The sequence below is a fragment of the Parasteatoda tepidariorum genome, chromosome 11, assembly GCF_982258835.1.
Source record: "Parasteatoda tepidariorum strain Cologne lab strain chromosome 11, Ptep-v5.0, whole genome shotgun sequence".
NCBI lineage: Eukaryota > Metazoa > Arthropoda > Arachnida > Araneae > Theridiidae > Parasteatoda > Parasteatoda tepidariorum.
Genome location: NC_141765.1, coordinates 38,382,864 through 38,637,659, shown reverse-complemented (window position 1 = coordinate 38,637,659; position 254,796 = coordinate 38,382,864). Strand labels below are relative to the sequence as shown.

Genomic DNA, 254,796 nt, shown 5'->3' with positions numbered 1-254,796 from the left:
ATTTACATGATCGCAAAGCAATCATATGAGTGTCAAGATCATTTTGTATAAATTTGAAAAACTGTTTATTACAACAAAATAAATCAAACAGTGTACACTTTTCAACTCTTGTTAGAGAGAGATATGAATTACGTAGTGAGGAGTTCTAGTCAAGCAAATGTCTTATTTGAGGAAGGAAGAAAGTTTTCAATCGAAGCTATCCTATATCCTAAAATTCTAAGCAAAACAGGTTTGTCCAGAAAATAAAATAAGAAGAAAACCACGTTATTTGAGAAGGTTTGAGGCAAAGAGGGGTTTAGGAAATGGGTTCTTGGTTCCCCCTTATATTTGATTGACAGGCCGGTCAGCTTGGAAGGGTCCTCCTTTTACCACCCTTTTTCCCTTGCACCCATTCTCACACCCCCTTGACAAAAAGTTTTCACTTCCAAGTGATGTGCTCTTAATGCTAGTTGCTAAATTTTACAATATCTTTGTGAAATTGTTAACATCAATGTCAATTATTTAGAAAGTCATCAGGTATTCTAAAAAAATTTTCACGAGAAAATGTTCAGGTTTTTTCAATATACTACCATGCGAAGGAGGAAGAAGTAATAACTTTAAGTAATCCATCTGTTAGTCTTTAGCAAGTATTCATTTCCACGAGTAGTTGTAGCTGGGAGACCACGCCTTCCTTCGGGAAATTCGCACCCCTTTGTCAGAGAGAATTGGAGATTTGATAAGAGAACATTTGACACTTTCAAATTTTCATTCAATAAAGTTTTATTTTTCTCTTTTTACACAAATTGCATTTTGGAAGTTTCGTGCATCAGTTGAGACAATTCGACGACGTTGTGCTGCTAAGATTGCTGTAAAACATGACTAGATAATTATTAAACAGTATTATATTAACTTCAATTGTGATATTAAGTTTTCAACTCAAATATAATCAAAAAAGTTAAATTAAACTAAAATCGAAATTTGTTTTCAATAATTGATATGTATAATAATAAATAGAATTTTTATATATATAATAATAAATAAATGAAAATACTATATTATTTTACTCTGATAATAATAATAAATAAATTTGTTAGTCATTTTAAGAGCCAAAAGCTGAAAAATGTTACTAAAGCTATACTGCCCGGCGACTTTTGACGTCATTAACAGGGGGAGGGGTCGACATGTAAAAGTCATTTTGGAAGGGTACTTTGCATGTTAGTAGTATATTTCAAGAGTGCTCACCTTTTAAAGTAATAAAGCACACTTGTCAGTCAAAGAAAAACATATTTGACAATGTAAGCATACCTTAAATACGCTGTAAAAAATTCCGCTTCAAATTGTGGTAAAAAGTTCCGACATCCGGTAGTGTAGCGTCCATAAAATCGATTTCACTGCAAAATCCATTTTTACCGTAAAAATTATAATAATTCTTTTTACAGTAATATTTATTTAAATACAGTAATTCAGTGATTTTGCAGTAAGTATTAGTCGATAAATTACGGTACATTAGATTTTTGTCCCATTAAAATTTTACGGTAAAAGTGAATTTTATGGTAATAAGTGCTGGTACTTTTCACCATTTTTTATCCATGACTTTTTTACAGTGACTATTTTAACTTTACTTCGATAACAGCAGAGTGGATTAGGGACAAGCTACCTTCCTAACAATGAAACACTTAGGGTTCAAATCGCGTAGTGAACTCTTTACTCTCTTTTTTTTTCATTTCAATTTTTTTAATAAGAGAATTAACTTTATTTTATTTTATTAACATTATTTTTAATAATGAAATACAATTACAGTATTTATTTATTTATTATTTGGTAAAGAGTTTTCTTTTCAAATAGCATAAATTTAATGCAAATTATTTTATCTTGCATATTGTAATTCGTTCAGTTGCTGGATATTACGTGACACTTAAATCAGAGTACTAGTTAAATTGTTCAATAAAAGGATATTGGTTCTAAAATATTAACATCTATAAACTGTGATTGTAATAGCTTAAATTACGATTTTTAAGTAATGCCTCCAAAAAGTGCTAATCTTGTACAACCTTGTGAAATTTATTTTTATAGAAAGGAAAAAGAAACTTATAAAGTGTTTACAGATTTCTCTATTGTTAATGGAACAAAATCGAGGAAAAAATTCTAGTGGAGAGAATGTATTAAAATAAAAACAAGATTTCATCGTCAATTTCCAAAGCTAATTTTGTAATAAAATAAGATATGATTGGTACGCTTTTGAACTTTCCGAAAAAGGTTAAGAAATCTTCTTGAATATTGATGAAAGATGTTTTAAAGCAGATCAACTTCAAAAATATTGCCCATATTAACAATAATTTTTTATTACCAGTGCAAAATAATGTTGCGTTTCAATTTTTTTCTTCATAGTAATTGCAGATTATTATATATTTCGTTCATTAAATAAAATATATGATAAAAATCTAACTATTTAGCTATTGTAAACAACATTTATATATGTTATTATTTTAACCATTATTAAATTATTACTGTGGTTTAAAAATCATGAAATACCTCATTATTTAACAAACGCAGTAAATAAAAATATATTTTGATATTTGTAAACAGAACCGAAAAAAAAATATTTTTTTTAATAGAAAAAAATGCGAGAGAAAAAAAAATCAGTCTAGTGCAGGATTCGAACCCCAAGAGCTTTATTGTTCGGTAAGTTATCTAATTCTAGCCAACCCACTGCTCCGCAATCGATGTGAAGGTATAATTAGTATATGAAGCATACTCGAATTTTCAAATACGTTTATTTTCGAGATCAGCTGGCTATGCGCTCTATTATTTTATAGGGTCAACATCCTTTAGGTATATTACTAGTATTCAAAGTGTCATCGCAAAGTTAAATTCCAAAGTCATGTCCTCTCCTTATAAGGAAAATTAATTCTCCGCATTTTTTGAAAATAAACCTCTCATATCTTGATGTATGTTGTTATATATTAGTCATCTTATTTCACTTAATGGTGAGGATGACGAAAAAAAAATTTTTTTTTGAAGCAAAGAAATATTTTGCACTCTCACAAGAGGAAATCAAATCATTTAATTTTTTTTCCTTCATAAAATCTAAAGATTGAAAGAAATATTTCTGTAAAATTTCCGATTAAACTACTTCCTGAATTCAGAAAAAAATTGATGTTTAGGCTTTTCATCTTACCTAACCTTCTCCTATTACTTTCACTATTTTAAAATTTATGAAATTATAATAATGAAGTGATTTCGTAGGATGATATGCTTTCATCTTTAACTCATACTGTTCTAAAGTGGACAAGAATTATATATTCAATGGTAACAGTGCATTGTTTTAAAGTTTGATTAAACTTCAGTAACTAAAACAGTACGATAGCTTTCAATTGCAATGTACAAAGAAATGATTATAAACATTAGACATGGTTCTGGTCTGTTGACTTAAAATTGACTGTCCCTCCCTTAGATGCCTCTTAATGCCACAACATCCTTTGTAAATGTCTACAGGAAGACAGTTAAATCCTCAGATACCTATTTAAAGAAGAATTTAGTGTGACTAATAAGGTCACACGGTTTCCAAATTACTTTTATCTTACCTTGCCTTTAGTTTAGAAATTAAACATTACTGCAAAATATATTTATCAAAATCACAAAATATAAAAGATCACCACTTAAATTTTGTTTTATAATAAATCGGAATTAAATTTTGCTCAAGGAGAATGAAAGTCATAAATATTAATCTCAGTCAGCCAATTTCAAACATTTTTCTAGTTTACATTAGTTGAAAACTTTCTGATTTTTTATGAAATTTCAGTTGCATTTTCTCTTAATTTAATTTGTTACATTTTTCTCTTTGTTTAAATATTTTTCTTTTCATTGGGAATCTAGTATTGAGAAGAGAGGATGAAAAAAATTATACGATAATGAAAAACCAATCTAGTGGAAAAAATTAAAGTAACCGAATTCAAATTTAGAAAATGGTTAAATACGATGCCATCTCTCGAAAAGTTATAAATAAATTTAAAGAAATATTTGTTTCGACACAATTTATTAAATTAAAAATAATATTTTAAAGTTCATTCTTATTTTACTTTTATTTTAGTTTCTTTGAGTAAAATAAACGCCTTTAAGGTACGAAATCATAAAATGACATTAGTTTGAACTATTTATAAAAACTACTGAAACAAAGACAACTGTAAATGAAGTTGTAAAATTCGAAAGTAAACGAGTTAAACTTTTATGACTTTCTTATTTTACTTTTATTTTAGTTTCTTTGAGTAAAATAAACGCCTTTAAGGTACAGAATCATAAAATGACATTAGTTTTAAACCCCATTTATAAAAACTACTGAAACAAAGACAAAGTAAATGATGTTGTAAAATTCGAAAGTTAACGAGATAAACCTTCAAACCATTAAGCATAAACTAAGTCCACACACTAATATGACATTCGCAAATGGTAAGAATTGCCGAATAGTTATGTAGATGGATCAACTTTGCGATCAGTTTAATCAATTTTTCATTGTCTTAATGGTTTCATTATATTATAAAAATTCCTGTGTATGAGTTAGGGATAGGAGTATTAACAAATATTTGAACTTTAAGTGAATCTATTGTTTTTCAAAAAAAAAAAAAAAAAGACGCATTTTTATTTTTACCCTTGTTTACATTATGACACTGAAGCAAATTGTCGTAAACGATGTGTTATTGATGTCAATACAAAAATTAAAATTGGATTTCTTAATGTATTTCATCTATTAATAATTATTGATTTTCATCTGAATTGAGGTCATAAAAAATAATGCTTTCTAATATTCTGTTTTAATTTTAATTAAAAGCTATAGTGTCAAAGACAAAAAAAGTCTGTTCTTTATAGTGGAGTAACATTAATAAAAATTATAGTATTATTATTTTCATTATTACTACTATTTATTATTTTATTATTTTATTTTCATTATTTGTATTTTATTATTGTTATTTTTTATTCAATTATTAAAATTCGTATTTAGTTCAAAAATAAAAGAAAAGTCTTGTTACTAATTATTTTTTTAGTTAATTTTTTTAATTAATGTATATTTATTTGAACTGCTATTAGTTGCAATAAATGTTTGCAATATTCAGCTTTTTTTTGTATTGTTTTTGTTAGATATTAATGCAGCTTCAAATAATTAAAGTTTTTTTTTTAAAAAAGTAGGTAGATGAATAACTTACGATTGAATAATGTCTCAGGAATTTGTTTCGCACTGAATGTTATGTAATAAAACGGAATTCAACTAAAAATATCTTTTCAAGATAAACATTTTTGTTTTCATCGAAATTTATTGATCTAGAGACGCAGCTCCGAAACACTGCATGGCGCATTCGTCAGCTCAGAAAAAACGATTTTCATAATGACAAAACAAAAACTTCGAACTATGCAATTAATATTTTACCTATAAACTGTTTTTCATTCTCTGAAAGTGACAAATATTAGGTTCCTTAAATTATAACCATTAAATATTTCCTCGTACCTGATATCAAAATCAAATGTCAGAAAAATGTTTGGTGACAAATACGACTTAATACCGTGATTGTCAATACATTGTCAGCTGGTTTTGAGACCATCTCTAATCACATGACGCGAGACCTTCCCAGGGAATCTTTCCTAAATATTATAGATATCCTAGGGGGTTAACTTTCATGGGGATCGTTTGATAAATCTTTTTGGGTGTATGGTGTCAGAAAAATATGGGGTGAGGGCTATTTTTTTTTATTCTACTCAGTCAACAAGTTACCAGAGAAAACCTTGGGAAAACCGGTTAGTATTTTGCTATAGCACCTCCTCTTTTGGGCCCCCTATCTTATCTTACTGATTCAGTTCCCTGGTTGTCTAAATTACTTTGACATAATTTGTTTTGAAAAAGTAATAATTTATTTTAGAAAGAACTAAAAGCAGTGTAAAAATTTTTACATTTTAACTTAAAAATTTAAATTTTTAACTAGAAATGCTTTAAAATTGTTAATTTTAACTCGGAGCACTTTAAAAATTATTGAGATTTTAAGTTTTAATCAAAAACACAGGCAATTTTTATATTTTAATTATTTATTAGCTTATTTAATTTTTTTAGTTATGGATATTTTTGCTACAATATTCTTTAAAAGTAATTGACTAATTTTTCCTAATAATTGCTTGTTGAATTACCACAAACATTTTTGTTCTAAAAATAAGACTAAATTCGAATCAGGAATCAGATCAAAACTCAAATAACGTTGACAGAATATTTTTTAAGGAAAAACATAACACATTGCCATATAAACATAATATATTATCCATTAAGAAAATACACATCTCTAAAATATTCCAAAATTATTTATTAATATTTGACTGATTATTTCACAGAAATTATGGATTAAAGGGTTATGTAGGGTGTATGCAAAAGTTGCTACATATTGTCAGAAAACTCAGTTTGCGTTAGAGTAAAAACTGCGGGAAGAAATTGCTGAATCTACCAGGACGTTGCACTGCTCCATGTGCTTTTGAAAGTTAGGAGAAAAAAAGATAAGTTCTTCACGAAAAGTTTACCATAAAAAAGTTCTATTAATCAAGATCGAAGTTCATTGACAGAATTAAAGAGTACTTTAGCAGTCAGTAGGCCAAAATTTCGGAAAATGAGCAGTGAAAGAAAAAGCACGGAAAAATGGAACCTGGAAAAAAAAAGCATAGGAAATTAACACGGGAGAAAAACATTAATATAACAATTACATAAATTTAATGTCCGATTTGATTCGGACCGTTGAATATGAATTAAATATAAATAAATATTTATTCGATATCAATTCCATACTTTTTAAAAAAGCATTTAATATTTAACGTTCGATTTTAAATTTGCGGAGACAAGCTTTATGAGTAGAAGAAATACTGTAGTGTCAACACTGAAAATCGTTCTCCATTCAGCCGCCATGAAACAGTCACATTAACCCTCTTGACTATAATATGTACTCGTCTGTATGGAACTCAGTGGCTTCATAAGGTGGGGCCTAAGTGGCGTGATAAAAATTCTAACCATATTAGGTGAACACAGTTAACAATTTGAATAAAATTTTTTTATGGTTATTTGACTGTTTCTGTTAAATATGGGAAAATAACAATTAAAAAAATTGTTATTTAACCATTTTTTTCCGAGAAATTTCGAACAGTGTTGCTCATGTTCGTTTCATTCATCACAATTCCACATTGATTGTTTCTATTTATTAACTGATAGCTAAACTGATAGGTTCTTTTAAAAACTAATAACTTCTATTTTTTATACAATAAAGTATTTTCTTCATGTATCATTTTAAAAAATTAAAATATTTAATGTAAAAAATAGGTTCAAATATATAGATTTCATCTGAAACATGAAGTATGACTCAAGTTACTAAGTGTTGCACTTTGAGAGTTTGAAATTATCTTATATATATATATATATATATATATATATATATATATATATATATATATATATATATATATATATATATATATATATATATATATATATATATATATATATATATATATATATATAAATGGTATTTTGGAGAGGAACGACAGTTTTTTTCGATGATTAAAAAATTTAATAATGGAATTAATTTTACATATATGATTAGATATGAATAGTTTATGAAAATTACGAAATGTTCAGGAGATTGGGCGCTCCGCCCTGTTATCATAAACATCAGCCCCGTCTGGGCTATTGGGCCCTCTGCCCTGTTATCATCAACATCAGCCCCGTCTGGGCTATTGGGCCCTCTGCCCTGTTATCATAAACATCAGCCCCATCTGGGCAACGCAGTTGATTGTTCAGTAACAAAATGAGGAATGAATCTCTGGGTTAAAAAAAAAGGTGAGGCGGTGGTGCGGGGAAGTGGTGATGGCGACAGTGGAAGGGATGAAGGATAGAGTTCTTTTCTCATCTTCCACACACACACATATATATATGTTTAATATTATTCTTGAAACAATAAAAATAGTAAATCGTTAGAATGGAAAAAAAGGACACCGAGTGAACTAAGAAATAAAACTTTTCCAAATTAATAAACAAAATGTTCAATCGCTGCTATATTCGCACTATACTCGTCAACAAAGAGTCTCCCCCTCCTCCCCACATTTTTTTAATTGTTATTTCTAACTTCCTTATGTATAACATTACTGAAATTTACATACTCTCATGAAATCAATGAGACATTTCACTAAAACGGAAAACTTGGGAATTGTTCTGATTTAAAGATCAACAGGAAATAAGGTTCAAGGTCACTTTACCTGCTGATGTATTAATTACTATACGAAGCTATTTACTGGATTTATGTGTTTTGAACATGCAGTTTCACAAAGGTAATTAGTTTCTTCACATTAAAACACAGATTAATATATTAAATATTCATTATAACAATAAACAGATATAAAATTTTTTAAAATTACTGTAAACTTGTATTTCAAAGAGAAAAAAAATCAGAATGTTCCATTTACAACAGATATACCGGAATTAAGGCAAGTTAAAAAAAATTTGTATGAGGGATGAATATTGTCTTTAAAAAATTGTTTTAAAACCACGTTCGCTTTCATATAATGATAAATTACAGTGCAAAGTGATAGTGGAAGTTGTTTATTAGTGTAGTTTAGGTCGAACAATGAAATTAGTTCTCAGGAAACTTCTTTTAGAAAACATCAGTTACTTTTGAGAACGAGTTCATATGAAGATTTTTAAAATAAAAACACAAGTAACACGTAAAACACGTAAAAAGCATTACACATTAGAGCGATTTTCCCATCACTCTAATGTGTTCCGTTAAATACATCAAGAATTCCGCTAAATAATATATATTGTATAGTAGTTCGAAATAATTACGGTTCAAATGGTTTCATGAAGCTTCTTTTAAAAATCATTAGTTAATTTTCAGAACGAGTTCATATGAAGATTTTTTAAATAAAAACATAAGTTGAGTTTAATATTTAACTTACGTAAAAGGCATTACACATTAGAGCGATTTTCCAATCAATCTAATGTATTTCGTTAAATACATCAAGAATTCCGTTAAATAATATATATTGTATAGTAGTTCGGTGTAATTACAGTTCAAATGGTTTCATGAAACTTCTTTTAAAAAACATTAGTTAATTTTTAGAACGAGTTCATATGAAGATTTTTAAAATTAAAATCTAAGTTCAGTTTAATACTAATGTGTTACGTTAAATATATCAAGAGTTCCCTAAAATACTTCATGTTGTATAGTAGTAGAGCTTAATTACTATCCAAATGGATTAGTTTTTAGGAAACACATTAGAGCGCCGTTTAAAAAATATTGATTAAGTAATTAACAGTTTTATTCATCGAGAACTAATTTCACCACTTTGTGACCAATTTCATTCAAATATCAGATTTTGATATTTAAAATCACGTAAGTAACGAGAAAAATTGTACAAACTGTAAAATATTTTCGATCACCTAAAAATAATCGATTTCTAATAAATAATTACTTTAAAAAAATCGCATGTGATTTCTTTTTTGGACAAATGAATTTTAGAAATAACGTAAATTTTTCAATACGTTTCCCTATTGGGAACAAATTATTCCAGATTTTGCCTATAACTTCTCACACTAACTTTTAAAGGTAAAATATTTTCGATCACCTAAAAATAATCGATTTCTAATAAATAATTACTTTAAAAAAATCGCATGTGATTTCTTTTTTGGACAAATGAATTTTAAAAATAACGTAAACTTTTCAATACGTTTCCCTATTGGGAACAAATTATTCCAGATTTTGGCTATAACTTCTCACACTAACTGTTAAAGGGTCAAAATCCGAATACGTTGAAGAAAAAAATTTCATTAAGAGAAAGTACGTTTTGTTTGTACATTATAGTCTGCACATATCATTTAGCATATTTATTAGCATTATGTTCATTCCTCGAGCCATGTTACCACTTAGAAAATTCAGAAGATTGCAACTCGTAAATCTTTTTACGGTAAAAAATTATTCCCATCAAAAAATTCCTATTTTTTCAATTGTGTAAAGAAAATATTTAAATTTTATAGGTTATCTTTCTTTTTAGTATTTTAATGATATGAAACTTCATTATTAATTTATTTGTAAAATACACTTCATAAAATATTTTAATTGAGCCGAATGCTTCATTGTTTAAGAATTTAATTTAATTAAAAAATATGAGCATCAAATTTAAAAAAAAATTAATTTGCTTAGTCATCGATTGGCCCCATTCTTTACTCCTCTCTGAACGCCACTGATATTATCTGGTATGTCATACACCTCAATGCAATAATATTTTCTTTGTCTTCTCGTTGAAACTTGGTATCTGTAATAGAAGTGACCATGCCATTAAAACTCAAGAAACGTATTAACTGTAGGTCTATAATTTAAAGTTAATGCTTGAAAATAGTATTTAATAGGTTGATTTTGATAGTTACGAATTATAGATAATATTTAATGACTTTTATTTTTCTTGAGATGAAAATACGAAAAGGTACAGTAAGTTCATTTATGAAAGAGTTTTTAATACTTGATAAATAGATATATCTTATTAGATGATTGTCAAGATACATTTGCAATCAAAAACTAATCTGTTTAAGAATCTATCTTATATGTTAGTAAGGTAAGGTAAGAGAAACAAATAAGGGAAAATGTTTTTACACTTTTATAGTGATGATACAATAAATAGCGGAGATTTTTTTTCTTAGATTCTTAAAACTAATTACAAATAAATAAATAAAAATCCTGAATTAAAACGAGTAATTTGTTTTTAGGTTTATTTTAGTTTTAAAATAAGCATATTTTAATTTTATTAGATTACTAAAGGATAATTATTTATAAATATACTGTTTTAGAGAAAAAAAAATCATTAAAGAGGTAAATTAGTTAGTTTATTAAATAGGTATTTTCGTATAGGGTAAATTAGTTGTGATTTTTTTAAATGGATATTTCTTGATTTTATTTCTCTATAGCATGAAAAAAAAATTTAAATTTTCAAATAAAACTATTAAAACTTAAATACAAAAATAAAATAGAGTATAATTCTTAAATAGTTTAATTTGTAACAAATAGATAGTGGCACGATGTTTCCTCTAAGACATTCCAACGTCCTAGAACTTAAAACTATTCGAAAGGTTTTAGCAAATTTCATTTAAATGTTTCAGAAACCTTAATGAAATATTTCAATCGTGGTAGCTGTAAAATTGATATTTCCGTGCTTAAACGTTTCGAGAATTTTTTTGAATATACGCTATAAATTTAGAAAGGAACTTAAGATCAATGGTTGCGGGAAAGTTATCACACTCGGAATGAACGAATTAACGGAAAACATTGGCAAAAGCCAAAACAAATAAATAAATAAAATAAATAATCCACAGTGGTAGACGGATCATGGGTTAAAGTCCCCTTAATGTCAGGCTAACCGTGGGAGGTTTTCGTGGTTTTCCTCACCGTGTTCCGCAAATGCGGGTTAGTTGCATCGAAAATTCCTCCACGAAGGCAAATTCCTCTCAATACTTGGTCCAAGAGTTCCCTTTGTCTTCTGGATTGGGTTTTAAATTACAAGGCTACGAAAATGAACCATAATAGTCGTAAACGCAAAAAATTGGCTTGGCTGTTCAACGACGGTTATAAAATAAAAATTAAAAAGTAACTTGAAATGGATAATAAATCAATTCTACTTTATTTTTATTTTAATATTTAGCTATTTACCTACATGTTAGAAATCATAAATTATTAACCGACACTTATAGCAGTTATCTTCCTTTCTCTCATGCATTTTTTTGAGTAATTTGCATTATCTAGAACAGTGTTTCCCAAAGTGTGGTACGCGTACCCCCAGGGGTACGGGAACAGTTTAGCGGGGGTACGCGTTCTTACGCGACAGATCTTGCAACAAACGAAAATTTCAAAATATTTTATTTAAAAACAAAGCTAGTCATGAGAATGTACGATTACGTATTTTTCTATTGGCTATTTTTCGCAGAGTTAACAGTTAATAATTATTGGTGTCAAGAGTAGTTGTGATTTTTAACTTTTGTGCTATTTTTATAGTAAAAAATAAATTCATTTTTTACTATAAACACAGCGTCGGTACACAGCGTAACGAAAAATTTAAAAAGGGTACACTAAAGTTATAAGTTTGGGAAACACTGATCTAGAAAATGTGTGACCTTCTGGGGGAAGAAAAATAAAGGCATCAACTTTAGACCAACGACAATAAATTTTTTTAATATTTCAGAATCCAGCTCTTAATATCATAAAATAAAACTTCAAGCAGAATTTTTAAAGAAAGATACGATGGTAAGGAAGCTAAACTTTTAAGATAAAATGTAAATGCGTGATCAGTGATTTTTCTTTGATATTTTCAATAATAGAAAAATGTAAAATCTAAAGTAGTATATAATAATTTAATTTTATTAAAATTTCTTTACATCCTCAAGCTACTTCAGATTTGAAAAAATTATACATTTTTCCCTAATAATAATTTCTACTCTTTAGTTACTTCTTTTCTGGAAGTTATCGAACTAATTTTATATGCCATTGTATATTAGCGATGATATTTCATCTTTTTTTAAGGTTATTATGTTAGAATAGCTTTTACAATGCATTTCGCATCATTTTACTACTTGCAAGAGGGTTAAACTTTTAAATGACAAACAAGGTTTATAGTAAGGAAGTTCAAATATTATATACTTTAATGAAAAAAAAAAAAGGCTATTCACAATTCATTGGAAGTTTTTTTTCTTCTTACATATTAATGATAGTATACTTTAAGGCTTAATAACAGCAGATTATCGCGAGTTTTTTTTTTCCCCTTCCGCATCATTAAAAACAAATTGGACTTCTTCGAATACAAAATTAATGAAATGCTCTTCTTCGGACTTCTTCGAACTCAAAATTATTCACTGCAAGCAACGCCATCTACATACTTTATTATAAACTTCTCTTGGATGAATTTATCATTTGTGTACAGTCAATAAAATGTGTAACAATTTATTTCACTGTTACAATTTTTTTAAAATCTTTTGCAACTTTCTATTCACACTTATCCATTAAAAACTTTTTACTAGATCTAAAGAACATTTCAGAAAAATTGGCAATTTATTTACTTTAAATTATTTTCATATTAAAATAATACTAAATTGACTTAAGAAAAAATTTTAAAAAAATTTAAAATTTCATTACATTACTTAGTCAAAAAATATAAAAGCCCGCAATTGTAAAATGTCTGTTTCATTATAGCGCTTAATGTTTGTTGGCTTTAGTAAGCATAATTTTTTTCATAAATTTAACTCCCCTTAGAGAATTTAGAAAAATTGGCAGTTTATTTACTTTAAATTTTAAAAGATACAAAAATAATGCTTGAGAGAACCTAATAATAAAACCATTTTTTTAAAAATTTTAATGTGTTTATCAAAAAAAAAAAAAATTATCGATTGTAAAATTTTCGTTTAGGTTAAAGATACGACCAGCATTGATATTTATTTAATTTTATTGTGTTATTTAGTCAAAATAAATAAATAAATAATCTCCATTGTAAAACGCTTGCTTTTGATACTAACAAAAATATTTTTTTCACAAAGACTTAGTACCTAATAATGAAATCTAGCACTAGTGACACTACTATTATCAACAAAATTAGTGTTCGTCATCATTGATATCGATAAATACTTAAAATCATAACCTTCATAATGGTATAATGGTATGATTCTGAGATTCAGAAACTACAAAGCACAAATATATTACATTAAAACATTATTTATGCATTTAAGTAAAAATTAATTGCCTACAATGTTCTAGACATTATCAGACCACACTTTTTTTTACCGAAGACAGAAAAAAAAGTAAAATTTATCTTATTTACAGGCTACAGATAACAGGTAAAAATAGTTAAACTTGGGAAATCTAAGTAGTCATAATTTATGTTTTTCAAAGAAAATTAAGACAGCTGAAAGAAACACTGATTTCAAAAGAAACCAAGGATGATAGGGTTGTAAAGATAGAGGAGACCTTCAATTGACCTTGCATTAGGGGTCAGAAGACAAGAAAGATCGAATTCTGCAAACCCCCTAATATCAAATTGGATATTTATTTAGGAGTCCCCAGCAAAGTTTTTAACGGGGGTCAAGGACGATGTCATTGACACCCACAGACTCTCTTGTAGATAAATAAACATACTACAGATTTGCTAATGTTTTGCAACAGTACAAAAATTCTCTGTCAAAATTAACTAATATTTCATGTCAGATTATTTCACATGTTTGGGTAAATTTTTAAGCATTATTTTTTCCTAAGACTCAGAATGTTGACTGCTTATTAATTTTGTTTCGTAACGTTTGCGATCGAAATCTTTCATTTCTGCATCTTAAAGTATAATTTTTTTAAAGTTTATTTTGAGTATGGATTATTTATAATCATGTTTGATTCAGCTGAAAACTTGTTTTATGTATAAGAGTTTGAGATGAATTTATAAAATGTAAGTAATTGAAGAATATGGAGGAAATAAAATACATATATGTAATTTATACATTTTTTAAGCATTTTCATTTTATAATATTTTGAAATAAGTTAGCCATTGCTTTGATATATTGTGGTATTTTTTTAGGGTAACCTTATTTTTAAAGTAAGTATAAATTAATTCTGAATATTCTCTGGAACTTATATATCTTTCCTATTAAAAATAAATGCAATATTTTATTTTATTATTATATTTATTTATTTATTTGCATGTTGTTCTAAAAAAAAAAAAAAAGAACTACCTGTAGGTTTCTGAACAAAAATTCTTATAGAGAAATTGTGAAAAAGAAAATAATATGACTAAGTTAATTATAGAGTTAAACCAAAATTTTAGGTAAGCGAAAAAAAAACAGCACCGAAAGAAATACTGGTATGAAAGTATTAGAAAAGTGGCACAGGAAAAAGCACCAAAGAAAGGGATTTTTGTTAGTAATCAAATGAGTCATTGAGCCAAAATTAAATATTATTTATTTATTCGAATGAGATTAGATGCTTTTAACAAAATTAATATGTAAAGACTAGATTAAAGTTTATGGAGAGGAAACTTACCTACTTTATATTATTAAGCAAAATGATTAGAACTCTTAAGCAGTTTTAAAATTGCTCTTAATTTCAATAATTACACGAATTGTATTGTGATATTATATAAATATACCATGATGATTCTACAAAATTCTAACAATATTATGTCCGAGCAAAATATTACGAAATTGACTTGAGATGAAAGGCGTTATTTTTAATATTTCTAAGACATAATTTTTGTTATGTATATAAAAAGGTTATTCGTTTACAGTTTCCTAAAAAAATTAATACTACCTAAAAGTCACTCACCTGGCCTGTTCGAATTTTTTTCCTTAACTTCTTTAATTTATTTAATAAAATAAAAAAAAAACTTTATAAACGTTACTACCACATTTAAGTAAATAAAAATAATTAACTAGTAAATTTATTCATTCAAATTAAGGTAATGACATTTTTTATTCGGTATTAAAAATAATTACTTGATCTGATGACATTACTCTGAAATGCATGCAGAGAAATATAATACTTCAATTTTTCTTTTTTTTTTACCATTCTCAAATGAGATCTTTATTTAAAAATGAATTCAAATTAATTTTTTAAAATCTTTTTGAAGGGATTTTTGAAGTAACGATTGAAGTGGAAGATTTTAATTGATAATTTAGTGAATGATGAACATCGGATCCTTTTACCTTCGAAAAACTATTGACATTTATTTTGCAGATTGACATGCTGATAAACTTTGATGATGAACCGCTATGAACCTGTTTTAATTTTTTTCGCAAACAATAAAAGCTGAGTTTTATTCATGCATAATAATGAGTCTTTTTAATGTCAACGTTTGTATCAATGTATTTTTTATTTAACGTTTTTTCAACTTAAAATTTTATATAGGTATGAATCTCTCTTACTAATATACCAGTTTAAAGAAAATAAATATTGCTCGAAGATATGTTTAACTTTTTTTTCGCAACTAAACTTTTAACTTCATCGAAACAACTACCAGCTTAAAGTGCAATTTTCAAAAATTTCAAGTGACTTGTGGCAAATGAGATTAAAATACCCTGAAAAATTAAAATAAATTAGTTTTTCGTGGTCTCAGGATAATATTATAACAAGTCTAGTTCATGTCAATGTTTTAACAACTAGAAAATATAACTAGAAATTATACTTTTTTACTCATATAGCAATTTGAGAATCTTTTTTTTAAGTTTTGTGTGAATATATGGTCTACTTTTTTTCTGTAAACAAAGAGATTTAAAGCTTACTTCATGCAAACAAAAACTACATCGTTAATGTGGTTCATGTCAATGCTTTATCAGCTAGAAATTATACTTTCTACTCATATAGCAATTTGAGAATCTTTTTTTTTAAGTATTGTGTGAATATATGTTAAACTTTTTTTTCTGTAAACAAAGAGATTTAAAGCCTGCTTCATGCAAACAGAAACTACATGGTTAATGTGGAAGTTTCTGAGGAAATTTTTTTTATCTCGTTTTAAGTTACGGCTCTAGCCCAGTAGATATGTATATATTTCTTAGCGGTATATTTGTTCAACTTCCTTGTCAGTAAAGGATGGCCAACTCCCTGCCATTCAAACAATTATTTTGTACTTTCTCAAAAAATGTTGGCTTTATGTAACAACTAATTTTACTCACCCTTAGTAACGTATTGTTAATCAAAATTATGTTTCGCATATGACGACGCCCTTTAAATAAACGACAGTTCGAATGTTGTAAGTATAGGCGGAAACTTAGTAAAATAAAATGCCTCAACCTGTTTTTTTTTTTTTTTCTACAAGTACGTACTATTTCCGCTTGAAGTGGTTTAAAAATAAATTCCATTTATAATCTTTCATATGTAGTAAGCTTTTTAAATTTTTTTTTTAAAGAATCAGATGATTACAAGCACAAGTGTTGTAAATTGATAATAGTACAAGGGATAAAATTCATGAAAAAGAACCACCCAGCCTTTTGACAGTTTGTTATTCTTACAAAATCAACGGTAATGTTGCAAAACGTTATGATGTTCACTGGCAGATTGCCCAAAAGTTTATTAATGAAAATTAACTCAATAGTATACATTTAAACTACATTAAATAGAAAAAGAAGAATAGTTAACTGTAAATATTTATAGAAATAGACAGTGGAAAGCTGTTAATGGTATAATAAGCATAAATGGAAGTCTGATTTTGTAACTTAAAATATCGTCTGCGCTTTTTAATTTGCATATTTACGGCTTGCCCCTATAATCTTTTAGATTACATCTCAGTACATGAAACTCCAATCTTGATTAAAAATTATTCAAGTGTTCCACTTTTTGCTATGCACAGGGAAAATTTTCTTTGACGTTATGAATTCGCTGATTAATCAACTAAAATCAACAGATCTAAAAATATTTTCAATAAAATAAAATTGTGTAAAAAATGATTAATGCAGGTCCACTTTTTTAGTTTGTTAATATACCTCATTTTTTAAGGTATTCGTAACTCATGCCGAAAAGATTATGGTGGAAATAATAATTTAGTAAACTTATAATTAAAAAAAACAATTCTTAATAGTTTTCATTTATAATAAAAATATTTTTAATTTTTTTTTTTTACAATTTTATCCTAAATGATCTACAACATGTTGATGGAACAATAATTTTCTGCAATTCAATTAACAATTTATAGATTATATTATTTAAAGGGTAGAATGCTGATAATAAATGAAATTTTCTTAGCATTTCATTTTTAATTGTTTTTTCCCTTTATATGGCATTTCTCATTATTTTTTAAGTAATTTTTATTTCAAATATCTTCTAATAACAAGTGTTGTTATAGAGCAAAGTTTTTTAGAATATAAGAATTTCTTTTTGGACAAAAGATAATTTATCAATTCGAGGAATATTAAAAAGCATTTGATAAATCAATGCAATTCTGATGTTTTTGATGATAGTTACAAAAGATTAATAAATTCCTATTTATTTTTATTAGGTAAATTTAATTTTATTTACATAACGTATTTATTTTTTTCTTACTTTATTACTAAGTTGCGATTTATAATTTCTTTTTTAAGATTACTTTTAATATATATGCGCTCACAAAATTTTAAGGACATTATTTTTCTATTTAAGGTAATTTTCGATGTTTTTTTTTGAAAATTTTTTAATAATTTTCAGTCCTGATTATTATTACTATTATTCCTGACTATTATTCCGTACGTATAGTGACGGTTTACCCGAAATTCTGGTTTTTAAAGTTATAGTTCTTATTAAAACTTATTTAGTAAAAAAATATACAAGACTGAAAAATAAATTTAACCGTATGAATGGATTTTATGCCATTCTCTAAGGTATCGTGATTAAATTACCACATTTAGCAAATTTTATCCCATATTATTAAACCATATTTTATCGTTAACTTTATCAAAGTCAGTACTAAAAGAGCCTCGGTAAAAATTACCGAGATTTTTGGTGTTCCCGCAGAGACAGAAACACTGCAAATTTTACCATATTCTGGTAGTTTTGACCATACTTTTTTTCTCAATGGATTTATTTAAAAAAAATTTTATGGCATCTACATTTATCAATATATAAATACATATTATATTATTATGTCAAAGTATTAATCTCTGTTTGAAAAACATGTTATACCTTAATTATTTTTATAGCTTTAATTAAATTTAATTGCCAATCTAAATATAGATTTAATTATTTATACTGTTAGATTTTTTCTTCCAAAAACAGTGATATGCTTTTTTCGATTAACAGCTATTTGAGACAACGCATTATCAAATTCTGAACTGTTGTTCTTCTTTCTTTTGGCAATAACAATAATTTACCCCTGTTTACTTCATACAGTTGATATTTTCACCTACAATATTAGTTCACATAATATTTTTTGTTGTTATCAGTGACTGTGTTAAAGGTTTTGGACAGAGGCCAACGTTAAAGAGGTGTGTTTCATTTGGCGAAAACTCGTCATCGTAAATCAAGTCTACTGAAAGGTTCGAAAGCACTTGAAAGCAAGTGACGAAACCATAGCGTGATGGGTTATTTTTGGATGTTGTGTATAAATGACAAGAGAAAAGGTGTCCAGCTAACATTAACTTTTTGTAAGGAATTTGTTTCTGATGTAACTCTTTCCTTTCTTTCTAGTAATTTATTCTTTGATCGAGTTCATTTATAACTGGTTCAATGTTTGAATAAGACAATTTCTCAAATTTATTTATTACACGCACGTTTCTCAAAAAGGAAGTTCCTGATTACTGACTTCTAGAAAATTACACCCGCATTTTTTTTTCTGTACCTTAACTGTTATTTATTAGACTTTTTTGAAAACACATTTGATAACGCTATCAAAAATAATTTTTCAAAATCATTAAAGAACCGTTAAAATATCTCTAAATTTTAGATTTATGGATCTCTCTCTCTCTCTTAATTAATTTATTATCTCTTAATTATTGTATTAATTACTGGATTGAAATTAATAGATCTCTCTCTTAATTTATTATTTCTTAATTAATCCATTATCTCTTAATTAATTTCTGTCAACCATTCAATATTATACTCATTCACTGATGAGATGCAATTGTGTCCTCAAAAACGACATCCATTGGTTGAATTTGGAAAATTCATTATATAGAAAATTTCGTTTTACGGGTTTTAGAGATTTTTATTGTTATTTAAGCAAATATTACTACATTTTTGGTCGTTTTAATAAATTCGAAAGTATTTGTGTTTTAACTCTTTTTTAAAATTAAAAATGAACTTTTTTTAAACTTTTAATTACAACTGAAGTTAATAATTTGTATTAATTTATTGAAATCATTAATTTTTATTGTGTAAATAGGTGAAGACAATTCATCAATTTGGGAACAATGTTGATTACTTTGCATTTAAAAAAATATGTTTGCTTGAAAAACTAAACGATTTTGCTGTTTGCGATTATAAAATGGTCATAAAAATGTTCACATTTTAAAAGTGAGCTGAAAATAGAGTTGGACACTTTTTCATTTATTTAGAAACTTATTTTAATGTTTTGATTGTAAAATTTCAGTTTCATTTGGTTTTAGCTATATCACGTTTTAATTTTAGTTTCATATCACTTTAGTTTCATAGGAGTCACTGTCATATTTCTGGACTAGAAAGTTGTTCGTTACACTGTATAATCTCTTTATGCGTAATGTAGGTTATGAAATATAACAATCTTTCTCCCATTTCAAAAAAGTCAGATAGCGTACACTATACGCAAATCTTCAATTCCCTTCTGATGGTCCAACTAATTCCAACCTTAATTAAGAATTTTCTTCAAAAATAGAAAAGATGAAGGTCTGAAAATTTCTAAAACTGATGTAAATCGAAAAGATAAGCTTCTGAGAAATTTGTTACAATGAGACAACTGTTTTGTTATTCGTAGAATATTTTCCCTGGTTATTTACCTTTCCCACTAAACATTTCGTTATAGGGAGAAATTTGCTATTAAGAGACTTCGTTGAATGGAGATTTTTCTGTGTCGCTCAAAAAATTCTTTAGCTCAGACATATTCAATGCTCGATTTTTTCTTTTTAAAAAGAAAAAGAGAATATCCAATTGAACTAAGAATAGATAAAAAAAAAGCACGACTTATTTTTTATTTAGTTTGTATATATATATATATTTTCTTATAAAATATATAAAAATATTTTATTTTCATTTTTTAACTTTATTATTTGCTTTAATGACAAGGCAATGAACTTGCCGGAAATATACTGAAAGTTGATTAGATAAAAAACGTCTTGCATTTAAAATATTACTCATTGTTCATTAAATATATTATTCATTATACTCATTAGCATTTGAAAATAATAATCAGATTCGTTTTCATATTTGTATTAGGTGTTACTTTATCCGAAATTAGTTATTATGAATGTTAAAAAAATATATGCAAACGTAAATAACGTAATAATTTTTTTTCATATGAATTTACATTCTATGCCAGGACTCTATCAGGATCTTTATCATAGAATATCTAGGAGTTAACATGTTATGGAATGGTAAGTAAAAGACTTTTGCTCTCGTGAAATTACATAAAAATAATTATTTTCAGTTTTTTTATTATCCTAAAATAAATTAAGTTGTTGAAAGTATGCTTTGCAAATTTAATGCACGGTTAATGAACTGAAATTAAATTACATGCCCGAATTTTTACTTTAGTTATGAAAAGAAAACTCTTTTTTCGGAAATATTCAGATTTTTAGGGTTTTAAATCAAAGCTGGTTAAATTTTACTAAAAATAAAGGGGTTCCAGTTACGACTTTCTCAACCCTGGGGTGATAGATGGCTCGTGATTTGTAGATCCCTGCTTTATACTATAAAGGAACAGCAAAGAGCTTTGTAAAAGAAAAGCTGAGTTAGAACGATTAATATTTTACAATAAAAAAAAAAACTATAAGTTAACATTATAATATTTCAATCTTATAGCAATAAAATATTGTGCTAATTTAACCTACACTGTAAATACTGTGGTGTAATATGTCTCTCCGAATTTGATGCTGAACACCCCTAAAAAATATGTGAAGGAACACTTTTTTTCAAGTTAATACCAAATTGATCTTTTATATACATTTTATATGGTGTATGAAAGCTCTAAACACCTAATAAGCAAAACGTTCACACCGAGATCACGCGCTTTTACACGGTACGCTAAATAAGTTTGCTTCCAAAAACTCTAATGTTGGCTCGTTTTAGATATTATCTGTAATTGTTTACAATCGATTACAAGTTTGTGAGTGCTTGTGTTTCACCTCAGTGCTGCTTTTCATCTACAGAAACTGATGTTCGCCGTTAAAAAGATGTATATATGTTTTTAGAGGGTTAATTGCTTCTGTTGTTGTTGTTGTTGACGTATGCCTGTTTAGGCAGAGGGGGTGCCCTATGCCCAAGAATTCGACTTCTGCTACACCATACGTCGCACCCGTTTATAGGGCGGACCCATTCATACATGCATTTCATTCATCCACAGATTGTAATTTTGACCTGAATCAGAGAACGATCGATCTCCAATCCAATAACCCCAGAGGTATTGATTTGTTATGGGAACATGGAGGACTTTTGCAACTCGACAGATTTAACGTGCATCAGTCACTTTACACGCGGAGTCTTCGGCGGGCGGGGTTTGAACCCACGAACTCTCGGACATGAGTCCAGCGCCCTACCGACCAGGCTATCCCGGCACAATTGTTTCTGTAAACTGAGCTAAATAACTTTGTATTGTATAATTTTTATCCGCTTCTGCTCTGTTAAGTCTAGTATGAATTTGTCTTAATATTCTCTCTGAGCTACGGGTATGTTTAATTTACAAACTAATTTTATTTTAAAAACTTCTGTGCGCATGCCACACCTGAATTATTGATTATTACTTTACATTGTCTCGTAAAAATAATTTTTCTGATTTTTATGTGTATCATATCTTACTATAATAATAAAGTTTGGTATTACTGACAAACAATATGGTGGCGGCCACATTACACCAAGTAGAATAAAAGAATATTTTAAGTGGTTCACTGCACCAGGAACTATATCCTAGGTTTTGGTGTGGTGAAAACTTAATGGAATACTATTTAGGTGTAAAGTAATGTTCCATTAAGAAATTTTGGTGTTCAGTTTCTAAACAATTTTACGATTTAAACTTAAAATACTGCGTGAGTTTAATCTAATATACAATTTAAACTGAAAATGCTATATTAATAAAACCAATTTAGAATTTGAACTGAACTATTAAGACGGTTATTATTGCTAAACATCATAAGACGGCTAAGAAACACAAAAAAAAAGAGGTTCTTTGAAATGTAATGCCTGAGAATAAGTGTTTTATGTCATATGATTTGTGACTCATTTTTCTAGAAAGGTATTCAATAATTTTTGCTTGTTTTTCTGACAGATGCAACACATTTTCTCGATTTGCCTGGCACAAATCCTATTTTTAATTTCCTTTCATAACATCCTTTTAGGTCGTCGACCAATAACAATTGCAATATTCATTATAAAACAATACTATTAGTAATAATTGTAATAAAAAATAACAAATGTTAAACAAAGTTAAATTAAGAATTTTCTATTTATTATAATTAAATTTTTTTTTGCTTTTGCACGCAGGAAAATAAAATTTTACCCTATTATTTTATTTTAGGAGTTAAGATTTTATTTTAAAAAAAAATTTATTACTCATTTTTTAAAAAAAAAATTATGTACTAAATACTTTATACTGTTCTTAGGACATTTTATAGGTTTTCTCAGCGTTTAAGTTTGAATGTAAATTTTCTGACTAATTGTAACATTAAATACATTTGTGACCTAAAGGAAATAAGGAAATATCATAGCTTAGTTTGGTTTCTTGTGTATGACACACCAACTTATGAAAATTTTTTATACCATATTACATATTTATACAAAATATTTTGGATGGAATCATTAATGGTCTTTAATAATTACGATTAAATTCTTATATGTCTATTATTTAGAAGCTGCGGGTTAGTTTCCAAGGAAGACGGGTAGATTTTTGGACAAGCCGTCCTCGGGGGCGGTTAAAATTTCTGAATCTTTTCGAGCCCTGGTACAGTTTAAACATTTTTTGCCTTAACGGTTTTGAAACCGTTTACAACTAGTATTTTTATAAAACCTTGAATCACAAAATCATACTGTTTTGCAACCATTTACGACTAGTATGGTTTCAAAACCGGAAAAATGAAATTTAACTGGGAATTAAAGCTACGCTTTTCTTTAAGTAATGGGCAATGGAATATTCAGGGAGCAATTGGGGTATTCAGGGAGCAATTTTCATGTGTTAAAGGGAATGGGGGAAATATCATGGAGTCAACGCTGGGACTGGAACCCAGTTCTGTCGGTCATGAGACGGACAGATTAGAAGTCTCGGCTATAAAATGAATGCTGTTATAAAAAACTAAGTGGCCTTATTAGGTGGGCTTAGTTGGCACGATAAAATTCTGGTTGTCTGGTTGTTTTAACTGTATTAAGTGAAAGTTAACCGTATCAAGTTAACCGTATCAATTGATAAGCGGGTTTTCTCACAGTTAACAGTTTGATTGCCATCTTATTTATGGCTATTTGGCTGTTTCGTTTGAATGTGGAAAAATAACAATAAAAAAATTCATTTAACGATTTTTTCTGAGAAATTTCTAACAGTGTAGTAAAACCACTGGGAAATGGTAATTCATCGAAATGAAACAAACTGAATACCCTTTTTTTTAATGCAGCATAAACATAGAGTACATTATGAGCCCGTGTAAAACTTATTCTTGCAATATAATATTTCTACTTTGATAAGGAATTGAAAAGTTGCAAAATTATCTAAAAGTACTTGATGTTAAAACCACGGCATACAACAAAACTGGATTGAACGTAAATGAAGGCAAGATAGACAGCGGAAATGAGTGAAGTCATAATGCATTTCTTAGAAGTGAAGAAAAAAATTAACAAGTAGCAATTATAAGAAAGCTTTTGGCAATTATACTCAGTCCGAAACAAACATATTCTCTTACAGACGTAAGCGAATTAATTGTGTACATAAATTATAGTAAATTATTCAAATCCATCAGAGATAATGAATATGTACACTGTATTAAAAAAAAGATAGAATTAATTTACTTTTGAGGGTCCAACTTGTATTTGGCATGTCTACAGAGTACTTTTCAACTCCATGTAATTAACAGAATTTTTAATACAGCACATGATTTTTTTCCTTGTATATAAAGGCTTCATATGTTTGTTTCTGATATTTTAGATAAAAAAAAGTGTAATTTAAGTTTGTAATAAAAAATTAGTATATAATTTTTTTAAGAAAACATATGTTTTTTTTGTTTGGTGCACAACACTGTATCAACACATTCGGTATAAGAAATATTTAAATCTCAACTGATATAAAAATATAGATTCCAAGATTTAAACATGAATTTGACTACAATTTTAAATTTTAGTGGTTTGTTTTAAATAATAATTGTATTTTTTTAAAAATTAATTTCTTCTGAAAAAAATTAATTTTATTTTAGATAAAACTTTGAGTTTAATTCCTAGAATGAATATTTTCATATTAGTAAGATGTTGAATTTTGATTATGATACCAAATAAATTGAAATAATACTAAGCACAACCACGATTGTTTATAAATTAGTTTTAATTATTACATTTTATAAACAGTCTATTTCAATCATAAAATCAAACTTCACTTGATACAATGACATGAAGAAAATAAATGTCTACAAGTGCGCTTATTGCTTCATAAATTACTTTGCTTTCTTAATTGTAATGCCCCTTACGCGCGTGTTGCAATAATTTTTTAGATAAATATAAATAGGTTTATTTATTTTTGTAAAAGACATTTACACCGGCGCTATTGGATTTCATTGCCTTTAAAACATGTTTTAAATTCTCAAATGTTATAGTTAATCCACTTTTAACTGATCACCACCGCTGTTATTTGGCAAAATTTTACTGTAATTTTAGTTTTTTGAGAAAATATTTAATGTAATAATTTAGCTTTTATCTCCGTATACCCCCCTGGGGTGGGTCGGAGTTCAACCTATCTTATTTTTGTAAAAACAAAATTAATAAACACGTTTACAGGATTAGTTTGAGAGAAAGGACAAACATGTAATTAATATTAATTATAAAATTCATTTTATATGAGATTTGAAAGTAAAGACTTTCTTTTTTACGAGACTGCTGTAATTAGGTTTTAGATTTAATTTGAAATAAAAACAGAAAATTTGAAAGGAATGATGAAATTGTATGAGATGAAAACTGTATAAGAAGAGCTTTTAAAGTGTGGTTTGAATTATTTTTTGGTTCAGTTTAAATTATTTTTCTAAATAGAAAAAAGAGACATTTAATGAGTTTCTAAAAATTTTTTCATTAACTGATCACGCACTTTGTTATGAAAAGTTGTTCGTACGCTCTTTAACGTAATTATAAACTTCTCACTGATTACAGAGGTTCTGTTGCCCTTTACTTTAATGAACAAAATATATGAACTGAACTGATAATGAGTTTAAAAGTGTGATGACTATGATTAATGAACAATACATCCATCAAGTTTCTGTGCGATTTTTAGGTTAAAAAACTATAAATTTTAAATTGTTCTTATTTTCCAAATTTATTTCAGTGATAATTTTAAAATTTAGTCATTTGTTTAAGTGTAATCTAAATCATTTTTGCCGAATTGGGGTGCTCTCCTTAATAATAGTCTAGATTTTTAAGTTATTTAATGAAGAATAATGTTCAGTAGAGGAATATTTATTTTAAATTTACCGTAGGAAAAAAAATTATGAACCGAAAAATTAAATATTTTTCTAAACTTTAGAATTAGATGCACATTTTGATGTCTGTACAGCATCTCGTCAATATTTTCTCAATTTTAATATAACTATAGATTCTTTTAGTCACTGTATAGATGTAAAAATGCAGGGTGGATCAAAAATATAAGGGCTGGTAGAGGGAACCATGCAGAGCATATTTTATAAAAGAATGTTTATGCGAAAATTCCGCATTAAATCGAAAGAGAGTGCTGTTGCTTACTAATGTTATTTGCTTGCTATGTTAGTGTTGCTTACTAATGTTATTTGCTTGCTATGTTAGTGTTGCTTACTAATGTTATTTGCTTGCTATGTTAGTGTTGCTTACTAATGTTATTTGCTTGCTATGCTAGTGTTGTTTACTAATGTTACTTGCTTGCTATGTTAGTGTTGCTTACTAATATTATTTGCTTGCTATGTTAGTGTTGCTTACTAATGCTATTTGCTTGCTATGTTAGTGTTGCTTACTAATGTTATTTGCTTGCCATGTTAGTGTTGCTTACTAATGTTATTTGCTTGTTATGTTAGTGTTGCTTACTAATGTTATTTGCTTGCTATGTTAGTATTGCTTACTAATGTTATTTGCTTGCTATGTTAGTGTTGCTTACTAATGTTATTTGTTTGCTATGTTAGTGTTGCTTACTAATGTTATTTGCTTCCTATGTTAGTTTTGCCTACTAATGTTATTTGCTTGCTATGTTAGTGTTGCTTACTAATGCTATTTGCTTGCTATGTTAGTGTTACTTTCTTACGAGAATCTATTGTGGGCTGTAATTGATTGCGAACTGTTTGATTGTTAGCTATTATAAACTGTTCATAAATCATTGTTTTCTTATGTCTAATTTTAAGTTTACAATAGCTGCTCGAAAGAGCGATGACCCATAGGGATACAAGATTCACAGCGGCACATAAATTGTCATACATTGTTAAGCAACAACGCTTCCTATTGGCTTAGTACGGCATTTCCACACGCACATTTTCCTGTGTGAAATATACTTATTTTGGTAAGCTCTACCTGATTTTACATTTTTGGATATATTATTGAAGCACCTTGGATAGCTCAAAGTATTTTCATCTATAAAGTTTGATTTCAATTTATTAAAATATTGATACAATCATCAACATCACCAGTCTTTTTCCAACGGCTACCACTATAAAACTTACTAATTGTTATTAAGATATCTTATACTTCCAATCAAGATTCTTTCGCTGTTAGTTGGAAAACCAAAAAATCTATTTTAATTCCTTACTTTTTTTCTGATTCTGTTATGCTTGTTCGACTTGTAAATTTTGTATTGCTATAGCAAAATAATGCTATTTTACTAATTACAAGTCTTATAAAGAAGTTCTATTCTAATATTCTCAAGGTATTTTTCCATTTGCAGAATATTTTAAACTCAAAACATGGATTACATGCAAACAAGTAGTATAAAAGCCGATACTTCCGCAAATAAAATTCTCACAAAACCATGGAATCCTGCTGTTATAACCTTGATTCCATGAAAATAAAAGTAAATGCATCTACCCATTGAGTTATATGCAAAAAAGTTTCAAATTGTCAAGGCTACGATTTTTAACTTAAATTTCCTGTTTACGATTTCTGGCTACATAATTTATAAAGCAGAAAAATAAATTTCTTGAAGTGTGAAAAATTATATCCGACAATTTATTGAATAAAATTGTCAGCTAAATATCTAGAAATATTTTTCTTAAAAAAATAAAGATAAATAAATTAATAAATAAAAAAACACTACCCCTCATTAATTTCAGTATATCCACTGGTGAACCAGGTTCGCATCCCTGGTCGATACGAATTCCGCACCCGACCACAGTGCTGACGTAAAATATCCTTAGTGGCAGACGGGTCATGGGTTAAAGTCCCCTTGCCAATAGGTTAACCGTGGTAGGTTTTCGTGGTTTCTCTCTCCTTTTAACGCAGATGCGGGATAGTTCCATCAAAAATGTCCTCCACAAAGGCGAGTTTCATCCAATATTTGATCAAGGAGTTCCATCGTCTTCTGGATTGGGTTCAAAATTGCAAAGCTACGGAGCTGAACATTAGTAGTTATAACATTAGAACATGAACATTAGAACTTTGCGACTCGATAGATTTAACGTGCATCAGTCACCATTTACGGTCTCCGATTTAGTAAAATTGGTCGCAATTTATATACAGTTATAATTTAGCAAATAGTAAATAACTGTTATGTTACTTTCTATTTCAACACATTCCGTCAACTAAAAATTGGTTTTGGCTCCAAGAAATTATTCCTTTTTGTAGAAGACTGATCATGTACATTAAGCATGATATGATTCAATGATGAAAACTTTGCCCTAACATTTTAACTTTCAGTCAGTGAGTTTAAAAAATACGTTTTCCTTTTTAAAGATCAATATTTGATAGAGAATAGAACAGATATTGCAAGTGAATTTTGCATTGAAGAGTCGCATTTACATTATTTTGATTATTTTCTAAGTCTTCTAATCAGTTTTAATCATTCCTCTAATCAGTTTTAGTGTTTAGTTTTTTTTTCCGATTCATTCATTACAGAAAATTTAATAATAAAGTACAGAATAATTTCGAAATCAGTTATCCATCCAACACCCAATAATAAATTTACAATTCCAATAAAGTTAAACGAAAACTCTTTTTTTTAACACATACAGTATTTAAGTTAAGAGCAGAGGATTAAGTTTTGGTAACAGATGCTGAGGATTACAATTTAGTTCAATGACCAGTACCACTTTTAAAAATATAATTTATTTTCTACATATATTTTCATTATCCTACATTTTTCGAGCTACCCTTAAATTTGCTTTTAAATTATAGCAAAATAAAATAAGTTTATAAAATATTCTTTCGTAAGATGATTAAAATTAAGTAAAAAAAACTAAGCTCTACTTGACCATATAAACTATCTTTTTAAAATTTTCAACAAATTACAAGTCAGGTATTAAAAGGAAAAAAAAAAAAAAAAAAAAAAAGACACGACAGGTACCATTCAGACGTTGAGGCGCCATCACGTTCAAAACGTCTTCACGGGAGAGCGACTACTAACATTCTATCAAAGCGTTTTATTTTTTTTTTTTCTTCGTTTATTGCAGGGCCTCCATTTGGGGGGTTTTAATACATCTGTATTCATCAGAATTCAAATAGAGGTTATAGGAAGCCGCATAGTAATCAGTTAAAAACTAGTCAGTGAATGAGGGGCCTACGATTTTATAACCGGTTCTCGTTGATTCTATAATAAATACTTAGATGTATATATTTTTTTCTTTTTATTTTCGAATAGTTGATTTTTCCCTTCGTAATAAAATTTTTTGCTCTATCCACGGAAATACACTCCCAAAGAAGTATTTTCAAGGTTATTTTAAATAATTATAAGAAATGCAAGCTGCAAAGATTGCTAAGAGTAAATATTGTTCACTGCCTGAGGCAGCGGTTCCCATTTTTCTCAGTTACGGAACCTTAAATGATTGAACATCGTTTGGCGGAACACTAACTATTAAAAGAAGTAAATTAGTAGGTGTGAATACGCTAACCAAAATATAAAAAAAAAATTCAAATTGATGTAGGAACATTTCATGTGAAGAATAAAATTTTTTCATGGTTTTATTAATATCCGTCTTTAAATTAGGTTTGGAGTTAGGCAATTGAATTCGAAAGTCAGCATCAACTTTTAGTTGATTAGTCCGCGTATGCGCAAACCAAATTGAATAAAATAACTGAATTATGATTTTTGTAAAAGAACTCTTATAAAATGTGAAAGTTATTGGAGAAAAATAATTAGTAATTCTGGAATTTGGTTATTTTATTTTGAACTTTAAAGTTCGATGTGAAATGCTGATGCAATCATTTGCAAATGTAAATCCTTTTAGTAATTTATTCAGTATATTGTTATTGTACAAAAATATAAATATATACTTTAAAATTTTCTATTTATTTTTATTGGGAATTTATTTAAACGATTGCATTAACCAAATCAATAAACAAATAATCAATCTTTGATTGAATACAAGCCAATTACAGTTTCAAAAATCATTTCTCTAAAATAAAGGTCCTAACTCACGGAACTCAAGTGATTTTTTCACGGAACACCTTTTGAGAATCGCTGTCCTAAAGCAAGATTTTTTTAATAAAGTTCTAAAAATGAATAGATTGTATGATAAAAATCAAAGACACATGTGTTAGGTGATCATTGTGAGAGATTTTTAGAAATTTATATTATTTTTAAAAAATGTTATTATTATTTTTCTTAAACTCATCTTTCATATTTTCTTCCTTTCTTTTGCTTAAAAACACATTATCTTTCAAAACAGTTGTGTTTCTGAAATCGAAAATAAAACTTTTAAAAGTCAGTTTTGAGTTTTCATTAGACATAAGCATAATAATGAACAGGGCTCGAAAAAACTCAGAAATTTTACCCGTCCCTGAGGACGGCTTGTCCAACAATGCACCCGTCCTCCGTTCAAACTAACCCGTCGCTTTTAAATAAATAAAAATATAATTTTCTCCTATTTATTACAAACATTTATATAAATTGCACAATGAATTAGTCGTTACTAGGATTACATTATACAGTAATAAAAGAAATACTAGGTTACTAATAGTAACCTAGTATTTCTTTTATGAAATAATTTAAATGACAAGGGTCAAGTTATCTGGAATGTCAAGTTATCCGAGGGTACTGCGTTTTTTAAATGAATCAAATATGACGTTATCAGTTCCACAATCAAGCCAATAATTTACAGAGGTTTCTGAACAGAAATCTGAAAGGGGTTTTCCATTTAGGTAGATGTTCAAAATTGCTTTTAAAGCTTTTTGTTTAAAACCAGTACGTATTGTGTTTTTTTTGTAAGTTTATTGCTGCAAAGCCCCTTTCAACCGCTGCAGTACTCCCAGACAGAGAAAATATCAATATATGCGCAGTATGTTGCTGTATTGTGGGTCATTTTGCTGCCTTGTAACTTACAAGACTCTTGTAAGATAACAAAAATTGAAAATGTAGCACGAACATTAACGGGAAAATGGCCGCCGGCGCGGACGTCGGATTCGAGAAATTCGTTGTCCGCGGGGAATTTTTGACCGTCGAGGACGGGCGGACTGGCTGTTTTTCGAGCCCTGATAATGAATCAACATGGCAACATCATATAATATATTACATCAACATGATTACCATACAAATGAATATTTTGTTTTGATTTTAAGCATATAATCAAGTCTTATGGAAGTTAAAAAGAGTAAGAACTCCAATTGCCTAAAGAGGAGAAACAGTTGCTTCCATTAGAATGTAAGTTAATATATTTGAATATATATTATTATATTTGAATTATTTTTATTCAAGAATGCTTCACTCTTTTTTATATTTCTTTTATACGTATGCATGCCGGAAAGGTTCTGGGTTCAAATCCCGGACAAGGCATGGTTGTTCTTTCATTCTCTGTACTATCTGTCCCCTTACTGTGGGAGCAACGTTGGCCCTCCTAATATGGTGCCCCTGAAAGAGTGGCCAACAAATCTGCCCTATAAGTGCCTGAATATATTTATATTTTATTTTCTATATTTTGCTTGATATATTTGTTTGTTTTTTCGTATATATTTTTTACTTAATGTGTTCTAATTTCGTTTCAATTTTTTTGAGTGCTTCTCACACTATTGTATTGATATATTTTGCTTTGCATATATTAATACAATATTAGAAAGCACTCCTTTTTGCGGATATAATCGTGTGGGCTGATGAAGAGATTATATCTTTTCTTTGTTTTGTTTTCCGGAATTTTAATTTTTTTTTTCATTAGATATCAAATATTATATTTTTGTGAATACTTTTGAAAAATTATCTTTAATAATTTTCTTCTCTTGTCATTATTTTTTACTATTTTCCATTTTTTCTCAATAATTTGCTTATTTTATGAGTTCCATATACTTGCAGCTTGTGCGCAGTTAATAAAACTTATTAATTTTCTTCGTTTTTCTCTTTGTTTTTATTGTGCTATATATATATACACTAGTTACTTTCTGCAACAAAGGTATTATTTTTAGGATTTTTCTTGTTTCGAAATTTCATCATAAAAAAGAAAGAGAGAATGAAAAAAAAATAACTTCTGTTATTTATCTGATGAAACAGTTAGACATTTTATAAATTTCACTCCTATTAACTACCATTTCAATTAACCAACAATTCCTAGCAACTATGCCCTTAGGCTTATATACGTGCTTGGAATAAGGTTATATACTCTAATTTTCAATCTAATTTTACACAAAGAGAAAATAAGAAATTATAACAAAGCATCTTCAAATTTTGAACAATTTTGAATTTGTAACAGCGTTATTTTGCATTATTGAAATATTTATTCAATTAAAACTTTACGCTATATAGTTTTTCAAACATTCTTTTGCATTAGAAACTATTTAATATTAAAACATGAAATGAAAAAGAATTATTTTAAAATATGTTTTTGGAATAAGAAAGGTATACAAATTTTACGTTAAAATCTTTTCGTTGAAGTTTCTGTTTATCGACTTATCTTACCTAACAGTTTAATGAAATACCTATTCAATAAAGAAAAATAACACATTTCCTAGCAACTATACCCTTAAGCCTACATACGTGCTTAGAATAAGGTTATATACTCTAATTTTCAATCTTATTTTACTCAAAGACAAAATAAAGAATCTTTACAAAGAATTAACGTTTAGGTACTGTCTGCAAAAAAAAAAAAAAATAAGAGGAAAAAATAATGTTCAACTTCAAGGAATTTTAACGTAATGATCGCATTTAAACGTACTATCGTGTAATCTTAATGATATAAGGAGCACACTTTAAATATGCTAATTAATTCGTGCAGACGATATTTTAAATTACGAAGCCAGACACAAAAACGTACTTCTTCCGAATAAAGACTTTTTTGAAGATAGATTTAAATTGTAAGATGCGAGCGCAAAGCAAATCAAAACATTTGTGCACATAATTATATGTGTACAAAGAATACTAAAATTTACTAGAAATAATAATAATTTATAAATATTTATAATTATTTATTATTCTTTGCTACTTAATTTAATATTATTGGGAAAGTTTGCAGTATATATCACACAAATTTTTACAATATTTTAAACCACGTAATTCCAACGAAATCGGTTAAAAAAATCAGTTTATTACACTGCAAAAAATTCCTGTAAAAAGTACCGGCATTAATAGTGCCCGTACTTTTTACCGTACATTCCATTTCAAAGGGAACAAAAGAATCTGACATACCTTACCTTTTACTGTAATAAATACCGTAAAATCTTTGAATCACTCTAATTAAATGAATATCACTGTTTAATTTACGGTATAATATTTTACGGTAAAAAAGGATTTTACGGATAATGCACCCAAAGTACCGTTATTTTATACCGAAATTTGATTCAAAAATTAGGAGTTTTAAATGAGGAGGAGTTTTTAAATGGAAAATTCTTAGTCATGGCAATGAATTTTTGAAATTGTTTTAACTAGTGTATAATCTTTGATTTAAACAAGCATATATTTTAAAAAGAACCTTTTAGTGGAGTTTTAAAAATAAGTTTTCTGCAACAGATCCCGTAATTTATTGCTTTCTTTTTCTACAGGTACGTAATATGCAATTTTAAACCTAAATTATATTTCGTAACCGAATTTTTATACCCTTGTCTAATTCATTTATCTCGCATTTCCTTTCATGTAAGCATGTCAATGAACTACTAAAGCAATGCCGTTCAGGTAGATTTGTATTTGTAGAGAGATTTTCCGCATAATCAATTGGACACACTAAAAAAAGGCAATCCTTTCCAGGTATTGTGAGTAAAATATTATTTATTACTCTAGAAAAAAATTCTACTTTTCGTGTTTTTGTCCATTTCCAGCTTTGAACTTTGACCTTCTCAAAAGTTATAGCTACAAACATACAAGTCCGTGTGTTAATCTTGAAGTTCATTTCTAAGTTATTAGTGTTTCCGCGAGTTGGCTGCGTGGAAAGATGTTGGTCGTTTTGCGTATTTTTCAAACTAGTGACACGTATATTATAAATAAACGAGTGTTTCTCAGAAATATAAAAATCAATGCCACTGAAAATATTGTTTAAAAACTTATCTTACGAACTTTAAGAACATATTTAACAAGAGACATTCAAAAATATAAAACTTTTGGGACATGACCCTTTTCCTCTGTTTATTCTGTTATTCTTGGGAAGTCCTTAAAGTGGAAGGTAAACAAATTCTTAAAATGAGTGCACTTGGAATTATGAGTTTGCCCGAGTTTAATACAATTCAATGTGATATAAGAGGGTTAAACAAATCGTATATTTTTATTTGACCACGTAAATCACTTTAAACTATTCGGAACACTTCATGCCCAGAAAATAGTAAGAAAAATTGTTTTTGTATACAATAATAAAATTCAGTTATTTATTGTTATAGTTATGCTTATGTTTGCCTTTGGAATAAGTTAACGTGGTCTGCCATTGTTCTAATGGCGTTGGACTGGTGTTGTTTAAGCTTATAATGACAAAATATTTAATAAAATTAAAAGAATGTCAAATTTAAGAAAACGTTTTTTGCTTAAAAAATAGTGGATAATACATAAAGCAAGTTTTAAAATTCTCTGATTGTATTTCTTTTGTATAAGATACTTGAATGAGCATTGAATCTCATTTTAGCTGGATTAGATATATGTTGAATATAGGTAGGTGAAACAGATGTACATTGAATTTGAAAGGATAAAAATAATAAAAACACTAATTGTTTGACTAAAATAATTCAGAAGTGAAAGAGGGACAAAAATTTCTAGTTTTTAAAAAAGATTTTTTTCAGATTTATATTTGCTGAAAAATTTCACTAAAACATGTAAATTCTGGAATTAAAAATCTAATTTCTATCCAAAAAATATTAGAGACCTACCTTGCTCTCAGGACATACCAGGATTGATTAAAATATCTGAATGCAGGAAAATTTTATCAGACTGGATTAAAATGTCCGAATGCAGGAAAAACATACCTGACTGGATTAAAATGTCCGAATGCAGGAAAAACATACCTGACTGGATTAAAATGTCCGAATACAGGAAAAACATATCAGACTTCATTAAAATACCAGAATGCAAGGAAAACAAACTTGGTTAGATTAACGGAATGCAATTTTCATTTATTAAAAAAAAAGAACTTCCATAGTTAGTTATTTCTAAAAATAAACTGTACTTATAAACTAATAGTTTTAAATAAAACTATCAATTATTTATTGTCTGAAAACCTTATTAAAACGAATTCTTAAAAATCAAGCTTTCGAATTTTATATAATTTGAATAATGGAATAATTAGACTAAATTTACACATTCTGTTAATTGTTAATTAAATTTTGTTTTTTCCTACATAAATGTGTGTAATTTTTCCACATTTGGAAGGCGCGTATTACCCAATATATGTAATCCCTGAATTCGTATCATGCATTTACTTATGACGTATTTGGGGTATGAGTATATATATTTCAAATTTCTAAGTATCTGATAGCAATAGTTTTATCGATAAAAATAAGCAAAACTAATGCATTAATTGCACTGTTAATAAAATTGATATAAATATAAATGGGTTTTAAACATCCTTGTTATTGGTGAAACAGTTTAAAAAGTATCATTTCTACAATCAAGAAAAATGCGTGATTAAGATTAATATAACATTGAAACTGAAAAATATATCAGAAAGAAATATTGTGCTTTAAATATAACATCGAATGAAGTACTTGTCAAAGTACAATAAATATTTTGCACTTTTTGCATTCCTTTTAAAGAATTAGGTCAAAGTCAACCTCTTCTTGATACTATGTTTACAGTCTCATTTTAAATCTTACCTAAGAAATTAAAAGTTAATAAACGGGCCATTATTACATAATACGTCAACAGCATGAACAAATATTTTTATGCAAGAACATTTTATAGCATTTTTTTTTATTTCAATTGAAATGATTTAGTTACAGCTATAAAGGTAGAAATACACAGGAACTTCGTTGTTTCGTATTTGTTTCCAAGGTTGCTGTATGCAAATGAAGAACTATAATCGTTCTGTTGTGTTAAATTTAAAGTCCGATACTTTTGTAAATAGCGTAGTGTGAATTATGCTAATCCAGCTCTTATAACTTTATACCACCATTTAAGTTTTAAGCACAATATTATATTTGCAATATTTACACAGGGACGTACATAAATTAAGCGGTAAAACTAGTGGGACATACGTTCGCCAAGAGAGAAGCACTGTCCCTCCAACTGGGGAATAATTTCAGAATTTCCATAAAAAAAATATTATTTTTTTTTAATGCAATTATTGGTAACACCAGATTATTTGCTCTCGCGGGGTGAGTTCCCTTCCGTGGAATTTCCTGAGTAAACTAATGGGGACATCATTAAAAATAATCACTCATGGTAAACCATGACGTTTTACCATACCGTATTTCAAATGATTTAATTACAGATAGGAAGATAAAAATAGGTATAAATTTTGTGGTTTCGTATTTGTTTCCAATGTTGCTCCTTACTTTATATCAACATTTATGTTTTAATCATAATATTATATTTGCTCTAATTACGCAGGGGTGTACATGAACTCAGCGGTAAATCTAATGGGACTTACTCAGCATGAAGCAAGACCCCTCAATTTTTTTCCTAAGAATTTTAACACATACAGTATCACACATACAGTACACATATCCAATTCTTTTTCCTGAGAATTTACAGTAATGTCTAAAGTCAGATTTTATGCTCTCGTGGGGAAATATCCCTCTATAGAATTTTCTGAGTGAACTAATGAGGACCTATCTGATTTTCATTAGAAAGAATCATGGTAAACCATGAGGATTTACCGTACCGTATCGGATCCTTATCATGCCAACGGCAATCACCAAAGCACCTCTACCTAGCTCTTGCACAATTTTAAAAGATGTCCGGGGCAAAGTATGGTTTTCACTTCCAGTTAACCTCCACTTCTGCGACTTTTGCTTTCTTTTCTTTTTCGTTCCAGTTGTCGCCGAAATTTGGCGATCATTTTAGGATTCAATCCTCCCCCCCCCTCCTTTTTGGTAATGTTTTTCCATAACATATCCAATTAAAATTGTGTTTAAAAGTACACATAACACCCAATGAAAGTATTGGAAAATATTCCAATAGTGATTAAGTCGAGTTTTTAAAGTGGTATATGCACTGTGCCGTAGGAGTTTTTACGAAAAGTATATTATCCTATAATCCCTACCGTTGGATACAAAATTTGAATTTCTTCTAAAATTTAAATTGGGAGTGAAAGAGTTAAAGATATAAAATCTGATCTTTACTTGATCCATTTATACTTAAAAAAAATTATGTATTATTAATACATGAAGAATTTTGAAAAAAATTGCGAAGTTGTTTCATTTTTACTAAAACGTAATAGTATTTCAATGTGTTTTAAAGCAAAGAAAAATGTTTTGAAGTAAATTAAAGTGTTGGAGTTTTTGTAAAATACATTTTCGTTATAATTTTTAAATACATAATTTTAAACTTAAAACTTTACTCATTTTCTTAAAAAAAAGAAAAAAGAACGATTCATCAGATTTGAAAACTAAACCGTATAAAAACAGATTTCAATATTTAATATATTTTTTTAGAAAGTATATTTTTTAAAAAGTATATATTTTTAAAAGTTTAATAATATTTTTTTAAAAGTAATTTGACAATGAGAGGAAAAATTAGTTGCAAGCAGCTACGTTATTTAATAGACAGAGAAATTAATAAAAGAATGTATGCAGATAGCTTGAATGCATTATATTGAGAGAATAGAACTATATATTTTTTAAAGCAGCAGTTTTTTTGTGTTTTTCTTTCAAAGAAATGTAAATATATGTTTTGTTTTCTTATTTTCAAAGTTTTCTGGTTATAACACCCACCGCCAGATTCCATTTTCTACGGTTAATTATAAACTTATCTAGTTAAAGTGAAAACTTCAACTTCATAATTTAACAATGAAAAACTTTTAATAAATTACGCGAAATTGAAAGTGTTGAGTTACATACATTTTTTTTTACTCAAAAGTTATAAATACTCTTATTAAGCAAGATAAATACACCGAAGAGCCATTACATTATGACCACCCTCCATCTATAACAATGGGCTCGCCCAGGTTTTCATGGTTTCTCGCCCAGGAACAATGCTTTCATGGGGCACATTAGGACCCATAATCCTCATAGAACAATCCCTGGCATCTGTAAGCTACTTGAACATAGGTGCAGACCAGGTTCATCCATTCATGGCAACAGTTTTTCCTGCGGGAGATAGTGTTTACCAACAGGATAATGCACCATGTCATAAGGGTCGAATCGTCGAGGAATATTCCAGTGACTTTCAAGTCATGTCTTGGCCCCCAAATTCACCTGACATTAATCCAATACAGCATTTGTGATGTGTGATAATGCACTACTTGGAAAACCAAATTCGTGCTGCCACGCTACCCCCCTCGCAATATGAGGGAATTGCAGGACCAGTTGGTGAGCTCTTGGTACCAGATACCTCAGACTACCTATCAGCACCTTGTGGAATCAATGCCACGGCGGGTGCTAGCAGTTTTGAGGGCTAAAGGTGGTCCTACATGTTATTAGCAGGGTGGTCATAAAGTAATGGCTCTTCGGTGTATATACCATTATGAATTCCGCATGAGAAAATTAAGTGTTAACATTAGAGGAACGCTAACTTTGTCCACATTAATGACTATTCTATAAAGAAACATATTAAGTTGGTCAAATTCCACTTCAAAATTTTGATATGTCATGAAAAATACGTGTATAAGGCATAGGATATTCTGTGTACCATGTATTTTAAAAACTCCCGTTTTGAAGAAAAAAAATTTAATTAATGTTTCGTTTTACTTTATGACTTTTCTAGTTCTAACACTTACCGATGGATTCCATTTCGGTAACTTTTAAAATTATCTTGTTACAGCATTTAACAAAAACTAGATAACCTAATCATGAAAAAATTCTATGCAAAACTCGAAATATAAAGATATCCAGTTACAAGATATGAATAACTGCAATATTATACGACAATTTCTACAGCAAAAATATTTGTTTTAATTCTTTAAATGCTTTTATTTATATTTTTACTCAAAAGTTACAAATAATCAGACTAAGTGAAATAGAAATACACCATTAAGAATTCTGCAGGAGAAAATCAAATTATATTTTTGAAGGTAAGATAACTTGGCCCACATTAATGACAGTTTTCATAAATATTCTATACTAAACTCGAAATCAAAAGTATTGTGTGTTATCTAGTAAGGGCTCCATATCCCATATCTGGCAAATGGATAACTGAAATATTATGCGACAATTTCTGAGAAAAAAAAACATATTTGTTTAGTTACTTTAAAGGCCATTTATAGCTTGAAAGTTATAAATACTCATTCAAAGCGAAGTAAAAATATACCATTAAGAATTCTGCACAAGAAAATCAAATGTTTTTATTGAAGGTAAGATAACTTTGCCCACATTAATGACAGTTTTCATCGAGAAACGCATTAAGTTGTCCTAATTCCATTTTAAAAACTTGATATTTCGTGAAAAGTGCGTCTATAAGACAAAGGACATGTGATATTAAAAGATGAAATAGTGTTCGTCTGATGTTTGACCTTGCAGATTCAAAATTGTCCATTTAATATTCTTTAAACGGAGGTACTGAACTTTCATGAACTGATTGCAAAGAGGCTCTTTTTGGGAAAAATTGATTATAAATGTGAAAAATCGCATCGAAATTATTCTCACTTTTTTTTAATTTTTGCCGTAACCGTTAAAAAATTTGCGGCATTTCCTGCGATAAGTTGAAAGTGTTTTATGAAATACCAAGTTCTTTTAAACGGTTGTAATTCTTTTTATTCATCCTTCACAAATGGAATAGAGGAAACTCGAGAAGAAAAATTATTATAACTGTTGTTATAAGAGCTGTTTTGGTATAATTAAAAGATTCAATAGCATTTGCTCTAAAAATACAATTGAGTACAAATAAGTATGTTGCGCTGTTAATCTAAGTCAGCCAGCATTTAACAAAATTTTCAAGCGCTTGTTACTAATACGGTTATTTATACTTACAGGCTGTTATAATAATTTAAATTTTTTTTCCTTCATATTTTAGAAACGTTACTAGTGAGGACATTTCTACGAAAAAAATCTCCATGACTAAAACTAAGTAAATATATAAATATATAATATGCCATAAACGAATGTCGCCAGCTAAAGTATTAATTCACTTAACCTCGTTCAATATTAAAAATAAAGAATATTAAAGTATAAATAAAATTGTGAATACATGCCAAAAAAGTTTTTTTTTCTTTTAAATTTTAAATACAACTATGTTTTTGAAATTTAACTGAAAGTAAGAAGGACCTTCTTACTTTTTAATATAAAATTTAGTATCAAAGGCTTAAAAAATCAATTAATTAATACTATATCAACTAGTAAATAATTAAGTGATAGGAAAAATAATGTACAATTCTGGATAAAACAAAAGTAATATATTGTATGTTTCTTTAGACATTTTATTATTACTATTTAAGAAACTAAATCAACTTAATGTAATAAAAATGTGTTTTTAAGGGGTAACTCAGTTAAGGTTAAGATAAATCAAGTTCAACTTTAAACTTAGTAAACAGTAATTGCTTTAAATAATATTATGCGAGTAGCAAATAATTACAAGGAAGTAAAAAATTACTTGAAGCCACATAACTTTCTGGGAAACGAATATAAATAACATTATCTTATATAATAATAGAATCCATCAGCAACCGATTAATCCACCCTCATGAATTAACTGATCTTTTCATAAACCATTTTGCCTTCAGCTGCATTGCTGCAATTTCTTAGCTCTCCTACATTGACATGCTCTTTGCGGCTCCTTATTGATTAATCTCACACAGTGTATTAAAAAATAGCATTGCTCATTTAAAAAACAAATCGGAGTGAATAACAGTCAGGCAAACAGCTCAATTCAGGAAATATCCTTATAGCTTAGTCTTACTTGTTTGACTATTGCACAAATATATTATTATAATATTTTCAAGGGATCATATCATATAGAAGAAAAATCTCAGTTAAGGAAAAAGAACATTTACATAAAATAGTGTAATATATTTATAAGCTTAGGTTATTTAGAAATAGCTGAGAGACAGTTGCAGTTCTAGAAATCTATGTAAAAGATACTTTGTATGTATACAGTTATTTAAACAGACTTCTGTTCAAATAAATGTATATAAATCCTGTTATTTATGCCATGAACATGAATATCTAATGAATAGTTAAAATCGATTTCAAACTCATTCATATCTCTGAGAATTGAGAAGCAGTGGTGATTTAAGTAAACAGTTTAGCTTTGAATGTATATTTAATGATGATTATCGACACTAAGGCATTTGTAGGGCCCATTACAGCTAGAAATAATAATACTCAATTCAAATTCAAATTTACTGCCTCTCTTAGTTTCGTCGACTTATCATAGAAATAAAGGAACTTCAAAATTGAACTTCCTCGTCAAGTTTTGTTTCTTTAAAATAAATATTTAATTTATACTTATGGCGTTTAAAATGAATAGTTTTTAATATGTCCCGTTCTTAAATTCGATTTGGGAAAAAGCAAAATGGTTTGATTTCTGTGGCTGATTTTGTACTTCGAAAATAGCTTTCATGATAAATTCTTTTAAGTAAGGTGATTCGTTTAATGTAAGATTATTAAATACGTGGAATAGATTTAAAATCCAGGCTTCACCACAGTTTCAGAGACTAGAAAGAGGAATAAAAAATGGAATAAAAATAGGAATAAAAGAAAAGAATTGAAAAATCTATTTTTCTTTATTCAGTGTATCGAAATTACAAAAATACGTCATTTATTTTAAGAAATCTTCTTAAAAATTTGCGTTTTGCAAAACAAACTTTAAAAAATAAAATAAAAAAAAAACAATAATAACTAAAACAATCGTAATAGGCAAGAAACATTTGCCTTAAATACTTTGGCATTAATTGCTTCCATAAATGCTTATTTTTGAAATCATATTTATATTATATTGGCAAGCGAAACAGTCATTCAAACAAAAAAAAATCAGTATTTACAAAAATATTCTTTTAGTGAATAGAACCATCTTAACAATGCACAGTGGGCCAGCATCCAAGATTTCGTGGCCAAAATTAGTATTTCGATAAAATTTGTTTCAAAATTTGGGGGTTTTAATGAGCAGGTAAATTGAATCCATAGTTGAAATTTTGAAATACACTAAAAATACCCCAAAAAACAAAATGGCGGCTGAAATATGGCGAGCAAAAATAAAAAAAATAATATAGTACGTTTAAATAATTAAATATAGCAATGGAAATATAATAATTTTCGTAATTTTATATTCAAAATGAAAAACAAATTATATTTCCGAAGTAATATTACAAAATAACGCAAATTAATTACAAAATAACGCGAAAACACGAAGAAAAAAAATAATGTTTGTTTTTCGGTATATTTAGTCCACCTTTGCAATACGGGCAAAATGGGGCAGGTTTTTTCGAAAGAAGAAACATTAAAGAAGACAAAAAAAAAAGTTTAGCTAATTACCTCGTGGACCTTTTTGGAACTAAGTTTCGAAAATCATTCAAACATTGTAAAATGTCAAATGATAAGATAAAAACTATAAGTTTGTCAAGAGTATTAACTAATCCAACAAATTGAAAAATTGTACTGTAATATCAGACTAATTACTCTGATAAAAATATAACAGTAAGGTAAAATTCCTACATATATTTCTGAAATAAAAATGAAAAAGTTACATTTTAAAAATTTTTTTATTACATATTTTTCATTACATTGTACTCTCGTCGGTCCAAAAAGTAAATTATAATGTTTGGAATGATTATGAATACTTAATTTGTGCTACATTAAAACTGCCAACACACATTTTAGCTGAAAATTTAATTTTGATCTTCTGGCCCACAGTGCAATGGTCTTATTGTCGCCTTTTATTTTAAAGAATCTTCTCAAAAATTTCAGTTCGCAAAAGAAATAAAATAATAATAAAAAAGAACAACGAAAAAAATAACAACGACAAATTATTAACTAAAGCTATCGTAAAAGGCAAGAAATCATTATTATGGAGTTAATCGATTAGAATCCGTGACTATTTTTGAAAATATATTTATATGTTGTCAAGCGAAACAGTTATTTCAAACAATCAGGAACTACAAAAATAATGCTTAAGTGAATAGAATCATTCTAACAATGGTCTAATTGTAGCATTTTTATGATCTTCCTGTTACGTAACTTAAAACATAAACAGAGAGATTGAAATCGTATGATATGGCCTTGGAAATAAGAGAGAATCACGGTCAATAGCAAGGTACTCGTTTACAGGGTTACCACATTTGTCGAAAGTATGCTCAAAATTACGCCAACTTTTTAAGCTAGAAAAAAAAAAGGGTGCCTTCAGCTCATCAACAAACTTAAATAGCAGAGAGAAGAAAAAATGTTTTGTGTTTTTTAATGAATTCTGTTTTAGTGTCGTTTCTTCATTTCTAATTCCGTTTTTATTTTAATATTTTCAAAGCTCAAAAGTAGTATAAGATGTAGAAATTTTTTCCTTGAACCTTATTTTGTCCTGTCCCAAGAAAAATACTATTTGTGACAAAAACTTTATTCAGAAACCAGACCTTTATTTTAGGACTTATTAAACAATAAACATTTTAATATCCAGTATAGAGTTGCGTTTGAATTGTATGAAATTAGATTCTTTCACGCCTGAATTATACGTCATTGAAATTTAAAACCGAAATTTGAAGTATTAAAAGATATTAAACAACGACGTGTGCTTTAAATTTTTTAAACTATACTCTATTTTCTTTATTTCTAGTGCCGTTTTTATTTTAATATTTTCAAAGCACAACAGTAGTATTAGATGTAGACATTTTTTCCTTAAACCTTATTTTGTCCTGTCCCAAGAAAAAGACTATTAGTGATAAAAACTTTATTCAGAAACCAAACCAGACCTTTATTAACCTCTATTAACCAGACTTATTAAACAATAAAAATTTTAATATCCAGTATAGAGTTGTGTTTGAATTTTTTGAAATTCGATTCTTTCATGCCTGAATGATACGTCATTGAAATTTAAAAGCGAAATTCGAAGTATTAAAAGATATTAAACAACGACGTGTGCTTTAAATATTTTAAAATTAAACTCTATTTTCTTGAAAAGGATATTTTAAGTAATCACGAAATTTCTAGAAAATATAACTATCAATAAATAAATAACGTCCTATTTTGCTTTATATTACAGCATTATTCTCTAAATCGAGTAAACTTATATTCAAAAGTATAAAACTTTTTTTGGTCGCCCGAAATCAGAAAATCAAACTAAATCATTAGAATTTTTTTTTTTATTGTTTCAGGAAAATTTCAGAAGTTCAGCAATTTCTTTTAAGAATGTAAAATTCTATTTCGAAATCACTATAAGTGGTGGCTTATTTAAAATTTTTTAAGCCCTAAGCTAATCTTTTTAAACAGCATTTTTTCACCTTTAAATTGGGAAGTTTATTTTTGTCCTATAATAAATAAAATATATTTAATGCTAAAACCATTGATATATATCAATGGTTTTTGCATTAAATATATTTTTATTGCTGTAAACTCATGAAAATGTTTATTTTTAATATATGTCTTAAAATGGTTTTACTTTTAGCTTGCTTTTAATGGTTTCAATGGTTTAATGGTTATTCGTCAAGATAAGAGCAATTGGTCTAACTCACGAGCATCCAAGTTCATTTGTGGTATTTAAACAAATTCTTTGTGCTTATAAACATAGTAATTTCTAAATAAAATTAAGGAATCAAATACCTGACTAAATTATATTTGATTAAGTTTTAGCATTATCGGACATTTTATTGCTCATAGTCGCGTTTAAAACCAAATATTTAAATTGATCAACTCTGTGGTCCTGTGAGAATTTGAATTCAGTCGAAAATTTCTGTTTCAGACGTCTAACTCAAGGCTACAATTTGAACTGAACATTCTCAAATATAATTAAAATTGTATAACTTCACGATTCTGGCATTTCTGAGGCCAATGGGAAATAGACCCACCATTAAAAAAATGTTCTTATTTTATTACGTTCTATATTAAAATAGAGAGAGGAGTAATGTTATTTGATTTCAGCGCGTTTTGATTGGGCTACTTTTAAAAGTCCCCGCTACTGAAAATCGATTTTTGGCTACTTGATACTTTTTGGGCTACTCGTTATTTTTCTAACCCCACAAATCAAAAAAAATGAGCTACTTTTTTTTCTTGCAGAAATATTGTTTTTTTTTTTTTTTTAATTTTTTCCCTTCTAATTATAAAATGATTCTGAAAAGTCTGCAGTTTCCTTACCTTTTTGTTTAAAAAGGACATATTTTTTTTGGTTGAATTGTTTTGTTGATTTGTTCTGCTGTTCGGAGTCAATAATATTTCCATATCTATGTTTCAAATCGAAGACTCGTGAAGATCAATGCGGAAAAATGCACGGGGAGTACGATGGAAAAAAAATATATTTAACTCCAACCATTATTAATCGTTAATTTTCTGGAAAAATAAATCACGTGACTCGCTTTGAAATTTAGAAAAAATAAATTTGACCTGCTGAACAAAAATATTTGTTACGAATGACATTGAATTTCCAAAAAAATATCGTACTTTTTTTTAAATGCTTTTCAGAGAATTCATTTTACTTTTTGCTTTGAAAAATCACCATGTATTCAAAGTTACACGAAAAGTTGGAAAATTTATTTATCTCTCCAGAGCTTAGATTTGCTCTTCGTAAACGATGAAATTAATTTTTTTTTATAAAAAAAGGAAGCTATTATATGTCTTACAATGGTTCTACAATTATTATTTTTCACTTAATTTTGCCAAATATGCAATAAATAAATGAAATTAGTTTGACTAAATTATATATATATATATATATATATATATATATATATATATATATATATATGGGAATCCAACCCCCACTACAGCAGCGCCACCCCACTTATGTCAGATTCCAGCTAAACGCTCAGACGGAGCGGTTGTGTTATTTCCATTGTTGTTTTTTTTTCATTAAATTTGTTATTACAAAAGCGTAGTTATTTCAACTATACCTGACGTCAACCTCCACACACACACATATATATATATATATATATATATATATATATATATATATATATATATATATATATATATATATATATATATATATATATATATATATATGTATATATATATATATATATATGTATATATATATATATGTATATATATATATATATATATATATATATATATATATATATATATGTATATATATATATGTATATATATATATATATATATATATATATATATATATATATATATATATATATATATATATATATATATACAATATATATTAAAAACGAAAAAAAAAAAAGTATGAAATTTTATTTAAAAAACCGGAAAAAAAGAAAAAAGATGTAATCTTTTCTTCAGCCCACACGATTATATCCGCAATATATATATTGTATATACAACGTTTTTTGGGGGTGGGCTGCAAAATGTTCGAATCCCTACGAGGGAAAGTTGATCCAAATTCTGCTCCCGGGTTGCATCAACCACAGTGCTAACGCAAAATACTCTCAGTGGTGGACGGATCATGGGTTGTAGTCCCTTTGCCATCAGGCTAAACTTGGAAGATTTTCGTGGTTTTTCTCTCCATGTAACGCAAATTCGGGTTAGTTTCATCAAAAAGTCCTCCACAAACACGATTACCTCCCTATCTTGATCCTGGAGTTCACTTGTTTTCTGGATTGGGTTCAAAATTACAAGGCTTCGGAGTTGAACATTGGTAGTCGTAAGCTCAAATCTTGGATCGGCTGCTTGATTGGCTCAAATCTTGGAGCGGTTCTTTTTTAAGGTAAGGCTGGGTGAAAATCTGCAATTTCGGCGAAATTTCAATTTTTTTATTGATTAAATTTGAAATTCTGTTAATTAGCTTTCTATATCTCTTTGAATTTTTTATTCTCCGGCCTTTAGAATCGAAGTTACAGTCGTTTCTTCGCATGCTGACGTACGAAATTGCACATAGCAATCACATACTTTAAATGCCTTTTCAGAAAAACGTTGAACTTGAAAAAACATCGTCTCTCTAACGCAAATTACAAAGAGAAAGCTTATCACAGAATCCTCTGATACTTTGTATGTAGATATTATTTAATGATAGCTATATTTTAAATTAAAAGCTAAGAACTGATAGGGAATTTATTACTTTAATCGTACTGTAATTAAGAAAAGAGTGTTAAAAATTTTTCTTTAAAAATTCTTTGATACAAAAAAATATTTTGATATTTATGCATTACAATTATTGTTAGCGTGCCATAAAAAAATTTTAGTTTTTATGCTCAAATTCCATAATTTGTTAAAGTTTACATTAGATTTAAAATTTTACTGTCTTAAAGAGCTGTCATTTACCTTAAAAGCTGTGCAGTAGGTAGTTGAACTGTGTGAATTCGATTCCAATCCCGAATTCGAAATTTACTCAGAGCTTATTTTCGACTTGTATTCCATTAAATAATGCATTGAATTTTTTTTTCGAAACATCAAATCCGAGAAAAATTTTAAAATTAATGCTTAGTAAATATTGATTTCAATTTATAAATGCACTATTATAGTTAAAAGTATTTTGTTTCAAATTACATTTCATATTATAACATAACAATTAAAGAAACAAAATTTACAAAATATATTTGTTCAATATACCGAAATTGTAAAAAAAAAAGCATCATAAAAAATACTAGATATCAATATCTCACACATAAACTCGCGAATTTATAAACATTTTATTACAAAAAAAATTTTTTAGAGTATTCTGGAAGTGTCACAAATGCATAGAATTTATTTGTATATTTTTTCATTAAATCCTTGCAAAATTTTAATATTAATACTTATTAAACATTAATTTCAATTCATAAATTCTTGATTATAGTTAAAAGTATTTTATTTGAAATAGCATTCCTTATTATAACACAGCAGTTGAAGAAATAAACATTTCAAAATATGTTTGCCCAAAATATTGAAATTGTACAAAACGATCTTAAAAAATACTAGATATCAATATCTTACCCGCTAACTTTAATCCTTGAACAAATTTATTAACATCTTATTTCAAAAAGATTTTTTTAGAGTATTCTGAAACTAGTAAAATGTTGCAAATGATAAGTAGAATTTATTTGTATATTTTTTCATTAAATTCTCAGAAAATTTTAATTTTATATTTAGTATATATCAATTTTAATTTATATATACACAATTATAGTTAGAAGTATTTTATTTAAAATTACTTTTCATACTATAACATAACAGTTAAAGAAATAAAATTGACAAAATATGTTTGTACAAAATGTTAAAATTGTACAAAACCATCATATAAAAAATACTAGATATCAATATCTTACTCGCTAACTCGCAAATTTATAAACATCTTATTACGAAACGATTTTTTAGAGTATTTTGGAACTAGTTAAGTGTCACAAATGATGCATGAACTTTGTTTGTTTATTTTTAATTAACTTTTCAAAAGAGTTAATTAAATTTGGTTTCAGAAGTAATGAACTTTCTCAATCGTTCAATCAAACATCCACTCAGAAATGTCCAATTCGAATAAATTAAATTTGGGATAAGTTATAACTTAAATAATTGTCACGATGTTCATTTAAGCAATAATTTTCTTACATACTAATTATAAATTATTGTCTAAATAATCTTTATAATATCAAAACCTTCGCTTCTTTTTTTGATCAATAGGTTCTTATTTTCATCCGACCAGAGTCTGGCTCGAGAGAGAAAATTTTTGCACTGATGCAAAATTTTCTTTGATTGGCTTCTTTAAACGAATATTGCACTTAGCAGCATTGTTAAATTGTTTCATATTTTCCACATTTTCACTTTCTTTTTCGAAAAAAGGAGATATTTTTAGTTTGAGAATTGAAAAATATTTTATGTATGTATTATTCTGGTTGGGTAATTTTATAACAAAAACAGAATACAATCAGCTATGCCATTCAAAACAAACATGCTAAAGCACGTATAAAGATGCTATATAAATAAAATAATCAAAATATTGCTGACACAAAATTATAATTTTGCGTTTGCATTAGTACCATTGAAATTTATGTTTAAAACGGGTAATAATTAAAATGAAGAGAAATTGTTTGCAATCAGAGTCTTGTTTTGATTTTCGAAAAAAATAAATTTTATTAAAAATAAAATTTGTGAGATTTTAATTTTATGAAAATTTTATGAAACGCGTAGTTTATGCAATGAAGAATCTCGCTTTTAATTGTATTGATCAAATTATAAAGCATTAAAAATAAATATTTTTACTGAAATATAATCAGCTACTTCTTGAAACAACCATTATAATAAAAACAACGAAAATTAAAAAAAAAAATGTGTAGCTACAGTTTAAATTTAAATTACGGAATAAATTAAATATCACTGAGAGATTGGAAAAGTTTGAAAGGGTGTATGCAGGTGGTTCAAAATTATTGAGCATATTAACAAATTTGAACGTTGTCACGAAAACAGAGAAATATAGAAGTTATTCAGTGTTCAAAATTTTGTAGTGTAATATTTTGCTGTGTTTAAGTTGTCTGTCAAAGAAACAATACTGAGTACAAAGTATTAAATAAGCTAAAAATCTTTTCCACCAACCTGATTTTGAAGAATGCATCGGTTAATTAATTCCTTGTGCAACTCAATAATAATTTAAAGCTTGAATAATAATAAAAAAGGATTTATTTTCAACTCAAAACAATTAATCAGAATTTTTCATTTGTAGTATACACTTGTGAATTGATTTTTAAATAACGCACACACCACAATGCCACAATAATAAAAAATAAAAAGCCGATAAATAAATTATTAGTTTTATTAAATTAAATATTTAGTTTCGATTAAATATTTAGTTTTATTTAAAACTTTTAAATTTAACAGCATAGCAAACTAAAACATTAAAAAACAAAGAGTAAAAAAAATGGTTTTTACTATCAGAAAAGAATACATAACGTAGATTTTGGTACTTTAATCTGTAATTTAATTTTTTTCTTTTTAAATGATGTGAATTGTTTCTTACTAAATAATCATAAACTCCACTTTATTACACAAATGGTGGCTGTTTTTACCTCACTATAAGCCTTAAATTAATTCTGTCATGTTTATTATTTCATGTATGCTTGCTTCTTTAGACTTGCTTTTTTAGACTTCTATTGCGTTGATCATTTTATGTATGCTCCGATAGATGCAGATTGCTTAACCATGTATGTCCACTTGGAGTGCTCCTGTGGCCCAATGGATAAGGCGTTGGTCTCCGGAACCAAAGATTGTGGGTTCAAGTCCCACCAGGAGCGGTTGAAAAGTTCCTTTTGTGTACCAAGGAAAGAAAAAAATGAGGCCACGATTGTTCAGTTATGAGCTACACTTTGTATGCAACATATCGATACGCAATATAATTTATAAGTGAATTCGTTTTATAGATCTTGGTACTTTAGTCAGTATTTAAATATGTTTAATAGAATAAAATATTTCTTACAAAATCATGATATACTCCACATGATTATAAAAATAGTGGCTGTTTCTCCCCACTATGTACAACAGATTATTCCTATTGTGCTGATTATTTTACGGATGCTCCTATAGCCACTAATGTAGATGGTTTAAAAATATGCTATCGAAGTTCAGTTCCTTTTAAAGAAAGTATTATTTAATGTCAAAATTACTTATCATCTTAAAATTAAGAACAAAAAAAATATTAAAACCATATTTTCATTTACTATTAACATCTTACTGTCTAGCATATTTACCTCAAATGTTTTCTCACATTAATCCTCTAATTTAGATAATCTTATTTGCCATTTAATTTGTTTAAACAATATAAATATTTTTTACAAAAGTAGCACAAGCTTCGTTTGAATATTGAAAATTTTATTGTTATACTCCTTTTTAAACAATATGTCTTACATAAATTTCTTTGTTCATTTCATACTTGTCCCTTTTGACAATATTTTAGTAGGGCTAAAAAACATGGATAGTTGCAATGGTGCCCCTGAACCCCAGTGGATAAGGAGTTGGTTATTAGATGGTTAGACAAAGATAATGAGTTCAAATTCCACCTGGGGCAACTGTATTTAGTTGTTTGTGTACAAAAAATAAATAACGCAAATGTTTTCTCACATTAACCCTCTAATTTAGATAATCTTATTTGCCATTTAATTTGTTTAAACAGTATAAATATTTTTTACAAAAGTAGCACAAGCTTCGTCTTAATATTGAAAATGTTATTGTCATCTCCCTTTTAAACAATATATCTTACATAAATTTCATCATTCATTTCATACTTGTCCCTTTTGACAATATTTTAGTTGGGCTAAGAAACATGGATAGTTGCAATGGTGCCCCTGAACCCCAGTGGATAAGGAGTTGGTTATTAGATGGTTAGACAAAGATTATGAGTTCAAATTCCACCTGGGGCAACTGTATTGAGTTGTTTGTGTACAAAAAATAAATAACGCAAAGATTGTTTTGATAGGATTTACACTTTATTTCTAACTCAGAAGCGTAATATACTTAACTAAGTACGCTAGAAAAAAATACGCAGCATAAACCTTTGTTAACTAATTTTTAAGCCAATGACAATCATGTTTGGTGTTCACTAAATTGATTCAGTTTTGTTTTTTAAAATATGCAACTAAAATTCAGTTTTTTAAAATAAAGATTTTAATGTTAGAATAACTGGTCTTCCTAAAAATAAAAAATAAATTTAAAATTTCCTAAAATTTTTTTGCATACGTGCTCCTGTGGCCCAACGAGTAAGGCGTTGGGCTCCGGAGCCAAGGATTGTGGGTTCAAGTCCTACCAGGGGCGACGGTGAAGGTTCTTTTAAGCACACATAAAAAAAAATCATGTAATTAGGTTCTAAACTTTATTTATAACGTTTTAATTCATTTTGTATGTATGCAATGACAAAAACTTTTCCTTTCTTATTCATTTTGTAAAAAGACTATGTTCATTACAATTATAATAATTGTAATGAACGATACTGATGCAGTTTTTTTTTCGAATTTTATATCTGAGATTTATTTCAACTAAAAAACTTTAACGTCAATTTGAAAAAAAATTGTTTTATTTTATATAAGGAAAACAAAACAGAGGAATAATATATTTATCGCTTTAAATTATCTACTTATAACAATATTATTATTATTTTATAGTACTTTATTTTATATTATTTACTTATTACTTTAATATATTATTTACTTATTACTTTAATATATTTATTATTTACTTCTTCTGTAAATCGATAGTGCAAAATGTATACAGCAGTTGCTTTTACATCCAAATGAACATTGCAACGAAATGAACATTCCCGAAATTAATTTTAGTTTTAATTATATATTAAATAACTTTAGTACTTATTTATGCTAAAACAAAAATTGATTTGTGAATGCAATTTTGTAAAAAGACTATGTTCATTGCAATTATAATAATTGTAATGAACGATACTGATGTAGTTTTTTTTTTTCGAATTATATAACTGAGATTTATTTCAACGAAAAAACTTTAACGTCAATATAAAAAACGATTGTTTTATTTGATATAAAGAAAACAAAACAGAGAAATAATATATTTATCGCTTTAAATTATTTACGTATAACAATATTATTATTATTTTATATCACTTTATTTTATATTACTTATTTATTACTTTAATATATTTATTATTTACTTCGTCAGTAAATCGATAGTGTAAAATGTATACAACAGCAGCTTTTATATCCAATTGAACATTACAACGAAATGAACATTCCCGAAATTAATTTTAGTTCTAATTATAGATTTAATAACTTTATTACTAATTTATGCTAAAACAAAAATTAATTTGTGAATGCAATTTAAAAAATAACTTTGTTGTGTAGGGTGTGAGAAGATTGATAATGTATACGGTAAGTACTGATTATTATTATTTGTTGATAACACGGGATTGTTTACTTATTTATATTTTTAATTAGAATTGCTAAAGGATCTCGTTCTAACGTGTAATCATATTCATAGAATTTTTGTTAATTTAAGTTTCAATTTTTTATCTCTCTCCCCACCCTAATATTTCATATATATTTATTTTACAACTAGCAACCATAGACTATCTTTATCCGTTATTTTATTATTTTCATGCATGGCAGAGTTTATAAGTATTCTTCCTTGCTCATGCGCAACGAGATGTTTCAACTTAGTTTAGAAACTTGGTGAAAATCCATTTATTATTAAAGTGAAAGATATAACTGGTAAAACGAAAGTGACATCATTGACCTTGAAGAGAATAACTTTATGTAATAGGTTTGTTTCGACTGGCAATCTTGCATAATTGTTATTCAATCTCTTACTTATTATACGATCTTCAGAGGTTTTCTTTATTTAACCCACATCAGACAAGGTTTGAGGTCATATGACAGATTGATATACCTATTAGAAGCCAGTTTTTGTTCCTAGATTGTTTAATAGATAATTTATTCATGAATAGAAAGGAATACAGAGAGGATAATTATACAGAGTGTTTATAGCAACACTCTTAGAATACACTTGGATATTGTCAGAGTTTAAATTTAAAAGCTAATTTATTGAATAAATATGTATTAAAAATATTTTAAGGGGATCCCAGATGCAATTTTTGTTTTTCAATGCATGTTTTGTTTTTGTTTTTTAATGTAAATCTTGTAATTATTTGAGAAAATAAAATATAAAAAAATTCTAACTTCCATAAGATATTAACTAAAATTTTAAAATTCAAAAAATTAAATTTTTAAAATTATTTAATAAAATAACCTAATTTTTTTTTTGCTTTATCACTTAAAATAAATGTCAAGGATTACAATAGTTTTTAAAATTTATGTACACATCATAGTTGATTAGTTTATTTTTCTCAAATTTATAAGAAGAAATTCAATTGAAATGTTTGTATTGTCAATTGAAATGTCAATATTTTTTACCAAAATATAATACAGTCAAGTTTTAAAGATGAATATGTCTTGAAATTTACACCGAAATAATGTTGTTCTAATTTAGACACTAATAAAAGCGTAATAAAGAATTAAAAATAACAACTATCTATTAAAATTTAAAGCGCCCTCGTATTTCCTGTAAATAACGCTGGTTTCTCAGAAACTGTTTTATTTATTTTTATTTAATTTTTTTCAGTACTATGTTTCATATTAGGGATTTATCTTCTTTATTAGAACACTTTTATTTTTCAAGTTTTGTTTTGTGTTTGAATTAAGTTCTTCTTAGAACATAATAAAGATTCATTGCAACATTATTAGAATTAGAAAGGAAAAATTGAATTTTATCAAGGTTGAAAGAATTATTTAAAAAAGTTTTTTTAATGACTTTTAAGCTTTGAGGAACTTAACTATACTTTAGTTCATATAATTAATTTTTATTAATTAATTATACCTTTTCACTTACAATTATTTTTATTCCATTCTTACGGAATCAAAATAAACACGTTTTAAAAGATAATGTTGCATCTCGTAAAAAATCGCATTTGTATAAATTTGATTCGTTATTATAATTTTTATAAACTTAATCATAGGTTTCTAGTAATCATTGGTTTACCGCCTATTTTGTTGGTCAAATTTTTTTCAACGCCAGCTTAAAAAAGTTTTTTATGTTAACAAGCGTTTATTAAACTAGTTAAAATGAATACTTTCTTTATTTTCGATTTATTACACTTTAAAACAACAAAACAACAAAAACAGCAAACACACAAAAATCATACCCTTGATTTATTGAAAATTCCTTCTTGCCAATGATTTTATATAATTAATACGATTTTGAGAAAAAGATTTATAAAAGCAGCCTTTTTTTTTAAAAAAAGCATTTTTTATAAAAGCAAATAAAAATAAATAAATAAATAAAAACAGATTTAAAAAAAAATATTTACTGCAAACTTCTAAAGTAGAACTTAAAATAACTTTTAAACAATTTATTTCAAAAATTACAAACTATTGTAACATGATGAATTAAATAAACAACTATTTTTTATTTAAAAAAATTCACAAAAGAATAATTTCAATTTGAAAGGGGGAAAAAACTCCCCCCTTACTCCTTAGTGCAAAAAATATTTTGTGTCGAAACTAGCAAACTGTTACTTTTACTAAGAAATTGGTTAGTAATCGTTTTCTCAATAAATTGCTGAATTGAAATCACTTCTTTAATAACAGCATGTACTTTATATTTAAAATTTTACATCTATTTATTGAAATCCTCTAGAAAGACCCAACGCCCATTAGAAGTCTTCATCCCCAACTGAGGAGGGGTGTCATGTTGGGAACCCCAGGTGTTCCCGGTACCTTTTTGTTCCGAATAAAGACTATGTTCTATGCATGGACATGTGGTTATAGATCGCTTTAAAACTTAAAAAATAGAAATTATCATAAAAAAATGTATTCAAAATTTGCTCATCATTTAAACTTGAATGACCAGCATGCAAAACAGCTTTTTAAACAAACCACTCGGCCGGGATAGCCTGGTTGGTAGGGCACTGGGCCCATGTCCAAGTGGTCGTGGGTTTGATCCCTGCCAGCCGCAGACTTCCCGTGTAGTAAATGGTGACTGATGCACGTTAAATCTGTCGAGTCTTAAAGTCCTCCATGTTTCCATAACAAATTAATATCTCTGGGGATACTGAATTGGAGATTGATCATGCTCTGATTCAGGTCAAAATTACGATCTGTGGATGAATGAATTTGTCCACCCTATAAATGGGTGTGACGTATGGGTGTGGCAGAAGTCGAATTCTTGGCCATAGATGGCGCCACTGGAAAACAAGAACAAATGCACCCCCTCTGCCTTAATGGCATACGTCAACAGCAACAACAACAAACAAACCACTCGAAATAAAATTAAATATAGTAACAAACAACAGTAAAAAAATTTTCCAAATAGAGATTTGTTTAAACAGATATATCTCATAAAAATTAAAAAAAAAAAGTATTTAAATAAGCAAAAAAAAAAAAAATAATAATAAATACTTGATAACGATGATATAAACTCACCATTTTTCGAAAAGTGAAGTTCGCGATTTTGTAAACTTCACGAATGCATTTAAATCAATGTTTATAAAGTCATAGAATCGCGTTACGATTTAAGTACAATTGGAAATTAAAAAAATCATACTCTAATTCGAAGGGATTGATTTAAGATTGAGTTATTATTGAATGATCAAGAGGGCAGAATTTTAAAGTTCATAGTTGATTAAGTTTAATTAAACAAAGTTAATCATTATTAGATTTATTAATTAAAATAAAAATCACGTTTTTTTCAATCAACTTTAGAATTTATCTATACATTTTTTTAATTTGTAATATTTTAGGTACGTTAAAGTCTACGAACATTTGGTTTCTATTGAAAGTAGTTTTTTACTTTTAAGAAAACATCTTATTAACAACAGTTTAACAACATCTTATTGCTTATACGTGCTAAACATTTGAGCTGTAACATTTTTATGCTGCCCTGTTTACTCGTTTAGTTCCTTAATCTTCCGCTACTTTGCTTCTTCTGAATGGTTGACATTTATCAGAATTTCTTAGAATCATAAATCTAAAACATTTATAGATTCTAAACACGTAAGTCGGAACGATGATAAGTTTGTTTTCGATTTTTCGCCTACTCTAATTTAAAAAAGAAGCATTTGTTTTTATTTTATTTCTTTATAAGTAAATCAATAGCTTAGAATTGTCTCTTACTAGTGATTGTTCAAGATCTTTAAGATCATACTATTCGATAACAACAAATATTACATTCAGTGTGTGAAATAGTAATGGATAGAAGGAACTTCAGGCAATGAATTCTTTTGTTATTTTTTTTCACTCCGTGACTTTTATATTGAATTTACCCTTTAAAGTTTTTGATAGAAGATTTGATACAGAATGATTCAAAGTTTCCTTTTTTTTTAATTGTATACGTTATAAAATAAATTCTATCATCATCAATTAGAAGATAGTGAGGTACTTCAACTTTTTTTTTCTCTACAACCTTAATTTTTTCTATACGTAATATTTGTTTTCAATCGTAGTTTATAAAAAAAAATAGTGAGTCGTATCAGTTAGTATTTTTCTAGACATGTCACTAAAGTTTGCTTTGTATGGTTTGTTTTCTTAAGTGTTTTTATTATGTCTATTGAGTCAATATTATTATCTACTGTTTGTGAATAGTATTTCAAATAGTTCATAAAAAGAAATGTTTCGCATCAGCTTAACTTGGCAGTGTGTAATAATTCGTGACGTTTGTATTGAATTTACCCTTTACTGTTCATGATAAAAAATGTAATATGAAATGTTCAAAGTTTTCTTTTTTTTTTATGATATACGTTATAAAATAAATTCTATCATCATAAATTAGAAGATCACTATCTTCTAATTTATGAGAAACAGATATGACAATATCTGTTTCTAAGTTATGAGAAACAAATATGACAATATGTGACACGGAAAATTCATCTTAAATGTTTTTCTGCGTGTCTCAATTTTTTCTATACTTTATAATCTTTTTAACAGTAATTTATATTAAAATAGTGAGCTGTGTCGTATCATTTAAAAGATATATTTTTTAAAATATATTTCTAATGTTAGCTTGCATTCTATGGCTTGCGTTTTTAAGTATATTCATTAGGTTTGTTGAGTCTATATTATTATCTACAGGCTATGAATGGTGTGTAAAATTGATCGAAAAAAAGAAATGTTTCGCGTCCGCTTAACTTGACAGTGTGTAATAAATCGTGATATTTATATTGAATTAACCCTTTGCAGTTTTTGACGGCAGATTTGATACAATTTGTTCAAAGGTTTTTTTTTCCAATTATGTTTATTATACATTAAATTCTAACTTCATAAATAAGAAGATAGAGCAGCAAATGTGGCAATATGTGTCGTGAAAAACTTAAACTTAAATTTTATTTTCACCATAGCCCTAATTTTTTATGTTTTTATAATTCTTTTAATAGTAATTTATAAAGAATTAATGAATTATTTGTCTTAAAGTTCAGAAAACATATTTTTCTGAAAATTCTTGTAAATATTTTGAATGTTTATTTAGTATGGCTTGGCTTTAAGTGTATAAAGTCGATTGAGTTTATATTATTATCACTACAGGTTGAGGATAACATTAAAAGTAGTTCATAATAATATTTCTTTTCAACTTGGCAATGTGTAATATCCTTTAAAATGTAAATAGGTCGTTTACAGGTGTCGTCTATTAATTAAAATATGCTGTTCTCATTTGTTGAAATTAAAATAATTTTCATAATCTTAGTCAGACAACTGTAACAAACTAGTAAAAATGACTGATGAGTTATCAGAAACTAATATTCAAGTAAGACTTTAACTGGTTTTAAAAAAAATTATTTTTAATTTTTATTCCAGGAGGAATAAACATTAGACATAAATGATCAGATATAATATTAGACATGAACATTACACATAAGAGTAAAATTAGACAAAATTTTTAGACCCGTGGCATCAAACGACCGAGAAAGCAATTTACAAGAGTCTGAAATCGAAAAAAAAAAAAAAAAAGGTAAATGCAAAGAAATATAAGAGCAGCAGATCGACGATATCTGGTAAAGAATTTATGAAGGATCTTTATATCCATCAACTGGTTGAAAATGGTTGAAATTTTTAACGAATGTAAAAAAAATGGTCTTACAGAAAAAAAACCCTGCTTTTAAGGTTAACGCTGCTTTTTCGAAGGCTCTGCCCTCACATTAAATAACATTTTTAGCGAATAAGATACTATTTTTATAACTGTTGTGATTTTGTGAAAGTTATAACAAGGACTGTTAGGTTAAGTTTTGCCTATCTGTAATCAACGTCCGTAATGCGAATTATAAAACGATGTAAAATGTCAACATGATGAATAGCCGCAGTTTCCTGACAATAAAAGCATTCTTATCCAATTTTTTAATACTTAATTGTTATTCCAAGGCTCAACATTTGCAAAAATTAAGAATTATTAATTGATAAAATGATTTTCATCTCCGTGGAAAAAGTTTAATATTTTTTCCACCCTGTTTAATACAAAAAGTTTACAAAGTTTATACAATACAAAGTTTAATACAAAAAAAAGTTTAATATTTTTCTTAATCAAACTATTTTTTTTTTTTATAACCGACGTTAAACAGTCAACCCAACTATGAGTTTAAGACTATGAATGTTCAACTCCGTAGACTTGTTATTTTGCACTCTACTCAGAAGACAAGGGAACTCTTGGATCGAGCATTGGGGCAAACTAGCTTACGTGGAGGACTTTTAGATGAAACTAATCCACATTTGCGTTACATGGAGAGGATAACCACGAAAGCCTCCATGGCAAGAACATTCCTACCCATGCCGTCTACCACTGAGGATATATAACGTCAGCACTCTGCTTCGTATGAGCCGAGAGCAAAATTCATATCAACAAGCAACCGCTGAGGTTTGAACACGGGACAGCTCATTGGGAGGCGAACGCTCTATTCCCTGACACATCAAGGCTCTAGCAAACCTATTTTATAGCAATCCTTGAACAATCGATCAAATTTTGAGTGTACGACTAAAAATTTTTAACTCGAAAGTCTTGCAATTTTGAACCCAATCCAGAACACAAAGGAAGTCTTGAATCAAGTATTTGGAGAAATGTGACTTCATAGAGGATTTTTTGATGGAACCTCTATTTAATCCTCATTATCAACCAGCCGCTGCTAGGATTCGAACCTGGGGCACCTCATTAGGAGGCGAACGCTCTTTCAACTCTGAGACGCAGCGGCTCCAGTAAAGTTATTTTATTTTATAACCGTCGTTGAACAGCCGACCCAATTTTGGAGTTATGACTACTAATCTTCAACTTCGTAGCCTTTTAATTTTGAATAAGTGAACTCCTGGATCAAGTATTGGGAGAAATTTGACTTCGTGGAGGATTTTTTAATGGAATTAATCCTCATCTGCGTTACATGGAGAGTTCTCTGATCCGTCTACCATTGAGGATATTTTACGTCAGCACTGTGGTCGATACGGGCCGGGTGCGGAACCCGGGTCACCTCATTGGAAGGCCAACGCTCTATGTCCTGCTCCATTTCGTCTCTAGTATAACCCATTTTATATTATTTTATAACCGTCGTTGAATATCCGTCCCAATTTTATGGGTTTACGACTACTAATGTTCAACTCCGTAGTCTTGCAATTTTGAACCCAATCCAGAAAACAAGTGAACTCCTGTATCAAGTATAGGGTGAAAATCGTCTTTGTGGAGGACTTTTTGATGAAATTAACCCGAATTTGCGTTACACGGAGAGGAAAACCACGAAAACCATCAAAGTTTAGCCTGATGGCAAGGGTACTTTAACCCATGATCCGTCTACCACTCAGGATATTTCACGTCAGCACTGTGGTCAGTTCAAGCCGGATGCGGAATTCGTATCGACTGGGTTTCGAACCCGGTTCGCCTCATTGAAAGGCGAAAGCTCTATCCGCTGAGCTGTCGCAACTCTAGTAAAGCTATTTGTCAGATTTAAAGCCCAGTTAATTCTATACGGCAATATAGTTTTTATCCTTAGTGGCGGAAAGAGAGGGAGTGAAGGGGGCAACGGACCCATGGATCCTAAGGGGAATTCAGTTCAATTTTATTATGAAATTAAATTTTTAATAGATAAATATTTGACTCGAGCAAAATAATTTCGTAAAGAATAAACTATGATTTTAAAACAAATTCAACTCATTAATGCGCAACAACTGATCTGTATAGAAAAAAAAATCCTAAGTGGAAAAAGTGGTAGTGCATTTTTGTTTATACCATGTGGGCATTTCTTTATGTTAGCTACCATTTTAGCGTTAAAAATCTATCTTTCAGGAACATGTTATGGAACAAAAAATCGGATATACCGTAATTTTTGCAGTAATAATTAACGTAAAACCGCTGAATCACTCTTATTAAACAAATATCCCTGCAAAAGATACGATTTATAATTTTGCAGTAAAAATGGATTTTACGGTAAAATGGATTTTACGGTAAAATGGATTTTACGGTAAAATGGATTTAACGATAAAATTAATTCTACGAATGATACACCCTAAGTGCCGGCGTTTTATACCATACAATTTGAACCCGAATTTTTTACAGTGTAGACTGAACCATCTTGTTTCTAAAAAATATATTCTAAAAATGAAGCACTGATGCCGTCACTTCTTTTTTTTAAAAAAAATAAATAAACTTTCCTTTTAAAATATCGTTAGACACAAATGGTTAACAATAAATTAGAAACAAATTTAAATACGATTACAATTATCACTAAAAAATACTCTGAAGGACTCTTTTTTACCATAAAAAATTTCTGAATTCATTACATAAAAATGAGTTTAAAATATAAATTTCGTGAGTTTAAAATATAAATATAAAATTAAAATATAAATTTAAAATATATATTTGTTATTATAAGCACTTTGCATTTCAGTTTTTTTTGTTGCTCTTTTTTGAAAAAAAAATTAAATTGACTTTTTTTTTCCGATTTGCTTCCTCCAGTGATTACACTGCTTTTTTTCATAAACTGTCGCCCCAAGTATCAACACACCCTTACAGTCACATAATATAATTTAAAATTATTGATTTTATTTATTAAAATAAAATTCAAAATTACGACACCTAAACTGGCTTTTTTTATTTTACCTTGTAAAAAATTTTCGAAAAATTTCTTATAAAATAATATTTCAATATAATTATCTAATTCGTTTTGTAGGTAAATCTATAAAAATACAAAAACTCAATTTCTATGGGTATTATTCTGTTACATTAAAAGTTAATTAGGATTATTTTAAATGTTAATTTTGTTATTTAAATGTTTTGTTATTGCTTTGTTATTGTAATGAGATCTCTTTTTTTTTATCAGCCATCTATCATTATATGGTAGAAGTAATTCATTTTTTTTTTGTTTTTTTTTGTTACGTCATATGCCTCTTTAAATTTCGACTGTTATGCATATTTATAGAAATGCAAATTCAGAACTAAGTTGCCAATTTCGAATATAGCCTTGAACTTTATTATTTTCTATCACAATATTTACTACGTAATCCTATATCTCAATCAACGTGAGCTGTGCTTTTGACAGAAATTTAAACAGGAAAGGGGAAAAAAACTGGAGAAAATTCTTGATTTAAATTTTTTACTCGTTGCTTCCCGTTACTTATTTATTACTTATTTCAATATAAATTATTTATTACTTATTTCAATATAAATAATATTATTGTACTTGTGTGTTAGTGAAAGTTCCTTCTCGTTACTCTTATATTACTTATTTCATTATTAATAATGTCATGGTACTTGAATGTTAGTAGGAGTATACGCCAAATTTTATTCCACCAAAAATTAGAATAAAAATTTCTATATTTATTTTTTTATAGTGCGTTAAAAAGAATGAAAAGTCAATATTGACGTTTCCTTCTTTTATATGGGTTATCCAGAAATCAAAGCAAGAGATCAGTTTTTGACATTTTTTGATTTCAGTATATAATAATGCATTAATAATGATGTATAGTCCAAAAAATGTCCAAAGTACTAGACAATACATATTTGCAACAAACCTGACATGGTAATGAAGAATAGATTGAAGAACTCAGGAGCAATATAGTTAAAGTCGTTAATTATATCTAACTTTTCCTTAGCATTGTTTTAAACTAGGTACTTCACAAAGTTTCCGGAATTACCTCTAGCAAACAACTCAATGTTTTTACCTATTTTTTTACCTACATAGAAATCACGGTGGTTTTCTCCAAAAACCCTATCTTGTCAGATTAGAAAATGTGGCTTATCATTATATTGACCAAAGTCCTTCCACTAAATTTTTAAATTATAAGAACTGGCTTTATGTTAAGTTCACTTATAGAAAGGGTCAGTAGAAATACGAGTAGGATTTACTAGAATGTTTTGTTAATTTGAAACTATAATTTACTTTTTGCATCGAGAATAATTTAGATAATATTCTATACTGATAAAACTGACCTATAATATGCATTATTTTTGCCTGTTTTGCATCACTTATGATTATATTGTATTCGCTTAGTAATAATCAGATCACTTAGTCTGGTTAACAAAAATTATTATTTACTTTTTTTTTATAAATATTAATTAAGTAGAATTCAAATATTACTCCTAAAATATCAATAATTGTTCAAATTTTATCTTTTCACAGAAGGATTGAGATTAGAACAGTGTTCGAATCCCTGTAATGGCTGGTCCATACAAATCCCGCACCTGGGTCCCAACGGCTACAGTGATGTAGTAAAATATCCTCAGTGGTAGACGGATCATGGGTTAGAGTCCCCTTGCAGTCAGGCTAACCGTGGAATATTTTCGTGGTTTTCCTCTCCATATAATGCGGGTTAGTTCCATCGAAAAATTCTTCCAAAATTTAATCCAGGAGTCATCTGGATTGGGTTCAAAATTACATGGCTACGGAGTTGAAGGTTAGAAGTCGTAAACCCAAAATTGGGTCGTTTGTTCAAGGACGGTTATGAAATAAAATAAGACAAACGAATTTTTTTCATCTTTTTATCATTAATATTCTTAAATTAGATTTTATGTCCTTATTTCTTTAAAAATTTCGAAGCCTTGGAGTTTTGTCTAATTTAGTACTGAATTTGTTTTTGGTGTATATACTTAAACTGAAAACGAGTAAGATGAGCTGAATAATAGTTTTCTTTAAGATGAAAAAATAAAAAGAACTGGTATGAACGTTCAAAATGGTTATTAAGGAAATATATTTCTTTATTAGCAAATTTAGTTAATTTAGTTTGATTTGATAAGCCCGATGTGAAATACGAATGCATTTTTTTTAAATGCATGTCTTTTTTTATAATTTATTATTCACTATATTTTTATTAAAAAATTATATATTCCTTTTTTAAAAAGAGCCATTCACTTTTTATTGTTACTTCAGTTTGAATAATTTTATAAAGGCAATTGAAATATTAAATAAATAATGGCTTATTGATTATAGTTTAATTTAATTAAAAGTTTCAAAATCATTGACTAAAAAAATAATAAATAAAAAAAGGCCCTAACTCTTAGAACCCCTTTAACTCTTCTATGGAAGGTACCACGGAACACTATTTAGGAATCGTTTATTCAACTTAATAAATTTTCTAAACTTAATAAATTTTTGTTGACTTAATAAATTTTTAAACTAAAACTAACATAGTTTTTTAAGTTCATAAAGGGAGGAAAATTCTGTTCAATTTTGTTTCTATATTTTCAATATATATTCAAATTTTATTAACATAATTAATGAAAGACAAACATAAAAACAAGCGAATAAGAATTCAACACGTAAATTAAAATTGCTTTTTTAACCATGAAATAAATAATATTCTGTGTTTTTTTTTCCACTTTAGTGAGTTACTTCAGATTCAGATTTTATTTAATGATTTTTCCCTCTTATTGTAGATTATTAAAGAGAATCTGGCGAATTCAAATCCTTAGGGATCCAAAATCCTTAGGGATTCAAATCCTTAGCCCGAAAGGAGCACGTGCAAGCAAAATAAATTGCTAGACATAATTTTTTAATGATAAGTTCTAGAATTCTGATAAGATCGGAAGAAAGAAAAATATGTGATAAAATAATAAGATTTTTTTTTATGTTGAAATTTATACATTATTGTTCAAAATGTTTGCATTTTTCATGTTGAAATTTATACAATGAATGCGTCGTTTCTTTAAAAAGAATCTTAGGGTAGCAATTAAATATTGAATCTAACATCAAGATATTTCGAGTTCGTTCTCTCTACTTGAAAAATATGATAAAGAAACGTATGGTTTAAAATATTTTATTAATGTTATTAGATCACATTTCAATACCTATTTGAAAAAAATCTAAAAATAAAGTGAACATTGCAATATACAAATGAATGACCGGATATTAATTACATAAATATATGAAAAAATAAACAAATAAAATAATAATAATATATAAGACACCGAATTATTTACTTTTCACTTGAATAGATTTTTCATTTCTAAATTTAGTCGTATCTATTAAGTATTTTAATGTTTTAAATACGTTTTTTTAAACAAATTATGATTAAAAGAAGATTTCTTATCAAACCTCAATATCATAAAAATACGATTTTAAGATCTAATATCTATGATGCGGTATGATTTAAACCTGATACGTTATCTCAGCTAATATTTTAATCCAAAAATCCAAAAATCGTCCAAAATTAATCAAAAAAAAAATTCTAAAAATCCTTAAAATCCAAAAATAGTTAAGAGAAACTTAAGTTTATGGTACAGTTATTTTTTCCTTATAGTTTTCATATTTATCAGTATTTTTGATTATTTAATAATCTACTTATGTATTAATAATCTATTATACATCTACTTATATATTAATATATATTAACTATCTATTTATATTCCATTTCAATTTGTGGAATTAATATAGAATAGGCCGACGCAGAATGTTTATTTTGTATCAAAGAATTTTCATTGATGCTTAAGTGATTTGTTGATATTTTTGAATTATCAGGAATTACATTCGCTATTAAGATGTTTTAATTTTTTTCTAAATCACTTTATGCGATTATTAAATATTGGAACAAAATGTAAAGCTTTTCAGACTTTTTACTTAAGCGACACTTTTAAGAAATTTTCAAGCAGTGTTGAGTAACTTGCAGTTGAACATCTATAATCTATGCATTTAATCACGAATAATATTTATAGGTGAATAAAAAGAAGCAAAATAATATTAAAAATGAAATAAAATATTTCGTTATTAAATTGTAAATAAAATAACATATATCAATAAAAATGATTTTTTTCTAAATATATTTCAAGATAACACAATTTTTTCAAATTTAATAATAAAGTAATAATAATAAAATTATGAATAAATAATAAATGCTTATCAACTATGCACATTATTTATTTTGAAATACTAATGTTATTTTCTTAATTGTTTTCACCATGCAAAATATTAAAAAGAAAAATAGAAATTGAAATTAAATAAGAAGCTGAAGTCGAAATATATAATTGATTCAAATTTTCATTAGCTTAAAAAAAAAAAAAAAACTTTTATTTCCAAAATTTAAAGATTCTTATTACCATCTTTATATTTTGTTTGAAGCCAATTAAGTTTTTAATCCGGCACCATTGTTAATTGTTAGAACATTCATCGGTAAAGAATATTTCCATTAAAATGTTCAATGGCCTTCAACTTTTTTTTATTTTCCGCAAATTTTCATGGTTGTTATAAATCATTTCATGGTCTTCATGGTAATAAAAGCTTCGGCTTTAATAGAAACCGACTTATTTCATTTTGAACATACTAACGTTAGTATCTTTAATGTTTTAAGCATGCAACATATTAAAAAGAAAATTACTCAAAGTAGGAATGTTAATTGTCAGAACATTTATCGGTCACGAATATTGTTATTGAAATGTGAAATGTTCATTGGTCTTTTACTTTTTCTGAGAATTTTAATGGTAGTAATAAGCGTAACTGCCGTATTAGAAAACCATCGAAGAAAAGAGGGTAATACTAAACAGAAGCGAAAGAGTAGGTAAAGTTATCTTTAAAATTTACTTTACGCATTGAAATAAATTCATTACTATTTCATAGATGGCGACACTTTTCTTAAAAATGTTAAATTTTTAAAACATATAGTGTTAAATATTAACAATAGATGTCACTACTAACAGAAATATATTTTAAGTGCTCTACGTTTTACGTTTAGTTTTATGTATGTAAACTTTTACGTTTATGTAGTGTTATGTTTTCGTTAAATTATTTTTTTAATTGTTTGAATGAAAATAATAAATACATATTTTTATACCCTGTTTTATAGGGTAAAAAGATTTAGTTGGATGTAACGATCCGTCTGAGAAGCAAATGAATTTTGTTAAAAAAATATATATAAATATATAATATTTTAGTAAAAAAATTTTTCCTTACAAATCCTTACAATTCCTTAATATCAAAATTTGATATGTTTAAATTCAAAATTTTCTTTTATGAAAAGTATTTTTCATATTAAGTAATTGCGCCTTGGAAGATTTGATTCAAAATTATTATAAAAAATACTACATAAACGGTATCATTACTATTAATTGTATTAATTAATAAATTAGTCTTAAAGTACAAATTTAATATTTATGAATAGACAATAAGAAATATTAAATTTTGGTGCTGTATATAAAGCGAAAAAAAATTTTTTTTTTACAATTGTCACATATTACTTCTAGAAATGCGTTGATTATTTATTAACTATTACGTTATTTAACATTAAAAATGAAAGAAAAAAAATTAAATCGTATTTTAATTTTAAAACTCAATAACGTAATTTAATATTATTATGGTCGTAAATTAATATTTAACAATACAATATTTTGTTGTTGCAAAAACTTATGTCAGTCTTCAATGGATAAATTTTAAAATTTATGTGCATAAAACGTCAATTCTAAATAAGTAAACTTAGCATTTTTTTAAACAAGTATACTTGTCATAAAATAGATCTCGATATCCATGGGTGCCGGGGACCTTGTGCCCGATGGAGAATTCGAAGCTTCTTCCGAGAATATTTACACTCTTCACTTCTCCTTCATAAAATATTTTCTTTTTACAATTTGCATTTTCATGACAAATTAAGAAATTGAGATAAGTTATTTAAGTGTGACAAGGTTATTGAGGAAAGAGGGTGTTCAGAAGATTTTGCCAGTTAAAACTATGTCATAATGTTTTATCTCTTCTTTGTTTCATTCGTCTATCAAACAGGTTTCAACTTTTTTACTACTTACTTTCATTTGTCAGGAACGATTTTTATTAGCCTAAAAATCAATTTGATGAACTAATGAGTATAATTTCTGTTTCTATTTTTCTCGAGGATTTCAAAAATACGTATTCAGGGTGGTGATTAAACACCCTATATTTATTGTTATGCAGAATAAAAACCGTATTTTTTTTTTTTTTTTTTAATTGTTTAAGAGTTAAGCATATTTGTATGCTTGACATTTCAGATTTGTCATTTTCGATTTGAAAATAGCCTTATTTGGAAGATTTTTGAATGACCTTTGACTTTCAAGGCTAAAGTCAATTGTGCGTATTTCAGTCTTAATAGTTAGTGTGGAAGTAGTAGAACACTAAATAATGCTCAGTGTTGTGCATCAATCATTTCACAAAAATTATCGCCATATGTAAGTGGACGGGTTTTTCTTAAAATTCCCGTGAATCATTTGTGTCAACTTCCCCTAAAAAGAAAGAAAAAAAAAAAAAAAAAAAAAAAAAAAAAAAAAAAAAGAAAAAAAAGAAAGTTGCGAATGTTAAAAAAAAGAATAAACACCAGTTCAAAAATTTTACATGACTTGCCCGAATTTTGAAAAAAAACTATCTATTAATACCAGTTTTTGGGTTATTCTCCGTATGAATTCCATTATGAATTTTAAATATACAATTTATAATTAAAAACTGCTACTAAGTCAAGTTATGAAAACAAGTAAAATTGTCTCATTTGGTTTTTTTTTAAAAAGAAAAAGAAGAAAAAAAAATTTCTGAAACAGGTCAAGAAAACCAACTACATATGATAAGTCACCAGGTGGTTGAAAAATCAAAAACTTCACTGATTTTATTTATTTATTGAAATTAAAAGAATAATCGTAGGTATGATTATAGGCTTTAACTAGTTCATCGTTTATTTTAAAGTTGAACTGCATTTTTGTTTGCAGTTGGCAGTTAAAATTCTCAGTTTCATGGAAAAGGCAACTAAATTTTAATAAAATTAAACTTTTTTTCCAAATCTGCATCACAAAACTTTTATCTTTTATTTTTTTAAAAGCGATTTTTTTATTGGATTATTTTTATTTATTAAAAATCGCGTCATACTTGTTTTAAGTTGTAATTTTGTATGAAACTGTCGTTCGAAATCGTAATGATATATTGATATATCTCCAGTTCTTTGAATATGATGACATTACAGTACAAAACCCGTTATCCGGAAATCAGAAAACCGGAAAACCAAAAAACCGGAATGAAATTCGATAAATTTTCCCGCCATTTTTTTCAAGAATTTTTTTTTTCCTCATAAGATTTTAGTATTTTTCTTTCTTTTTTGAAAGATGTTTACCTTACCATCATTTCGGAAATAATCATTAGTGTATTACTTCATCGTTTTTTCTTCTTTTTAAGATTATTTCCAAAAAGTTTTTTTTTTAGTTGGGTTTAACAATAAAAAAAACGGCTTTTTGCAGCGATTCAGACAACCGGAAAAATCAGTTATCCGGAATAGCGATGGTCCCGATCGTTCCAGATAATCGGTTCCCTACTGTACTAATAATATAGGGGGAAGGTACTACATATAACCACCATCTTAAAGATATATATGTAACATAAAAAAGGGGGATGTAGCATAAAAAGCTACAATTAATATTTTTATGTCATTTCTTTTCTGTAAATCCTTTTATTTTATTTTATTTTATTTTATTTTATTTTATTTTTCTAATCGAAGCACTTTCTCACACTTTTAAATTCACATCTGTCCTTTAATCTATTTTTAGCTCAAGTATGCATCAATTGAAAGCAAGATATTTTCCCCTTTGCTCTTTGTGGGAATCACGCGACCTATTTAATTAACCAATTACAATTACTAAGATTTCCCTTATTCCCTAAAATGAAACATTTTACGGATTTACTTTGCAAGAGCACAACTTTTCGCGACCACTTTTATAGCTGTTGTCTGTCTTAATAACTAAATTTTGCAACCTCCTTCCCTGCCTAAGACCTGTTTTAATCCTTCCACTCGGCAACGACGTTATATATACAACATATATAAATTTTTAGAATTTTGATCAAAATTATATTAAAAAAAAGGGATGCACATTGGAGTTCGTAAATTATTATTTACCCGAGGGAAAATCACTATCGAAATTTGGGGAATCATGACTGAGTAAAGCAGGATCAAAACCAATTTGATTTCCTGATAAAACTTATGTATGATTTTAATTATTGCCTTTCAACTCCTCTCTATTTCTCACCGCAATCAGACAATATATCATGTCTTCATTCACGCGTTGGTCAGTTGTAATGCGTTAGATTTCCTTAGCGTTGTTGTTTGTTAATCGCTTAAATGCTACTTGATGTTTCTTCTACATTTTCAAAGAAAGGAAAAAAATATGCATTAAGGATGGTTTATTCTGCTTATAAAATATTTGCGTTTCAGTAATTTTTCTAAAGACTGAGATGTAAAGATCTATGCATCTTCTATAATAAAATAAACGAAGAAATTTTACAATCTTTAAAAGAAAATTTTACTTATGTTCATTCGTAATATAAAAGTACTACTAAGTGAAATTAATATAATAAAATTTTTAATAATAGATAATACTGTTCTACTATAAGATACATTTGCCCTTAATCGATGATAATATTCAAAACACATTTTTTCCCTAGATTTGCTAATGAGAATTTTATTCATTCATTTATTTTAAAATAGATAAAGGTAAATGTTTTAAAAAGTTTGGAAAAGATGAAGGCAATGCTATAATTAGATCTAGGAGATTAAAAAATAAATGTAAATAATTCAGCTTCTGATTATGTTTTTTGTATTGACTATAATAATGTATAATATTTTTTTTTCTTTGTAATCATGTACACTATATTTTTTTGTATTCTTTTAAAATATTTTTTTTAATCAAAAAAAAAAAAAAAAAAAAAAAAAAAAGAAAAAAAAATCTTGAAGTACGTTTTTGTAAGACATTCTTTAGTTCTAGGAAGATAAATTAAACTTTAAGTATTAAAAAAGTAAAAAGATGGCAGCACTACTGCATGTCTAGAAATTTTACTCTCTTTTTTCGCCTTCAAAGGCGAACTCCTACAAATAAGATCATAAGAATTATTTTAAATTCTGCTTTATTAAAAAAAAATTCTCTGTAATACATCTAAAATGAAATCATTAAATTGAAAGTATATTATTTGTAATGAATTTTTAAACTTCCCCAGTAAATGTATTTTTGGAGCTATAGAATAGCTATGATACATTGAAACTGGTTCATTTTGGTTTTCTCAGTAGTTCGAAAAAGATGCCTATTTTCATGGTTTGAAACCCACTCGTCTATTCCTTGTAAATAATTATAGTGCAAGTATTTGCAAGTATTTATTTTCACAAAAATAATAAAAGTTCATGAAATATATGTATTTTTTAAGCGGTTAGTTCAAAATGAAGATGAAACAAAGGAAAATTACAGACTAATAAAAAAAGGGGTAAAAAGAAAATTAATAATAAAAATAAAAATAACAAAAACTGGAAGAAAAAAAAATCCGAAAAAAAGGATAGAATTCTTTTTAAAAATCCGGAAAATAAATGATGTAATCTTTTCATCAGCCCACACGATTATATCCCCCAAAAAGAGTGCTTTCTAATATTGTATCAATATAGCCAAAGCAAAATATATCAATACAAATAATGAGAGGAGCACTCAAAAAATTTTTACAAAAATTACAACAAATAAAATAGAACACAAAAATTTTTTGAGTGTTCCTCACACTATGGTATTGATATATTTTGATTTGGCTATATTGATACAATATTAGAAAGCACTCTTTTTTGCGGTTATAATCGTGTGGGCTGATGAAAAGATTATATCATTTATTTTACGGATTTTTTAAAAGACGGATTTTTTTTCTTCCAGTTCTTGTTATTTTTATTATTGATTTTCTTCCCCCCCCTTCTTACATTAGTCTGTAATTTTCCTTAGCTTTATCTTCATTTTGAACTTATTTTATGATTTCTATTTACTTGCAACTTATGCGCAATAAGTGAAACTTATTGTTTTTCTTTATATATATATATATATATATATATATATATATATATATATATATATATATATATATAATTTCTTATATATATATATATACATATATATCGTCAAATCGTTAATATTCAACTGTGATAACCAAAGATAAAAATATTAACGTATACATTTTGTAACCACTTCAAAAAATTAAAAATAAAATTCCCAATTAATCCCGGTTACGCAGACCAGACAATGACTATACTGACTCTTTTTAGGAAATGTATTATGTTTGTAAAGGCAGCTGGCAATAATATGCAATTTATAAATATTTCTCATAAATTACAGTAATTACATGTCACCAGACGCGAACGCAACATGAGTGGTGTTACAAATATAACTCGCTAAGATAAGATGCAACATGAGTGTTATATCCCTGAGGATGATCCAAAGACATGCCATCCCAATTTTGATCCTCTGCAGAGGGGAGTGCACCCCCGCTTCGGTAGCCCGACGACTTTTACGCTAAGTCGAGCACTTTACAGTAGAACAGTTTAACGAGGATCAATACCGCACATCCTCGGTCCCTACGCAGACTGATCCAAGTGGTCACCCACCCATACACTGACAACAGCTAGTGATGCTTGACTTCGGTATTGGAACCTTGTCTTAGCTATTATCTTTCTGCCGGTCGTGCTGAGTACACAAGTCCGTCCACACAAGTATGGGAATAAATTTTTTTTTTTTTAAAAATTAAAAAATAATGAAACAAAACGTCTATTGCCATCGTGTTATTATTTTATTTTTGTTATTATTGTTGTTTACAAACTAAACACAATATATGTAAGATTTTAGTTCTCCTTTATTTTTCGGTAAATTATCGCAACTTGTCTGTCATGCTTCTTAGATTAAGTATATTTGCCTTAAGATATATTAGTTTTCATTAGTGTTTAATAACTTTCTGCGTAAAATTATCTGTAGTCAGGTGTAACATTAATTGCCACCAAAAAAAAGTCAAAACACTTTTCATTAAGAAATAAAAAATCTTTGGATATTATTGTGCTACCTTGGAGTTTTCGATGACATAACATTTCGGTTTTTAACAAGTTTAGTTGTTGTTGTTAAATTACGTAGCACTAGAGTTGCACTATGGGCTATTGGCGACTGTCTGGGAAACATCCCTGAGGATGATCCGAAAACATGCCATCACAATTTTGATCCTCTGCGGAGGGGATGGCAACCCCGCTTCGGTAGCTCGACGACTTGCACGCGAAGTAGAGCACTTTACGGTAGAACAGTTTAACGAGGACCAATACCGCACACCCTCTGTCCCTACGCAGACTGATGCAAGTAGTCACCCACCCGTACACTGACCGCAGCCAGTGATGCTTGACTTCGGTAAACCGTGTCTTAACGATCAGTCCACTGCGGAACTTTTAACAAGTTTAGAATGAGTGAATAAAATATGCTTACTAAATCTGTTTAACAGGATAGTAAACAATCTTATTTATACAAAATTAACTATGCACATGACTTAAAAAAGAAACTTGTTTGCACAGTCTTTAAGTTTCTAACTTGATTATTGGGATTTTTCATATAAATAAACGGAATATTGATTCATTATTAAGCAAAAATATCTTATTCCGTTATTAGCATAACATACTGCTTAATTCTGATTTGAAATTTGCGAATTAGATGTTATATAACGAATTTGAATTCTCTGAATTTATTAGGATGTTGTGGGCTATTATCATAATTATCCGTTAAGTAACCTGCATCACTAGGGAAAACGTTTATAATCAGTTAGTTCGGGCATTTCGAAGTGCAAAATGTTGTACTGTTTAATAGATTAAATTGAGAGCAAGTTATCTAGAACATGTTAATACATTTATCCATTATTGATTGAATTAGTACTTGTTAATAAGTTATCAAAATGTAAAAGTCTCTTAAAATGTAATCTCGAGCGAATATGGAAGAGGGATAAAAATGTACCCTTTGAATTATTTTTCGATATAATTTTAAATTTTATTATCTGATTGAAAAATTAATTAATTACAACTTCCAAGAGTAACGGAAGTGATAGAACGTTCGTCTCCAATAAAGTAGTACAGGTTCGAATCCCAGCGGTGGCGAATTCTGCTCCCGGCTCGCACTGACGACAGTGCTGTAGTAAAATATCCTCAATGGTAGACGGATCATGGGTTAGAGTGCCCTTGACGTCAGGCTAACCGTGGGAGGTTTTTGTGATTTTCCTTGTCAAGTAACGAAAATGCTGGTTAGTTCCCTTAAAAAGTCCTCCGTGAAGGCTTGTTTGTCCAAACGCTTGATCCAGGAGTTCCCTTGTCTTCTGGGTTGGGTTAAAAATTGCACGGCTACGGAGTTGAACATTGATAGTCGTAAACTCAGAAGTGGGTCGACTGCTCAACGCCGATTATAATATTATAATATTAGAGCCGAGGTAAATCAGGGGATAGAGCGTTCGTCTCCCAATGAGGTGGCCCTGGTTCAAGTCTCAGTGCTGGTGCAAAATATCCTCAGTGATCCTCAGTAGAAGGATCATAGGGTGAAATCTCCCTGCTGTTGGGCGGTGAGTGGGAGGCTTTCGTGGTTTTCCCCTCCATGTAACGCAAATGCTGTCAGTTCCATCAAAAAGTCTCCCACAAAGGCCAGTTTGTCTCAATGAGTGATCCAGAATTTCCTTGTCTTCTGGATTGGGTTAAAAATTACACGACAATGGAGTTGAACATTGATAGTCGTAAACTCAGAATTGGATCAGTTGCTCAACGCCTCGGTTATAAAATGAAATGAAATTACAACGTTTGACTGGTACGGCCATTAACCTTTTGACGGTAATGCATGTAGAAATTCACCTTCTAATTTATTGTTTCATTCTTTCAAAACATAACTCATTCTCTCTTGGATTTGATAAAAAAGTCGTATTAGCAACAAAAATTCTAAATTTTCAATTGTTAAAGTGCTTGAGGTTTTAAACAGATGCCTTACTAGCTATTTTTGCCACAATGCAGTTTCTAATATATTTAACAAAGCTATTCTATTCAAAGATTATATTATAATATGATATAAATTATATTATAATATAAATATGTTATATTATAATATAATTATGCATTGGAAAACGCGGCGACGAATGGAAAGCCCCCCCTCCTTTATTTAGGGGGGGGGGAGGTTACTCCAATACCTTAATCTTATGCATTGGAAGGCTAAATCTGCGGTCGTTGAGGTCGTTTGTAAAAGAAATTGTTTATGTCCACGAAAGATTTAAGAAATGAGAATAAGAATTCTTTCTTTGGTTGGTTAGTCAAATTTCCAGTCTTCCCACAGATTTGAAGGTGTGAAGTCACACTGATTGATTACTCTGGGAATTAAAATTTTTTTTCGTTTCCTCTTGCATGAGATTTCTTTAACGCATCTTGGAAATTTACACTTCACTGATTTCAAATCTGCAATTGGTTTTTCTCACCAGGCTACGGTTTTTTTTTATTTTTAAATAATATATTTATTTTATCTTTTGTCGAAATTTCAAAACTATTTATGTAAACGCGGATCGCATAAATGTAGCGACAAACTTCTAGGGGAGTTAAAGGCGCGTCATCAGGAATAAAATTGAATGTCTGGAAATGTCGTCATACTCCGATGGGGGCGCTTATACACAGTTATAGTTAATATTTTGTAAGTTACAGTTAATATATGACAAATAGAAGTCAGTAAATTAAGTAACAAAAAATTTGTTCCTCCGTGTGATTATATCTTTTATTATCTTTTATTGTATCATCTTTCGAGACTTTTCTTTATCATCTTTAGTTGCCATCTCAGTTAAAAAATTCATTGAAAATGTACTGTGTGTTTACTTGAGAACTTGTCACATTACTATTTTTTTTAATTAGTAAATCATAAAACACGAATAATTGAATAATATAAATTTTGTTTCAAAAAGAGAAATTTTCTGACGATGGAGGAAGGTTTTCATGGTTTTCCTTTCCACGCAACTCAAATGCGGTTTAGTTCTATCTAGAAAGTCTTCCACGAAAGCAAATTTCTCCCGATATTTGATCCAAGGGTTCCCTTGTCTTCTGGATATGGTTCAAAATTACAAAGTTACTGAGTTTAACATTAGTAGTCGTAAACACAATTATTAGGTCAGCTGTTCAACGACGGTTTAAAATAAAATAAAAGGCTTTTTACCGAGCCGCGTTGGCTCTGAGGATGGAGCGTTCACCTCCCAATAAGATGAACCTGGTTCGAATCCCAGTGATGGCTGGCCGATACGACTTCTGCACCCGGATCGCACCGACCACAGTACTGACGAAAAATATTCCCAGTGATAGGCGGATCATGGGTTACAGTCCCCTTGACGTCAAGCTAAACAGGCGAGGTTTTCGTGGTTTTCCTCTCCATAAAGCAAAAATGTGGGTTAGTTCTATCTAGAAAGTCTTCAAAGAAGGCAAATTTCTCACGATACTTGATCCAAGGGTTCCGTTGTCTTCTGGTTTGGTTTCAAAATTACAAGATTTTGAATTTGACCATTGGTGATCGTAAACTTAGAATTGGGTCGGCTGTTCAACGACTGTTATAAAATAAAATAAAACATGATTTTTACTCTCTCCCCCTTCTTTGTACCAGATTTAGTTATAGAATCAATTGTTTAACTTTCATGGTGAACAAAAAAAAAAAAAAAAAAAAAAAAAAAAAAATGGTAGCAGCATTGTCGACTCTAATTCTTGTGCTTTAAACATTCAAACCAATTCTCTATTAAAATAATAATTTCAAAAAAAAAAAATACATAGACTAGCGAAACCTAAAATGTGACAGTTCCTTAATATGAGACATACCTATTTAATCCGAAAACGATGGTGGACTCAACTTAAAACTACATAAAACGTACGTGAAGGTTGTGTAAAGATGGCACTCAGAAAACATAGGCCTTCTCTTGGCTGTAGAGCCAATGAGAACATTGATGATGTTTGAAAAATTTCCCTTATCATGTTTTAAAGTTTGTCATGGAAGTGTATCATTTTTAGTCAAATGCGAGTGAAGACTTTGTTTTATGCATTTACGTTTATCGCGAAAATTCCTATAAAATATCTTTCTTATTACCTTACCTATATCCTACGAAATCGAGTTTGAAAAAAAAAATTTTTTTTTTAAATGTTTGGATAAGCGAGTTTTATAATTAAGCACAAAAATTTTTCAATTCGCTTAAAATCTTCTCGAGATAGAGCGAAAAGTAAAATTAACATTAAGGGGTCCAAACTTTAGACCGCACTACTGACCAAACTATTGGGACAATATTTGCCAGATTGTGGCTACCCTCTATTCCATGGGCCTGGACAGCCTGGTTAGTAGGACACTGGCCCCATGTCCAAGAGTTCATGGGTTCGATCCCAGGCCTGCCGAAGACTCCCCGTGTAGCAAATTGTGACTGATGCACGTTAAATCTGTCGTGTCGCAAAGTCCTCTATATTCCTATAAGAAATCAATACCTCTGGGAGAACTGATCCAGGAGTTTCCTTGTCTTCGGAATTGGTTCAAAATTACAAGGCTACGGAATTGAACATTAGTAGTCGTAAACCCAAAATTAGGTCGTCTCTTCAACGACGGATATATATATATATATTCTATGGGGGTTAGAAATCCGAATTCTTCCAAAAAATGTATGTTTATTCGGAGAAAGTACGGCTCTTGTGTCTGATTTCGTAACTTAAAACATCGTAGGCTTTAATTAACATGTTTGGGGTCCCCACCCTCGAACCCATAATTTTTTAAAAATAAGTTAATATAAAAAACACTATTTTACATTAATTTCGAGAAAACCCAATTTCAGTTCAGTGATATTATGTTATTAATTTTTAAATTTGAAGCATGTTTTCTAAGCACTTTCATCTGAGGTTTATTTATCAAAATAAACGATTATTTTAGCCTACTTAAATATATATATATATATATATGTATCTCCTAAATTTATGAGTGGTGCATCTACAATCAGTGTTATTTTACGAACCTAAACAATTTAATCTCCATTCCACGTTAAAATAATTTTCATATCACCAACTAGAAGATTGATTCACAAAAAAAGGAACACAAATGACGCAATTCAATCTCGTTTCCTCTAAGAGCAAAACCACAATTTGTAATCTTCGCTAACAAATTGAGAATAGCGTTCCATTTTGTTTTTTCATTTCATTTCAGCGAAGCAAACAAAAGAAAAAAAAACATAAATTACTCGTCATTTTTAAAGTGCTTTGTTGGTTTCTCAATTCCAGAGATAGCATTCCGAGACAAATCTTAATTCAACCAAGCTTCTGATGTACTGGATTGGTGACAATTAACTCATTTGACAACTGCCTCGTCTATCTTTATTTAGCGGTCTCATAAAGTAATTAATATCTCTTTCTGTGACTTTTAACATTCCAAGCAAAATGACGACTGCCTTCAAAGTTAGTTAAAAATAATGTCATTAAAACAAAAGCTAAGGTAGTTGCTTTGGACCATTGCTTCTTGACATTTAGTGCCTTCTTGTAATTGTGTGTCTACCCCCTAAAGTTGCTTATTTATTTTCTTTCTCTTACTTCATTCATAGTTAACTCTTTAAATAGCTCAGGGTAGGCTGCAGGCATTTTATCTTAAGAGTTGTCACTTAGTTTCTTTATTTGTGAAGGGTGGAAAGCTATAAATCACATCACGAATATAAGCGTCCCTGGAATCTACTTTTTATAAGTGACAAGACAGAGATTCCATCAAGGAAAATAAGCGGAAAAGCAGACTCTTTTTCGTTAAAAATTAACAAATAACTAAGATATAGAGACATCAAAAATTGAAGTAAAATTTGACTTTAAGATAAGTACAATTTCTTTGTCTATTGCATCTTTAAGGGTAACGAAATAATGCTTGAGGTTCAAATTTGAACGCAAAGTCTTCCCTACATGCAAGTGCAATTTGAAACAAACTTCCCCCGATTACATCCTCGATTATCTGGAATTTTACTTAGAGGACATTCTTTTGCCACCTATTTTGGTGTGTGACTTAACCTGAGCGTTTGGACTCCTGGATTTGATATAGTTGAGGCTATATAGTGAAGGATTGGAAGCAACAACGAATTAATTTCATACTAGTTTTGAATCAGAAAAAAATAATTAAATCGGGAACTTCCCCCGATTACATCCTCGATTATCTGGAATTTTACTGAGAGGACATTCTTTTACCACTAATTTTGGTGTGTGACTTTGCTAAAACGTTTGGACTCATGGATTTTATATAGTTGAGGCTATTGTGTGAAGGATTGGAAACAACAACGAGTTAATTTCATACATGTTTTGAATCAGAAAAAAAAATTAAAAAACTTTTGAAAATTTTAATTGGGTTTCTTTTTGAAATTTTGAAAAAAAAAATTAAAATATACGAATAATAAAAGTAGAAACTTTGGGCTCCATGTCTTCTCTACATGTAGCAAGTGCAATTTGAAGTAAACATCCCCCAATTACATTCTCGATTATCTGGAATTTTAATTAGAGGACATTTTTTTGCCACCAATTTTGGTGTGCGACTTTGCTAAAACGTTTGGACTCATGGATTTTATAAAGTTGAGGCTATTGTGTGAAGGATTGGAAACAACAACGAGTTAATTTCATACATGTTTTGAATCAGAAAAAAAAATTAAAAAACTTTTGAAAATATTTAATTGGGTTTCTTTTTGAAATTTTGAAAAAAAAAATTAAAATATACGAATAATAAAAGTAGAAACTTTGGGCTCAAAGTCTTCCCTACATGTAGCAAGTGCAATTTGAAGTAAACATCCCCCAATTGCATCCTCGATTATCTGGAATTTTAATTAGAGGGCATTCTTTTGCCATCAATTTTGGTGTGGGACTTTGCTAAAACGTTTGGACTCATGGATTTTATATAGTTGAGGCTATTGTGTGAAGGATTGGAAACAACAACGAGTTAATTTCATACATGTTTTGAATCAGAAAAAAAAATTAAAAAACTTTTGAAAATATTTAATTGGTTTTTTTTCTGAAATTTTGAAAAAAAAATTAAAATATACGAATAATAAAAGTAGAAACTTTGGGCTCAAAGTCTTCCCTACATGTAGCAAGTGCAATTTGAAGTAAACATCCCCCAATTACATCCTCGATTATCTGGAATTTTAATTAGAGGACATTCTTTTGCCACCAATTTTGGTGTGGGACTTTTGCTAAAACGTTTGGACTCATGGATTTTATATAATTGAGGCTATTGTGTGAAAGATTGGAAACAACAACGAGTTAATTTCATGCATGTTTTGAATCAGAAAAAAAAATTAAAAAACTTTTGAAAATATTTGAGTTTTTTTTTTTGAAATTTTGAAAAAAAAATTAAAATATACGAATAATAAAAGTAGAAACTGTAGGAAAAATATTACTCAATTAAGTATGGGAATAGATTAAATAGCTCAAAAAAAAATTTATTTTCTATTCAAAAATATTACAAGCTATATTCCGGTATATTATTGATAATTTGAAGAACAAAATTTCACAGTTTTCTTCAATTTACAGTGTAAGAAAAAAAATCTAAAGTTATATTTATTTAGTTTTTTACTAACATAACTTTTTTCCTGAAGTAACACATAAACAATCTTGTTATTTTTTGAAATTAAAACTTTCAAATTTTGTTCTCTTCGAATAATTTAATACTTTCACCTCTTAGTACTTCCATAAATTTATTGATGGAAACTAAAAATCCTATTTCTGTAACAAATAAAATTTTGTGATATGTTTTGTCTTTTTTTTTTCCTCTAAAATTTTTCTGCTTCATCTTATCACAAATGCTTTTTGAATTCTGAGCAAATAAGTGAAGAGAAGGATCCACTTATAATAAATCCTCTCTTTCTGGCAGAAGTCACGTAAGAGAATAAAAATAATAAAAACAAAATACTTCGCCAAATAAGAACGGGAAAAAAAATTTGATTCATACTTTATATTTTCTTTCGAGCATTAAGTGTCGCCTAAAGCACAGATGGGAAGAAACACAAGTAAACAGTTTTAAAATAAGGTTTATTTTGCTCATTCAAAATGAAAGTGGTATTAAGTGTGCAGTTTTGGGAAAGGAAGATGAAATTTCGAATAAAAATTTGTGCCGGCCGGTCTCTATGATAAGTTGTATTGTTACATTTATGAGAAAGGAGATATTTTTTTTTAACTCTTCTGACTGGTCATGTAAAAAATTGAATTTGAAAATATTGTTGTCAAGAAACTCAACGAATTATGTAACTAAGTTTTTTTTTCCTTTTTCTTTTTGATTCATATATTTATGGTGGAACTTATTAAGAGGTTCCCTTGTAGCGCAATTTTTCGAAAAGAATGATAAAAATGTATGTATAAATAACTTGAGGATTTTTTCCTTCATTTTCGCTTCGTATAATTGTTTTTTTTAGAAATATTTTCACATTTTTTTAAAAATGATCATGGAGTGAAATAATTTATTGGACTTAACCCTTTGACACAGATCAGAAACCGTTGTCCCCTTTCGGAATTTTTTTCTCTGGCTCGTTAGTAACAAGAACAAATATATTTTGGTGTTTTTTAATTATAGAAAAAAAAAACAGTCTAATAGTTGCTGAAGAATTCCGTTGCGAAAAAAAGAAGTTTGAAATTTTTTTAAAATTTATATTCAGAAATTTATAATTAATTAATTTTGGAAATTAAAGAAATCAATAATGAATAAGTGTTTCTCTTAAATCTAAATAACCGCAAATAAGTTCAAACGTAAAAAAAAAAATATTGTTTATAAGTGAGCCGTGTTTGGAAGATGTTACCTTTTATGTAGAAAAAAGCACCTTTGTTCATGTGGTATTTCATAACCATAGAATATTAAAATGCTAAATATTATATTTTTCACCTATTATGGCCAAAAAATGACAAAATAATGAAAACAGTATGAGAAATAGGTTTAATAAAAATTCTGCGTCAATGGTTTAAATATGTTAGAACTAATTTAGAAAATAATAAAACAGTGAACAATTGGTGCTTTTCAATTCTTCTTTTGTTTGTGCCTTTCAATTCTTTTTTCTCGTCATCCTTCTTGATTTTTTTACACATAGGTTTTTTCACAGTTTAATTTCGTTTGCTTGAATATCTAATACCGTATGCTTTTTTTTAACTTGAATTTGCTGCAGTTTATTCGCACACTGCTATTGTTTAGCAAATCCATTTTATAATTTATTTTATACCCAGTGTTGAGTAGCAGATCCAATTCTGGGTTTACTACTATCAATGTTAAACTCCGTAGTCTTTTGATTTTTAACCCAACCCAGAAGACAAGGGAACTTCTGGAAGAAGCATTGAGGCAAAGAGCCTTCGTAGAGGACTATTTTTGGATCAAATTTACGTTCATGGAGATGAAAACCGCAAAACTTCTTACGGTTAGCCCTACGGATTCTAACCAATGATCCATCATCCACTGAGGATATTTTACATCAGCACTGTGGTCGCTGAGAGCTGGTAGCAGATTTCTTATCAACCAGCTACAGCTGGGATGCGAACCTGGATCATTTCATTAGGAGGTGAACGCTCTATCCCCTGAGCCACCGGGATTAAAAATGTATCCATTAATGCATTACTTGCAACTTTTTCTAAAAATGATTTCGATATAAATAAATATCAATACATCAACTGGAAAATATCCGTAAAAAGCTTGGTTTGTTTTTCTTTTTTAAGTTGACAAATCCACAAAATTAAGGGGCACAATGCAAATCAAAAAAAGGTTTAAAAAAATAAATAATAATAATAAAAATTATTATCCCAATGAAAAAAATTCTTATTCCTGAAAGAACTGCATTATTTTCTGAAAACAAATAAATTTATTCGGGAATTAAATGAATGAACACTTTTGGGTTTTACGACTAGCATTATACTGTTGATATCAATATTTGATCAGTATTTTATATATTCCACTCAAACGTCAATTTTGACTGGAATTAGAAATATAAAATCTGTTACGTCATCAACTGAACTCGAGATACTCTCTGGCTTTTTATACAGTTAAAAATCAAAAAAAAAAAAAATCCTGTGAACTCTTTTTTACGCAATTTTAGTTAATTCCCTGAAAAAGGACTACGGATACTGAATACATTAAACAATCATCAGCTATATTTTCTGAATAAATTTTCAATTTAAATATTTCACTCGGAGTTAAAAATTATTTTATAATAAAACTTAATAAAAAAAATTTTGTTCTAAAAATTATTGCACGAATGACGAAAATAATTTCTAAGAAAACTCTTTATGTAAGTTTACGAAAAAAACATTAAATTGCAAGGAGGTCAAATAACTCGTATATCATAATGAAAAGAATAATTTTGCAAAAAGTACATTTCATCAATAATTTATTTCAAAATTATAACAATTCCGCTGTTTTTCCAGTTTCTTGAAATGAATACGAATTCAGACTAAAACGTCAGTGGAATTTGTAAACACTAGTTTTGGCTTGGCGCCGAGAATACAAAAATGTAACGCCAGGAAACATAGCCACTAATTCTTACTTTAGGTTTGAAAGATTTGAAACCTTGGATTGTACACGCCTGGCTACTTATTAAATTTCCCTCAACGCGAAATTAAATTCTTGGATGTTATTCAGAAAGGATGACAACCCACCCCTAGACAAAATCCGTAAGTTTCTCCTCTTTCTATCACTAAAATAGTAGGGTGGGGCATTCTGCCAAAATAGTTGGGGGAGTATTCAAAATAGGTGTTCTTGTTGGAAGAAATGCTTTTTTAAATGTCTTTGGGTGCATCACCTCATACTGCAAAATGTTTCTTTCTTGTAACTGTTTTTACATATGCCTGCAATATGTGGGTGTTAACAGTAAGCAGGGTCAACGATTACTTGTGTTTTTATGACGTCATGTGGAAAGGTCATTTGCTTTGTTGAGATTTTGGGCTGTGGATTTAGCTTTTTTTATAAATATCCCCAACCTCGAATTTTTTTCCTGAAATTTATTAAATTTAAGAACAAAAAAGTGGCGGTAGAGGACAATTTAGTTTTCTCGGAGAAATTGAAATTGTTTTAAAATCAGTTTTTTTGCTTCCTCTTTTTGGTGTAAATAACAGCCTAATATTTGTATTGAAAAATTATTTAAAACAGTAAAAAAATAAAGACGTTTTAAGTTATTTTCTAACAGAAAATTTTAAATTTTAAGGAAATACATATGAGTACCGAAGAAACGTAAAAACTATGTTGGTATTATTGTCAAGTGGAGACGCTGAATTTTAGCATATTTTAATTTCCTTGAAATACATTATCTACCACTTATTGTTGTTCTTCCAGGTCATAGCAACCCTGTTAAATACCTAGATAGAATTGAATTTTTTATTGAATATTTGTATTGAAAACTTATTTAAAACAGTAAGAAAATAAAAACATTTTAAGCTATTTTCAATTTAAAAAAATGCAAATTTAAATGAAATACATATGAGTACAAAAAAAAACGTAAAAACTATTTTTATTGAATATATTGTTCTGTATTGTTCTGAAGTTTGATATTTAAAAACTTGAATAACTTTCATAAACATAAATGCTCTAATGGTACAATATTCTAATAAGACAAAAATAAGACGTTTTGCTTCAACGCCAATTTCAATGAGCGGTGTATCAACACAATGACATTCATAAACATAAATGCACTTATGGTACAACTTTCTAATAAAACAAAAAGAAGTCGTTTTGCTATAACAATACGACTATACAATGACATTCATAAACATAAATGCACTAATGGCACAATATTCTAATAAGACAAAAATAAGTCGTTTTGCTACAGCGCCCATTTCAATAAGCGGTGCAGCAATACGACTACACAATGACATTCACAAACATAAATGCACTAATGGTACAATATTCTAATAAAACAAAAAGAAGTTTTGCTACAACGCCCATTTGAATGAGTAGTGTAGCAATACGACTCCATGATGTACATTAAAATTTCAATCGTGCTATATAAAGCTGAATTTTTTTCTTTTCTTTTTTTAGAAATGATGTAAATATTTTTTTGTAAATAGTTACAAAATTAATTTTGATGAATTTGCGACATTCAACCAGAAGAAAAAATAATAGCACAATTCTTTTCACAATCTTAATACAAGTTTCATTCCAGAGTGTTGATTAGCCGATTCAACGTTACACTCTCTTTTAGAAAATGTTCTGTAAGTATTCACTCTTCTAAAGAAGATACTAACGTTTTTAAGCACCGATTAGTAGCTCTCAGCTCGTTTTGAATCGCTTTTGATCTAGTTTATGGGTAAAGAAATATCCGTTTGGGGCACTTTTGCTATTCATTCATAAGGCTGTATCGGTAAGAGAATAAAATAAAGCATGAATCGGGGCTTTTGTGGTTCAGGTGTTCTCACCAACTGTGGGACCATAAGCATCGGGTTAACCATGAATAATTTATGGTTTTCTGCAGTGTAAAACGTAAATTTAAATGAGTTTAACCAAATATCCTCTTTCTAAATTCCTGGTGTTTGACTTTTTAGCTGTCTCAATATTTTAGCTGTGTTCAAACTTACCAGAATACAGAGGGGAAAATTACATATAATTGGAAAAAAAAAAATATATATATATATATATATATTTGTAATTTCCTTATAATCGCAGCAGTTTTGTTTAAAAAATAGTAATTAAAAAATATGCGCATTACTAACTGAATTTTAAATCTTATTTTGATTTGCGAAAATTTACAGTAAATTGACTTCTAGTTAAATGATATTGAAAAAAAAAAAAATAAATTTTGTTTTTTAATATTTTTAGAACTATTCTATATTAAATGAAATAAAAGGATTCATATCTTTGTTCAACTTATTAATTATTGATTTTCCTAACAGAAAATATCACTTATATAGCATAGAAGAGTTAAGCACTTCGCAAATTTTGAGAATTGTAATAATATCCACCTACACTTACTTTTTCTTCTTTTTTCAAAACTAGAATTCATTTAGAAAAGTTTATGTTTGATTTTGCACTACTAGAGGGCGACACATGAGCAAACCTTCGCAACCTTACAAACCTTTCTAAAAACTATATTTTTCTTTCAGTAATGGATATCAGTATAAGAATTTGCTAAATGAAAAAAGAAAAAAAAATAATAATGAAAAGAAATTTCGAAAAACTAAAAAGAAGAAACAAAACAAATATTGTTTCAAATACAAAAAAAAAAAAAAAAAAAAGGTTTTGGACCATTGATCAGAAATAATTGTAACGTGTTTTCATTTTTTGACGTGAACAATAATACTTTTTTAGAATAAAACCTCATTCGTTGCTATTTCAGATATCAAATTTGTTTGAAAAAAAGACTTTAATAAGTAAAATTTTTGAATTAAACTTAAAAACATAAAACTATAAAATAAAAGACTAAATAAAGAAAAATTGTAGGAACTATTTGTAAAAACTAATTATTTTAAAAAATAAAATAAAATAAAATTTTTTAGTGTCATTTATTGTAATACTTTTTCGATAATTGCAATATATTTCTTAATAAAATTTTTAATCACAAAATTAGTTGAAAAGTATATTTGAAAAGTTTAATAGTCCTAAAAAGGTTTCAAACATAATTCCAAATGGGAATTTAGGATGGAGATGATTGGTGCCGTATGACTTCATTGTAATATTTTTTTTTAATATTTTTATTTATTATAATTCTTTTTAAAAATGTTATATTATAAATCTCATTTGCCCAAAGATAATTTTAAATAATAATTTATTATTTCTTTTTATTTTATTAAATGATTGTTGAAAAATTTTTGAATTATAGGTTATGCGAAACTTTTAACATTTTGAGAAATGTTTAAGAATTACACTTTTTTGAAATTTTGTAACCCAGAAAAAAAATTGTGAATCTTACATTAGTTCTAAATTTTTCGACCAATAATGTATATAATAATTTATATAATTATTATAAATTATATTTTAAATTATATTATAAATTATAAAAAGTATAACAATAATTATAAGTATAATAATAATAAAAAAAATTATTAATTGAAATTTTATTTAGATAAACGATTTTTATAATTATGTGCTTAAATTTTTCCTTTGATTAAAAAATTCCTAAGATATAAAGAAATACATAAAAGTGAAAGTAACATTAAAAGCCAAATGTTGACTTCTCTTCTGGCTAAATAATTTTAACATTAATTTTCCGATTGCTGCAACCTCCACATTTTGTTGGTCAAAAAGTCAAAAATCCAAGCCTGTCGAAAAAAAATATATTTTCAGGCGAAGTACGTTAATGACTCTGATGCCTGATTTCTTCATCAAATAATTGTCGGTACTAATTAATTAATTTATTTGCGATCAACCTTTCAAATCATTAAGACCGGCACACAAAACGTGAAAATCCAATCAATAGAACAAAAGGTATTCAGTTGCTCGTTGTACTCCCCTGATTCAAGTTATAAATGAGTCGTATTTTATAATACACTTAGTTTGAATGACTTTCGAGAGTGACTTATAATCAATTGTCAATTTCTTATCAGTAATCAGTATAATATCAAGGTTCAGATGAGTTTGAAACAAATCTTGATAAAAGATGTCCTTTAACTGATATAAAGAGTTATCACTTTTTAATGCTGATAATTTATTTATTTATTACACTGATCAAAATTTTTTTGGTTGTATTTATAAAAATACTTGGTCTTGCGTAATTGGGGTGTGGGAATTTCACATCGGAAATTAGTTTTGCTCCGAGTTATCCCAATTAGTTTTGCTTTAGTTTTACACATTTTTTAAGAAGGCAATTTCAGTCTATTTTTTGTTTAAATGTGCAAGGTTAAAAACGTTATATACAACAAGAGATCGTATAAATGTTGCAAAAAAATTCTATGGGAGTTAGGACACATTATAAGGATTAAAACAGTATAGGAAACCAAGCCTGGAAATATCGTCTTACGCGACTAGGGGTGCTTCCCTATTATGACCTGTTGAGAAGTACAGAAAAACATTGATGACACAGAGATGAGTGTCTCTGAAATTTTAATCTTGATAATGTGCCCTAACTACTCTAGAAGTTTTTCGCTACATTTAGTGAATCCCCTTGTTACATATATCGTTTTTAAACTGGTATATTTCGACAAAAATAGATCATAAATGTCATTAAAGAAACTGTAGCGTGGAGAGATATAACGATTGCAGATTTGAAACCAGTGATGTGAAAACATCCAAGATCCGTTGAAAATCTCATGCAACAGAAAACAAAAGCAAATTTGATCCCCGGTGTAATTGATTTATTTTTTTAAATATTAATTAATCACTTTTTAAATTATTTTTTTTATTCTTTGCTGTGTTTGGTTATACTTACTTAAATTTGAAGTTTTGCAGAAACGATTCTAATTAGGAAGAAAGCGTAAATTTTTTTTTTATTAAAAAAAATGAACTCACTTTTTTTGTTGCTATATTTTACGCGATTATTACAGGTAATTTAAGATAAATAAATGCAATTTAAAAAAAAATAATTATAATAAAAGTATATATCTGTAACAACTACTTAAGTTTGAAACAGTAAGACAGCTGAATACGCAACTGCATGAAATGCAAGAATTTCGCCGTAACAGTTAAGATAATATACTGATTCAACACCAGTAAATTAAAAAAAAAAGTAATATATATCATGCAACAGAAAACAAAAGTAAATTTGATCCCCGGTGTTATTGATTTATTTTTTATAAATATTAATTAATTAATTACTTTTTAAATTATTTATTTATTCTTCGTAGTGTTTGGTTATACTTTCTTAAATTTGAAGTTTTGCAGAAACGATTCTAATGAGGAAGAAAGCGTAAGTTTTTTATTAAAAAAAATGAACTAATTTTTTTGTTGCTATATTTTACGCGATTATTACAGTAATTTAAGATAAATAAATGCAATTTAAAAAAATAATTCTAATAAAAGTAAATATTTGTAACAACTACTTAAGTTTGAAATAGTAAGACAGCTGAATACGCAGCTGCATGAAATGCAAGAATTTCGCCGTAACAGTTAAGATAATATACTGATTCAACACCAGTAAATTAAAAAAAAAAAGTAATATATACCATGCAACAGAAAACAAAAGTAAATTTGATCCCCGGTGTTATTGATTTATTTTTTATAAATATTAATTAATTAATTACTTTTTAAATTATTTATTTATTCTTCGTAGTGTTTGGTTATACTTTCTTAAATTTGAAGTTTTGCAGAAACGATTCTAATGAGGAAGAAAGCGTAAGTTTTTTATTAAAAAAAATGAACTAATTTTTTTGTTGCTATATTTTACGCGATTATTACAGTATTTTAAGATAAATAAATGCAATTTAAAAAAATAATTCTAATAAAAGTAAATATTTGTAACAACTACTTAAGTTTGAAATAGTAAGACAGCTGAATACGCAGCTGCATGAAATGCAAGAATTTCGCCGTAACAGTTAAGATAATATACTGATTCAACACCAGTAAATTAAAAAAAAAAACAAAGTAATATATACCATAAACAGTCAGTTTATTTTAAGCAACTAAACTGCGTCTTCATGATTTAAAATAACAAGTCGTTAAACGGAACAAATCTCGGCGGTTGAACCGTTACTTTTTATCGAATGTTAGTAACATACGAGAACATTATGCAGGCAACTTTCTTCTCCTGCTTATTACCATGAGTTGGAATAAAAAAGAAATAGGGTGAGGGAAAAAGGCCATTTGTTAAAAATAATGTCACTAGTTTCGAAGGCACATACAGATCAAGATACACTGTGCTCTGTGGCTAAAATCATAGCCATACCTCCCACACGCTATAAATCTCTAACGTAAAGGCATCTCGTATTTTATCAGTCCTTTTTTTTTACTCTTATCCAATTCCCAGAATTGTGCAAGACTGAAGCTATTTGACATCAGTTGGTGTCTAAAAGAAACCATATTTTTTTGTTCTGAAATTACTGTTTTGTATAACATTTTCACAACGAACAATAAAAGAAAAAGAAATCAATAGTATTACCAGTATTCATAGTATTTAACTATTAATTAATTTCTGACATATATCAGATATTGTTTAATGAAATAAAATATAAACTTGATATTTTGTGATCTTTGCAAAGATGTCAAAGGTAAAGGCATCTCGTATGTTATCAGCCTTCCTTTTTTCACTTTTATTTAATTCCCAGAAATACGTAAGACTAAAGCTATTGACATCAGCTTGTGTCTAATAGGAACCATATTTTTCATGCTCTAAAATTACTATTTAGTATAAACAGAATAAAATTAAATATCAGCTTGAAATTTTTTAATCTTTGCAGCACAAAAGATATCAAACGTAAGGTCATCTCGTATTTAATCAGTCTTCAATTGTTTTTAACTTTTATTAAATTCCGAGAATTGTATAAGACTGAAGCTATTGACATCAGTTGGTTTCTAAAAGGAACCATATTTTTTATGCTCTAAGCTTACTGTTTTGCATAAACATTTTCACTACGAACACTAAAAAAAAATCATTAGTATTACTAGTATTCACAGTATTAACGATGGATTAATTTCTTACATATATCAGATATTGTTAAATAAAATAAAATACCAGCTCAATATTTTGTGATCTTTGCAGCACAAAAGATCTCAAACGTAAGGTCATCTCGTAATTTAGTCTTCCCTTTTTTTAAACTTTTATTCAATTTCCAGAATTATGTATGACTAAAGAAGCTATTGACATTAGTTGGTGTCCAAAAGGAACCATATTTATTATGGTCTAAAATTACTATTTTGTATAAACATAATAAAATGAAATATCAGCTTAATATTTTGAGAACTTCGCAGCACAAAAGATATCAAAAACCCTTTGAAATATTTGTAGTTCATTATAAACTATAAAATAATATATGTTTTTGATGTTTTGAGACATTTCTGCATGAATGATGACAAAAAGATTTTTTATGTATGCTTTCTAATACATTTGTATCGTACTCAAAACATACCGATTAATATCTTCAAACTTATTAAATAATCATTTTGATGGTTTGAGAGATTCACTGCACGAATAATGAGATAAATTCTTCTTATATGTTCTATTTAAAATAAACAAAAACATTTCAAACGCTCCTGGGAACGATTTAATTTAGTCCCTGAAAGTAAAAATCTCCTATTTGTTTGGCTTACCTATACATTGAAACCTTCTATTGCTAGTTTTAAGAGATCTGAAAGATCAAAATATCTCCAAAAATAGCAACTGTAAGACATCGCATTTTTTTTCATTCACTACAATAGTGGATTCGAATGAAGTGACGTGAAAAATCTCCTATTTATAAAATAGCAATTTATTACCTATTTTGTAGAAAAACATAATAGTTTGAAGGTAGATTGTTTTAGCTACATCCGGTAAGACGTTTATCCTTTCTATTTTTTTAAAGTTTGCTGATTTTTCAGATTACTGTGATTTCATATAAATAAATAAATTGAGCTAAAATATATGTTTCAAAGCTCAAAAACGACGTCGTTCTGAGAAATTCTGGCTTATCCCGTTTTTCAGGTTCAGAAAAAGGAAACATTATCCAAATTCTCTTCGTCTTTGTTTTACCAACTCCAAGAAATCACCATCAAGAATGTTTAAAAGCTTTTCTAGGCAATGATTCAAGGTTTTTTTCACTAGAAATTTCGCAGTTACAAAATCTTCTTTTTGGAAGTTCAGAGATCTTTCATCAATTTTAATGTTTTGTACCATTTCCATCGTTTATTTATTTATTTATTTTTATCAGAACTGGTTAAGTCATAAGTAGAAATTTAAGCTTTTTGATTTGCCTCATGCTGTATATCAAAACATCGTTTTGACGCTTAGTGACAGCAAGTGAGAGGTTGAAAAAGTAACTCAAATTTCCCTATGAATCATCCCTCCTCCCCAAAAAAATTAAAATTATGGTATAAAAATTCCTCAATCGTATCCCGCCGTATTATCCTTATTACTTTAATATAGGTAACACAATAGAAATAACATGAATAACTTACATGCTGTTACTATGTGCTTCATGGATCAAAATTCCTTAAGTACTCAAGCTGCTTGCTCAACACTTACTTTACAAATTATTTTCTCACTGATGAAATATCACTAAATAGAACTCTATTGCCTCAATTTTGTCAACATCATTCCTAAGAACCCTGATTTTTTTACAGAGCACTCAAAAACCAATGAATAACCATTCTTTGCCACCCTAACTTCTTTTTCGAGGTTGGGCAAAATAACTCCACTTGACGGTTACAAATTTTCTTTTCATTAATATATCATTGAAGCATAAGTATTTATGGCTATGTAAGTATTTCACAGAAGCTAATACAGAACTAGCACATATTAAATTATAACTCTCAGTTTTACTAGTTTTCTTAAAAAAAATAGCCAAGTTGACTGGCTTATTATGTATGGCTATCTCAGTAACAACAATAATTTTATTTTATGTAGCGTTCTACTTCATTTATCGAGGGAAGAAAGCAAATTCTTTTTGAGTTGCATGTTGCTCATCAAAAAAAAAGTTGTATGATATCTTACGAACACACATATAGCATTACATTTTAATGAGATGTTTAATTATTAGATAAAGATATATTTTTTCTAATACCCCTTGTTTTATTTACTCTAAAAGTTGCAATTTTTGAATGAACAACATTTCTATTGGGGATTTTTTCCCTCTTCGAAACAAAGAACAGTTCTACAATGACTCCCAAACATAAAGAACTATTTCCTATAAACTTTTATCTTCTTGGCAATCATTAATTAATCGTAAATAGACCGGAATTCCCTTAGAACTCAACCAAAAGAGGAGACTCAGCAATCTGCACTTTCTTAAGAGCCATAAAAATTTTGGACACAATGCAGTGTCTAATATTTTTCATGTTATGGTCAATTTTTTCTTCTCTTCACAGATTGGCCTTTGGAAAGATCTAATTTTCATCAGGGAGCTCAAAAAACATACTATTCCCGTCTTAAAGAATAAAGGAAAGTAAGAAAAAGGTTGAACAGTGGCATTTTGTGGGGAGAGGGAATCATCCAACTGCGGGCTAAATTAGATCGTAAAGGACCAAAAGGCTATATAGGAAAGAGAAAAAGTAGAATAGTGTGCCAATTTAACGGTCCAAAGGATTAAATCATCATTCCCATGAGACGTAGGGTAGCTGATAAGAAAAAGGGGGTGGGTAGCTATTAGAGGGAGAAATAATGGGCAAAAAATCCCATTGCTGTATAAAAGTTGATTTAATGATGCAATATTTTTTGGTGACCCTTAGGTCACAAAGTAAATAACCTTCAAAACTGCTCAAAGTGTTATTTTCTCTTGTATCATTCACAACAAATTTCTTGTAACCGTTAATGCTGCATAAAATGATATGAAAATATTTTTTACAAAGTGTAAATTTCTGAGACAAAGAGTGAGATACAGCGTCAAATTGGAAAGTGCATGAACTAAACGCTTTTGCACTTTTATGTCGTTAACTAAATAAGTACAGCATGCTTAATGAGACTGTAGCAAGTATTTCGATACTGGTAAATATTTTGAAGGTTATATTGATTTTTGTTTTAGGATTAAAGAAAAATGCAAATATTTAAAATTTATTTTTTTAAATTTTCATGGTTATTCAGTACCATAGCATGAGTGAAAATTTGTTCAAAATTTCTAATTTGTTGGAGTCTCAGTTTAATTTCTAATTCAAAAGTGAAATTTCAAATAATTTACGCATTTTTCGAATAGTTTGGTAATTAATAATCTGCTTAGCAATTTAGTTTCATTAGATAAAATGAAGGAAATATGTATGCATGTTTTGCATACATAAAAATTTCAGTTTTTACAAAAAAAATTTTTTTAACTTGTAAAAAAGTTTTTAAAATAATTGATTGTTTCATTTTACATAAATTGAGGCATAAAGTTAAAAACTAACATTGTCTAAAAAAGGGGTAAATCAGAAGAAAAGAAAACTCTTTTTATACTTAGGGGAGAGGGGGGCACATGTGAACAAATTTTTTTATTTCTTCATTTTTCAAAAAATATCATTCATTTCTCACAGTAAAGAAGTCCATATTTTTAAATAGTCTTTTCTTTGTCTTATGGAATTTTTTGAGATTTTTCAATAAAATATTTCTTTACGTTATAATATTTTAGAAAAATGACTTCAATTGTTCACATGTGCCCCTATTGGCGGCACATGTAAACATGCCTGGGGCACATATGAACAAGATTAAAAACACAAAGCAATCATCATATTTCAAAGAAAAAAATCTTTAATATAACAGATATAGATTCGCATTATACTGAAGGGGTTGTAGCTTACTGTGTGAATTTAAATTGTACAACAGTACTGTCAATTGGAAAATAATTTTTCAGCTGTATAAGACTTTTTTCCGCTGTTTTTCGCAACTTCATGTTTCTCAGGAGTTGTAATGAGCCTTTTTCTTTCTTCTATAATACTTTTTCATGCTTTTTTTTCATTTTTCTCTATCTTTTCATTTGTAGCCTTAGCAATTCTATCTTTCTCAAGTGCATCAGTTAGAATGCGCGATGCAAAATCAACCATTTAATAAAAAATTTAAAAAAAACTTAAAAAATTAATAAATTAATTATGGAAAATTAAATAATAATAATTTTAAATGCATACATATTTTTTAAACTTAAAATATCATGAGGATAATAATCTTAATACTGTGTAGGGGCGCATGTGAACTGTTCACATCTGCCCCAGATGTTTTGTTCACAAGTGCCCCATCATCCTTCTTAAACCTAATTTGAAAAATAAAGAATTTTTAATTGAGTAAAAAAAAATAATTGTCATAAACTTACCTGAATGTTCATATAATGGTCTGTAATAGTTAATTTTAGTTTATTAGTTGGCTATGCTTTCACTTGAAGAAGCGAGTGATTATAATATATACAACACCAGCTGATACAAAGAAATTGTCAGAATAGAGCAACAAAATGTCTCATTGTTCTGAAAGTTTTGCAGAGAGGTAGGACTAGTACTGCCATCAATTGAAAATTTTTCAAGATTTTTTATTTCAAATCATATTGGTAAAACATACCATGTTCACATGTGCCCCCCTCTCCCCTACTTATTTTAAGACTTTTTTAAGACGTTCGTTTTTAAGATAGAACGAGGCGAGTCCAAGGTTTTGGACGGTGATGCATCTAATAGTTTATTATATATGTCAAAAATGTGTCCTAAATATTTTTTTACAGCTGAAATATCTTAGAATTAATTGTCAATGCATGAAAATAATTCGATTTATATTTAATAAAATAACGTCGCAAAATTACAGTTCATTAATAACGCCTCTCCAATGTGAAATCACTGTGCAGTTTAATTTCTCAGAAATCACATTTGAAAATTGAAATCTTTCCTAGGTTAAAGTGGTTAATTTATCTATTTCATTTCATGGATTTTTTTGAAAAAAAATCATTTTTAAGAAATCCTTTTAAGCAAGATTATTTTTTAGAGAGCGTTATCCAATTTAAAAAATAGTAAGACTTTTTAGTAAGGCATGAATGTCCTTTCATTCCTTGTACTACTCGTATCTGTCCTTACTGCGGGAGCAACGTTGGCTCACCTAATATGGTGCTCCTGAAAGAGTGGCCAGTCAATCAGCAACTGATTCCTTAATGACGAGTGTCAATCAGGTGAGGCATTAGAAAAATATATAAATAAAACTAATCCTAAAATCTGTGGTTACTTTTAAAATTTGAATAAAATTTTGAACTCAGCAGTTTTTCAGCTGTGGGTTTCCTTTAAAATATTAATATATTCTTTTAAAAGTGCAATTTATAACACAGGCTTTTAAATGCACAATTTGCATATACATGGCGATAATTATTGAGCTGTATTATAAAAAAGTGAACCGCTTGTGAGATTCAATTAAAACTTGACGGTTAAATTCATAGAATGTCGGGAATTATTATTCTCTTTTTAGCATGTTCTCTCTTACTGTTGCATCTCATTTTTTCGGTGAAAATCTCGAAATACAGCTTTTCTTTGAGTAAATTGTCCTCGTTAACACCTCTACACATAAGGCTTTTTTTTATTGTTCGTCTGCCCAACATCATAACAAACGTATCGAACTTTTTATAATATAAATTAGAAAATCTGTGGTTACTTTTAAAATTTGAATAAAATTTTGAACTAAGCAGTTTTTCAAATGTCGGCATTCCTTTGATATCTGTTTCAATTTGTCTCATAAATAAGTGATTTTTGGTCTGATGTTCACTAATGTGGATGGTATTCAAGATGAGTTGTAGATTCATTTTGAGGAACTAATAATTTCCTTAAAGTGTTTCGCGTCATTTCTATACTTTTCGTAATGTATCTAATTTGGAACTATTTGATCGTTTTACAGGATGACCTTAGATTTTGCTTTACCATTATAAATTTTAAATTATTTTTTGTACCGGTTAATTTTTAATAGCATTTTTTGTACCGGTTAATTTTTAATAGCCTATTTTAACAGTTTGTTAAATATCCAAAATAAGTTTTGTTTAAAATGAAAAAAAAAAAACATGTTTGCTGATACAGAAATATAATGGTAATAAGACATAATGATAATGATACTTAGAAACAAATTAAATGACATTCTTAGAAACGTTATGGAAGCCAAACTAGAGTAAATCAATCTTGATTAGATTTCATAACTATTCCGCTTCTGAAAAATACCGATTTCTATTCTTATATTATGTAACTATTTGGATTCCGAGGTAGAAAAGCATCAAAATTAATACTTCTGATTTTAGTTTTGTCGATAACCACAATTCATACATACATATTCCTCTTTTCTGCGATTTGGAGCCTATCGTAGCTCTCCATCTCATTCTATTGTGGCCAGATATTTGCCTCTCTATTTATAGTTATACGGTCTCTGGCCAAACTATTAGACGCTTTTAATAATGACATGTTTTGCCTGAATTTATATGCAATACTTTTATATTTGAACATACATGTAAAAGGTTTTATGCAGGAGACTTTTTATATGCTTGCTATTTGTATTTACGTATTTTTAGAGCAGTGCATTACAATGTTAACCAATTGATACACGAACGTAAAGAAATGCAAACCGGTTTCAGTCACGTTCTCGCATGCGTTTCGCAGTTTTATACAATGCAGTTATTTCATAATTTTGTGTGCAGTGTTTAAATAATCAATTGGAAAATTTTCAGCATGGGTAAAAAAAGGCGATCTTTCACCACGAAAGAAAGCTGTAAGTAAAGGACCTCCTGAATGCTATAATATTTTCAAACCGCGAAATAGCACGAATATTGAAGGTTTCTGAAGCTTGCGTACAACGCATGAAGAAGAAAATTGAGTCAGGGGGTGACTTGAGCCCGAAACGGAAGAAAAAATGCGACCGAAAGCCTATTTTTACTCCAAGCTCAGAAAGATCTTTAAAGATAATTTGCCTTGCTAGCACAAAACTGATAAAATCGCAACTCCAAGATGCTAATGTGAATGCTTCTGAGCGCACTGTTCTATGAAAATTTGGAAATTTTAAGGTCTGCCGCCAGGAAGTTAACAGCAGCAATGAAAGCAAAGCGTCTAAACTGGCCCAAACAATGGATTTCTGAAGATCGGTAAAATTTCGTCACACATTTAATATAATTTTCTATGAAATAAAGAAAGACCAGCAAAGATGCTTAGACTGTTTATTGATTTTTTCCATTTTTGACAGATTTCTATTTATGACACATTTGAAATTTTCCAGAATAAAGCTCTTTTTGTACGTTGTTGTCATGGAGAGAAGTTTCATCCTGACTGTGTCGTTCGAACAGTTAAGCACCATACAAAAAATATCTGGTCAGTCATCAGCGGCAAAGGGTACTGGACATTTGTATGTGGTAAAAGGTATAACGAGGCACGATTAGTACAAAAGAAGGTTAATTCTCTAGCTCAAAGAAAGGTTTCCAAATGGGGAATCATTCATTTTTATGCAAGATGGAGCTCCCTTTCACACAGCACAGTCTTTTAACACGCTGAATGCCACGTTAATTTAATATGGCTTACCCGTCTGGCTAAACGGTAAATAACTATAAACTAAATTTGAAAATATTAGACAGATTTTGCTAGTTTTTTAAAAGGTTTAGCATGACATATCTGAAAAAAGAGGTGAATTATCTAAATCTACGAATTGTTTAGAAATAGTGGTGGATGAAAAGCTACTAAATTGAACTTATTAAACCGAGAATCACAATTAATAAACTACCATTTGAAAATGTTTATTCGCTGTCCGGAGCAAATTGACATCTCTGTGTATATAAATAAATATATTTTTGTGTATTCTATATTGCATTAATTTCTTCAAGCCATTTTAGCAACGATAATAATATTAAAAAAAAAAAAATAAAAGCATTGTAAATTTACTCGAATTATGTGTTTCTAATAATCTTGGCTCCTCCGGTCACCAATGACAACAGTGGCGCTACGAATAAACTCAGAGCCGGTCACCGGTGACCCCCATGGCATTCAACGTGTTAAAGGTTTTTTAGGAAGAGCAATTCTTCTTTTGGATTGACCGGGTAATAGCCCCGATATGAACCCAATTAAAAATGTGGGAGGTATGTTGAAGAGAGAAGTGGCTAAAGATATGATCACAAACAAAACGCAACTTTTAGAAAAGATGATTCATGCGTGGAATCATCATTCTCAAATGCATGAGACAGTAGTCTTGCATTGATAGCACGCCGCACAGAATTGAAGCTCTCATAACAGCCAAAGGTGGCTCAACAAAATATTAACATTTATTTGCATTAATTTACTTTTTTTCAAGAGTTAATAAATTCATATTTTTTCGATAACTATAATGTTTTATTTGTGTCAAGAAATAGATAATAAGGTAGATAATAAAAAAAAATATGCAATGTATTTAGTAAAAACAATAAAGATGTATGGCATCATCTGATAATTAAGATTTTACATAAAATATTATAGTGCGTCTAATAATTTGGCTGGAACTGTAAATTTATTGAAATATTGTCTATAAGTTTATTGAAAACAGTAGGAAAGACATGGATCTTGCCTATTATTTTCAATAAATTTCTAATCGTCTTTCACAAAGTATTTTTTAGGTTTTCTTCTTTTTCTAATGACCTGAGGGTTCCAATCCAAAACTTGCTTTACTTCAAACTTATCAAGTTTATGCAAAACATGACCAATTTATTTTTATTTACGTTTTTTTAAATTTAAATTGGTTTCTGTTTTGCTTTTCTATGGATTTGTGCGTTACAAATTTTACTGAACCTCTTTATTCGAAAGCTTCTTCTTAAACTGTTGTTAATAAATACTTGAAAATTTTTACATGTTATTTTCCTTGCAGTGACATGTCTTAGATTCAAAGAGAAAGAAAAATTTAGTATTAGTATTGAAAAACCTAATTTTTGTTGAATTTGTTATGGTTATATTTTTCCAAAATTTATAGAGATTCGTAACTGCTTTTGGCTTTGTTTAATTTATTCAGTATATCTTCACAAGTTTCTCCTTTCTTGTTAATTATCCTTTCAAGATACGTAAAATTGCTTGCCTCTTCCAGTTCATTATTGCCCAAGAATGAGTCAATTAATTGTTATGGATTAATTATCAAAATGTTAATTTTGTTTTGATTGATTATAAGCTCCATTTTCTTTGCCTTTACGTTTAAAACGTTTGTTTTCATGTCTTGAAAAGGTGTTGTCCAGTCAACATAAGTCGTCTGCAAAGTCAATGTCAGAAAGATATTCAGGAAGGTCAATAATCACAATAAGAATTAACAATTCCAAAATAAAGGGGGAAAAACTTCTCATTATAACTTCAAATTTCGATATTTGTCCATCCTGGCTTTCGAAAAAAGTTCTCCGTCGAAACAAAGATGTAAAAAAGTGAGGTTTCCAATTCAGAAATATATTTTTCAAATGACATACTTTCCGATAACGCTGTAAAAAATTTGATTGAGTGGAAAATTATGCAGGTTGCTATTCTTCGGAATTCACAAGTACCAATAGAATTTACAACGCTTACAATTTTAGAATTCAAATACATTTTCTCAGATGAATATATTATCGCTGAAACTGCGTGTTTTTTCGATGCAACCTACCCCAAACACCAGGCAGTTTCCCGAGTTTATTATATGAAATATCTTTAAACAGTACCCTTTCACGAAATTGCATTGCTTCTATCAGTTATGTAACAAAGGAAGGGACGTTGGATAATGAAGAAAAAGTGCTGGAACATTGAATTTAGCACCAATATCGTCTGAAAAGCTGTAAACTAGACAGGGAAATAACTGTTTAGAATGTTATCTTCTATAGTCACAGAGATATTTTTTGTGTGATCATGATGGGAAAGGATATTTTTATAGGTGCATCTCGATGTCGTAATGTCAAGAAATAAATCTTTAAGTGCTCATAAACTGGATCCCTGGTGCTAGGAATATTTACCACACATATTTGAGTCGTTAGAAAAAATAGCACTTGCTTTTCAAATTGATATTGATACCCATTGGTCGACAATTCAATTTCCAAAATGTATTTTACTTTGTGACTCAATGTAAAGGTTGATCACTTTTATACGACTTTACATTCTTTTTTTTAGTTCTAAACTCTACAGTTTTGGCGAAGGAACCCGTAGCCCCAAAAATTTTGGAAGTCACAAGTTTATAAAATTTCTTATTGTGATCGACTGTTTATCTATTTGACGCATTTGGGACACGGCTGCCCCTTTTGTACATTTTTTGATGCTATAAGTAAAAATACATTTGCTATTTTTTAATCATAAAAAAACAGCCTAATAGTTATTTAAAAAAATCAGCTAGGTTATCGGAATCATATTTGTTAAAAAATATAAAATCCAAAGGGAAATTTTTTTTTTCATTCTTCAAAAATTTATCCATAATTCATTTTTTAAATTAAATAGTTTTCAAAGAAGAATAATTGTTTATCTTAGATCTAAATAATTGCAAATAAGTGCAAATTTGAAAGTATTATTGTTTGGAAGTGAGTCGTGTTTCGAAGATTTTAGCTTTAATGCAGAAAATACCTTAGAAGATTTTAGCTTTAATGCTTTAATGCTGTGTTTCCTGCTGTATTTCATAATCATAAATTATTAAATGCTAAATATAATACTTTCCCCTTATTTTGAACTAAATCAATACAAATATTTAAAAAAATATGAAAAATATGTTTAATAAAAAATTATGAGCCAAAGGGTTGATAAACATGGCTAGGCCGTGATATTGTAGAATTGCAACTATTATGCAATTTTGTTAAATGTAAATTATTGTGATAAAATATACCATGTAAATATATATTTTGAAAACAGTGTTATTTAACTCCTTGCGAAAAATAAAGTAACTTATTTGATTACTCAACCGTAAGAGAATAATTGAATAGTCCGGTTTGAAAAGATCTTTAATTGTAAACTTTATTATTTAAAACAAAAATCAAGTTTATTCAGTTTAAATAATTTTCGCAATTGCTCAAGGAAATTTAAAAATACATGAAAGTAGGGCAGATGCGGCTCATCTAATTTTAATATGAACACATAGATGCAGCGGTATGTAAAACTCTCCGACTAATACATTGTTAATTTAATTGAATTACAATAAAATAAAATGAATATTGTTTGTCATTTTAAATATTTCAATTTTTATATGTATCTTTTAAAAGATTAATATATTTTTTTAGTGTTATATGAATACAAAGTCAATCCCAAAATAAGTAATGAAAAATATACTAGACGGAAAGTTGCACACCAGTGTATTATTGAGGAATTACTGAGGTGAACAATTGATTAACTGAGTAAAAATACAAAAAATAATAATAGTTTAAGGAAAATAGATTAGAGATATTTATAAATTAATGACAATGCTATTTTTAAATAACACACTGTTAAAAATTTCTTGGAAAAAATGGTTGAATAGCATTTTATTTAACTGTTATTTCACTATATTCAAACAAAACAGTCAAATGGTCATAAATAAAAAGGTATTCAAACTGATAACCATGAGAAAAATCGTTTATCAACTGTTTTCACTTAATACGGTTAAGTAATAAAAATTTTACCACACCAACTAGACCCACATAATGAAGCCACTTAATTCTTGAAAATGGGTACATATTATTGCCGATAAGTTCTAATATTTAAATCTAATTACCGACAGAACTGAGGTTCGAGTCCCTGCGTTATCACCACAATATTTTCTCCATTCCCTTCAACTCAAAGAATTTCGAGTGTCATGTACTACCCAATTTGTGACCCTGGGCTATTAGAATATGACACTCTTATTCACGCATAGATTGCAGCACCATAAAGCTGCTAAACTATCTCCAATGTTAAGTTCAATTTAAATTTCATTTTACGGTTTTGAAACAATGCTAGTTGTAAATGGTTTAAAAACCAAGTAGTTTTGTACTCAGGGTTTTTAATCAAACTGGTTGTAAACGGTTTCAAAACCGTAAGGATAAAAAAAGTGTTCTTTACCGTAAACTTTACGGTTAATTGGATGAACAGACTGCTGCCAGCTATTTTACCGAAATTTTAGAATGAAAATTTTAACAGTGCATCATTCAATAACTTATCATTCAATTCAATAAATGATAGTGTTTAAAATTTAAAACAAAATGGCTTTACCCTATTTTTAACCAAAGTTTTATGCATTGCATTTTGTGTTTCTCTTAGTTCTTATTTTCTCTTATCATTATTTTTTATATTGCTGATAATTTTCTTAGCTGCATGTTTTTAATTTTTCCACGACTTTTTTTTGTTGTTATTTCGTGCTTTTATTTTACTTAAGTTGATTTAATTTTAGAGAAATAACTGTTATGTATTCTTAAGATATTCATAAACTAAAAATACTTAGCTTTCTTAATTTTTTTACCATATTATTACATACTTACTGTTCGCAAAGTATAATTCTTCAAATTCAAAATAATATTCTATTAACTAATTATGCCTTTACAATCTAGTCTTAAACTATTCGACTTTTTTAAGTATTTTGACTCGTGCAATTTATATGGAATACAAAAAAGTTGATGATGGAATAAAATAGTTTAAAGTTTGTGTAATTTCCTTTACACGCTTATACAAATATACATTAATTTTTATCTTTCTTTGACAGAGTGCTACAATATAAACTTAGAACACATTTTTATCTTTACAAGAGAAATTAACTTAGTGAAGTACTAGCATTTGCTTAAAAAGTTTAAGTGATGAACAAAGGAGCGACAAGAAGAGAATAAAAATGAAAATATATCATTAAATTAAATCCTTAAATTGTGCTCTGCAATAGTATCGGGGCCCCAAATTTTATTTATTTTCATTGCTGAATTGAATACTGAAAGTAAATTGGGTGCGCTTTTGGAAAGAACTTCTCCTGTTTATCTTTCTCAACTTCCTTTTTATGTTTTCATTTAATTATTTAAATGTACTTCGAATCATTTCAAGTAAAAGATTGTAGAGTCGCCAAAATGAGAGTAATTTTTTTAACAGTTAGCGGAGATGTTATTTTTCAGCTTAAATGTTACTTAAGTGAATACCGCACTTATTTTTTTAAATTTATTTGTTTTTAATTGCAGATTATGAATAAAACATTCAATTCATCTTGATATGAAATTCTTCGCACGGCTCTATTTGGTCAGAAAATTATTTTTTAACTTTGTATTTGTAATAAGATTTTAAGAAATATTTATTCTCTTTATTGATTTTTTTTAGTTAAAATAGACCATAAGTTGTGAAAGACTTAAAGAGATTGTGTTTGGGATAATCATTTATAATACGTGATTACTTTATTTTTTGCGTTGATTAATTAAGCTTGTAATTAATTTCTTAACTACTTTTAAATTGCATTTTTGATGCAATTTTAGCTCGTAATGCATATAATAAGTGGCAGTGCATTTTATAAGTATAGTTGGCAAAACAATACTAGTAATAAATTTATTCGAGAAGATTTGTCAGTAAAGTAGTATCTCAACTACTTGCTTAAAATTTAGGCATTAGTTTAAGAAAATTTGATCCTTTTATATGAATGTAATTACGTTTAAAGATGAAAAAATGTTAACAAGGCTGTTTTAAGTTCAAACAAAACGTTAACTTATTTATTGCCATTTTTCTTATCAGGATTAACAGCTTTAGAGATTTTATGATCCCTAGGTGCTCATGTGACAGTTATCTTTATTATGAGCATTGGTTATCGACATACGATGTTTTAAATATTTATTGAATTTCTATAAATATTCAAGAGATTATATTAAAGAGATTGAATTTCGGATAATTATTTATTATATTTCATACAAAAATTTTTTGCGTTGATAAGTAAGACTTAAAAATTAATCTCCTCATTACTTTTAAATTATATTTTTGCTTATTTTATAACTCGTAATACTTATAATATAATGTGATTAAGTATAGTTAGTGGAACAATACTAATAATAAATTTTTTCGAGGATGTTATTTTGTAAAGCAGTAACTAAACTACTCACTGAAATTTTGAAAAAAATTTTTATCGCCATACGATGTTTTAAATATTTATTCGATATCTAAAATTTTTATTTGTCACAAAACTGTTTGAAAGGTTGCTTGAATCAATGATTGATTGTAGCTCAAACCGATGAGGGTGAATACAAATATATTTTTGCATAGACAATCGCTTTATAAGCAGAAAAAAAATCTTAAAATATTATTTTTTTAAGTGATAAAATTGTACTTTGTTTTGTTAGTTAATTATTATTTAAGTGAAATGATTAAGAGCGAAATAATAAGATAGTTATTTCTCACAAAATAGTTTGAAAAGTTACGTGTATCGATGATTAATTGAAGCTCAGACGAATGAGAGTAAATCTAAATATATTTTTACATAGACAAATCGTTTTGTATGTAGAAAAAAAAATCCTAAAATATTATTTTTTTTAAGTGATAAAATTGTATCAAATGTTGTCCAATATATTGAACACCAGGTCTCAAAAGGTTAAACATGATTGAATTACATTATATAATTTAAACAGTGAATTAAATAAAAAATTTTGTATTAAAGGTTTAGGTTTTAAAGTATGTTTAAATTTGAAATTCATGAATTAAATATGAAAAATAAAAAGCTATTTCCATATTTTGTTACATAAAATAAAAAATATTAAATCTAAACCCCAAATTTGATGCTCCAGGCAACATTTATGATGGTTGATTTAGAGTCAACTCTCTGAAGGGTTCAACTAATAAGTAACTTTTGAAAACACTGCACAAAAAATTTTAGTAAAAATATTCCATTTTTTTAAAGTTTTATTTTAGTAATACTAATAAATAAAATAGAGTCCTAGTTTTAACACACTTTTTGTTATTAAAATATAAAACAAAAAAGTTTGATTAGGATTCTTAATACAATTTAAGATTCTTTTTTAGCTACCGATGAGTAATTTATCAAAAGCAAAATTGTAATATTCAACCCCGCTAGTACTTGCACCCTAATTTTGTCATACGGATATTTTATTTTATTTTATAACCGTCGTTGAGCAGCCGACCCAATTTTATGGGTTTACAACTACTAATGTTAAACTCCGTAGCCTTGTAATTTTGATCCAGAAGACAAGGGAACTCCTGGATCGAGTATCGGGAGAAATTTGCCTTCATGGAGGACTTTTTTGATATAGCTACCCCGCATTTGCATTACATGGGGAGGAAAACCACGAGAACCTCCCACGGTTAGCCTGACGGCAAAGGGACTCTAACCCAAGATCTGTCTACCACTGAGGATATTTCACGTCAGCACTGTGGTCGGTTCAAGCCGGATGCGGAATTCGTTGCTGGGATTGGAACCATTGCTGGGATTCGAACCAGCCATTGCTGGGATTTGAACCCGGTTCGCCGTATTGGAAGGCGAATGTTTTATCCCCTTAGCAATCGCGGCTCACCCTACTGATATTCAAAAAAAATTATTATCACTTATGCGATTTTGTAATATCGTGTTGATAATATTCGGATAAATACTCTTACGGGACCGCGTTGTATCATTGGATTGAGCGCTCGCCTCCCAAAGAGGTGAACCGGGTTTGAATCCCATCGAGGGCTGGTTTATTCGAAACCCGCACCAGGCTCGCACCGACCACAATGCTGACGTAAAATATCCTCAGAGGTAGACGGATCATGGGTTAGAGTCCCCATGCTATCAGACTAACCGTGAGAGATTTTCGCGGTTTTCCTGTCCATGTAAAGCAAATGCGGATTAGTTTCATCAAAATGTCCTCCACGAAGGCACATTTTACCTAACCCAGGAGTTCCCTTGTCTTCTGGATTGAGTTCAAAATTACAAGGCTACGAAGTTGAGCATTGCTGGCCGTAAAGTGAAAACTCGGTCGGCTGTTCAACGACGGTTACAAAATAAAATTAAATACCATTACCTTAAACTGCAATATAGTGCTTATTAACTTCAACTTTAATGTGTTTTAAAATTGAACCACGTTTCCGTTTAATTTGAACCATAGTTCGCAATGAGAAATTTTAGGGGTTGTCAAACCGTACTATCATTTAAGTTTTTTGCAATAGGGTCTGAAGTTAAACCATATTATTGCACTTGTTAAACTTGATTATATAACACTAAGGTTCGATTTGTACGGAAACTTAGATTACTTAAAAACTTGTTAAGGTTGCGTAATCTGAGAATATGTAGTGTCACAATATCGTGCGAATTTGCTGCAATTTTGGTGTTTAAAATTGAACCGTGTTTCCGTTTAATCTGAACCATAATACACAATAACACACTTTCGAGCTTGTTGAACCATAATATCATTTAAATTCGTTGCAATAGAGTCCTAAGTTGAACCATATCATCGTACTTCTTAACCTTGATTACGTGTTCATATGGTTCAACTTGTACAGAAAAATGGACCAATTTAACAACATATTAGGGGAGGGTCGAAAATTTGCACCATATTATAATTTTAGGTGACAATATTATGACTTAACATTGAATGAGTTTTTCCGCAATTGTATATTTTATAACGGTTTAATTTTTCATCCTTTTTCATCCAAAAATAATTAAATGTCAAATTTTTTTCTTTATCATTTTTCATTATTTATCATTATTTAGTTTACTAATAGTCGAAAAAATTTGAATCGTTAAGTACGACATTTTTTTATCAATATAATTTACTTAAATTTAAATGACAAAATCCATAATTAGAAGTTACTCATCGAAAATAATATGTATATTCTGAGAAAGTACGTTTTTGTGTCTATGACGTAACTTAAAATATCCCCTTTGCAAGTTAAGCATATTTAAAATTGGACCCCAGAATCATTAAAAAAGTATCGTTCTAAAAATATGACTATTAGTAATATTATACATTGTGACTATTATATGACTATTATACATTATATATTAATAATAGGCATCCAATACCAACTTATATATTTTAAATACATGATTCATCAGTTTCGAATGTCGACTATTACTTCAAAGATTTCTTCTTTAATCCATAAAACTAGACTTTTTAATTTTTTCACCAATTTGATTTACATAAATTTAGATGTCTAATTCCAAAATTAAAAGAGAATATGACGAATAGCTTTTGAAAAAGGAAAATTGAGAAATACGACCTCTTTAAGTTGGTGAAATAAGCAAACACTTAAATATATAAATATTGACGGTTCCAAACTTTGACTGCTATTCGCACCAAACTAATGGGACCTCATTTTCCATATTGCGGCTATCAGCCCCTCCCCCATATTTTGAGGGTTGGGAATTGAAAAAAAGTTTTTTTTTATTCAGTATGTTTATTTTATACATTGAGATGTTTTTATGTCTGATGACTTAACTTAAAATATCGACTGCGCAAATTAACAAGCACAATGAAAGTTGTATCTTCTAATCATTAAAATCGCATCTTGTTTAAAATATGACTATAATATCAGATGTTATTTGCAAGATGTTCGCAAATTAAGCAAATTTAAAGTTTAAGACCCCCGAATTATTAAAATAGTATCTTAGTTAAAATATGACTATTAGATCAAAAAGTGTCCTCTTCTTATTTTTAACTCTATACATTAATAACAGGCATCCAATACCGACTTATATCTTTTAAATAAATAATTCATCAGCTATTACTCTACAGATTTTCTCTTGAATTCATAAAAGTAGACTTTTGAATGGTTAAACAGACGATAACACTTTATGAGTAGAGATTTCAAGGAAGAGATATGAAAAGAGAGAAGAAAGTAAACGGTCAGTGAACAAGATCCATTTCAGTTCACGCTTCAGTGAAAAATCCGACGTGTTACAAGAATTTAAGTGAAAAGTTAGATGACCAGACAAGGTCATTAATATAATGGACACACTAACTCATTTACTAAACAGAAGCCATAAGACAGATTTCTAACACGGTCAATGCTAAGCGAACTATGTAGTTGTAACTTGTAAACAATTACTATGCATAAAAATTCGATTTATCACAAAGATTGATGCGTTTTGCCTGTTGAATAGTCGTTTAATGAAAATAAATAAATCTATGCTTAGGTAGTTTTGATAAAGATTTACTTTGTTCTTTTATATAATTATACAAGGTATTGTGTAAGCGCATTTTTAAGGTAAATTAATAGGTCTGTAAATAGTGTATTTTTTTTCAACCACTTGGTAAAATAATTTTGCAAAAGGCTAATTTATTTTGCCAATTTAAATACAGCAGTCGTTCACTTAAAAAGTATTGAATTTATAAGAGTAACTTAAAGGTTATGTGATATATTGTTAAATCACAAAAAATAGATGTACTTTATTTAAAAGTAGAGAAATTGTTTTTCAAAAAATTAATTAGTTGAAATTTTTTTGAATTTTATATTTCCACATTTTTAAATTCAGTGAAATCAATAAATCTGTCATTTTATTAATATACGGTTTTGTTACATCATAGTTGCTAAATTAACAGTTAATTAATAGATGTTAAATTTAAAATTAATCCTTTTTTTAAAAAAAAAATTATCTTGTTCGTTATTTTTTTGAGTAATTTTGTTAGAGATGGCTTATTATTTATACTGGTTGTAAATGAATTGGGAAAGGATTTATATTATTTAGCTTCTTATTTTTTTTCAATTATGATAGATTAGAGATGCCCATGCGCTAGTGGTCTTTGTCTTTAAATGTCGCTTCCATTTCACAACTTGTAAGGCTTAGTTGTCTAATTAGTCAACTAAGTTAGTCATCAGCATCATTAGTTGACTAATAATAGTTTTAACAGTTTTGCTTGTTTGGCTTGTCAGTTTGTAGAGAACGAGTGGCGCCATCTCACAGCAAAGGATTAAACTTTTTTTTAGCGCAGTGCAGAAGAAAATTCATTAAAAAAAAAATGATGTATCATTGCCTTTCTATAAGCATCTTCCTTTTTTATTTTTATTTTTTTATCAGAGCTGACTTCATGGGTTGAGAGCTGAAAATCATGGGTTGCGAACGCTAAATGGCTTCGCGTAGCTAAATTTTAATAGCTGCTGGAAATTTGCATTATGACTTAGTTTTAAAATATAAATTGCTTGTTCAATTCTACAGCCCCACCAAGAAATTAAGTTCCATGATTCCTGGTTTGAACAAAGTTTTTATTTTTTGCGAAATGTTAATTTATTTGGTGTTATAGTCTGTTCGGAATAAGATGGTTACGATGACTTAGTATTCGTAATTCATTCGTTTCTACATGAAATCTTTCATGTCGTGACAGCGCGCACTGGTCTTGGTTTAATTAACAATGTTATTCCAACCATTTCTGTTCTTTGTCTCCTATCTCCAGTTTGAAATTTTTATTGTGATTTGGTCTTTTGTTCTATAATCTTAACATTTCTTTTTGGATTTTGTGCTCATTGGTTTTAGGATTATTTTTCAAATCCCTATTTTCATCCATTTTTAATATGGTCCAGCCGTACTAAGAGAAATGTTTAGAATATATTTTTCCACAAAAAGTTCCTCTAAAATTAAGGACTATTCACTGCGGTTTCATTGAACTGAATTTTTTTATAAAAACTAATGGAACAAGTGACTATACTCCGTTGCAAGTTAAGAAAAGACCATTGCGACAAAGGATTCAAGTAACCATCCGCGACTACATATAGTTCCGTTTTATTTAGTTATAAAATTAAATAAATAAGCTTTCAAAACAATATAAAAACTTTTAAATGTTAAAATCGCCGTACATAAATTTAATTCGTGGTATATTTTACGATAGATGTTATAGAATTATTTGAAAAGAATTATATTTTCGTAGTTTTACTGATATCCTAGATTTGGTGACATATTTCGATAAATAAGGAGAACATTTGATCTTGAAAAATATACATCTATATGACGTAGCAAGAGCTTTTTATTTGATTGGACCATTAAAAATGGCGTGTCTTATGCTTACATGCCCGTAACAAATCAAATGCGAGATAAAGAAATTTTTTACTGTTGTTTCGCTGTAGAAAAAAAATCGTCTGCAAGGAACAATATTTATTATTATTTCATTAGTTTCTTTAAATGCGAGTAGAAAGACGTATATTTGTTACGAATTTTAGACACCACATTTATTAATTCTTACTAACAAAACAATAGTTTTTAATCAATAAGTTTCATTTTCCTCATTTCGCACAATTTAAGAAAGCAAGCAAAAAGAAGTCTGCGCAACGTCGTTTCAAGAGTTGACAATATTGATATACGTTCGCGCTGGAATGCAAACAGGCCCTCTTCATAAGGATAATGGTTTTTTCTTAACTTGCAACAGAGTACAATCAGGGCCAGATCTAAAAATATAATCCCTAGTCCCAGAGCTATCAGTGGCCTCCTGATCATTGCCTTAAACTAAATTTACATGCTGTTCAATGCTGTTAAGCGTTTTAAGCTGTTAAGTGTTTTTAAATTGAATAACATAAGTAAATTATGATATATTAATAAATTTGAAATTACATTTATTTAAATTTTGTTAACTCATAATTCTAATAGATAATTCTTCAGGAAAAACACAAAAATAAATTATTTGTAACATTTAGGGGACCTTATCCTGGACCTGTCAGGTCTTTATGAGAGATCAGTCACTGAGTATAATAAAAATTAACAAAAAATGAGGAAAAAAAACATTCGACCTTTTTTTAAATTTTTATTATTGTGAATAATAATAATATATATGAGCCTATTTATATTCAAGCTATAAGCCTTCCATTCTTCCTTTGAGGTGCATTGTTTTGCGTTTAAATTACTGAATAATTTTATGAATGCTAATATTAATATAGACAACAGAATTTAATTATAAGAAAATTGTTAAAGTTTTATTTTCTGAATTACTTGACCCACATGACGCAACTTTACATTGTCCCATTGAATATTACACTGTAGTTAACTTTTTCACGTGAATAAAATTAAAAGTAATCCTTTGCCCTTGACTGGTGCGTCAGAGTTCACACTACCGCATAAAAAATACCTATCATTCTTAACATTCTTTCATATCTCAATGCTTAGAAACCATTTTGCTTTGTTTAGTGACTTTCATGTATTATAAGGCAAGTTGTAAATATTTCGTTATGTCTTGTTAACTAATGGTTAGTGCCAGTGGTTTTTTTAAATGCTGAAAGAACCTCGAGAGCTAGGCTTTAAAAATCCAATTCGAAAGCGTCAAATTTAAGTATAACAGGTACTAATGTCAGACAATGGGAATGAAAGCCATTACATAAACCGCATGCTAAAATAAACTAAAAACTTTGTTGAAAATCTTTTTGACGAATTAAAGTAGAACTGGCATTAATTTCAGATAATGGGTATGATGGCCATTACATAAACCGCATGTCAAAATTAACTAAAAACTTTGTTGAAAATCCTTTTGACGAATTAAAGTAGAACTGGCATTAATTTCAGACAATGGGAATGAAGGCAATTACATAAACCGCATGTTTAAACTAAATAAAAACTTTGTTGAAAATATTTTTGACGAATTTAAGTAGAACTTGTATTAATTTCAGACAATGGGAATGAAGACCATTACATAAAACGCATGTTAAAACAACATAAAAATTTTGTTGAAACTATTTTGACGTTGTTAAATATACTTTTGCTTTGCATTGAATTTTCAAACTTACTTACTTTTATAAATATCCCTAAACTAAAATAAATTTTTAACATAATTGTATTGTTTGTCTACCAAATTTGATCAAAAATTTCCTATTAAAACTACAAACACGTACTCTTATTATTGTATGTTCTTGCATCAATAAAGTTCACCAATATAGGTAAAGTTCTCTTTTTTCATTAACAGTGTTATTTTTCAGTTAAATCTGGCAGATTTTATAACACTTAGCGTTTTAAATCCTATGAACCTCATTATTTAAATATATATTATTTTATTGTTTTAACAAGTACTAGTACGAAACAAGTACACAGCAAAACCACACAAATGCATGAGTTTTTAATTAAAGTTCTTCCAATCATTTGAAAGTCAGAAGCTAAATAAAGATTTTATTTGTTTAAAAAATAATACACTTCTTTACAAAGAACTATGCCTCATTTGCAATCTTTAACACAAAAAAATTTTTTTTCTTGTGTAAATAATAATCAAATTTCTCATTATTTTTAAATGGGTTACTTTATAAAAAGGATTCTAAAATGTGATAAAAGTAAATCAGAGAAACTGAAACGCAAATTTTTACTTAATATTTTTTTTCTCTTTTTTATTGTAGCCTAATTTCGTTCCCTAGTAACTTTAATGCTTTGGTAAAATCTTGAAGTATACACTTTCTAATTTTATTTTATGTTTAGTTGTAGGATGTAGTAAACAGTAGGATTAGCATAATCTTCCCTGATTTGCATAAGCATATTAGTTTTTTTCGGTAGATCTTAAAAGATTATCAAGCTTTAAAACTTTCAAACCTCGTGTGTATAGGTTTTTTTTTACTCAGATAATGACAATGATAAATACATATTTTTTAACTCAACATAATGTTCAATGAGATTGTATTATACAAGCTTTCTAGAAATAAATTGTAACAACTTACATGAATTTCAAACCTTTCTACAAATCTAACAAAATTGCTTGTTTAAAAATAAAACTTTTAGCATAAATTGTCATTCGTTGTATTTATGTCACTAAAAGGAATGTTGTTTTTGGTTGAGTCATAGGATTATGTTTAAGCTATCTGACGGAAAAAAAAATACAGATAATAATATTTTAAGTAATTTTAAATATTTAAACAAAATTTTGTTTAAATAAGCACTTAAGATTGGATATATTCTTGAATGTTTAAATTTCAGTTTCTAAAATTACAAAAAATATATATTTTAAATTTTTCTTTTTACAATTTGTGACAAAACTGCTTCAAATTTATGCTACTAATTAATGATTAACTCAGTCAGTTGTACAATAAGGGTTAAAATACCAAATGTTTTTATGTTACATTAATTACCGTATTGTATAGTAATGACATTTTTGGTGAAAAAAAGTCATAATTCTGGTAAATAAAACCAAAATATACGGTATTTAAGCAATTTATTTCTGTAATATTTCGGTTCGTATAGGAACAGTTTATCGGAAATTCAGGGTTTCAAAATTGTAGCTTTAATTAACATACATTTAGCAAAAGAAAAAAAAACTGAAAATAAATTTAACCGAATGCTTTAAGGTAGCATGACAAAATTACCAAACCTTACCATGTTTATCAAATTTTATAACACATTAAGAAACCATATTTTATTTTTAACTTTACCAAAATAATTAAAGCGCTTCGGTAAAAATTACCGAGATTTTTAGTGTTGCCATAGAGCCAGAAGCATGGTAAATTTTATTACACTCTGGTAGTTTCGAGCATACTGTGTTTCTAAGTGTATGACATACCAAAGATAATTATTATATAAAATTAAGAAAATAAGTTTGTTACCCATAGAACGGCTTATTTAAAATAAATAGCAGTGGATTTGATTAAATATTTCAATTGAATCTAATATTTTAATCAAGTGCATTTGAAATGCAAATAGAAATCATATAAGCCGGCCAGGTGGCCAAGCGGTTAGCGTGCCCGACTGCGAAGCCATAGGAATTCGAATCCCACTCTGGGCATGGATGTTTCTCTCTCTCTTTGTGCTGTCCTCTGTTGTGTGTGTATGATGTGTGAATGTGGCCCACCCCATAAACGGGTTTGTGGCAGTGTGGAGTGGGCAATGTTGCTCGCCTCCGTGGCTTTGGTTCACAGGTGCCCACTGGGTAACGCGAAATGAGCAACAATTCTGGCATAGTATAGGCAAAGATACAAAATTCAGTGCCTGCCATTGGAAAAAAAAGAAAAAAAAAAGAAATCATATAACAGATAATTTAAAATTGCTAATCATTTTATAGTTATTTTAACATGATTTTGTTAAAAATAAATTCTCGTAAAATTTTTTTCCAAGTTCCAACTTAAAATTGTTCCCAAAATTTGGTGAGAACTGGAGATAGTTTACCTACATACAAGCCATATTTTCAATTGATGCCTTTTACAAAAAGAGAAGATAACCTTGGCCAATTTTTCAATAGAATTCACAATTTATAAGTAAAGTAGTTGAGTTAATAAATTCCATGTCTATTTAAGAATGCAAACTATCAATTTATTGTAAATGGTCTGTCAAAATATCTTGTGTTGAGTGAATCCTGTAAAAATAACATATTTTGTAGAAAAAAAATCTCTAAAATTACCCTGTTACTTTTTCTATTCTCTAAACCAGGAAAAAAAATTAATAAGTGGCATACTTAGCAATTAATAATTAATAAAAACAAAAGCAATTAATAATTAATTAAAAAAAAAATTTGTATGTTTTTCCATCGAACAGTTTATTTTAAATATATAGTGGGAGATTTGATTAAATGCTCTGATTAAATAAAATATTTTCATGAAGTGTATTTGAAATGCAAATAGAGATCATTTAACAAATAATTTAAAATTACTGTATGTTTTATAGATATTTTAAAATTTTTTTTTGTAAAAATTCATAAGTTAAATCAGAGTTAACAAACTACATGTCTATTTTAAAATGAAAACTATTAATTAGTTGTATACCATCTGGCAAAATATCTTGCGTATTAAAACTTGTTGAACGCTATTCTTGTAAAAAATTATGTATAATTTTTATGAAAAAAATTTTAAATTGCACTAAGACTAAATGTTAATTTTTCAATTCTTTAAACCAGGTAAAAAAATACGCAATTGATAATTTAACATTTAGTGTCAAAAACACTTAAAGATGCAGCAGTATGTTATGATTAATATGTAGATAAAATGAAAGTCTAATTAATTATGTATTTATTCGACAACCAACAACCTTAATCAGGATACTTTGATGCACTTAAAATTCTAAATATTATTTAGGCTCTCAAATTCGATACCATGATCTGAGGCTAAACAAGGATGAGTGTAGCGAGGTTGTTTGTTCATAAATTTATTCATCAATTTTAATATGAATTTGATTAATGAACTTAATTTTGGGAAACCATAATTGGCGTTCGAAAAGTTAAATATAGGGAATACCTTTTGACTGGAAGAAGATTATTTGAATGGCGAAAGTGTCTGAAAATTAACTAAAACTTAATTCTTTAAGAGGCTTTGTTTGAAAAATGAATTTATAACATTGAATAATACAAACTAATTTTTTAATAATTGATTTTCAAAAGAATTGGATGACTCTAAAATGTTGAGTAGTTATAGGAAGTTTTATTTAAAATACGATGTCTAATTTAAAAACTTACTTGTTATTGAGGTTTGATGCAAAAAGGGAAATATTTTGAGTTTTATTTAATGTAATGATATAATAAAAACCCAAACTAAGAGTTGGACGATAGCTTAACATTTATTAAAATAACTATGGCTGGTAAAAAATTTTCTCGATACTCTTGAATTATATTTAAAATAAAAATTGCGAATCACTGATGGAAGATCCAAATATTTTAATGATATTTGAATTTTATTTATATTTTAATGACAGCTCCTATTCTATCTAATAAACATTAAAAAATTCTAGTTAGTGGTGTAGCGATTTTCTAACTAAAATCCTGTAATGGATTCCAAAAGATTATTTCTAGGTGTTAATAAACAAAATGCTTTACTTATCTAATTTGAATCTTTTATAAAATAACAATTTATGTCGATTTAAACTTAACAACATTTATTATAATTTCTTAGTTTCTTCAAAGTAGGAAAAGCTCGGGAGGTTTGACCCATCCTATAAGAAAAAAATATTTTTTCTATTTTTTTAACGTAGTGATGAGAAATATTTGACCATCGGAAATAAGGAGGCATGAAAATTTATAGCGCAACTATAGAATCAATGAAATATTAATTCTTAACCATCAGTATGTATTTCGTCATAAATAATATGTATTTGAAATGAAAATGTTCCTGCACTTTTTATAATAATAAACTAAAAGAAATATTTTAGAAGGTATTGCTGATTTTAATCTCATATAAAAGATATTTACTTTCCATTGGTTACCATTTCTTCCATTTATAAAAATTACGAATATTTCTTGTGTTGCCATAGAGCTGGAACAAACTGGAAACATTCCAGTAGTTTTGACCATACTTTTTTCCCACTGCACCTTATACGCTTCAAAACGCCCTTCAAGGGAAAAAAAAAAAAAAAACTGAGCTTTGTCTACGGAAGACGCTTTTAAGGGGTTTATGTGACTTCAGCATAGATTTCTAAGCGCCTTTATTTGAAAACTGAAAATATATAGTTGAAAATTATGCATTATATTTTCAGTTATTCAGTATTTTCAATTTCTATTGGTCAGTATTTAAAGAAACTGCAAATATATGCGTATATTGCTAGTTCTCAATGTAAAATCATATTACTTTTGGAAAAGTATAATTTCAGTGATGAATTTTAATGGAGTCCTTCATATTAAGTCTTTCATCTCTATGGAGTAATAAAATATCAACACAACAAAATATTAACAAATTCAACAAAATCAAATTATCCACAAACTCATCACAACTATTCTTTATAGTGATATCTTTTGAAGGTATTATATAATGCTAAAGTTGTATAAAAATTTTTATTTTATGTTTTAGACGATTTAAAAAAAATTGTGAGAAAATATCATTTTAGAAATGCCGACTTGCAAAAGGTTTATTTTGGTTAACTTCTAGGATGTCATTTTAATCATAGGACGTAGAACAAACTTGAAGAGGTGGTTTGGAGAACTAAAACATGTATTTTTTGCATAGGAATTGAAGTAAAAAGGGAAATGTTAAGGCACGGAAGCAAAAATTAAAACAGGGGAAATATGTGTTGATTGTCAAATTCAGCGCGAAGTCCTTTGTTGCAGCAATACAGTAGACACAAAAAATGTTGAAAATTGCGAATACCATCGGTAATACATGCTTGGTTTACCCATCACATCGTAATCGCAGTTGCACCGTTTTTCCGCAGATGCATCGGATCGCAGTTTGCAAAGCTCACTACCGCCCTCTACCCGCTGCATTGCCAGCCAATCAAAGCTGTAGTTCGTGTTAGTAGTCACCAAATTGAATACTATTTATTGTGAATTCTGTATTGTTGCAAATAAGCATTAATTTTGCAAATGAACACGTTTTCCCTAAAATTTTTTTTTTTATTTTTTTTTTGCTTCCGTGCCTTAACAAGTCTCTTTAGATCCCACAAAAAAAGCTTGTTTTAGTACCTCCAACCACCCCTCTAAGTTTGCCCTATAATAGTAGAATCAGCTAGAATCTATTTTCAAATTAGATATCATCAAATTTCTCTGACATATTTTAATAGTAGATTAAGAAAGTGAAGATTTTACGATACAGCAGGTACTAAATTAAGAAGATTTTTTTTTTTAAATTTAAATTTTTAAATGTTTTTTTTTGTATTATTATTGATCCGAAACATAATTTCGACCTCCTGATCTTCATGAATATGCTTCACCGACTGCAGTTACTTTTATTCTTCGAAAATACCAAGAAACTTTCCAAAAATTCTAAAACAAACACACACGACAAAAACACTTCAGTTAATGTAAGAATTTCTTCAATGGCGCAGTTAAAAAAATTGCAAGCCTAATTTTTTTCTAAATGAAGAAAAAAGCTTTGACAATGCCAAAAGCTTTATTTTCACTAAGAGTTCTATTGTTTTTTCAGCCCCTTATAAACATTAATTTCATTTGATTCGGTTCACTAGCTTTTTAACGTAAAATTTTTTCTTAAATTTGTCTTTTTCTTAAATTTTTATTTCCCACATAGATGAAGGGTTGTTTTTCCTTGCATGGTTTGTACCTTACCATTTATTTTATTTTTAAGTAAGGTTAATATCTAAACAAATATTCAAGGTTGAACAGTTTTCTTTGTTTGATGAATCTTTGAACAATTTTTTGAGTTATTTATTTTTTTTCCGTTCGCAAGTTTTTTTGAAATATTAATGCAGCTCTGCTAAATTTACTTTTTTAAGAAATTGTTCTGATTTGTTTGGGTTGAGGTATTGAATTTTAAATTTTTTCCTTTGTTTGATTTAAATTTGTTTTTCTTTAAAAAATTCGAACATAAGTTTTTAAAGTAATTAGCCACATTAAATTGTTTCATTTGAAAAAAAAAAAAAAAAAAAAAAAAAAAAAAGGAACGAAAAATTATTTGTTCCAAAATTCCATTTTTTTACGTTCTATTTCAGATCATATAGAACATAAAATTTTAAATGCTTCATTTTTCCTTTTTTTTTTCAAAACCGTTTTCTTTTTTAAGCAAAATACAAATAAACAAAAACATAATGTTCGCTCCAGCGAGTATTTTTTTCCATTCTCCAAATTTAAAAACTTATTTCGTAATCATGTTTATCATAAACAAGAAACTATTGCTTTTAATTAATTATGAATAAAAAAATGACCGCTGAAAATTCTCAATAACTATACTACTTCTTTTTTTTCTAAATTATGTCTTTCCTTTCTGCCTCAGGTTATGTTTTCAACTACTTAATAAAGAATAATTTTTCTAAAACTGATCATTTAATATTTTTTGCACCAGTGAATATTATTGAAAATCAATTTTAATTCTTTTTTTCAAATTCATTAAGAAAAGAATATGAATATTTTGCTGACGGTGACATACTTTTTTAATATGCTATGAAAAATTAAAAAGAATTGATAAATTTATAATTCAGAATGCAGCTATAATTTAGAGGATAATGTAAAATATTATTAATTATTTAAAATTAAATGAAGTAATTATTCATAGTTTAATAATTTAAATTATATTAAGATAGAAGATAAAATTATTTATACATTTAGTTTCCTTTTTATTTTATTCGCTTTTGTTGTTCTTCGTGCCTTGCTGCTGCTTATCATACTACTGCTTATTGTACCTTCACTGCTTATCGTTCCCTGACTACACTGTGCTCTTCTACCCCAAAACAATAAGTACATTTGAAAATACTACATCATAAATAATAATCTAAAAAAACATATAAATTGCCGACAAGCATGTAAAATTAAACGTCGATTCCTACCTAACCAAAGCATCACATAAAATTTTAAATATCTGATTGCTCTGTCTTCTATTCCTCATCTAATGTTATCAAAATTTTATAAAATTATACATATGGTTTTATGTTGCCGGGAGAAATTTATTGCTTTTTCTTTCCACATTTTTACGTTGATTTTCGCATGTGTAATTTCCCTTTTATGACAACTAAGCAGGCGCCAAATGTGTTAAATAGAAACTGACCAAATATGACACCTAATATGTAATGGATACATCTTACTTCGACTGATCCTACTTTTAAGAAACTAAATATAAAAACATTAAAGTGTTTCGTTTTCTGCGTATACACTTTGGAATTTAAAAAAAATGGATAAAACTTTATATAAAAATGATAGTTTTTTGTTACTGAGAAAGAGTCAAATTTTGATGAATCCGTATTTGTCAAAATATGTATTAATGTTTCCTTTCTTTCTCATTTTTTTAAAAAAACAAGAAAAAAAAAACAATGGGAGATAAACTTTTTTCATTGAGAAAAACTTTTTTGTTTGTAAAATTAGGCATTTTACTAGTCCCTGTTCGGATGCAAAAAATTTTTACTAATCATTTTAGTAACTTTCTAAATTTCCAAGGTGTATGTCATTTCTCATACAAAAGTTTGAATTGATTTTTCAATTTTTTAATGCAATACTAACGCGACAAGTTTTGTTTAAAAATATTTTATGAAGCAGTTTACTTGAAGGAACACTGATTAAAACAATTAAAGGGTGGAGTGTTTTTTTTCAGAACAAAATAAGACGCCTATACTCAAATAAGGTATCAGATGATAGTTAAGCTCTTCACGGACATTTCTGTCACGTAGTGGTCTGTGCGTAGAGAGTCGCTCTGTGATCGCATTTATGTAGAGATATCTCATTTGCTTGCCGAAGCTTGCCTTTTGAAACATCGTCGCTTAGCCCATTTCATATTTTTTGATTTTCTTTGTTTACCCATTGCAAGTTTGGATTGTCGTCATCGTCTAGACGATGCCTCAAGATGGCGGATAGTTGGAAAACTCGAGGTGGGGAGTCGGGCCAATCACAGGATATCTATTGTAGGGACTTTCGAGAAATGTGGCATCCACTCTGTGGAAACAATTCACAGAGACAGGAACAGTGTCCCACCGATCTGGTGAAGGCAGCAAAAGAGCAACAATACTGTCTCAAGAGCGTCCTCGCCAAAAGGGATAAGTTCTTGACAGCGACACAACTGTCTTGTAACTTGCATAATGCAACAGGAACATCCATTTCAGGGATAACAATCACCCAAAGACCTAATGCAGGTGGAACACGTATGAGGTGCCCTTGGACACTCAATTGCAGCTCAACTAGCAACTTCATCGACCATTGATGAGATCAAGGGTGCCTTGTCTTGGTATAAGAATGAGTGCAGTTGCCATAGGGATTGATAATGATCATGGTAAACAGTATGAAAAGTCGATGCGAGAGTTGATTAGCTGTTAGAGGCGATCATCCTCTAACTCTATTAGATATGCTTTTATCTAACAACCAGAGTGTCGATTAGGCCTATCTAGATTCTTAGATTGTCGATTAGGTCAATTGTAACATTTTTTACTTAACTATTTTTAACTAACAAAAAATCCAATATATTATTAGTATTAATTGACAGACGAGTAAAGTAGACTATCCTCTACCAGACAAAATAAATAAATACCTGATTTTAAATGTTATCATATTAGTTATTAACAATTTTTGACAGTCGTGCACTTGTTACAATTGTCCCCACTTACGGGGTCAATGCAACAGTTCATAAATTCAACTAAAACATAGTTAATTATACATACTATCATAGTTGTGATATATTTTTTTATTGATCAGAATAGAAGTGATATTTTAGGAGTAAAAATAATAATGAGCAGAGACCTAAAGGGTTAAACTTTTAACTTTAAGGGGTTAAAAATTTTAATTTATGCTGTGAAAGGTGACAAATAAAATAATGCACATGCAACATAATATAAGTGATATAGGGAACTATTGGTGGTTCTTAAAGAGTTAAGTAATGGTTTGTAAACATAAGATTATTTATTTTCAGCTTTTACAATCGTCCCTTTACTTATTGTTACAATTGTCCCCAAGACTCCATTTCAGCTTCATTTGTTAAAAACAATGCTAGTTAATTAGCAAAACTAATCTTTTTTTTTATTGAAATGTTAATTAAGGTGTCCACTTACATATTCGGTTACTAATTTTCATTTGTTTAAACAAGACTCCCCGAAGACTCCCCGTGTAGTAAATGGTGACTGATGCACGTTAAATCTGTCGAGTCTCAAAGTCCTCCATGTTCCCACAACAAATCAATACCTCTGGGGGTACTGATCCAGGAGTTTCCTTGTCTTCTGGATTGGTTCAAAATTACAAGGCTAAGGAGTTGAACGGAAGTAGTCGTAAACCCATGAAATTGGGTCGGCTGTTCAACGACGGTTATAAAATAAAATAAAAATCGTACCCTGTTACAATTGACCCCACTCTCCCCTACTCTGCTTGACAAATGACCAGTTTTCTTATTTAGGATGTAGGCTGCACCCATTTTTGTTTTCCCTTATAATGGTCTTATATTGCATCATATTTTAACCAGGTTTGGTTTTATTTGTTTTGTTAGTTTTTTATTGCAAGAAAAACCATTTGTCCTTTGAATTGTTTCCACCAATGTGTTATATACTTTGAAGAGAAATGAGATTTATGAGTAGTAATTTAATAACAGTGATTATGGCGACATATAGTTATCTTAATTATGCAATCACCTCAATAGGATATTTAAGTAAAACATATTTTAAAAAAACTATTTATTAGTTTTGAAACTTCATGATTTGAGTTGAGTTGCAATTGGATTTTAGTTACATGAACTTTCAGGTTATTTCTTGGAAGAAAAAAAACTTATAAACAGATATTGTCTGAAAATATTTTGAAAATATTTAATAGTCACATCAAATGAAATAATTATTTAAAAGTCCTTTTTTTAATATTAGTTTCATTAACTCTCTATGTTGTAATAGAAGTTATATTCAAAAATTGCACTTGGTAATCAAACAGTTCGAAAGACGTGAGTTATTCAGGTCCTTTCTAAAAAATAAACAAGCCTATTCACTGAAGTTTCCAAGAAGTACACAGATTGTTTTATGAGCAACTCTCATGTTTTGGTATAATTATTCAGTGCAGGTTATTTAGATATTTTAGGAAATATTTTTAAAAGCCACTCCAGGCTGGATTAATCTCATTGGCATTGAGCAAGATGCAATGGCATATTCACTAAAATGATCATTTCTTGATATCCCCATTCACAGAATCCAACGTAATGACACCACTCGTTAAAACAGACAAACGACTGTTATCTGCTCCACCCCCCTCAGCTTTAGAGATTCCATTACGATATTGGATCTCGAATTGTTGAGCCTAGATAGTCAATACCATCTTTGAATTAAAGTGTTTTAAACGTATTTATGGCCAGCGTATCTTCTAATGGTAGATCCTAAGAATCTTCTTTTGGTAAAGCTCGCTATTTTTAAGTGAATTACTTCCAATAGAATAAAAAGAAAACTTTCATTTTAGAAAAGAAAATGTTTTCTTGTGGGAATCTTTAACTAAAAGAAAATGTGTGCTTTAAATGTGCCGTGGTAAAATGCTATCTTAATTTTTTATTTATTTAGTTTTTTATTTAAGAAAAGTTTTCTGTTAGTAATTTACTTCTTGAAAATTCAGAAATGAAGTTTTAGAAAGTATTTTAAGGTGGTGATAGTTTAGCACTTTTTTGTAATTTCTAAAAAAAAATTCTGGCCTGTAAATAAAGTATTATTAGAGAATGATTAATTTTTATCACACATGCGTGTTTAAAAAAATAATAAAATGCATTTACTTAATATTTGAAACGAATTTTGAAAGAAAAGAGAGTTTTTAAATATTGAGCCAGTCAATTTTATCACTATAAATAGATATATTATAAGACTATATATATACATATATATGTATATATATAGTCTAGAAAAAAGAGAAAAAGGAAGGAAATTAATAAGTATTATTTACTGCTCCTAAGTTGCAAGTATATAGAAAAATTATTAAAATAGAATATTAGAAATAAAATAAGAAAAATATATATTAAAAAGCAGGAAAACAAAAAAATGAAAAGATTTAATCCTTTCTTCAGCTCACACGATTATACCCTCAAAAAGGAGTGCTTTCTAATATTGTATCAATATAGCCATATATATATATATATATATATATATATATATATATATATATATATATATATATATATATATATATATATATATATATATATATATATATATATATATCTGTAAAAAAAGTATGTATGTAAAAAAAAGTTTTTTAATTATAGAATAGACAGCAAGAAGCCAAATCACACAAAATTGAAGTGGTTAACTATAAATGTCAGGGTAAATCTTGTAAACTGAACCCGATGAAGTCTTAAGTCACATGCAAAAAGGGAACTATTTTTTTTTTCATATCTCGTTCAAAAAATAGATTGAGGTATTTCTCCGGTTCTCACGCTTGGTTTAAGGATACATTATAAAATGTAAATTCCAACATTCTTTAATCTAAATTTGGAATTAAAATGCTGGGTTTTAATAATAAATGTGGGAACGAGTTTCATTTCGAATAATAAATTGAAAAACAGAACTTAGATAAAGAAATAACGTTAAAAGATTCATTAAAACTTTTTATATTTTATGTATGTATCTTTCTAACGACATAACACGTTAGATAAAAAGTTTAAAGTTTTATTTAAATCGAATACCGTATGTAAAAAACAGACAGACTGCAAAATCTTCTTTTGCCTAAACTGCAAAGAATTTATATGCTTGAAGAACTGCTGTTTGGTTAAGGTTTTCCGTTGTTTTTAAATGTAATTGGCCGCTTGAGATGCCGTTAAATACAATTCATAGTTTTTATCCCGATTTTAAAAACATTGCCATTGCTTGATATTACTTTAGTTGATACATTTTCTTCATATTGTTTTTTTTTCTGAAAATACATCTAAAAATTTTATCTGATGTTCTTGGTTAACTTAATATAAATAGTAAACACTAGATTTTCATGCACAAATGAAAAAAGAAACGGATTAAAATAAAAGTTCAAGAAAAATGTTTAAAAAAATACAGCTTTTGTCATTTTCCAGAGAAATAGCGTTCCTATTTTAAAAGATGTGCCTATTATTTTGAATTTAATGAAGCTTGGGTTTTCGAATATTTCTTTAATTTACTGCCTGATAATTGTATTCATTACTGATTTGGAGAAATCACAGAAACATTATTTTCAATTCTAAAAACAAATTTAATTCTTATTAGATAATTGTATTAAAAAGAACATAACTGAGCTAAACTATTTACTCCATGGTTTCAAATATAAATATTTCCGAACTATTTTTCAATGTCAGATATCGTGTGAGACAGGAGAAGCCGGACTTTCATTAAATTTGAAAAATGGTTTTTCTCTTTGTCTTGATCGAAAAACTATGTTGTTATGTTTTTAATAGAAAATGTCCCGTTATAAAACACCTGCAGTTTTTTTTAGATTAACTGTTTAAGGTTATTAAACTATCTAGATCTGCTTAAAAATTTCTACTGTTGATGAGATATCTTAACACAAAACTAATTGCTTTATTTTTAAAGAAAATACGAATACTAAGTTATTTTAGTATAATAAGAACAAGTTTTCAGTTTAAAGTTTATTTTTAGGTGACATTTTCTATGACATTTTATTTTAAATTCCAATTTTTCCCATTTTCTGGATTCTTAAATAATTCTATTTTCTGGATTCTTAAATAATTTCCTTTTCGGATTTTTAAATAAATGACATCTTGCAATTCATAGAATTGATGTCTAGAGTGTAAATATTTTTCCTCATTTTCTTTTAAAAGAGCAAAACAGGTTTGGGACAATCTCACGCTTTTAAACCACCCTTAATGTTTTAAATTAATTAATATAATTGTAAAAAAAAATGTGTTGTACTTTTGCATTTATGCCTGAAATTTTTTTGAGTCAAATGTGAAAATATAAAAATAGTTTTAATCGTATTCATCAAAAATCTATGTATAGTATCTCTCAACTATGAAGTCGGCATTTGATATTTTATTAAAACATTTATTCATACAAAAATACAAAGTTAAGCTATATTTGGTATTCCTTAATTTCCCTAACTTAGTTGGGCAGACACCGACATATGAATTATAGACCAGGGTCGAAATAACTTTTGCTCAAACTGCTCATGTATCGGCCTTGAAGAGCGACTTGAAGTAGAAAACAGCTTGTCCTAAGCATTCTCTACCAGGGGTAGATCCGCAGAGATGGCTTGCCAATACGGCAAATATCTTCCTATTCCAGAAAATTCTTTACAAGATGATGTGTAAGTGTCCATCTGCAGTAGTCTATTAAAATGAAATCAAAACTGTGTCTCTAAGAGTGCTAAATATAGGGCTTCACGAACACATTCTCATTCCAGAAGCAGTGTCTTTTTTAAAGACATATGAAGTCATGCAGAAACATGCAGATCCTGCATAACATGATGCATTTTAAGAACATCAAAAATTTGCTTCGATAACTGTTGTTTTCTCTGGCATTTTGTGTGATACCTAAAAATTTTTCAAAAATGGAATTATTATCATTTTTTAAGACCTCTCGTAATGATGCTGTGATATCTATATTGCGGTCTATATTTTAAAAAAGCTCAAGAGTTGGAACACCCGAGGAATGAATCAATGAATTCCAGCATTTTTCAGTTCTTGATCAGAACCCACGTGAGTTCTAGCTTGAAGTCGTAGCTCAAAAGGCTTTCTTTCTCAGAAGCAAGTGATCCAATAGATGCAGGAATAAAATACTAATCAAAAAACCTAAAAGGGCTCTCATTTTAAACGTTGATCTTTGCTAACCAAAGCGATGAAACACTGGAATTCCACTCAAAGTCACGAACCCCTCTATTTAGACATGCCTTCTACGACATATTGTATTTTATACTGTTTGAGAAACATATTAAAAACAAGAAACTCTTTCCAAACAATATGAACTGAGCATAGAATGCAAACGTTCGATAGAAATATGGCATTGAATAAAAACACAGTCATTAGTCTTCATCTTTATAATAATTTATTTCTTTTATTTTTAGTGTTTGAGATAGGCAACTTAAGCTAAAATAAAATCTTTAAAAACACAATTCTTCAACCCCCATATATATATATATATATATATATATATATATATATATATATATATATATATAAATAACTACAAAGTAAATTTAAAAATATTTGACTATTTTTGCTTGCTTTTTAAAAGGTATAGCATGATGTAAGTATCATAAAGTGGTGAATTATGTAACCCTACGAATTATTTCGAAATAGTGGTGGATGAAAAAAAACTAAATTGGATTTATTAAACGAAAAATCACAATTCATAAACTACCATTTTAAAATATATATTTGCAGTCCGGAGCAAGTTGGCATCTCTGTATATATATATATATATATATATATATATATATATATATATATATATATATATATATATATATATATATATATATATATCCTTTTAACTATCTCTAAATGAAAATAAAATGATAAATTTTAACGAATTTTAGAAGTAAATTATTCATTTTCCTCTCTACAATTTTCAAACAGCCAATAATAAATGTTTTTCTTTTCCATTCTGCTTCATTTGAATAAATATGAAATTTAAAGGAAAATATTTCTCGGTGAGAAGTTCTAGAAAGATTGATAGCAATTGGTAATTCTCCTTTCCTTACTCATTTCGTTTCAACTCTTACTTTTTTGGAGAAAAAGCAATTCCGATTTCCACGACATCTATCTATCTCCGATCTCAGCTGTTATACAAATACTGGCCCTTGATCTATCCATCTGGCGGAGCAGAAAACGAGTCTCAATTTCCGGACAGAATGTGCGGGAGTTGCCCCCCATCCCCCCAGTCGCGATTCCCTCGAGTTTTATCGATTGGTATGTCTCTTCATAGATATCTATATAGATGATGTACCATCACTCCTTTCTGGGTGCTCTCCTGTTCTATTATCCTGGATGCCCTGGATAAATTGCGGGGTCCCGACCCCCTCTGTCAAAAGGAACAAGCCCCCGCCTTTTTGAGTGGAGAATACCTCCCCTTTTTGGTTTGCGTGGTTTGGAAGTGGTACCCTTCTTTCAAAAGTTATCATTTGTCTTGCCCACCTCAAGTAAAAACTACGCAAGGAATAAAAATCTGAGCTCCCTGGGGAATTACCGAGGAGTTTTTTTTTCTTTCCTGTTTGTGGGAGTATAGGGGATCTCCAAGTAAAGCTGTCCATTAAGTAAGCTCTGCTAAAGTATTTACGCTCTGGTAGCGGTCATATTAACGATCAAGGAAGAGAGGATATTTAAGTGATATTAACTATATGAGTTCTGGTTGCGGGTATTTTTAGTGTTGAGGTAAAAGAAGGCATATATATTTTTGTAGGACTCCAAGAAGTCTCAAAAATAAATAAGTTTACTACATGCTTTATTTATTATAATATGAAATTTGATTGGTGCAAAGTGTAAATTATTATTTTCTTTCAAAACAATTTTTCATTTATATAAGGGGCCGTCTTTAAATGATGTTAACCTTTTCTTAATATTTCGACCATCCTCCTTACCATTGTCACTAAGTGTCACACTTTTCAAGCCTCTATATAACATAAACATATACTAGCAATTAAGAAACAAAATACAAGTCATAGAACACATTTTAAATTTTATTTTTAAAAAAAAATTTACTTTGTTTTTTATTGACATTTGTGACCATATCAATGACGATGTTAAACATAAAACTAAACGAAAATATTGTTTTTGAATAAATTTTACATTAACCAAAATGCTTGATGATAAGCTTTTAGTTACCCCTTATCTTTCTTGTCACTGTCTCTGTTTCCTGTACCATCTTACTTTATCCCCCAAAGTTGGCAACTAAATAGTAAGTAGCCACAACAATGATGAAAATAGTATATATTTTTTTAGTAGTAATGAATTTTTAAAGACATTTGATATTGATTTTTAAATTGGTGCATAAATTTTTTACTTCAAGATTAAACGTATTCTCAATTATTTCTAAGTCTGGTGAATTTCCATTCAAAGAAAGGAGTATTATCTAGATTTTTAATAATGATTCTCTTGACCAGATTTGAAGTATGAAAAGGGGCCAAGTCACGTTAAAATGTTCGTAAAAGGTCTACATGCATGAAATTATAATAATACGACCCAATATTTGTACGGCTAAATTCAGCATGTCTTCAGCGGGAACAAAGCTTTCAGATCTCGTTGCTGAAATAATTTTTCAAAAAATTATTTTTTTCAAATAAGTTTTTATAATTTGTTGAACATCTTAAACTTTAAAGCAAAAAATAAAACTAACGTTTTATAATTAGTTTAGCATGATGAAGTAGTGGTTTTTTACCTATAAGAGCGACGATTTTACGTCAGAAGGATAGTTAGAAATCATGATTATAGACGGATTCGTTAAACATGTGAATGAAACTAATTTTATGAATTCACATTTTGTGCTGTACTGTAATACATTTCCGATCAAATTACTGTGTAAAGTGCCGACACTCAGGTTGCCGATACTTTTTTACCATAAAATTGATTTTTACCGGGACATTTTACGGAATAAAAATTTGATATGCGTAATTTTTACCTTAAAACCACTGAATTGCACTTTAATAAATATTACTGTAAAAATATTACTGTATAATATTTTTCGGTAAAAATGGATTTTACATATGATGCACCTAAAGTGCTGGTACTTTATACCGTAATTTGATCCGGAATTTCTTAAAGTGTATGACATCTTAGACATGACACATAATTACAAAACGATTATTTGACAAGATATTAATTAAGTTCACGCTTCATTGCGAGACAAAATTGTAGCATCTCCTTATTCATAAGTGTATTTATTATTAGTTTTTTAAAAACAAAAAATGCAAATTTCGATTTATGTTAAGAATTTGAAATAGCATGACTTCAACTAAATTTTAATTAAAACTTAAACTTGAAATAAAATTATTTTCATAACTCAATACTATTGATTCACTTTCCTAATCATGTCAAAACATTTTCCAGAATTTCTGAGTATTTTAAATCTTTTGGATATGTTTTCTAGTTTATATAGGTAAGTGCTAGAAAGTATTTCTGCAAATAATATAAATGTAAATGAAATTTGGTGTTATTGTATTCAATTAATAATTCGAAGTTTCTTGATTGTGGGAATATATGAAGAAATAAATCCCTTATTCGAATATCTCAATATTAACTGTAGTATTATGAGTGGTATTAATATCTAGATGTAGATATTTAGTGCTTTAAGGTTAGAATATACTTGAATTTTTCAAGGCTAAACGAAAACTTTGCGTCCTTATTAAGAAATATATTACGCAAATAGAGCTTAATAAAATGTTAGTTTTGTTCTTCTGTAATAACGTATCTATCACTCTCCATGTTTAGTGATATGAAATAATATTAATCCCCGAAACTTTATTCATCCAACTAATCAAAATTGTATCATGATAAATGTGCTTTTAATTTCTAGATAAGCATATATTATTCGTAGGGAAAGTAGCATGAATTCGTGGGTATATATTTATTGATTTTTGATTACATTATAATATAGATTCTGCCGAACTTTATTAATATTACTTCAGATCTTAGTATTTCATTAGAATTTACAATCTTATACAAAGAAGATAAGAAGGGTAAAATTAATAGTTACAATCTATGCGTTTTATATTATACACTGTGAATTTTATTATTACTGACTAACGCATATATTTATCTTTTACTCATAACTCCCTTAATTTTGAATATTTTCTGAATATGCTTGGTATTTGTCATATAGAACACTATTATACGTTATTATATATAATATATTATAGATAATAACATATTATATATAATAACATATAATATATAATAACATATTATATATAATAGCATATTATATATAATAACATATTATGTACCATTAACTATTTTATTACTAATGGCCATGTCTCATTTTATTTTAGACTAAGATTAAATTTAAAAAAATGTAACATCCATAAGTGATCCTTAAATTTCACTTTGATAGCAACTTTTTTAAAATATCAAAATTTTTATGGAAGTTTTTAAACTTAATTTTGAAATACACTGGTGGACAAAATTAAGAGATGGAAAGCATTTTCGCACATGCAAGATAACCGCACACCGCTCCATGTGTTTGACAGTGGTTCCGTGAATGCCAAGAGGTACAGGCAGGAGGTCCTAGAGCCCTATGTGCGTCTTTTCAGGGGCGCTGTTAGCCCTGAGTATATTTTTATGGACGACAATGCGTTACTACATAGGTCTCTCATGGTTGATGAGTATCTGGAAAGCGAGGATATTCAAAGAATGGATTGGCCAGCCAAATCCCCTGACCTGAATCCTATTGAACATGCTTGGGATGCTCTTGGGAGAGCTATTGCGATGCGCCAACCTCCCGCCAGAACCATTCTGGAGTTAAAAATTGCTCTGGTGGAAGAATGGGAGGGTCTTCCACAAGTCCTCCTTAACTCCCTTATTAACAGCATGCATACTCGTTGTGCATGCTGTCTGTCTGTTAGGGGTGACCATACACCATACTAGAGGTAACACACACTGTACAAGCCTCACATTCATTGTCATCTTTTATCCTTAGTTAAGTTCAGACTACATTGGATTTATTGGCAATAGGTCTTGCCAGTGAATGGCACTTTCAATTTTGTTTTGCATACTATCATTTATTTATATTCAGTACTTTTTGAGATATTTGGGAAAATGTCTTCCATCTCTTAATTTTGTCCACCAGTGTATATCTCTAAATTTAGATTAATGATAATGACTAAATTAAATAATAACTAAGCTATCACATTTAAGTTTTGGCATTAATTAGAGCCATCTACTGTTAATTTCTTAATTGACAGTTGAATATGTGGGAGGTTTCTTTTTCATTGAATCTCTGTTAATTGTAACTTCCTTATTTACAGTTTAGTTTCAGTCTCAAAAATAGCAATCGTTTTATTTGGTTTCAGTATTTTAGAAGGTGCAATAAAGTCTACTGTAGAATCGAAATTTATCCACAATTTCTGAAGACTTTGGGCTGTAATTATAATTCAAAACTCGAATAATTTATGTGTAAGTTTTGTCTTCCGTTAGCAAGGTTGAATTTCACCTTATACACTCTAAGTCAAACAACAATGACATGATCAAAAAAATATTTTTTTTGATAATTTTAATGAATGCTTCAAAGATTTAATATTTTTACAAGATTTATCTCATGTGTATCTTCTATTGCTATTTATGCTTTTCGGATATAAATCCGTTAGAAGGAACAAAAGCTTCCTTTGATAAAATTAAATCTGTTGATTCAAGAGTAATTTCTTTAAAAAAGAAGATGACAGACCTTAAATGCAATGTAAAATTCTTTTGTGACAAATTTCATTAAATTCCTAATTATTTGACCGTATTTTGAAGTTCGTTTTTTTTGGCATATTCGAGCTAAACTTTACTGAATTACAATATATTTTTGCAATATTTTTTATTTTGACAAAAAATGGTGCATAGTTTTATTTTTTCGTTAGAATCTTATCTTAATAAACTAAGGATTGATAAAATTCAACCCAGTGATTAATAACTTGTTCAGAAGTTGATAGAATAAATGATAAGAGTTTCTTTAATTGCATTTCCACTAGTATATTATAGAAAATTTATGATGTATGCAAAGCAAATCTGTATTAGTTAACAGGATCCATATGTCTGCACTAGAGAGAAATTTTGTTTTGTACAGAAAAAGACTGTATTGGTTAACAACATTCTTTAGCATGAACTATATTGAAACTCTGTTTTTTATTAAAAAAATCTGTACCGGATAACATGTTTTCTCTGTCTATACTACTGAGAAATTCCGTTGCATACAGAGAAAGTCTGAAACAGTTTAGCAGATTTTCTTTGAACATGCTACAGAGAAAAACTGGTAGGATAGCAAACAGAATTTATCTGTTAAATCTACATATTTTTTTGAGTGTATATACAGTACGGCAGTTTTTCCTAAGCACTGCTTAAATAAAATTATTAACGACATTATTAAAAAGGTTTTCCGATGAGTTATAACTAGGACTGGGCTATAAATCGATATATCGCGACATATCGATTTAACGCCTATATCGGCAAACCGATACAGCGACTTTCATTCCAAGCGATGCATCAGAAATCTGATTTAAGCCGCCGAGTGAAGAAGACGATATAACGATATAGCGATATAGCGATACACGCAAGGACTTTCTCTCACGTTCCGATGCCAACTCGCGCTGTGGAAGACGATATTGTTTCGTTATGTTGAGACGGCCTTGACTGATGAGCGGTAGAATCAGAATCACTTTTGAGACCTTATATCGTTATATCACATGTTCGTTTTCGCAACTTCGCGATTTGAAATCGTTTCTTGTAGATTATTTTCAATGGGATTAACTTCGTGATCGCCGTCGTAACCTTGTTCTGAACGCAATCTATTATTGAAAAGAATTTATAAAGATAAGTTTCTTCATTAATTAGGTAAGTTTTTTATTTATTTTCTGACAAAACTTTTTTTATATTTTTAACTGTGAAAATTATCGGAAATCTAATTTAAGGCACCCATCAGGAATTAAATTACAAAGTAAATAAATTTGTTAGGTTATTTTTTTACTTTCTTTTAATTTATTAAAAACCTTTCGGATAAAACTTCTAATAATTTAATGGGCTTCTATTACTGATTTTAAATTTATAAATCTTGAGTTGTTTTTATTTTTAGAAATAAAGTTAAAACAAAACTTATTTTTTGGACATAAGTCAATAAACTTTATTTGTTCAAAAGAATTTGAAAAGTTTGCGAATTTTATTCATTTCTTTTTTTTTTTTTTATCAATTACTACTTCGTTTTATTAGAGAGTAAAATCATTATTTTTTTTTAATTTTCGTTTTATATTATTAGTTAATTAGCTAAATATATTACCGAATATCACAATTCTTTTGTTTTTATTTTTAAGAATTTAATTTAGAAACTTTACCTTACTGTGTTTTTCGTTCATAATTCGGTCATTATTTAATTTAATAAATATTTAATTGTCATTATTTAATTTAATAATAATAAAAATAGTGTTTAAGAAGCATTTTTTTTTCTAAAATTTATTTAGCTCTTTGTTTTAAGCATACAAATAATTTTTTAACGAACTTATTTTTTAAATTTTGTTCCTATGCTGTTAGGTAAATATATTGATAAATTTCACTTTTATTTATTTTTTTATTTTTAAACTAAGAAATCTTTTGTTATTTGCGTGATCATTTTTAGAAAATATAACAAAACTTGTGTTTACTTCTTCATTAAGAATTTGAACATTACGATCGAACTTAATAATTCTGTAATTATTTACGCATAATAGTACAAGCAAATATTGATTTGTTAAAAAAAGTTTCTTTTTTAAAAAAAAAAAATATTTTTAACACTTTGTTTTAAGTGTATAATGAATTTCTTAACAAGCTTTTTCTTTAATTTTTTTAATTTTCTTTCAATAATTTCAGCTAGATATCTTTATAAAATTCCCTTTTTATTTTTAAACTGAGAAATCTTTCAGAGAACGAAAATTTTAAGAAATTATTACAAATCTTATGTTTACTTTTTAGTTTAAAATTCGAACATTTTTAATTTTTAACTTCGGCTTTTAGTCAATCTAACTTTTATTTTAATTAAAATATATTTTGAAATTTTAAAATCAGCTTTTGTTTAATAACAATATTTTTTTTCATTAAGGGTGTTGTAGGGGTTAACTTAAATTAAGACTGCTTATACCTTATAAACGATAAAGAAGTGCAAATATTTCATTCTGTATCTACACACATTTTTTCAATAAATGTTTTTAGTAAGATTTGTACATCTTAGTCAATTTATTTAATATCTTTCTTTAGCAAAACATATATATTTTCAAATTTATAAATTGATTTAAATCAATATGCGTATGAAGTCTTGATAGAAATCTGACTTTCTGTGCCTTAAAGTAAATGAAATTCAAAAATACTATATCGCGATACATCGCTATATCGCGATGCAAAACTGACGATATATCACGATATATAATTTCTAATATCGCCCAGTCCTAGTTATAACCAATAATCAATCCATTTAAGATTTTATTAAACACAACAAAGTTGAATCTATTGCGACCTCTGATATCCAAGATCTCTTTAAGAACATTTTACTTTCTAAAGCAGTGGTTTCCAACTGGCGGCCCGGGGGCCGCATCCGACCCGCGAAGTTTTTTTTTTGTGGACCGCGAACTAAAATATATTAGTTGTAATTTTTTTGAGGACAATTTTCTTAAAAAATCTGTATGGGTTTAAAGTACTTTTCTCGTTAATAAAAACCTAATTTCTTTGTTTCCGTGAAATTTAAAATACCAACTGTGCAAAAAAATTTATTATCAGGCCTTGCACCCAAGAAAATATTTATTCGAATACAATAATAATCGTGTATGTTGCTCTTTTTTATTTCATTTTTTTCTATTTTGTGAACATAATTTAGCATGTGTGTATCAGAAATTTTCTCGAAGAAATTCTCCGATTTAACTTTTTGAGACCACTTATTTTGGACGAAAATGTTTACACACTCATTTGCAAATGTAAATATCTATTCTCTGGTGGTTGCAGCAGACAAACCTCAATTTTCTCATTGCACATTTTGTGTGCTACTATGTAAATTTTAATAATAACCTTTTTAAAGTTTTATATCTTAACATTTAGATATCTATTGCGCTATAATTGTTTAATACATAGGTGCACATTAAAGTTATTGCGGTCCGAATTTTTAAATTACGCAATTAAATATTTTTAAAAATCTACTTCTTCTTAATTTGTAATTCAATATTTTCGTTTCTTTCGTTTCGTACAACTTGGTAAAAATCTGACAGTAATATTTAATGTTCCTTCAAACATAAAAAAATCCTACATAAATTTTGATATAGTTGCTGCCCGCCATTTGATTTGTGTTTTTAATTGTGGCCCCCGGCCTCGTGTAAGTTGGAAACCCCTGTTCTAAACTAAGAGGTGTTTTATTGAGTTACTAATTATAAAACTTTTCTACCATATTACTATTATGAAAATGTTTTAATTACGAATTTGATGTTAAGGAAATTCTCATTAATCTCTTTTTTAATAACTATTTTTATAATGGAAATTTTTTTTTTAATTCAAGTACATAGAATACCACAAGGATTAAATTTTTTTGTCAAACTGTTATGAACACTATTATTTATTATAATCCCTATTTACCCTATTATGAGAAAAATATACTCTAAATGTGAATTTTGGTTTTAGATTTATTAATTATTTAATCTTCTTTAATATTCAAAATTATGTAGTTCTGTAAAATAATACTTACTCCTAGAAATTATTGTTGCTTGGTAATCATGACAATAATACTAATTTTAATTTTTTTGGATTTAAATATTAGCAAAAGAAGAATATATATAATACATGATACATACCATAATGGAATGATTCTCAGTTTAATATAAATGAACTAATTGAAAGAAATTTAAGAATATTTATTTGAAACACTGATTTGAATACTATTTTAAATCAAATAAATAAAAATAAAAGAATTAATAGTAATGTTGATTTATCAAAAAAAATTGACATATTTTACCGAAATTAGATTAAAAACGACAGTTTTCCAACAAATGAAATTCAATTCTATAATATCATTTGGTTAGTTGCGTATTAAAACAAATAAAAAAATATATTTGTATAAAAAACCTTTTGTAGTGTGCAAGTTCAATGCAGAAAAGTTCTTGGCAATCAAATATTAAAATTAGACTTTATTGTAAATAAGTAGGCTCAGTAAAGGCCCGTCAGAAACCTTGTTGCCGTGTGGAAATCCATTGCAGAAAAATCCTTGGCAACCAAACATTAAAATAAATCCCTAATTTATTATAAATAAAAAGGCGCAGTGAAGAGTTAAGGATGATATAATGAGAAGGAATTGAAAGAGTTTAATGATAAGTTTAAGATTGTTTAGAGCAAATTTTCAAAGAGTGAAAATTCCATAAAAGTTTAAAGTGTCGAGTTAGTGTCCAGCTCCATATGTAGTATTTTTTATTTATTTCTATGTTAGTGAGAAAAAACTAAATATAATTAGAAGTTCTCAAGATCTTAAAATATTTCTAAAGAAATTATTTAGTAAAATAATGTGAGTTAAATCCTAAAAAAATTGCAAAATCCTTTTTTTTTAGTTTCTTACATAACCTTTAGATCACGTATTCTGATTTTTGTGCGATTTGATGCAACGTGACTTTTGGGAAAAAATAGTAAAATAATAAATTATTTAAGTGTTATTTTACCTTATTCGGCCGAAATCGTCAAATAATCTTTAATAGAATGGTATTCAAATTGTTAACTGTGAGAAAATTGATTATTTACTGTTTTCCCCAATTACGGCTAAGCAACCAGAAAATTATGACCTCCAACTAGACCCGCACCTTATGAAGCCATATAATTCCTTACAACGGGGTGCATATTATAGCCGAGAAGACTAAACGGTGACACTACGATATTTCTACCATTCCTTGCATTGTCCTGCCTTAACCCTGGACTATTAGAATACGAAACTCTCATCCACGCACGGATGACTTAATACAAAAGTGTAGTATTTCCCATTTCTCATGATAGATGGCGCCACCAGATAAACAAATCAAGCCACATTCCACGGTTTATTTTGACACGATGCAATGTAACCACAATCTGCCATAATTCCACGAAGATATAATTCCAATGTCCAGGTTAACTTTATTCTTACGGTTTGGATACCATGCTAGTTGTAAATGGTTACAAAAGTGTGTACTTTTATATTCAAGATTTTTTTAGTAATACCAGTTGTAAATGATATTAAAACCGTAAAGGTAAATAATTCTGCAAACTATTAACTTTATGGTTAATTCGATGCACAACTTGCAGATAGTTATTTAACCGTAATTATAAAAGGAAAATTCAAACTGTGTGGTATCAGTAGTTTTTTAATCGTATTTTGAGGTCTATAAAAATAAAAAAAAGGAATGTTGCTAATGTTTTTGTATTTTTTTTAAATAACATGCAGACACAATAAGGAACTAGCATAAATGCAAAATTAAATGGATTACTTGAGTACATGGTGTTAAGTATTTTACTACATGAGACTAAATTGATATCTCATTTAATTTTTACTTGATTTGTGATCATAACTTCTTCCAATCAGTAATACATGTCAAAACTTTTAATATAAAAATTCTATTTCTTTCAGATGTATTCGAAAGTAAATAATTAATCGAGCAATTGTATGAAGTTTAATATTGCATAATTCTGCTTAATTATCATTCTTTTATATTGAAACTGCTACGACACTTTTTTTTTACTCTGTTGACATTTATTATCTCGCATCTATAAAAGCAACTGGATTTAATAACTATGTACACAAAAAGATCATAAAAATACAAAAAAAAAGTGTTTGATATGCTAATGACGGTATCAATTAGCAAATGTAAACAACCTGCACTTATTATCTTTTCAACTAAAAAGCTCCTCTTATTCTGTAAGTATGCTCTTATCATGGATAAATAATTCTCAAGCATTTGCTTTTTCTTTAAGAGACGTATTACCAGAATCCGGCTTAAAGACATAAAACTCATGACCAAGTGATAAAAATAAGAAAAGATCTTTTATCTTTGTAAAAAAGCATCTGTTTCTAATTTTTAACAAATATTTTTTAAAAGTGGAAACAAAAAAAAAATTTTTTTGATAAAATTTTCAGGAAAAATGTAAGAAATGCATTATTTAGAAAATTTTAATGAGTTTTCTTGGATATGCAATGGTAATTTACTTTACGCCTAGGAAGAGATAATAGTTGACTAAATAAATATTTAAAAATTTAAGAAAACATGTTTAATAGATAAATCTATAAAAAAAAACAAATTATTTAATTAATTAATATTACATTTACCCATTTTTATATCATTTTATATTGTATATACATATTTTTCACACCTTACGAACAAGTTTTAGTTTGCTTACAAGTTCAGTTAGCTTTAGTTTAGTTAAGCCTACGAGGAAATTACACATCTTTCACTTATTACGCTGGTCGAATGAAAACTGCAACTGAACAATTACTAAGGAAAACTAAATTGTATCGATTGAGACTAGACTTGAAAATAATCACTCGCTTCTCGTCAAGTCAGCAAAAAAAAAAAAAAGTGGTGACTTACATTAAATAAGCAATCGGTTCCCCATCGTTATTTGGTTATTTATTTTTGTGAAAATCGTTTTGTGATAAAAGTACATAAATGCAGAAAGACTCTGGAGCGCAAGATTTTCATTAATATGTCCAATGTCTTCATTCAAAATTGTGATCCTTCAGAATGCATCAATTTGTGATAGAAAGACATATGTAGAAGGATGGCTATCTTTAACAAGTCACATATTTCAAAGTTTTAATGTATACATTTAATGTATTTTACATCCCAAAAGTTCTTTAAAGACATTATGTTTAACTAAATTTTGTCGCATATTTATATTATTTTTATTGTCAAAACGGACAAGAGCGAATACGGTAAGCTTAGCATCAGCTCTGCAACTCTCCACTACATCTTCTGAATATTTAATAATCTCCGACAGATCCATCAGATTGTGATCCGTCAGAATCCATCAATTTGTGATAGAAAGACATATGTGGAAGGATGGCTATCTTTAACAATTCACATATTTCAAAGTTGCAATGTATACATTGAATGTATTTGACCTCCCCAAATATTTTTAACTAAAGTTCTTTAAAGACATTATGTTCAACTAAATTTTGCCATATATTTACATTATTTTTCTTGTTAAATTATTTTTTATAGCCGTAGATTATTTTTAATAGGTCTAATTGAGTCTAATCTGTCTTACATCTTTTGTCTGCATAACACCAAGGGAACACTAACTAAATGACGCAGCAATTTAAAATGGATATTGCTAGCTAAAAATTCTAGAAGAAATTGCAGTGTAATTTTACATGTTAATTACAGGATATAACCACACTGTAACTATACGTGATAATCGTAGAATATACACTGAGTGGCCAAATTATAATGACCACCCCTTCAGTACTCTGTTGGGCCACCTTTCGTATTACTGCCTTAATTCGTCTGGGCATGGATTCTATGAGATGTTGGTAAGTGGTAGAAGGTATGCCAGACCATGCTCGCTGAACTGCACTTGCCAATTCCTGCAAATTTGATGATACTGAATCAATCTGTCTGAGCGGCACTTTAATTTCATCCCACAAATTCTCAATTGGATTGAGATCTGGGGATTGTGCTGGTCAACGAAGCAAGTTAAATTCTCCGTCATGCTCTTCGAACCATCTGAGGACAATGCCAGCTTTATGACAAGGAGCGCTGTCCTGCTGGAAGTATCCATCCCCGCCAGAGTACACCATTGACATAAACGGATGTACTTGATCTGCGATGATACTTAAATACCCTTGGGCATTAAGGCGTTGTGGTACAGGAATTAAAGGACCCATTCAAAACCAAGAGAACATCCCCCATACCATAACGTTGCCACCACCAGCTTGAAGTGTCGTGGCAATGCAGTTGGGGTCCATGCTTTCGAGCTGTTTTCTCCATATTCTCATCCTGCCATCTGCGCGATGCATTTGAAATCGTGATTCATCGGACCACATGACACTCTTCCAGTCATCTACTGTCCAATGTTTGTGCTCCTTTGCAAATTGGAGACGTCTGCGCTTATTTAAAGCAGACAGTAGAGGCTTACGAACAGGTTGTCTGCTTCCATACCCTATACGGCGCAATGTGCGTCGAACAGTCTATTCAGAGACGTTCACAGTTGCTCCTTGATTAAAATCACTTGCAATTTGTCGCACTGTTGCTCTCCTGTTGCGCTGCACAACCCTGGCCAGCCTTCTCTCTGATCGAACATTCAGTACCCTGTGACGACCACAAGTCTGACGTTGAGATCCGGTTTTTTGCTTCATTGTCCATTCTTTGTACACATTAACAACTGCTGCTCTAGAACACTTCACAAGTGCAGCCGTTTTGCTGATACTCGTTCCGACACATCTCGCACCCACAATCATTCCACGTTGAAATTCAGTTAAATCACTTTTCTTTCCCATATCTGAGCAAGCAACACAGTATAACTGATGACTCACTTGTCCAGCATTCCCGTGTTATAGTTATCTTGCCCTCTAGCGGCAGCGCTGTGACGCAATAACTCATTTGCATAAAACTCTGAGGTGGTCATAATAATTTGGCCACTCAGTGTATTTAGACTGTAGAAAATTCCGAATCAAATTAAGGTAAAAAGCACTGGTACTCTCAGTACAGCATCATTTACAGAATTATTTATTTTATCAAAGTGATTTTACAGTAAATATTATCGTATATAAAAATTTCGGTTTGACAGATTGTTTTGTTCTGAAAAATTTTACTGTAAAAACTCCTGTACTTCTTACCGTAATTTGATCCGAAATTTTTTACAGTGTACTGTTAGCATCAAAATACAAAGAGTATTTCTTATGGTCACTTTTCTTTAACAGTACACTGCTAGAAATTTTGGAGTGTCTGGAGTCATGCCGTGTTGAAACTTTAATACGATGTTAGGTTGAACCTAGATATCGCGCCAAAATCCCTCTTAAACTTGATTACGCAATACTACGGTTAAACTTATGGAACACCTGTTCTATTTAGCGCCTTGCTAAGGTTTCAGAAGATTCTTCAACTTGATCCTATTTTTCTGAGAGTGCATGAGTTTTTGATATTTTAAAAAGGATTCTTAAAAGAAAGTCAAGTTTAGTAGTGTCAACATAGTAATTTTTTTAAAACAGAAACTACAGTGTTTTTTTTTTCAATCGCAACAACATGGTTTGATATCGTAAGAGAAAAAATTGTGTTTGTTTCTGAGAGTATTCGATACAGTAAAAGATAATAAAAGCAAAGGATAAGTTTCTTTCAGCTTGTTTCTTCCGTACGAAGTTGATAGTTGTATTTATTTTTACAATTTATCAATAACAGGAAAAGCTTTCTACACCCTTCTTTAATTACATATTTTGTTTATCATTTATTCTGATGAATTTGTACAGAAAATGTTTTTTCCGAAAATTGCATTTTTTTCTTCACGTTCGTTTGATATCGTTTATTGCCCCATTGCACAAATCACTTATTTTAAAATTCCATACTATAGCACATTCCATCCTTGGAATTTCGTTATAACATATCCTTTTGGGCATAAATATCGAAAGATACGCTACCATTTTGTTGCTAATATAATGAAAAGAGCAGTTTGAAATTCACAAAGTTTTAATTTTTTTCTCGTTTATAAAGACATGGACGTGGTAATTGAATCTCGCATTAACATCAACACTTCTTTGCCGTCGATTTCACAGAATATTTTGAAATTCTACCTACAAATTCAGAAGGGTAATACAAGGTATGAAAAATGATTAAAATTTATCATTGAACTTGGGTACACGAAACAAGTTGATGAAAGTCACAAATGCACATTCAGGTTTAGACGTCACGATGAAAAACACCTACAAAAGATATTACAAACTTGCTACCTTTAAAAAGATTTATTTGATTAATAAGGGCTGTTAAAAGGGGTAGCCACTGACGTCATTGCACAGTTTAGAAAGGCGTAAAAACGATTCTAGATGTGCATGGAAATGATAGTTGTGCTTTCGATGCTTGCCTAAGTAACTATTTTCCGTTCCATGGGATTTTCCGGTGCTTCCAGGGACGTCGTTTGTACTAGTGTTTTAAAGTAATCCCACAGAAAAAGTCACGTGGATTGAGATCCGGCGAATCTGTTGGCCATTCAATGGGCCATGTGCACTTTTCCTCTATACTTTTTTATGTCTTCAGTACTTTTTTTTCGCCATTTCACTCTTTCTACTTAGTTTGCGACTCCATGTGCTATGTTGAGTTTTCATTTTTCTGATGTCTTTTATAGCCTTTCTGAATTAGTCTATTAAAAAAAAGTTTAGGGTGCCTTGTAGTTACTGTTACCGTCGAAATACAGTGCATGTTTTATTTTACCAGTTTTTTCTTTACAATAATTAGTTGTTATTTTAAAAATAATTCTGAAAAAAAAAATCTTAAATGATGTCACCACATTACAGAAAACATGTTTCATCGCAAATGTTTTATTTTTGTCAATACCAACAATATGCTTCAGCACTATAAAAGAAATCTTTAACTAAAGCAGAAGAATTCAAAGAGTGCCTTGCTTAGATTCGATACTGACAGCTTGTTTCTTTCTTATAATCTTGTAAGCTGTATTTATTCTTACAATTTATCAATAACCAAAAAAAACTTTCTGTACCTTTCTTTCATTACACATTACGTTTATCATTTTTGCTTCTAATGAATTTGTACGGAGAATTTTCTTTAGAAGATAGTTTTTTTTTCTCTTTACGTCCGTTTGATATCGTCCATTACTTCATTGTACAAGTCGCTTATCTTGATCTTTTCGCCTAGAGGTAACATTTGATATCTTTTTTTTTATATTATTACATCTCGCGCATTACGTTTTTTTTACCCTCGTCATCACGTGTTCAAGTTCCGCACCTCTGTCGACGTGAAGGTTTATTGATTTTGTGTCGAATCTACCTTCACGTCTCCGCAGCTGTGACAGAAAAGAAGGTGGAAGATTTATCCTAACAGGTTCCTCAACCCCCCTCTCTGTGATAAAATAAAGAGAAAAAGGTTTAGTTTTAGAGGGGGAGGGAAGGGTGACGTTGAAAAAGCAAATTCACAGAAAATAAAATTCTCAACTGATAAAAAAACGACTGTCTTGAAAATACTCATATATTGAAATTTCATATTTGTTATTTAAATATGTTTGCTGAATGTAAATTAGAGTTCCATTTTCACATTCTTTTTGTGCATGTATTTTGTTTGAAAAAGTGATTTTACATGTGATTCTTGATTTCGACGTTGTATCAAGCGCAGAGATTTAAATCCGATATTTTAAAATTCTCAGGACCGCTTCATATCTTATGCATGCCCTGGAATTCATTTTTACCCACCTACAAATTCCAGAGCGCAATAAAGACAAGAACTTCGATAACTTTTGTCCCCGAGCGATTTGATAACACGCAGAAGGTTGAATTAAAGTTTCAAAGATGTGAATAAACTATAGCGCAGTTGATTTAAATCGATGGCAACTTTAATAAAAATAGGAAGTAAAAGTGAACTTTTCAGTGCTAAACATGGGAAGTTACTTATTGAACTCACGCTTATTATTACTAAAATTTTTGCCCAAACTGCAGTTTGCTTTAACGAGACTTTTTACAAAATTGTTTGTAGGAGATTGTTATTTGTGTAAGTTCTTTGTCTTAACGAAGGCTGCTATCGACTAAGGTTGTCTTACTTTAAAGATTTTATTTTCCGCTTTTAAATTATGAATTTTAAATCAAAAGATTTAATGATTTTTTTAAGTTTAGAAGTTTGGAATTAATGAATGACTTTTAGAGTCGTTTACAAGCTATCATCATATTAAAAGTGTAATGTTGTTTAATTTAAAGCCATTAAATTGTAAAAAAGAGTTAAAAGAAAGCATTAGTTATTATAAATTTATAATACAGGCGTAATTACCTATTTATTTGGTTTAAAATACCACCTTGCTCTTAGCTTCCAGGATGCAAATGCAAGTCACTTTTTGATGATATAAAAACTTTCCTGTACCTTCAATTTGCTTCTTTTTACTTCTGATTTATGTAACACTACTTATTAACATAGTGGTGTTAATTATAAAATACTATTACGAGACTTAAAAAAAAGGTTAGATCTCATAAAAAAAAGAAAAGGAAGTTAGCAATTAAATACTATTATGACACATAAAAGAATTAACCTTAAAGTCTAATCTACTCCATTTACTGGTGCAACATCTTAGCTACCGTGACTGATGTATGGTGAAAGAAAGTCAGTGCTCCTGTCAGAATCTGCACTTGGCTCGTTGGGAAGTACTAACCAATACCTCTGTAATCTTTGAATCTACAAACAGACAAAGTATACCCGATATTAAACTAATATAAGAAGATTTGTGCTCAGAAAACAAAGTTGTGTATCAATTTATCATAATAAAGACAAATTTGCTGAATTCAATGAAAAAAATTGATTGAAAATGTTTACAGCAATATCATTCAAAATATATAGAGCAAGGCGACAGCAGCAATCAGAATGTTTACTAGAAAAAGTAATATCCAACAGTAAAGTGGAAAACGCCAATGATACACTATATTACCAGCTTACTTCTAGGTTAGAAGAAGTATTCAAGGCACATTGGAATTAAAGAGAAATTTAGGTGGTTTTCTGGTCTAGAAGTCCGATGTAAACCTCATGTTTTAACATTTTTTATCAGTAAAATGAAAGGATAAGTTTTATAATGATTTCATGGTTTTATTTCATCCCTTTTCAACTACATTTTCAATTTTTTCAGCCCGAAATAATTATAAATTAACATACAAAAACGATGGTAAAGATGGCAGTGCACGCCGAGCACTGGTCGGGCGTAGCTCGACCTTCATACTATATTGTCTGAAGCAGAGGAGAATAAAAAGTAACGATTATGAATCAGTGGAGCTATGGTTAGAACCAAAAAAAAATCTTTAAAAAGTGACATTTTTTCAAAAAATAGCTACTATTTAAATAAAAAGTTGACAAAAATCGACTCTTTTTGGCATTTAAACGGACATAAAAAATCAAAATTTTGGAAAATGTTCGAATTTTTTTTGGTTCCGATTTGGTTCAATTCTCTACAAATTAATAATGTGATCTCATAATCGGCCGAGTGGTAGTTTTTCTGCAATTCAAACGCTCAACCAAAAAAAGCATGATTTTTGGTCTCATTTTAATTTTTCTGAAGTTTATCTTCGGTTTTTTTAGACTTATCATCAACAGGCGATGTTTGGACCATACAGAACGCCTTCGTCAAACTCATACATTTGGTTGACAAGCACTGCCTCCCGAGTCACAGATCCGGCTTCTTTGTTAGAGGTTGACACGTGGTGCTTCGAGCGAACTAGGCGATATATGCTGTGCCTATTTCAAACTCCGAACGTTGTGTTGCCAAGTCTAATACCCATGACATCTACCATGCTGGCAATCCCCATGAAACAGTCGTTGAAAATCACCGTTGCTAAATGAATTTCGACCGCATCTTTACCGGAGTAGATGAGTTTAGGAGAAAACGTTCAAATAAGTAAATTTAGCGATTCGTTTTTGTTTTAGAGTTCATGCCTACACATTTTTCCAGCAAATTTCCATTTGATAGGTCTTCGAATACTGGCTTCATTCCCTCCTGAGCCAACCTAGCCCTTGACGACGTGGAACGGCACGTCCCATGATCGCGTTTTTCAACTATATCAAATACTTTCACTGCAAAACGGTTTTGCCCACTTATACTCCAAAGTGTCGAAATATGCAATAAGAAAAGGCAATCAAGTTTTTCAAATTTCTAGACCAGATTAGATGAGTGGAGAATATTTAAACCATACCCTAAGTGTTGTTTTTGTAATTATCCTATAGCGAACAAAAAGAAAGGGCCAATGATTTTCCAGAAGCCAATGTTCAAAAGTATTTTAAATTACCATTTAAGAAACAAAAGTCTCGTTTAGTTCTTATTCTACGAGAAAAGAAATTAAAATCACACATTAGCTCCTGCTCCTAAATGATATATTTCGATAAAATTTTAAAATTTAAATTTAATCTTCTTTAGTGATTGATTTTGGAAGATTTTAAAATCTTTTTTGGCTTTTGCACATCTTTTTTAAATACAAGCAACTGTAAAATTGTATGTTTTTTTGTATTAAAAAAAGTTCAAGCCTGCTATTAGATTTAAATTCCAAACAATTTCCTCAAAAAAATATATTTTCGTTTCATTATTTTAACCAAGTGTAAGATTTCATATTTTACTGAGGAAAAAAAGCTTTAGAGAAAACAACCATTCAACTAATATTCTCCATTCGCTTGCAGCTGCGTTGTTGTTGCTTGGGATAAACATCGCACATATTATCCCTCAGATAAAAACTGTCACCAAATATATTTTTCTTCTTATCTTTCACCATAGCTTCGCACCCCTACTGATGTCGTTCGAGAAAAGAAGGGAAAAAAAAGAGTTATGGAAAGACAAGGTGGCGAAAAATATGGGCTTATGCTTTGTCAGTCAAAATTGCAAAGAATGTATACATATCTTATATTCCAGCTTTGCAACAGAAAAATTAGTAACTCTGAGAATCACTGATAATTTTTGACATAATTTTATTTAAAATAATAACGTGAAATGGTATATCAAGTTGAAGAAAGAATTCGCCCAGTTCAAATATACATATTTCCTTATATGATATTTTAGCGTAGTTGTCAACAATAGATAATAAAATACAGTAAAAAAATAGTTACTCCGAAATTAATAGTAATTTTCAGTGTAGTTTTTTTACTTCTTACATTAATAGATAAAATTTGCGAATGGAATAGAAGAGTCAGGTAATAGAATTTTAATAAAATGAACTTAAAATAATTATATGAGGCGTTTAAGTAAAGATAAAAACATACATTATCAAATACTCAACGTAACAGGGTGTAAAAGAAGTTTGGAAATTGATAAATATTTCAGGAATAGAAACACTCAATATTTGATATACAATGATACTAAACTTGATCTTTCACTCCCAACCCCTGGGAGCGGGGAGGGTAACTTTTAAATCCTAAATATGAACACCTATTTTTTTTACTACAGATACGGATTCTCCAGAAAAAAAGTGACCTCATTTAAGAGTACAGGTTTCTTAAAATGGTGATTTCGGAGACCGATCAGATTAAGAGGATAAAAATAAACACGTAGAAAAATTTTTATAGGTGTTTTTTAAAACTTTTTTTCGAGAAAAAAAATATTGAAACAGTTTTATTTATTTTCATTTTCACTCTGATGATTTACCACCATTTTAAACAGTTTGTCCTTTTTTAATTTTTTGGGTAACAGTTTCATCTGTGAGTCAAAATGCATAAACTTATAACTCAAATAGGGTTACTTTTTCTGGAGAATCCGAATTTGCAATAAGAAATAGGGTTTTAAATTTAACGTTTCAAAGTTGCTCCAGCCCGGTCCCCGGGGATGACGGTGAAAGATTGAGTTTAGTTTCATTGGATAGCTTTTAAACAATACTAAATGTTACTATTCTTGAGATATTTATCAATTTCCAAATTTCTTTTACACCCCGTTATGCTAAATATTTGATAATGTATATTTTTATCTTTACTTAAACACCTCATATTTCTCTTTAGTTTCGCTTTAGACTAGTTTAGAATATATTACGCTCTAGTTTAGACTATTTCCAAACTTTTTCCTAAACCCTATATGATTTTTAATTGGGTTTTCTTTACAACCTTAGATAATATAATATTCAGTTAGTTTGGTTTATATATATATATATATATATATATATATATATATATATATATATATATATATATATATATATATATATATATATATATATATATATATATATATATATATATATATATATATATATATATATATATATATATATATATATATATATAAAAATTTAGAAACCTTAGGGAATACAGTTTCAATACAACGGATTTCAAAAAATAATTTGAGGCATTATTTAAAGTTAAGGAAGAAATTTTTAAAGTGAAAATATACATTATTTTTAATTTGGTTTTATTAATAATAATAGATAAAATTTTTGAACAAATGGAGAATAAAGGGAGCATATTTTTGATATCACAGATTTAAATAATAATAAGAAATGCTATTTGAAGCTAAAGAGAAATTTCATTGAGTTAAAATATTCATTACCGTATCTACGTTACTTATAGTGCGGTTTTCTCAACAATAATGAACAAAATAGTGAACATACAAATGAAAGCAGCAAAAATGGTAAAATGCCCTTTGAACAGACAGGTATGGACTGCTCAACCCAATAACCTAGTCCTCAACTGGAAAATAATGTGCTTTAGACAGTTCAGTTCACTGAGTACACTGTAAAATTTCCGCTTAAAAATACCAAAAAAAATACTGTCCCCCTGAGTGCGGCATCCGTAAAATTCATTTTACCGTAGAATCCATTTTTACTGTAAAGTTCATTCGGTAATTTTTACACTAATATTAATTTAATTACAGTGGTTTTACATTAACTATTGGTGTAAAAATAATGGTGTATTCGATTTTTGTTCCGGAAGACTTTAAGATAAAAATGGACTTCAAGGTAAAGAGTACTGGCGATACTTTTTATCCTAATTTGATCCGGGAGTTTTTCCTTTCTACAAATCTATTTAAAAAAACTTTAGACTGTTTACAGAAAAAAATGAAAGCTAATTTTATTATTGCATATCAATTTGTATTTGCATATTTTGTTAGAGCAACAATGATATGATTTGGGCTACATAAATTAAATTTATATCCCTCTTTGAAATGAAATCAAATGAAGTTGTGTATTGAGAGGGCATAATTTCGTAGCAAGGGTTTTGCAAAATATTTTTTATGCCTCCTATTGTTATTGTAAAATGTACTTCAGGAGAAATAATGCTGCTACATCTTTAGTGTATATCATTATAATTTGAAATTTTGAAAAAGAGAATATAACTCAAAATACTTTTTTTTACTGGGGAAAAGTTTGATCAGATTGAGATTAAATTTTGATTTGATTTAAGGAGCACAATTTAAGTATAAAAGTAAGCTTTAGTGTAGTTTGAAACATTAATCATATTTATCTCCTAAGAATGATATAAAATCATATTTCTTACTTTAAAAATCACTTTTTATAAGCATGCTTAATGGAGCGTATTCTTCCAACAATGATAGATTTATCCAACAATTTATACAATATTCAATTTCTATTTTCATTGTTTTCTATTATATCTATGTATTTAAACTACATAACTGTTTCACTTTTTATAGACTTTACAATATAGCTATTTATCCTTATGAAATGTAAAGAAAGTAAATAAGTATCTTGAAGTGGTTAATGTTCTGTTGTAGGAACTGTTCAACTCTAGAAATAATTTTAGTTTATTCATTTCGGAAATAAGCTGAATATAGTTAAATTACATATGATATGCAACATTTCTTGAGATTTTACATCTTCTTTCAGTATTTGAGAAAATATTTAAATATGTATTTGTGGAGTGATTTACTGCAGCAATACTTTTTTTATCAATGAAATGAGTTCATATTATGCTAAAGTTCTTATAGAAATTTTAAAAGAAAATCTATCTATTTTTATAAATAAGATAAATTTTCATGATATACTATATTTATTTCAGTTTATGCAATTATCATAGTGTTATTCAATAAACGAGGCAGTTGATTTGATAAATTAAATATACTGTATTTTAAAATTTGGAACAGGATTTTAATTGGTCATTTTCAAATAACTGCAAAACAACTCTTTTTGACATTAAATAGAAATTGCTTTGTTTGTAGAAAAATTTTAAAATATGTAGTGTAAGTTAAAAATAATTTAAAAAGGGAAAATTCAAAAAAATAAATAAATAAGGAAAAAAAATTTTTTGTTTTTGCAGTTAAACTAAAGTTTATTTACATAAAAATATTTTTCTACTAGCAGTATAGGGAGATATATTTAAAAATCTTATAAATTTATGAGTTTCTGATAAAAGGGCTATTATTAAAATTTTCTAATTGCCGTAACAAAATTACATAACAATAATTATATTATAAAAGATTATATAATTATAATATTGTAATTATTCAATATCCAGGTTAACAAGCTTGTTTGAATAGATCAGATCTCCCAATTATTTTGATAAGAATTTTATTTTGTTGGTAGCTCTCAGAGGAGAGCTATACATTTATTCATTTCAATTGAACAGAAAAATATTTAACTACTAAATTTTTTTTAAAAGAAGAATAAATAAGTAAAATATACCTGGAAATATAATTTTAATGAGGAGATTAAATTGTTGAAATATAAAATAAAATGATTTATATATTTTTATTGTTTTAATTACATATTTACAATTTTCTGCAAGCTACTTTTATTTACATAAATATATTTTTCTATGAGCATTTTATTGCGATATTCTAGCGAAACTATTGAGAATTATAAGTGCTTATAAGTTTCTTTATTTGTAGGATATTTGAACTATTTAATCCTATGCAGTGTATTATTTTTTCTTTCATCATTTTACTACTTTTATGAATATCATGTTTTAGGAAAAATAAACACTTTTAGAGTTGAAACTGAAAAAAAAAACATTTCTTGATAGTATATTTATGTATGTTATTTTTAAAAACAACTAACTTGTATTGTTATATATATTTTACTTAAGTAATTTGTTTCAAACATATGAACTTTTTTATAGTAAGAAATGTCTCAGGACTTATTAGCAAGAATTTTGTTTGCATTGTTTTTGGATGGAAGGATTGAAAAGTACTATTCAGACAAAATACTCAGACATATGTATTATTTAGAAATAAGCTATATTTTTACAAAAATAAGAATGAAAATTACAGTCTGTAACATAATACATATAACTTGAGATCACACGTATATAAATAAATAGGTATTTCAAATACAATTTCACAACCGCGCAAAGACGTAGTTTAAAATAGTTTTACTGATTTAAATAAATAAATATTTGCACATTTCTCAAACTATTTTAATTTTTCTTACGATTTTACTGAATTCTTTAAATTGAATTGAAGACTTTTATGTAAAATGTTTTGTTTTTGTGTATTTCCTTTCACAATACAAAAAATGTATTGTCAGATTTAATAAAATATATTTCTGATGGTATTCTAAATACATTTTAAGAATAAAAATTTGTATCCTTTGTGTAATTAATTTTGCATGAGTTTAAGTAACGAATTACATCATAATAAAAAATAAATCATTAAAACTTTATCGTATGATTTAACTGATATTGTGATTCACTGCACATGAATTTTCCCAGAAAGCCTTAAAATTAAAAAAAAAAAATTAAGTAAATAAATTAAAAGCTCGTCAATTCATATAAAATGTGAGTTCTTCTGGAATTGTTCGCACTACTCATGACATTAATATAATTTATATGGGATACACGTTTTTTTTCAAGATTAAAAATTTGTTTAATTATTTATTTTTTATACATTTCGGAAATATACACAAGGAAGCATACTACCAGCTTAGAGAAAATGTAAGATCAACGAATAAGAAAAGGCATTGAAACATATGCATCAGTTTTAAACGCGTTTTTCCCGAGTTTTTTAAAACTGTATCAAAAATAATTCATCAATCAATAGCGTGATTGTTCTGAGAGTAAGAGCTTGTCTCCGACCGATGTAAGTTTTTACCTTCAAGACCAAAGCAAATTTCCAACGCTTTGCTTTTGAGTTTTAAATTTTTTTTTAAGAAATGTATATAGCATTTGTATAATTTGCAATACTATACTTGGACACTAAGTCAACAAGTTCATACCTAAAAATCAAATTTTTGTCCTCTCTCTTTTTTATTTGACTCATATTTATTTGACTTTATTATATTCTGTTTCAAAATTATCCCGGAATAAGTGCAATATTTAGTTTTTCGTTCTAGTATTAATCGATTCTTTCCTTTGCATATTTGCTGCACTTTTTTTTAAAGTTTTTCACTTCATTAAGTGATATTTTTTAGAAAAATAAAAATTGCAATTATTATTTCTGTTGTTGTTTTAGAACGTTGCTGAACAGCCGACCCAATTTTTCGATTTTACGACTGCTGATGTTCAACTTCGCAGCCTTGTTATTTTGAGCCTAAATCCGGAATACACTGGAACACCTGTATCGAGTCTTGGGTGAAGTTTTGCCTCCATGGAGGACTTTTTAATGGAATTAAATTACATTTGCGTTGCATGTAGAGGAAAATCACGAAAACCTCCTACGGTTAGTCTAACGGCAAAGGGACTCTAACCCATGATTGAGACCACTGAGGATACTTACATAAGCACTGTGGTTGATGCGAGCAGGGTGCGGAATTCGTATCGACCAACCATTCATTGGGATTTGAATCCGGGTCACATCATTGGGAGGCGAGCTCCCGATCCTCTCAGCCGTCATCTATTTTGTAGTTTTTGGAATATATTATTCAATTAAAGTTTAAATAGTTTGATTCATGGTACTGAATTTAAAAAAAATACGCTCTAAAATTAGTTTACTTTTAAAAGATCTACCTCTTTTATGATCAAAGGTCAATATTTCTTCTTTATGCAAAATTGTCATTTTAAATGATGTATTAAAATTGTTGGACTATCATTTCACAGCAGGAATTGTAATTAAGCGTGCTTTAAATTTATATAATTATTTAATTGAAAACTATTTTGACTTTCTTTATGCAGAAAAGTATAATATATGCATGTTAAGAATTATCATGCTCAAAATTTATATGCTGTTAAATTAGAGATCGCCTTTCACCTTTCTTCATTGAGAAAAGAAATAAATCTCGTTACATTTTATATTTAACTTTGATGATAAATTCAAAAATAAAACTTAACCTGAAGATTAACTGATAATTTAAAAATGATCAATTTATATCAATTAAATGTAAAATAAAATAATTTAGCAAAATGTTCAATTATAAGAGAATTTCTCCAGTTCCTATGTTATTCCCAGCAGTTTTCCGATATTTCTCATTGAAATTATTCCTCTGAAATGTAATTAATTCCCATCTGCTTTGAGCATTTTTAATCTACACCTATACATTTTCAATTACAAAAACATGTGGAAATGTCTTAGAATAAAGCACCCTTAGTGCGCCAAAAATGTGGATAGAGGCGCCAAGGGACATCGCCTCCTTCTAAGTTGAGGTCATAGTGAAGCGTGGGTGGAAAGAATGAAGAAATGGGAGGGGGGTTCTCGATAGGCTGGAAGAGACTGTCAAGAAAGGGACGATAAAAAGGTGAAGTTGAGGCCATATCTCTGCCATTATCGTCTGTCTGTTGAGACCATTTATGACTGTCCACTCTTTTCTCATAATTCTCTGTCTGTTTTCAACGAGGCTGACGTCATCACGAGAAAAATGTCAAATTGTGTGGAGTGGAGCTTTGGAATGGAATGGATTGAAAAGATTTTCCCTGCACTTAATGAATAAGAATGTAAATACTTAAGCAAATACTGGGGGGTTCGAAGAAACTTGGGGAGAAAAAGATTGATTGTTTTGTGCAAGAGTTTGTTTAGGGGGTAAGAGACTTTCTAAGGTAAATGGGATAAAATCAGATGCGTCTGGGTTTTAAATTTCTAGGAATTCAGGGACTGTTTCTTCTTTCAGCAAAATAATTCATTTTTATTATAATTGTGTCGAAGAAAAAGTTGAAAATATCACTATTATAAAAGGTTTCATGTTGTAGACTTTTATTATATATTTCAGAGTCAAACTTTTAAAGGGTGTTCAACGTAATATAAATATAGTTAACCATTTCTTGGTTATAATTCAGTAACTGTTCCTATTTTTCAAAAAAAAAAAGTGTTTATTTGATTCTCATGCGAGTAAAACTTTAAAACATTCTTCTTCTTCAGTGGCATGACATCCCTGGGTGGGCCCTGATTTTCTCCAGAAGTCATTTCCAGGTGTCTTTCCATTTGGAAACTGTCTTCCAATTTTTGGCTTTCAGAATAGTAAAATAAGACTAAAAAATATTGCTCTGATATAAAAAAAATATTGCCTTAAAAATATTGCTTTAATGAAATAATAATAAAATTGTCATCTTATATTGTTGATTCTTATTGAAATAGTGTAAAATTAAAGCAGAGGAATATTTTTTGAATAACTACAGTATATATGATGGTTGAAAAGACATATTTGTAGCAAAGACTTAGTCAAGTTTATTACAATATTTGCGAGCTTAATTTTTTTTTAAAGATTTGACTATAAAACAATAAAATAAAATATCAGAAATAAAATCACCCTATATTAGAATCTAATAAGTGAAAAAATAAAATTCTTTGAATATAGTTTTGACGAATATCTTTTTGAAGAAAATTCTTACGTTTGATTAGAAGGATTATTTCATTTTAAGCTCGTTATCACATGGACTAATATTTTCATGGAATATTTTAAGAGAATGAAAGAACGTACTTTAGAAAACTTTGCAACAAGAAAATTCAAATCTTTCATATAGCTGCCATGGTTTTGACATCATCTTTTTTCTTTGATTTCCATAAGGCTAGAAGTAACCAACCGATCCCAAGTCCTAAGCCTTCTTAGAATTTTTTTTTTCTTTTTGAAGATTTAGCTAACGAACAATAAAATAAAATCATCCAATAATAAGGTCTAATAAGTAAAATAATACATTTTTTAAAACTTTAACTTAGAATATAGATACGTTTTTAACGAATATTTATAACCTTAAGTTTGATTAGATGATAATTTGATTTTATGTTCGTTACCACATGGACTAATAGTTTCATGGAACACTTTAAAAGGATGGAAGAATGCACTCCAGAAAACTTTGTAACGATTTCTTTTTTCTTCGATTTCCATAAGGCTAGAAGTAACCAACTGATCCCAAGTCCTAAACCTTCTTAGAATTTTTTTTTCTTTTTAAAGATTTAGCTAACAAACAGTAAAATTTCACCCAATAATAAGGTCTAATAAGTAAAAAAAAATTTTTTTTTAAATTTTAACTTAGAATATAAATACGTTTTTGACGAATATTTGTATTCTTAAATTTGATTAGATGATAATTTGATTTTATGTTCGTTACCACATGGACTAATAGTTTCATGGAGCACTTTAAAAGGATGGAAGAATGCACTCCAGAAAACTTTGTAACGATTTCTTTTTTCTTTGATTTCCATAAGGCTAGAAGTAACCAACCGATCCCAAGTCCTAAACCTTCATAGAATTTTTTTTCTTTTTAAAGATTTAGCTAACAAACAATAAAATTTCACCCAATAATAAGGTCTAATAAGTAAAATAATAATTTTTTTTAAAATTTTAACTTAGAATATAGATACGTTTTTGACGAATATTTGTATTCTTAAATTTGATTAGATGATAATTTGATTTAATGTTCGTTACCACATGGACTAATAGTTTCATGGAGCACTTTAAAAGGATGGAAGAATGTACTCTATAAAACTTTGTAACGAATAGAAAATTCAAATCTTTCATATATCTGCCATGGTTTTGACATCATCTTCTTTCTTTGATTTCCCTAAGGCTAGAAGTAACCAACCGATCCCAAGTCTTTGGCCTTCTCAGAATTTCTATAAGCTTCTCTTCCACTAAGACGTGCTCACGGAATACTTCCTTACTGTCAAAAACAGATTTTATTTTCATAGATTCCAATTTTCGTTCCCACAAAAAATTTGCTTCAGGTTTACAAAAGGAAACTTATAATGATATCCGGAATAAAATCGATATTGCTATATAGCTTGAAGATTTTGATTCTTGCAATTTAAGAATAAACACACAGAATAAATATTTTATACTGTGATTGACTTTATTGAGTAGAAAAGAAACGTAATGGTCTTCACAATATTGTAAGCTTCTTTTTTTTGTTGCTTTTCCTGAATAGCTGTATGTTTAAAAATCCCTTAAGCGCTTTGGTGCACTATTTGTTGAAAAGGTTGATCTCTAAACTAAGAATAGTGATCAATAAAAGCAAGATTTCAATGTGTGATTAAATAATTGACTTTTGAAGAAAGTTAAAAGTAGATAGCAGTATGAATCTGACGCGTTTTGTTTTTTAAAAAAAATACAATATTCGGAAATTAAAATGTTATAGTTCTCGCAAGAAAATATTTCAGATTCGTTAAATGTTTAAGGAGAAATTAGTTATCAAAACCGGTTAAACTATCCACTTAAATACAGTGAATAGTGATGCAGTTTAGTTCCTAATTACAAGCATTAAAAATAAAATTAACTTAATAAATTATAGTGTAACTTTTTTTAGTCCATTTTTCTTCAAAATAAAGTATTTTTTCAGAATAAAATTTGAAGTAGGAAAAGGAATACCAAATTGCAATTCTATTATCTATGCAATTAAAAAAACTAGTTTCCTAAATTAGACGACTGGTTTCCAAATCTCGAACCATTATTTTCTTTAAGAATACTTGAAGTAAAAGTATTTTTGAAACTTAAATTCGCAATAATATGCAATATATAGATCTAATTCTGTCACGAGTTGCATTCTTGTTTTATTGTAAATCCTCTTGCATAATATCAAAATCTAATAGTTTCAATTGATATTACTTTTTTTTAAAAAAAGTATTTGTTAAATTAATAATGACAGCTTGTCATTTCAGTTCAACATTTATGGTATTGTGTTTTGTTATATATTTTTTCAGTTGTCATAAGCTGTCCTGGGAAAAAAAATTAGTCAAATTTTCTGACTCCATACAATGTCAGGTTCAGGCTTGAAATTCGGTCTGTCATGTTTAGGGATGTTTTACTTAATAAGGTTTTGTTTCGCTACTAATATACACCACTTATAATATAATATGAATATAAATGTCATATTGTAAAAATAGTTGACAAATTTTCTTTAAGTTCCTGATTTTTACTGCTACACTCTTGTTATTTAGTTTTCGAAAGGTAAAATTTTAGTTAAAAACAAATTTCCTAAAACCCTATAAACAGATAAGTAATGCACTGTTAGAAATTTCTCAAAAAAAACGCTTAAATAGCAATTTATTTAATTTTTATTTCACCATATTCAAACAAAATAGTTAAATAACAATAAATAAGATGGTAATCAAACTGTTAACTGTGAGGAAAAACAGTTTGTTAACTGTTTTTACCTAATACGGTTAAACAACCAGAATTTTATCACCTCAACTAAGCTCACCTAATGAAGGCACTTAATTCCTTTCAACTGCGTTCATTTTATAGAGGAGAGGACTAATCTGGCAATCTTATGAACGATAGAATTAGGGTTCGAGTCGCAGCGTTGGCACCACAATATTTCCACCATTACCTTCAATATATGAAGAGTTTCCAATGTCCTGCACTTCCCCAATTTGTGTCCTGCACTCTCAAATGCCCATTATCTAACGAAAAGCTTAGCTCCTATGTACAGCTAAATTTCGTTTTTACGGTTTTGAAACCATGCTAGTTGTAAATGGTTTAAAATCCGTTAAGGTAAAAAAGGTTCTTAACCGTAAACTTAACGGTTAACCGGATGGACAGACTACTGCCGGTTATTTGATCAGAATTTAAAATTGAAAATTCGAACAGAGTGTGGTGTGGGTGCTCATAAATCCAGGCATATATTCTTCAGTCGTATATTCTTCAAGTTACATTGTTGTCAGTTTGAAAAAATAGGAATATCCACAACATGCTCATCATAAGATAGTGACTAAACGGCAACACCTGATCATTAAGGATTTCAAAATCAAGATGTTAGTTTCATTAAAAATTGAAAAAAAATTTCGTTAAAAATTATTACTTTACTGGATTATATCTGAGTCATTCATTAAAAAATAATTTGTATTCATTTCCTTTAGATGAAAAAATTACTGAAAAATCTATAACATGTCCCATTCCTTTCTTTCTCCAGCATTTCAGTAAAAAAAATTATATTAGGAAAAACTTGTAAATTTTAGGACAACTTTCAAAAACAAATATATAAATAAAAATTAAGAAATAAATAAAAATAAATAAATGATTAAATATGTAAATAAATAAATAAATAAATAAATAAATAAATAAATAAAAATGTAATTATTGTAGTGCATTGTATATTAGTGCTATTAAACAAACAGTGAGATTAAAAATATCCTTTCCTTATTTGTTTCCTTTTGTTACTGTAAAATTAGCTTTTTTGTCAAAAAAGATTCATAAAGACCTGTTACTAAAGTAATCCACAGCAATAAGCACATGGCACATACGTAAATAGTCAATCCAACACTAGAAAAAGTCAAAAATTATAAACAATATTTTCAGCAAAATTGCTGGGGTACCTTCCCTCCCTATTCTCCTCTGGGTAATTTTTGTATTATGTGTATTTCATTTATCATATTCTCAAATTCATAAATTTAAAGAAAAAAGCATACATACACATACGGAGACACTCAGATTTAATTTTGGTTATTCTAGCAAATTTCACTTGAAGTGCAAATCACGCTTTAACGGTACACAGAAAGCTGAAAAAGAAAACATTTTTAGGGAAAACCTTTACCAAAATCTGGTTTGGTCTTCCATCTGGGATTGAATCCGATTTTATTTGGCGGTGCAGCAACATCTACAACTTTTGCAGACACTCTCTGTTGGATGGGTAAAACAAACAAGTGGGAGAACACATTTCCTAAAATGAATATAAAAAAAAATCTGACTTTTGATGGAGTTTTCGCACTGGAGTTAAATTTATACTGAATTCTCAACATCTTGCCCCGGATAAAAATTTTCCAAGCATGATTCAACGTGATGTGGTTTTCTAAAATCATCAGAGGCAGCTCTCGGGGGTCACGTCGCCTATTTTCTTCGTTCTCTCACTTTTTCCATTTAAAATAAGATCCCTCATTTTTAGAGTAGAGAAATTTTTGAATTATTTTTGTTCTTTACTTTCCCTTAGGTAAGTAATAATGGAGAGAGACTTGATGAATTTGAATTGGTCTGTGCAGCTGTTTGGATCATGCATTTCAGAAGCTTATCTTTACGTATCATTCATTTTGGGACGGAAATAACTGTGACAGATAATATATGACATCGCCCCAGCACTTTAGAGGCGCATTAACTTTGAGTATGATATCCCATTTAGATTTGGCACTTGTGTATATAAAAAAAATATAGATAAATCTATGAAAGTAATGAAGATACGTATTTTGTAAAATTGTAAATGTGTGAAATAAATGTAATAAAATTTGGAAAATTTGATTTAGATATTAAAAGAAATATTACTTAGATAATATTTTCTACAGATTGCGGTTTCGAAATATATTGGTTTTATTTATTTTTTGATAATTTTGGATCATCTCTGTACGTTACGATATGAAATTATTTCTTTTGTTAATGATAAAAATTTTAATGAAAAAAACATTTTTAATTAATTCAATAAAAATAATTATGATAATTTCAAAAATGATAATAGCAAGTTCAATAATAATGATTTAATTTCTATTTAATTTTAACGAAAAATAAATTCTTGATTATTTTGTTTTGTTTGACTTTTGTTTATCTTCAGTAAATACTTTTAGTTTTATAGATTTTGAAATTTATAAGTAGCAGTAAATGGATATGACAATAAAATTTTGGAGAGTCATTACATTTTATATTATTTGTGGACTACAGTATATAAACAGATAGAATTTGGCTTATAGATGTTTTAGAAGTTAAGTATTTTTAATTAATTCCATAATAATAATAATAATTTAATTAACATTCAGTTTTAATGAAAGATTTATTATTTCTATTCATTATATCTATTATTTTGTTAAATTTGACCTTTGTTTTCCTTTGCAGATACTTTCAGTTTCACTGAGTTTGAAATTTATAAATGGAAGTAAATGCAGATGGCAATTAAATTTTTGATAGTTCATTTTATTTTATATTTTTTTTAAATAATGTAATATAGGGACGGATGGAATTTGGATTGAAATGTTTGATTTTGATATAGATTTTATTTAATTTGGATTAAAAGTCTTATAGTAGTAAAGCAATTTTAATTATATCATATTTAAAATTCCTTTTTTTAATATATAGCTTGTAAGAGTAAATACAATAAAAACAAACTAATATAGTAAGATTGATTAGAAAATAATTACAAATAATTGCTATATACAATAATATCTTAATTATTTTATGTGGGGTAGTTTTGTGAACTAATATTATAGAAGTGCATTTTTTAATTCATTTCAATACAGCAAAATAAATGAATCATTTTTTTGATCAAAAAGCCATCGTTACAAATTACAAAAAGCCATTATGGCATAAATTATAAATTTTAAAGTAAGATTTTGAACTTTGCCCAACTTTCTTCTTCACTCGATTTAAACTGCATTTATAAAATAATTATTAAAAAATATAACGAATTTCCTTTACATTATTTAGCGCCGATTTAGAATTTAATTGAAAACAACTAAAAAAATCATTAAAATATCTTTTTGGACTCCCAGCACGAATTTTACTCTTTACATAGTTTTTACTTGGTAGAAATACTTGACACTGCATGGGTCTTTTAAACTGTATCCTTAGCAAAAAAAAAAAAAAAAAAAAAAAAAAAAAAAACAATTCCAATTTTGAAAGAAAACTTGTTGCTGATAGTTTCTTGTCTCTATTTTTCTAAAACAATGTGTTTTAGATTGTTTTTCTATGAAGTAAATGTAGGATTATCAATTACATGGCTATTGAAAGCTTAGAAATTTTTTAACGCTCTAAGCGTAAGCCGCAAGGCAGACTTGTATGATTGCTTCCCTACAATACTCTTCTTTTTATTTTTTTTCTTCCTTGAATAACAAGGAAAGAAAACGCTTTATACCTGCACCGCAGCAAAGCTACTTTCCTCAAACACGGGGAAAACTGTATCAAATACTCAAAGGAGTTTATAAATTTGTCTGTTCAAACTATGCTCAAAAATAGGAATACATTGTCCGGTATTGTGTATTTTTGATGCAAAATATACATAACAATGTTGTGCAATGTTACAACAATGTCTTTTTTTATATTGAATGCATAGTTATTTACAAAAATGTCTATTTATTTACAGAAATGTCTATTTATTTACAAAATTTGTCAAATATAGATAGCAAAATTTAGTTTGAGTTAGATGTATTTAAAGTGATCAGAATTAATTTTAATATGCAATTAAGTTTATTAATTTGATGAACAAACACAAAATTAAACTGTAAAAAATTCTGGATCAAATTACGGTATAAAATACCAGCACTTTAGGTTCATCAACTGTAAAATACATTTTACCGGAAAAACCATTTTTATTGTAAAATATTATACCGTAATTTTTACAGAAATATTTATTTAATTAGAGTGATTCAGTGATTTTACGTAAATTACGTAACAATTACGATATATCAGATTTTTTGTTCTATAACATGTAATGTAATGATCCGTAATGATGTAATGATTTTTACTACGTTAAAATAGAATTTTGAATTTAAAAATTTGTTCCATGTCATAATTTTCTATAGAAATATTTCTCACCCAAGTATCAGAAATAAATATTTTTTGCTAAGGACTGAGGTCTAATGTTGTTTTGAAATAGTTTTTATTTTGTAATTCTTTTTCGGATCAAGTAAATAAAAAATTAAATATCACACATTAGAATTTTTTTTATGTGTAATTAAAATTCAACTTTAGTTAGAGAAATATAAAATTGGAAATATTGTTTAGAGTAGTTAAAAATTTGATTCATGTCATAACTTTCTTACACATGGCACTGGGCTTGAGAACCAGTTCAATTAACAATTAAAATTTTGCAAAATTTTTATTTAGTAAATTTTTATTGACTGAGTTTTTATCAGTAGTTCTTATCTCATAATTTAGTTTAGAATCAAGTGAATTAAAAATAAAGTATAAAAATTGCTCAAACTTTGATACAAATTGATTTTGTTTTGAGAGTTTTACAAGACACGATATCAATTGTATCTGCTTTATTTTATGTTAAATATGAGTTTGATTTTTATATTCTTCTTTCTTCAAAATATTAATAAAAGTAGAAAATAAAAACAAAAAAGCTATTTTTCAATTTTAAAGGGATCAATAATTGAAAAATATTTGTGACCATATTTTTTATTTTAAAAATTTTAAAAAAGATAAGAAAACTTGCTTGGAAAATAGGTTAAAAATTAAGAAAAGGAAATTAAGATTTTTTTTTGTATAATATCGTATATGAAGATAAAATATGTCTACATTAAAATAAAAAAATATAATTTAATGAAAATAAATAAAATAAAAAAGAAAAACCCGAGTTTTTAATAAATGCTATTATAGAATTTCAATTAATATGGAAGATATTTAATGATTCAATCTCTCCTTTTTTCGGTGAATTTTAGTTATTGTTCACTTACAGAGATTATTTTTCTTTATTTTTTTATTTGTGTGCAAGAGCCTATCCCAAATAAATGACGAAGAAATTAAAAGTCATTAAGTGAGAATTTAATTTATCATCGCGATTTTTTTTATGAACTGAGAAATCATCAACTGTCTCTGTTAAAGTTACAAATAAAACATTCTCAGAGAGAGAAAAAAAAGAAACTATTGGTATTTCAATTTTTATATTGGTGTTTCCCGGCATTTAGTGTGATGCATATATCGCAATTACCCAAGTTGCTAGGATACGTACTTAAACCCCATGTAACGAAGTTACTGGGATTCTCCCTTTTGGTAACTGTTGCAGTGGTATCAGAAATTCGATTTACGAAGACTCAATGTCTATCTCTTAAAGAATCAATAGCTTCTTTTAGAAAACAAGTACACACAGATCAAAATCGTTTTGCATTAAATATATATATTTTATTTCCAGCAGGCTTCTGCCCAAATGCTTTTTGAGCGGGTGCTTGTTAAAGATCGAATAAGTGAAGTAATTCCCATTTTCCGCTTTACTTGTGCTTGAATTCCAGAAATGAAAGGGGTTGGCAAGGTGGGGGTGGACTACATAGACTAGCCGTCGGTCCTTTCTGGCGCCAACTAAGGAGAGAACGAGTCAATTTGCATATTTAATGACTGCTTCGTTGCACTGCACGGCATTTCAGGTTTCTTCCCGCATTTTTTTTGCCTCCCAACTCGCTTATCCTTTTCGTTTTCGGGAGTTTTGTTATTATTCTCCACATTGGTTGGTTGCCAATTTGGCATGATTTCCCACCGCCTTGGCGTTGAGTACATTTCTGTACAATCAATACAAATATTTCCCGCGACATTCGCCAAAATAATATAATCGCATTGAGTGCATGTCTAAACAAATGCCAAGGGGTAAAACAAAATGATCTATTAAGCGACGGTTAAAGCATAAATCTCAATTAAATGATGAAAAACCTATTTATTTGTCGAGGAGTAAATAAAGCATCAAATGATGCGGGTAGAAAAAAAAATTATTTTCTTCAGCTGTATTAACTAAACTTATGCAAGGAAGAATAATACATTTTATGCATCGGATGTTTTTAAGCGGAAAAAAATCAGTAATTTGTTCGAAAGAATTTTCTAAAAAATAAATGGAAATTTCAACACAAATGATGGAGATTGTTTCGCGTAACAGTTAATAAATAATTATATTTATCAATAATTTGGTATTTTAATTTTTTTTAAAAAAAATATTGAATAAATCGGTAAAACTATTTTTCGCTAAGTGCACTTTAATGTAGAATTTTTAATATGCTAACAATATTATATTATTGATGCGGGTGAACAAATAAATGAATTGTTCTGTATTTTTTAATACCCCTTCTTAAAAAAGATTTTACTGCGCAACCATTCAGTTATTGGTAGTTATAAGCATTATCACGTTATGTTATATTGCTTAAAATTGTTTAAAAGTCACTTATATTGAAGGTGCACGTTGAAATTTTAAAATTTGTTGTTTATAAATTGCGTTTTAAAATTTTTAGTTTATAAAAATCACTTTTATAAAACTTATGATAGATAATCAAATGTCAAATAAAATTCAGAGTGCCCTGATTCAAATTGTCTAAAGGTGGATGAGGAATAAGTAAAGATGGTACAGCTAAAGCTCGAAGCCGTTAATGTGCACAATTCGTAGCTAGTCGGAAGATTATCTAGGGTGATCTGCTATCTAAAGGTGGATGAGAGATATGTAAAGATGGTACAGCTAAAGTTCGAAGCCGTTAATGTGCACAATTCGTAGCTAGTCGGCAGATTATCTAGGGTGATCTGCTAAAGTGCGGAATCAAATGTTTTCCGTAATTTACCTAGGTAATTAACGATCGTAAAAGTTCAAAAGTTTGTTTCTCTCATTAAATTAACTAGCTTGTTAATTGTTTGATAGTATTTTAATTCTTTAGTATCTAAATAAATAAATGGTATTATGTTAATTTCTTTAATGTTTTAAAGCATTTGATTCTTAGTATAAAACTTTTGAAAGGGAGTGATAGTTGATTTTATCTATTAATGTGTCGATTGTAGTAACTTGATTTTTTAGATAGCGAAAATTAAATGAACTTTATGTTAATTTAGATCTACAAAGTCGTTGCTGTTGTTCAAGAAAAGATCTTACTTTGGCTTTAACGAGTATCTAGTAGAAAATGTGCAGCTTATCTAAGTATTCTGCCGATTACCTCGATAATTTGAGAAATTAAATAGTTTTTGGCACTTTAACGTATCGCCTTAATTAATCTGCACATTAGCTAGATAATCTGCAGAATTATCAGTGTCATTATCAGTACCATCATTGACTTCTACACTTTAGCGGTAACAGATATACCAATTGCAAAATGCTGATTTAACACCTTAAAGGTTAGAATCATTTGTGAAAAAATATTTGACAAGAAGAGCTATAAGAAAGGTAGTTACCGTGTAATAAAACCAAAATGAGGAGATCCGCAATATCTTTTCCTTTGGCAATAAATAAATAAAAATAAGGAAAAAAACGTGCAGTATACCATTTAAAGTCAATTTCTTTATTGATTTAAATCTTTCAACAATAAATTTTTGCGCTAGTTCTGAAGTGGGGAATCTGTGTGCAAGGAAAATTAACTTTTAGCTATAGATGTTGGAAAAAAAAATTTTCGTTTAGATTCTTTTCCGTTGGTAGTCTTTCCATCAATCTTTTAATCATTAATCGTTGGCAATCTTTTTATCAGTGCTGTTTCATCAATTTCTGTAACATCAGTGCATGCGAAATGTTGAGATTCTGTTGTAAATAATTTAATAAGCACTAAAATAATTTAATAAGCATTTTCAAGCATTTACCAAAGTGATTTTGTGTATATTGATATTCACTGGTTGTTTTATTTTATAACAGTCATTGAGCAGTCGGCCCTTTCATGGGTTTACGATTACTAATGCTCAATTCCGTAGCTTTGTAACTTTGAACCCAATTCAGAAGACAAGGAAACTTCTGATTCAAGCATTGAGGAAATTTGCCTTTCTGGAGGACTTTTTGATGGAACTAACCCGCATTTGCATAACATGGAGAGGAAAACCCCGAAAATCTCTCACAGTTAGCCTGACGGCAAGGGGGCTCTAACCCATGATCTATCTACCACTGAGATTATTTTACGTCAGCACTGTGGTCTGTGCGAGCCGGGTGCGGAATTCGTATCGACTAGCTGTCGCTGGGATTCGTACTTGGTTCACTTCATCAGAAGGCGAACGCTGCCCACATTCAAAAGTTTGACCTTTCACAGACAGGTATATATGTCGCACGCTAATTTAAAAATCTGGGTCCTTGCAAATGTACGCGCTATTTTGCAATGCACCACAGGCTCATTAGAAAAATCTCCAATATTCTCTATCCAGTCAGGTAATTTGAGGCCTATTACAATCAGCCTATATGCCTTTAAGCTAATCAAGTGTGCGAATATTTTTTCAATGAGTCTACATTTGTTTAAGTTCATTTCATTGAGCTTTTTATTAATGTTGGCGCTTTGAAAAGAGACATATAGTGGATCAAACTGATGTAGCAGTAAATGAAATATTTTCTAAATGGATTACAAGTATCTAGACTTAATCGAAATGACCTACAATAGTAATGCTGCTTAAGCAGTAATTGATGTATTTCTTTATTAGTCCTAAAGTGTCAAGATCCTGAGAAGTGATAGGCTGATTCGAAAATGCATGGGATTTTTCCAATCAGCTGGTGAAGCCCGGGATTGCCTGGTTGGTAAGGCACTGGGCCAATGTCCAAGAGGTCGTGGGTTTGATCCACACCGACCGAAGGCTCCCAGTATACTGAATGAGGACAGGTACACATTAAATCTGTCGAGTCACAAAATCCTCCATGTTCCCATAACAAACCACTGATCCAGGAGTTTCCTTGTCCACTTGATTGCTTCAAAATTACGAGGCTACGAAGTTGAACATTAGTAGTCGTAAACTCAAAATTGGGTCGGTTGTTCAACGACGGTTATAAAATAAAATAAAAATCAGCCTAGTGAGTTCATTGTGAAAGGATGGTGATTTTTTACAAACAGCCGGTTTTTTCAACTAGCTTATCAAACAAGGTTCCTCAGCCTGGTCTTTAGTTTAGTGATTTTTTTTTAAATTCAAAAATATCAATTAAAAAGCAATTAATTATAAGTAATAATTAATCAAAGTAAGAACGTTTCACAAAATTTTATCGTACGCATTTCATATATTGATTAATCAATAACGAGAAATAAAAAAAAAAAATTGTTAAAAATAAATATTTTTAACAGGAATTTGTTCTTTATTATAATAAGTAATTTTTTTTTAAATGACCATTTAAATATTAAAAAGTATATTGCTGTTAGATATCAATCTAAATGATGGTTTTATATAATTATTTTAAATACTTCATTATATATATTTACAATAACTTTATTGCATATATATTAAAAAGAAAAGTGCAACGCATTAATTAATTTATTTTTCCACCCCATTTTCATCACTTTCAACCATTCATATCCAGATTGTCATAAAATTAATATATTTTAAATTAATTTATTTTAATTAGTTTATGATGTCAGCAGAATTTAAATCTACCGAAACTAGTAAAATAATGCTTTTCTTTGATAATCCCTTCTTAATCAGTAAACATAAGATAAGACAGTATTATATTCCTTATCAAAAGTAATATCTTCCACTTCTTTTAATATTCCCGGCGTAATACATCTCTTATTATTCGATACTTAATTCATAGCTACATAAAGACACAACTAATCTGCCTTTTCTTTATTAAAACAGGCGCTTTTGATCAATGTATAGAATATTCCATACAAAAGATTCATTCTGTCTTAATCTAAATATAATATGATTTCAGTATTATTGTACTGAAGCTATTATTGAAATGAATGTGCTGGAATTAGTGCTTAAAGCAGATAAATGATTTGGAATATATCAATGAAATTACCCTTATGATTTAATTGTTTTACTGAATCGATATTTAGTATTATGCTCTAGCATTTTATTAAAACAGATATGAATTTTAATTTATGAAATAGGTTATGGTTAATTTCAAAAGCAGTTGGTTTGAAAGTTATGAATTTGAAGTTAGATGATTATAGTTATAAGTGGTTGGTGTTTCTAAGGGAGTGGTATTAGATGACAAATATATAAAGAGTAAGAAAAACTATCATTCTTGTTGGACGATAGCAGAAGTATAATATCGTGATATGTCGTCTTTAATTATCGATACTTATCTATATCGAAATAATTTCAGATTTTCCTAATCTAGGTTACTTTTACATTGGGCAATCTACGTTTTCATTACAAAACCTAAGTAAAACATTCCTTTTTTTTTTAAAAAAAGCTCTTAAGTAATTTTAGCATAAGGAAAATGAAATTAGCACACTCATAAAAATAACTTGATTGACAAATATTATATTATCATATCGAAAATTATCATAATCAATAATATTTGCAATGCTATCGTATTTGAAGTTTATCGTAATCAATAAGATCGATGTTTTATCATATACTCAATATTTAATATATAGCATGAGACATTTTTCAAATATTAGGTAAATAAAATATTGCTATCGATAGTAAAAATTATCGTTTTCTTTTGAATTATCGAAATTTTTTCGTCTATTTCTACTTGTAAATAAGTGATTGAGTCTAAGTAAGAGTACTTCTTTGTTCGACTGGATCCATACCGAAAACTTATAAATAAAAATTAAAAAATAAAATATTTCTTTCACAGAATTTAGTGATCGGGAAATAAGGTAACATCATGACTACTTGGTTAAGAAACGTTTTTTCTTTCATGTAACAAAAATGAATTCGGAAAGCTTTTAAATAAAATTAAGATGGATTTTTTGGCATTGAGTGTTAGTTCGAGACAAGTAAACAACAACTAAAGAAACATAATCATATCTGAAAATACTGTGGTGTTAAAAGAAGCATTACTCTAGTACATTCTAAGAAATTACGATAGTTAGTTCTGACACTTTGAGTCCAGCATTCGTAAAATTAGTTTTATCGTCTAATCTATTTTTACCATAAGATTTTATACCGTGACTTTTACAATAATTTATATTTAATTACAGTGATTCAGTGATTTCATTGTAAAAATTACAGCATATCAGATTTTTCGTTCCGTAAAATTTTACGGTAAAAATGGATTTTTCACAAAAATGTACCAGCACCCTGAGTACTTGTTTTATGACCGTAATTTGATACTGAATCTGTTTACGGTGTTGTATCCGTAGTTGAATTAAATTGTAAATATAAGTCATCATTTAAAGAAAGTTAATTCATTAGGCTTTATATGATGTATAATCAGAACTCGCATTAGCAACGAAACTTCAGAACGGAGGAAATAATAATGCAAAAATGTTGTTGTTGTTATTGTTTCTAATGTCAATTGCCACACGGTCAAGTCTGCTTGGTGAAACCGAGCAAAATTTAAGGCAGAGTGTTCATTTCTTGTTTTTCAGTGGCGCCATCTATGGCCAAGAATTCGACTTCTGCCACACCATACGTCGCACTCGTTTATAGGGTAGATCTATTCATACATCCATTCATTCATCCACAGATCGTAATTTTGACCTGAATCAGCGAACGATTGATCTCCAATCCAGTTCCCCCAGAGGTATTGATTTGTTATGGGACATGGAGGACTTTTGCGACTCGACAGATTTAACGTGCGTCAGTCACTTCACTACACGGGGAGTCTTCGGCCGGCAGGGTTCGAACCCACGAACTCTCGGACATAGGCCCAGCGCCCTACCGACCAAGCTATCCCGGCATGCGAAAATATAATTTATTTAACATAAATTATTCTTACGAACTATTTTTTTTATTAAACAAATTTTTAAATTTAAGCTCAAAAAATTTTCTTAGATGTGTTATTTAAAAATAATTAAGTTCGAACCCCACCTCTTTTTACGAATATTATCAATCTTCAAGATATGTTTAGGGTGATATTCGAAACTTAATCTCGCGATTTATCGTCATAAAATAATAATATTTACAGCTATATCACAATATTTTTCCTACTTCAATCATTTACGTTATTTTTTAAAAATATTTTGTTGCCAAAGTAATGAAAAAAATATAATTGCAATTTTCGGTTGTTATCGCGATAATTATCGTTTTTGGTAATGATCACAATATTAACGTATTCTATATAGTACATATATTAGTCGTCCCGCGTGATATTATTGTCGATTTAAACTATATATTTATCACATTACATACTCAGGATATATCATGGGAATATGCCTCAAAATATCAAGATTATGATGTTAGAAGAAAATCGATATTTTTCGATATATTGGCCAACTACTTCTTCTTCTTCTTCCTCGATTTGCATAAGTTTCTGAAATCTCATTTTTTTATGATTTGAGTACTTCACTGTAAAGTATAGAGAGTAAATTTTATGCAATTGTTTGGTTTTTTACAAATAAAATCATGAAATTCTCAACTTGAGATTTTAATGGAAAAATCTAGCAATAAATGTTCCATTAAGAAATTATCACATCATGTATAGATTTTAATGTACGAAACATAAAATTAAAGATTTTATTTCTTGGTCCATCTTACAAAATAAATTACTCTTTTCTAGAAACTATTCTTAAAATAACGAAATCAAAATTAAAATTTACAATAAAAAATGTGACAAGCAAATCGATCGTAAACACACATAAAAACATAAGAAATGTTTATAGATTGGTTTTTAAGATACAAACGTCAGCATTTTCTTAGCTAAAAAAATAAAAATAAAACCTCCATAATAAAACTGACTGGAACTTTTTTGATCTGATAGTTAAAGTCGGCTGGTAGGCTTAGAAAGGTAGAGAAAAATCGAATAAGAAAAATCGTCAACAACGATTGAAATTCCGGACTTACGGATTTATAACATTGAATACGGAATTCCCAATTCGTCACGTGACGTTTCTAACTCAGTAAAGTACTGAAAAAAATACTAAAATATACCAGTATTGCTCGTTTTTGCTTTAGGTCTGATTTATGTATGAGATCTGGGTATACACAACGACTGAAATTTGATGCGTTGGATTTCTGAGAAGAAACATCTGGAAAGAAATGATATGGACTCGTTTTATGTCTAGTCCGTCAAAATTTTAGGGACTTCGTTTGAACAAAGATTTATAAGCAAGGGCAGTTTCATTCGTTGTTTTCTTTTGTCGAAACAAGTGTAGTTGAACAAATTTTTTAATTTCATTGTACTTTAATTGTTACGCTATTTACGATATTAAAGAGAGAAATGGTGATATGATCCGGTGAATGGTGATATGCTGTGAAGAAGCAGTTGGAAAGAAATGATATGGACTTGTTTTATGTCATGTTTGTGCACTTTGATTGCACTGTAAACAATAACTCGCAACAGAATGTTGACAGAGATGCCAACTGCTCCGGTCATGCCAAAATAAAAACTAATAACTACAAACTATAATTTGCAAATATTTGACTATTTTTGCTTGCTTTTTAAAAGGTATAGCATAACATAACTACTATAAAGTGGTGAATTATATAAGCCTATGAATTATTTAGAAATAGTGGTGGAAAGAAATCTACTTAATTGAATTTATTAAACCAAGAATCACAATTGATAATCTACTAAAATATTTATTTGCTGTCCGGAGCAAGTTGGCATCTCTGTGAAGACGTCTGAGACACGTCAATTATTGTTTTGACGTAAGCAACAAATGACGTCTCCCAGACGTCTTCGTATGTCAAGGGGTTAAGAAAGATAACACTGGAAAGAAAAAATTTCTGTTACATGAATTTTTTCAGCGGAATTTAGTTTTTTTCGCGTAGCTGATTTCAAATCTGCAATCAGTTTCCCGCTACAGACTATTGTTTTTAATCAATTAAATAATATATTCACAATTGGAATTTTCAAAAATTTACTCGAGTGAATATCAAGCGTCCTCACTTCTCCGTTACATAAGACGTGGCCGGAAGAAGGCAATAATACAATTCAGATTATAATGCGATTGATTATATCGATTGTTTTTTTGTCCTGAATTTTATTTGCAAAAGGGCAGACATATGTTACTATAAAAGTCCTACACATGATAGATCCTAGGTTTTACATACGAAGCGCTTGGCAGGGTTTCAAGGAGCCATTTTTCAACAGGCAGTGCTCGGACACACACACCAAGGGTGCCAAAGGACTACCTCCACCACGTTACCACTTTCCTTGTGGTGGCAAGTTGGACACCCTCCGATTAAAGGCACATTTACGTACGAAATTCCACCCACATGATTGGAGATTTGTATGCCTCAGTCGCAAACGGTATCGTATCGTGCATATGCGCTAGAGGTTGCCCAACAGCGTACTAAATCCTCTGTTTATTTGAATTTTTTCTGGCAGTAAATGATCATTTTACTTAAATATTTTTAATCCCTGTCTAAAATAAACGTTGTATTTAAATATGTAAAATTTTTTTTCATTCTGATATCTCTTCCTTATTGCGCAAATATTTAAAGCAACGAGTAAATATGAGGCAGTTTTATTTCTTCTTTTTTTATTTATTCATTTATTCATTCTTTTGCTGAGGAAGTGCAGTAGCGAAATTTTTCTATTTTTATTATGGTTTTATTCTTGCTTTATCTGCTTGAATAAACCCTAAACTAAACTTAACTCAGTGGCACAACTGTCCATAGAGGGCCAAGGCCTGCAGTGCTCATCTCAGTTTTCTTGATCTTGGGTTGTAGGGTGCAAGAGCAGATGCTCCGGCTGGGTTGTCAGCCGAACGTGGACCCCCAGTGTTTAATCTCCACGCATGCTTGGTACTCATTTTATCGACCCACTTGAAGGGATGAAAGACTGAGTAAACCTTGCCCGGCCTGAGGATAGAACCATGGACTTGTGTTATTGAATAAACACTATTGCTGTTAAAGAAAAGGGAGGAAGTCACTGTAATAAATGAATAAATAAATTTTTCTTTTTATGCATTGTAATGTATTTAATTAAACTGTAATTTAAGAAATTAAAAAAAAATGTTTGTATACATGTTCTTTAAAATAAATTATAAGTAAGCAAAAAAGGGAATTATAAAATGTAGTATATATATATAAAGTATATATATATATATATATATATATATATATATATATATATATATATATATATATATATATATATATATATATATATATATATATATATATATATATATATATATATATATATATATATATATATATATATATATATATATATATATAGATAATCTGATTAATAAAATCAGATTTATAACTTATTTTTATATTAATATAAATTCTATAACTCAATAAATAAAATTATTTTTCGGCATTAAGACAGTGAACGTGATTTATTATTTTAGATTCAATTTTGACAGTGAACGTGTTTTATTTTTCTAGATTCAGGGATTAACACTTAGAAATGTATCATTAGCTGACCTACCAGTAATTGAGAATATATTTTTTCTGCAATTTTGTACTTGATTTTGTGTTCATTGTTTGTAATTATTGATTGTTATTAATTTATAGTAACTAAAATATTTTTAATGCTAGGTAATAAACGACATATATCCCATTTTTTTTTCATTCTGAGGTGTAAGATAAGAAAAAAAAACGTAATTTCTTTGCTTAATAAAAAACTAAAAATATAAATAAAAAATTACATTCAGGATAAAATATTTTGTAAGATAAATTTAAAAAGTAAAAATGAAGTAATAAAAAGAAGTAATGTAATAATCTTTTATTAATTGCAAAAACATAAGATTAAAAGCTAAAATTGGAAGTTTCGCTACATTTCATGGGAATCTTGTTATCATTTTACTTTGAACATGTATTTTTAATGGAAGGGTATGAAGCATATTTCGGCATGAAAGGAAAATTGTGCCTCTTATAAAATATATGGTCTCCCTTAACACGTGTTTTTATTTAATTTAGAATGATCAAATTTAAAATATCAAAACCAGTTTGACTGCTTGATGAAACTTCGAAGAGTTTCTAACAATGTCTTCTTAACTCTCCTCTGCTTTCTCTAGGAAACAAATAGATTTCGATGTTTTCAATTTATCCTTCTACAATAGTCATTTGCTAGATTTTGATAGAATTTTTTGTTTTCCCTCCTTTTATATACTAATCACGATGATTAATCATTGATATTTATGCCCAGTCCCTGATGTGCAAACTGATGTACCTGCATTAAACTCCTGATAATAAAACTTTTTTGAGGAGGAATTTTTTACGAATTGGGGAGAGTAGGGGACACTAGATAGGGGGCTGAAACCGGGTGCCTCGATTATGTCAAATTTAGTTCCTTTTTTCTTTTTTTAGCTGACGAACTTTGAAGAAAGATCTACTATATTGGCGTGATGTTGTTGAGAATTCCCGCTGTTATTTTAAGTAAATAAGTTTGTTTGGATTTTGTCCAATAGTAGGGGAGAGTGGGGTCAATTGTAACATTTTTTACTTAACTATTTTTAACTAACAAAAAATCCAATATATTATTAGTATTAATTGACAGACGAGTAAAGTAGACTATCCTCTACTAGAAAAAAAAATAAATACCTTATTTTAAATGTTATTATATTAGTTATTAAAATTTTTTGACAGTCGTGCACTTGTTACAATTGTCCCCAATTACGGGGTCAATTGTAACAGTTCATAAATTCAACTAAAACATAGTTAATTATACATATTATCATAGTTGTGATATATTTTTTTATTGATCAAAATAGTAGTTATATTTTAGGAGTAGAAATAATAATGAGCAGATACTTAAAGGGTTAAACTTTTGACTTTTAGGGGTTAAAAATTTTAATTTATGCTGTGAAAGGTGACAAATAAAATAATGCACACGCAGCATAATATAAATGATATAGAAAACTATTGGTGGTTCTTAAGGAGTTAAGTAATGGTTTGTAAACATAAGATTATTTATTTTCAGCTGTTACAATCGTCCCTTTACTTATTGTTACAAATGTCCCCAAGACGCCATTTCAGCTTCATTTGTTAAAAAAAAATGCTAGTTAATTAACTAAACTAATTTTTTTATTGAAATGTTAATTAAGGTGTCCACTTACATATTCGGTTAATAACTTTTATTTGTTTAAACAAAATTACTTTGTTACAATATAATATTCTAATACCAAAAAAAGTACTTACGTAGCGTGAAAATATCTTTTGTGATGTAACTCTTTCAAAAGTACATAAAAATGGTTGCCAGCAGGGGTGTACATGTAGATTTATTAAATACACCTTGTGCGCCACCTAGAAACCAAATCTAGAAACCGACACTCGAAATTTTTGCTCTGTTACAACAATCGTAACCTGTTACAATTGACCCCACTCTCCCCTACTGTTCTGTTACTTTTCGCTAAACTCTGCTCGCGGGGTAAAACAGGGTGCTGTCCGGTATTGTCTCCACGTCCTTGATGTGACTCCAAGCTAGCCCAACGAAAGCTGCAGTGCAAAGAGAAGAAGCAGATAATTACTACCAAGGACGTTTTGCGGACAAAGTTAATTGCGGAATCCTTCCTCAAATCACAAAAAGAACTTATTTTCATATTTTGTAGAATTTTTGAAGATCCTTAATGCAAAATTATAGTTTTTATATATTTAAAGAAATTCTTAGCATTTTTATTTTAAAAATATTAATTAATGAATACTAAATTTCTGTAAGAAAGTCGCGGCAGGCTCGGAAAAATTGTCCCTCTTCTCACTTGATTACGGCCTTGAATACATCCCATGTAAATTGCATGCTTTTTTTAAAACTTGTGACATAAAATATAAATGATAATTTTTCACTTGACTTGTAATATTTATAAATTGTCCATAGAGTTAACATGAGTACCATGCCTTACTCCAACTTTTTCTATAAGAAAATTATTATTTTGAAAGAAGTAGAACACCTATGACTTTTCGGGAAATATATATTATACACAACTAAACAATGAACAGTTTCTAGATCAAACACAGTTTAACTTCAACCGACCTTCGAATATTTCCCTTATATATTAAGGACTGTCATTACAGAACCCTCTGTATGTTTGTTGTGTAATAAGCACATAATGATGTCACACATAAAATGTATTTGTTTAATGCTTTTTTTTTGGTTTTGTGCATCTGATTTAATATATTTTTCAGAATCACTGTTATTGTCATGTAAAGAAAGCCACAGAAATTACTATAATCTAATAAAAAACGGAGGCCAATAAAACACTTTTACAATTTTTAACAGCCTTAGGAAAACATCGAGTAAGCAAAAATGGGATCCAATATAAATTTATTTAATAAAGCTTGCGAAATAACATTTTAAATCAAACAAAGATACTTTGATCTAATATATATTTTCTATATATTATATAAAAATTTCGAGTAAAAACTTTTATAAGTGACGGATATTAAATAAAAAGGAAATGTAGACGCCACATTTTTCTTTCTTAAAGTCCTTATTGCAAACAAAAATCTAATCTTATCTTGGATAAAAGTCGGAAAAATCTGTTCACCCTCTTCAACTTTCAATCAATACCGATTTTACACTCAAACCTTATAGCTTACGATGGTTAGATTGAGCTAGGTACTTAGTCTTAAAAGGACTTAAAAACCGTGAAATCAATTGTAGAGAAAATTTAGGTTAAAATGATTTTGTAGTATGTTTGATCTATTTTTCTATACACGAAGGTGTTAAGCTTAAAATATAATATGTGTTGCTCTTTGACTAAATTTTATATTGCAAATATTTTCGATCAAAATTGTATTATTTAAAATAAATATGAAAAAATACAAATGTTTCATTATCTTATGCAGGGTGCTCCGTTATCAACGCTTTTGATGCATATATTTAGAATCTTTTTTTAAAATAAGCTTAAAAAAATGTATCAAATGTCTCACTCACAAATTCTGTCGAATCACGAAGTGAGAAAGACAGATTTGAAAAATATCGAAACCAGATACATTGCCTGAAAAAACTCAGAGGTGTTTTGAATAATCGCATTTAAATTCATCTCTCTTTCCTTCAACAACCAAACAGGTTTTGATGCATAAAATACCATCTTCTTCAGTAGTGTTTCGTTGCATTTTGTTAACGTACAAAAGTAATGCATGTGCCATCAATGGGCAAATTGATGGTTACGAGAGTCAAGAATGAAACCTAACTATTTAGCTGTGTTTTCTAACGCCAAGTGTTACAGCTTTTTTCCTTCTTCGTAATTTTCTATAGAATGCAAGAAGTATAAAATATTTCAAAATTAAATTACACAGCTCAAAACAATTAAAGAATATTGCAAGTTTTGTATAAAATAACCGTAAAAGCAATTTTTTGTGTGCATAAAAGGGAAGAAAAGAGTCACAAATGCAAATTTTTTTTTATTTTCAAACTTCGCATCATGCAAATTTTGAGTTTGATGCCGAAGAGCACGCTTTAGAGGCGGCGAATTTGATTTGGCTCTCAACTTAATGTAAAACAAAACGCAAAAGAATGATCGATATTCAGTAAGCGAGTTGTTTCGATGAGTGCGATATCTCAACGAAGTGATTTAACCGAATCAGTAGCTTGGAGAGTTTTTGGTCAGTTAGAGGGGAGCCAAACACAAGCCCAAGTAGCAGAAGCCATTGGAGCTTCACAAAGTGTGATTTTCAGGATCTGGAACAGTTATTTGGAGAGTGGAAATGCAGGCCGAAGATCAGGGCAAGTGCATAGACGTGCAACAACACCCAGTGAAGACCATTATTTAACGTTTACTGCTCAAAGACACCGAAATATGATTACCAATCTTCTTCAACAACACTTTCGCTTGGCTGCTGGCACCAAAGTTCTGACGCAAACTGTCCGAAACCGCCTTCACACTGTAGGTCTGTGTGTTCACCGCCGTGTGTGTCACGTTAACAGCAAGGTGCCGTCGCCCGTAGGGAATGGGCTGCAAAACACGTGAACTAAAGAAGAAATGAATGGTGGTTTTCTCTGACGAGTCCCGTTTTTCTGTACAGCCAAAAAATAGACGTATTTTCATCTGGAAGAAACTTGGCACTAGAAAAAATCTTGCTTTCGTGCACGAAAGAGCTTGATTTGGAGGTGGGGGAGTGATAGTCTATGCTGGCATCTCCATTGATGGGCCCTCCAATCTCTATATCATTCGAAATGGAGGTCTGACAGGTCACCGATATAGGGATGAGATTCTGAAACCTATTGTAAGCACTTATGCTGCAGCAATTGAAGATGACTTTATGTTACTGGACGACAATTTCAGGAAACATTGTGTTAATTTGGTGAATGATTTTCTTCGAAAGGAGTTATACTGATGGATTGGCCAGCGTGTTCTTCGGATACGAACAAAATCAAGCATGTTTCAGAGATTCTGGGTATAAAAATTGCTGGATGCCTACCATCCCCACAAACTCTCCAAGAACTGGAAAGAGCTCTTCTGGAAGAGTGGGACAGAATACTCCAGCTCCTCGTTGCCAACGTTGCTGACCGTCCGGGGAAACCAACCGATTTTCCTTTAAAGAAACACCCTTTTTTTGTTCTTCTCATGTGCATAAATTGTGTTTTCTCCTTTTGTACCCAAATACTCAATAAACGCATTTTTATCACATATTGCCTACTGCGTCTGTGGATAATGTATCAATCATTCAAACATTTCTCCAGGTGCAAGATCAACCCACAATCTCAATATCCTTTAATTGCTTAGAGCAGTGCATTTCTCATTAGTTTTGGGGCTTGGGAAATAAAGCGTATACCAATGATTCGTTCTAGAAAAGGTCATGGGCCGGGTAGTCCTGTGGTTAGTGAATCATACTCTTGTCCGGAGGAGCTGGGGTTTAATCCTCCACACGGCTGTTAGGACCCACCGTGTATATGCGATATACGCGCTCGTATAATCTGTGGAATCAAAAATCATGTGAACGTTCACTGAGCGGATCTGGAGAAAAGTTCCTTCCCCTTCAAATCTACATCTAAATTGAGGAAGTTGACTTAAGAATGATTGGTGCTATCGTCTGTAGGTGGGGTTCTGAGATGAGACGCATTTTTAACCTTGTTGTGCCCCATTGTTAAGCGAGAGACGACTTCCTGACTTAATTCGCTAAAGACTAATGGCCGGTGAGTTTGGCTTGTCCAAGTGTCATTAGAAACAACAACAAGAGGAAATGTCATGCTTAAATAAAATTTACGCTCTTTCTCCACCCGAAATGGAAGCGGGACGTTTGCTGCTTGGGAAAAATGAAGCATTGTTCTTACACTATAATAAATTACTCTGTAAAAATTCCGGATAAAATAACGGTGAAAAGTACTGTCACTCTGAGTGGTGGTACTTTTTACCGTAAAATCCATTTTTACCGTAAAATTTTGCGGAACAAAAGAAATCTGATATGCACAATAATTTTTACAGTAATACTAACTGATTAACTGTTTCAAATAAATTGCGGTATAAAATTTTAAGGAGAAATTGGATTTTACGGTAAAAAGAACAGGCACGGTTTCAAATGTCCCCAATCTAATAAGAAAAAAGTGAGTTTGACTGATTCTTCTTTAATTTCTAGCTTTAATTATTAAATTGAAACATTTACTTCTAATGCAATTATATGTTTGTATGCAAAAACAATGTAACAATTTCATTTACGTATAATTAATATTATTAGTGATTTAATTAAGTTAAATTAAATGACAATATCTCATACTCATGATTGTTATGTTTTATACCCTTCGCTAGCAGACGCGTTTTTTCAGCATTGTTTAAAATTAATACATAGCAACAAAATAATAATAAAAATGTAAAACAAATTTAGTCATTAATTTAGAAGAAAAAAATTACTTTATTTTAAATTATTTTGTTTATTTGCTCGCAAACTCATGAAGCTTTACTTTATACGACTTAATCTAGCATATGCATTTGATGTGCTGATATGTGCTTAAAATTTAATTCACGCATTTAATGCCCACTGACTTAACAAAGCAGTTTTTCATTTTTTGCTTTAAACTAATTTTAAAATTCATATCATATATAATTTATCATATAGGAAAGAATAATGCTTTTTTTCAAGTTTGTATTTTTGAAAATGTAAATGTTGCTTGTAAAAGTGATAGCGATCATATTAAATTATGTATTATTCAAAGTTTTCTATAATTTTACTTTTACTTTTCGATGCCATTACTTCATATAAGAATGCCCTTTAATTGGGTTATTAATTTTAACCATTGACTCTAATTATTTTTTTCTTCAAAAATAAAATTTATTCTATTTTTGAAAATATAAAAATTGCAATTGCCTTTAATCCTAAACAAAAAAAAATCGTACAAAAATATTACTCTGGATAGTAATACAAAGGAAACTAAATTTAAAAATGTAAATGTTATGGAATTTCCATTAACTTACAGTAGCTATTTTAAGGCAGTTGATAAATTTAGCTTTTTCTTTATTTTTTTTACTGAAAATTGATTATGCATTAGGATAAAATGGATTGAATTACTTCATTTTGCAATGTATCTTTATGAATAATTTAGTTCTTGATATCTCCGCTTTACTCGTTTTTCAAGCATGTTTTTGTAATTTTAATAAAATTCTTTAACTATTACTTTATTTACTTTTATGAGTTAAGCACTAAGTTCTTTAGCTAAAGAAATGTATAATAAATTTTTATTTTATTTTGTAAAGCTTTTTGTTCCAGTCAAAATATTCAATTTTATTTTTTAAACTACAAGCATGATTTGTTTTAAATTGAATATGCAAATAGTCATCATTCCAGAAAATTTAACAAAGAAATTAAATGCATCGTTATTTGAACATAAAGAAATCTCTTAAAAGAAAATTGCTATAAGAACTTTAACAAGCTTCATTACCTAAGTAGTATAGAAAAAAATCATATATGGCATTTCCGTGCTTAGTATCATCTTAATGGAATGTTATTACATTGTTTCATTGATGCTTCAAAATTAAAAATGCAGTTCTGAAAATGTTTAAAGACCCCTTTTCGAAAAGAAAATGAATTGCATTTAGATTTTCTGGAATATTTACCTTCATTACAACTGTTTTATGGTGCATCACAAACTTATTTTCATGACAATTTTATGAATTTTATTTCCTTAAAATAGCAGAAAGTGACTCGAAGCAGCTCGTAATCATATAAATAAGTAAATTGTGTTCAGATTTATCTAAGCCATATATTTCTCTCTAATATATTTATTTATTGATTTTTTCTGAGTATGCGAGTGCCTCATTGTTATTTTAATATTGAAAATATTTTATTACATTATCAACAAATACTCGTTGTGTTAACTTTTTTAACGGTTACAAACATATTTCCTTAGCAAATTATTAAAATTTATTTCTTTTAAATAGCATAAAGTGTCTCGAAGCAGCTAGGAAACATTTAAATAAATAAATTGCTTCCAAATTTATCAAAGTCAAACAGTTCTTTCAAATTTATTATTTATGAGGTTTCGAGTATCTCATTGTTATTTCAAATTTATTAATGATATTAGATTATGATAAATATTCATTAATGAGTCATGTAAACCTTTTTAACACTTCAATGTTCCAATATATATATATATATATATATATATGTTACAGTGAATGACCGAAATCTGGTGAATGTCAAGAATCACCTAGTCGTTTGGTGTATCTCCGAAATATTTGCTAAAAACCCATACTTCTGACTTTCGCCGGTGAATGTCAACAATCACATAGTCGCTTTGGTGAATGTCCGAAATATTTGTTACATTCGATTTGATATAAATTTATTCGTGGATATAATTACATTTATTCAATATTTTAATACTTACTGACGATAGATAAGAAGAAACATCAGTGTTTGGAGTATCAGGCCGTACATTTACATTTGCCCGGTATACATTGCTCGGTATACCCTACTGTAATGTTTTTTTAAGGTTAAGTGCCCCTGCCCGGTATACACCAAGTATCGGACAAATATATACCGGGCATTGGCACTTAACCTTAAAAAAACATCAGTGTAGGGTATACCGGGCAAATGTATACCGGGCAGTGGCACTTAACCTTAAAAAAACATCAGTGTAGGGCAGGGGATGCCAAACTTTTTTGATCATCGACCCCTACATAATTTTTCGAAATCACCATCGACCCCCATAAAAGTAATTTTCTGTTAATTAAAATAAAACTCTATTAGATACTGTGTTTGCGCATTTATTTTATGATTTTGAACATTTATTAAAGTAATAGTACATAGTGTAACAAAAGTTTTTATGAAAAATATATTAATGTTGAAATATAAATACCTTAATATTTATGAAATAATAAGTAATTATAAGTAAGTAGAAATAATAAGTAAAGTAACTTCGGATTTATTGCTTCTTATTCAATGACATGGGTGTGATTGGTGTTTTTTTTCTGCAAGGTTCGTTATATTGGGTTCAAAATTGGTCAATTTTAATCTTAAATCCCCTCGAAACTCCACATTTAATTTATTTCTGTTCTTAGTTAAGATTGAATTTACATGACTGAAACCGGCTTCAACCATATAGGAACTTGGAAATGCTATCATAAATGGCTGAGCTATTTCGTAAAGTCTTACATATTTTTGCATTATATTTATATTTGTCCAAAATTTGCTTATTGTTAAATTTTTAAAAAGCGTCTTTGCTTCAAATCCCCATGATAATTCAGCAAGCTCATCTTGCAGGTTGATGTCCACGTTTTCAATTTGAGCAGAAAATGGCACAATAACCCATTCAGGGATGTCAATGTTTTCCAAATCAACAAAACGCTGTTTAAAATCGTCGCTCAATTTTTGAAGATTACCTGTATATACGAGTATTTCCAAGTGTTCTTCTTTTATTTCTAATTGTCACATATCTGAAAAATACTGATAATCCTTCGACCAATCGACCCTTCCAGTTCGGATCGACCCCCATTCGACCCCCTGGCTCATATCGACCCCCGCTTATGTTAAAGACCACTTTGGCGACCTCTGGAGTAGGGTATACCGGGCAGTGGCATTTAACCTTAACATGCTCGGTATACCCTACACTGATGTCTAATCTATCGTCCGTAAGTATTAAAATATACAATAAATATAAATATATCAAATAAATATAATAATATCAACGAATAAATTAATATAAAATTGGATATAACAAATATTTCGGACATTCACCAAAGCGACTATGTGATTGTTGACATACACCAGTGAGGGTCCGAATATACAAGAGTGTAATGAAATATTCGATCTTTCACCTACGTTTTTAGTGTTTCTCCAAATTCACCGGTGAAAGTCAACAACCACCTACTTCGGTCACTCACCGTAACACACACACACACACACACACACACACACACACACATATATATATATATATATATATATATATATATATATATATATATATATATATATATATATATATATATATATATATATACTATATATATATATATATATATATATATATATATATATATATATATATATATATATATACAAATTTAACGATATATTTATGAATGTTTTTTTTTAATTTGATAGAATTCTTATTGCTTGTGTGTTACTTTTTATTTTCCGGTCTTTATAAATCAGTTTCTTTTAGAGTAAGAAAAATAAGTTAAGTGAGTTTTTTGAAATTGAATTTTCTATGTAATCCTCCAATTACTTGCTTGACTTCTTGTCCAATTACCTGTAAAACTTGAAAAAAAATGTTGGAGTTATGGTATGCTAATTATATAATTTATTATTTTTAAGAAAAAAAATCATGGGAAATTCATCCGAAATGAAAATAGGATTTGTTTAACAATAAAACAATAGTGGAATTAAAAGAAATCGAATGAATACCAGAATGAAGAATAAAAATCATCTTATTTTTGATGAAAAAAATCATTTAAATCTCTCATAACTCCGGTGGGAAAGGTTAAATTGATATTTTAGAAGTAGTATTTCTTTCGATTCTTAAATCTATTTTTTGTTCTGTCAGATATTACAGACAGACGTGAATTTAATTAAGTTTATAAGCAAGATTTATTTTTTATGAGCAATCCGTTTCTGTAAAATCATAATTTATGTGAATTATTTTTTTTTGTTGAATGTAACGAAATATTTTTGCTTTTAGTTCTGAAGGTTAGTTCATAAATTTTTAATTTTAAAGACGCTTTTAAGTTATATTTAAATTAGGCGTACTTCACATTTCTCAGCATATCAGAGTTTGGGTAAATCTTTCTCTTTTTTTTTTCCTTAATCAAAAGCATACAAAGTATGGTATTTCGATGCAACGTTCTCTCAGGCCATACTTCTATACATTAAGTGGGGGAGACTGTAGTACTTTGGACCTCATGCACCTTTGATTGTGATTGTTTGCACTCCCTAGTGGAGAATTTCTGTGTTAAGTATGAAGAGTTTCTATTGCATGAATATCCAAATCAAATAGTAAGTTTAAAAAAAAGTTAAAAATTCAATCAACAAACACTTTTTTTAAAAAAAACTCAAATTGAGTGTTAACCAAACACTAAACTCCAATTGTCCAAGGTATAACACAATGACAATATCAACACAATATCTTTTACTTGACACATTTGAAAAAACTTTGTTACTTTAATTTTTGTTCTAAGTTTCAAGACAGAATTCGTTCGCAAAAATATTTATATAATAGACAAACGTGTGATGCATTTTCCATAAGAGGTTGCAACATTTTAAATTATTACTTTCGGCACAAAAAAGTATATGAATTTAGTCCAATGCATAACAGTTTTATTTATTGAACATGAGAAGTGGTATAATTATCTTTTTAGCACAGAATTTGTTCACAAAAATAATTAAATAATAGACAGACGCATGACATGTTTTCCACAAAATATTGCATCCTTTTAAGTTTTACTTTCGGAATTAAAATAAAATACAAACATTTGGTAAGGCAAAATATGTTCCCCTATTGAGCTTTAGAAAAAGTCCGAAAACATACGCTGACCGAAGACGAAAATTTCTGAGCAAAAATGTGATTGCTGCATTGCATTATGCAAAATACACATTATGTTAAGTGAACTTTTAACAAGTTAATCATAGTAACTTGAATCATCGTAACATTAGTTGTGTGAAGTGACTTGAAAAACTTTGTTCATAAACTTTGGTCAAATTAATTAACAACATATTTCGAGTGTGTGGGAACAGTGATTATTTATAAAAAGGTTTTACTTAATAATGAGACTTAAAGAGATTTAAGACGACTAAAGAGACTTAAGAAGTTTTTTTGCATATGCTGAATATGTTATGAAATATATGTTTTTTGTTTGAATAAAAGAATAAATCCATAAAAGAGTTCCTTATTTTATGTACTTTTTGAATAAGCTGAAAAAAATCGTGTGGTTTGAATTGAATGAGTGATAGTAATGATTGTTCTGTGTTTATGTATATTATATTTTACTGAACACAATATAATGTCTTACGTCAGAAAATGTGTTCATGTTTGTCTTCAAGAAAGGTATCACATAATTCTCCCTTATTTTACTTTTTCTTAAAAATATTTAATGTAATACGCTTTCTGAAATTTAATTTTCTGTGGACCTCATAAAAACTATTTATCTTCTCTAAATGTTACTATTGATAAATCCAAATTATATATATATATATATATATATATATATATATATATATATATATATATATATATATATATATATATATATATATATATATATATATATATATATATATATATATATATATATATATATATATATATATATATATATATATATATATATACCTAAAAACTCAATGATAGTAACTTTGTTACTTTGTTGCAGTCATCTGTTTCAGCAAGACTTTCATGAAGATTAAGCCAAGGATGTTGACAAGAAACCACATTTAATCCCCTTTCAGACAACTCCTCAAAAACGGATTACCTTCATCGAAACTAAAAGTACAACATTCAATGGCCCTTTAAAGTGTATACATTTATTTAGGAGAATTTTGTTTTTATAAAAGTGATTTTTATTCTGGTATTTACAGGTATTTGTTTTTTCTTATATTTTAGGGTTTATGTTTGCGTCTGTGCAATAGCAGGAAACGTTATCTATTACGAAATCGATCAGTGCCAACAAAAATTCCGTTTAAGATAGTTTTCCGTCTTGCGCAAATGCACAATTTATCAAAAACAAACATAAATTCACATTAAAATAACTGAATAATCTTATGAAACTTGAAACGAGAGGATAAATAAATTCTTCTTAGAAATAAATTTATTGTTCAGTTATTGTTTACAAAATGTAAAATACTTTTTCTTGCTGTGTTATCTTTTATAATACTTTATATTTATGCCATTTTATTTTCTGATGAACACAAAAAGTCCGCTATAATTGACAATATTTCTTTTTTTCCTTTTTGAAACAGCAACTATTTCGAGCCACTTGACCACTTCAGACCAGTCATCCGGTCTAATTTATTAAACTTAAAATATATTTTTTATCTCAATCACTTTCATGAATAGCAATTTTAGTTAAAGCTCTATATCTTTATTAACACCTCTGAATTTCTAAATTAATACTCTCTGCATGGCAGCTAGTTTATTTAAGTAACCCAGATATGGTTAACTAAAGGTAAAACTTTTCAACATTTAAAATGCCACAATTACTACTGAAAAATATTGAAATAAGTTTTATTTAAACTAAAATCATAATAAGCTAAATTATCCAGTAAAGGAATAATTAAATAAATATTTCCATTGCACATTGCATAGTAAAAAATATTTACCACAAAAAGCTTGCCTTTTATATACCAAACACAGGATATACAAAAATGTTCTTGATATTTCTTTTAGTTTATTATAATATGAAAATAGTTATAAAAACAGTTTAAGAATTATAGCAATTGTTTTGATAAAAATGATATTTGTTGATATTTGTTTAATATAATTGATGGCAAATGCTTTGTTTAAAAAAGATATAATTCGAATAAAAAAAAGGATTACATGAAAATGGTCTAATTAAAAAACAGATATAAATAATAATACATTTAAATATTCCCTTATAATCTAGACTACTGGTTTGCAATCAAATATTTTACGACTGTTTGAGCAATGATTCTAAAGAATAAAACAAAAAAAAAAAAAGATTAATAATTCCGTAAAAATCTTTCCTAAGAGGGAGCAATTCTAAGGATCGTTTCAAAATCCAATAATTCAAAGTGTTTCTCTTAGGCAGTTGTATTTAAAAAGTACAATCATTATCTAGAAAGCTTACTTCTTAAGTTATTAAATCAGTTTATTATAGTAATACCAAATCATGTTTGTTAGTTTGCGATAAAAAATTAAGCATGTTTTGATAATATAAAGAATTGTAAACGAAATTCAGAAAATACTTAAAAAATAACATCTGCAATATTTCCTGAATGAAATCGGTTATTAAATTAGTTTCTTTTAGTAATTCCAAATTATGTTATTTTTAGTTTACAATAAAAAATCTAACATGTTTTAATAATATAATGAATAATGATAATAACAAAGAATAATGAAGGAAATTCGAAAATTTTAAGAAAATAACTTCTGATTTTTTTTTTGAATGAAATCTTGAGGAGATTTTTTTAAAAGAAATAACTGTTATAATTGATTAAAATATAAAAAAGGTAATTTAACAAAATTTTAATTTTTGCTTTAAAAACTAGAAACAATTTTGCCAAATCATGTAATTTTTAGCGTACAATAAAAAAATTTAACATGTTTTAATAATATAATGAATAATGATAATAACATAAAGAATAATGAAGGAAATTCAAAATTTTTTAAAAAATGAAGTGAATAATGAAAATCTTGATAAGAATTTTTTAAAGAAGTAACTGTTATAATTGCTTACAATGAAAAAAGGTAATTTAATAAATATAATAAAATTCTCATTTTTGCTTACAGACAATTCCAAAACATATATTTGTTTTGAAAATATTATCATAAAAAATGACATTTTTGCTTTAAAAAATATCCCAATCTTCCATTAAAAAATAACTCTCTTGATTCTTAAGAAATAAATTAACTTTTTATAGTATTAGGCTAACTACAGTTTGTTGAATGAAGGACAAATTGCAACAATAAAAAGAGCTAATCCTTATATTCCTTTAGTAGAGGAATTTCCTTACATGCTGAGAACATAGCAATTCTTTGCTTTCTTTTCTCTACAACTACATACAAAGTTTTCTTCTCATCTGGGAACGATTACCTTCCAACATGTTATTTGTCTCCAACAACTGCCCATTGAAAAACTTTCTCTTGCAACAACTGCTTTGGAATCTCCTCCTACTTTAACCTTAACTTGTTGTTTTTTTTTTCGCACTATGAGCTTTCTTAACGTTAAGGAGGAAGTTTGGACCCGAATGAGAAAAGATTTTATTCCACCAACAAATAGAGAACTTAAAAATAGGATTTCAAGTAACTTGTTAAAAGAAATTAAAAGAAATTTACGTCTCCAATTAGGTTAGAATTTTTCTCTTTGTTAACGTGTTTGTTGGAGATGATGAAGGATAGATCGAGGAATCTTGTTGTGTCTTTTGGTAAGATGAAGATTCTGATTAATAAGGAGTGATTTATTTTTATTTTATTTTATCCCCGTCGTGGAACAGCCCACTCAATTTTGATTTGTAATTTTGAACCCGATCCAGAAGACAAGAGAACACTGGATCAGATATTTTGATTTCGGGAAGTGCTTTAAGAGAAATTTTGATTCCGTGACTTTTTTTTTCATGGAACTAACCCACATTTGTGTTACATGGAAAGAAAGACCAAGAGAACCTCTCACAGTTTGTCTGACGTCCAGGGGACTCAAATTTTTGATCCGTCTACCGCTGGGGATGGTTTACGTCAGTACTGTAGTCTGTTCACGTCAGTACTGTACCGTCGTTCAACAGCGAACCCAATTTTCGGGTTCGCTACTCAATATTTAACTCCGTAGCCTTGCAGTTTTGAACCTAATCCAGAAGACAAGAGAACTCCGGGATCAAGTATTGGGAGAAATTTGCTTTCGTGGAGAACTTTTTGATGGAACTAACCCGCATTAGAGTTGCGTAGAAAGGAAAATCACGAAAAACTCTAGCCTGACAGCAAGGGGATTGTAACCCATGATCCGTCTACCACTGAGGATATTTTAAGCCAGCACTGTGGTTGGTGCAAGCCGGAAGTGGAATTCGTATCGACCAGCCATCGCTGGGATTCGAACCCGGTTTACCTCATTAGAAGGCAATTAATATAGTCTAAAATTAATTTAAGATGATTCAGCTAATTTATTTTCAAGAAAATAGCTTCCATGAAGTTGAAAATTTTTCATTTTATAATTGTGAAAATAAAATTACGAGAAAATGAGTTATGGGAGCTGAAGAACATTTGCAACTTGCTATATCAAAGTCTGAAAAGCAGTCGTATATCACTTTAAAGAATAAGTCTATTATGTTGTGACTTCTGAATTGAATTTTCAGAAGTTGTTCCAAGTGTAATGACATTCACAATTAAAATTATTTGGTAAAAGACAAAATTTAACACAAATTTATGATTAACTTTTAGTGGATTTAAACTTTTATGTTAGTGTGTGTTAACAAGTTAAAGAAGGAATACGCATTTATTAATTATATATATATATATATATATATATATATATATATATATATATATATATATATATATATATATAAACATTTAATGTTTATAATAGTTAGACAATCTTTATGTGAAATAATAAAATAGAGCATATATATGCATGCATTTTAAATTCTAGAAACTATATACTGTAAAAAATTAATCCAAATTTTAAATTGCTGAATTATTAAAAATTTGTATTATCATTAATATTACTACTATTATTATAAATATTATTGCTACTTATAAGTATATAATTGAATAATTGTCTAGAAATAATATGTAAATCAATTTTAGTTATGAATACTATGAATACCATGTGATTAAATTATGTTATTATAATTATAGTTTGGTTATAACTCAAAAACAAAACGAAAAAGCAACAGCAAAGAATAAAAATTGAATTGTACTATTTTTGATCATAGCATGTCTAAAATATGTATAAAAAGTAAGTCTCAGAAGAAGCGAGATTTGAGTTGATTTCTGAAGCAAATCAAACTACCTCAGCTGCTTTCTTTCTTTAAAAATCCTTAATTGAGAAAAGCTATTCATAAAAACTTTAAAAATGTTAATAAATTGTTAAAATATGATCTTTTGTATATCATAAAATGCTAATATTAAATTTTGATATTTGTGATAAAGGCTTTTAATATTTGAACGATTTTCGATCCTGCCCTGCTTGTGGTTAATTTTAAGAGGTATTATTATAAACGAATGAGCAATCATTATAATATGAGTTAAAACATTTAAAAATTTTCTTTTCTATGATCAAATGAAATTTATTCGAATAATTTCCTGAATTTATAATTCAACAAATGAGAATAGAAAAAAAAATTACTCTCAAGTAAAAAAAAAAAAATCGTCACAAGAAGACATTAATTTAGCTGTCTGGGTGGTAATTTAAGTAATAGTTTTGCAAACGTTGAAATGTCAATAGAAAATAAAAATATATCAAGGTGCAATGCGTTTTTCCATACATACGCTATTGCTTATAATTTGATTTCTAATATTTTTAAAAGATATCATTTTTTTTTAAAATTAAAAATGTATTTTTAATGAAATAAAGAAAGTAAAAAAGAATGCTAAAAGAAAGTAAATAAAATCTATAAGTTAAAAAGGGCCAGTAATTTTCTTTTGTAAAATTAAAAAAAATATATATCCTTAAAAAATAAAAAGCGAGTAAATTTTAAAAAAAAAATCAAATTAATGTTGAAAACTAAAAGAATAGAACAAAATGTTTCATATCATTGTAATAAAAGGAAATATTTTTTTAAAATTAAATAAAGAACTATAAATACTTTAATTAAAACAAAAAAAAAGTTTAAAAAAAAATTAAAAAGAAAATTAAAAGAAAAGTAACTAAATATAAATTTAAAAAAATGAAGTTTAAAAAAAGTATATTTTTAGACTTCTGTTTATAACGAATATAATAGATTCAAATACTTATGTTATACGAGATTTTTACAGAATTTATCAATTTTATAATGCTTTTTACAACAATTTATACAGTTTTGAGCCAGTTTAATATGAAACTTCTGCAGCACGTACTTTTTTTTACTCACTTTATCTACCCATTGCAAACTTTATTTCTCATTCTATAACAGACTTAAAATCGTTTACCGTTTTATTATACTGTTTTATGTGTCATTAGTTTTTTTTTAACTGTAAAAAGAAATTCCGATCTTAAATGAAAACCGTGAAACAATTTTGTTCCTTTAAAAAACAGACAATTTATAACGGGTTGTAAATTATTTGGTAAATGTATCACAGAAGCGATTAGTAAATAAGATGTTCAGATTATTTTCTTGTGAAAAAAAAGAAAAAGAAATAAAAAACTGTTTTTGAATAATATGGGGAACACTTATGCATCATTAAAAAATTATAATATTTTCCAGTTACGTAATTTTTATTATCTTTTAACGATAAGGAATTAAAAAAAAATGTTTTATGACTAAAACTACTTTTGCATGATTGACAGTGAATGTCTTAAACACTGCTTTTAGTTCAAAAATTTTTAACACAACAATTCGGAAAAATCACAGAAAAACAACTGAAAATCACATTACAAGTTTTTGAAATTCTTCGATGAATGAAACTCACATTGTAGTATTTTTAAAATGTCTATCATTATCCACAATCAGAGGAAGAAATTTGCATAAATGAAAGTACAACGCAAAGAAATGATATAAATAAATAAATAATAATTGTGAACTCGAGTTTAAGCGCCATCTATCCTTAAAATATTGAACTTAAACTAGGAATTCAGGAAGGAAATAAATGTCCGAATCCCATGAATTTGCTACAAAAAAAATTTTTTTTTCTTTATTTTTTTTTCTATCAATTGCTTGTAAAACATCCTTTATGAGGTTTATTTTTCAATAAAAAATTGCAAAAATTTAAGATGAAATAAGTAATGAAACTATTTTCATTAAAACCTTAAACATTTAATTGGACTTTGGATTTAGGTTATATTAGGCTTTTGGTAAGGCAATGGGCATTGGAGTAAGGTTTAGGTTGTGTTCCGCCATTTGAACATGAACTTGTTTTGATGGATAATGGCAAAATTACAGTTAGATAAAGTGTTAGTTAACCATTTTTTTCGAGAGATTTTTAACAGCATATTTGGTGCATTAAATTTTGAAAAATCTCTATATAACTAGAGTATAGCGTAATATAAACACAATGTTTAACCATTTATGCTCATAGTAAATACTCCCAGTTTTTCACATTATAAAAACCAGGATTTTTATAATATTAATTTTTTATAATACAATTTAGACTTATAAGGCAAAATAATAAATCTAAATAATAATATTAATGAAACTACAAGTTTGCATCAATTAGAGTCTTCCTATCAGAGGCAATAGCTATCAAATCTTTTTTTGCCACTAAAAACAAAATTTATAGCAGCTATCCTTTTTTTTTTTGAATTTTTAAATTTTTTTGTGATTTTTTTCCGAAGTACCCTTTGTAGTAAGTGGGAAAAAGAGCACTGAAAAAAATGCACTGTAAGAAAAAGCCCAGAAAAAAGCAACAGAAACAAGCTCCGAAAAGACCACTAAAAATACGAGCACCGGAAATAAGACCACTGGAAAAAAGCATTTCCTTAGTAATTATTATGTTAATTTAACAGCATATTTCATTTGGGCCGTTGAATATACTAAAATTATATATTTATTCGAGTGAAATTGAACATTTTTTAAAGAAAAATGTTTAATAAATAAGGATTAATTTGAAATTTACGAAAAGGAACTTTTCTCACTTCGTACTTTTCTTACAAAATGATTAAGACTCTGTAATTCTCAAATTGTTTTGAATTTCAATAATAACACTTATTGTATTGTGATATAAAGACAATATACAGATAATACTTAGTTTTTTAAATGTATTAAATTGAAATACTATAAAATTTTTTGTTATTGTTTTAAAATATTAAAAGATTATCCCCTAAGAAGTTGTTTTTAATAGATGCATTATTTATATTGTTAATATTATTCGATATATAATTGCATTAAGATATATTAAGATTAAATATTACTTTCAATCAACTTCATACCAAACTTTGTATATTAATTCCTTTTTTTCATAAAATATACTTACGATACTTTGAATAATTATTTAATTACAATAAATACAAGTTTAATGACCCGAAAAAATAAAAAAAATAAATTTATGTATTAGTTAACGAGGTGCTTTTTTTCCGGGTCTTTGTTCCGTAATTTACTCTTTGTAGTTCTTCCGGCAAGGAAAATGAAAAAGTCACAGTTTGAATCCTTAAACTCGCAGTAAAGCTTTAATTTTAGATTTTACGTACCTTTTGTCCGAAAAGAATTGTCTTCATTTAAAGAAGAAGAAATAACTTTATAATAAATTATTACTTATTATTAATTAAAAAATTTATATTAGTATTAGTTAATAAATTAAAATATAAATTTTTCTAAAAAGAGCATTCTTTCACATGAAGAAAAATATTAACACCAATAAATAATTCTCAATTATTGCGCATTTTTTGAGCATAATCGTATTTTTTATAACGCTGTAGAGTTGAAGTATCTTTCAAGTATTGAAAAATCTGATGACAATCACTTTTCAAGTTCGCAAAATATTCTTTTTTCACATAGCTAAAGATTTTTTATATTGATTTAGATGGACAAAAGGTTACAGTAACGTAAAATACACACTGTCAGAACGCAGCATAACATAACGTCACATGACTGTAACCTAACATGACATAACTGTAACCTAATGTTACATAACTGTAATTTAACGTTACATAACTGTTACAAAATAACAGCAATTTCAAGAATAGAATATTATTTGCTAAAATAATATTTTTTTCACATGATGCCAGCCTTTAATAATAAAATATGACTTGCTAAAAATAAAATAGTTGATATTTAAAATGAAAGGTTAAAATTAAAAAATAATAGAACAATACACTTATCTTAACTCAGTTAAAAATTAAAAAAAGTATTTTGAAACAAAAAATTGTTTTTTTAATTAACCACTTATTAGTTGAACTAACTGAATTGTCTTTATTAATAATTACTGTTGATATATCATTCAAAAACAATTCCTCATTAGTTATTTTGGAAACTTTGAAAGCAAAATCAGATTTAATTTTGGCTGTAATACATATTCGTTGCACTTGAATTGAGTAGAAGTGCTTAACAAGATAAATAATTCCCCACAATTCCAACATCATGAATTAGCATTAGCTAAACAAGTCCATTTCTTGATTTAACCTCTCGACTACCATTCGTTCTAATTCTCTAGTTTCTTTTTATGCCATTTTTACTCAATTTTATCTTTTCTATTACCCTATTCCCTAACCTAATTGAGGCATCTGTTTAATGTCCAATGTTGAGTCCTCAACTAGACGCAACGTTTAAGTGCTTTGGGCTAATAACGTTTTATATCTTTTTCTGAGCAAACACTCAAAGCCGCCAGAAAAGTGCGAGCGCACCTTTTCTCCAATTATTGGAGAGCGTTTACTTAGGTTTTACCAGCTGCTGAATTTACGATTTTGATTGCCGAAAATTAATACTAAAACTCTTGACTTGCCCATTTAATATATCTTAATCCAGGAGATTTCGACAGGAACGGGAAATCAGCAGTTCCGGGAAATTTGTAGGTTCACAGGAAAGGGAACTAATCAAATTATTGGTATTTGTAGGGAGGTTGAATTTTGGACACAAACACAGGATCGACAGCTTAGCTGATAGGTGTGCACGCAGCCCTGAGGGCACCAACGTGGCTGTAAATTGTTTCCAATTGACTATCTGGAACAGGCCGTTTAATTACATCTGACAACATGCCGCACGCTTTCCATTTCGGAGACACTTTCCCTTGGTGCAGAATTTTGTATCAAGTATGTTAGATGGGTGACAGCATCGTTTGTTTTGCATTAATTTTTAATCGTGAGTCATTTTTGTTAGGACTGGAATCAATTCTTTCTGAATAAATCACTTGATTTCGCTGATTAATAACATTTTAAGCGAGCGCTAAATTGAAAAAAACATTGAAAACGCTTTATTAATTTATTATAAACTGAATGAAAATTATTAATTTATTATTAACTGAATGAAAATTATTAATTTATTAATAACTTAATGAAAATTATTAGTTTATTATTAACTGAATGAAAATTAGTAATTTATTATTAACTTAATGAAAATTATTAGTTTATTATTAACTGAATGAAAATTAGTAATTTATAATTAACTGAATGAAAATTATTGATTTATTATTAACTGAATGAAAATTAGTAATTTATTTTTAGCTGAATGAAGGAAAAATACAACTTTTTTATTGAATGGAATTGAATATTTAATAATAAAGACTAAAATTTATACATATAAAACCAATGATAAATGCTGCATTTACGCAGAATGCACCGAATTTACTTACTCATACTAATGATACTAACTGATTGGATAAATCAAACTTACAGTATGTTCAACTTTAAATAGCAAATTACAAAACAAGATTTTTAAAGAACAAATTAAATTCAAGAAAAATGCCTAGTAGTAACTGTTAGCTCCTCTGAAGCTAAAGTAAGTGTTACAGTGTTGATTCATACTTGGCAAAACCCTGAAATGTTCTAATTTTAAGTAAAATGACTCTGCAGTTGCTCTTAAAACTAATGAGGGCCGGGGAACTCTTTTTATAGATGTAACTTTCATTTTATGCGAAATTTAAATCAAAAGACGAAAAGAGCAAACTCACTCAAAATTTTCAGCGGGAAAAAAAGCATTTATCCTCCATCACCCAATTTATCTCCCCGGCATCTAAACACAGACATTGAGTATGTAGATTTTCGACTTAAAAACGGTGAAAGCAAAATCATAAAGAAATAAATTGCATTTGAAATATACGAGGAACGAAATGCGCCGTAAAGTTTCAGACATTTCTAAAGAAAAAATTTCCCTCCCAGTTGAAAAGCTTATACACATAAACGTAGGGGATAAATTAAACGATGGGATATTTTACAACTTTTCCTTTCTTTTTTTCTCTTACTGCACCCCATATTTTTTACATCGGTTCTCTTTTTATTTCTTTCCTTTCTTTTTTTGAATAAAAGATCTGAATGTTTGATCTTTTTCGTACAAGAAAGCTCGAAAAGTAATTTTTCTAATGTAAAATTGAACCTAAATATTTAAAAATTATTTTTTTTTGTAGCAAAGGCTTTCTGAAGCAAAACTCTTTGAAGAAACCCTAAAGTAAATTCATGGTATTAATTTTTTTGTAACTTTTTCAATATATGGATAATTCGAAGTTATATTAATATTATATTAATATTATATAACCCCATATTTTTACATCGGTTTCTCTTTTTATTTCTTTCCTTTCTTTTTTTGAATAAAAGATCTGAATGTTTGATCTTTTTCGTACAAGAAAGCTGGAAAAGTAATTTTTCTAATGTAAAATTTAACCTAAATATTTAAAAATTATTTTTTTTGTAGAAAAGAATTTCTAAAACAAAACTTTTTGAAGAAACCCTAAACTAAATTCATGGTATAAATTTTTTTGCAACTTTTTCAATATATGGATTATTTGAAATTATATTAATATTCCTCTAATCACTAATAAACAATTTTGTTAATCGTTGAATTGTATTTCTTTTATATAAAAGCTAAATAACTTTAAGGAAAATTGGCCCAACATTGAACTATAACTGCAGAAATTACGGTGTACCATATTTTTTGTTTCGTAACAAGTTTCGGTAAACATGGAATTTACAGTAAAAAGTACCGACACCCGGAGTGCCGTTAATTTTTACAGTAATTTGATCCAGAAGTTTTTACATTGCAGGTACATTAAAGTAAAATATGGTACAAATTCCCTGCAACAATATAAAAGGTGCTAAATTCGACCATATTTCCGTTCAAGTTGATCCATACACCTGGTAAACAGTTTGAAGAAGTTCTATAACAAGATTAAATTTAGCACCATATTAAAATTTCAGCAAATTTTACAACATTATGATTCATTACATTAAAAATCATCTAATAGAATTATCATCCAATAGAAAGTACATTTATTTTTCATAGCAAACACTAAACTTCTTATACAAATAATAAAAAACATGCTTTCAATAACTATTTTGTCATTCAGCATTTTATATCAAGATATATTTTTCCACTCACGATGAATCGAGCAAAATTTATCTAACTCGACATTTGGATTCAAAGTTTCGGATAGACGTAAAACAATTTTTCCTATGTTTTTTTATAAGTGAATGCCAGTTTTCTGAAACAAAATACAAAATGTTGAAAATGATTATAACATTTTTTTTTAAATAAGAGAAATGTAAATTGATATACAGACTTCCTTAAACAAAGTAATAAACAGATATTTTAAAGTACTTCCAAAAATATTTTAATTATTTAATTATTATGTTCGAAAAGATAATTATGAATTATTATGTTATATGCAAACTGATTCAATTAATGTTTTAAAAAATAATGTTTTTGTTGTATAATGAATAAAGTAACATTTATCTAACTGCGTGAAAAATACATTTATTATGCCATTTGAGAAAGTTCTGAATGGACATAAAACCATTTTTTGACATTTTTTTTATAAGTGAACAACAGTTTGTTGCAAAAAATACGAAATGCTACAAATGTTTTTAAAATTTTTTTATGAAAATAACAAAATAGAAATCTATATATGCTGGTTTCTAAAAACAAAGTAATAAACACATACTTTGAAATAATTTAAAAAATATTTAGTTATTAAATTACAATGGTCAGACATTGTATATATTTGAAATTTTCAAACGAATTTGCATGGCAATATTTGTTTCAACTGTTGGTATTTTATGGCGTCATAATAAAAATAAATTATTAATTGTGTTATATGTAAACTGTTTAAAGTATTACACCTAGTTTAACCCTTTCCGACGTAGCAAATTTTGGTTGAAAATTTAAGAGTTGCAAGTTACCAACTGCGATCGTAGATTATGATTTCTAAGTAAAGAGATACATTTGAACTCATTGCTGTTTAAAGAATAGTTTTCGCTAAAAACGGTTGCTGTTTAAAAGTAAATTGTTTTATTTTTTTAATTGTTTGCAATATCTGTGAAATAAATATTGCCAAACTGGATACACTGCAACGGAAAGGGTTATATGTCTCCAAATTTTAAATCCTCAGATATGTGTTTCTTAAAAGCAAAATCATAAGCATCAGTGGTTTATGTATTTAATAAACGCATGGAACATGAACAGAAAAAGGCAGTCATGCACTGGCTATCTCTGTGTGGACGTTTTTCTATGGTTTAAGTTGTCTGTTTAGGTAAATACACGATATGGTATCAATTCCTAACTAGCAGCATCACCGAAAAGACAGCCTAAAGCTACTGGAGAGAAAAGAGGCAAACAGAAAAGCAATATTTGGCATTACCTAACATGATAACGGATACATGAGCGGTCATGACACATGAAAGAAAAAAAACATCTTAATATGGACTGATTTAAGTCAAAATGAGATTTTATAAGGTCCTTGGGTAATTGGGAGAAAGTTGCAGTTATAGACTGGCTAGCTTTAAGCAGTTGTTTTTGTAAAAATGTCTGTTGATGTACCAGATTTGGTATCAGTTCCTAACTAGCAACATAAACCCTGACAACTGCTCAGTCTTTAGATCTGAGATCATAGCTATTGGAATTGCCCTTAATTATGCCCAGACAGCTGATAATAATTGCATTTGGATTTTGACAGATAGTAGGAGTGCTATACAGTATTTCAAGAACTGGCCGGAAATATTTGATATTCCTGGCCAGGAGATTATGAATCTTCTCTCTGAGATAGACCTGAAGACACCAATAAGCCTCCAATGGATCCCATCGCATGTTGGGGTACATGGCAATGAGATAGCCTCCAAGAATGGCTGTGATCTTCCTATTGACTGTTTGAACCGTCTTACTCCCACTGAGGTCCACTCCCCGGGAAAACATCATTTGCTTCCAGTGTGGCGCCGTACTCCATCCCATATGCTGGCAACCACCCTGGCCTATCATTAACATGCTGCGGCCCTCAGCCTTTCCAATCGGCCATGGCCAGATTTCGTAGTGGCCATCTTAAGAGTTTAAGGTTTCAAAATGGGGAGAAGACTTTCCAACCTTGTTCCTGCTCACAACCTGCTAGTCCTGATCACCTTCTCTTTTGCCTTGGCGCTGCTTTTAAGCAGCTGCTGGTTGATCGGGACTTTCAGCAGATATATGGGGAACTGACACGACGGGGCCTTCTGGACCTGGTCTAGGCTTTCCTTCTCCAGGGGAATGAGTAACAACAACAACTAGCAACATTACAATAAAAGTCTTCCTAAAGATATCTAAGAAAGAAGATGAAAGCAAAAATTTAATGTTTGGCATATTACGAAAGAGAGATACGTAAAAAATGGTGTAATTATGATGATGGAGAGAAAAATATTTCCTTGTTTTCTTGTGGAATTGAAAACACGGTAGCTTTACAAGGGTTGCGCTAATACGCTGGAATGTTATACATTTGAAATCTTCAAGCACATTTGTATTTCACTAATTGTTCAGACAGTTGGTATTTTATGATGTAATAATAATAATAATAATAACATAAAAACAGCTCGTTCTAGTTCAAAGTGTAATTGATGCAATTTCCTTAAAAAGACTATATACTTTCGTGTAAAGATACTTCCTGTACTATTATAAGAGTATCGTTTTCTTCAGTTACGTAGAGATTCAGCAGTGATTTATTATCATATATCTATTTAAAGAAGCATTAAACTCTAAGTCTCTTAGGAATATATGATGACACGATATCATTAATGACTTCAAAATATTATGTCTCCCTCCCCTATGCCCGTATATGTTGTATTTTTTGCCTATATTCTCTATTACGCATTTGCATATCAATATCACTCGTTAAACAATTTTTGTAATCTTGAATTAATATTACATAACATGCTGTACTTTACATAACAACTATTATATACATAATTTAAAATGGAGATATAATGTCATGATGCTTTTAATAATCGCATTATTTTAGACACACTGTCATTGACACATTTAATTAGCCGACAGAGAGAAGTGTCATTAGACATAAACGGTGATTGTAGGTGAACTCATAAAAGTCAAATTCAAACAAAGAATTTTTATGGTTAACACTTGAAAGATGGATAATTCCAATTTGGTCCCAATTTGGTTAGAAACTTTATCATCAAAGAAATTAATGTATGCGTATAATTGAGAAGCCCGTGATTAATGAAATGTTTTTGTTAACCAAATCGTATAGAATGCGGAATAAAATACCAAAATCGAATAAAAAAATAAATATAAATTTTTCTAATTGATCTACACGCACATTCTAAGTCAAGTCAAACTGCCCTTTTCAGTCTTTCTAGTTTAATACTCCGTTTTGCATTAGATCAATGCCAGATGGACAGAGTTTTTGCATTTTTGCCGTTGCGACATGATCTTCTGGAATTGGTCTAGGGTACTAAACCAAGGGGATAAGCAACAACAACAACAAAAGCGTTCAATAGTTCACTTTTGACGATGAGCTTATTTGATCAGAGAAAAACTTATAGGATAGCTCATGAAAAGTGATTTTTTAAAAAAGCTTTAAAAATTGTAATAATTTCATAGATCATATTACTGTATGGAAAGGAGTTAGATAAAATAAATAGATAATAAATATAAAAAACTAATTAAAAAAAGATATTAAAGGATTAGTACATACGTATTAAAAAGTGAAATCCCCAGAGGAAATGGTCAAGTAATATGGGCGTCTGTCTAAAAAAAATTTATAAAAAAATGTATAAAAAAGACTTAAGGTATTTCCTTTTGCTAACAACTCTAGTACGAATGTGCAAAAAAAATCGAAACGCAACTTTTACAATTCATTTTATTCACCAAAAAATACCCAATTTTGCACACTTAATCAAAGAGCTAAAGAATCAGAAGAAGTATTTAATTGATAAAAGCGTTAATAAAAATATTGCCTAAAAGAGGCTAAGAGACTTTCTTATGCTTACGCTTCTGTTACTTGTAGAAATGCATCTTTTAACATTTAATCCATATTTACAGAATAATACATACTTTTAATAATTCACTTTATACAGAAATATAATAGTAATTGTGAAATCCAATGAAAACGAAAAAACATATACTTTTTGGTTTCTAGCATTTAACTTTTAAAAAATATTTATTTTCCTTAAAAGCTAAACACATTTTTAACAAAAAAAGTAATATTTTTGTCAAGCACAAAAACCATATGTTTTGTAATAAATTTCGAAGAACATTCCTGGTGAAATTTTGTTACATCTTTCTTCAAGTGCTGAACTAATAAAGTTGGTATTTTCAGCCTTTTTATGTCAGCTTGGGAATTTCCAAAAGCTTCTTTTTCCAGTAGATAAACAGAAGGGGATGATAACCGTCACACTTTACTCCTTCAAAATAAATTCCATTCTCTTAAAATATAAAAGTTGTGAATAACTTATATAAAAATAGACACAACACAAGCATGTTGAAGTTATAAATTTTCAAAACCGAGATAATTCAAAAGAATGTTTAAACATTTTCACACATAATCAAAACTTTTATGAAATGTTGTCCTTCTTTAACGTTCATTTCAAGAATTTGTTACTGAAAGAAATGCTCATAAACAAGCTTTATTTGCATGTCTTATACGTTTTAGGTAATTAGATAATACAAAAGAAAATAGGCGCTTTTAATTATTTTATAGTGAACATTTTTACAAAAAAATTTTCAACATTTTAACATTAGATGATTTTCAATCTTTACTTTCTTATTGTATCTAAATTTTGGTATACAAATCAGTTGTAAAAAATCGAAACAAAAATCTAAAAAGTTAACAATTTTAGTACCGAAACCTATGACAAAAAATGTGATCAAAACAAAAATAAATTTACCAGTTTAGCAAAGGCCGGCCAGGTGGCCGAGCAGTTAGCGTGCCTGACTGCGAAGCCATAGGCTGCGGGTTCGAATCCCGCTCTGGGCATGGATGTTTCTCTCTCTCTCTTCCTCTGTTGTGTGAATGTGGCCAACCCTATAAACGGGTTTGTGGCAGTGTGGCGTGGGCAATGTTGCTCGCCTCCGTGACTTTGGTTCACAGGTGCCCACTGGGTAGCGCGAAATGAGCAACCATTCTGGCGTAGTAAAGGCAAAGATTCAAATTCAGTGCCTGCCATTAAAAAAAAAGTTTAGCAAGGAAGAAAACAAAAATTCTTCCAGAGATACTTTAATTTTCGTAAACAGATTTTTTTTTAATTAAAGAATGAAAACCCATGATAGTTATTAGAGTTTATTCCGTCAAAAACCCTTTTGTATTTACTTTAATTTAAAAAGAGTATTTTTGGTGAAGTTCAATGTATTCCAACCTGTTGTTTTCGCTATTTTTGTGGGAAACAGCAAATAGTTTTTGCATTGTTTTCTAATGGAATTGTATTTCTTAAAAGAAAACGATGAGAGAAAAAAAAATCTATTGTATAGGAAGAAAAAATCTTTTTTCTTCAAAATATATATAATTGTTAAATAAGCATTATTTATTTTGAGAATGTGAAAAAGAATTTATAATTCAGAAAGGGACTTTTTCGGAAGGCAACATCTAAATATATTTATTAAATTAAGGTTTTATAGAAACCTTAATATTTTCATTTTCTTGTTTTACTATTTATATGAATTGGGTAAAATCTTTCTTGATTTTGCATTTTTACGAAATATATGTTTTAAATTAAATCTAATTATTTCTAAAATTTTATTCTAAGCGTTTCACAATTTGAAAAACCTGATTTTTTTAAAAATTTACTAGTTAGTAAGATATTGAATTTTAGTACAAATCAATTAATTTCAAATCTTTATATAACTTGCTTGCAGGCATTTGTGAATATTTTCAATGAAATAAAAGTTGAAAATCATATAAATTAGATATAAAATTAATGATATAGTAAATATAATATAATAATTATATTATATAATTATATTATATTCTATTCATTATATAATAACTATATTACATAATAAATATAATATAATTCGATACAAAGATAAATCTAATTATTTCTAAAATTTTAGTTAAAACGTTTAGATATTTAAAGATAATGTTAAATAGTTATTTGGAAAACCCATTTTGTTACTAATTTTCTATTTTCTAAAAATTCTGTTTGAATTGAATTGAATTTTTGCATAAAGCAATTATTTTTAAATCTTTATATAAATTGACTAAGTATTTGTGAATATTTTCTATGAAACAAAAGTTAAAAATCTTTAAGTGAGATATAAAATTAATAGTATAATATATATAATATAATAATTATATTATAAAATTATATTATATTATATTCATTATATAACAATTATAATACATAATAGATATAATATAATTCGATACAAAGATAAATCTAATTATTTCTAAAATTTTAGTTAAAACGTTTAGATATTTAAAGATAATGTTGAATAGTTATTTGAAAAACCAATTTTGTTAATAATTTTCGATTTTCTAAAAATTCTGTTTGAATTGAATTGAATTTTTGCATAAAACAATTATTTCTAAATCTTTATATAACTTGACTAAGCATTTGTGAATATTTTCTATGAAACAAAAGTTAAAAATCTTATAAACTAGATATAAAATAAATATAAAATTAACATAATATAATATGATAATTATGATATAAAATTAATATATATAATATGATAATTATATTATCTAATAAATATAATATAATTAGATTTAAAAAAAAATATAATATAATTAGATTTAAAAATAAATCTAATTATTTCTTAAATTAAAAATTTTTAGAATTTTAAAGGTAATGTTAAATGGTTATTAAAAATTCTGATTTTTTGAAAAATTCTACTATGAGTAAGATATTAAATTTTTGCAGAAATAAATTATTTTCAAATCCTTATATAACTTGACTGTATTGCACTTGTGATTATTTTCAATGAAATAAAATTTAAAAATCGTATAAATTAGAGATTTATTGTATTTTTTTACTGCTGTGACTATGGTCGGAACGTGTAATGAGTTTTGTACGGAGTCTTTCAAAATAGTTTTAGTATAAACATTACAGCCAAAGTCAGAAAAGCGTCATTCTAACGAATGCCTCGGTATTGTATATAATGCATAAAACTAGCTGGCAATGCATGAAACTATTTATATTTCACACATTTCCTAGGCATGCTAAATGAGAAACCGGCAAAGTATAAAAAATACATCTCCGATTCGTTTCGTAATGTTATGAAATCTAATTTAAAATGTTATTCAAGACTGCCATGTTGCAACAAGTAGGTTAATTTTTTATTTTTTAAATGAAAATTTTGTTTCCTTTATTAAGAAAGGCATAAATTATGTTTTGTACAACTTTCATTTTTCTTCACGCATTTTGAATATTTTTTTAATGGCACTTTCATTATTTTTTCAGAATAACATTTCAATTCTTGAGAAATGCACATCATTTACATAACACATAATTTTGCATAATATTACATTTACATAAATTTTTCTCATATTTTGCTTAAAGAGCATTTTTCATTCTATTGAATACCTAGGGAAAGTATGTAATACTTCTCATATTTCATACCTTGCCTGAAAACATCCGGCATCACATACAATGACTAGGTCTTTCTATAAAACACAGGCTTGATAATTTTCCTAATTTTCATCACTTTTGATAAAAAATAAATAAATAAATAAACGTCACACATATACATTAGAACTGTAGTTTAAATTACATGTAAAATCACGAAATTTTAAATTAATTGAATAATAAATTCTGCTTTTTATTAAATGTTATTTTAGATCATTTTTAACTTTTCATACAACATAAGAAAAGCGTTCAGTTATAAATCCATTTCTCATCAGTGTTCAGCTAAATTTTAGCGAAATAGTGAGTGTGTGGTGGATTTGGAAAAATAACTAGGTAACCACTGCATTAGTGCTTACAGTTTAGTATAACAAAAACAGCGCATACAGTGGAGAGTAAAATTGCAAAAATGCTTGGCTAACATACTTTAGCGGTAATTTATACTTATAAAATTAATGCGCATTACTTTAAATAGATGCATAAATCTGATAAAAAATGTGTATAAAAATTGCTCAGTTGAAAACTTAAGGCAGTTTTGAAACATTTATATAAGTATTTTATATAGACATTCATATTGTAATGATTAATATTTCCTGGAATTACTGCACATAAACTCTGAGAAGATTGTTTTAATTCGAATATTTACTATTTATGACTCATTGGAAAAGAAAGATCTGTGCTTCAGAATTATTATAATATATATATAAATATATATATATATATATATATATCTTCTTCAGGAGCGCAACAGCCCTTTGCAGGCCTTGGCTGCCTCAACAGCACGCCTTCTCCAGCTCCCTCTGTCCATGGCAACTCCCCTCCAGTTCTTAAGTTTCAGGACTTTGAGGTCGTTTTCTGTGTCTTTGAGCCATCGAGTAGGTGGTCTACCTCTAGAGCGGGACCCCTGAGGGTTCTTGAAGGTGGCAATTTTTACAGGGCTATCTTCAGAGAAAGATCTGTGCTTCAGAATTATTATAATATATATATAAATATATATATATATATATATATATATATATATATATATATATATATATATATATATATATATATATATATATATATATATATATATATATATATATATATATATATATATATATATTATAAGGAAATAAATATGAATAAAATGTGACAGTAGTTGTTACAGGAACGTGGGTATTAAGATATGATTTTATTTAGGAAGAAAGATCCCGGAAGTAACATTTTGATGATTAGATATGGAAGAGAGTGATTCAACTCTTTATCATGAGAAATGATCTCAGGTTATGTCATTACGCCATGTAAGGGCTATGTAAAAAAATTCAGATCAAATTACGGTAAAAAAAACCGGCACTCAGGGTACCGGTATTTTTTACTGAGACCGGGAAATGTTATTGAACAAAACCCGGAAAATGTTACGAAACTTCACCGAAAAATGTTATGGAACAAGCAATTTGGTATTCCGTACTTTTTACAGTAATAACTATTGTAAAATCACTGAATCACTCTAATTAAATATATGTTTCTGTAAAAATTACGGTATAATATTTTACGTTAAAAGGGATTTTAAGGATGATGCACCGGTAATTTATATCTTAATTTTATCTGGAATATTTTACAGTGTGCGTCATTACAGCTTTTAAGTTAGCTGAAGCTAATATTATTCCATTTTCTGTGAGAAGGCTTCAATATTATTACGCGTTTGATGTAAATCATTACGCCTTATATTAGATTCAACATTAATTTTTTCACCACTTAATCAAATAATTAAAAATATTTTAATGCCAGGATTCGAACCTTGTCGAATTAAAAAAAAATTTAAAAAATATTAATTACAAAATAAAATCTAATAATACTTGACCAGAAAAGAAATTATACTACTAGCACATAGTAATTCGATTTTAATATCATTCAGAGAATTTAATTTTTCGAAATACTCGGTTATGTCAATAACATCGGTATCAAAAGTTCAAAAAGTTTTCCTTCACATTCTTTTTTCAGCTTCGTTTGATTCTCACAGTTGATCAGCAAGAACATATTCCCCTCCTTCGCAGAAGAGGAAAAGATTAGGGAGTTGGGGTGAGGGCAAAAAACTTGAGATTACGTCGAATCAGTTGACAGTTCTACTCTACCAATTTATTACACTCCCTATTAGAGCTCCCTGAAGGCCCTCAATATCGAACTTCATTTTATGGTATTTTATTCCGAGATAGTTTTTTTTTTCATTTTGAACTTGTGGTGATGGTGTGGGTTAGATTTAAGCTCATGTAAGGGCACGCACTATTTTTTTCCTTTGGGGCTTTGCAAACATCTGGGAAACTTAATAGACAAGAAAGCCTCTAATCTGTGGGACCTTTTTAAACGGAAAATCTTTTTCTTAAAATTGTAAAACTTATTTTTAATTTAAAATTATGAAATATTTTTGCTCATAGTTCAGTTGCAATATTAATTAAAAAGCGTTACTTTTGATACTAGCTTTGATGCTACAAAATAAATAGTATATTCAAATGTAAATTTTTTTCCCAATTTTTCAAAATTGTGTTCGTGGTGTGGGTTAGATTTAAGCTAATATTTCCCCCCTCCTTTAGGGCATTGCAAACATCGGGGAAACTTAATAAACTAGAAAGTCTCTAAGCTACTGGTACTTTTAAAATGTAAATATTTTTCTCAAAACTGTAAAACTTATTCTTAGTTTAAAACTGTGTAGCATTTAATTAACGGTTTAAAATTATGTAAAATTTTTACTCCTAGTAAAATTACAATATTAATTAAAAAGGGTTACGTTTAATACTAGCGTAATGCTACAAAATAAATACGTACAAATGTACATTTTTTTCTTCAATTTTTTAAAATTGTGTCGGTAGTGTGAGATAGATTTAAGCTCATCTTTTCCCCTTCCTTTGTGGCATCACAAGCATCTGGAAGATTTAAGAGACAGGAAAGTTTCTAATCTGTTGTTACTGTTAAAATGGAAAACTTTTTCTTAAAAAATATTCCTATTTTAAAATTATATGTCATTTTTCTCCTAGTTAAATAACTATATTAATTTTTAAAAAAAGCGCTACTTTTGATACTAGCGAAACGCTAGTATCAAACAAAGTGTTAACAAAAGAGCGAACAATTCTATTTCTGCTACACAGTTTCTAAATTGTAAAAGATACGAGGTTTTCGAATTTTTTAATACTATTATGAATTAACTGAGCATAAATGAGGTACTTTTGATACACGCGTAAAGTTACAAAATAAATATGTACAAATGTACATATTTATTTAGTGAATTTTTATAATGTATTTTGTATAAATGTACGAAATGAAACAAATTATGCTACATAAAATTTTAATAATGTGTTGGAATTTTCACACATGATGAAAAAAATCAATTACTTGAGGAATCCGTACAATATATGATAATTAATTTCTGATGGCTTGTTTTATTAATGGAAATGTATTTTTTAACTTGCATTTTTTAAAGAGGAAACTAAGTCAGTAATTAAAATTGAGCGTTAGTAGTAAAAAAAGAGAGGAGTGAAAATTTTTATTTCTCAGGGAGACACAAGTTTAGATTTATTATAGCTGAATAAATACTTTAAAGATATTGAAAGAACAGTGAATAAAAATTTTTACCTCTAAGTAATTCGCTTTTTTTTAGATATCAACATCTCAAATACAAATAATAAAAAAACTCCTAATTCTAATATTAAAGTTTCATTTTCAATAAATTTTCTATGAATCAGTTTTTTAAAAAAAAATGTAGTTAAATTATAAAAGCCTCATTTTCTGATTAAAGGAGCAGTTTTATAAGATATTTTAAACGTTTTAAATTAAGAATCATAATAGTGTAAAGGATTCATGTTTTAATATGCTTAAACTGTAATAAAATAGTCTTTATTAGTAAAATGTTATTTAATGCATTTTAGAAGGATTATTTAAAATCTTAACAATTTGCGAATACAGAACTGTGTTTTCTCTCGCCTTTGTAAATCTGTTTGAGATTCTGTATCCTTATTATGAAATTTATCAGACTTTGGTTATTTTTTGAGAGTATTATCGAAGATATTTTCTCTTTGAAATTCATAATTATAAGCCTAAACCAAATACAGTATTTAAATGAGTTATATCTTTCAGTATTCAAACTATGTTTCAAACAGATTTATCCATTTCATTAAATTTTATTCTTACTTGAAAAGCAAATAATTTTCCTTATGAAAGTGCATAATTATATCTTTGTTCGTGACTTATGGTTTATTTGTTTAACTAAAATACATTTGGTTTTCGAAAATATTTAAAACAAAACACATTTTAACGGCACTAACTATGTTATCAAAAGCAATATAAATATTCATTCTATGTGACAAAAAGATAAGCCATGAAAAATACATCCGTGATTAGTGTTTTGATAAGCTTATTTATTTTTCAGAGATTAACATAAGAAATTAATCATCCTTAAATATATCGATTGTTAGTAATTTTAAAACTGTCTCGTTTTGTTTGAAATTAGAAAAACTGATAATAGGAATACAAATATTTTGAAAAATGAGTGAATATACTTAGGTCTTGAATTTCTTAATTCAGGAAAGCGGATGGTAAACATTAAGCATAAAATTGTAACCTTTGGTAGTTAATTATTGTCCCTTTAAAGAGAGTAGAATTATTCATAAACAAGAATTCGTTTATAGAGCGCTGAAAGTAAATATTCTTTGTTTGAACATTTAGTGCATTAAATTATGATATTTTAAGCACACACTCTTGAATATTTCGAATTCGATCTATAGTTTAAGGCGAACAACAAAGTGTTTCTCTTTTATAAGGCGTACTGTTTTATGTGAATTTTAAATGGAATAAAATAAAGTAAATATGATAAAATAAAACTGCAAAGCTTTGTTAAAAATGTTTACGAATTTATTATCAGGTTTTTTACACAAACGCTTGAATCACTTAATTGTCGTGGTGGTAAAAATCATTTTAAATCGTATTACATCAACCAAGAGTATTTCGATTTTAATCAAAACGTTTGATACTAATGAAAATAAACTTCAAATTTCATAAAAGTGGCGGACATGGGAATGAAAAAAAGAGAACAGTTGGGTAGAACCGTGGTTGTTCAAGGGATAGAGAGTTCGTCATCCCAGGTTCGAATCCCAATCGAGGTTGATACGAATTCTGATCCCGGCTCGCATAAACTTAGTGCTGACGTTAAATATCCTCAGTGGAAGGCTGATCATAGGTCAAAATTCCCTTGCCGTCAAAGAATCCTCACTAATGCTAATTTGTCTCAATGCTTGGTCCAGGATTTCCCTTTTTTATAGGTTGGGTTCAAAATTATAGAGTTGAACATTGGTAGTCTAGAACTCAGTATTAGGTCGGTAGTTCAACACTGGTTATAAAATAAAATAAAAATATTGTTGTAATAAAAATATTAATAAAAAGTATTGTTACCACCCATTATGGATAAGGTATAAAATATAGCAATATAAAATTTTATCATTGTATTTTAACTAACATGCATAATTAGTTTTAATCATAGATCATAGCCTGGTAATTTTATGGTTAAGACTGTTTAAATCAAAAAGTAGAATTTTAAATTATTATTTTCTAATTAGTTTTCCGGTTTTTGGAAGATAAAAACTCTTTTTGGTATTTAAGAACACATTAGGTACTAAATACCCGGAAAAATTTTTTTTTTACAAAACTATTTTCAGTTTTTCATAAAATAAACATAAGCGTGAGTAATATTTTATTGAATGATTTCCTATTTAGTTATAATCATTTATATCAGCATTAGCAAACTTTCACTTAAAAAAACTAGAGTAATTAACAGCAAAATATATGAATATGCCTGTTAAGGTTAAAAATTAAACATTTAGTTTCGCTTTAAAGAGGTAAACAATATTTTGAGTGGGTAAAATTACTTATGTGATTAAAGTAGAATTTAAAAAAATTTAGTTTTTACAATTCTAAATAATTAATCATGAGGTTCTGAATTTTTACTTAGTTTTTATTCTTCTCTGTACTTAAATTTTCATCAATTAAAAGGCTGTAAATTATTTTAGTTCATAAAATGCTAAATTTAAATGAAAAAAACGTGAAACGGTAATAATTAAGGTTACAAACGTGTTTAAAATCAGGATAAATACATATTCTAAAATATGCTTTGTAGTTCTTTTAAAAATCGAAAAGGGAAAGAAAATATAATTGTTAAATACTTTCACTATACAAAAGCACTCGCTGCTTTGAAGAGTATCTTTAGTTCATTAAAAATAGTAGAAAGTGTCTCTAATTCGCTTTTCTCCAATTTTCAATTAAAAAAGAGATATAAACAGGTTGACATCACAATTATCAGAGTTTCAATGAAAAAAAAAGAAACATTTCGTGAAGCAAACTTTAGAGGAACATTTAGCATTTATTAAAATGATGCCAAGAGAGTTGGAAATTAACAAAAGTTTTTTTTCTTTCTATTTTCTCCCCTAACGAAACATTCATAAATTTTTTGAGCTAAATAACAAGCTTATAATTGATCCTTTCCCCTACTAATTTGTGTATTTCTTTTGGGAATTCAGCAATTAGCTTTTGTCAATTAACACTGATTTCTTTCTCGGAATTATTTGAATTAAACTTCGTATTTATTTTCTTCTGCGTCGAATGCTGGAAGCAATTATCTCGTGAATTTTAGATTATGTCTTATTCCATTTTTCAGACTGCAAATTGAAAGTTAATTCTAAAGAGGAATTCAGTTTTAGTTTACAAGAACTTTTATTTGATGCATTTTAAATGCATATAACTGTATATAAAAAAGAACTGTAAATAACATTTTTTAATCGTATAGTTATATCATTTGAATTCTCTTTTTCTCACTTGTTTGGAGTAATTTTTCCAGAAATTTTTACTTTCACAAATATATAAGACAATTATAAGAAAATATTTTTTTAAAACAGAAGTAGACTTTTAAAACCAGTTTAAAAGTTCTCATTTTCTATAAAGTATTAATTTCTATTAATTTAACTGTTAGATTATAAGTAACAAGGTAATTATAATCTCAATTTTTTTTTGAGTTATATAAGATGTCTACCCAAAGAAAAAAAACTCTGATAGAATTACTATACTGTATGGTAATGACATTTATTTTAAAAATTCCAATGGCAATTTAAACATCAAAATATACGGTATTTAAAAGATTCATTCGGCAATTTTTTTGTTCATATGGCGAAGGTTTTCCAAAATTCGGGTTTTCAAAATTATAGCTCTAATCATCACACATTTAGTAAAAAGTAAATTTAACTGAATAAATGGTTTTTATGCCATGCACTAAGGTATCATGTTAAAATTATCAAATTTTGCCACATTTACCAAATTTTATCGCACACTAGAAAACCACTTTCTTTTATATTAATTTTTCCGAAAGCGTTACTAAAGTGTTTCGGAAAAATAACCGTACCTTTAATGTTTCCATAGAGCCTGAAACATGATAAATTTTATCATATTCTGGTAGTTTTGACCATACTTTTTTTTCTCATTGTGTATATAAATTTTATTAATGATGTAAGAAATTTTCTTAACGTCTCTCATTATTTTCAGTAATGTTTAGAACTTCCTTTTCTATATTTAATTGTACATAAGTTCATGTATTTCAAGTGGGAATGTAAGTCTTCAGCACTCTTTCTGTTGGCAATGCCTTAATAAACATCTGTTCTATAGGCTGGTTTAATCCCGACTTTTACTGCACTACAGTATTTATGATATATATTTTAATCACTGGAAATTTATATTGCATTTTTAACACGTTATTTATTAAACCATGAAAAATGAGGGTAATTTCTTTCGTGAATTACTTTTCTAAATTTTATGGTGAAGCCCTAGAAGCCTATTAGCTTAAAAGACAGGGTCTAAACATTTTACGAGAAGGCTAAACCGTCATTCTCATGATTGACTGAACAGCGTTTTTACTCCCAAAGCGGGCATCACACATTTTCCCTATTCCTTATAGAGACGACGGGTTTCTACTTTACTCTTCAATCGGTGTACCTGGATTATAGGAACACGCAACTCTCTCAAGCAGACATAGATGGCAGCACCATAGTTTGCATCTCTTTATCCTACTCAATGGATGAGAAACTATAGCACTATCCATATCTCACGCTAGATGGCACCCATACATCAACTAACTAAGCAACATTCCCCAATTAGATGTAAATTGAAGAAATACAGCCAAAGCTCAAGTTGATGGTTTGTTTAGAAATGTGCTGAAGCTGATTACACAAAGTTACTGACGTGCAGTGGGAGTTATTTTTTAGGAAGATTCAAAATTACTTTTAGAAAGTTTTCTGATTTTAGTGGGGATATTTGTGAACCTTTTGAAAAAAATTATCAGCTTTTTTCTTGAAAATAGTCTGGCGTAAAATAGGCATATTAGTCACTTATTCTTTATCAGAAACTTACCTGATATTTTTTTTTACAGTTTACATAGGGTTGAAATGAAACTTTTATGATTAGATGTTAAGCAAAGTGATTTGGGATAATAATTCATAATAATTTGCATTTTTTAACATAATTTGAGACAAAGAAAACGTACTATTAGTTTACTAATAAATTTACAAGAACTTTCTTTACCCAGTTGTAAATTTAAGAAGAATATGAGAATCTGTTTTGTATGAAATGAAATATAAATTCTTTTTAATAAAACTGTCCAAAAACAAGCAGCATTAATCCCATTCGTGACTTACTGTATAAAATGGCGAAATTCGAAGCCAAATTTGCAAAAGAAATTAGGAATATTACAATAAATTTTGAAATTATAAATACAAATTTTGTTGCAATAGTAATAGTTGTTAGTCATTTCATAGTTATTTTAAAATTAAATGGTGCTTTTTCCTAATGCTGCAAACAGAACTATAAGATACTTTTTTAGAAATTAAATAATTTTTTATTTTAAATTGAGAGGTTGCCAAAGTTTTTATAAAATATTAATAATTCATATTTCTAATATTCTCTGAAAGTTTATTTAAATTTATTTGCAAGGAAATCTAATTTTAGCTACAATATTAATCATTCCATAAGTATTTGAGGATTTTACTCTCTTGCAGTATCTCACAACGATAAAAATTTTTATTTCTTTAAGTAAAACAAATGTTTTTGTTTTAATTAATAAAATATTTATAGGGTTTTTACTTAATAAAATATTTATCATCCATATTTCTAATATTAATTTTTTAAACTTTATTTCCGTTTCTTTTTGTTCTCAACTAAATCTAATTTATTGCGATATTAGTCATTTTAAATTTATTTTATGACTTAAGTGGTGCAAAAGTATTGCAAATAGAACTATTATAGATGCTCGTTTTTAGAAATTTTAAATTAAAGTTTCATTCTTATTCAAGTAAGTGCTTAAACATTGCTCTTTTATATATTTTTGAAAAACAATCATTCCTTTATTTACCCCTAGAAGTTTATTTCAATATTTTTTAACAATTAAAAATAATTTCACTGCAATATTAATCGATTAAAAAGTTTTAAATAGTGTTCTTTGGCAGTATCATGCATACAACAGTAAAAATGATTATTTTTTTAAAGTAAAATAAATATTTTTATTTATTTTGCTTCAAAGAAAATAATTTTTCTTCCTTGATAAAAATATTTATAAGATATTAATTATCCATACATTTAATATCAATCCTTAAACGTTTATTCCATTAATTTTTCTGCAATTTAAAAGTTAAATCTAATTTTTTTGCAATATTAGTTATTCCGTAGTTGTTTACATATTTAAATTATTCTTTTTTGCAGGATTTCATTTAAGACTATAAGAGCTTTTTTTAAATCTTTTTGTAAAAAAAAAATAAATAAGTAAATATTTTTGTTAAAGCTAATGCTTGTCAAAGTCATTGCAAATATCGCTCATCCATATTTCTAATAACAATCTCTAACGAAGCATTTCATTTTTTTTTCTCAAATGTAACGAAAAGTAAAGGAAAATATGCATTATTACATCTCATCTTCACCATCAGCAAAAGCGTTCAAGGAATCATTAGTATCATTTTGAAACTGTTTATAACAGCAGTAGAAAAAAAAAATACTTAAAGCAAGCTCTAAATGAGATTTGTAAAAACTTGTCTACTTTTCAATGTCAATTTCAGGCATACAAAAAATAACTGTATTAAGACAGAAAATAAATCGAAAAATATCTGAAGTAGCTCCAGGGTTAAGAAAGATGTTTCTTCAAAGATATTCATTGAAGTAGTTAGGCGAGAAATAAATATAAAAAAAAATAAAGCGTGTTTATTCAGTGGAAAAGAAAGCATGATCTGTGTCAAACTATCGAAGGAATTGAGAAAAAAGTCTGAATAGATAGTATGTAAAACTTCTTAAAAGTGGCAGGATAGATATATTCGACAGATGCGCGTCCCCAAAGGGTAAAACGCTCACAGTTTTGAAGAAAAAAAGTCTGTAGTTGAAGTTATATTGAATTTAGCAATACTTTCATATCCATTGGTTGGAACTTGTTTCGGTATATCATGCATATTTTTTTGCCAACTCATAAAAATTCTAATTATTTTTTAAAATAAAAGCGACAAATCCAATAACTTTGGATCTGGTATATTCAATAATATTTTATGCTTCATTTCTTTTGGAAGAGAAAACATCGTTTATATTCCTGTTGCTTTGCAATAAAAAGATATAAATTCTTTCGCATTTATTTTAAAATGTATTTCTTACAAACTTCAATTTAAAACACACATTTTGGGAAATTTGTAAAGGAAAGTTAACCGTAATAAATAATATAAATACCATAATAAACTATAATAGATACTATAATAAATTATAATAAAAATGTTCTGATATTTTGATTTAATTTTTAGCTTAAGGAGAATTTAAGACTCGTATAAGGTTGATTAAAAAAAATAACGCGTGTTTATTCATTGAAAAAAGAAAGTATGATCTCTGTAAAATCATTGAAGGAATTGAGGAAAAAAAAGCTTGAATATATAGTAAACAAAACTGTTTAAAAGTGGCAGATGGATATATTCGTTAGATTCGTGTCCCCAAAGGGTAAAAAGGCTCACAGTTTTTAAGAAAAAATGTCTGTAGTTAAAGTTATCTTAAATTCAGTATTACTTTTATATCCATTGGTTGGAATTGGCTTCGGTAAATCATATATTTTTTACCAACACCGAAAAATTCGAATTATCTTCGAAAATAAAAGTGAAAAATCCAATAACTTTGGATCTGGTATGTTCGCACTTATTCGCTATTGGAAAAAAAAATATAATCCTGTTGCTTTGTTGTAAAAAGGCGTAGTTTCAAACACGCGTTTTTAAAGTATTTGTTATTAAATATTCTGAAGTCCTTGAAAAATTTCATTAAATATGTTCCGCTATTTTGCTTTAAGCTTCTTAGTTAATGAAACTCTTATGACTCACTTATATGTTAGATATTGGAAGGTGAAAGAGAAATTTCTACACTTTGAAAAAATCTGGGTCTAATTACGGTACCAATTTTTACCGTAAAATATTATATCCTAATTCTTGCAGTGATATTTATTTATTTCCAGTGATTCAGTTATTTTTACAGTAATTATTACAACAAGATTACGTTATGTCAGATTTTTAGCTTCGTAATATGTTTCGGTAAAAATGAATTTTACGGTAAAAAGTACCGTCACTCTGAGTGACGATACTTTTTAACCGAATTTGTTCCATTGTAGATCTCCAAAATGCTCAATGTATTGACTTTTGGAAAGTTTTTGTTTTTGCATTCAGATCTTTCATGTTGTTTTGCGTAATTTCATGAGTTAAGCAAAACAAGTTGGAAGATTAGAAGTGCTGTATATGCTTACAACATACTAGTCAATGAATGTATATTCAAGTATTACTGCAAGAAATAATAAAAAATATTTATGACTGATATAAGGTGGATTTTTCACCTTTTTATATAGTAATTTAGGAATTAGTCTGATTATATTTAATTATTTATTTAACTTAGGAAACTTTTTTACAATTTTTCATAATTGGTTTTTACAAGACATTATTCATAATGACTTATAGTGTAAGAAAATCACCCGTAAAAATCTTATAAGTTTTGGTAAGTTGGGAGGTGAATCTTTTAAAAAAATAACTGCGTTTCGTGAGTTGTTTGCATTAATTAGTATTAATTATTTAATAAAATTAATTGTCCAGGACTTCGTTTATAGCTAGCTATTTGTTTGTCGAAATAGTTTTTATTAAGTATTACTCCTAGAAATGTAATTTTTTACATAAATTTTACGAATTTTTATATCTAGATATTTTTTAAGATAAAATATAAAATCGCTTAATTATTTGTTTTAAGTTGATTAAGTTCAGCAATTGTTTTCAGTATTTTAGACAAATTATGTAATGAAATAAATTTCACTGGACTTTATTTATGATTGATTGTTAAAATTATTTAGATTTTCCGAAATTATTTTTATTAAATAGTTTCAGCAAATAATATTGAAATATAACTTTTAACTGAAATTTTAAGAACTTTTATGTCTATCAATTTCTTAATATTAAATATAAAATTGCTTTCTTTTAAAATAGCTGTCTGCGTTTAGGGTGTTGTTTTAAATACTTTTGACAAATTTTTTATTGAAATCAATTCCACAAAACTTAATTTGTTAATATTTATTTGTTGAAATTAAAATCATTATTTATTATAGAAATATCATTTTTAAAACTAATTTCCTAACATTTTCATTTCTTAACATCAATTTTTTTTACATTAATGTTCAAAATTGCCTACAATTTAAAATTTTCATGCCTTATAATAATTCTTCTGTTTGAATTTCCAGTACTAATAATATTAATGCTGCTTGGAAATGATGGTCAGATTTAAAGACCACTGCTTCTTTAGATGATGTAAAAACAAATAAAGTGAAATAACTGCTCCAGTATAAGGTATAACTCCTAATTTGAACTATAAAAACTATTGAAAATAATTAATTTGGCAAAATATTTAATCAGAAACCGAAGTTTAAAAAATTGAACCGAAATAAAATATTTAATTGGAGTCTCTAAACTTTTTTCTTCTCTTTTTCCAGCTATAAATTATTAACTAATAGTTAAATTGTGCAAAATAAAATCGTTCATTGTAGGTTTAAAGATAGTAGAATTGAAAATGGGGCATTGTAGAATAAATGTTTGCCAACGTTTAATATTGGAGTAAAAGTTTAATAAAGCTGAAACAAATTTATCGTATTTGTTATAGTTTTAGGATAGTTAAGAAGGAGTATAAAATAAATATATTCTTATCTTGTTTTCTTTAGTTAAAAATCATTGTTATCATAAATGTTACTATTTAAAGTAAATTATAACAATTTCAGGAAGAAAGCAAATTTTTTCCCTAAAAAAGTTAGTGCAATGGAATAAATGTTATCATTATCAGCTATCTCAATAGGGAAAATTGTATAAAAATTAATATTTTTTGAGATGTAAATGGCTTAAAAGCAAAGTTTCGATATCTCATCAATTTTTTTTGGAAATGTTTTGTGCTCTGAGTGTTTCGTAGTTAACACCCTTAATTTATATTTTCATAGTTCTTATATTTAATATTTTTATAATTTATGTTTTCATTAATTTATCGAAAATGAATGAAGAAAGTATAGTCAGAAGCCATCCCATTTATATATTTGAACGAGGAAAAAAAACTTAATTCACGGCAACTTGTATTCAAACGTAAACAACCCATAGATGATATTCAAAGTCAACTGTTGATGTTAATCTGAAATAAAATATTTCTCCACACAATTTGTTTTGTTGGTCAATATCATATTCGGAGAGATATTACACCTTAATTTTTACAATGTATTTAGCTTTATGGAACTGAAGAAAGATTTTACTTTGACTTGCTGAGTCCTTTCTTCAAATCTTTGTTTATATCATATAATAAGCATCTTATAAAAAGTTTTTTTTCATTATTTGATTTAGTATAGATAGGCGTGTATGAAGGCTCTTAGACAGTAAGATTTGTTCTTCTAGAGCTCTTTTCCTCCTTTATTTTCTCTTCTTCGGAGAGCCGAATTTATGACGTCACATGCTCAGTAAGCGCTTATGCTGCCATATCTTTTATTGTTATTGGTATTATTAGTAATTATTTTGAAGCTTTAGACTTATATTTTATCTCATGATTTGTTCGTATATAAATTACTATTCAAAAGAGATTTGTTTAAAGATTTTATTGAAATTTTAAGGAAGTAGGAAGTATGAATTTTTCTTTTTAATAAGTTCAATTATTAAAAAAGAAAAGAAAAACTTAGTTTATTGTAATATTTTGAATTTAGAGCTTAGCGCTATACTTTTCCACGTCTTAACGACTCGATATTGGGGGAGAAAATACGGAAACAGGGATAAGGTTTTTTCCGGAGAAAAAGTGTATCTTACAGGACAGTAGAAGAAATTGAAAATCCAAAAGAATTTTAAAGAATTAGGAAGTATGAGTTTGTCCTTTTAATAAGTTCAGTTATTAAAAAAACAGAAAAACTTAGTTTATTGCAATATTTTGAATTTAAAGCTTAGAGCTATACTTTTACACATCTTAACGACTCGATATTGGGGGAAAAAATACGGAAACAGTGAAAAGGTTTTTTTCGGGGGAAATGTATATCTTACAGGACAGTAGCAAAAATTGAATATCCTGAAAAAATTGAAGAAAGTTAATCAAACATAATATAGCCAAAGCATATTGTTTATTTAAAATAAAATTACCAAAATTTGTCCGAACGGACTCAATTGAATTTTTAAGAAGTTTGTGTTTTCATAAAATATAATTGAATGGATTAATTTTTGTATTTAATAAATTTTACATTAAATAAAATTCTGATAAAATAATTGAAGTTATAAAAATACTGCTATTATTACGAGCACTTTTAATGCAAGGTTAACTTTCATACTGTTATAATAATAATAACCTTCAAATGTTTTTGAGATTTTATTGTTTGAATTTATTTTACATATATTTATTTTTATAAGTCCTTTTTAGTAGCTATTGCGATTGAGTAAGTTCATGATTTTTGTGAAAATTTAAAATAAAAGTTTCATTTATAGTTACCCAAGACATGTAATTATGAAATTCAATACATAAATCGTTGCAATAAATAAAAATTGGTTTAAACCCCCAAATGATAAGAGATTAATGGCTATTATTGTTTTCCAAAAAAAGATTTGTTTTTTTTTAAAGTTTGCATACAAAAGTTCTAAATGGAAAAAAAGCGAAGACGTCTTTAATATCACTGATATGGTTCAAACATTTTGGTAAAGAAAATTATCTTGTGAGGTTAATTATTAAGTTACCCCTCGTCCACCGCCAAGAAAAAAAACAATTGAAATCAGATGTTATTTCAAATCAAAATTTACCTTTTTTAAATAATGAAACGCATCAAATGCAACCAAGCGTGACAGGTAAAAAAAATGAGTTCCAGACATTGGAATCTTTAAAGGAAAAAAAATAAGTTGCGATCACATGCATGGACAGAAAAAAACTATTAATTTCAATATAAAAAAAAAACTTACAGCTTGGTATTTTCATTAAATTTTAATTTGTTAGTTTTTTGTTCCATTCAAATTTCATACAAGTCAATAACATGCCACAACAAGTACTCAATGAAATTCAAAGTTTTTTTTGTAATTGGAACAGTTCAATGCCATTCTACAATTTTTTTTACTAAATTTTAATGCAAAAATTTTTTTCACTTTCAATGCTTGATTTTTAAAAGTTCATTCCTAAGTATTATTCGTAAAAAAAAAATTGTTTTGATAATTTTCTTTCAAATTACAAATCGTACTAAAGGTTTTATAATAACCTTTGAATCCTCTCATAAATTTGTCTAAATACTGATTGAGATATTCAAATTTCTATGTGTGATTGTTTAAGTCTTAAAAATAAAATTTATTTTTAAAACCTGTTATTAGGATTTTAAATGAAATATCGATTCATATAATTCCTACGATTAACGTAATATATGCTATTAATGTTAGTCAAATATGTAATTTTATTTCAATAATTCTACAACTGTATAAGCATAATTGGATATACTATAATTTTCCTTACGAGAGTTTACTGAGCATAACGCTTGTTTTTTAAAATACTAATGAAAAGAAATATTAGGTCACTAAATAAATATTCCATCCATTTACTATCTTCATACTATTAAAAAAAGTAACAATAGTGAAAATCATACTGTGAAGTTGAATTTAAATAATTTTATATATTTTAATGAGATTCTAGAGTGTAACTGCGAATAGAGAAAACAGCGGCTTGATTCACAAATTATGTATGCGACCTTCTAATACGCATTGCCATTTACGCACCAAAAAAAAACGGACCACATTGAATAACTTTTGATCTAATAATCGGAATTTCACGCAACGGATTTGGATTTCTGACCACCAAAATAAATAGCCTCAATCTGGAAAATATAACCCCATAATTTGCTCAGGAGAGCAATCCCTTAATGTTAATTTTACTTTTTTGCGTATTTCGCCATATCTAGAGAAATTTTAAACGAATTGCAAAAATATTAGACAAAATTATAAAATTCGTTTTTCCGAAGATAATTCCAAGCAAAAAATAAATTATAATAAATATTTATTATTTTTATTATTTTATTAAATAATAGCCGGAAAAACTTTGATACATTTGTTGCGCCATTTTCAACTACGTAATTTCACACAACAAATTACAAAACTTGGGCAAGCTCGGTTGCATAGTTCATGATGAATCGAATTTTAACAAAGTGGAATATTTCTCAGAAACAATTTCACCCAAATTTTGAATTTCGACATGTAAAATTACATACTTTTAAATAACGTAGAAAATTGCAATTCAGTAAATAAAATAATAAAAAAGAATAAATATTTGCTAACATTTATTTTTTTCATGGAATTATCTTGAAAAAACAAATTTTATTATTGTGTGCAAAAATTTTGCAATTCACTTTAGAAAATCTCGATACATGGCGAAATACACAAAAAGTAAAATTATCATTAAGGAGTTCAAACTTAGATCCGCTCTCCTGATCAAACTATGGTGACCATATTTTCCTGATTGCGCCTACCCCTTATATTTTGGGGGTCAGAAATTCGATACCTTTGAAATAAAAGGCATGTTTATTCAGAGAAGGAACGTTTTCGTGTCTGATTTCGTAACTTAAAATATCATCTGCATTAATTAATTTGTATATTTAAGGTAACACCCTCAAATCATTAAGATAGAGTCCTAGAACGTGAAGATTCGATAATTAGAACAAAAGTTATTCAGTGTGGTCCGTTTTTTTGTTCGTTTGGCATGCTGTATATTAAGTATACATGCATATTAAGTAACATCCATTTTCAAAGAATTAACATTCATTTTCAATGAGGATTTTGTAATACTTCCTAATACTCGGTCTGAAGCTTACACCTAATCCAAAATCTTTAGAATCACTAGTCAGGAAACCTCAAAACCAGTTTGATAGTATTTTGAACTAAGGGTTGTTTCTAATAATCACCTTCTCACTATCATTGTTTTTTTCTGGCATTAAATAAGGTCTTTTCTTTTTTAAACCATTTTCGAACCCGCCTTCCTCAGTAGTGTTTCGTAGCATTTTGAACGCTTCTTTCTTTTTTTTTCAAGCTAAAACATTAATTTTCGACTCCTAATGTGCATACATTTTTGTTGAGGGTTCTAAAAATATATTTCAAGAGCGTATTAAAAATATTATGTAGACATTTTTCATTATTTTTAAATAATCTCAAAAATAATAATATTATTTTAAATTCATTTTAAATATAAGTTAAAACAACAAAAATCATCAAATTGAAATTGTAAACTCACTGTAAAATAAGAGTAAACCACAAAAATAAGAGTAAAATCTTTTCGGAAAAATTTCGTTGTTCAACTCAGTCTGGTAGTGATCTTTTTGAAAGTATTTGCAGTTCGCATAATTTACCATATAATTTCACGTCTTGTCATCCAAAAGTTAATATGAGAAATATGAACCATTTAATTAAATATGTTTATTCTTTAAAACTCTTTTTCATAAATAAGGCAATATATTATTGATATTAATTAAACTTTAATGTAAGAAGTATATAAATCAAAGCTTTTTTGATACTTTGTTATCATTTGGTCATGTTTCAAATAATTCTCACCTTTTAAGTCATGTAGTTTAAGTATTTATATTTTCGTAAAGATTTAAAATTGTTTATAAATTTAAAAATCCTTATATTCAATCTATTAAATCGAACAGTTTAAAAGAAAATCGAAGAAAATCTTTATTCAAGTAAGTATTCCTCCTTGTTCGTCTTTTATGTAAATAAAAAAGAATTGAAAAATTGTTTCATTCCTCAGATATATATATATATATATATATATATATATATATATATATATATATATATATATATATATATATATATATATATATATATATATATATATATATATATATATATATATATATATATATATATATATATATATATATATATACATATATTTTAAAACTTGTCTATTCATATTTGTTTCAATTCTTCCATTTTAAAGAACACAGCTTACGTGTATTGTTCTAAAATACATTTTTGGTTCCAGAAGGATTTCTTTTTGTTGCTTTTAAGTCAGAAGGCAAAACTGCTTTTCTGTTAAGTATAATTTTTCACTGTCGTTTTCGAACTTCTTTGCTAACAAATATAACCATTATGAGAATTTTGCCGTTTCTTTCTTTTGCTGCTAACTGACATGGCAAAACATATTTTCTGCTAAATATCTGTAATTTTCATTGTTGTTTTCATGCTTATTAGCTAAAGATACATCTATTTTGAGAAATTGTAGTTTCTTTTCGACGTTTTCAACCAGCACGAGGCAGTGCTTTTCTATTACAATTTTCACTGTTGCATTCACGCTTACTTGCTAACAAAACAAATAATTTAAGAATTTTTTGTAGCCTTTAACTTACTCAGCCACGTCTCTTTTCTATTTAGTATAACTTTTAAAGTTTAGAGGTTAGCCAGTGCTCTAAGCAGAAGCTTTGCTGTCTGATAATGTTTTTTTCTTTCTTTTTTCTTTTTCTTTTTTTTCTTTTGACTGCGAATCATTGTACTGATGATGTTAATCAATCGACATGAAAATACCGTTACTTCATTTCTGAAAAAAATTCCAAAAATGAACTATTTCATCTCATTTCTGACCCAAACAAACAAAAATTATTTCGATTTACATAAAAAGAAAAAGAAAAAAGGAAAAGGAAAAGAAAAATGAAATCGAAAAAGTAAGGACAAAGTTAATAAAGAACGAGCTAATAGCCTAAGCTTTAGACTGAAAGCGATTTTTTAAACATCGAATTTTAATTAGGAAAAATTATAATTAAAAAAAAATTATACAGATTCTAATTGTAGCACTCGTATTCAACAAAATTTGTTTGATCCCAAATTAAACTTAGATACTATAATTTTCCGTTAAAAATAAAACCAGAACAATGTAATTTCGTTCCATCTTTTCCTTTTTCTCTCGATTTTTTATTTGTATATTTTTTTTTTCTCAGCGCTTAGAAGATGATACCATTCCCTCAAGTTACTTTCGATAAGTCCAAGAGGTGGCGCTGCTAAAGGTCAGCCACTGATCGATTGAATTTTCCTTTCCTTTTCTAAGTCTGTTTTTCTCTTTCTCCCGTTGGCATCACAAAGCAGCGTCCTCATCCGCGAAATCTAATCCGTCTAAGAGAGCATTCTGCTTTTACGCTGATACGACGACCTAGAATTAATGCGGCATTTGCATTTCTCACAAACGCCCTTCCTTCTTTTCCCAAAGTGATTCTTATATTTCTTTAAAAAAAATAAAAAAAATGGAATAAATAAAAAAAAGATAAACTGAAAATGAAACTATGTGGTAGATACAATTTAATTCAACTTCTCTTCTTCATCTAAAAAGTGGTTTCGTGAGTTCAAATTTTGTTAAGATAGAAGAACAGCGTTTTGGTTCAAAGTAATTTAAAAATGTAACATAAACCAGAAACAATAATTTTAAAGCGGATAAAAGGAAAAATTTTACGTTTTTAATTTCACAAAAAATATAAAAAATGTAGCGGCGATGGAAATTTATATATATTTTAAAGATACATTGATTCAAGTTAATAAAAAAGCAATAAAATACCGTAAATTAAATAAATTATTTTAATCAATTTCTTTAAATAAAAAGTGGCTTCGTGAGTTCAAATTTTGTTAAGATAGAAGAACAGCGTTTTGGTTCAAAGTAATTTAAAAATGTAACATAAACCAGAAACAATAATTTTAAGGCGGATAAATGGATAAATTTTATGTTTTTAATTTCACAAAAAATATAATAAAACAACGGCAATGGAAATTTATATATATTTTAAAGATACATTGTTTCAAGTTAATAAAAACGCAATAAAATATCATAAATTAAATCAATTATTTTAATTAATTTCTTTAAATAAATAAATGAAATTAATTTAATAAAATAGGTAATTAAATAAAATAGTAACTAAATACAACTAACTTAACTGGTAATAATGAATAGAACTTTAGTTCGAACAATTTTTTTTTTCTTTTTACAGTTTTGAAATTTCTAATGTCGAGAAAACGTCCTTGATGAATTTATTTTTCGATACCTAATTATAAATCAAAATCTATTGGTCAACATTTATTTTAAAAATTTCTTTGTAGCAACTAAAAGGTTGGTGTGACAACTTCTTGTTCAAATAAATTGCAAATGTTTTTCGATTCAATGGTTTGGATTTAAAATAATACTTGCAATTTATTTAGACAATTCGAAGAAAAGCAAATCTCAATAAGCTCTCAGACAAAAGGTTTTAATTTAAACGAAAATAACGCATCTCTAAAAAATAACTTCACAATTTTAAAAAGCAGTAAATAAAGTTTATAAAATAAAATCCTAACAATTTTACGTTCCCGTGTATACGGAAATAACTCTAATTTAGTTGGAGCCGGAAATAGTCTTAAGGGTTGTGGTTAGGACACAATATGGTAAATTAAAAATTAACCACCATCTTGAATTCATTGAGGAGGAGAGGGAGTTAAAAGGGGGAGTTAAATTTAAATATCTAGACAAGAAATGTATTGTTTCCTATGTTTTTTATTACACTGTATCACCAATATCTAGTTGATAGGACAAACAGTTCAGAAGTTATGAAGGATTTAATACAAAAAGTTATAAAAAAAAGTATAATTTTTTATTATACCTATTAACGGATTTGAAATTTCTATCCAGACAAGTGAGGTATAGTTCCTCGTGTATTTTTTCTCGCTCAATTGAATGATACAGAAAAAAATCAATACCAGGTGGCAACAATCAGGAAAAATTTAAAGATTTGTTTTATAAAGCAGTTAGAAATTTCAAAGGTTTCAGTTTCATTTAATTTCAGGTAGTAAAATTGTCGGTTTCAGCATTTAGATACATTTATTTTAATTTAGAAACATATTTTGAGCTGGGAGAAACAATTTGTTTCCTCAGTCTATCTCTACTAAATTTTTCTTTCTAAATTTTTCCCGGTTCTAGGAACCCTGCTGTAGGACAATTACTCAAAAAATGTCATTTAAGTATTTTTATATAAAAAGCTCAGTTTTGTATTTATTCATTTCGAAATTTATTACAGGCAATGTATTAAATCCAGTGTATTTTATTTATTTTGCTAGGGTAGACTAAATGAGAACAAACTTCTGTCGATAGGATTATTAGTATAAGAGTTATAAGAATATAAAGATTTCATGTATAAAAAGTGCAATTTTTGTAATTATACCTGCTTATGCATCTAATATTGCTATATAAACAAGTAATGTATTGTTTCTTATGTATTTTTATGTTAAAGTTAATGAAACCAAAAGTCGATGGAATTCCCAGTTCCGAAGTTATAAATGTTTTATGCATAAAAATAATAAGTGAAGTAAGATAATTTTAATATTTGAAACTCTCACAATTTTTAAGTTGTAAATCCTATCAACATATTTTAGTCTCATTAAATTCAATATTAGTATTAGATTCAATATTTAGTATACTCAGTGTTTTTTTAGTATACTCAGTGTTTTTTTTTCTAAACTGAATAAAAACAAACCCATGTTGATAGGACTAATGATATAAAAGTTATTAGAATATAAAGATTTCATGTATAAAAAGTAAAATCTTTACTTATACCTATTTATGCGTCGAATATTGCTATCTAAACACGTAAAGCATTGTTTCGCAAGTATTTTTCACGCTAAATCCAATGGAATCGAAGGTAAGTCGATAGAATTCGCAGTTCCGAAGTTATCAGTGTTTTATGCGTAAAAAAAATAAGTGAAGTAATATTTGCAACACTTCAAACTCTCACAACGTCTAAATTGTAAGAGCTATTAACATGTGTTTGGTGTCATAAGATTCAGCGGAAAACTATACTTAGAGTCCAATACTTCTCTTGTCTATACAGTATTATCAGATTCTTAGGTAGGTATAAGTACAAAACTGTACTTTTTATACATAAAAACTTTAACAACTTTTGAACTTTAAATCCTATTGAATTTATTTTAAAATCATTCTATTCAGAAATACATACGCAATTATACTTCATTTGTTTAGTTAAGACATGTAAATATGTATAATAAAATACTAATACTGTTTTGTACTTCCTGCTTACTAATTCCCTTATAACTTTTGAATTATTAATCTCATCGATTTGATTTTGATGTCACTGGATTCAGCGGGAAAAACTCAAGGAAAAATACCTCACCAGTATAAATTGAATTAAGTCTCCTGTTTTGTTGTCATTTTCCTTCCTATAAATTCAAGATGGCGGCCAGAGATCACTTCGAGGAAAAGCAGGAACTTCCTGTTTCCATATAGTGTCAAACCATAATTTTAAAAACATTTTCCAGCTTTTTCCTCACTATTTACCTATTCTTATGACTGGATTTTATATTTCTTTGGAACTGGACTATAATTGTCCATTCAAAATCATTTGCGTGAAGTTGATAATGTACGTGATTTTTTTGAAAAAGTACAGTGAGCAAAATAATAAATAAATAAATAAAATAAAGAACAATTCCTTTATAACTTTTTGTCTAGTGATCGGATTGTCTCAAATAAAGATGCGACCTTTTTGGCTATAAAGATTATCTTTAACTACGCTAATCCATGAGTGTTGGGGAAATTTTAAGTTAGGAAAACAGAAAAAAAAACATTTTGTACCAGAATATACATCTCTTTTACGACTGATTTAGATTTTTGATAATTTAATTACAGTTGTATCCTCAATCCGGAGAACAAGGTACCAGCAGTTTAGGCAGGATATTAGTGGAAAGTTTCGATTCATTAATGGTAAATTCAATTTTTACGTATTTCACCATACGTTTGAAACTACTAAACAAAATCGTTCCACACTGAACTGGTCGCAAAACTGGGTACCATCATCGAAGTCAAGCATTACTGGCATTGTCCGTGAGCAGGTGGTTGACCACTTTGATCAGCCTGCGAAGTACCGAGAATGTGCGGTTTTGATCCTAGTTAGACTGCTCTACTGTAAAGTGCACGTCTTCAGGCTACTAAAACGGGAGAACCATCCCCTATGTGAAGGATTACATTGCGATAGCATGTCTTCGGATCATCCTTAGGGTTTTCTCCCGGACCTTCTCCAATAGCCCATTGTAAGAGCGCGGTGGCTCATGGGATCGATCTTTCGCTTTCCAATGATGTAACCCAGGTGCGAATCCCAGAGTTGGCTGGTTGGCGTGAATTTTGCTCCCGATTTACACCGATCACAGGGCTAACATAATCCCAATACACATTTCTATTTAAACATCCTCAGTGGTAAACGGATGATGGTTAGAATCTTCTTGTCGTCTGGATAACCATGGGAGTATTTCGAGGTTTTCCTCCCCACGTAACGCAAATGCAGATTATTTCCCTCAAAAAGTCCCCCTCTAAGTTCATGCCAATGCTGGATCCAGGATTTCCCTTGTCCTATGAGTTGGGTTCAAATTTACAAGGCTATGGTAAAAATATGCTTAAATAATTTTTAACTGTTTAATTTTAGGCGAAAAAAATCCAAAACTTAAACGGACGCTGAAAAATAGCTCTGGAAAAATGAAAACTTTAACATACGACTTATTTGAAATTTTATAAAGCAGAAATTATTTAGACAATTTTATTCAAATTTTATACTTTGTCATTTGAAGTAATCAAACTTAAACTGAAGTAAAAATTCCCAAACTTTGCAATTCAAAAATTGTCGACAGTTAATGAATAAATTGACAAATATTTTTTAAAAATTAGATTTTTCATGAAATTATCCTTAAGTGACAGAGTTTTACAATTGTATGCATAATTCTTTCAATACGATTAACTAACTCTAGATGATGTGATGCATAAAAAGCAAAATTAAGATTAAGGGGCTCAAACTTTTAATCACTCGTTTGTATCACTGCTAATAATACCATAGCGCTATTAGAAACATATTTTATAATTTTTAATTGAAAACCTGTGTTTTCTTTCTAAATTACTTCATGCGTGAAGTTTGGACAACCTGTGAATGGTAGACGAAACTTTGATTTTTATTCTCTTTAGTATTAATTTGCATACCTATTAAAAGTGACTTAAATGCAAACAATTTTACGATATAGAGCCATTTTTATAAAATTTATACTCCTAAAATACGAGCTTTAGTTCCATTAGAGCTTTCAAAAGATTAATTTAGTTGCAAAATACCTTAAATGAATTATATCGAGAGTTGTCAAAATTTCACGAAAAACTTACGCTTTCAACCGAGCATATAATTAAACGGCAAAATGATATTCAATGCACATTAAAGGAGCATTCAAATATTTACCTCCCAAATTTCATTCGTAAGTTTAACCTTTCAAAAGCTGGAAAAGCTCATTTCTTTCCCTTTTATCCAAAATGCAAGGAAATAAAAGCATTTGCTGAAAAGAAATAAAACAATATAAAGGAGATACTACGTCTTGATTTTCGCATGACTTAACTGCAAGTTCACGAAGCCTTTTCCTGCGGATAACAGATGACACCCTAAAAGAAATTGAAGCTTTTCACCCCGTTCTACGAACAATTTCCACAAAGAGATATTTTAGTCATTCCGCTCCTCTGATTGTTGTCCGCAACTACATTGTTTTCAAAGAATGCATAATCAGCAGTTTCAACAGCGTATTTCCCTCTTGTAGGTTTTTAAATCGATTTCTCCTTTTTTGTTTTTACTGCCTGTTAGCGACTTTTCCCGAATAAAGGAAAATGCTTATTCCAAATAGAGTCTAGTAAGGCTGATTGCACTCAACTCTAACAAGACAATGCAGCCTTCTGTTTTTCCAGAGAATGTTTCCAGGACAAAAGATCACATCGTTTGGAGTAATAGTTGAGATTCGAATCTAAACATTAAAATTGTTTGAATTCAAACGTTTTAGTCATCAAATTCATTTTAACAGTTTTGTGTGAAAGCGATGTGCTAGTTTAAACAGCGCAGCTTAATTTTTCAAGACCTTAGATTAATTTAAAATTTAATTCATTGTCCAGGTGATGGCTAAATACTCAATTGCAAGCACGAATCAGCAAAATGTACTTTGATTTCAAAGAATTTATTATTAGCCGCTTGAGCTTCGTATTTCATCTCTCTTGTAAGGTTTTAAACAGACCATTTCTATGATTGTTGTCCACAGTTATATTGCTTTTAAATAATGCATAATCAGCAGTTTCAACAGCGTATTTCCCTCTTGTAGGTTTTTAAATTGATTTCTCCTTTTTGTTTTTACTGCCTGTTAGCGACTTTTCCCGAATAAAGGAAAATGCTTATTCCAAATAGAGTCTATTAAGGCTGATTCCACTCTACTCTAACAAGACAATGCAACCTTCTGTTTTTCCAGAGAATGTTTCCAGGACAAAAGATCACATCGTTTGGAGTAATAGTTGAGATTCGAATCTAAACATTAAAATTGTTTGAATTTAAACATTTTAATCATCAAATTCATTTAAGCAGTTTTGTGTGAAAACTATCTGTTAGTTTAAACAGCGCAGCTTAATTTTTCAAGACCTTAGATTAATTTAAAATTTAATTCCTTGTCCAGGTGATGGCTAAATACTCAATTGCAAGCACGAATCAGCAAAATGTACTTTGATTTCAAAGAATTTATTATTAGCCGCTTGAGCTTCGTATTTCATCTCTCTTGTAAGGTTTTAAACAGACCATTTCTATGATTGTTGTCCACAGTTATATTGCTTTTAAATAATGCATAATCAGCAGTTTCAACAGCGTATTTCCCTCTTGTAGGTTTTTAAATTGATTTCTCCTTTTTGTTTTTACTGCCTGTTAGCGACTTTTCCCGAATAAAGGAAAATGCTTATTCCAAATAGAGTCTATTAAGGCTGATTCCACTCTACTCTAACAAGACAATGCAACCTTCTGTTTTTCCAGAGAATGTTTCCAGGACAAAAGATCACATCGTTTGGAGTAATAGTTGAGATTCGAATCTAAACATTAAAATTGTTTGAATTTAAACATTTTAATCATCAAATTCATTTAAGCAGTTTTGTGTGAAAACTATCTGTTAGTTTAAACAGCGCAGCTTAATTTTTCAAGACCTTAGATTAATTTAAAATTTAATTCCTTGTCCAGGTGATGGCTAAATACTCAATTGCAAGCACGAATCAGCAAAATGTATATTTGATTTCAAAGAATTTATTATTAGCCCCTTCAGCTTCTAATTTCATCTCTCTTGTAGGGTTTTGAATCGACCATTTCCTTGATTGTTTTCCGCGGCTATATTGTTTTCGAAGAATGCATAATCAGCAGTTTCAACAGATTTCTCTATAGTAGGTTTGAAAATCGATTTCTCATATTTGTTTTGACTGCCTGTAAGCGACTTTTCCCGAATAAAGGAAAATGCTTATTACAATTGGAGTTTAGTAATACCGAATACACTCAACTCTAACAAGAAAATGCAAGCTTCTGTTTTTCCACAGAATGTTTCTAGGACAAAAGATCACATTATTTGGAGTAACAGTTGTGTTTCGATTCTTAACATTACAACTGTTTGAATTTAAAAATTTGAATAATCAAATTCATTTAAGCAGTTTTGTGTTAAAACTATGTGACAGTTTGAATCTTGGATCTTATGTTATTTTAAAAACTAATTCATTGACTAGGTATTGGTTAAATTCTCAATTATATACATGAATCTCCTCAATGTATATTAATTTCAAAAAATTTTTAATTTGCAGCTTCAACAGCGTATTTCTTCTCTCTTGTAAAGGTTTAAATTTAGTTTTCTCTATATTTTGCTCTCAACTTTCGCAGATTTATGAAAAATGCTGATTCCGAATAGTGTTCAATAAGGCTGATTGCAATCAACAAGACAATGGCAGCTTCTAAACTACTATGATTCTAAAGCAATTCTAAACAAATGAAGCTATGATTCTAAAACAAATGATCACATTGTTTGAAGTGATAGTTGCAGTGATTGTATTTTAAAATTTAAATTGTTTTAATTTAGAAATATTAATCGTTAAGTTTACTTAAGCAGTTTTGAAATTAAGACAATTGGTTAGTTAAAATTGTTCAGTTTAATTTTAAATGAAATAAAAAATAATTCAATCCTAAAAAATTTATAAAAAAAGTTTAATATAAGATCAAAATTTCTTGATATACATGCTGTCATTTCCTTGTTAAAAAAGACACAAGAGTAACACATTATTTCTTGTAGTGCAGCCTACTGGAAATCAGGGTATACTCAAATAATTAATATAACAATCTGAATAAAACCCATTTTTCAAAAATAAAATTAAGGTTGTACTTAATTTAAATATCTCTTTTTAAATTGTAATTTTAAAAATTACTTCAATAAAATCACTTTTAAACGCTAGCCTAATTTTTTAATGACAGCTTAATATTATGTAAAAAAGAATCCATGTTTTTGTAAAACATCGTTTCAATTTACTAAATAAAATGATTTAAGTCTAACAACACTTTAGATTACAGTTTTTACCATTTAAAAATAATTTTTCCAAATACAATTAACATAAATCAATTACCAAAATTAATTACATCGATGATTTCAATTCGAAATTATTACATTTTTGGATGAAACTATGCCGATGATTAAAAGTATTTATAAATAAAATTCCGTATATTTAATATTTAAATTACACTCATTGAAAAGTTTAATGACAAAAATAATTCAAATAATTAACCAAATCATCATTTTTTCCTTTAATAAATTTTAAAAAATGCCAAATTTATAAGATTTGAAAATAAAAAATGCAAATGCAATCATTCAGTCAAATATACTGAACACTTTATTTACAAATTATCAGTGATGCCTTCCTTGTTCAGAAATAATTGCATTTGCATAATTTATGGTCCTCCCCTAAACTTTTTCCTTTATCAACTTAAAACGAAAATAGCTCGTTGGATATTTTTTTCCTTTTTTTTATTTTATTTCATCATGCTGTTGTTACTTTTTATGTCTGTTAGTAATTCCAGTGTATGTAAATTTACGATAGATTACGAATTATCCAAAAATGTTAGAAAATTTTCTTCTTAACAAAGCTTTAACAAAATATTCAAAGTACTTGTTTCTAAACAGAGTAAGAATAAAAAAGCGAAAAAAAGAACCCAAATAGTCTTCGGGAAATATCTTCCAAACTAGAAGCTAGAAAAACATCTATTTCTGTCCTGGATTCATCACTCATCTTTGTAGACCTTTTCCCATGAAACAAAGAAGTGAAAGAAGGAAAAGCGAAAAAAGTCACGGAATAAATAATAGAAAAAACAACAAGACTTGCGACGTTGCATGCCCTAGTGTCGTTGTTTATCTATCAATCAAAGAGGTCAAACTTGTAAGGTTCTTTCTCGTCTGCTTTTTTCAGATTTCTTCTAAGTCCTAGCGATACATCTGTCTACTTTCCCACTCCCAAAAAACCATTTCCAATACCGATTTCTTTCAAACTATTTGTTTTCTTTCTTCCATTTTCAAAAATTTTTAACATTTTTCTTTGCTTTAACTTCACTATTTCATTTTGGGCGGGAAAAAGTCCCAAATTTATTAAACTTAGTTAGGATATGAAAAGTTCTTTTTTGTGTATGCTTCGTAAAGAGATGTTGGGCGTATTCGAAAAAGTTGTCAAGGTTTTCGCTCAACAGGAGGTTACATCTCATGAGATGTAGACTTGAGCAATAAGGGAGGGTGTGGAACGTTCCTTACTGTTCGAATTGAAAAATGGTTCTGATGCGCATTTGCTATTTGAAGGCTGAGCCCGCGCTTTAGCCACTGAAGCGTGGGTAAATGCGTCTGCCCGCATCGCATTACTGGTGCGGATGTCATAAATATTGGTTTCCTCAAAAGGTCGTCCATTCTATGAATATAAAAAATTACGTGATATAGACGAAAAAAAGATCAAAATTATTTCATATACATCCGTTAAGTGTGACGGGACTAAAAGATTCTAAACGGTGTAAATCAAATGATTATTTTTACTGTTATTGAGGTTCAAGTGTTCTTTAAGAGTAGAAAAAAATTTATGATGCGCAGTTTGTTATTTGTGTAATAAATTTAACATATTCTTCCCCAATTTGAAGAAATTGTTTAATTTGGCTATCCAGTTAACCTGTTTAATTAACCTGTATTAAAAAAACAAATCTTTTTTTTTTTCAGATTTTTTACTCTAAGAAAATTTTTTTAAAAAAATGTCTTAAAAGTCAAGAAATTAAACTCACAATTCTCTTAAGCTAATTTTTTTTATTTATTTTTCGTTAAACATCTTAAACTAAATAGCACAAATTTAAAAAAAAAAAAAAAAAGTAGCTGAAAGAAAAATACACTGCTGAGAAATCGGTTTATCAAACAAAAATCTCTTCAAAAATTACGTTTATTTTCACAGTTAAATTACATTTATTTTTTAAAATAATTTGATTAAACAAAATTTTATTGTTAAATGAAATGTTTTAGACTTTTGTAGTTCAGTTAGTAAACTTTTTATTTCGTCCATAGCTTAAAATCAACGATTACGAAAATATATAGAGTATAAAATGCTGCTTAGAAAAATTATTATATCTCTAACTGCGCATTTCTTTTAATAATTTTTATAACAGTCGTTGAAAAGCCAACCCAATTTTGGGTTTACGACTACTAATGCTCAACTCCGTAGCCTTAAAGTTTTGAACCCAATACAGAAGACAAGGAAACTCCTGGGTGAAATATTGGGAAATTTTTCCTTCGTGGAGGACTTTCTGATGGAACTAACCCGCATTTGCGTTACATGGAGAAGAAAACCACGAAACCTCTCCCTGTTAGCCTGACGGCAAGGGGGCTTTAACCCATGATCGGTCTGCCACTGAGGATATTTTACGAACGCTCTATCCCCTGAGCCACCACGGCTCTTAATGCGTATTTGAATAAAATATTGGCATAGATCAAAACGTCCGGAAAAAAATTGGGCATAGCAAATAAAACATTTGCTCTGTGTTAAACAATGAGCTCAAAGTTTTCACTACTACAGTGCTTGCCAAAGCAAAAGATAAATAAATAAAAAACTATTTTTTAAACACTACAACTTTCTCACTAGTTTATTCTCGAAAATTCAATTGTCATAAACTTTGTTATTACATCTTTAGTAAAATACATAATGGCATAAGTGAAATTACTATTTTATAAGCTACTTAATATTACACGAAGAAAAAGTTTTTGGATAATCATCGCAGAATATGGTAATATCACCACACATTTAGTAAAAAATACAAAACTGAAAATTAAATTTAACCGAATAAATGCTTATAGTGACATACTCTAAAGTATCATAAAAAATTACCAAATTTCCCCTCGTTTAATAAATTTTATTACACATTATAAAACCATATTTTATTGATAATTTTAACAAAATCATCAAAGAAGTGCTTCGGTGGAAATTACCGAGCCTTTTGGCGTTCCCATGGAGACAGAAACACTGTATATTTTACCATATTATGGTAATTTTGAACACACTTTTTTTCAGTGTAGGTATTGGGACCACTTAAAACACGAGAATGTGTTAGAATGTGCGAACGAATCTCGTACAATTTTATTTAAAAATTATAATTAAACAAAATGCTTAAATAAATTTCAACTATGTTCCCTCGTTAAGGAATCATGGCCTCCCTGCCGCGGAAATCTAGGCACCACCCAGTCTTCAAGGTGGTCCGTTAGTCCTGTTGCTTTATTTAAGATTCTTCATGTCTCCTTCGAAATTGCATTTAAAATTAAAATCGCTTGCCATCAGACTGCAAGTGATACATTCAGTTCATGGATTATTAGTTCAGTTAAAATAGTAAGATGACATTTTAAATACAAATTTTTCTTACATTTTATTAGAAAGAAATCACAAGAAACTACGTTTTTTAATGTAGTGTGCTTAGAAAAAATGAACGGAACACCCTAAATAACTTTTGATCCAATGGTCGAATCTTCATATTCTAAGATTCAATCTTAATGATTCGAATGGATGGCCTCTAGTATTCTAATTAATTAGTGCAGACGATATTTTAAGTTACGAAATCAAACACAAAAATGTACTTTCTCTGAACAAATATAACTTTTTTTTGACGAAGTCGGATTTCTGACGGCCAAAACATTGGAGGCAGTCACAATCTGGGAAATATACTCTCAATAGTTTTGGTCAGAAATATTAGATTAAATTTTTTAGTTGTTTTATTCTTAATATGTTAATTTCACTCACAATTATAGAATTCCTTTATCCAAAAATACTTCCAATCAAACGATAACTTTTATAAAATATTTGTAATTTTTAATTTTTTTTTTCTTAAAAAAAATAGTAAAAAAAAACTTCTGAATTGTAAGGTATACAATTTTTACATCATTTTAAAGAATGCATTTTTAAATGGTAAGATACAAAATTTGAGAAAATCTGTGAAATAGTTCCTGACAACTCGAATTAAAAAAATACTTCTTTTTCCAGAACTAGACCGTGAAGGATCGGATCATTAGATCAAAAGTTATCAGGGAGGTCTATTTTTTTATTTTCCTCATTGTACACAAATAGTTTTATAAAACTGAATATTAGAAAAAATCCCAAAACAATAATTTTTAAATAAAATTTTAATGAAAAAAGGGTTTAAAACTACTTTTATTTAAATTTTAAATTAAACAATTTTGCGTTAATACATATATATATATCTTAATTTAGTTCTTCATTTTTTTTAACTCATGATATTGTTTTTCTTATGAAAAATATGAAAAGGAGCATTTAATTATTTAAAATCATTTGAAAATGGTAAAAAAAAATTTTTTTGGTTAAAATTTTAATGAAAAAAATTCGAATTTCATTCGATTCTTCAAATAAATATTTCTATATACACATTTTTTCCGTTGCAGTTTAGTTTTTTCTTACTTAAACTCATGCCATAGATTTTAGTTGAAAAAATAAGTGCTTTGTCGTTTAATATCAGAGGAAGAAAAATAAAATCTGCCAACTCAACGTAGCTCAAATGAGTTTAAAGTCTCAGAATTGGAAAATGAAGAAAGATTGTATGCTTATTTAGAAAAAAAATGACTGTGTTAAATTAGCGGCGCTAATTAGTAATTAAAGTTAATTAATTCGACATTCTACCTCTGGGAAAGTCATACATTTTCATTTTAAATTTTACTTTTTTGCATCTTTTCATACTTTTCTAATTTTTGATTTATTATTCGTTAATTTTTTCTGAAACTCTTATTTATGGGCATAAACGTTCTGATAATACCGAGCTTAATATTATTTTTATTTAAATTTGAAACTCACATTTGTTACTTTTTGTTATATTTCACACAATACGCAATAGTTATTTTTTTCATAGTTTATCCGTTTTTATAACTCTTAAATATATTAGTTTAGTAACAGAAGAATCTTACGGCAATACTAAGACTCATTTAAAAGTAAGAACTGTATGCAGCATTATTGTATATGCTTAACATTTACGAATCACTTGCGAATATATAATTCTTAATTAATTTATTTTGTTTGTTAAAGAATGACATAAATTTATACTATTTATTTGTAATGAATTTGAAAGTTTACCTAGAATGTTTCAGTTAATAATAAAATGAAAAGTTTATAATTGTTTTGAAATGTTTTACATAAAATGTGCTACTGTATCAATCTGAATTCCTTTTGTGGCGGACTTCATCCTTAATCTCTTTCATTAATTGCGATGAAAGCTTCTATTTTATTCGTTTTTAGTTTTTACTTTTTATCTTTGCTTTAAACTATACCTTAAAATGAAGTATATATTTGCTCGGTTTTAGCAAATTTCTGAATGAAATAGTATGTAATCAATGAAATTAGATATATACGTTTTCTTTTACTGATATTAATGGGCTCTTACCAAAATTAGCTGAACCCAATAACCTCTCTGTACAGAAATGATAGTCCGATTAGACAACTCGCTTAAAATCAGATAAGAATAAAAAAAAGAAGATAAAAGAAAAAAAGGACACAAATACACAAATTAAAAATGCTTAGTTGTACGAGATAAAGTTTACCTTATCTAACTAAAAATTAATGCTTACACATTTTTTTTTTTCAGATGGTAAAAGCGTACAGTGTCAAAAATTACCTTCAAAAGCTTAAAAGATAATTTTTAAACGCTTTTAAACAGTCAAAGCTAAGAATTGCATTTTTCAAGATTAGTAAAACCAAAAATTTTAAATTGTATCGAAAAATTTCAAATTTGCCAACATTTTCAATATTATGATGGTCTTAATTGATGGTAATATTTATGAATAGCATCATAAATAGTATTGTAAGTAGTTTTTTCGAATCCTGTTATTTTATGTATATCAATAGCGAAAAGAAGAATCATCAATTAATAATTTTTAATAAATTTTGGTCCCTTTTCAAAGCGTTCCGAAGTGTTAAATTTTTAATATTTAGTTCTAGAATCTTCATAAAAAGTGAAAGCAAAAAAGTATGGATATTATAGTGAGCTAGAAACAAAAACGCTTTTGAAATCTATGGAAAACGATAGTAAGGAAGGCGAGATGAAAGCATCAAAACCAGTTTAATTTCCTTATAAAGTTTGATTGTGTTTAATATAAAAGCCTTTCAACTCATCTCTATTGTTTTCTTCAGCATTTAAACGGGATTTAATGTTTTTCATCTCTATATCTTCAGTGGGAATTCGTTTTGTTTCAATATATATATATATATATATATATATATATATATATATATATATATATATATATATATATATATATATATATATATATATATATATATATATATATATATATATATATATATATATATATATATATATATATATATATGTATATATATATGTAATACAAAAATTAAATACTTTTGTATTAATAAAAGTATTAAAACTCTTTCGTTTTCATAAAATGTCTTTGTTAAAGAATAAGCGTAGAGAGATTCTATTTTGGGAATTCAAGGCTGAAAGCATACCATTGAAATATAAATAGATTTATATTTCAAAGGAAGAGTTATTTTTAGAATCGTTCCCTTTTTCAATTCCATATAAGGAAGTAGAAATGATTTTCCTTAATGCGTAAGGTTACAAGGAATGTACGAAATGTGCCTTTTTACCTCAAATATATGTTGGTATAAAACGTAAGAACGCATAGTTTTGCGTGTCCTTTCATCATGAGTTGATCCTGATAAGCTGTTCCGGAATTGTCAGAAGTCTTGTCCATGCCCCTCCCGTAGGGAGTGTGGTTGTGAACGATTATCAATACCAGCCTACATTTAAATAAACCTGTTTAGAACGTATGATGGCTTATGACTGCAATTATTTCAAGCTAAATACAACACTGATAACAGGGTTATAGCCCTGTTATTACATATATATATATATATATATATATATATATATATATATATATATATATATATATATATATATATATATATATATATATATATATATATATATATATATATATATATATATATATATATATATATATATATATATATATATATATATATATATATATATATATATATATATATATATATATATATATATATATATATATATATATATATATATATATGTATTTACATATAAGTACGTCATATATACCTAGAAATCAAGTGATGAAATATAAAGGGAAAATGGCATTTATTTAATAAAAGCTTGTGTAATATACCCTTGGAATTGTTATGTCAAACAATTTTTTATTACATTTTACTTAAATAATACGAACACAGGAATATTAATTACTGTATTATAATTTTGAAAAAAAATACATCCGATTCATTATCTTAGATTCATCAGTACTATTTCATTATAAGTTTGAACAAAAATGAAACAAGCACTTCAAATTTTGAAATAACAACTTCTGTCAAGCAACAAAAAAACCTGTTACAGCTAAATAAAGTTGTGAACATCGGTCTCGCAAAAATTTAATTAAACTGAAGTTAAGGGGAAAAAAGAACTCAATTAGTAGATTTTTGATAGTAGACAACTCAGAAAAATGATTAATTATGGTTGCGCAAAGTTTTTACAGATAATTGAGCAGCTATGAAGCGCAAACTGTAATTCTGGTACTTGGCAACTTGCCTGTGTTTCGACGAATTTGACTTGAGTTTCTCAAAACGAGAGGCGCTGAAAATCATTCATGTTAACACCTGCATTTGTTCAGTTTTCCAAAAAGAATTGAAGTATATTTTTTTCTTGTTGTTCAGATAACAAAATAGATTATTTGTTTCCGGTTTTATGCCAAAATAGACATCGTAGAGATGTTTTAGCTCTTGTAAACTGACATTCTTTCAAAATGTTTGAGCTAGTTAAAAGCTCTAATTGCGTATTTTTTTAAATCCATCTACCTTTTATTTTACTGCCCATTTAAAAAAAAACAGTTGTCAGAGACAATTAAAAAGTAAATTTAATTAGTCTAAATTGCAAAAATTATTTTATTTAAATTAGGTAACAACTTACGGAAATTCAGATTTTATGCATGACAAAATTATACAATCATCTGCAAGCTTGCATAATATTAATCGAATCAAGAACAAATTTTCCTATAGGTTTTTCTTTATTTTTATTTATAAAGTTAGTTACTTTTTAACCATTGAATACATTGCATGAAATATTTTCAATAAGCTATTTTATCAAATCTTTTGAGATTTAAAATAAACAGTAAAGAAGGAAGATTTTAATTTTTTGTAGGTTTTTAAAATAAAATTTTTTCTCACTTACACAGTTAAACAAAAACTTTTCAGACAACAATATGTACAACGATTAAAATATTTATAATAATTTAAATTTTTGTAAAATAATTGTAAAAGATAGTTTCAATTATTGCATTATAATTAAGATTATCAAAGAATACAATAGACGCCAATAGATGTCCTTTGAGTGATGATATGACATTTTTATACTAAAAAAATTTTCATTCTGAAATTACGGAAAAATTACCGGTAGCAGTCGGTTCACCCGATTAACTATTACGTGTATGGTTAGGAACATTTCTTTACGTTTATGGTTTTGAAACCGTTTACAACTGCTACGGTTAAAAAAACCGTGAATACAAAACTATTGTAAACATTTATAACTAGCAAAATTTTAAAATCATAAGAATGAAATTTAAATGAGTATTGGAGTTCTTTTGTTGCTGCGCCATTTAAGCTTAAATAATAGTTTCGTATTCTAATAGTCCAGGGTCACTGATTAAAGAGAGCAGAACACTGAGACTCTTCATGTATTGAATGAGTGGCGAAACAACCCTGGGATTCAAATCCCTGTTCAGCCGGTCATGAGATTGACCGATTAGCCCTCTCATTTACAGTACCCAGCTTCTCCTACAAAATGGTTTTATAAGGTTTGCGCGGATAGAATTCTGGTTGGTAAACCGTATTAGGTTAGAACAATCAATAAATGTTTTTTTTTATCACAATTAACAGTTTAAATGTCATTTTTTATTGTTATTTGAATGTTTTGGTAGAATTTGGTAAAATAACAATTAAATAAATTTCTATTTAACGATTTTTACCGAAAACTGCGCAGATACTTTTATATAATCATATGTATTTTCGAAAATAATCTCATAAAATCAATAAATAAAATACGATCGGAAAACATATACGCAACCGTATAATTTAATAAAATAAGGAAAAACTAAATAACCACAAAAAACGTATAAATTATTTTGAGTTCGTGAAAGTTAAACCTGACTTTCAAATGTTACTTCTTCCTTTTCCAACTCTGACCATGGCCGCATTTTAATAAAGTAGGACGATATGCATAGAAATCTTTATCGGTGCAGATGTTTAAAGACACTTTTTTCAGCACTTTTTTTTTCATTTTCAAATACTTAATAGGCTCTCTTTCGGTATTATTTAACTCAATGAAAGGGTTAAAGTAAAGGGTTAACAGAGGAAAAGGGGTGAGGCAAGCTTGCAGCTGTTTTCATACTTTACTTCCGCACCCAAGGCAACAGAATGGAGGTCGGAGGCAGAGGTAGATTATTACCCGACTCTTTGTGTAACAAAACTACGATTTCTTCCCTAGAGCAATATTACTTAGCCCTTTTGTCACTAAATGCTTGCATTAAGTGCAAGTTTTCACAAAAATGTGAGCATCTTTTTTAAAACGTTTAAACACAAATGACTCAACATTTGGGGTTTCCAAATAGAAATCGATTAATTTCCTCAAGGCATTTTGACAATATCGAAGATTTTGAAAGGGTTCTCCGCAATTACTAATTATCTTGAGGAAAAGATACTTGTGATCTTAACTTGAAAAATATATTATACGCATTTATTATTTTGTTTACCGTTACGAACAATTTCAGAGTTGTTTTAAATATTTAATTTGAATAAACAAACCATGTATTAGTTCGTTTATTTAGACATAAACTAATAAATAGTTTCGAATAAAATGTACAGATTTTAAGCTGGAATTGTATACAATGTAGGATAAGTGTGAGTTAAAAACTTTTTGTATTATTCAGCTACGTATAATTGGTTTTAAATTGTGTTTTGGAAAATAAATAGGAAACGAACCATAAAAATATATATATATTTGCATAAAATACTTTTAATTTATTTATATTTAGTCATTTGTGCTAACTATTGTTCCCTAATTAAGCGCGTTAACCAAATTAGTTTAAATTAACTAGTGATTCGTTTTTTTAAATATTTTTATATTTTCATGATTTTAGTTTTTTTATATTTGTTAAAATAAGTTAAGAGATATAGATGAAAACTTTAAATAAATTAATATCATCACGAAGAGTAATTATAGGGTGTCGACAAATTGAAGAATTTAATTACAGATGACGAAATATTTTTTAGTAAGTTTTTAAAAAAAATACTTATAAAGAACTCACCCTTTCTCATTAAAGGTATTTTAAAGATTAGTTTAAACTTTTTATAAAGCTGCTAGAAATTTTATGTTGAACTTATTTTCTAGTTTGAATTATTGCTCTGGAGTTTTGCGAAGCCTAGGATCGAACCCCGGTCTCTTAGGACCGGAGTCTAGTTCTCTAACCACTGCCCTACCACGGCCCAACTTAACAATATAGTCTAATTTATTACTATTTGCTTTCCTAATTGATACTTAAGTCAATATTACTATACCTTGCTTATTTAGTCATGCATTAAATTCGAATCTTGCAATTATTCTACCATAAAAAAATTTTAAGCATAATAAAATAAGACAACTTTCAACAAAAATTATCTATGTATTAAATGAGAAAATAATTAAAAGTTAAAAAAAATATATTCAAAAATTAAATTTAAATTAGAAAAAACATGTGATAATTTAACGTTCTTTTCACTGTGACATAATATTGGAAGCATGAGGCAAAATTGCTCGTGTTGTCACAATTAAGGATTCAACAGGAATAGTTTTGTTAAAATCTGTTATATATATGTAACTATATTTAAGTTGCATTCAATTTTAATGGAAATATTGAAAATATTGTTCGTTGAATTCATAATATTGGAAACATGAGGTAAAATTGCTCGTGCTGTCACAATTTAGGATTCAACAGGAATAGTTTTGTTAAAATCTGTCATATATATGTAACTATATTTAAGTTGCATAGTGTAATAGCTACAGTATTCTTATTTTCATTCCTTTTTAAAATATGAATAAATATTGTATTTGTGTTCTTCATGCTTCTCCATTATATTTATTTTTAATATTTAATTCACTGAAATTTCCAACTTTCTCTTTCAAAGTATAAGGATTAAATTTATCTTTCCGATTATAGAAATTTTGTCGATTAAATTCTTAATAAAAAGTGATAAGATTACAGACCGATTTATCGCATTAAAAAAAGAAGCTCAACGCACCATTAAGCGGATTAGTGAAACAAAAACTAATGGGATGAAATGCTTTAATCTTACAAATTAAGCCGATTCAACGATTTAAGCAGAGTTAAAAGGGCGGACAGGAGACCAGAAACACTCATTATTATTTCAAAGAGATCCTCGTACATTAATTGCAACTTTCTTTCATACTAGCAGCTCTGCAATAGAATCTGATTTCAATGGTTTTGTACAAAAAGAAAAAAAAGTAGAAAATTTTAAATAAAAAAGGAAGGAATTTTTTTTTTCAAAACAGAATGATACCTAAATAGAAGAAACACATAAAATTAGGTTAAATGGAGTGGAACTTAAAATTCTGCCAAGACTGTGTAAAAATGGATCTCTGGCAAGCGTGGCAGAACTTCAATCTATATATTGCTACTTTTTACATTAAATACTTATATTTGTACTCCCGTGACTAGTTTAAGATAAATTGTGCCACCATTACTTTCTTATAACGAAAACATTGAAAAAAAGTCTTTGTTTTTTGTTTTTCAAATTATTTTTTTAGCGGAGGGGGAAATTTTTGGAATAGTTTCCATTTTTTGGGGGGAGAGGGGTATTTTAAAACAATTGTTTTTCCCCGCAAAATTTAAAATCGTATAATATGTATTTCATTCATTATAGTATAGAGCTACATATTTTTAAATCCTATATTCTACAAAAAATACAAAGCATTCCCGCAACAGTCCGTTGTGAGCCAGGGGCGTTATGGAGGTTAAGGCTTCGCAATTTTGTGACCAATGTCATGATTGTGGCAATGTGGTCAGCATTGCGTACAGGCCGCTATACTTCCCAGAGAAACTAGTACCCATCGATCTAAAGCTGGGTGGGCTTCAATCTGCCACTGCGGATCGAAACCCAGTTCTTCACAATAATGACAGTATAAAGCCTTAACCACTGAGCTCACATTATTAAAATGGGTCTCCCAAAATGAAACGTAAATGTGTTAAAATAGCTCCGAAAGAAATAATAGTCTGATTTGAAAAACCTATGTTCTCAAAATTGAAACGTATATACACATCTTCGAGCAAAATTTATAGTCAATCAAAATTCATAGCGATGTGGAGGGAGGAATGTTTGAGAGAGATGGTCGTTAGATTTCGGAGGGATTCGAACCAAGAAGCTCCGAGATCGTAGTAAGATACTCTAACCACCATAATTATAAACCCCAATCAGGGGAGAGTAAAGAAGCTTTATAGTGGTAGCCTCAATAACGACATAAATAAAATTGATTTATTCTAATAAAAAAACTAACCCTTCTCCACTTATTTTCGTTCCAATAAAGCAAGTAATTTTTTACTTTGCTTTAGAAAGATTTGAGCCATTTATTCTAGTTTTCTCTTAATACAAGTTTGACCTACCGCGTTCCTTAGAATTTCAATGGGTGACGTCACAAACTTACTGAGAGGCTCTTGAAGTTTACAATATGTCCACATAATGTCGCTTCTCCACTTATTTACGATCCAATAAAGCAAATAATTTTTTACTTCGCTTTAGAAAGATTTGAACCATTTATTCTAGTTTTCTCTTAATACAAATTTGACCTACCGCGTTCCTTTGAATTTCAATGTGTGACATCACAAACTTACTGAGAGGCTCTTGGAGTTTACAATATATCCACATAATCTCGCAGGTAATTAATTAAATAATTCATTAAAAAAATAGAAACATCAATCTGAATAACAGAAAAAATATCTTGAATGACTAAGCATTTGATGGATATTCATGTAGTAATTCCTATTTTTCATGCTTCACGAGGTTTACCTAGAAAATTTTTATATAATGAGCAATTAAAAAAGTTTTAAAAACTACATGTAGTGGTATTGCCTTTATTACTAATACATTTAGAAGCATTGTGTATATTATAGAACAAAAGCAAATTTTATTTTCTATAGAAGAATAAACCAATATAAATTTAGATAAGTATAAATAACGATTATAACGACAATGTTTAATTGTTACTCTAATTGAAACCAAGTTGTGAAATTAAAACCTACATATAGTACAGACGTTTCAAGACACTGCACAAAACTCATATTCTAGAATTATGTCCTAAAATTCATCAGAATTGTAGTTATCTTGAATAGAACAGTCCATTAATAATGGTTTTATTACGCCATTATTATTCAACAACGCAAAGATGCAGTCAGAATTCATGACATAAATAGAATTACAAGAATAAAATGAAACTAAATAATTAATATTCTTAGAATGAGGAAAGAAATTAACAAAATGTACAGTTTTCTTATTCCGAAAATTATTCAAATTGAAACTTATGTCAAAAATTTATTTTTATACAAATGTGATCGTAAAGAAAAGCTAAGTAACTGAACATTGCATCTTATGAATGGTCAAGTTTTGTATTGTCACAGTATGGTATTATCATCTAAATTTGAATTTATTTGTGCTTACTTATTTTGTACACTCTGCCAACTTGGGATGTTTTCATTTTTGTCATTGTTTTCCTACAATTGCAAAGTATTCATGCTAACTTTTCTTCACAATTATATATCTATATATATATCTGTAATTTACAATATTGTTCAGTTAGTTTATCTTGAGTACGAACAATAACACTAAATTTTACCTTCAACTTAATTAATTAAAAAGTTTAACTTAAGTTCACTTGCAAACCACAAGTTTTAGTCACAGAAAATTTGTATGATTTTATCGACCTATTTAACAGGGTTAACCAAGTCGTACATTTATAATATTAATCATTTTAAATATCATTATTATTACCTAAGACCCATACATATTAGAAATAATTCGGTATAATTTTATCAGCTAAAAATAGTATTTTAAGTTTTTTTCCCTTTTACATGCCCCTACAAAGCAATTGTCTGGGTAAAAAATATATTTGGTTTTACTCTCATAGGTTGGAATATTTAAATATATTGAACGATTTTAAGAAAGGTTAAAAATTAGATTCATTTTTATCTCTTAGACCTTAATTTATGGAAATCAAATGTCTTATAATTTAAGTGTAAGAGATTACTTTTTTAGTAAAGGGGATATTGAGAGTGATTTATTAGAAAAATCAGTCTGGAATAAGTAAAAAAGACTACATACTAAAATTTATAATCTAATGTAATACTTAAAAATAGGAATAATAATTAAATTTAATTAACTGAATTTTAAATAAAAATATTTTGACATGAGTTAGCTTTATTCTAAGCTACATATTTCTAAGCAAAAATCAAATTTTTTGCAATTTCTAAATCTCGGATCTTAATAAATTTATGTCCATGATTCTTGATTTCCATGATTATTTTTTAAATAACTTAACAAAAAAAAAAACCTCAAAAATCAAACTATATTTCTGTTTTTGAAGAAGAAGTATGATTTTGTTTTACAAAAAACTAACAAATTAACAAAATTATTTTTACAAAAAAAAAGAAACAGACTTACGTAAAGCAATTAATTAGAGGACGCAGCAAAAATAGTTTACAAACTTTTAAAATTTGCATTGGGTATAGAAATTAATAAACTAATATTTTTAATAATAATAATGAATTTTTTTGATATTCAAAAAGTGTTTCTTTCTTTCAGTAAGATAATTAATCTATTTTTAGACTTACTACCAAAAGAGAAGTAAAGAGAACTAAATAAATCAATAGTTTATAACTTTTTGGCCCCAGACCAAAAGTCTGACATCGTTTTGAAAAGCTCGATTGACCTGTAGAATAAAAGTAAAAATGTATCCACAGACGCAGATAAAATTATAGTAAACCCTGATAAAGATAATATTGTGCCTAGGTTTTCTGTTCAACCTATTTGCAAGTTTATGATACAACACGCAATGGTTAATGGTTATGAATAAATTTGTAATTCCAGATGAATTACTGGATTAGAACATAGTGATTACCTGACATATTTTTCAGGTATGGGTATGAATAGTAATTTCACATTTGTAATTCATATGTAGGTCAATAAAATATTTTTTATTTATATAGAGTTCCAACTTAGAAACGTTAACTTATGAAATTTCATTATAGTAAAGTTTTATTTATTAATTAAACATATAAATTATGCATAAAATACAAAAAATGTGAACTTTTTTACAATTTGAACTTTTTACAAGAACTTGAAATTTAAGTTTTTACAACTTTCAAACATTATTTAAATTGTAATTCAGCTATGTAACTTGAAATCAATATTTTTGTAATTTATATGTTATTTGTAATTTGCCACAATAGCGAATTGCATCCTCAGTTTATGTATTTTAGACATAAATATTTTAATCTTTAATAAACCTATAAATTTAAAACCCAATAACACAAACTACGTAATAAAATTTAGATGTCTAATTATAGAATTTTTTAATAACTTTCAGACATTGTTTTTGTAATACATTTTAAAATGTTATTCAGCTATGTAACTAGTACAGCAATTTATGTGTTGTTTATATTTACCACGGTAATAAATTGCACTCGCAGTTTGAGATATTGGATTTTTAAATTATAGGCTTATTAAAGATTAATAAACTTATGTCTAAGATGTTTAATTTTTTTTCAGAGCAGATTTGTTGACCACTCTTTCAGGAGCACCATATTAGGTGGGCCTACGTTGCTCCCACAGTAAGAACATACAGTAGAGAGAATGAAAGAACATCCATGCCTTGCAGGAGATTCGAACCCAGAATCTTTCTGATGCATCCAGCTCCCTGACCGCTGCATAGGCCGGTCGACAAGATATTTAAATTATGTAATTAAATTAGATGTATAATCATAGAATTTTTTTATAACTCTCAAACATTCTTATTGTTATAAATTCTAAATAGTAATTCAGCTATGCAGCTAGTACTACTGAAATCATTATTTTTGTAATTCATATGTTGTTTGTAATTTACCACGGTAGCTAATCTCATCCTCAGTTTGATATATTGGGTTTTAAATAAGTCTGTTATAGATCAATAAATTTATGTCTAAGATGTATAAATTATATAATTAGATGATAACGTCTAATTATAGAATTTTTTTATGACTTTCAAACATTGCTATTGCAATAAATTTTAAATTGTGATTCAGCTATGCTACTTGTATAACTGAAATCAATATCTTTGTAATTTATATTTTGTTTGTAATTAACCACGATGGCGAATTACTTCCTCAGTTTGATATAATGGATTCAAAATTATAAGTTAATACACGTAAATGTTAATTACTTGAAATTCAATACATATAAAGCATTTCTAGTCCCGTAGTGGTTGTTGTTGTTGATGTTCATTTACGTCGCACTAGAGCTGCACAATGGGCTATTGGCAACGGTCTGCTGGGAACCGTGTCTTAACGATCAGTCCACTGCGGGACTAACGGTTCCCAGCAGATCACCGAAGTCAAGCATCACTGGCTGCGGTCAGTGTGCGGGTGGGTGACCACTTGGATTAGCCTGCGTAGGTACCGAGGGTGCGCGGTATTGGCCCTCGCTAAACTGTGCTACCGTAAAGTGCTCAGGTCGTCGGGCTACCGAAGCGGGGGTGCTATCCCCTCCGCAGAGGATCAAAATTGTGATGACATGCCTTCGGATCATCCTCCGGGATGTTTCCCAGATCGTCGCCAATAGCCCATTGTGCAGCTCTAGTGCGACGTAAATTAACAACAACAACAAAGCATTTCTAATAATCAAAATATGTGTATTTAAACATACATGTAATGAGTTTTTATACAGGAGATTTTTTATATACTTCTTAATCGTATTTATTTTTAACATATGGCATTACAACAATGTTGACCAACTGATACACAAACGTAAATAAGTGCAAACCGGTTTCGGTCGCGTAAAAGCAATACAGCTCTATAGTATCACCTGATATTTAATATTTCACATACAATCTAGTGCGTCTAATAATTTGGCTACGTACTGTAGATTAGAAGTTAAAGTTCACAGTACGTATACAGCACTTACCCAAGACTGATCCTAATGTTGAAATGAAATAATATCCTCAGTAGAAAAACGATTAACCATTAGTGCATAGATAAAAAAGTTGGATTATAGACCAAATTTCCACTTTCTAACTGAGGAGAGTTATTATGGTGTTATTGTCTGGTGTATTATCATGGTGTATTGACGTATCAAAATTGATACATTAATGTTGTATCATTAATGTATCAAAATGTTCCTTAAGGGTGCGGATTTTTTCCAGTATGCTTGCTTTAAGAGTAAAACTACTTTTTAAACTGGATTCAACTTAATGAGTGTCTTGTGTTGAGCTCAAAAATATCAGCAGATACTGCACTAAAATCTATTGATAAGGGAACACAATTGTTTTGATCAGAGGTGAAAAAAATTACAAGTAGAGTAACATTGAAATACTGCTTATGTTTTAAAAAATCGATGGTTCGGTCTTTAGAAATAAGTATAAAGCTTTGATAAGTTTTTAAAGAGCTTTGGAATTTAACAATGTTTGCTTTTCTTCTAACAATATTATTTGAATAAAAATATGGAAGCTATTAGTATATTTTTTTAAAATATTTTTCAGTTATGTGGTATCGCAATCAATAAAATAATAAATCTGTCAGTGTTCGGAAAGATAGTACTGAGTAAACTTATCTTTCTCTCAAACTATTTGGAGCGTGAATACTGTAGGTTCGATTACATCTTTTTGATGTTGTCTGTAATTTAAGCCATTTTATATAAATTTGAAGAAGCTATCTTAATCGTGGGGCATTATCCATCCGCCAAAACGCTTTGAAGTGTAGGTGGTAGTAAATCCCTCCTTAAAGCTAAATTTATTTATCTGCCATCCTCAAATTGGTATAATCTGTTTGTGTGATTTGTGTGTAGGTATCGGGTTCGAATTCCACTGTTACCCTGGAAGTATCTTCGTGCTGCTCTTCTCTGTATTGTGGTATATATCCTTCTACTTGACAAAGGTTTATAAGCCTTAATTGAGAATAGAAGAGTGTAAATTTCCATTACAGCTAAAGGGATAAAAGCGAAGAGCAAAGATACACTTCTTCTGGAGCATCCCTGACTGAGCGGTATCGCCCACCAAACGCTGTGCAAAGCATGGAGGTAGCGGGTTCGAACCCAGCTGTTACCCTGGATGTTTCTTCGTGCTGTCCTTCTTATTATGCTATCTGTCCTTCTATTTGACAATGGCTTATAAACCTAAATTGAGCACACAAGCCTGCAAATGTATCTGATTCCAATAAACTAATGTCGTGCATTGGACTGATCGTTAAGACACGGTTCCCAGTAGATCACCGAAGTCAAGCATCATTGGCTGCTGTCAGTGTGCGAGTGGGTGACCATTTGGGTTAGTCTGCGTAGTGATTGAAGGTGTGCGGTATAAATTGTTATACTTCGTTAAACTGTTCTACCATAAATTGCTCAACTTCGCGTGCAGGTCATCGGGCTACCAAAGCGGGGGGCCATCCCCCCTGCAGAGGATCAAAATTGTGATGGCATGTCGTCGGATAATCCTCAGGGATGTTTCCCAGACCGTCACCAATAAGCCCGTTTGCCTGTATTTTGCCTGTTTGATTTCTCATTTAAGTGTGTTTAAATTCTGATTCAGCTTGTTGGTGACTTCTGCTATTACCTGTATTTGGTCATTTTACTAACTTTGACCTCTTTATGTAAAAGTTATATACTATCTCGGTGTTTATATCTTGCATTGATATTGTTTTGGATTATTCAACTTTTTTGCTGAGTTTTAATCTTCAGAGCATTTCGTTTGCAATATTTTTCTAACATTGTACTTTAACATATATTTCATTTAAGGAGTTAAAACGTAAAAAAAAAATTAAAAAAATGTTACCATATTAACTTCAAGCGATAAAAAATACATAGGTAGGTTAAAAAAATACATTTTATTGAAATAGCTATAACTATCACTCTGGAAAAATTTCGTTTTCAGATGGTACAGCAGTAATGTACTAGAATAATAAAATAAGAGGAAAAAACTGGTTGAAGTTTAGCTCCATTATATTTTTAATATTTATTTAAACTAAAGTAAAAGCAGCTTAGTTTTCATCAAATAATTTAAATATCAATATTCCAGTGCTTTAAAAAAAATTAGTAAAATTTTGTAAAATTCCTCAAATAAAAAATATTTTATGAAGAGAAAATTAATGCTTTAATTAACTCTATAGTTAATCTTTCCTCAAGGGGTTTACATTCTCCAGGTAAACACGGGTCACACAACTCCGAGGTACCACAGTGATCTTTAAACTTTTTGTAACATTTAGTTTGATGTGCTAACCTTAACTACGCAATACAATTATAGTTTACTGCAGTTTAGTATAGTTTGAAAAGTATTTTAGACTTAAAAAAAATAAGTACATGTGTTACCTACATCTATTTTTTGCTATATTTAGCTGTACCATTTGGTCAGCTTAGCTATATTACATAATACCTGTATCGTAGTGCAAGGAAGCCATTTATGATTTTTAAGGCATTAAACTACATCTCTGCAAGTTGACTTATTTATTTTCTTAAACTTAGTATTATTACGTGGTTTTGTCTACATATTTGTGATTAACTTAAATACAAAGTATTTTTATTTGATTTTGTATAAATAAGTTCCCAGAATGATGATTAGCAAACTATTTGATCGATTATAAACATTGGAATGATGACAAATAATGAGTTATTAGTACGGGAAATTGTAGTTGCATGATCAGTATGTGTTTCATTGAGTGCAGATCTAAATTAATTAGGTTAAAAAAATTGAGACTGTTAAATCTGCTGAATGTAAGCAAATAAAAAGCGTTTCCTCTTTGTAGTAAGGGGAAATTAAATCGCGAATGTCTAAATCACTATTTGCTTGTTGCTAAAAATATATTCGCGGCTAAATATTCTTCGTTGTTTTAGTGATGTAAGAAAACATACTTCAATTCATTTTAGTCTTTATGCAACAATAACTTCTAAAACTACAAGAAAAGCTCCAGATACATAAATAATTTTTTAGGTATTGCAAAATTCTTAAGACCATTCTAGTACTTTTCATTTAACTGATTCTCCCATTTTTATAGTATGGTAAGAACGTAATGATTTATTTATAGAGTAAGACTGTTGAGTCAACGACATAACATTTGCTCAGGATTGGATGTAACTTTTATGGGTCCTTGGATAGAAAGATATTGTAGGAATCTTTTTATATAACCCTAAAACGTTAACTTTACTACTTTTTACTATCTTAAATTTCTTTTGGGACCCGATCTTCCGATCCAATTGCCTCTCTGGTATATCAACTCTTTATTAAAGTTAGGAACTGGTGCATTATTTAAAATAATTAGTATTGTTGAAATAGATAGAAGGTTAACAGCTTAGTAGTAATAATTCAACTATACAAAATGGTAAGTGGGCCACTTTATGAATGTTTCACATAGTGATGTTGAATATTGTATGGAGAGAAATTTTGTTTCATATTTACTGAAAGATAACAATGATTAACAATGAACTGGCAATGAGCATTGACAGATTTTTTAAAGTGAACATATACTAATAATACTTGGTTGCATTGACAATGAGTACGTTTTATATCATGTCCTAAATTTAGAAATCAATTTAATTTAGGACTATCAAAATTATTTTACCCAAGTTGCTTTTAAAATGTGCATATTTTAGAATTTTTTCAAAGGCTCTCAGGAAGATTAAGTCGTAAAATTATTTCTAGGTTGAATATTTTAAATATAGAGATAAAAGAATATTATATTAAAATCATCTCTATACATTTCATAACGAAAAAGCCTAGTTTCCAATTAGACCATTCTAAATGCGATGGTATCTTGTCCATCCAATTCTTACTCTTTATTGTGTAAATTTAGTGAAATAACGACATTTTTGTCAATGCAAAAAAGAAATCTGGATTTATTTTTTACCATATTAAGTGAGAAATCAGGCTTGCACGTGTGTATTTAAAATGTATATCTTCCTTTGTAACATTGCATATAGATCACAAAATAAAAAAGCAATGCCATACTTTATTAGTTATTGAAGTTATGAGCCAAAAATATAAGGAAAATGTAGAAAATATGCTTAGAGGAACAAAGCAGTTTTTTTTATTTATTTATTTTTGCGGGAGATAAAGTTTTGTAATTTTTATTCAAATGTTTCAGTGCAATTTATTAATTCCTTTTTTAGTTTACGAAGCCCACACGCTAACTTCACATGTACGTGGAAATAACCATGCCTATATTCTAGAAAAACTCAAAATAAAAGCAGCTGATCTCTTAACAACTTTCGACTAAATCAAATGATTGAATCTTTTGAAGACCTGGAAAGAAAATTACATGAATAATATCCGTTAACTGCAAAATTCAGGTTTTAATATAAACATGCTACGTTTTATTCGGTCCCGTTATATGTATACTCTTTACTTGATGACTCGATGCATCATATTACCAAGTGAGTGTAACAATAGGATTATATTCACTACTTTAATAAAATCAACCGAGTGAATGTGCAGTATTACCCTTTCTGGCTCTTGTGCCATCAAAATTCAACTAAATGATTTCTCACACAAAATATTAATGCATACCTTTCATAAATTTCATTCATCCTTTGTTGGTAGTGTCTTTCGAAAGACTGTTTATTTCATGCCATGCTTGTCCTACAGAATTCTCATTGGAAACAACTGCTTCTTACATGTTGATCCGCAATGCTTAGTGGTTTAAGCACTGTTTTAACACTTGTTTAACATTTGTTTAACATTTAAACTGTTTAACCATTAACTGCTTAAACATTTGTTTTAAATCACATTGTCCAAACCATTTTTTACGATTTGTCCGATTTTAAACTAGTTATATTGGTTTTGATTTAATAATCAATTTTAACTTAGTTTTAGATGCGGTATGGCAAAATCATAACTCTTGAGCCAAAAATGTACATTACTTTTTTTTCCTTGTAAGAGAATCTTAAATTGACTCATTTTACAGCCTGACATCTTCCATTAAATGAATCTGATCTAACATGCTAAGCTTAAAATTTCTCCCTCAATTCAAACAATTCAAATTTTAAAGACTTGCGCCCTTTTGGTCGTGATTATCCAATTTTATCAGACTTAATCGGTGACAAAACCACAAAATCCTTTTTTCTTCGATTTTATTCTAGGATTTAAGCCTATTTTTAAAATTCA

General features: G+C 28.4%; 1 long non-coding RNA gene and 1 other non-coding gene across 2 annotated transcripts; both read left to right on the top strand.

The window, feature by feature from the left end:
• Positions 1 to 18,948: 18,948 nt before the first annotated feature.
• Positions 18,949 to 249,084, top strand: LOC107453023 (uncharacterized). Its single transcript, XR_011638261.2, has 3 exons — positions 18,949 to 19,111; positions 20,977 to 21,031; positions 248,229 to 249,084. It is a non-coding gene; the product is annotated as an uncharacterized LOC107453023 (long non-coding RNA).
• TRNAR-CCG (transfer RNA arginine (anticodon CCG)) lies at positions 50,725 to 50,797 on the top strand. The gene has a single exon. It is a non-coding gene; the product is annotated as a tRNA-Arg (tRNA).
• Positions 249,085 to 254,796: the final 5,712 nt, after the last annotated feature.